At 33.2% G+C, this 288,358-nt stretch overlaps 9 protein-coding genes and 1 long non-coding RNA gene across 12 annotated transcripts; 6 read left to right on the plus strand and 4 right to left on the minus strand.

The window, feature by feature from the left end:
- Positions 1–200: 200 nt before the first annotated feature.
- Gbs-76A (Glycogen binding subunit 76A) lies at positions 201–100,778 on the minus strand. 2 transcript variants are annotated; one of them, XM_088267863.1, is made up of 3 exons: positions 100,549–100,778; positions 76,401–76,497; positions 201–2,410 (listed from the first exon to the last, which is right to left on the minus strand). In XM_088267863.1, the coding sequence occupies exon 3, from the start codon at positions 2,402–2,404 to the stop codon at positions 587–589; it is 1,818 nt and encodes a 605-aa protein (XP_088123989.1). In that variant the 5' UTR covers positions 2,405–2,410; positions 76,401–76,497; positions 100,549–100,778; the 3' UTR covers positions 201–586. The 2 variants fall into 2 exon arrangements, with proteins under 2 accessions (XP_088123989.1, XP_088123988.1); XM_088267862.1 differs by lacking the exons at positions 76,401–76,497; positions 100,549–100,778 and adding an exon at positions 30,402–30,892.
- On the plus strand, positions 41,482–46,899 carry LOC148304715 (uncharacterized). The gene is made up of 2 exons (XM_088267839.1): positions 41,482–41,682; positions 42,790–46,899. Exons 1-2 carry the CDS (start codon positions 41,482–41,484, stop codon positions 46,897–46,899), a joined length of 4,311 nt encoding a protein of 1,436 aa, XP_088123965.1.
- An 8,199-nt stretch (positions 100,779–108,977) lies between the features above and the next one.
- Positions 108,978–114,969, plus strand: aln (divergent protein kinase domain 1C). The gene is made up of 3 exons (XM_088267843.1): positions 108,978–109,320; positions 110,491–110,641; positions 111,697–114,969. Exons 2-3 carry the CDS (start codon positions 110,504–110,506, stop codon positions 112,645–112,647), a joined length of 1,089 nt encoding a protein of 362 aa, XP_088123969.1. The 5' UTR covers positions 108,978–109,320; positions 110,491–110,503; the 3' UTR covers positions 112,648–114,969.
- Positions 114,970–117,703: 2,734 nt separating this feature from the next.
- LOC148304717 (kinesin-like protein subito) lies at positions 117,704–133,234 on the minus strand. 2 transcript variants are annotated; one of them, XM_088267900.1, is made up of 10 exons: positions 133,065–133,234; positions 130,690–131,003; positions 129,068–129,327; positions 128,054–128,305; positions 126,875–127,028; positions 124,843–125,175; positions 123,143–123,336; positions 122,379–122,703; positions 120,550–121,612; positions 117,704–120,019 (listed from the first exon to the last, which is right to left on the minus strand). In XM_088267900.1, coding segments are annotated over exons 1-10 (3,072 nt in total). In that variant the 5' UTR covers positions 133,067–133,234; the 3' UTR covers positions 117,704–119,844. The 2 variants fall into 2 exon arrangements, with proteins under 2 accessions (XP_088124026.1, XP_088124027.1); XM_088267901.1 differs by having other exon boundaries at positions 133,061–133,234.
- A 3,089-nt stretch (positions 133,235–136,323) lies between these two features.
- On the minus strand, positions 136,324–139,971 carry LOC148304718 (uncharacterized). Its single transcript, XM_088267861.1, has 2 exons — positions 139,760–139,971; positions 136,324–137,998 (listed from the first exon to the last, which is right to left on the minus strand). The coding sequence occupies exons 1-2, from the start codon at positions 139,775–139,777 to the stop codon at positions 137,252–137,254; spliced, it is 765 nt and encodes a 254-aa protein (XP_088123987.1). The 5' UTR covers positions 139,778–139,971; the 3' UTR covers positions 136,324–137,251.
- Positions 139,972–169,302: 29,331 nt separating this feature from the next.
- meng (serine/threonine-protein kinase meng-po) lies at positions 169,303–185,366 on the plus strand. The gene is made up of 2 exons (XM_088267884.1): positions 169,303–169,485; positions 183,909–185,366. The coding sequence occupies exon 2, from the start codon at positions 183,921–183,923 to the stop codon at positions 185,118–185,120; it is 1,200 nt and encodes a 399-aa protein (XP_088124010.1). The 5' UTR covers positions 169,303–169,485; positions 183,909–183,920; the 3' UTR covers positions 185,121–185,366.
- A 7,548-nt stretch (positions 185,367–192,914) lies between these two features.
- LOC148304720 (uncharacterized) lies at positions 192,915–197,056 on the minus strand. Its single transcript, XR_015838308.1, has 2 exons — positions 196,739–197,056; positions 192,915–194,945 (listed from the first exon to the last, which is right to left on the minus strand). It is a non-coding gene; the product is annotated as an uncharacterized LOC148304720 (long non-coding RNA).
- A 1,204-nt stretch (positions 197,057–198,260) lies between these two features.
- On the plus strand, positions 198,261–207,289 carry Hpr1 (THO complex 1-like protein Hpr1). The gene is made up of 9 exons (XM_088267895.1): positions 198,261–198,560; positions 198,639–199,316; positions 200,104–200,354; positions 200,972–201,144; positions 202,103–202,244; positions 203,229–203,314; positions 204,540–204,838; positions 205,616–205,786; positions 207,078–207,289. The coding sequence occupies exons 1-9, from the start codon at positions 198,516–198,518 to the stop codon at positions 207,234–207,236; spliced, it is 2,004 nt and encodes a 667-aa protein (XP_088124021.1). The 5' UTR covers positions 198,261–198,515; the 3' UTR covers positions 207,237–207,289.
- A 9,157-nt stretch (positions 207,290–216,446) lies between these two features.
- Positions 216,447–237,062, plus strand: LOC148304722 (uncharacterized). Its single transcript, XM_088267842.1, has 2 exons — positions 216,447–216,714; positions 235,739–237,062. Exons 1-2 carry the CDS (start codon positions 216,614–216,616, stop codon positions 236,040–236,042), a joined length of 405 nt encoding a protein of 134 aa, XP_088123968.1. The 5' UTR covers positions 216,447–216,613; the 3' UTR covers positions 236,043–237,062.
- Positions 237,063–242,094: 5,032 nt separating this feature from the next.
- Ppt1 (Palmitoyl-protein thioesterase 1) lies at positions 242,095–254,071 on the plus strand. Its single transcript, XM_088267890.1, has 5 exons — positions 242,095–242,375; positions 245,398–245,635; positions 251,117–251,281; positions 251,847–252,123; positions 253,443–254,071. The coding sequence occupies exons 1-5, from the start codon at positions 242,264–242,266 to the stop codon at positions 253,566–253,568; spliced, it is 918 nt and encodes a 305-aa protein (XP_088124016.1). The 5' UTR covers positions 242,095–242,263; the 3' UTR covers positions 253,569–254,071.
- Positions 254,072–288,358: the final 34,287 nt, after the last annotated feature.

Below are 288,358 nucleotides of genomic sequence, written 5' to 3' on the forward strand. Positions count from 1 at the left end.
TGCAAACATTCAAAGTATTCCTTACATTTCATTAAAACTTTTGTTGATAACATCTCATCCCATCGTGTCGATCTAAGGATGCAAATCAGATTCTAACCTATCATTAAAATATTATTACCTCGAAGCTGGTTCATTCAACAAGCAAAAGCAATTTTTAATATAAAGTGTATAAAATGTTTTATCAGATCATCAATTGTATAAAAAAAAACATTTGTTCAACGAGTGCATTTTTTTAAAAGAATTTTATTGCCATTGAATAGCTGAATAAAAAATAGATAAAAATAGTTTATCGAGTAATGCAAATGATCGTTTAATGACATAAAACTAAAACAAAATCATTAAAACTAATGATATATTAACGGTGGCTCACATATCTAAGACGAAGCTATGGGTGTTAACTTCACTCAGAAAATTTCAGTCGAATATCTATTGGAGAGTCGAGACGAAGCCCTTTTAAACGCCAAGTAGAATTTGTATATTTACAATCTCTTCCAGCCGCTTCCATCATCATCTCAGTTCATTCTGTACCCCTCTTGAGAGGGCACACAAACCCTAAAGGAACTCCAAACCCTTTCTTATACCAATCTTAGTAGAAAGACGATTGCCAGCTATCAGATTGAGTCAGACTCAGCGGCTGATAGAAGTTATTTTGAGGGCCGCACGCGACGCATTGGAAGCAGTAATTGACGCCGGTGTTATTATCCCAGAATTGGCATCCTTTGCACATAAATCTGATGGCAAACTCCAATTTTTGCCCGATGGTCAGTGTGTGGGCGTAAAGTAGGAATTGGAACCGGTCGCAGAATCCGTCGCAAGAGTTCGGGACATATGTCGCCTGCAGGTCGGAGAATGTTTTCCAGCTGTCCAACGTATACCTTATCTGGACAGACTTGTGGAAGTCCAAATTCCTCACTCTGACGGTCCCGCATACCGCTATAGTGGCTCCATCCTGCACTATCGCATTTTCCAAACAGACACTTCTCGCATTTAGGATATCCAAAAAGTTAGGCATGTCTCCTGGGCTTTGGAACATACAAACGAGCCTCTTGTCCCTCAGAGGCATTGTGTTTGTCGGTTGGCTGAAGTTGTCGGCGGGCGACAAGCCCAAGTCTGCGTCGCGAAGGTCTTCAAAAGCTGATTTCGGAATATATGGTATGTCGTCCATAAATGTTTTCACATCCGCTAAATCCAATCCTAGAACATCCGCAAATCTGACAATCTTCTTCCTACCTGGTGTTCCTGGAGGGGTCTTTCCTGTCCTGAGAGATGAACACCTTCTGACCCTTTGAGGACGGTCATCGTTATCCGCGTCATGTTCGGAACTCTCCAATGCTTCGTTTGATTGATTAGCATCGTCGGTTTCAGGCAAGTCTATACCTTCAACACATACATTGACATCGTTAAGTTCTGTAGCTGCTTCTCCTTCCCGTAAATTTTCATCGTCCTTCTCGCATTCTTCGTCTTTTAGAATTTTTACATCGATCTTATTCACAACATATTCTGCTGTATTCGCTTCGAAATCATTACTTTTGGCTTCCAGTTTTGCATCAATTTCTTTTATGTGGGGAGGTAGTTCAGATCTTCCATTATGACGAATAATAAAATCAACTTCATCTCTTTCTGTATCTTCTGCAGAACTCCGTCCATCGAGTGAGGAATCTTCCGCAGTAGTAGATCCCAAGGAGTCTGCGTTTCCTGATTCGACGGTGGGAAGTTCTCGTTCGACGCTGCTTCTCTTTTGGCAGTCATCAAACCTGATAGGAGAATAGAGAGACGACTGACCCTGTTTACCTTCGGCTCTGTCTAGGCTTCCGTAATCGGTGTATCCGTTTTCTCTGGCGTGAGGTTGAGTTTTGATCGGGGACTGGCGCTCTGGGGTATTGGGTTTACAGTTTAAAAGCTGATCTCTGATGTCGCTGGCCGATATTTTTAGTTTGTTGAGGTTGACGACATTCGCCGCCGCTTGGTCTTCGTAGAGCCTTTGATACTTGGAATTCTTGGGAGCGGGTGCTGGATCCGCGTCAGCCTCGAGGTCGTAGTAGGTAGCGTCACTGTCGCTATTGCTGTGGGGAGAGTCTCTTTCCGCGGGGGAAGAAAACACGAAGCCGGACTCGGGGTTGGGGGGCGCGGGCTTGCCGTTGGGGAGGCCCGCCTCGGAGCCCTCCTCCACGGGGCTAGACGGGCTGCCGAGGTCCACGTCGAAGTCGAAGTAGACATCGGAGTCGGAGAGGTGCCTCCGCTGAGAAGGCTGGGCCGTGAGCCAGCTGTCCTCGCCGGGGCGGGGCTCGGAGCCGAGGCGCCGGAGTCGCGTGTGGAGCCTCCTGGCGAAGGCCTCCGCCCTCCCGCGACACGACATGGGCAGCAAGGAGCCCAGGCCGCACTGGCGCTCACCACCTGAGCTCATCTGCACCTGGAACAACCAATTACAATCTGCTTACATAGATCTATAAAATCAGTAAATATGGATCATGGGTCGTTAAAAGCTCTCCAAATCACATTCCCGGATCTGATACAGAAGCATCTGGGCTTTCTGATAGACCTCTTTTACAAACCAAATTTATTTTATTTTTCAAATTTGTTTTTAAGCGGAAATTATTTTAAAATGTTAAACAAAACTGTATTCCAATTTTACTGTAAATATACATTTAATAGCTTTCGATGTACCTGTCACTGCCAATCTGAATGAATACAAGTTCGTAAAACCACCACCAAGTATCTAGTGTCCCAGTGTAGGCAGTGAAAGGGGTTAGTAGTTAATTAGTTCAGTTAGTCAGCTACATCCGATTTCAACCCGACGTTGGCCAGTACACAGACACGGAACAGTGCCAAGGCATTTGCAGAAAGTGTTCAGTCATCGATCGTGGGTCAACACTTACATGACTTCACAGAAGAGAACTCTTGATTCTAAGATTGTGATGTGATGATTAACTGACAGGCGCCGTAGTGTAGATGGAAAGACATTCGACTGCAAACCTGGCGTCACGGGTTCGATTCCCGCGGACAAATGAGTTCAATAAATACTTAGTTTCATTTCATATAAGTGTTTGTAGTGTGTGTGATATACTTTTCACGTCTGTTTTCCTTACCCCGACTATCCTACCTGCAGACAAGGCTTTAAAATTAAAGACTTTGTAGTTACATTTTAAAGTTAAATAAAACTAATCATGTCAAAATAACCGCTCACATTTAAGTCATGGCTAAATAAATCAAAGTCATTTAGTCCGCCTCGGTAGTGTAATGGTCAGCGTGTTTAGCTACCGTGCTGGAGGTTCAAGGTTCGATTCCCAGGGGGGGTGAGAATAAATATTACACTCTAATATTTATTTAATATAACCTACTCTAGACTGGTCCCTGAAGCGCGGGAGTGATCACCTTGCCTTCATATAATTAACGATCAAGATAACATTGCGTCAATACGATGCAGTACCTTATGCACCATTGGGTGCGGATAAGGGTTAGAAAAAATAAAATATTTTATTTAACTTCTATGCGTGTCTACGCACGCATTTAATTATTGTTATGTTTAAAAAAACATTTATCGCGTAAAATCTTTTTAAATGCATATAAATGTGTTAACGAGGTGGATTATTTGGCATAAATGGATGATAATAAAGCAATCAATCAATAGGGATTAACCATATAAAGTGCATTATTATCTTGCACCTGATAAACAAACAACATTTTACGAAAACAGGCAGAAAATCTAATCAAATTTTCAATTAAAAATCCAGTGAAGAAATACTTACTTTTAATTTCATTTTTACTTGGTAAACTAACTTTTTCTTCAAATCTATTGTGACACGTTCATCGAAACACGTATCACAATAGATTTAAAGAAAAAGTGGTATTTACCAAGTAAAACTTGAATTGAAAATGGATAGATGCCACAAAGTGACTGCCGAATCAATCAATGAAAAAATACTAATATTATCATTCCAAGTGATTCGAGAAAGGGCAATTAACTAATTAAATAAATGTATTTTTTAATGTTTATTTCACTCGGTAAAATTAAACTGCGACTGTGGAAATAAAAACAATGGTATGATTTCTAGAAAATTCAGAAAAATAATTATTTGGAAGAAATAATTATTTTTCAATGTTATTATTTATTGATTCGGTATTAACTTTGTGGAATGACATGATTATTTTATTAAAATTAAACACTTGGATAATCCACTTCATCGAGTTTTATTTTTATTTACGACTAGTTTCGTTTTTTAGTTTGGTTTTAATTTGTACCAGAAGATGAAAACAATTGTCGTTTTCGAAACTAGTCGTAAATAAAAATAAAACTCGATAAAGTGGATTATTCAAGTGTTTAATTTTTAAAAAAAATTCAATGTTCGCTAACTATTTGTTAATTTATTTATATTTCATCATACTTATAATTACAAATTAAAATAATGTACCCACATTGAGTTTTCCCATGCCGACGACACATTTTAAAATACTTATTTTTTTTTTAAAACTATATGAATGAAAAACATTATAAAATAAAACAACCACCAACCACTTTTTAACCACTTTTTATTGGTACACTTTTTCCACCCGGTTTCAATAAGAACCTTGTCATCATCAGGGTGTATGTACTAATTCTAAAACATTGAAATACTCATAGTTAAGTTACAGATAATTACCCTTCCCTCACGATACCAAAAATTTCCACGCACTCCATACACCATATGAAAATGTGATTTAAAAAATTCATGCAACAAAATTGTTTATGACATACAATACAATATTACATGGAGTGGTGCGATCTATATCAGATGTATCCACCTCCATTATCCATTTATCAATAGTAACTTTTTAATTAGTTTCATTTTTAAATGATTTTATGTATAATGGAATCAGGTTGTACAACTTTATTGCATAGTAATCAAAGTTCTTTTGACCAAAATAATAATTTAAGAGATTAATACACATTTAACAACATTGACGTAGAAATCCTTAAATTATTAATACGAAGTCACAAACTGCCACATTTCGGCTGTCCAAACTCAAAACATTTTTTTGTAGTATGTTTTTTTGCATTTTTGGTCTAAGTAGATTGTACTTAGTCCATAAATGGAAAAAAAAACGTGCTACAAAAGAATGTTCCTTACTGTGTTTTAAGTTTGGACAGCCGATTGAATTGACATTAAAACGTGTTTTTTGACGCAAACTGACAATATAGGAAGCCCAATTATTTTAAATTTCACCCCTTTGCGCACATTGTTTTAAAGAAAAAAATATCTTCAAAAGTTTCCTTCGTCAATTTGTTTTTCAATAATTTTAAAGCATGACGTCAAATGAAGTGGAAAAATGAAAAAGAAAAAAAGGATAGGGATTCTTCGTTAAAAATTTAGCACTTGATTAAAAAAATTATTAAAACATTTTTAAACAATTTTATACATTTCTACTTAATACAATCTTACAATTTTAGTTGCGCTCAGCCTCTCTAAAAAAGGCATTGTGCTTGGAGAGGAATTTTTTTCTTCTTTTTTATTGTATATTATATTAAACATTTTTTTAAATTTTACTGGGGAACATATATTTTTATTGACGATGTGTTGTATAAAACTACTCTAGGTAACTAGAAACTGCTGAATGCGAATGCTTAGATTAGGCATGGGGAACCTGCGGCCTTTTGGCCATTATACTGCGGCCTTTTTTGACTGATGCCAATTTTTATAAATATGCATTTTTTTAAATTGGATTCTTAACAATTCATATTGTGATATAATTAAAATATTTAGTTTATAGGGGGGTGTCAAAGTTTTCTTATTTGCGGCCTCATGTTGAATCAGATAAGTGAATGTGGCCTTTTGAAATAGAAAGGTTCCCCATGCCTGGCTTAGATGGTTAAATAAAATGTCCCTTAGAGACAACATAAAGAGTCAATAAGTTTTTAATTAATGTTTTACTTAGTAAATACTACTATTTCTTAAAATCTACTGTGACACGTGTTTAGATGCATTCCGCGTCATTTTCAAACACCAAATGATGCAGAATGCATCGAAACACACGTGTTTTTATAAACACAGTAGATTTTCTGAAATAGTGGTATTTGCTAAGTAAAACATTAATTAAAAATGGATAGATTTACCACAAAGTTACTGCCGAATCAATTTATGAAAGTTAATAAGTTCGTGGAAGCCTGCGTGCAAGAGGCATCACAAGTAAGAAAGAGGAAAGGCAATCGAGTTGGCCACATAGGGCGTAGATAACCTGATCATATTGTACAGGCAATCGCCGTAGATCTTCCTCGAAAGACATCTAGAAGAAGACCAAAGAATTCATGGATGCTGCAGAAAGATAACATGATTCGAAGGCATGGCCTAGGTGACGTTGTATTTGATAGAAGGACCTACAACCTGAGGACGAGGAGAGCTGACCTCAAAACACTACAAAGACGATTTAGAGAAACTTTATAGTATAAGTAATAAAAATACATATCCTTTAAATTAAATATTATTATATAATAATAATAAAACCTTTATTCGCACCCCAATGGTGCATAGGGCACTGCTTTATATAAACGCAATGTTATCTTGATCGTTTACACATGAAGGAAAGGTGATCAGCCCTCCGCTTCAGGTACCAGTCCAGGGTAATATTGAATAAATATTACAGTGAAAAAAATAACTTTTATTTATTTGACACCCTGAGAATCGAACCCGGGACCTCCAGAACGGTAGCCGAGCGTGCTGACCATTACACTACGGAGGCGGACATTATATAAAAAATATAAATATTAAAAACAACAAAGGTATAATAAAAAATTGATAGACCCCTGACCAAAAAGCAAGGAAGAAGATAATAGAAATACAGATGAAAATATTAAAAAAACAACATAGGTGTAAAAAAAATTGATAAGACCCCTTACCAAAAAATTATCCATCACATCAAACAACTGAGCAATCTGTCTCTTAAGATGTGTTTCAAACACTTTCCCAGCTTGACAACCCATAAAAACATATATCCAAAAACATTTGAAGTGCAAAATCACATAAAACCCTTCACATAATAACAAAAATCTCAAAAACACTACCAACAACATAAATGCATCCGACAAAAAGACTAACGTTTGAACTGTGATTTCAATATTTTTACACCGATTGGAAGGATGCAGTTTAAGTATAGACCTTGGAACAGATCCAACCGATGAAGCGAGAAGCCAACACTGACAAATATACGATCGAGCTCATGATTTACGTTCGACAATTCCACGTGATCGGAAAGAAAGGAATACGAGGGCCGACCCAAAAGTAACAATAAAAAGTAAATTTTACACACTTAATTAAATGTTTTTTTTTGAAAATTTACACTCTTATGTACCATGTTATGAGCCGAAAAATAAAAATAAAATGGTTTAAAACGGTAATATTTGGAAGTTTTTTTGACGTTTTTAGTCTCCCGATTTTTACGTTTCAGCGATTTTTTAAAAAAAACTTTTTTTTAAACAAAAAAAAATATTAAAAACCTTTACTGACCCTCAAAAAACTGTCCATTACACGCAATGCACTTGTTCCAGCGTTTTTCCCACTGCCCAAAACAAGTAAAAAAACTCTGAAATACTGATTGATTTCAAATTTTTGAGTGACTCTTCTTGAATTTCTTGAATTGTTTGAAATCTCCTTCCTTTCAATTGCCTTTTCATCCTAGGAAAAAGAAAAAAATCACAAGGAGCAAGATCTGGAGAGTAAGGAGGATGCTCTAAAAGCTTGAATTTGCAGTTTGCATTTGAAGCAGTTTCAGTGTTTCTTGAGGTGATTTGCCTAGCAGGAAGCAGAATTTAATGTTTGCGCGCTGTTCCATTTGTTAACGTCAAAATTTCGCCGAAACGTAAAAATCGGGAGACTAAAAACGTCAAAAAAACTTCCAAACATTACCGTTTTTAATAAATTTTTATTTATTTTTCGGCTCATAACATGGTGCATAAGTGTGTAAATTTTCATAAAAAAATCATTTAATTAAGTGTGTAAAATTTACTTTTTATTGTTACTTTTGGGTCGGCCCTCGTAATACATACATCCGACGTAAAACATTGCATGTATATGGTTATTTTATCAAAATTAAATACTTGAATAATCCACTTCATCAAACCCAAGTTTGGCAAACTGCGAGAAGTCTTGGAATTAGAATTAGAGAACATCGTCGTGGACTAACAAGTAATTATTTTTCGGAATTTGCAAATCATATCATGGAAACTAACCACTCATTTGACTCTCATACACTTAAATCATTACACTCTGTTACAAATAAAGGTCAAGTCATGAATAATTTAGAAAATTTAGAAATACATAAAAATTTAAATTCAGATAAAACAATAATTAATAATATACTGTTTCGAAATACGTCACCATTATTATCAATGTTTCCTTTTACAAAAAAATGTTGTTCCTTAACCCCCCTCCCTATATTTATTAACCTATATATACACCTAAATATATTTTTATTCGTTAGTTTTAATTTGTACCAGAAGATGAAAACAATTGTCGTTTTCGAAACTAGTCGTAAATAAAAATAAAACTCGATAAAGTGGATTATTCAAGTGTTTAATTTTAATAAAATAATCATGTAATTCCACAAAGTTAATGCCGAATCAATAAATAATGCATGTAGGTATATGGTATGTAAAAAAATACCAGATTTCGATTCAAACCCTTATCCGCACCCCAATGGTAATGGGCACTGCATTATATAAACACAATGTTGTCTAGATCGTTAACACGAAGGAAAGGTGATCAGCCCTCCGCTTCGGGTACCAGTCCAGGGTAATATTGAATAAACATTAGAGTGAAAAATTCACTTAAATTAATTTGACCCTCCAATAGGAATCGAACCCGTGACCTCCAGAACAGTAGCCGAGCGTGCTGACCATTACACAACAGATGCGGACATACTCGTACCTCTTCAAGTTACGTGCATTCTTAAATACCCCATCAAGTTTTTAAACCAAATACTTGGAGAACAGACTCAAGGGTGATCCAATATCCATCAGGAATGAAATGTTTGTTCGCATATTGTGTATTGTAAACACCCTATGGGAGGTGACTGAACCAATATTGACGCAATAACTTGGCTCAAGTGACGCTATTGGACAACGTAGTCAAGAAAAGCTCACTCTGGTGTTATTAAAAGTGCATGCAAATGTTTACATAACTAATGTTTAAAATAACATCTCCACGTGTGAAAGTGTATATATATATATATATATATATATATATATATATATATATATATATATATATATATATATATATATATATATATATATATATATATATATATTTATATATTTATTCTATATATCGTAGTCGTACAGGAGAAAGTGACCAACTAACAAAACGTAAAATGTTCAGGAAGCCCATTTAAGTCACTTTTGCTTGGCAAGAAAATAAACATCAATGCAGTTAGTCATTTGTAACAAGTCAATATATTATGCTTTCAGTTTTTTCAGGGCAATATTAAGCTAGTAAGATATCAAATAGTCAATGATCACGTTTTTGTAAAAAATGCACTTGGTCACTTTCTCCTGTATTCCACATTCTTGATATATAATAAGATAAAGAGAAAAAAGAACTACATGTTGTGTAATGTAGTTCCTAGGACAAACTACATAAACCGTTTATTTTTTAATATAAGCCTTTAATGTTTAATCTGTCATAGGTATAGTTACGAGTGTGTACGATGAGTGTTTATTGAATTTTAAAAAAAATAGTATAAATGTGTACAGTAAATATAAGGATGTTTTTTCACTAGCAGTACGTTATTGAACTTGAATTAACGGCAGTGTTTTATGAATGTATTATCTGTAAGTTATGATATATATGTATTTATGTATATATATATATATATATATATCATAACTTACAGATAATACATTCATAAAACACTGCCGTTAATTCAAGTTCAATAACGTACTGCTAGTGAAAAAACATCCTTATATTTACTTTTTATTTATATATATATATATATATATATATATATATATATATATATATATATATATATATATATATATATATATATATATATATATGTATATATATTTGTATGTATGTATTATATATAAACATGTAGAAGGCAGCAGGAGTACTATAATTGATACTTTTTCAGGGCAGTGGGTTTTTTTTTACATTAAATTTGTATTTTTTTTAATCTTTGTTGTATGAAGATAGAAATTTCGTAATAATAATTTAGATAAGAAATAAAGCTCACCATCTCTGGATTTTATTTAATGACAAAGTTAAATACAAATATCCACAGATGTCATTACTATACAAATTACATCATATCAACTGACAGATAGACTTCGACGTTCATTAACGTCGATGATTCTTTGAGGAAAATTCGCACTGACGTTCATTTACGTCAAGGTATCGTTTTTTGCAGATGCGCTGCAGGAAGCTTCATGATCTATTTTTCAAAGAATATAATTAAAATTTTATAGTAACAAATAATAAATGTGGATGTTTAAGGTATCGTAAGGGAAGGGTCTATAACCTAAATATAAGTATTTCAATGTTTTAGAATAAGTACAAAAACCCTGATGATGACAAAATTCTTGTTGAAACCGGTTGGAAAAAGTGTACCAATAAAAAGAAGTTAACACAAAGTTGTTTTATTTTTTAAAGTTTATAAAATGTGCCACAAAGTATCTGTGAAAAACATTCAAGAAATAACGAATGGAATTGAACTACGGAACAATAAACTGATATGACGTGTCTTTGCAAACTACCGATTCCTAAAAGTTCAAGGTTTGGAATCTACCGATTGATAAAGTAATGCGAAGGTGGATATGTTCTATATTCCGAGCCAACATTGTTTACTGCGAGTATATCGCGATCAAGCATTTGATCATGAATGCAAACACGCCTGTTTTGGATACTAATTTTGTTTTTATATCGTACTTACTTATCAAGCGATATACCGCTCACTCCTTTCAACAACGTCATATATCATAAACTTGATTTTTTATGAGATCGTTTTGAAAGTTTAAGAATATAATAAAATGTATTAAAAATAAATATCAAGTCATAAATTAAACCCTGAAGAGGGCAACAGGTTGTTGCCGAAACTAGTTGGTTCTTAATAAAAATGTGAGTGGATCAAAAAACTAGGTCTTTTTATTTCCTAAAATAATACATCAATATGATCCACAAATGCTTTCAATATTCAAAACAAAATATCAAGCCACTTATTGAACTTTTTACTGTGCAACAGATCTTTTTAGGTAAATCCTGAAGGTTTTTTCTCCATTTGAAAAATATTTTGTATGTTAAAAAAAATAATTAAACAATACCTTTTCTTCAAAATGCAAAAACAACAATTTCTGCCCTGTAGCGGGTAAATATTAAGTTAAAAATATGCCTCTTTTGCTGGGATATAGTACATTTTCTGGGCATTCCGAAAATATGCACAACTGAAAATTGACGATTTTTTTTATATATGGCGTTCTTGAAAGGAGTGAGCGATATATAATATACATATATATGTGTGTAAAATAAAAGTAGAATTCAATCCAATAACCGTATATACATACCTAGTTGTTTAAAAAAAATATTTACAGCAGTAAATCAGGAATAAGTTTCTACTATTCAAACGATGTTTAGTATCTGTTTCTGAATGCAATTCACATATTATGATATGTATTCGATGTCAAGAGATTAATAAGGGTGTCATGGCTGTTATCAGCGCCATATTATTCACCTCGTATTTCTATCAAGTAGCATCGCAACAAAGTATAATATTTTACAACCTTTTAACCATAAACTTATCATTTTCCAAGGATTCATAATAATTGTTATATTCATTTTTATGTTGTAGCTAAAACTGAAAACAAGAGAACCGCTATTCAATGTCCATTATCATAATATTTTTCAACATCAATCAGTTTTATTTATAAAGCTTATTAATATATTAATGGTACAATGGTATATTCTTATTCTTTCTAGGTTGAACCATTCCCACGAAAGGAGCAAATTATTTACGCATTTGTATTTACATACATATAGATATATAAATACATTATGTAACCTTAGACTTAAAAAAAGCAATTATTGTTAGCATATAAGGAAATTTTGCAAATATTTTTAGTGTTTGATAATGTCTTAATAAGAGGAAACGCGTCACATATTATCATATACATATATGTAAATAAAAGTAGAATTCAATCCAATAACCGAGTTTAATTTTGGATATATTACCCAACAATTCGATATGGAATTCTACCAACTGTCGGCAGCTACAATAAATAACTAGGTATATAGTTTGTTTTTTTTTTCAAGTTTTATTTTATTTGACCACTAATCAATTTCAAATTTGATTTATAAAGCTTTTATTAAACATAGACCCATTTATGTGTATGTAAGATCCGAACCCGGATTATTTTACATACTGGTAGACGTCTGAATGTCCGCCTCCATGGTATAATAGTTATTCACAACATTTCGGAAAATAAATTAAAATCATGTTTTCGGGCGTTTCCCAGTATGTAAAATAATCTCAATCACGGAAAGTCGTGAGATGGATCATATAAGTATGACTTCGAATTTGAGTAGTGCGATTGTCAATCATGAGTAGATTATTTCATTTTTTCAAAACATATGTTTTAAATTCAGACCCGAAGATGGAAGCACAGCTTCCGAAATTAGTAGTTAAATATGATAACAATACTCTAGTGGTAAAAAACAAGTGTTTTCTTTTGAATTTCATGAGTAGAATGGTGAATGCAACATGTGTATAAAGTGATCACGCAACCAGCCTATGAAAGGTCAGACTTTTATGTTCTTCTTCAGCTATATTTTATATTATAAGATATCAATAACATATCTTGTCATTAATTTAATCATTATAAATTTCTTTTTAAACGCTATTTCGATCGATGTAAATTAATTGAAGAATGAAAATAAGTACCATTTCGCATAAATGTGTCGCCTACTTTCATAATCGGCAAGATCCATGTAAGTCGATTTACAAAAAATGCAAAATTCTTCGAGTAAAACTTATGTTAAAAAGATTTGTCTATCTTTAGATAAAATATTATGATATAGAGAATTTTCCTATTTTTTTAGAAAATTATTCAGTATTTAAAAAAAAACACAAGACACAAATCGATAATGACGTATCTTAATTTTTTACCTATCTTCGCTCTCTGATTTGCCGATACGGGTCAGAAGGCAAGTTCTATGAATATAGCGGAATTTGAAATACAACGCTGTTTTTAAGTATTTGTAAGCAGGGTTTTCAAGTACATAATTATTTTAAACAATAAAACCCACAATTGGCATTCCGATAGAGTGTATACTTTAAAATCTTATAAAATGGGATCTGGCGGATTTTGAAAGTATATTCAAATGACAAAATGTATTTCGTTTCTATTTTTAAAAGCATCCGTTTCAGAACACCCTGTGCGGTTAATGGCAAATGAAATACGTCATCGAGCTTTCAGTCGTATCCTGAATCCGGGAAAAGCTACTAAAGAAAATGTAAATAAACCGCAAATGAGATAAAACTCATTTAACTTTATCATTTTCAGAAAAACAGATTTAAATTCAGTATAGGAAATACATATAATATCACCCTGGACTGGTACTTGAAATTTAAGATGAATAGCCTTCCCTTTTGTTCATCTTAACTGCTAATGAAGTCTTCCATATTCTTCTTCATCTTTGATGAAATGTCAAAAAATATTATGAAAATAACTCTTGTAATTGGAGATAATCCAGATGTTGTGAACAAGTATTTGGACACACTCAAAATGTTGTAAATACATATTAATATGTCGGCTTCCGTCATTAAAGACTAAGGCAGGAGGAAACATTTTCCTTTTACACGTATACATAATTAAGTGTATTTTTAGAATTAAGACATCTAGATAATTACGACGTAATTGCTTGGAAACAATCCAAGAATGATCTGTTTCACAAATAATACCTGTGTAAGTACATATGTAAGTGTGTGCATTGGTACATATGATACATAACCCACATATGTAGATACATTGTATATTTTGTGCGCTCAAATCTAAATTATGAAACAACTCAACCAATAAAGATGAGAAGTTCGGAATATTACACAATCTAGTCCTAGTACCAGCCATGATGTTTAGAAGTGAAGCATGGAGTTGGCAAAAGAAGGATGAAAGTAGACTGAATGCAGACGAAATGTGATCTTTCAAACGAATCCGCGGCAAAACGATGTAAGATAGATGTTCAACTGGTGAAATTGGGAATGAACGCAACGCTGAGATAAGCATTATCGATAAAATCAAAGGTGTGTTGAGATGATTTAAGCATGTGAATCGAATGAGTGAAGAAAGAATAGTAAAACAAAATTTTGAGGCAAATATGGTTGGTAAAAGAAGCAGAGGAAGACCGATAAAACTTCATGATCAAGTATTTAATACTTGAAAATGGTTAGGTCAGGAGTCATAATAATCGGCGCGTATGTATGAGGAGATGCATATTTGCGAGAGAAGAGATTTGGAAGAGGCGAATAACATTTGCAAAGACAGAGTGGTGTGGCGTTTATGATATACGAGTGATTAAAAATGTCTTTTTTTTGTGGATTAAGAAAGTTATCTTCATATTGTGAAATCCTAGACGTAAATTATGTCACACACAATGTCAAACTGATAACGAAAAACGATGATTTATATAATTATGTTAAAAAACGCAAGTCAAGATACGACCAATCGTAGTACAAACTCATTGATAGTGTCGATAACAATTATTATAGAAGGATTACAGTTGTTACCCAAGGATTAAATATATATTTGCGAGTGTAAACTTAGCCTTAGACCCCTCGACAACTTACGTTTATGCTCGCTTGTCTCAAAGAAATTATAAACGTGGGCCACGAGTGAATACTACACACAAAGGGAATGGTGTTTTTAAAATTAGTTCTCAAAAGCATTTTTAACATGCCATCTATTAAATTTTCATTTATCATAGATACAAACACACGGTTATGCGAATGCAGCATTATGTTAAAATTTCTAAAAGTTGTGAATAATAACTTCAGGAGATTTAAGTTTTTGAACAAACGAACACTTAAATTTTTATATGATGAGTATGAAGCGCAATTTTTACGATTCTAATTATTTTTGTATAGAGAATTAGGAGTAAAAAAAAGACTGCTATATCATAGATTTTTTAAGAGCGCGAAAATGATATTTTGTGGTTAATCTTAATTTGACGCGTTTTAGAAAAAAAATAATATCATACAAAAATAATACAAAATTTCTATGGTTATTTTATCTTATACCTTTTTTGTTCAAATTTATGTAAAAACTTCCATATTTCTCCAAGTTTCTGATATTTATTTCATTTCATATAAAAAAGAATACAATATTAAAATTTTAAAATGAAAAAAGGGCATATCCTGGTCGTCGGAAAAGTGGAACAGTGGAAAATTATCTCAAGACATTTTTAATCTCTAATAATACATTATCTTAATATGAATTTATATCACATACTTCGTGATACAGAAAATGAGAGTAATATAGCGATAATTTGTAAGCATAACATATCTGACATACTTAATAGATACAGACTCAGAATCAGAATCACGTCATAGTTATAGAAAAATGTAGCATAGCTCGTACAATAAGGTTTGTATAAAATTGTTATTTGTTATTTCGGTTCAGAATAAATTTTACTATATACTTAATAGATACAAACTCTATCAGAATCACGTCATAGTTATACAAAAATGTAGCATAGCTCGTACAATAAGGTTTGTATAAAATTGTTATTTGTTATTTCGGTTCAGAATAAATTTTACTATATACTTACTTAATAGATACAAACTCTATCAGAATCACGTCATAGTTATAGAAAAATGTAGCATAGCTCGTACAATAAGGTTTGTATAAAATTGTTATTTGTTATTTCGGTTCAGAATAAATTTTACTATATTTCGAATATTGAAAGCTTTATGGACTATTGTAAAATATTTTGGAGAAATAAAATACTTTTTTTTTGATCGACTAACATTTTTATTAAAACCGTCATAAAATAAATCCTGAAGAGGGCAACAGATTGTTGCCGAAACTTGTTGGTTTTAAAAATGTGAGTGGATCAAAAAACAAAGTATTTTATTTCTCCAAATTTAATTACCATTATTTTATTTAATTACCATTATTTATTCAAATTTGTTGTAATACTTGTTTCGATGTGTTCGCGTCATTATCAAACACCGTATATATTTTTTACTTGAAAGCGTAATAAAGTAGAAGTTATGGAATATTACAACGCTATTTTTTTAATTTATCTTTTTAACTCTTTATTTATGTATAAATTTGATATTTACAAAGACAGTTTATAAAATGACCCAAAAGTTAGTTTATCGTGATATTTTCAAATATTTTTTCAACTAGACAAAAATATCGAAATCTTTTAGTATGCAACCATGATACACGATTTACACACAACGAAGGTTTGATGGTCCCAAGAATTAAAAATAAATATGGGAGTCGAACACTGCAATATATCGTTTCGAGCATTTTTAATTTGTTGCCGACGGATGTTAGAGGTTAAAATAAAATATGGAACAAAGGCAAAATAAAGGAATGGATGAATGATCAAGAGTTAATTTTATGAAAATTTTAAAATGTTTATATTCTTAATTTTTCTCTCTTTTTGTGTGTGTATTACGTTAAAGTCGTTAAAAAACAATAAAAACGTATTAAAAAAGAACTCCGACAAGACACACAGGGTGGCTTAGTGGGTCTCTGCAAAAAATGTTTTAAATTGTGATTTAAATAAATGTATACAATTTAAAAAAAAATAAAAAACACTTGAATTTTCCTTGAAAATAACATCTGTATCTCAAACCCTTTTATGACACGTATTTCGATGCATTCAGCATCATTATATAAAATAATCATCATATAAAATGATACTGAATGCATCGAGAAACGTATTATAATTAATTTGAAGAAAAAGGGGTGTTTACTAAGTAAAATAAAAATTGTAAACGGATAGATAATTCTACAAAGTGATAAATTAATTGATCAAATTAGTTATCTCTGATCTAATTTAGGGACCATCGTTTCTTGAAAAGTTCTTCGGCCTGTATACTCTAAAAGCTGCAACCACAATGAAAAGAAAACCTTATCGGTATGCAGAAGAATCTAAGGCCATTGCATATATACTCGTATACAAGTTTAAAGAATTAATGCAATGTTCAATAATGGGCAGAATTGTGAACGTTACACACGTATAAAATGATCGCTTCAGCCATTGTTCAGAAAAGTGTGTGCCGAGGCACACTGGTGTACCGTGGTGATTAGTTGGTGTGCCGCGGAAAAAAGTCTAGTTTTGTGAAAATAACACAATTGCCCCAAATTTTTATTGCCTGTGCTCAGTTAAGTTCGTTGCTCATATTTCGCATTAAACATAATATGTTAAATATGTTACCATAATGTGGTAAATATGCACGTCCGAAATTTCTCAATTTGGTATGTGTACCTTGAATAGAAAAAAGTTTGCGGGATGCTCAGACTATATCAGCCATATCAAGTTGAGACACCTTTCAATAAGACAACGTGTTATCTACTGGGTAACGATATTTTTATTATTACTTGTGAACTTTTATTTACAAAAAATGACTTTGGCATTACTGATCCTCAGTACAATCAGAAATTCAAAACCGTTTCGATAAGGTGCCCGGTACATCATTGAATGGTGACAAGTGCCCAAGAAGAAAAGAAAGAAAGAAACGCACATCATAAACCTTTGAAAGTAAACAATTATGTTTTATGCATTTCACATACCAAACGAAGGGTAAATCCTGTGTTGCAAACTATAATAAAGTCCACCGTACAAACGCACAAGCTTTCGCGCTTTACGATCTTGCGAAAGCTCGGATCGTATTTCTAGTTGTAAATCATCGTACAACAATGAGTGTTTGACTTTTCGAATTGCAGGAACTTTGGCCGAGAGGTAATTTTGCGTTGCGAACAGCTTGTTGTAATTAACTTGACCGAGAGCTTTCGAGGGGTTTGATACATTGTAGCATGTGTGGGTACGCAATATTACCTGTTTTCGCCATACTTGGAAATTACTTTAAGTTACAAAGCTCTCGGTGTTCTCTTTATAAAATTAATCCCAATGTAACATTCATATGTATTTTTTATTTACATGTACATTTTTTAAAAATGAAATGTGAAATATTTGTATTTTTTTTTATTACAGAAATACATAAATTTCATACTATTTCTGTAACCCTAAACGGCTCATTATTAGAATTAGTTATCAAATTGAAGTAGAGTGGGTTCGATCCGAGAAACTCTAACTCAAGAGTCCGCGACACTAACCACGGAACCGCAACCGACACATGGATAATGTTGATCTCAGCCTTGTATTCTTTCCTTACATCACCATTCGAACATCTATCATACATCGTTTTGCTTGATGTTGACTGCATTCAGGTTACTTTCGTCCTTCTTTTGCTAACTTTTATATATTTGTTATAGTTAGTTTCACTCATGTATGTATGTATATATATATACGTGTGTGTGTGTATGTGCGCGCGTGTGTGTGTACATATTAAATATAAAATATTATTTTATTGAATTGAAATGAAGGTTTTTACATTGATAGCAATATTATTGTATAAATCTTAATTATCGATTCGTATACAAATCGATCGAATCGCATGTTTTTACACAAGATAAGATGTTTGATACGTCGCTTCATGTGCGATACACTACTGATACAACTAAATATTTACAATCTAGCAATTTTTAATTAGAACGATATAAACTGCTCTATCTAATAACTTAGGCAGCTTGTGCACGACACGGAATTTACCGTCCGGAAGTCCGGTTTTGAAAAATAAAAGCGACTACGACGGTTTGGCATGATCGAATTTACGCGCACCGTGATTACGCACCGATCGAGCACACCGATCCGAAGAAAGAAAGAGAAAAGCATAAGCCAATCCAACCCAATTATCCGTTTTATATGCTAACTGAAGTGCCGGACGGAAGAATTCCGTGTAGTGCACAAACGCCCTTATTATAATATTCTGCTATTTTATTTAGTCCGCCTCCCTAGTGTAATGGTCAACACGCTCGGCTACCGTTCTGGAGGTCCCGGGTTCGATTCCCAAGGGGGGTAAAATAAATTTAAGTGATTTTTTCACTGTCATATGTATTCAATATTACCCTGGACTGGTACCTGAAGCGGAGGGCTGATCACTTTTCCTTCATGTGTAAACGATCAAGATAACACTGCGTTTATATGACGCAGTGCCCTATGCACCATTGGGGTGCGGATAAGGGTTTTATTATTATTATTATTTAGTTTAATACGTCAATATATGGTATTGATTTCACACATCTCAACAAAGATGAAGAAGAATATGGAAGGCTGGGCATTTACAGGGTTTACGAACGTCATAGGCTTGGTTAAGTGATCACAATGCACGCGTGTAACATTCGCCAGTTCTACCCATCAAGTATTTCAAATACGTGAAAGAGGTCATCATGTCTGAGGAGATTCTTAAATGCGAAGATTGTTTTCAAAGACAGATTGGTTTGGCGTTCTATTTTCTCTTCTAACCCTTGCAGAGAATCGGCATAATGGTTAATTAGAGTTTTTAAGTTAAACTCATATTCTAAGTTTTAAATAATTTAATTATTTCATATTATTTTTTGACATCTCATCAAAGATGAAGAAGAATATGGAAGTCTGGGCATTTACGGGGCTGTCGACAGTCATAGGCTGGTTTAAGTGATCACTTTACACACGTGTAACATTCAGCCATATTTCTCCTCATTTATGTTGCGATTTCAAAAATAATGTGATTAAAAATTAATAATGCGTTTAATTTACACACGTGTAAAGGTGTTCTTCTTCATCTCTGATGAGATGTCAAAATATTGTTTGAAAAATAACTCCTATAATTGGAGATAATCCTGATTTGTGGACAAGTATTTGAACACACTCAAAATGTTTTAAATTAATTATTTGTTGAAAACTGGTAGTTGTTAGTTTTCAACTTTAGTGCGTATAATTAACAAGCCGCTTTCTAATTAAATTTGCCATTTTAATGAATCAAGATCCAAACCGAATGAAATCTCTAAATATACACACTCTCAAATATTTGAACGACCTAAATATCGTAGCAAAAACTTGTTGTATTATCTAATTTCACGAACTTTTGCCATGTATGAAAGTATTGCTTCGGCATTTACCAAACTACATATTAGGCTTCTGAAACATACCGTTATTCGTTATTTCTAATAATTTAGTTATCTCATACTTACATGGAATGTTAAAATCAAACACTGATTTTAAATGTACTAACCCTTTGAACACGTTAAGCAAAAAATAAAAGTGGATCTGAAAAATGCAAATATTCCATAAAAAAAAGTATGCTATCCGATTTTTTTTTTAAATCAATATCATGCTTATTTTTTTTTACAAACAGTGCATGTTTCACCTCTTTTGGCTTTTAACGCATGTTTGTGCTGCAACCATTTGTGCATGTTGGTCTTCGGGTCGACCAAAAATCGCATGTGTTAAACATTTTGTGTAGTTTTAAGTGTGTAAATAGTGTTCGCCTCCGTAGTGTAATGGTCAGCACGCTCGACTACCGTTCTGGAGGTCCCGGGTTCGATTCCCAGTGGGGGTAAAATAAATATAAGTGATTTTTTTCACTGTACTATTTATTCGATATTACCCTGGACTGGTACCTGAAGCGGAGGGCTGATCACCTTTCCTTCATGGTTAACGATCAAGATAACACTGCGTTTGTATTACGCAGTGCCCTATGCACCATTGGGGGTGCGGATAAGGGTTTAAAAAAAAAATAGTGCTATGGTAGTGAAGGGTAGTATTGTTTGCATGCTGTAGTAGTGATTGTCCTAACGAAGAGGCGGGTACGTCTATACTAATATTCCTAACATTCTTTTATAATATTTCATTTATAAATTTTTAATACGTCTTTCTTTTTTTCCATTTGCTATAATAAGCGTTGGCAAAAATATGTCTTATGCCAATAAATAAATATGTTAAAATAAAGAAAAGATAAAATAATGATACGATAAAACAAATTTCTACCAGTCCATTTATTACTACAAAAGATTAGTATTTTTTTACAATAGTATTTTTTTTAAATCGAGTTGTAAAAATACTTAAAACCATATCATTATATTTTGTTCTATATATGATTGGGTTAAGGGTCACTAATTCCAAGATTATTAAGAAAAAATATGTATTTTAAAAATTGACTTTTTAACAAATAAAAATAGGTCAGTTACACCAGTTAACCAATGTAGTAATTAAATATATATTTTTTAAATCAAATAAATGAGAAAATGTGCTATAAAAATTTAACGACTTTAAAATGGTACCAATTTTTTTATTAACGTAGATAAAAGGTCGTGGTATATTTCATTGTACCTGGAATTAGATAATATAACATACTTAAAACGTTAATTATTCATAAAAACAATAAAAAAAATATGATAATATTCGTTTCGAAAATGTTTGTTGAAATGTTGTACAAGAAAATAACCTTTAGTCTTTAACTGTGCTATATATTTTAAAACAATAATAAGAGGTTAAAAATATTTTTGACATCTCAACATTTATAATTCTGGGCTTTTGCGGTGCTTACGACCGTCATAGGCCGATTTAAGTTATCACTTTACACACGTGTAACATTCACCAATCCTAACCATGATTGACAACCACACTATTCAAATTCTTGGAGCTTCTATATATATGACCAATTTCGAAACATTGAGCTTGAATCACTAGAGACATCTATTGTTGAGATGAAAGAAGCTTTTTATTGAGCAGCAACTCTTTCATTTGTATGAGAGGAACTTTTTCATTTGTATTTTATTATACTCAAAATGTTGTAAGTATTATGTTTGTCTGCGCATTTGGCATCTAAGCTTGGAGCAGATGGTAAATTACAACCATAAATTATTGAAAATAAATAATAAAAAAATCAAACATTGTATGTTAACCCTTTCAATACTGTTGAGGCATATTGTCCCAGAGAATTTCTAATAATTACTAAAATATTTTGCTGTCTGATTTTTTTCTTTTCAGTAAAATTTTGTCAGTCTAGATATTGCTAGCAAACAGTAGACACATGTCACGCTTATTACTAACTGTCTTTTTATATGTGCTGTGCTTGAAATTGCCAAGTAAACTATTTTTAATTTTATTTTACTTATTTAGTGCGCAGCAATAGTTTTTACGGGTTTTATGAGTGCAACATATATTTTATATGCTCCACTATTTTACTGTCATAAAATACTGTTGGGACACATATCGCTCACTCCTTTCAAGAACGTCATAAATCAAAAATCCTCAATTTTCAGTTGTGCATGTTTTCGGAATGCCCAGAAAATGTACTATATCCCAGAAAAAGAGGCATATTTTTAATTTAATATTTACCCGCTACAGTGCAGAAAGTGTTATTTTTTGCATTTCGAAGAAAAAGTATTGTCTAATTATTTTTTTAAATAAACTAAATATTTTTCAAATGGAGAAAAAACCTTCAGGTTTTACCTAAAAAGATCTGTTGCATAGTAAAAAGTTCAATAAGTGGCTTGATATTTATTTTTAATACATTGTGTTATATTTTTAAACTTTAAAAACGTTCTCCTTAAAAATCAGGTTTTTTTTATTTATGACGTTCTTGAAAGGAGTGAGCGATATGTACGACCTACAGTAAGCATAATTGGGAAAATATGTCCCAATTATTATTTTGAAATAATCAATAAATAATATGATAATTTATTTAAATATTTATTTTCCCGGCAAATTAAATAAGCAAATAATATTTTGTGCCATAAATATTACATGAATTATTAAAATTAAAATAAAATCGTATTGAAAGGGTTAAAAGTCAAAATATGATGACGAAAAAATTATGTAGAGTGATCTTTTTTATGACAGAAGGAATAATAATTGGGACAATACGAGTATGTCCCAATTATTATTTTGCAATAATCAAAAAATTTTATTTTATTTATTGTTTCGGCATTAACTTTGTGGTAAGACATGTAACAATGATTAGAGAAAAAACTTGTTTTTTACCACTTGAGTTTTATTATAGACTACATGTTTCAGAAGTTAAACTTCCATCATTCAGGTCTGTATAATAACTAAAATATAAAATATAAAATTGTTCTATAAATAAAGAGAGGGAAAAGTAAGGGGAAGGGGTTAGTCAAGGGACGGAGTTTAAAAACAAATGAAAAATGGAAAGCAATGGTGAAGAATTTTGAAACAATATATTATTTAATAAATTATTATTAGAATTCAGGTTTTTTTGGATTTCTAAATTTTCAAGATAATTCATAATTTGGCCTTTATATGGAACAAGGTGTAATAATTTTAATTTATGAGAGTGAAATGAGTGATTAGTATCTATTATATTCGGAATTTGCAAATCATATAATCATTGTAAAAAATATTATGATAATTTTATTAAACATTTGTTTTTCCCGGCTAACTAAATTAGTAATAAATATTTTATGCTATAAATATTACATGAATTATTATTAAAATAAAATAAAAACGTATCGAAAGGGTTGAAAATCAAAATATGATGACCAGGAAATAAGAGTGATCTTTTTTTATGACAGAAGGAATAATAATTGGGACAATACGAGTATGTTATTTTGCAATAATCAAAAAATAATATGACCATTTTAATAAATATTTGTTTCTCCTGGCTAACTAAATTAATAATAATAAAACCCTTATCCGCACCCCAATGGTGCATAGGGCACTGCTTCATATAAACGCAGTGTTATCTTGATCGTTTATACATGAAGGAAAGGTGATCAGCCCTCCGCTTCAGGTACCAGTCCAGGGTAATATTAAATAAATATTACAGTGAAAAAATCACTTGTTTTTATTTGACCCCCCCTGGGAATCGAACCCGGGACCTCCAGAACGGTAGCCGAGCGTGCTGACCATTACACTACGGAGGCAGACAATGACAGGAATTAGTAATAAATATTTTAAACTATAAATATTACATGAATTATTATTAAAATAAAATAAAATCGTGTTGAAAGGGTTAAAAGTCAAAATATGATGACGCGAGAATTAGAGTGATCTCTTTTATGACAGAAAGGGTTGAATAATATCAGTGATCTTTGAGCGGAAATAATCCATAATTAAATGCGCTAATTAAACTATTAATTAAGGTCACGTAAGGTAGAATGATTTTCTGTTGAGTAAATAACAGTTAATTCTGTTTTTTTACTTAACAGTTGTTTCTGTTCAGTAAATAAATATCCATGAACCCTAAAAGGTCATCTTAAGCTACTAATGTTGCAAAATTTTCTACAAATAATATAAACATGTATATATTTATTTTCTAATCGGTTTATTAATTAAGGACGAAAAATAATATTATCCTCCAACGAGATATAATAAAATATAAATAAATTGATGCAAAATATACGTAAAGGTTATCAGGAATGCAACTAATCAAGTCACAAGGGTCGTAATATAGCTAGATCATATTATGATATCCCTGTGGCATTGGCATGAAGTTTCCTTTTTTTATATTATGTGGTAAATATTAATCGGATCCATATGTTCATTTATGTTCTTAATAAAATTAAATGATAAAAAAAATTAAAAATTGAAAATGGTACAAAGTCTGCAAGAAAAAGAAACTAATCGTGTGTAATGAAATAAAACTCATAAGTGGTATTATGCACTTGTTCGTTATTTTTTTTAATTGTAAGATTTTTTTTCTTTTCTCGTGTGTAAATTGTGTTTAAATAGATAAACAAAATATATTAAGGAAGTACGTACATAATAAAAATTCCACCGACAAGACACATAAGATGCTTTGGTGGAATTCCGCAAAAAAGTACCATATATGTATTCTTCTTCTTCAAACCCTTATCCGCACCCCAGTGGTGCATAGGGCACTGCATATAAACGCAGTGTTATTTTGATCGTTAACACATGAAGGAAAAAGGTGATCAACCCTCCGCTGCAGGTACCAGTCCAGGGTGATATTGAATAAATATTAGAGTGAAAAAAAAATCACTTATATTTATTTGACCTTCCCTAAGAATTGAACCCGGGACCTCCAGAATGGTAGCCGAGCGTGCTGACCATTACACTATGGAGGCAGACATATATGTATACATATATTAATGTATGTATGTATTTACGTTTTAAAAACAAATTAATTTCTGAAGAAAATAACAGATAGATAAAGATATCACCTTTTTGGGAAGAAAACAAATGATTTGCTTATTTTACATTTATTTTTAGTTTTTAATTGTCGATAAGTCCAGAATGTCATTGGCTTGTTAAAATGACCTCAACTCGATCTGGGAAAACAAATATCTACTTTAATTTAAATTGAAATTATGTATCAATAACAAATAAATAATGAGTTTTATTGCAATGCCGCCGACGTTTTAATTTGCGCATATTTCTTTTAATCTCCACATTTCAACATGATACCAAAAAAGAATACAAAACGACTGGTAAATGAAAAAAAGACGGGGTTATATGCAACAGGGGTACGTTGCAACGACCGATTTAAATCTTTCGCCGAAAGTGTTTTTATCCTATTTTTCGATGTGTATGATAGAGAGTGTTACGATGCATATTTCGGTGTAATTCCGTTTTCTTCTGTCAAATATAACAGAAGAAATCAGACAAAGTGTGTTTTAGACGGTACGGAGTATTTATTTCGTATAAAGGTAAATATTTTCTGTTATTTTTTTATTTTATTATTTTAATAGTCTGTGGTATTGAATACTTTACTTGAACATTGTAAAATTTAATGATGAACTGTCAATTCAGTCAATCCGAGAGCCATACTGAAAAGCATATTTATACTATAGGTGACAACTTGAAATAAATATCTTACTTTTTTTGTTGTATGAAAGAAGATGGTTCATCGATTTTTTAAATGCTAATGTTCAATTGGAGTAAGCTACACATATAGTTAAAAAAATTCTAAACAGATGGCGCCACTTTCAGCATACCGAATCTATTTATTAACTACCCACATGTGAAAGGAATCCATGAATATTGTCATTTTATTTTTTGACATGTCATCAAAGGTGAAGAAGAATATGGAAGTCTGGGCATTTACGTATTTTCATATTCTTCTTCATCTTTGATGAGATTTCAAAAAATAATATGAAAATAACTCCTATAATTGGAGATAATCCAGATTTTGTGAACAAGTATTTGGACACACTCAAAATGTTGTAAATATTGTCATTATTAAACATGTTGTCTATCATCGAACATTGACATATTCTCAGTACAATGATTTAGAGATTAATAAATTTCAACTTCAGGTGAAATATCTATTTTTTTATACGAGTATGAGAGAAAATGGAAGTCTTAGCATCCCAGGACTAAATAACCTGGCATTTGGCAGGATTAAATGATAAATTTATACACTTGTGTAACGTTCACCATTCTGCCTCTTATTGAAAATCCATTTAGAGTTAATTTTTGACACTTGTATACAAACGATTGTCATGAATTCCTTTCGCATTTGGGTATTTAATAAATAGATTTGTAAGTATGCTGATAATTGCGTTATCAATCAAGAAATTTGTAAAATATATAGTTTACTTCAATTGAACATAGGTGAGATTCATTCCACCACCATTGTATGATATAAATATTGATATATCATTGTTTGCTATCATTGATGAATATTGAGCTTTTATTTTATTTTTTTAGCAATATTTATTTCGTCTGCTATGCTGTTTGTTACTTGTAATTTTTGTGATTAATTTATAAAATACTGTCTCAAAATAAATTATTTAAATAACAATAGGAATATTATTATATGTTTCGATATGTATATAATGTAATTTATCTTTTATTGTAATACACTAAATAAAAAAGAAATAAAATAAGAAAAAAAAATACATACGAAACACAACAGTTTGTTTTAGGATTCCAACATGTAACAAATATTAAGAACAGTTGTCTTCGATTTAAAAAAAAAAACATGTTTTCAAATATCGATATTTAACATTTAAAAAATATAGAATTTGATCGATGAATAATTTAAAAAAATAATGTAAGGTTTATAAAATTAAACGTAGATTAATTATCAATAAAATGTTAATAGTTAAGTCCATAAATAATAAATATCGGCATAGATAATGCAGAGGTTAAAAGAAACGTCTCTATTATCAAGAAAACAAAACCGAGAGAAAGATATCAGGAGTAGGTACCTACTATCTAAAGGTTAAATTTTTCTTGTTTTTGCTAAGTTATATATATATATATATATATATATATATATATATATATATATATATATATATATATATATATATATATATATATATATACATATATATATATATATATACATATATATATATATATACATATATATATATATATATATATATATATATATATATATATATATATATATATATATAAATATATATATATATATATATATATATATATATATATTATATATATATATATATATATATATATATATATATATATATATATATATATACATATATAAACATGACAAAAACAAGTATTAATTTGTATTAACAATAATCCGATAATTGCGTTTTATGTCACCTGATATTAATTGCAGGGAGATATTGCAAATTGATAGTAAAATGCACCTTTAAAGCCGATCGAATAACATCTAAAATTAAAACATTTTTATCTTTTTTAAGCCTCTGATAGGTAGCTCGTACAACGCAATTGTTGACATACTTAATGAGGTGCGTTAGATGATAATGTCTGGCTGATATCTTTACAAGTACATAAATTAGTTATTATTTCATTATCAGGTACAGAAACATATAGCAAAAACTTACACTTGTTTGTTTAAAATTTAATTTTGTTGGACTTCACTGTGGATTGTTTTTACGAACGCTTTAACCGCTCCATGAGTAGTTTATGGCACGGCTCTACTTGATAAGGGTGCACTCGCAAACATACAATTCAGTACGCTACCGGCTGTGTGAGGAGCCAAGCGTGTATCCACGCACAATTTTTAATTTAATTTATCAATTGAAAATTTTTTTTTACTCCTTACCTTTTGAATTATTTTTAAAACCATACATTTATTTAGAAGAAAATAATTTTTTCAATGCAAAAACGGTGTTTGAGGCAAATTTTCAATTACATCAAATGTAACCTGGGTGTAAAGAAAATTCGGTTGGAATTTATCGTATATTGGGACTTAAGGCGGGACAATCGATAGCCCGCAACTTAATTTTTTTAAACCCCCATGTAACAATTGACGCGATTGAATTTTTTGCTTAAAATACACTTTTTGGATCGAAAAAAGTTTTTCTGGGAAATGAATATGATTTTGAAAAGAGTTATTGAAAGAGAAGGAGTATATATTTTTTTACTAGTGCATATTCTTAAAAAAGTCTAAATCCGACATATATTCTTTAAAAAAACGCCATTCGCGTTCTGACTTTGAATGTTTGAGATTTCAGCCTTGATGTAGGACCAATTTTGAGACGAAATTGATTTGGTTCTATAGTCCGCCTTTCGCTGTTGCTACCGCAAGTCTCTAAGAAAATGAACCCTAATATTGTATGTTTACACAAATATTTACCTAACAAATAATAGTTCCTACTAGAAACAAACACAATTAATTCATTTGTTCAATATGTTATTATTGAGTAATTATTATATGCATATGTGGGAATACAAGTTTAAATACTATTATATGGAAAACATAGACATAGTTCACAGATCACATATCTGCAGCATGTTAACAGCGTGACTAACGAAAACCTGTTTACGTTTTCTGAAATCATAATACTTTATTCAATAACAATAAAAAGTGTTGCTGGCCAAAAACTCGTATATAAAAAGACAAGAAACTCACAGATAAAAATCACTTTGTTATTGTAATGAGTCGTAAAATAATCTTGTTGTTTAGGGGACACTACTTTACTATAAAGAAAATTTCTACAAATTATTATTACATCACACGATTAATCAAATATTTTTCAGAGATTGAACAGCAAAAAATGCTTAATTGTTAATATATTTTCAATTATTGATTCAGAAGTAACATTGTGATAATATTTATCCATTTTAAATTTAAGTTTTACTTGGTAAATACCACTATTTCTAAAAATAAAGCATTTGAAAATGATGCGGAATGCATCGAAACACGTGTCGCAATAGATTTTAAGAAATAGTAGTATTTGCTAGGTAAAAATTTAATTAAAAATGTAAATACATTTATTCATAATTTAATATATACTACATTTATACATACATATGTACAACGACGGAGAAAAAATCTGGAATTGGACGAAAAACAAGGTATTCTCCATCTTCATTGGCCTTTTAACAACTATATTCGTTTTACTGCTCTTTTTCACTGATTCGATTTACATTTATATATATATGCGTATATATATATATATATATATATATATATATATATATATATATATATATATATATATATATATATATATATATATATATATATATATATATATATATATATATATATATATATATATACATACACACATTGATATTGATAAGTGTTCTCGTTGACGAGAATTTTATCTTAGTCGTATAAAATAAGAATATATATCCATATATATTTAATGTTTTGTTATTGAAAATTATCTTTTAAAAATGAGAACATTTTTTATCCATGTTTTTTTTTCTATAATTAGTATTGTACGATTATTGAACACATAAATGAGATAATATTGACATTAATATTTCAATTGTATAATTTATTTATTAAACGAATTTAAATTGATACATGACTACCAAGTACAAAAGATACCTTTGATGGGTAAAAGAAAATACTAATTGTACAAGTACAATCTAAGTATTAAAAAATCTGTAATCAACACGTTGATTACTGATTTTTTAATACTTAGGTTGATATATTTTGAATACAATAACTGCACAAATAAATTTATTTGAAATTAAGATGATATATCTTTTATTTGAAAGAAGACTGAGCATCTCAGGGCTTACGACCTGGCATTTGGCTGGATCAAGCGATCAATTAATGCACACGTGTAACGTTCACCATTCTGCCCATTATTGAACATCCATCCAGAAGAATCCAGCGAATGCATTTTTTATAAATTTAAAATTAAGGTTTTTTTTTTTGTACAATAATTTTAAAGTAATTTTCAAAAATGAATTCATAAAAGTACGTTTATACTTAAGCGTATTTCAATTTATATATTGGTTGATATATTTTTATTTTTATATTCTCATACAAAAAATGTCAACTCTTTTTCATAAATATTTACGCTTGATTTTGATGAAAAAAAAAAACTTTGAAACTGTCTTGGTTTTCGTATGATGTATTTTTTATAACTTGTATTTATTATCTTATAATTTTTAAAAATGTAGAAATAAATATGTAAAAGTTACCTTTTTCAAGTACAACGGGTGCCGCTGCTCCAGGGATATGTCCATTTTCATTTGAGTTATTTTACGGAAAAATATAATATTTTTATGACCAAAATGTTATTTAAATTCCCACTGTCTTTTTTTACTCAAACGTCATTGAGTATTATCATATATTAAGTGTCCTACATTAATTCAACAGGCCTTGCTCATATCAAATTATTACAAAAAATATGGATTTTGGATTTTAATGTATTTCTTTGTAAAAAAAATATAAATATTACATCGAAAAATCGTTACAATTAATTAATTAAAATGTTTGTATTTTTCCCAACGTCACACAGTTAGTACGCGAATAGCGTAGGCAAGCAAATAAAATATTGAGCGGTTTATTGCTCTGAACACTTCACAAAAACAAATATCTATGGATGGAACGTTTTTCAAATTTGACAGCTGCGAAACGTCAGCATTTCCCGCGTGCGCGCGCGCCGGTGTTCTCTTTTCGAATAGCTGTCATCCGCCGGCGGAGTAATATGGCGCCTGCCTCCTTATCGGCTTATATTGAAATGAATTCACTCGCAGACTTCAGCGCGCGGTTCTATTTATGTCTAGAACTTCAATCATCGGCGTCTACGGCGATCTCGCAATGAATTTTTGCGGTAAACAACATACTCATTCATTGTGAAAAATAGATATGTCCTATTCTTTAAAAAGAAAGATTTAACCCTTAATAACTAAACATTCTTCTGACGGACTGCGCAATTAAAAACGTGAAACTTAATTAAAAGTATTTATAAAAAATAGAAACCGGTTACATGACTTATGAGTTTGGTTTATTAGGAATGAATGTAAGAGACATTTAACAATAAAGCACCATTCCGCACAGCTACTACATATCGCTCACTCCTTCACTCAAGAACGTCATAAATCAAAAATCGCCAATTTCCAGTTATGCATGTTTTCGGAATAATCACAAAATGTACTATATCCCTGCAAAAGCGGCATATTTTTAACTTAATATTTACCCGCTACAGAGCAGAAAGTGTGGTTTTTGCATTTTGAAGAAAATGTATTGTTTAATTATGTTTTTAAATAAACTGAATATATTTCAAATGGAGAAAAACGTTCATGTTTTATCTAAAAAGATCTGTTACATGATGAAATGTTCAATAAGTGGCTTGATATTTATTTTTATTACATTGTATTATATTTAAAACGTTCTCCTGAAAAATCTGTTTTTTTTTATTTATGACGTTCTTGAAAGGAGTACGCGATATGTCAATATTGTGCTATCCACGAATGGCATTGTATCTACAAATATAGTTAAGTTATCAAGGGTTAAATTGGAAACGGAATGTGCTCAAGAAGGTATGCAGTTGACAAAAATTAACGAGGTAATAAGACATAAAGATCTATTAGATTTAGCGGTGTCTTATTTAGAAAATATGACAAGTTGAATAAGACAATAAATAAACTATATGTGACAAATCTTGATTGATATAAGATATTGAATCCATTGTATCTATTGTATTGTTTTTAGGAATCAACCTTATTCATATATTATCTACTATACGCATTCACTTTTATTTTTATGATATATAAACTAAATGTGCTATAAATTCTTGTACACAACAGGCAAAAATAATTTTCTTAACTAATAAATATTGTCAAAAAAAATACTTCATAACAAGCTTCTAGTCTTATTCCATCAAATGGTTAAAAGGAAAACATATTTTATAAATGTTATGGCACGATTCAGTAAAGTAGTCGTATTATAAAATAGAAAGCAGATCGAATGAAAGATATGTATTTTAAAACATCTTTTTAATTATTCTATTGCAAAAAGCACAAAAAAAGGAAAAAAACATGGTTGATATATTATGTGTGATATTTTATAAGCAAATTTGGAAGTTAGAACAATGGTTCTTTGTCCTACGGAATGAATATCTTATTTAATTAACTCAACCTATAAAATATTGTATAAGACTCGTTTTGTGTTTATAACAGCCGATATAATTCATATTTTCATTCATCATTTTCTTTTAAAAAATAAGCATTCGAAAAAACCTTGTTTTCGTAAGTTGGCAATGAATGACGTCACAGAAACGATGGACTTATTTTAATGTTGGTGTCATTGCTAAATTATTGGCGGCTCTATTTGTTGATGTCTATAGTCCAAATTATTAGTTGGATTCATTTTTACATATTTGTTCCGAGTAAATTTGATATTAAAATTTTGAAGCAGACTTATTTTATACACTACAATTTATAGTGTGAAGTGCGCTCCCGAAAATTGCAGTCACTAGCCACCTCTGATTGATCCATTATTAAATGACAAGTCATAATTGTAAAACACTTTTCAAAGTAGATAAGTATACAGGAGATACGTTGAACAAATGTTTGAGGTCTAAATAAAAAATCAATCTTAATATCATGGTTTATTTCATGTTTATAGCGAGTAATTTTGCAATAAAGATTATTTTACACAGTTTATAAAACTCACAATAAAAATAAATTATTATATGGAGGGATTATAATAAATGCAGTGATTTTAGAGAAGTGACATAACAAACATACCTTGCAGAAGCCATAAAGCTGAATACTTGACCTATTTATTTATTTGCATAACGTATGTATACGTATAACATAAATAAAAATTGGTACGTACGATAAAAATCGATATGATAACACGTGGAAATATTGTCTTATTATTTATCAGATTTCGACAGACAATAAATCAAGAAATCGAAAAAAATATGCAAACTTTCGGCAATAATCTCAATACGATTGTACGTTTGATGTCAGATTTTAATGAATTAATTAATTTAGTCATTAAAATTGTCTCTATGGCAGGTAAGCAATTACAGTTCAATATTCTAAAATCCTTTTATGAGATTATCGATTTTATTAACGGAAACACAACACGTATCGAAAATATAGATGTTCTCATTAACAAACTTTTCTTTAAATATTAATGAAGTACTATATATCCTTATATATAGTACTTTTAGTATATATATATATATATATATATATATATATATATATATATATATATATATATATATATATATATATATATATATATATATATATATATATATATATATATATATATATATATACATATAATATAAACAAATATGCATGATATATGATATATATACAGATATGGTTGGCCTGTTAAGGCACCGAGTGGCAGGCTTCCGGGAGAGGCTGATGAAGAGCTCCAACCTCATCATAAAGCGGCTTGTGGAGCACAGAAATTTATTATAAATATACATTTTTTTCACATTCTTATTTGTTTATTATTTTTAAATTCATTGTATAAAAAAATGTTCTAAAACATATATGGCTGACTAAGTATTGCACCCACCCATATTATTATTATATATATATATATATATATATATATATATATATATATATATATATATATATATATATATATATATATATATATATATATATATATATATATATATATATATATATATATATATATATATATATATATATATATATATATATATATATATATATATATATATATATATATATATATATATATATATATATATATATATATATACATATATATGTATATATATATATATATATATATATATATATATATATATATATATATATATATATATATATATATATATATATGTATATACATATATATGTATATATATAAATATATATATATATATATATATATATATATATATATATATATATATTTATATATATATATATATATATAAATATATATATATATATATATATATATATATATATATATATATATATATATATATATATATATATATATATATATATATATATATATATATATATATATATATATATATATATATATATATATATATATATATATATATATATATATATATATATGTATATATATATATATATATATATATATATATATATATATTTATGTATATATATATATATATACATATATATATATATATATATATATATATATATATATATATATATATATATATATATATATGTATATATATATATATATATATATATATATATATATATATATATATATATATATATATATATATATATGTATATACATGTACATAAATTCACTGATTCCACCCTTTGCATCTGAATAAGAATCATTAGTGTAATAACTAATTTTAGCTCGATAATTCTCATGTCAACGCTTTTTAAATAACCATGTTTTGTCTAATAGATCTGTTATCGAGGGCATTAAGGAGATTAATTTATTTTATTACAAAATGATAAATTAGCTAATACAATAATTTATTATTTACGATCATTGCTCACTGGTGTGAACCTTCTCATTATAATACGAATACAGTTATCTGAACAACTGAGGTCGCGTGGTGACTCTATCGAGGCGCCATTCAATAATACAGTTATCTGAACAACTGAGGTCGCGTGGTGACTCTATCGAGGCGCCATTCAATAATACAGTTATCTGAACAACTGAGGTCGCGTGGTGACTCTATCGAGGCGCCATTCAATAATACAGTTATCTGAACAACTGAGGTCGCGTGGTGACTCTATCGAGGCGCCATTCAATAATACAGTTATCTGAACAACTGAGGTCGCGTGGTGACTCTATCGAGGCGCCATTCAATAATACAGTTATCTGAACAACTGAGGTCGCGTGGTGACTCTATCGAGGCGCCATTCAATAATACAGTTATCTGAACAACTGAGGTCGCGTGGTGACTCTATCGAGGCGCCATTCAATAATTGGTCACTCAATGAAGACGTGAACAGTGAAATAATTATTAATTATTTATTATTATCAAAATGAACCACCAAAATTAATAAATTATTAGAATTGAGGTCCCGGGTTCGATTCCCTTATAATAATAATAAATAATAAAACCCTTATCCGCACCCCAATGGTGCATAGGGCACTGCGTCATATAAACGCAGTGTTATCTTGATCGTTTACACATGAAGGAAAGGTGATCAGCCCTCCGCTTCAGGTACCAGTCCAGGGTAATATTGAATAAATATGACAGTGAAAAAATCACTTATATTTATTTTACCCCCCTTGGGAATCGAACCCGGGACCTCCAGAACGGTAGCCGAGCGTGCTGACCATTACACTACCGAGGCGGACGAAAGTTTCGATTCCCTTAGTCGGTCAAAATAAATATAAGTAATTTTCACTCTCATATTTATATTTGATATCACACTAGACTGGTACCTGAAGCAGAGGGCTGATCACCCTTCCTTCATGTATCAACGATCATGATAACACTGCGTTTATATGATGCAGTGCTTGATGCACCATAATTTGCGGATAAGGGTTCAAAACCTGAAGATGTTCTCTGAAAAGTATGCCGATCTATCACTCAAGTATGTTTATTTCATATTTTTACTAATTGCAACTGCTTTGATGCTGAGTTTATTTCTGTGTACACAATAAAGTCATTCCTTATATCTATTCTTTTTATATGTATATAATTGGAACCGGCAAATGAAGGATGAAAATTTGAAAGAAGACCGAGGAAAACTTGGCACGATCAAGTATTTCATATATGTACTTGAAAGTATTTCATATATGTACTTGGGTATGTATGAGGAGATTTTTAAAATTTATATATTTATTTTAATTAATATATAAATAACAAACTATAAAAAAATAAAATCGTAAACATTAAAAATTCATTAAAATAAAATATAGGCAAGAACTATTGCTAAAGGTGTAGAAGAATCCTGCTTCGGAAAACTCCTTCAGACACATAGAACAGATCAATATCCAATGAGATATTGTTCAACATAGCGGTAGCTCTTCCTACAGGCATAACCATTGGCAGGTTGGTCCTGTGTGTAGGAATGTGAAACAATCTATGTCAACGCTGTCTTGGGTATGCGTGAATGCAGAAGATGGGATGACTGTTTACAAAGACAGATTTGTTTGGGGTTTTTATTCGGGGACGTGGTGGCGTGATGGCTAATTAGTTAGTTTAGTTTTTATTTAGTGAATACAACTCGTATTTTAGCCAAGTTGACATTTTTAATTGCGGAAAATCTGTGTTGAAAAGTCGAATGGTGAGCATTTCGTGCTCTCAGGATCTTTAAAAACTATGTTTCTCAGCATCAAAGCAGTACCTACTTAATCAACATCACACACCCTCTTACACACTTCACACATACGAATTTTCTCTCATAAATACGTGTTCATTTGCTAGATCTACACTAAATATTTCGTACTAATCTTTATGTTTCTGTGGTTAGCTATAATTGGCTTGTTTTATTTATATCTTTCAATTGTTTTGTTTTACATATGTTGCTGTTGTTAACCCAAATAAAAAATAAATAAAAATATAAAAAAAGATTTAAAAAAACACATTTTCATCCAAGCTACCGGGTGCATTCCAGTGGAAAATTCCTTTAACCTAACGCCATCTAACTATAAAATAACAAATATTATATATATCATAATATCAACCATGTATTTTGTGATAATTATTGAAGATAATTAGTTGAATCCCTGTTCGAATGTAAACAATGTGCTCCAATCACTTGATCATCTCGTGATCCATACGGAAACGGTGAATTGGTCATTCTTGAGACACAATTTCGCTGTTATCTTTCATAGTTTATATTGATAACAATTACTACAGAGTTCAGTAGAGGTCCGACACGTCGAGAGCTCGTGATTTTTACAAATAATGCTTCGAGGTAAATAAAAACAGACTGAGATAGTATAAAAATGTTTACATTTTGAATCTCAAGAAAAAGAATACTGAATTTCACTGAGTCACTTTGTGACATCAATCCATTTTTAATTTATGTTTTATATGGTAAATCCTACTACTTCTTCAAGTCTATTGAGACACGTGTTTCAATCCACTCCGCATCATTATAAAAATACCATATACGGTGTTTGAAAATGATGCAAAATGCATAAAAACACGTGTCACAATAGATTTTAAGAAATATTGGTATCAACTAAGTAAAAAGAGTTGTGGAATTGTGTAATTGGCTTTATTTTTATTAATGTATTTTTTTTACTTTTTTTTAATGTAAAGCTGTACAATTCCCGAACAAATAAAAAAAAATTAAAAAATTCATATCATTTTTTGACATCTCATCAAAGATGAAGAAGAATATGAAAAAGAATACTCCTATAATTGGAGATAATCCAGATTTGTGAACAAGTATTTGAACACACTCAAAACGTTGTAAGTAAAACTTCAATTAAAAAAAAAATACTACTATATCCTTCATCTTTGTTGAGAACTCCTGTGTAAATAAAACCCAAATTTGTGAACAATAATTCGGCCACACTGAAAATTTTGTTTTTATATTCTTCTCTTATCAGGGCTTATGATAAGTTATCATAGACCGGTTAAGTGATCACTTTACACACGTCCAATATTTACCATTCTACCCATTATTGACAACCACACTACTTAAATTTTTGGAACTCCTAGATATATTGACTAATCTCGTACCACAGTACATGTGAGTTCACAACAGACATCAACATATATCAGATTGAGGAAAGCTTTCATAAAGCAGAGACTATTTTATTTGTTTGCAAGATCTGAACTATGGATTATTTATTTGAATATTATATATTTTTATAAATAAAAATGTGAGTGTTATTATAATATTTGTTATTATAGTTTTTATATTTTATACGCCTGCGTAGTATTATGGTTAGCACATTTAGCTACCGCGCTGAAAACCCGCGTCAAAAGTTTATTTAGTTTGACCCTTGACTTGTATATGAAGCGCAAAGATTGACCACCTTGCTTTCACGTAAGAAACGAGAAAACAAGAAAACACTGCGTCAAAACGATGCAGGGCCCTATGCACCATTGGGCGCGAATAAAAGTGAGAAGAAGATGTACACATAGTATTTTTGTATTACGGTTAATCGATGCATCAGTACATATGCTAAGACATTATATGTCTACATATTATGTACTATTTTCAATTAAAGTTTACTTCTTAAATAGGTACCACTATTAATTTCAAGTTATTATGACACGTGTTTTGATGCGTTCTTCATTAGTTTCAAACATCATAAAACAGTGTTTAAAAGCCCACATTGTTTGAAAATAGTGCGAAATACATCGAAACACGTGTTACAATAGACTTCAAGAAATAGTAATATTTACCAAGTAAAACTAAAAAATAAAAATGGATATATAATAAATACTATATGTTATTTATTTGACAGAGGAATGGTTATTCCGAAACCGGTCGTCTTAGGTCTTAAGTGGAATTACACAAAGAGAACTATAAATGATAAGGGGTGTGTTCAAAACTACATTTAATTTAATTAATGATGACCTAAATTCATGCTGATTTTATCGCTTGAAATCGTTATTTTACGCATTTTATCGCGATAATTTGTTTGACAACTTATTGGCAAAAGTTTTAAACGCAAACTCTACGTTATATATTTATCTTCATAGTTCAATGACCGATTCTACTGTAAATCATTCAAGTGAAGAGAAGAGGCACTCCATAATAAACACTTACTGTATTTTATCTCAGTTCTTTCCCACTAAAGGTATATAACATGTTTATAAAATGTCACATTCTTATTATTTTTATTTCTCTTTTATGTGAAGGAAATACGAGAAAAGAAAATTTCATATAGCTTCAAAATTTTTTTTTTCATTAACTCGGAATCCACTTTGTGGTAATATCTAACCCATATTTAATTTTACGCTTATTGAACTCTTTATTCAACGCTTTTATTTCCATTTTTCTAGACTAAGCCACACGTTGCTGTGGTTCAGTCAGTAAAATTCAAAAAAAGGAAATAAGTAGCATTCATTCGTAATATGTTGGATTTTACAATGTTCATGAACAACAACATTGTTTAGCAACAATGTTGCTGTTAGCAACAATCTTCTAACCCTGGTCCGCACCCCAAAGGTGCATAGGGCACTGCATCGTATAGAAGCAGTGTTATCTTGATCGTTTAATACACAAAGGAAAGGTGATCAGCCTTCCTCTTCAGATACCAGTCCAGGATCATATTAAATAAATATTATTCTGAAAAATCACTAATATTTATTTTGACCCTCTTGGGAATCGAACCCGAGACCTCCAGCAAGGTGGCCTAGCGCGCTAACCACTACACTATGGAGGCGGACCAAATATATATATAAATATATATATATATATATATATATATATATATATATATATATATATATATATATATATATATATATATATATATATATATATATATATATATATATATATATATATATATATATATATATATATATATATATATATATATATATATATATATATATATATATATATATATATATTTATATATATATATGTATATATTTGTATTACACAGGGCATATTATTGTGCATGAGAGTGGAAAATCCTATAAAAAAGAAGTATTTCAGCTTAAATTATACTCGTAAGATATTCAATTCCAAGCGCCTATTTTTCATCGGAGCAAATTATTGTGTTACGTCACAAATTCCCGAAGTATGTATTTTATAACACGGGAGACAGTTTGAGTCATGATTCATGATCTATATGCTGGTCGCCTACACAAAGTCGTGTCCATGGCCTAATAATACTGGACACACGTAACACGTGAATACTGTAAGCGTACACGCAACACATCTCGTAATAGCACGGGTCCAGACCGTGATGCGTTTTCCACACATTTTCTTTAATTGTGACATTAGTTTGCGTCACGATAACTCGTCCGTGAATCGCGACCCTAACTTTAGAAATACCGTATTTTACGAACGCAATTTTAAGGCCCAGTATTCAATAGCCAACATTTGACGAAATTATTTTTTCTTCTTAAAACGTTTTTTCTTATTAAAACATAAGTTTTTCTTCGAAATTAATATATGGTTTTTTAAAAAAAAAGAGTTATTGAAAGGTGAGGACTAAAAAAAGTTGTAAAAATATTTTATCAATATATCGCTCACTCCTTTCAAGAACGACATAAATCAAAAACCGTCAATTTTCAGTTGTGCGATTTCGGAATGCCCAGAAAATGTACTATATCCCAGCAAAAGGGGCAAATTTTTAACGTTATATTTACCCGCTACAGGGCAGAAAGTGTTGTTTTTGCATTTTGATGAAAAGGTATCGTTTTATTATTTTTATGAATATACTAAATATTTTTCAAATGGAGAAAAAACCTTTAGGTTTTACCTAAAAAGATCTGTTGCACAGTAAAAAGTTCAATTAGTGGCTTGATGTTTATTTTTATTACAATGTATCTGTTACGGACGGATCGCACACCCCGTACGGCGGCCCTGAAAAAGAATTCCAGGCGCCTGGCGGCGAGCGAAACGGTCGCCCGTCGGAATGCGACCCGAAGAAGGGCCTCTATGGATTCTACCGATTTCTCATGTATTTACAGAATGTGTTAGATGTAAGAAAGAATAAGACAATGTTAATATTAAATGCGCCTAGATGTTAAGTTGTATAAATAGATTACTGATAAAATAAACTTGTAAATTGTAATGTAATAACGAACTGTTGGAACGGCACCGGTACGGTATGAAAGTGTAGCCCGTCCGGTGCCCATTAGAGAGAGACAGAGATATGGCTGTCTCTCTCCCCCGGCCGCTGATTGGCTGTACTTTCCCACTGTCGGGCGGTACGCGATCACGGCCGGGTATATAGAGGGCGCATTTTTTGAGAATAAACTAGTTCTGGTGTGACTGTTGAAACCTGTGTTTCATTTCTCCGCTCCCGCTCCTTGGACTACTCGCCGCGCCGCCAGCCTGGACCGCTTCGCCTCATTATACCGATTCACGGACCAGTTTCGGAAAGCCCTTATCAGGGCTATTGAGGTTGACTTGTCGGTCCAGTGCCCGCTCTTCCGCTCATACATCCATTCACCTCCGTCCGTATCCAGCTTACTCGGTAACTCGGTACGGCGGGGCCGTCTGGAACGTCACCCCTTACAACGGTGGCATAGTTGGGAGATTCCGAAGAAGGCCAGGCGTGTACATTTTTGAGAGTCATCGCACGTAACCCACGCCGGTTACATTTTGGTCCTTCGAGCCGGATCCTTCAACGCAGTCTCCAGCTACGATGCCTGCATCCCTGAGGTCGGGACGCAACGTCGCCATGGAGCCCGAAGAGCAGCGCCGTGAGGAGGATCGGGACTCTGTCAGTTCAGTCCGGACTGATACGAGTAGCGACTTGCGCCGCCAGATGGCGGAGCTAGCCGCCAGCAACGAGAGGCAGTTCCAGCAACTCCGTGAGCTGTTGTCGAAGTGCACAGCAGCTAACGTAAGCTCCCCAGGGGGGGAGGTTATCGCGGGTGTCGAACAATCCACCCACCTACGAACGCGGCAGGACGACGCCGCCAATCAGCCCAGAACGGGATTCAGGACATCGGCCGCAGCTCTACCGGTTCCGGTGTTGGATCCGGAACCTACGCGATTCGCTGGGGAATCGCGGGACGAACTGACCGGCCACAGAGGAGAAGCGCCCGGGGGACATGGCCCGGCGCCTACTGGCAACGCGGAGCCGAGGCGTATGGAAACCTCTGGCTTGCGTTGGCGCGCACCGGACGAACGCGATCGCTACCCGGTACGCGAATGGGTCGACGGAGCTCGACCGGACGAACGGCACCGCAGAGATGATGGAAGAGCAATCTACGCGGAGCCCTCACCCCGAGGCGGGGACTACTTTCGATGGTCGGGGCAGCCGCCGGAGTTGCCCAAGTTCAGCGGAGACCCGAGGGAATGGCGCCGCTTCAACGCGGCATATCTCCAATCTACTGAGAGATGGGGGATAGGGGACGCTGACAACATCGGAAGATTGGCGCGCGCACTGGAAGGGCGTGCGCGTCACATGGTAGCAGGCCTGCTACTGTATCCGCGCAACGTGTCGGAAATATTGCGGACGCTGGAGGACGCCTTCGGCAGCCCGACACTCATCATCGCGCAGATACTGGAAGACGCCCGGAGGATGCCGAGTCTCGCCGACCACCCCGCGGATGAAGCAGTCGTGGATTTTGCGGTTTCGATACGCAACGTCATCACCACCGTGGACGGGATGGACGCTTGCTATCTCGACAACCCGCAGCTGCTAGCGGAGATGGTTGCCAAGATGCCGACGCAACTCCGGTGGGATTGGTTCCGCGATCGCCGCCGCGAGACGAGGAGCAGTATCTACGATCTCGCCGCTTGGCTTGACGAGATCACCGCCGGCATCACGCGCCACGGAGGTCTGTTCAGAATGGTGGCGAGGAACAGAGACAAGGAGCGCGCGGGTCAGCGCGACAAGTGCGCCGAGCCCGCCCGCCGCGAGAACGCTCGACGCGTCGAGCCAAGGAGTCACGTGTTTGCGACGCGCGACACGACGAGTGACAAGGAATGCGTATTTTGTAAGGCCAGCGGGCATAACTTACGCCGATGCAAACGGTTCGAGAAGAAGACCGTGGACGACCGCTGGGAATTTGTGCGGCTGTCCAAACTGTGTTTCCAGTGTTTGGAATCAGGGCACAGGGTGCCCGAGTGTGAAGCAAGAAAGTGTGAAATCTGCCGGAGACACCACAATAGAATCCTGCACTACCGCACGGATGGTGCCGCGGAAGCCGTGAAAAGTGAGGAAGTTGTGGACAATGCGCAGGTGCTGTGGACAAATGACTGTGAGGTCCCGGTCACATTCAAAGTGCTGCCGGTTACTTTGAAGGGACCGCGGGGGACCGCAAAAGTGTTCGCCTTGTTGGACGAGGCTGCGTCTGTGACCCTCCTCGAGGAGGGTGTCGCCCGCGCGATAGGTGCTACGGGGATAGCAAGGAATCTGACGATAAAAGGTGCGACTGGACAAAGCAACACACACAGGTCGCAGCGTGTAACGGTGACCTTGATAAGTGATCACAACGGGGAATTCGAGATCGGGGCGAGGACCATCAAGGACTTGGACCTTGTACACAAAAGTGGCGCGCCCGCGCGGACTGGAGCTCGCGTCATCAGACCGCAGATGCTGATCGGCCTCGATAACGCGTCTCTCATGTTCCCGATCGACACTCCAGTGCTTCGGGAGGATGGTCAGCTGACCATAGTGACCACACTGGGGCCAGTAACGTACGGGGGTACCGTACACCCCAACTTCAATCTGCCAAACAACCGGGTCGAGCAAGGGTTGGACGAGCTATTGAAGAGAAACTTCGCCGTGGAGTCATTGGGCGTCTCCACCGCCGAAAGGAATCGCGCAACCGATAAGCGCGCATTGGAACTCTTGAAGAATACTACAAGACAGCTCCCGTCAGGCCAATGGGAGACCGGGCTATTATGGGCTCGGGACGGAGACGTACTGCCGTGCAATCGCCAGGCAGCCTTGAACAGGCTTCACTCTCTAGAAAGGAAGCTAGGACGTGACGCGGCATTGGCAGCGGCTTACAAGGCCAAGATAAGTGAATATATTGGAAAAGGATATGCTGTGAAGCTCGACCCCGCAGAAGAGAATGTGCACCACCCGAGGGAGTGGTATTTACCTCACTTCGCTGTGAGTAACCCGAACAAGCCGGGTAAGATAAGAGTGGTATTTGACGCTGCCGCCCAGCACCGGGGGACGTCATTGAATGACCACTTACTGACAGGACCAGACCTCCTGTCCTCGCTGTTGGGGAACCTCCTTCGATTCAGGGAAGGGGCCGTGGCGGTAGCCGCAGACATCAAGGAGATGTTTCTGCGAATTAGGATCAATGAAGCTGACCAGCCATCGCAAAGGTTCCTGTGGCGAACGAATAGCCGGGATGAACCCGAAACGTACATGTTGACATCGATGATGTTCGGCGCGAAATGCTCGCCCAGTAGTGCCCAGTTTGTCCGCGACAAGGTCGCCCAAACGTACGCACACGAATTTCCGGCCGCCGCGGCGGCCATACAAGGACGAATGTATATGGATGACTATTTGGATGCGACCGACAGCGAAGAAGCGGCCGCATCCCTCATACATGGCCTGAGGCAGGTGCTCCTAAGGGGAGGCTTTGAGCTCACGAGGTGGGCGTCTAATAAGCCAGGAGTCCTGAAAGGCATTGCGGAAAAGGAAAAGGCGGAAAATGCCATCAGAATAGGAGAAGCAAATACAACGGAAAGAGTCCTGGGTTTAATGTGGAACCCCAGGAGCGACACGTTTCTCTTCGAATATGGGACCGAGATGGCCTCGATCCCCGAGAACCCCACCAAGCGCCAAATGCTGAGCGCGACGATGAGTATTTTTGACCCGGTCGGCTTTATTACGTGCCTCACCGTGCGGTCAAAAATTATCCTACAGGCCGTCTGGCGATCAAAGACGGGCTGGGATGAGACGCTGTTGCCGGAGCACTCTGAGAGATGGTCAGAGTGGCGCCGGCTGATGGAGAACAACGAATGCAGAATACCAAGATGTGTGCTACAGTCTAAAGGGCGACTCGTGACGCTGCACATCTTCTGCGACGCATCTGAACAGGCTTGTTGTGCGATAGCCTACTTTGTGAACGCCGGCGACGCGGCGTTCGTGATGGCCAAATCGAAAGTGGCCCCCCTGAAGCCGCTCTCCATACCGCGCCTAGAGCTACAGGCGGCACTGATGGCGGCACGGATGGCTGCCACCATCAAAAGGGAGAGTCAGGCGAGGATAGTAAGAACGATCTACTGGACGGACTCCAGCACGGTGCTGTGTTGGATACGCAATGATCCTTTGAAATATGCAACGTTCGTGGCCAATCGATTGGGAGAGATCGATGAGTTGACCACGCGTGAAGAATGGAAATGGGTCCCCACAAAGGAAAACCCGGCGGACATTGGAACCCGCGACAAGGGGACCCCTGACCTCTCAAGAGACGGACTGTGGTTTGGGGGCCCGCGTTTCTTGAGGGAGGAAGAGACAGAATGGCCCACAGAGAAAGTTGGGCGAACGAGACCAAGCGCAGAAGCGCTCGAAGAAAAACCGGTTCGACAGTTTGTCGGACACACAAGGAACGAGGAGGCCCTCCCGCAGGTGGAGCGGTTCTCCTCCTGGACCCGGCTGGTGCGCACGACCGCCTGGGTACTACGATTCATCTCCAGATGCCGGCGGCACTCGGTCACAGGACAACCCGGAGGGGGGTTTGAGTTGCGCGCCGCGGAGATGCAGGACGCTGAAAACATGTGGATTAGGAGGTCACAAGAAAGCTCATTTCAAGACGAGCTGCAAATGCTGCGGGAGGGAAAGGGAAGCCCGCCCGGAAGCCGTCTGTACGCCGCGACGCCGTACTTGGACAGCAATGGAATAATACGAATGGGTACACGCCTTAAGGCCGCGTCCGAATTCGCGGCAGGCCTCACTGCCCCACCCGTCCTCGACGGAGCATGCCGATATGTGCGGCTATTGATTGAACATGTCCACAAGAAAGGTGGACATCCAGGAACAGAAAGAACTGTAGCAGACCTACGAACGAAGTATCATATCCTGCGGCTGAGGGACGCCGCTAAGAAAATATCACGGGAATGTCAGACATGTGAGACAGCTCGGAGCAGACCAAGGATCCCACGGATGGGACAGTTGCCCGCATCCCGGCTTGCGTACGGCGCACCGCCCTTTGCGCACTGCGGAGTAGATTTCTTCGGGCCGATAGCCGTGACTGTCGGCCGAAGACGGGAAAAACGTTATGGCGTTCTTTTTACGTGTATGGTTACACGCGCCATCCACCTAGAACTCGCGTCCTCACTGCAAGCGGACTCCACGATAATGGCAGTGAGGCGGATGATTTCCCGGAGAGGGTGCCCCATCGCCCTGTACTCCGACAACGGGACCAATTTCCACGGCGCCGACAAAGAGATGCGCGACGCCGTGACGGAACTACGGAAGGATGGAAAATTGTTGGCGGAGCTGACAATTCGGAACATAAGATGGGAATACATACCGCCATCTTCCCCACACATGGGTGGGGCATGGGAGAGGCTCGTTAGGTCGGTAAAACGAGCTCTCAAGGCGACTTTAAACGAACAGGCTCCGAAGGAGGAGACCCTGAAAACGATACTGGCCGAGGCAGAGTATTCAGTTAACAACCGTCCACTTACACAGGTGACTCTGCAGCCCGAGGAAGCTATACCCCTCACCCCGAACCACCTGCTCATCGGAACCGCTAATGCGCACCCCACGCTGGCGCATTACGACGAAGACGACGAAGGAGCCTGCCTTCGCAAACAGTGGCGGATCGCCCAGAGATCCGCGGATATGTTCTGGCGGCGCTGGCTGCGGGAATATCTCCCAACGTTGGCCCAACGGAAGAAATGGCGCGATCCCGCGCCTCCGATCCAGAAGGACGACATGGTCGTAATTGTCGACCCGAACCTGCCGAGGAACTGTTGGCCGCGGGGAATAGTGACCCGAGCCGACCAAGCAGCAGACGGCCAAGTACGAGTCGTGGAGGTAAAGACCCCTAGGGGGGTCTACACCAGGCCGGCCGCAAAGATCGCGGTAATAAGAAGAGAAGGCGCGCGACCCGTCCCCGAGAATTCAGGTGCAGACTAGCTGCACGGGGGGAGTGTTACGGACGGATCGCACACCCCGTACGGCGGCCCTGAAAAAGAATTCCAGGCGCCTGGCGGCGAGCGAAACGGTCGCCCGTCGGAATGCGACCCGAAGAAGGGCCTCTATGGATTCTACCGATTTCTCATGTATTTACAGAATGTGTTAGATGTAAGAAAGAATAAGACAATGTTAATATTAAATGCGCCTAGATGTTAAGTTGTATAAATAGATTACTGATAAAATAAACTTGTAAATTGTAATGTAATAACGAACTGTTGGAACGGCACCGGTACGGTATGAAAGTGTAGCCCGTCCGGTGCCCATTAGAGAGAGACAGAGATATGGCTGTCTCTCTCCCCCGGCCGCTGATTGGCTGTACTTTCCCACTGTCGGGCGGTACGCGATCACGGCCGGGTATATAGAGGGCGCATTTTTTGAGAATAAACTAGTTCTGGTGTGACTGTTGAAACCTGTGTTTCATTTCTCCGCTCCCGCTCCTTGGACTACTCGCCGCGCCGCCAGCCTGGACCGCTTCGCCTCATTATACCGATTCACGGACCAGTTTCGGAAAGCCCTTATCAGGGCTATTGAGGTTGACTTGTCGGTCCAGTGCCCGCTCTTCCGCTCATACATCCATTCACCTCCGTCCGTATCCAGCTTACTCGGTAACTCGGTACGGCGGGGCCGTCTGGAACGTCACCCCTTACAACGGTGGCATAGTTGGGAGATTCCGAAGAAGGCCAGGCGTGTACATTTTTGAGAGTCATCGCACGTAACCCACGCCGGTTACAGTATCATATTTTTAAACTTTAAAAACGTTCTTCTGAAAAATCAAGTTTTTTGATTTATGACGTTCTTGAAAGGAGTGAGCGATATGTTTTATATTTTATAATTTTTGTTAATATGTATTCTAAAAAAAAGGACATAGAGACACATCCGATTTCTCGGGCAGCCGATCGCTTACTGAATTGGATGTTTGCGAGTTCCCCCTTTTAATTCTGGTTTAATTTTGGCAATGGGCTTAATTGTTTTTTCTCAATATACATACATTTGTTACAGAAAAATATTGTTAAAAATATGTCATAATTATGACTGGTTTTTCTTTACTTCCACTGTTTCCACAGCTGTTTTCAGATACCTTCGTTGAATTGAAATACTACTTATTTATACTTTAATAACAATCTCTAAAAAGGTACTTTTGTCGTCGACATTATTGGCGCCTCCACAGGTTAAAAACGTATTGCAAATTCTTTCTCATGTATAATTTCAAGCAAGCAAAATTGACAGGGTTTTTTCCACGACTTTCTTCATTTTCCACCTATATTACTTATATTCGATTAAAACATGGAAGAATATTGTAGTAAGGGGTTTTATTGCGTTTTAACAACAAAATGATGATTGTTCTTTCTGATTACCTCTGCTTTCAAATTATTTATAATACTTTAAAAAAAATCAATAATCATGAAATACGTTGTTATAAAATTAACAATAAATATGGGAGTGGAACACTGCAATATATCGTTCCGAACATTTTTAATTTGTTGTCGACGGATGTTAGAGGTCAAAATAAAATATGGAACAAAGGCAAAATAAAGGAATGGGTAAATGATCAAGAGTTAATTTTATAAAAATTGTAAAGTGTTTATATTCTTAATTTTTTTCTCTTTTTTGTGTTTATATTAGGTTAAAATCGTTAATAACAATAAAAAATGAATGTAAAAAAAACTCCACAGACAAGACACACAAGGTGGCTTGGTGGGTCTCTGCAAAAAAAAGAAGTTATAAATATATTTAAATTGTGATTTAAATAATTCCCCCAATCACCCCAATGATGCATAGGGCACTGCATCATATAAACGCAGTGTTATCTTGATCGTTAACACATGAAGGAAAGGTGATCAGCCCTCCGCTTCCGGTACCAGTCCGAGGTATTATTGAATAAATATAAGAGTGAAAAGATCACTTATATTTGTTTGACCCCCCCTGGGAATCGAACCCGGGACCTCCAGTACGGTAGCCGAGCGTGCTGACCATTACACTACGGAGGCGGACAAAAGATTGAAATAAATGTATACAAATAAAAAAATATAAATATAAATGTCTGTATGCGGCCCTTGGGATAATTTTAGGTCATCAATGCGGCCCAGGGTGCAATTCGGGTTGGCTAGGCCTGATTTATATGATTAGTTTGAATGTTGGTGCATGTCCTTACTGTATTTCAACTCGACAGAAAGGGCCGTTGACCCTAGCCAACAAAATACTGAGCTATCGGTCTTCCGATGCCTGGGAAGTTTATTCATGAAGAAAACAGTTTAATTATAAAATGGTCAGTGCGATAAGGTTTTTAGATTGAATTATAGCATTTTAATTGAGTCGATACAAGCTTTATTTTCTCCTTTGACTAATAAAAGGCATCTTATCAACAGATGTCAACATTTCATTCCTCATATTTGTGTTTTTTTTTTAATAATATTTAAATCATATTGTAAACAAGGCAATCGCACGTGGATCATTTTGATTAATTTCTATAGGAAGATCAAAGAACTCTCAGATGCTGCAGGAAAAAAAATATGATTCGAAGGCGTAGCCTAGGTGACGTTGCCTGTGATAGAACCTACAACCTGAGGACGAGGAGACCTGACCTCAACAGTCTACAAAGACGATAAGATGTAGCCAAGAAGAATGGGGCATAATATTTCAATCTTAATCTTTTATTTTATTTATTGTTTCGGTATTAACTTTGTGGTAAGACATGTTACAATGATTAAAGAAAACATTTGTTTTTTACCACTTGAGTTTTATTATAGACTACATGTTTCAGAAGTTAAACTTCCATGAACTCAAGTGGTAAAAAACAAGTGTTTTCTTCAATCTTAATCGTTAATGAAATGTAAAAATATATTAATTTTCGGGTACTAATGGTAAAATCTATTGAGAGAACTCAAAACGTAGATGCTTTAAAACGTAAAGGAAAAGAAAAATTAGTTACACACTATAAATAAGAAGAAAAAATAACATCTTAACATTGATGCAGAAGAATATGGAATTCTGGGTATTCACAGGGCTTATAACATGTAATAAGCTGGATAGATGATCACTATACACACGTGAAATATTCACATGATACCCATGGTATAAAACACCTAATCAAAATATTAAATTGATTAAAATTATTATCAAGTCTATATTAAATTATTGTTTGAACCCATATTACGTTTGATAGATGACTCAAAGCATCCATGGGCTAATAGAGTCCATTTACCTTTATCGAATCGAATAAATTTTCATCATCACCAATTTAATCATTTATTTTCGTACCATCGTAAATAACTCTCATTGTACAGGATATTAAACGTCAAGACAATAAGATAAACACATTTCAATCCTTCGAGTTGCTGCCAAGACGCAGGCGTGGGGAATAATATTGTCTAGATAGGTAACGGATATTGTCAAAGGATTTATCTTTTTATTTGTAATATTAATAATTAAGGCCCAGAATTCATTAAGTCGCAACATAATTTTCTCGCATTTCGACTGCAGTCGAAATACGATCTCTCAGAAGAATGTGCGACAAAACGATGTATGATAGATGTGCGAATAGTGAAATAAGGAAGGAATGCAAAGCTGAGATAAGCATTATCGATAAAATTAAGAAAGGTGTGTTGAGATGGTTCGGACATGTAGAACGAATGAGCGAGGAAAGAACGGTAAAACAAATTTATGAGGCGAATGTTAGTGGAAAAAGAAGAAGAGGAAGACCGAGAAAAACATGGCGCGATCAGGTATGCCAAATACTTGAAAGTGGTCAGGTTAGGAGTCGTAACAATCGGCGGGTATGTATGAGGAGATGCATGAACGTGGAAGAGGCGAAGAATGTTTGCAAGGACAGAGTGGTGTGGCGCTCTATTCTCTCTGCCTACCCCTGTTACTTAGTTTTAATTTTCTCTAAATCCAGGTCACTTATTGAGTTTTATTTCATTACACACGACTAGTTTCGAAAAGTACAGTTGTTTCTACCGACAATAATGATTAATAAAAACAACAGTAAAAATTTTGTTTCAGTAATCACCTATCGATGAAAACTACTGAAGTTTTCGAAACTGGTCGTGTGTAATGCAATAAAACTCATTCTGTGCGATGATTTTTTATTTTATTGTTTTACAATTAAGTTTATATGATTTCTTAGACATTCGGCACTCGGGTGGGAAAACGAATATTCTCGAATACAAACATTTCAGCGCGTATGTAATTTTTAAAATAACGAGTGTAAATAAACACATTTGAGCTTACAGCATTCAGCGCGTATACAGTCGTAAAAATATATGCATGACTTGAATATTTACAAAATACACCGGTAAATACTGATTTTAGCAGTTCGAAAGAAAGACTGGTTTATTGATGATTCACAAATAATTTCAGTAAAGATGATATACCTTCTCTTCTATAAATACATTATTAAATATTATTCAATTAAACAAAACTCTAAATGTGAATGTGATGAGACGTTATCACAAGTTGTCCCTCATTTAGTGTGGGTATGTCCATTATTTTTTTTAAATAAATATTTAAATTGGAAACAGAATGTGCATAAGGAGGTATGCAGTTGACAAAAATGTATGAGGTAATAAATAGGATATAAAGATCTATCTAAGGAAGGAATGCAAAGCTGAGATAAGCATTATCGATAAAATTAAGAAAGGTGTGTTGAGATGGTTTGGACATGTGGAACGAATGAGTGACGAAAGAACGGTAAAACGAATTTATGAGGCGAATGTTAGTGGGAAAAGAAGCAGAGGAAGACCGAGAAAAACATGGCACGATCAGGTATGCCAAATACTTGAATGTGGTCAGGTTAGGAGTCGTAACAATCGGCGGGTATGTATGAGGAGATGCATGAACGTGGAAGAGGCGAAGAATGTTTGCAAGGACAGAGTGGTGTGGCGCTCTATTCTCTCTGCCTACCCCTGCGGGGAAGCGGCGTGATGGTTAGTTAGTTAGTTAGTTTAAAGATCTATCAGATTTAGTGGTGTGTTATTTAGAAGATATGACAAGACGAATAATACAAATAAATGAGCGATGCGACATATCTTGATTGATATAAGATATTGTATTGTTGTGTATATTTTATTGTTTTTAGGGATCACCCTTATTAATTTATTATTAACTATTCATATCAGCCTCCGTAGTGTAATGGTTAGCATGCTTGGCCACCGTTCTGGAGGTCCCGGGTTCGATTCCCAGGGGGCGTCAAATAAATATAAGTGATTTTTCTATCTAATATTTATTCAACATTACATTGGACCGATACCTGAAGCGGAAGGCTGATCACCTTTCCTTCATGTGTTAATAACGATCAAGATAACACTGCGTTTATATTATGCAGTGCCCTATGCACCATTGGGGTGCGAATAAGGGTTTGAAGAAGAAGAAGAATTCGCATCCACTATCGTTTCAAAAAACGTTATATCTAGTTTGTATATATAAACCGTAGGTAGGTACAAACAATTGATATAGTTCATATATATTTATTAATTTATTTTTATAATACCTAATTTATATTCCAAAGCACATGCTAGACAGTCACAAGGAGGGCAGCACGTGACAGGAGACTGTGAAGACGTCATGTGGCCAAATAATTTGGCAACAACACTATGCGCAACAATTCATGAGCCTTGCTTCTGAATATTGTACTAATTCACCTCCTACGCTTTATGCGATCCTGGTGGAGAAAGCTCTGAGGTTATTGCTTTACTTAAAGTTTTACATGTTTTAAAATAACATGTATTAATTATTTTAGAATACGAGTCAAAATAACATACAATCTTTCCTTTTCGTGGTCAAAATACACTTAAAACACTAAAAATATTGTGAATGAAATAAGTCAAATATAAGCTGTATTAAATTGAAAATACGTTTCCCAGTGAACTTTTTACTGTGCAACAGATCTTTTTGGGTTAAACCTGAAGGTTTTTTCTCCATTTGAAAAATATTTAGTATATTTAAAAAAATAATTAAAAAATACCCTTTCTTCAAAATGCAAATCAACACTCTCTGCTCTGTAGCGGGTAAATACTAAGTTAAAAATATGTCGCTTTTGCTGGGATATAGTACATTTTCTGGGCATTCTGAAAACATGCACAACTGAAAATTGACGATTTTTTATTTATGATGTTCTTGAAAGGAGTGAGCGATATGTGGACACACTGAAAAAGTTGTGAATTTGATAATCGCTAAAAAAATCATGAAGAATTAATGACTATCATATCCTGTTCACAGATCATATTTGAAATATCGAAAATAGACTTAATTTATGCATAAAAAAGTAAACAAATGCATCAAAGTAAGCCATTTACATAATAATGCTTTGAATAAACATTATGTGTACTTAAAAAATATCGTGCAGTAAAGTAAATCGAATGATCCAAATCCTATTTGAAGAGCAGCGATGGATATTGATAAAAAATGATCAAAACATAATTTAAATGCTTGCTCAAGAAATACCGCGCATGAAATATTCGTTACGGAATACATGCACAGGGTCATCGAAAAATAATGCCAACATTTAAAATAACTATGTGAAGAAAACTATTAAAGGTAATTCAAAGATTTTGGTCTTAAAATATGCGGAAAATAATAGATTTTTTTGTATGTTTGTTTCGATGTTTGCACCAATTTTACGGCCAAGTTATAGGTCTATTTTTCCTGGACCCGCTTGAACTGTTAGGTAGTGGTGGTGCCTATCTTGCACAAAAATAATTCGCTGGCCAGTCTGTTGTTCGATTTGTTAAATTTTATGCAACACAATAAGTTCAAGCATATTCCGGTAAACTAGGCCTGCAACGATCTTTTCCATATACATAGTGTTTTTTTAGAGGTTTGGTTTTTAAACTGGCAATACTGTTTCTACATACTGTCAATTTGACAGTTGACAGTTGATTTCTAGTCAGAACGTTTTGGCATTTCACCGTGAATAGATTGAATGACCATTTTGCGTGTCGAGGTTTGGTGAATGGTCCGAAAACAATATTCAGCTTGATCCTCTTTTTTAACGCAAAATTATTTTCACTGGTGAAGCACATTTTTGGTTAATTGGCTATGTCAATAAGCAAAATTTCCGAATTTGGAATGGAGAAAAACCAAAAACTTTTGTCGAGATGCCCTTACATCGGTTAAAAGTCACTATTTGGTGTGCTTTATGGTCAGGGCATTTTTTAAAAGAAGATGCTGGTCAGAATGTTACGGTCATGGAGAACGCTACAGAACCATGATTACTGACCTCTTCGTACCTCAGTTGACTGGCATTGATGTCACAGAGCTGCGGTTTCAACAATATGGCGTAACATGCCAAACGTTGGGTGCCGCCAATAAATTTACTGCTGGAAATTTGAATTTTTATACCTCTAAAAAAAACAACCTTAACGAAAAAGAAAGGTCCAATAACTAGGTCATGAAATTGGTGCACACATTTAAACAAACTATGACACGGTTTTCTTAAATATATTTTTAATATATTAAGACCAAAACCATTGAATTACCTCAAATTGTTTTATTTTCATATTACACTTACATATTTTAAATGTTGGTATTATTTTTCGATGACCCTGTATTTTGTGTGTATAGAAGCGACAGAGCAAATAATTCAGGCTATAAGTTGGTAAACACATTTATTGCAGAAGGCGTCCGGTCATTGCAGAAGGTGACCTATGCTACTATAGCTAGGTGCAAGATAAAAAAATGTAAATAAAACAATTAAATTTGAAAACAAAATTCGCAATCGCCAATTCTACTCATATCACGCCACTTCTCAGATAGATGCCTTGGCCTAAGGATGCTGAATAACAGAGACATTCCGCCCATCTTCTTCATCGTCAGCTATCTCTCGACTGCTGGATAGAGTAGCCTGTAAACCTTATACAGTCAACAGTCCGCCTTCTTCTGAGGAGTTTTACGTGGTTTCCTCCCAGCAATGAGCAAATGCTGAGAAGTTCCTGTTTGGCCCACACTAGATTATTGCTCCTGTTCCCAACACAGATTCAAATTAAAACATATTTAATTAGCTAGATGAAACGAAAATCCACTAAATGATCTATAAACCTTGTACATAATAAGCAAGGTAAATAATAAATGCAATTCCCATCTAAAAAATAAAAAGCTTGTAGACCTCTTCTATATTATCCATGTTTCTCTTACTTTGGCCGCTCTTGTCCAATTTTTGCCATGAACAATGTCATCAGCCCTCTTTTGTTCGACATGCTCCTCTTTCTTCATTACTGGATGTCCATTTTAGGACTTTGTATGTCCATCTATCGGTTCCCTGCCTAGCCACTTGACCTGCTCATAACTATTTCGAATTAGCAACACAATCTAATATATTGACAATTTTTGTTCGACGTCTGATTTACATATTTGAACTTAATATTTTTGGAGTTTTGTACATGTCAATAGATCGTGATAACATTTTGAGTGTGCCAAAATCCTTGTTCACAAATCTGGGTTTCTCCACCAAAGAGTTTTGTTTATATTGATGTCTCAACATAGATGAAGAAAAATATGGTAGTCTGGGTTACAGGCTTACGACCTGTTATAAACTGGTTTAAATCATCACTTTATACATAAAATAAGAGTGTATGCTCAATAAAGAAGGTAAATCTGTTTCATCTCTGCACTCAGTCAATCTCTCTCGGATTATAAAACATGATGTATTTTTGTTTTTTTTTGACATTTAATTATTTTTCTATCCTTTTTAAAAACGTATTTCGTTTGTATATTGTAATTGGATTTCTTTTCATGTACATGTAAATTTAAATAAATAAATAAAAATAACTCACTCCATTCAACAACAGATATTTTAAACGACGAAACCGGGTTACTGGTCAAATAAAATAAAAGTGGAAAAACCATTTATTGTTTTTGTCGGTTTATTATATAAAATGCAGTACCACCCAGAATGTCAGCACAAAACTTAAATCAACCATAGATGCTCTTAGCATTGAAAACTAACATATCGCTCACTCCTTTCAAGAACGTCATAAATCAAAAAACTTGATTTTTCAGGAGAAAAAATAAATATCAAGCCCATTATCGAACTTTTTACTGTACAACACATCTTTTTAGGTAAAACCTGAGGTTTTTTCTCCATTTGAAAAATATTTAGTAAATTTAAAAAAATAATTAAACAATACCTTTTCTTCAAAATGCAAAAACAACATTTTCTGCCCTGTAGCGGGTAAATATTGAGTTAAAAATTTGCCTCTTATGCTGGGATGTAGTACATTTTCTGGGCATTCCGAAAACATGCACAACTGAAAATTGTCGATTTTTGATTTATGACGTTCTTGAAAGGAGTGAGCGATATTAAAAAAACGTATCAATTATACGATATATTATGTATGAGTTCCAAAATTTGAGTACGATACATGATATACATATGTAATAAAATACCTAGGTACCTACCTATACATTTTATTAAGTACTTACAAATAGTACCTACATAAAACAGTTCTACCACCAGATGTCGCATGCGTCGCACAGAATAAAACAAAAGACTTCCGATTGAAAAAATATAATATTCTGAACTGTCAGAATCAGATAGATAGATAGAAAAATATTATAAAGATAAATTAAGAATAAACTTTAATTATAAACTTTAATTACAAAGCAACACATTGTTTATTTTATTATTATACACCCACTTTACATATTATTTACACCCAATTTACAAAGAAAAATATTACCACGTTACACATATATATGGTATATGAGTTCCAAAATTTGAGTTATGTGGTTGAAAATCATGAGTAGTCGTGAGTGATCTCAAACAGGAGAGTTTTACTTTGGTATCATTAAATCATCATATTATCCCACAAAGTTAATTTGGAATCAATAATTAATACAGCTTTGTTAACTCGGTAAATTTCGAGCCCAAATTGAGCGTAATTCCATTAGATCGTAATTATGTGCGTCTGTTTTTCAATTTATTATAATCCCAGCCTCTACCGACCAAACAAAAGTCAATGTGCTTTACGATATAAATATCTTGTGTACCCGAATTATTTTATAAACTCAAATACGCATGGGTGACATTGAAAATAACTCTGATAAAATAAGTGCCTATTTAATTTCAACGTATTATCCATTTAGTATATACGTTTATTGATGTAGATGAAGAAAATACGAAAGTCTGAGTATCAATAGGGCTTCCAACCTGCCATAAGATGGTTAAAGTGATCGCTTAAACCAGCTCCTGTAACATTCACCATGTAACAAAATAATATATGACAACTTTGCAATAAAATATATATAGGTATACAACATTAGAAATTTGAAGTGTGGTTGTCAACCATGGGAATTTGATGAAAGAATCAATCGGAATTTGATGATATTGATCGATGTTACACGTGTGTAAAGTGAACACTTGAACCAGCCTATGACAGGTATTGAGATCTGTGAATACCCAAAATTATACGTTTGTTTTTTCTCCTTTTTTTATTTGTACGTGTTATTTTATAGTTAAATAAAATACATTTTTTCTGATTCTGAATGCGTTTTGGTCTGTTTTTTTCTTTTATTTATTTTTATTCATTTAATCCACTTTTTGTGTTACAAGTCTATTTATAATAAAAAAAAACATGGCTCTGATAGACCTGTAAAATCTCCACATGATATTATTTTACTTTACTTTATCTAAACCCTACATACATTGATTGAAACAAAACTTTTTGTTGTATTTTCGTAAAAAGTTTTGTAAAAGCTTTTGTTTATTAGTTATATCACAAATTAATATTTAATATGATCTCATTTGTGCTAAATCAAAGATTTTACTCTTCGTGGCATCTATTATGTAAGGTTTTGGCACGTGGATGCCACGTTTTCGTCTCGAAACCATACCCGAATTATCAGCTTTTCCACCGTAGTGCAATCAATTTTGGAGAGCCGATTCTTACAGATTGCAGATAGATTATCAATTAGGTTTGTGTCTGGCAAAATTCTTGACGAGTTCAACACAGTTCATTGTTTTTGTGTGAAGAATTTCTTTTTTTTTGGATTTGTGGCAGAGGGTTAAATCCTGCTGAAATATTCCATTACCATTCAACCTTCGTTTTTATATCTATCGTAGTATCATTTCCGGTAGAATTGGGTGATACATCTCGCTATTTATCATCTCAGTAACTGAAAGAAGCAGGCGTGGTCCGTAATACGAGAAACACCCCCAAAACATTTTTTTAGAAGGTGTTGAAAGTACGAAAAAAAGTTTTGTTTCAATTAATCTGTTCGATACTGTATGTAATAACTTACATGATATCAATACCTGGTAAATGTATGTAATATAAATAGATTTCAATAAAATCCTTACGTTTTCCCTAGAACTACAATGGAAATCTAATATTATTGGTTTACTAACCCAATAAGAAATAATATACTTGTAATTGGTCAGATCCTCACCGCAAATCAGCGAGCTTCTCGTGTTAATATTGATATCAGGGCATTTATTACAAACGGAAGTTGACGTCTTAACTACGTGGTGTCGACAATATTCATAATTCTCATAAATTATAACAATTTATAACAAAAAAGGTCGGATTACCAGAAAATATACCAGTGTAGTGGTAAACAAACAATCCACACTACTACTATTACAGCTCTATAAACCGTAGACAATAAACCATATGACGTCATAAAACGTTCGTTGACGGAAATTTCATGACGTATACGAACGCGCGTTTTTCGTTTTATTCAAATATCTAAAGTTTAAACCTTTATATCTCCCTTAGTTCTCTACAGATTTCAATAAGAATGTTATCGATAGTCTTGTGATTTTTTTATATTAATTTATTAGCTAATAATTCAACATCGTGACAAAAATCTATTATGTCATTTAGTGACCGTCAAATTTGTGCGTTATTCAGCATACTTAAAGGTACTCGTATAATGATATAGGTAGGTAGTCTACAGATATAAAGAGGTGATATAATGACAAGGCAGAGACAATAGGCAAGAAATTTGATATGGGCGAGTCCATGAGTTGGATATGTGGGGATGTTCGACACTTTACTGTGAAACTTGTGCGTTAAAACACAATTAAATACTTTGAAGTTCAAATATTCATTCAGACTTCACATTATAATTGATAAATGCCCATAAAAACAGCCTATAAGTATTTTATTTATTGTTTCGGCATTTTCTTTGTTGTAAGACGTGTTGAAATCAATGAAAACACTTGTTTTTTTACCACTTGAGTTTATCTGACGACTAGTTCGGAAGCTTAGCTTCCGACTTCAGGTAATTTACATTTAGACCTTAGCTTCCGAAACTAGTCAAATAAACTCAAGTGGTAAAAAACAAAAGTTTTCGTTAATAAGTCCATATTTATTTATTGATTTGGCGTTTAATTTGTAGAACTCCATTTTAATTTATGTATTAATTTTAAATCAAACACAGATTTTTTAAGTCTACTAAGTTGTATTTTATTAAGAAAAACACATAAAAATTATATTGTGACAATTGTTTCTCCTTGTTAGGGCATTCGTTTGATAATGCCCTAACAATTGTCACAATATAATTTTTATGTGTTTTTCTTAATAAAATACAACTTAGTAGACTCAAAAAATCTGTGTTTGATTTAAAATTAATACATAAAGCCCATATTTAGATAGGATTCCCATTTTACGATAATATCCCGATTTAAAATGAATTTCCTTTAAGTTTTTTGTAAGATCCATTTATTTGTGAAATTTTGTAATTGGAATATTACAATAACCTGTTTTATTTGTTATTCATTATTGTAAATGTATTTATGTGAATGTTCTGTTAAATTTCTAAATAAATACAATAAAAACCCAGTATTGCTAAGCAAAGATTTGCATACACACAAAATATTGTAACTAACTAACTAACTAACCATCACGCCGCTTCCCCGCAGGGGTAGGCAGAGAGAATAGAACGCCACACCACTCTGTCCTTGCAAACATTCTTCGCCTCTTCCACGTTCATGCATCTCCTCATACATACCCGCCGATTGTTACGACTATCGGCGGGACCTAACCTAACCTAACCTAACCTAACCTGACCACTCAATTTGTCAAATCTTTTATTTAAAAATTTTCAAATCAAGTATTTGGCATACCTGATCGTGCCATGTTTTTCTCGGTCTTCCTCTGCTTCTTTTCCCAATTACATTCGCCTGATAAATTTGTTTTACCGTTCTTTCCTCACTCATTCGTTCTACGTGTCCAAACCATCTCAACACACCTTTCTTAATTTTATCGATAATGCTTATCTCAGCTTTGCATTCCTTCCTTATTTCACTATTCGCACATCTATCATGCATCGTTTTGTCGCACATTCTTCTGAGAGATCGCATTTTGACTGCATTCAGTCAACAAAATATTGTGATAGGGAAATATCGATACTTGTGTCAAAGTGTATCATTTGTTATTGCACCATATCATCAAGGTGAGACTAAGGACACAAAAATGGATAAATCTTGTTTTTATTTTTATTAATAATAATTGATAGAATATTTCGCGAAGTAAACACAATTTTAAAAAATGTGTATTCATTGTCATTGCGATTAAGCGGTGGCAAAAAGGCATCATTAAAAAAAAGAGATAAAATGCGTTTAATTTTGTAAGTCTGGACTCATTAAACAAAAAAAATGTCACATTACACACAAATTATAACATTGACTTAATTTTATTTTTTGACATCTCATCAAAGATGAAGAAGAATATGGAAGTCTGGGCATTTACGGGGCTTACGACCGTCATAGGCTGGTTTAAGTGATCACTTTACACACGTGTAACATTCACCAATTCTACCCATTATTGACAACCACACTACTCAAATTCTTGGAAGTTCTATATATATATGAACCAATTTAGAAACCTTGTTTTACAAGGTTTCTAAATTGTTGTACAAGGTTTCTAAATTGTTGTACAAGGTTTCTAAATTGGTTCATATATATAGAACTTCCAAGAATTTGAGTAGTGTGGTTGTCAATAATGGGTAGAATTGGTGAATGTTACACGTGTGTAAAGTGATCACTTAAACCAGCCTATGACGGTCGTAAGCCCCGTAAATGCCCAGACTTCCATATTCTTCTTCATCTTTGATGAGATGTCAAAAAATAATATGAAAATAACTCCTGTAATTGGAGATAATCCAGATTTTGTGAACAAGTATTTGGACACACTCAAAATGTTGTAAAAAAAATTGACTCAATTGATCTCGGAGATCATATGTTATAAGTTCTCGAGAACAATAATAATTATATTATGCTTTTTATCGTAATTATCAATAAAATAAAATAATTTTATAACTAAGTCTGTGCAGTAGACCAGGGTTTTCCAAAGTTTATCTGCAATGGAACACTTATCAAATTCTGAAATTTTCACAGTAATTCATTTGGATATTTCCTACTTTGTATTATATTGTATCATTACTTAAAATTCTTCAGTATGGATAGAATCATTCCATTTTTTGCAACACCTTTACGGGACCAGCAAAAAACGAATGCTTTTTAAAATATTTTAAGAGCACCGGCATCAATATGCTGATCTTTATACATATTTTTTTTAACGATAATTAATGAAACGTTTTAAGGATAAAACAGTTTCAAACAAAAAATTTCATGAACATCGTAAAATTGTTTAATGTATAAGGGTTTGAAAATGTATGATGAGATGCCTGAATGTATGAGGAATGAAAAGAGTCTGAAAGAATTTAAAAATAAAAGTTTTGTTTACTGTAAGGAGATGTAAATATATATATATATATATATATATATATATATATATATATATATATATATATATATATATATATATATATATATATATATATATATATATATATATATATATATATATATATATATATATATATATATATATATATATATATATATATATATATATATATATATATATATATATATATAGATGATGTAAATTAAGTGTAAATAATAGTTTATATTAGTTGTAATATAAGCTACATTAACAAGTATCACTTATATGTCGATGGTTACTTAACATTGGAAGGGACAAGGTGGAAAGTGAATTAATTAAAGTCCAGGTGTAATTATCACATTGAAAAACCTTAAAACATAAATTATTTTTGTATCTCAAGTATGTTATGTTTATAATCTAATCATTAAAAAAAAATATATATATATATATATATATTAAAAATAAAAATAAAAATATATAACTTTGTATTACCATGTTAGTATTCGGCTCAACACAGGCCATGCCTAAAGAGCCGTAATACGTATAATAAATGTGTATATGAAATGAATATGTATATTGAATGTATCTATGTATTATGAAAATAAATAAATAAATAAATAAAAAATAAATAAATAAGTTAAGTATCTACTATGTATGACAATTTATGTGTTTGAAAAGTAATGTGTGACGTTATACGGCAAGATTTTAATAAATCTGTTTTTGGCTCAAGTTCAAATAGGTATACAAAGAAAGTTTTTAAAATGTATGATTATTGGTGTATTTATTTCAGTTTGTTAAGAAAGATTGGATAAATATTTTAACCAACTTGATTTCTCATCTTATACTAATATAATATTAATAAATTGATTCCGGCTTGAATGCTTTACTTAGTTAAACACATTTTATTTACAACTACATAGTATTATAAAGTAAAATAAAAATTATGAAAAACAAAGAATTAGAAATTTTGTTAACATGTGGGTGAAGCTTTTCATGAGATCGATGCAGCACTACCCTATTTGTAAAATACGCAAATAAATATTTACGACCTTAACCTTTTTGAATAATAAAACAACAATACTAATTTTATTACCATTTTTGTAAAAAAAAATAAAAATGACTAACCACAATGTAAATGCTTTAAATATGAATAATATTAAGAATAAAACAACAACCAGTTTGATGATGTTCAGAACAACGAAAAACTAGTCACTAGTCAAATAAAATATAAGTAAAAAAGGCCAATTTACAAAATGTAGTTCTCTCAAGAAATTATACTACAAACCTTAAATCTACTCAAACTTTTTCCTATAAAAATTATAGTTCATATTAAGATTTAATCTTAATGCCGATCTACGTATGAATTGAACATGAGCCCATTAATGTACTTGTATATAAATAAACGTCACTACTACTATTTCTACTACTACCATCACGCTATTTCCCCGCAGGGGTGGGCAAAAAGGATGTAACGCCACACTTTTCTGTCCTGACATACACCCTCGCCTCCTTTACATCCATACATCGAGTCATACATGCCCTCCGATTAGGTAAACTTTTGACACCACCAGATTTTAGGTTCTGATTGATCTGATCGTGCCAAGTCTTTCAAATATATAACACTAATAAACGCAGTATGGATAGATAAATATAAAAAAATCCTACTTTTTTATAAGTCTCCACACGTTTGTGAGTGATTTTGGCACTAACAAACAAAATACATTGTAATAATAATAAAAATTTTAATATAAGAGGAGATAGTGAGACGAGGAAAAAAGTTATAATATTAATTAAATTGAATTCAGGAAAATATTAAATGAATCATTCATAATTATTCGATAATCAAGTCGTTAAAATGTGGACATTAAAAATTATGTTTATTATTTAAAAAATTAAACACTTCTATAATACCACTTTTTGAGTTTTATTTCATTACATACCACTAGTTTCGAAAACTACAGTTATTTTATCGACAGGTGATTACTTAAACTATTTAAAATACTTAACATGTCATTCCACAATGTTTATCTCAAATCGATAAAAAGTAAAATTATGTGTACCTTAAATGAAACATGTAAAAATTTTAAATATGAAATCCTACCTTAGTAAAAAAAACGTTAATCTTCACAAAAACTTTAAACCAACACTTAGTATTATGTCAGTAAGTACTGTATGATATTATTTTAAGGTTGTCATGCGTCACAAGACAATTTAAAAATCTCTAAATGTGATAAAAATAACGGACATGTTAAAACAATCACACGGAATAAATCAAATGGACCGTTATTAGTTATATTTGACGCCAAACTAAAATTCGATTCATCCCGAAGTAGCATTGGTACAGCAAAACAAAGAATGCAGCAAAGATGTCGCCAAATTTTGTGACAAGCGATTGATTGATATGAATCATATCGAGTGACATCTGGTGACTTGGCAATCGGAGGATTCCCAATTCCGGGGTGGTCAAACGGGCAAGAAAACTCTAAATTAAAAGTTGAAAAAAGATTAACGTCTACAAATTTTTTATTGAGATTTGTCATCAGATTTAGATACAAAAAAAGTTGTAAATAAAATAACTGGTCAAATTAGCTTCATAAAACTTGAATATCTAGTTTTCAGGCGTCTCCCACTGAGCGTGCCTTCAGTATAGGCAGAAAAACAGTGCCCATCCTAACTTGCCAGAGTGACATATAACAACGCAACCAGTACCTACCTTACCATACTAAGTAGTACCCAGCTTACCTTACTACCTGCCTCTACTGCCTACACTAATTAATTCTCTGTGTACGCCACTGACTCCCAGTATGAAAAATGATTTGGGAAGGATCTTGCATACATTTAAGGATCTCTTCTAAACAAAAGCTTTTTCAAACCAACATACATTTGACCTGATGCATGTAGTCTACATTTGACCTGATGATGGAATGATTATTCCAAAACCGACAGTCATGAAGTAGTGTTTTTAAGTGGTATTCCACAAAGTGAACGATGAATGAAAAGGAGAGCGTTATTATTATTTTCAATTTGTAATATCAGTAAGGAAAAAAATAATGTTATTAAGTATGCAAAATTCAACATTAAATACTGACAAATATAAAAGTTTGTGAATTGGAGAAAGTCGACATTGTTTTTAAGTATTATCAAACATAAATAAACACGTGGAAAGTATTAAAAAATCACCTTCATATGACATTTGCTACTGGTATAAAAAGATCAGTGCGCATGCGTAGACATAGGGAGTGAATAAACAGAATCGTCATTGAAAAGTTATTTTTCGAAGTGCCGAAAAGCAAAACCATTTCGCCAATTTATCTTTGACTAAAGTTGAATTTTCTTGATAGAATTACTCGTTAGATTGAGAATTAAAACTAAACTAACTAACTAACTAACTAACCATCACGCCGCTTCCCCGCAGGGGTAGGCAGAGAGAATAGAGCGCCACACCACTCTGTCCTTGCAAACATTCTTCGCCTCTTCCACGTTCATGCATCTCCTCATACATACCCGCCGATTGTTACTAAAATTAAAACTATGTAAACGATTTTATTACTGACGCATCTAATACGGAACTCGTACACAAAAACAATGTTAACTTACATAGTGCATATTTGAGTGATATTCATACAAGTGCAAATAAATTCTAATACGGGTATGCAACCCCGAGAGTTCTACCGATTATATATATTATTCTTACCCTACCCACTAATTCTCCTACATTTTGATTCCCATATGACAGTAGTTTCCTTCTTTCAGAGCTACTTCACTGACGTCATATATAATATATCCAATCACATGACCGAAAGACTGATATCCTTACCTTAGTGAGATTGATAATCAAACTAAAACTGCGTTGATCCAATGCGGTGCCCATTGTATGCAAAAAGGGACTTAATTATGCAAAATAAAATGAAGATCGTTAATTTGGAAATATTACATATTTAATTTATAAAAATATTATTTTCACCCCAAACTAATACCCGAAGCCTAAAACAGATCAATCTTTGATGTCTTTGATCAACTTTAAAGATAACCAGTATTTATTTTTTACAGCGTATATTGGTTAACTTCATATTTTTTGACAAGTTAATATTACTTTTGATATTTCTGCATTATTTAATAATAATAAAAATATGGCAGTGTCGATCAATTTTGATAAATATCGATAAGCGTCTGTCCATGTCTATGGTGCACAATATTGGGCGCCAAATTTCCACCAATGAGCGTCGGAAAAATGGAACGCGTCACGGAAACTGCCGAATGTCTCCGATCACACCCGAAGCCGCCATTGCCCGAGTGCACGATGCCACGTACGTCAAAACAATAACTTCTCGAATATTTTCGACAGGAGGATAAAATGTACTTAGCAAGTAGGTACTTAATTCCACAGAGGCGATAAAAAAGTATTCGCAGATATTTTTTAAGCAGTGAAATCATCTGGTAAGTTTAAATAAAAGCATAAACAGCTGATAATTGCAACCACGTGACAAGTCGAGATCAACACTGTCAAAGCAAATTATTATTAGACAAGCTCGCGTACTGAGTCATTTATGTTTTTTTACAGATCGCGATCAGCGTGTTACGCAAAGAAAAGAATTAACATATGTACATGATAACAGGTAGATATTATGCAAATAGTTTACACATGCGGCTTAAGACAAAGTTCAGTGAAAACAATACATTAAATTAAAATATGCATATTAAGGTGATTCGAGTAAAGAATTATTGATCGGATTATTCATTGCATATCTGTGACGCTCTCATACGTCATTATCTTTAAGGCCTATCATCAAAAGCCAGCAACTTATTTTTTTTTTAAACTGGGGTAACATTTAACGTAATTGATTTTTTTTTCTTAAAACACCGTTATTATGTATTGAAAAAAATATATTTTCTTCGAAATAAATACAGTTAAACCTCTCATAACGAATAATTCGCATAACGAGTGAAAAAAATGAAAAGTTGCCCCCTTAACGAGAGATATTTCGCATAACGAGTTGGAGAGAAAGGGCAAGTCAAGTCCTTTTTTCAGGACATTCATTTGTGAGCTCAGATTTCCGCGCCAGTCAAAACAAAAAAAAAACGTTTCGCTTAAGGAGTAAGATTCTGGAACAAATTATGCTTTTTATTAGAGGTTCCACTGTATATCGTTTTGAAAAGAAAAGCGTTATTGAACGGTAAAGAATCAAAAATAATTGTAAAAAAAAAATTTTGATTATGTTTTCTAAAAAAATCTAATTTCAATGTAGATTCTAAAAAAATGTGCGCAGACCGCACGTGTTACTTCTCGCGCAGTCGGTCGCTTACTGAATCGCATGTACTCGCAAATAATTGAAAACTCACACATAATTGTAAAATTAATAACTATATTTGTTTTGTATTATTATTTTGTATTATTTATGTATTATTTTTGGTTATTAAAAAAACATTTTTATTTGTTACTTTATTATTTGTGTTCCAGTCTTGTTAACCTTAATCCCATGTCCCAAAATAAGAAATAGAAATTACTCATCGGGAATATTATATGTATATATGACTTATGTATGTAATATGTTTTGAAAAAAATAAATAATTAATAAATATTTTGAATCAACGAATTTTTTATAAAAAGACTCTTGGAATTGTCAACCACAACAGAAAAAAAAATATCCATAAGAATAACTGTTTATAAAACTGGTATTACACAAAGTGAACAATGAATGATAATGAGAGTGTTTTATTACAATACCACAAAGTTAATAATGCTTTTAAAATACAAAATATATCCAGAAGAACACTACTTATTGCGTTTAATGTTCTTACATCTCCTTTGAAAGTTTGATCAAGTCAGGTTTATGTCGTTTATTTTAAGCACGTTTCCAGGTTCTCGTCAGTATGACGATTTCTCAGTTTGCTTTTAATAAGGTTCATGCTTAAAAAATATATTGTTGGCATGAATATGTAGAGTCGAAGAGCCTTCCCGCGGATATTTGTGCCGGAGCTGCACTTAAAAGGTCAAAGGTCGACCCATTCCATAGTTAAATGGAGCGATTTTTTGATTACCAATATATACTGGGCGCCTATTGCTATGCAATATGCACAGCAAAAATTAAATTAGATGTTATCAAAATTTAATTATATATTATTAATGTCATTAAATAAATAACTGCTACATACAAGGAGAGAGTGCTTTAATAAACATATATATTTTTTATTTATTGTTTCGGCATTAACTTTGTGATAAGACAAAGTTATTATACAGTTATTATACAGACCTGAATGATGGAAGTTTAACTTCTGAAACACGTAGTCTATAATAAAACTCAAGTGGTAATAAACGAAGTGTTTTCTTTAATCATATATATTTTTGAAGATTTAATTCATTCATGTCCGCCTCCGTAGTGTAATGATCACCACGCTCGGCTACTGTTCTGGAGGTCCCGGGTTCGATTCCCAGGGGGGGTTAAATAAATATAAGTGATTTTTTCACCCTAATATTTATTCAATATTACCCTGGACTGTACCTGAAGCGGAGGGCTGATCACCTTTCCTTCGTGTGTTAACGATCAAGATAACACTGCGTTTATATGATGCAGTGCCCTATGCACCATCGGGTGCGGATAAGGGTTTTTTTCAATTCATTCAATTAATAAATGGGTTTATTTTTGTTTTTTATTTAACAAAACATTTTTTTTCATACATGTCAGTAAAAACAAAGTTTTTACTGACATTGGTGGAATGCATTTTATCTTTATCAGTGTTATCTTTGTTTTTATCTGAATACAGACAAAAAATTGCTTGCCAAACTTTGAAAATTAAAAAATAAGACAAAGTTGAGAATGGAGAAAACTGTTTTACAAATTTGAACCTGAAGATGGAAGCTAAGCTTCCGAAACAAGTCGTCACAAAAATAAACTCAAATGGTAAAAAATAAGTGTTTTCTTTAATAATATCTTCATGTCTTACCACAAAGAAAATGTCGAAACAATAAATAATAATAAAAAATGTTGAAAATTGTTTGACAAACATTGAAATCGAAAAAAATGTATGACAAACGTTGAAAATTAAGAATATTGTTTGACAAACGTTGAAAATTAAGAATATTGTTTGACAAACGTTGAAAATTAAGAATATTGTTTGACAAACGTTGAAAATTAAGAATATTGTTTGACAAACGTTGAAAATTAAGAATATTGTTTGACAAACGTTGAAAATTAAGAATATTGTTTGACAAACGTTGAAAATTAAGAATATTGTTTGACAAACGTTGAAAATTAAGAATATTGTTTGACAAACGTTGAAAATTAAGAATATTGTTTGACAAACGTTGAAAATTAAGAATATTGTTTGACAAACGTTGAAAATTAAGAATATTGTTTGACAAACGTTGAAAATTAAGAATATTGTTTGACAAACGTTGAAAATTAAGAATATTGTTTGACAAACATTGAAAATTTAAAAAATATATATGACAAACGTTGAAAATGAAGGAAATTGTTTGACAAACATTGAAAATGAAGAAAATTCATTAATAAAAAGTGATCGACAGGCCTGCTTTTAAATCTCTTTCTCTCTAACCCTTATCCGCACCCAATGGTGCATAGGGCACTGCATCGTATTGACACAATGTTATCTTAATCGTTAATTATATGAAGGCAAGGTGATCACTCCTGGTCTTCAGGGACCAGTCCAGAGTAATATTAAATAAATATTAGAGAGTAAATTCGCTAATATGTATTCTCACCCCCCTTGGGAATCGAACCTGGGACCTCCAGCACGGTAGATAAACACGCTGACCATGACATCACGGAGACGGATTAAAAATCTCTTTAATTTTAGCAAAATCAACACTCAATAATTTACGCGAAATCAGCACGAAATCATAACTAGTCAATTTCGCAAAGTGTAAAGTTAAGGCGCTCAAATGTGCACACTTTGCAAAGTGTGACGGCATTCAAATTTGCGCAATTTCCGCCCTCATAACATCGTGACGCTCGTCCCGCCCACCGTGAGAAAGCTCGAAAGCCCTTTGGGCGACCTTGAACTTGCCACGTGGGAAGTGGAACAGTCGCACGTAGGCAGTGGGGATGGCTCGATAGCGGCAGGTCGGGGAGCGGAAGTGGAGGGGAAGGAAGCCAAATAGGTACTTGCGGAAGGGCAAGGGTCGGAACAATGCTGCAAGTCGATAAATCGTGGGGTTGTCTCGACTTATCTCGAAAATGTAGTGGTAAGTATTTTTTTCTCAAAGGCTCCACTCGTTTAAGAATGATTTTGAGTCTAACAAAATACATTGCACAAGCGCCCTTGAGTATTTTACGAAAAAGGAGCTATATAAATTATCAATACTTATTATTTTTATTATTTTAATAATAAAAAAGAATATACCGTAGAACGGGGCTACTTGAACTTTGATGTATTACTTGAACCCAGTAGGTAGAAAAAATATTTAGATCGTGGTATCGATCGAAGTATCGTCACAATAAGTGTCGCCTGTCAAGGAAACAATGAATCATGTCGATACGTTCATTATTGTAGACCAAATGCAGATTTAATTATTTTTATACTGGGCTCAAGTAACACATCAAAGTTTAAGTAGCCCCGTTCTACGGTAAGCTTTTGATTTAAAATGATATAAGGGATTGTCTCGACTAAAGCGAATTATCTTAAAAATGTAGGGGTTAGGATTTTTTACTAAGGGAATATTCGCTAACACTTCATTCCACCGAAGGCTACCACCGGAGAGGTCACATGTCTGTTCACGTCCGATTTTTTTACAGAATGCATTTAGGATATTTTTTTTTTGTTTTTCAGAATATATATGAAAAAAATATATATTTTATGTATTATTTAACTTCTTACCTTTTAATAACATTTTTCTTTTTAAAACCATAATTATTTCGAATAAAAACGTATTTTTTCAGTGCAAAAAGGGTATTTTAAAAAAAAATCGTAGAGTTATTCAAAAGTAAGGAGGTAAATAAAAAAATGTAAAATTCCAATAAACCTTGAGTCTCAATTAGTATTTTATAAGTAAGTTAAAGATGCCGAAATGAAAATATGTATTTAAAATTATTTTTTTTTACCGAATAAACGTTAAAATTATCTACACTACCTAGTTAAAACGTGCTCTTCCTCCTCATGTGTGACGCATAGTAACAAAATGATAAGTATGAAGAAAAAAAGTACTACATATAATACCAATAAAAAATTACCTTTCAATTTCTTCAATTTCAAACTCATAATAATAATTTAAGCTTTTATTTCTTCATACCCCCGAATTAGTTTTAAGATATTTTTAAACACATGTCATGTTTATGCTTTGCGATATATATTAATACAAAATATCCAAAGAGAGAAAGAAAAAAACTGTTTACACTAATAAAATCGACAACAACAGAATGATTATTTTCTTAATTTTATCAACTAACACTTATCACATGTTTATTTATTGTGTATTTAAAAAAATATTATATGTGGAATAACATATTAAAATCACACGTACACCATTCAAATACTGCTTCAAACTGCCATCATTTTTGTTACAACGTACTATATTCACAGCCACATATAAACGGAGCGTACATTTGAAATAATCACTAGTTAGGTACTTTTTTTGACAGCATAACTAATAGGCACCTACTCATTCGAGTCAAACTACTAGGGTTTACTGAATTCGTTGAATAGGTCATACTCAATGTCGAGTCGGTAACTCCCAGTCGTACACTGAATACTGACAGCGTGTTGTAATACTAAAGTGGTATTTGTTCCTAAATAGGTCAATATTTGGGTCAGGTCAGTGCCATACCAGGGCTATAGGAGATGTGCGCAGGCTTGTGGGAGAGAATTCGAAAGTAAGATATGTTGTCTTTCTTGATATTTTTAAGAAACTTGATTTTGAAAAAACATAGTTTGTTAAGAATTCATTATTATTTATTTATTAAGACATTGGAATATTCACCCTACGAATGATGTTTCATCTGTATGGTAAATAATCCAGTGTCTGATAATAGTAAATAATAATAAATATAATAAGTATCTTATAGAAAAAAATGTATGTAAGACGCTCTCTTCTAAAAATATGTGTATATAACTAATTCGGAATGAATCTCACCTATGTTCAAATGCAGAAAGCCATATGCTATGTGTGTATATATATTTATGTATATATGTAAATATATATATATATATATATATATATATATATATATATATATATATATATATATATATATATATATATATATTTATATTTATATATATATATATATATATATATATATATATATATATATATATATATATATATATATATATATATATATATATATATATATATATATATATATATAAATATATATATATATATATATATATATATATATATATATATATATATATATATATATATATATATATATATATATATATATATTTATATTTATATATATATATATAAATATATATATATATATATATATATATATATATACACATATATAATATTTAAGGAGTATATAAAGATAGGGGGGAAAGCGTAACGAAGTAATGGAACGATGTGACTAAATTTAGAAATTCCAAAAATACACTGATAATCTTTTAACACAGCGTCAACCACGATCGTTTTAAAGAGATTATATATCGTTATAAGAATCCTTATAACGAGAGACTGCTGTATGTAAAAAATTGAATTTTTGTGGAATTTTTCAACCACATTTCTCTTCAAAGTTCAAATGAACTAGACAACACCACTGATGAGAAACCTTAGAACGCCTTACTCCCTAAAAACCAATCATCAACATATATTCCCTCACAAGAAAAATAAGCGAAATCCGCAAAAGGTCTACAATAATTTACTATTTTCTTCCTTTGGTTTGTTGGGGAATCGATACATTGTTAGTCGGGTACCTGTGAAGATAAAGAAATACTTTCTTATCTGTGCGTGACGTAAAAAACCGGTATACCTCGGGCGACACGAAGGGAAGATTAATATAATATTTTGATGAATGATAGCTCGACTAGAGCCCTATTAAAGAGATTTTTAAAATACCGACATATTGTACGCCTTCAACAAAAAACAAAAAGTTTACGATAAAATCGATGTTGGTACATATTTTTATAAAATATAGTTTTTTTTTAAACTGTGTCGATTTAAATAAAAACAAAAATTGCCTTATTTATAAACGCTTGAAAACATCTCCAACTATAGGAGTTATTAACTATTATAAATAAAGGCCCGTAAATGCCCAGACTTCCATATTCTTCATCATCCATGTTGAGATGTCAAAAATAATATGAAAATATGTTAAAAGAATTCATGATATCTATTCAAGAATATTATTTTTATTTGTGGATTTGGAGTTGAATTGGTAGGACTCCATTTTAATTTATCTATTAAAATGTTAAAATCAAAAACTGATTATTAAGAGTCTACTAAATAGTAATTAATAGCTTAAAACACATAAAAATAAGATTTGTGACAATAGTTTCGCCTTGTTATGGCATTTTCAAACGGACATTAGTTTGAAAATACCTTTACAAGGGGAGAAACAATTGTCACAAATTTTATTTTTATGTGTTTTTAACAATAAAATACAATTTATTATACTCTTTCATATCAGTGTTTGATTTTAACATTTAATACATTGATTATTTTTAACTATTTTTTTTTAGTAGTATAGTTCATTTAGCAGAGACCCTGTTGTTTTTATAATTAACTAACTAACTAACCATCACGCCGCTTCCTCGCAGGGGTAGGCAGAGAGAATAGAACGCCACACCACTCTGTCTTTGCAAACATTCTTCACCTCTTCCACGTTCATGCATCTCCTCATACATACCCGCCGATTGTTACGATTTTTGTTATTTTTATTTTTATTTTTATCCATTTACCTTTTATTTTTATGCAAGATCCGAATCCGGATAATTTTTACTTACTGGGAAACGCCTGAGAACCTGATTTTAATTTTAATGCAGCTTCTACATTAACCAGTTATTCTTAATCACAACATTTTGAGAGTGTCCAAATACTTGTTCACAAATCTGGGTTTCATATTCGGTCATGTTTATCTCCATGTATGTTAAGATGTTAAAAACTGTCGACCATACATCGATTCGTCCTACGCGTCGACGAGACGATGTCAAGTTTACAAACGGTAATGTCCGAGGAACTTGTTTTAAAGACACATTTCCACATTTCTTGTTGAATACCATAGTAAAGATAAAGTAAACAGAAGCTATTGAACCTTTTCTATGGCAGGTATTTCATAGAGTTTAAAAACCCCGACGAATAAATTAACATACCTGTTACCTTATTAGGTTTTCATTAGTATTATCATCATCCAGTTAGCTTAGCTATCTTCGATGCTGGGCAATGGACAACCATTAATGATATTCGGATAGATAAAAATGATCAGTGACCTTTTAGCACTTTTAGGTATTAATAAAATATGAATCAGTCATATGAATAGTCATATATATGAGAGTACAGGCAAAAGAAATGTGCAAGAAAGTATTGTATTACATGCTCCGTGATACAATATAAATATGGTCATAAATATGAGAGTTTAGGCAAAAGAAATGTGCATGAAAGTATTGCATTGTATGCCCCGCAATACAATATAAATATAGTCATCAATATGTTTGAGAGTTTAGGCAAAAGAAATGTGCAAGAAAATATTGCGTTTTATGCCCCGCAATACAATATAAATATATGTAGTCATAAATATGAGAGTTTAGGCAAAAGAAATGTGCATGAAAGTATTGCATTGTATGCCCCGCAATACAATATAAATATAGTCATCAATATGTTTGAGAGTTTAGGCAAAAGAAATGTGCAAGAAAATATTGCGTTTTATGCCCCGCAATACAATATAAATATATGTAGTCATAAATATGAGAGTTTAGGCAAAAGAAATATGCAAGAAAATATTGCGTTTTATGCCCCGTTATACAATATAAATATAGTCATAAATATGAGAGTTTAGGCAAAAGAAATATGTAAGAAAATATTGCATGGAATCCCCCGTTATACAATACATATAATAAAGTCATAATTATGAGAGTTTAGGCAAAAAAATATGCAAGAAAGTATTGTGTTGATGCCCCGCAATACAATACAAATATAGTCATAAATATGAGAGTTTAGGCAAAAGAAATGTGCAAGAAGGTGTTGCGTTTTATGCCCCGTTATACAATACAAATATAGTCAATACAATATAAAACCAGAAATGCAAATATTTGTAAGTTACCGAAACTAGTCGTATGTAAAAATAAAACACATTAAGTGGCATATTCAAGTGTTTAATTTAAATTTAAAATATATATGTGAGAATTTAGGCAAAAAGAAATGTGCAAGAAAGTATTGCGTTGTATGCCCCGCATTACACTTTAAATATATGCGAATTTAGGCAAAAGAAATGTGCAAGAAGGTATTGCGTTGTATGCCCCGCATTACACTATAAATATATGCGAATTTAGGCAAAAGAAATGTGCAAGAAAGTATTGCGTTTTATACAATACAACCCTGTTATACAATACAATGTAACGTGTGGTAGTAATGTGTTAGTCGGCGCCCAATTCAAATATTTGGCCAACACTCATCCGAATGCGCCGCTTATCGCGAAAGATTAGCGCCAATTATTTTGTTTACGTCGATCTATTTTTAAATTAAACAAAGTAGTGTCGCCGGTAATCTGCACACAAAGGTCAAAAAAGAGATTGTATTTAATCTAAAACATGACTAAACAATTATTGAAAAATTCAGTATCTGAATATAAAATATAAATAAAATGATAATATTCGTTGCTTCAACATATTAATTTATTATTTCATTAAATTATTTGATTTTTTGACAAACTTTATAAACAAATACAAGCGCGTTTTTATGTACCGTAGAACGAGGCTACTTGAACGTTGATGTGGTACTTGAGCCCAGTACAAAAAAATATTAAACTGTATTTGGTCTACAATAATAAACGTATCGACACGATTCATTGTTTCCTTGACAGGTGACACTTATTGTCACGATACTTCGATCGATACCACGATCTAATTTTTTTTGTACTGGGCTCAAGTAACACATCAAAGATCAAATTTTTGAAATACTTGATCATACTAAGATTTCTTCGGTCTTCTTCTGCTCCCATTTCCAACTACATTTGGGTTATAAATTGTTTGACTGAATCACTCATTCGCTCCATATGTCCAAACCAACTCGACAAAATTATGTATGTATAATGCTTATCTTAGCTTCGTATTCTTTCCTTATTTCACCATTGGAAGATCTATTATACACCGTTTTGCCGCGCATTCGTCCGAGATAGATTTTTAACTTCCTGCGACAGGTACATTCCTCACATTCCTTGCATTCCTTGCATTCCTTGCAGTCCTTGCATTTCTTACATTCCTTGCAGAAAAAAAATGTTTAAAAAATGTATGTTAAATACGTTTTTTAGTAATTTTACACGTATTTTTTTATTTAAATTTATCTTATCTCTCAAACTGTTTTTCTTATAATCAACCCCAATTTTCATACAATATTTCAGTAATAGGTTAGGTTAATTGAAAACTTAGTACCTAATTAGAATGATATTTTAGAAACGCTTCGTTAAGTTAACTTGCATTTACATTATTTATGAACAATACACCATAACAAGATAAAAAAAATACATAACAAATAAAGAAACAGGAGAGCTTTAAGTTAAGAGGTGAGCTTTTTTGCGGTATCCTCTCTTAAAATCTCCTGAAGAACTTAAGAATAAGCTCGTTTTAGTAATTAATCATCCATACAGTTGAACTTACCTTCAAAGGTTTGTGACGCAAGTGGTGCGTTCTGTGGAGGGCATTATCTCTCTGAATTACATATTTATTCTGGTCTTCAACGAGGGCCACGGGAACTCTGAAAATTGAAGAAAGAAAAAAAACTTAGTTCATTTATTCATTAACTTCTTGTACAGAATATATGTACATTGGTATTTTAAATTAATTAATTGGTAAGTTTAAAATAGCTTTGGGATTTTTTCAGGGCAAATATATCAAATATTCAATAATCACGTTTTTGTAAAAATGCAATTAGTCACTTTCTCCTGTATGACTACGATATATATGTATATTTATATATACATACTACGTTTTGATATGATACTTAATTTTTTATTCTCTAATTAATATATCGTTTTAAAAATAAAAAAAAACTATCAAGATAACACTGCGTTTATATGACGCAGTGCCCTATGCACCATTGGGGTGCGGATAAGGGTTTTATTATTATTATTTATTATTAATTAATATATTTATTACAATGACTGCAAAACTGGTAACATTTTAATCCTAGTATCTTATCTATTGTGATACCATGGTATTTGTGTATATAGTAATTTATTATGTGCATTTATTAAATAAATTATTATATCAATCAAAACGCACTTATCTACTCTTAATGTTGAATGGCTTCATGAATGGCTACATATACCCCATATACATCTTTGTTATAATAATAAAAAATGTGTGAAAAAACACTATTGGTATGAATAAAACTAATCGCAACACCATTTTTGGACTACAACATCAACAGCAATACACTAAAAAGTGTAATAAAAAATCTAAATCGGAAAAATCTGAAAAATAAAAACCGTGAAATTGAGTAACAATAAAAAATAAGAGAGTTTTAAAAATCATTAAAAATCGATCAAAATACCTGATTGATAACGATGAAATAATTGTACTAACGCCATCTGTTAACGAATATATAAACTTTTTATTATTTTGATGATAAAAAAATTATCGTTATATGATAACATTACTAATATTTTAAAGAACGAATGATTTATCAACATGCACTCAAATGATTTTATAAGATGTTAATTTAAGCATATATATTATTAGATTAAAACCAATATTTTAAGCTTTTCTACTTTATTAATTAAAGTGGAAAAGCTAAAAATATTGGTTTTAATCTAATAATATATTAAAATGCAATTCCATCACGAAGCGTCAGTGGATAATATCAATCTATTTAGCATATATCGCTAACTCCTTTCAACAACGTAATATATCAAAAATCGAAAATATTCATTTGTGTTATGTTTTAGGAATGCCTAGAAAATGTACTATATCCCAGCAAAAGCGACATATTTTTAACTTAATATTTACCCGCTACAGGGCAGAAAATGTTGTTTTTGCATTTTGAAGAAAAGGTATTGTTTAATTTTTTTTTTAAATATACTAAATATTTTTCAAATGGAGAAAAAACATTTAGGTTTTACCTAAAAAGATCTGTTGCACAGTAAAAAGTTCAAAAAGTGGCTTGATAATTATTTTTAATACATTTCATTATATTCTTAAACTTTAAAAATTATCTCATAACATATTTAGTTTTTTGGTACTATACACGCAAACAACACTAGTAGTTCACTTAAGCCAGCCAAATGCCAGGTCATAAGACCTAAGATACTTATTCTTCTTCTATCTTCTTTCGTATAAAAAATGACGTATCTCAAGTTGAGACACCTAGAATATAAAAAATAGATAATTAATATTTTATTCATATGAATATTATAGAATAGATACTTTGGTGAGGTTGATAAATCGCTCACTCCTTTCAAGAACGTCAAAAATAAAAAATCGTCAAATTTCAGTTGTGCATGTTTTCGGAATGCCCAGAAAATGTACTATATCCCAGCAAAAGAGGCATATTTTTAACTTAATATTTACCCACTACAGGGCAGAAAATGTTGTTTTTGCATTTTGAAGAAAAGGTATTGTTTGATTATTTTTTTAAATATACTAAATATTTTTCAAATTGAGAAAAAACGTTCAGTTTTTATCTAAAAAGATCTATTGCACAGTAAAAAGTTCAATAAGTGGCTTGATATTTATTTTTAATACATTGTGTTATATTTTTAATCTTTAAAAACGTTCTCCTGAGAGATCAAGTTTTTTGATTTATGACGTTCTTGAAAGGAGTGAGCGAAATCAACACAACGCTCAAGTAATCTCAGACCAAAAATATTTGAAAACCAGTACGAAAAACTATTAAAACAATCGATTAATTGTTTTATGCCATAAATTTTTCTTATCGTTTAACTAATGTAAAAATAAACGAGAATTAATATCATTGAAAATATAGATGTGTTGGCATTTAACCAAGAAATCCTAGTGATAATGAGTTAGAAGTATGAAAGCGGATCGAGACAGCGGATCCGTTTCATTCACGGATTGTATATGACGGACATACACGTCCGCAAATGCGCTACAGCTACATGCTGAAGTGTTGTAGAGTAGATATTATTATATGAATAGACTAGCTTTAACTTGGCATTTGAGTCAAGTTTTCGATCATGACGCAACCTCGACACTGGCATTCATTAACTGAGATGCTACGAGAACTGCGACTTCCCCGGGTGATGACAATGCAAGGCGATACTGCAAACTGCTGTCAAAAATTCCGCGTATTTCATAAAGGGATGTCCTGAATCAGAACTTTGTAAATCAGTACTTTTTTTATTTATTGTTTAGAAGGGAAAGAAGGCATTGGAGTTATGGAATTTTGAGGGATGGTTTTATATACATACATTTAATCATATGTGTCCTATCTGGGGCATGTGCTAAGAGGAGACAAGTACGAGCTGTTGTACTCAGAGACGTACATCCTATTTTTTCTTAATTTTTTTTTTCATTTGCATTTTACAACATAATATAAATACAAATACAAAATATATGTAATATATATATATATATATATATATATATATATATATATATATATATATATATATATATATATATATATATATATATATATATATATATATATATATATATATATATATATATATATATATATATATATATATATATATATATATATATATATATATATATATATATATATATATATATATATATATATATATATATATATATATATATATATATAATTTAAATACAAAAAAAGATCCCACAAAGGCATGGCAAAGGCTGTGTGTGGGTATACAATATATTTTGGTTTATACAATAGTTAAGGGCACTGGCAAGAATACAATAGATATTATAAGAAGTAAAATTTGAAGTGTGAAAATTTGAAAAGTGTTTATATAAACTACAAATGCTTGACTAACAGAAAACAAAAAAAAAATTAAAAGATTAAAAAGAACAAAAAGTAAGCAAAACATGTACTACATGAATGATACGTCTAAAAGAAAAAGGAACCGAAATCTGTTTTTTCAATAAATAATTTAAGGCAGATTTACGTACATAGGCAGAAAAGCAGTGCCTACCCTAGATTACTCGCGTTCCATGTAGAAACACGACCAATGCCTACTATACCTTATCCTTACCCCAACCTACTGCCTACTCTGATTAAAAACTCTATGCACGCCACTGGTTGTACCTAATCATAAAAGGCAAAATACAGGGTCGACGAGGTGTGGGCACAAGACAGATCTCCTGGCTCCGGAATATACAAGATTGGACAGGGATCAAGACCGCCGTGGCGCGGATTGGTGTAGCGTTCTATTCTCTCTGCCTACCCCTGGGGGGAAGCGGCGAGATGGTAAGTCAGTTTTTAGTTTTATACGACTTAGGATAGTTGTGCATTCAAGCGACGATTTGTTGTATATGTACCCAACATGATTGTGCTGTCCCACGCACGACAACATATTAATTTGTAACAGAGCATATATTACAAGTGCAGCACAGCAGTAGTCCCCAAACTGGGGGCCACGGAACGTTCCGCTGATCGAATTCCGTTGTACAACATATTTTTACTATCCATAAAGTCATTCAATAACGAAGCTTAGTATAAAAGAGGTATTCATAAATTCATAATGGCAGTGGGTAGATCTGAAATACATCGCATCATTCGGCCATGTCGTATTTGATTGCATGTCCACCAACACCGAGCAATTTCAGCAAAACTTCAAATATTTGGCAATCAAACATTTCAATAAACTCCCTAAAGAAATAAAAAAAATTGATGATATAAAAATCCTGAAGAAAAAAATTAAAGCTCTATACATTTAAATCTTAAAAAAATATATAAAAAACTATTATATCTTTTATTATATAACATTAAACCACGAGTGTAAGTCCCTTTCCAAGCACAAGAGCACAGACTCTTTTATGGAGAGGCACAGCGAATCGAAATATAAAAGTTCTCCATATGTATAAATGATTCAAATGTATTTTGTTATAAATAAAAATGTAAATATATTAAATGAATAAAAATAAAAAAAAATGTCACGAACAATTTTATTTTTTATAGTATTTATTTATTTATTTAAATTAACATGTACATGACAGCAAAGCCGATTACAATGTACATACAATCATATATAATTACCAAAATGCATAAAAGAAAAAAACACAAAGTTTTAAATAAATCATACAACAAAGATAATAAAACGTACAAAAAAAGAAAAATCACCAACAAAATCACCAATATACATCACAAATTATAATTAAGTATTGTAAAATGTGCCCTCGGGAAAGAAAAACTCAGTAAAGGCATATTTTTATAAATGGAAATTTGTAAATATTTGTATTATTTTTTGACATCTCATCAAAGATGAAGAAGAATATGGAAGTCTGGGCATTTACGGGGCTTACGACCGTCATAGGCTGGTTTAAGTGATCACTTTACACACGTGTAACATTCACCAATTCTACCCATTATTGACAACCACACTACTCAAATTCTTGGAAGTTCTATGTATATGAACCAATTTAGAAACCTTGTTCATGAATCACTAGAACTTCACTAGAGACATCTATTGGTGAGATGTAAAGAAGCTTTTTACTAAGCAGAAACTCTTATATTAGTATGTGAGATCCGAATCCTGGATTATAATCAACTATAAAAAATAACTCCTGTAATTGGAGATAATCCAGATTTTGTGAACAAGTATTTGGACACACTCAAAATGTTGTAAATATTTGTATGATGAAATATCATAAAAAAATAAAAATAATCTAAAATGCATGTTTTATGGTATTTATTGTTTAAGCATTAAGATATGACAAAATTGTAAAAGAAAAACACTTGTTTTTTACCACTTGAGTTTTATTTATTTTATTTTAACGACTGGTTTCAGGTCTAAATATAAACTATGAGCCCGCTTTCGAAGCTAGTCGTAAAAATAAAATAAATATAACTCAAGTGGTAGAAAACAAATGTTTTTTTTTACAATCTAAAATACAAACAATCATCGTCCTCCGCTCAGGGGGTTTAGGTAAAATTAGCAAACTTTGACCGGTCGGCGGTTAAAAAGGTTGGGGATCACTGTAGTACAAAGAACGCACCCTTAATATTCAGCATAAAATACATCATTAATCTCAATAATGCGTACGCCATCCGACCTAATAATAATGTCACCATTCATCCCACACTACGGGATTCGAACGCTTGACTCCCACATATTATTATACTTTGAAAGCGTTTGTAAATAGTGATTTTTTGATATCCCTTTGAATACCCTTGAACCAAATTATCGGTTTTTACAAAGTAATCAAAAACATTTTATTTTTATTTTATTATTACGTTATTTATCATATATGAGATAATTTACCCTTCTTCAGACCCTTGTTCGCATCCCAATGGTGCATAGGGCACTGCATCATATAAAGGCACTGTTATCTTGATCGTTAACACATGAATGAAAGGTGATCAGCTCTCTGCTTCAGGTACTAGTCCAGGGTAATTTTGAATAAATATTGGAGTAAAAAACACTTTAATTTATTTGATATCTCCCCCCCCCCTGGGAATCGAACTCGGGACCTCCAGAACGGTGCCCGATAGTGCTGACCATCACACTATGGAAGCGGACTTACAATTCACCCTACGGATAATATATCAATATTATAGGTGTCTCATCTTAAGACACCTATAAAATTGAAATATAACCTTTCACTGCCTACTCCCGCTGAGAACCAGCGTGACAGTTACTTAGTTAGTTAAGCCCTTTCTACGAGGGGTACGGTAAAATTGCTTTAAGCTAAACGTACACTCGTATAAATATGTCGAATGTAGGGTAAAAGGAAGCCGAAACGCGCGCGCTAAATGAATTTGTTCAATTGTGTTTGCAACGTAAATTAATACCTTGGCCAAACACGGGATCAATTTACCATCCAGTGAACAAATAAATGAGGTGGGTAATTGCCAATTACTATCGTGACCAACTGTACTGAGAAGTTGTATCTACCGAACGACTAAACGACTAACTATGGCATATTACTGAATCGAAACGAGGGTCACTTGACAATCAGTTGTCGTCACATCACTAGGGTTTGTATTAGCGTTATTCACGATCCTTCTAGAACTGAATCCTTTAACAGTTTTAGTTCAGAGATTTTTAAAAGTGAATCTTCTTAAGTAACGATTCGATAATAGATAAGAAGAAATAGGAAGAAGAAGAAAGGGGAAGAGTAAGACCGAGAAAAACATGGCACGATCAGGTATGCCAAATACTTGAAAGTGGTCAGGTAAGGAGTCGTAACAATCGGCGGGTATGTATGTCGAGATGCATGAACGTGGAAGAGGCAAAGACAGAGTGGTGTGGCGTTCTATTCTCTCTGACTACCCCTTCAGGGAAGTGGCGTGATGGTTAGTTAGTTAGTTAGGACCAGGATTGAAAGCGAAGTGTCAAGGATGCGTCACGTTCATTGGGCACATTTCGTTACAATAGAGGAAAGGAGAAAGAGAGCCATAGAGAGAAAAAGACCGAAGAATACACAGCAATGCAAAGGGAAAGAGTGATGTAAATGTACCCGTTAGACGCTATATATGAAGTGTTGAATATTTGCAAATAATATAGTGGCATGACGTTCTGTCCTCTCACCCTACTCCGAAGAGGAAGCGATGTAATGAAGCGATGTTAGTTTCAATATGTGGACATGCGTAGCTGGTTTTCAGTTTACTAAGACTAAGTTTGACTTACGCATTATCTGTATCTGCGCATGAGTTGCCGGTTTTTAGTTTACTCGGGCTAAATTCGACTTACAAATTTCCTGTTTGTGAGCATGCGTTACTGGTTTTTAGTTCATCCAGGCTAAATTTGACTTTTAAATTTCCTGTATGAGGGCATAGGTTGCCGTTTTTAAGTTTACTAAGGCTTAATTCGACTTAAGAAGTATCTATATATGGGCATGCGTTGCTGGTTTTTACTTAATCTAAATTCGACTAGCGAATCACGTTATATAGACATACGTTGCTGGTTTTTAGTTAACTAATGTTGAATTCAACATACCCATTAACTATGTGTATATAATCAAATTTGTTACTGCCGTATCGTAAGTTTAATCCGTAAAACTTACAACCTACTTTACATATATAAAATCTGTTGGTTTTCCAATAAAAAAAATTAATAGAATATTTTAAATTGTAAAAATATTATTATTCAACATTACAGCTTGTACGAAGAGTAGGTCATTGAAATTTTTCCGACGAGTAGTCCTGTATTTTAATGAATTTCTTCATTAAATATTTCGAATTATGGTATGAATAGGTACCTGAATAGTATGGTATGAACCTACCCATCTCAAAAGCGATTAGTTGAACACACCCCAGCGAGATATACAGTTCAAAGCCTCTCAGGAATATTTGTAGTCGACGTTTAATTTAAAATACTGGTTTATCTGCATGTTATATTGAATTCATGTTACCCTTAGCTCAGGCGATAAATTGTAGGCGTAAGTTAGCTAGCTTCCCGCATATTATCTGGATTCGATTGCAATTAAAAGCACTTTAAGGCGACATAAATAGGTAGGTACTGAAATACATTAAAAAAACTATAATATAGTATAATTGAAATGTAACTTTGTTTTAAAATCACTATAAATATTTGATTATAACTTAGTTATAATGTCTACCGGTTTCTTAATTATAATGTCGGATAAAGAAGCGATCAGCTTCGAAACCAGTAGACATTATAACTAAGTTATAATAAAATATTTACAGGGATTTTAAAACAAAGTTACATTTTAATTATAAATGGAAAATCACAAAGTTAGTGCTTCAAATATAAAGTATTACTAATACAGTCTCCAAAACCAATTTGAAGTTGTTGCCATTTATCTTGCATTTATTTTTCACTAACCAATGATATTCGCCTCTTCCACATTCATTCCACCTGATCGCTCCCATTTGTATATATTTTTTACTCATATCAGTTATGGTAAATAAAAGCCTAAGAGCGAAAGTTTAATTGCCAGTACAAAAACATTCAGGTTTTACCTAAAAACATATGTTGCACAATAAACAGATCAATAAGTGGCTTGATATTTATTTTAAATTCATTCAAACCCTTCCGCACCCTATGGTGCATAGGGCACTGCATCATATAAACGCAGTGTTATCTTGATCATTAACACATGAAGGAAAGGTGATCAGCCCTCCGCTTCAGGTACCAGTCCAGGGTTATATTGAATAAATATTACAGTGAAAAAATCACTAATATTTATTTGACCCCCCCTGGGAATCGAACCTGGTACCTCCAGTATGGTAGCCGAGCGTGCTGACCATTACACTACATAGGCGGACACTTTATTATATTTTTAAACTTTAAAAACAAGTTTATTTTTTTATATAAAACGTTGTTGAAAGGAGTGAGATACATATGTACTTCACAGAAGATTCTTTTTTTAAATGCATTTTTAACCTTTCCGGGAGTATGGACGTAAATGAACGTCGGTGCGAATCTCCCTCAAAGGAGTATCGACGTTAATAAACGTCAGTTGGTATGATGTAACTTGTATAGCAATGGCATCTTTGGATATTTCTATGTAACTTTGTCATAAAATAAAACCTAGAGACGGTGAGTTTAAATTTTATCTTCAAAGTACATATATCGTAGTCGTACAGGAGAAAGTGACCAACTAACAAAACGTAAAATGTTCAGGAGGGCCATATAAGTCACTTTTGCTTGTCAAGAAAATAAACATCAATGCAGTTAGTCGTTTTTAACAAGTCAATATATTATATTTCATAGATAAAGAAAGATTGATAAAGACATAGAAAGGAGAGTGAATGCTGGGAACAGAGTAAATGGTGCATTAAAATCAGTTTTGGCAAATAAAAATCTATCAGCGGAAGCTAAACTGGCAGTACACAATGGAGTTCTGGTTCCAACCCTTATGTATGGAAGCGAAGCATGGAGTTGGCTAAAGAATAATGAAAGCAGACTGAGTGCAGTCGAAATGCGATCCCGCAAACGAATGTGTGGCAAAACGATGTTTGATAGATGTTCGAATGATGAAATAAGGAAAGAATGTAAGGCTGAGATAAGCATTATCGATAAAATTAAGAAAGGTGTGTTGAGATGGTTTGGACATGTGGAGCGTATGAGTGAAGAAAGAACGGTTAAACAAATTTATGAGGCGAATGTAGTTGGAAAAAGAAGCAGAGGACGACCGAGGAAAACTTGGCACAATCAGGTATGTCAAACACTTGAAAGCGGCCGGGTCAGGAGTCGTAATAATCGTCGGGTATCTATGAGGAGATGCATGAATGTAGAAGAGGCAAAGAATGTTTTCAAAGACAGAGTGGTGTGGCGCTCGATTCTCTCTGCCTACCCCTGTGGGGAAGCGGCGTGATGGTTAGTTAGTTAGTTAGTTTATATTATATTTCCAAGTTTAAATTCCTTTGGGATTTTTTCAGGGCAACATTAAGCTAAGATATCAAATAGTCAATGATCACGTTTTTGTAAAAAAAATGCACTTGGTTATTTTATCCTGTATGACTTAGATATCGCTCACTCCTTTCAAGAACGTCATAAATCAAAAATCGTCAATTTTCAGTTGTGCGTGTTTTCGGAATGCCCAGAAAATGTTCTATATCCCAGCAAAAGAGGCATATTTTTAGCTTAATATTTACCCGCTACAGGGCAAAAAGTGTTGTTTTTGCATTTTGAAGAAAAGGTATTGTTTAATTATTTTTTTAAACATACTAAATATTTTTCAAATGGAAAAAAAACCTTCAGGTTCTACCTTAAAAGATCTGGTGCACAGTAAAAAGTTTAAAAAGTGGCTTGATATTTATTTTTAATACATTGTATTATATTTTTAAACATTAAAAACGTTCTCCTGAAAAATGAAGTTTTTTGATTTATGACGTTCTTGAAAGGAGTGAGCGATATGTCGTTACAAAAAAGGTTGAACGCATAAATAAAAACAAATAAAAATTGGAAGGCCGTGACTTAAAGGCGTTGTTGGCTTGATTTGCGTCAACTTTTGTACCCAGTAAGATTAAAATTTAGCTGAAAGGTGAGACTATGAACGCACTCCTGCGCGCCGGGCGCGACGCGCCAGCTGCAGTCGGCGTGCGGCGCGCTAGGAAGGTCACCAACCGCGGGCTATTTGCGTCACGTCATCTGCATACGACTGCATGCCGGCCTGGGCTATGCGCTGACATTGGTGAGACATAATACATTACTATGCGCCTACTCACTTTACGCAAGGTGAAACAACTAGACGATGGGGTATTTTCACTTTTTTGTCATTCTTAAAATACGATGATAATAATAAATTTTGATAATTTATGTAGCGCAATTTTAGTAAAATCAACAATCATTATTCCACATATAGATTACCGCTCAACAATATTATTTTTAGCAAATGAAAGAAATTTAAATCACTCACTCCATAAAAATCCTAACATGTGTGTGGTAGTTTTTGGTGAGAGTATTTTAATGTTTTTAATGTTTTTGATTTAAAATAAACCCTGATGATGACAATGTATTGTTGAAACCAGTAGGTTGAATTGTATTAGTAAAAAAAGTGGTGAAAACAACGTTAATTAATTTTATAAAGATATTATAAAATGCGCCACAAAGTATCTGCGGAAAACATTAAAAAATGAAATTTCAATAAATTATACAAAATAAAGCGATGAGAATAGTTCTTAAGAAAAAAATATAAAATAATATCGAAAAAATGAGAGAAAGGATAAACTGGTTATCTATAAAAAAGAGACCTTAATTTAATATGCTGATGTTTATACATAATTTTTTTAACGATAAATTACCAAAATATTTTAAGGATAAAATTGTTTTCAACAAATATTGTCATGAACATATTACTAGAAATAAGGATAAAATAAGACTGCCATTGTTGAAAAAAACCGACTCGTAAAATTGCATATATATATATATATATATATATATATATATATATATTATCCGCACCCCAATGGTGCATAGGGCACTGCATTATATAAACACAGTGTTATCTAAATCGTTAACACGAAGGAAAGGTGATCAGCCCTCCGCTTCAGGTACCAGTCCAGGGTAATATTGAATAAATATTCGAGTGAAAAAATCACTTATATTTATACCCGGCTTATATTACTACTAATAAAAACTATTATTTACACTTAATTTACATCATCTATATTATATATATATATATATATATATATATATATATATATATATATATATATATATATATATATATATATATATATATATAGATGATGTAAATTAAGTGTAAACAATGGTTTATATTAGTTGTAATATAAATTAATAATCTGATCAGTTATTGCAAATTACAATATTTTGGATGTGTCAAAATCCTTTATTTTGAACAAGGATTCGGACACACTTAAAATGTAAAATGTGAATCGTACGTTTGGTCGCCAAGCGAGCTGCATACTGTATATCTCCTTACTGCCGGCGCATACATTACTTTGTAAGTGAGTGCGTTACACTGGTTTTATAACTTATTATGCACTAACTCAGTGTCAAGAATTTTTATATGTACAAACTCGTATGTGGTACATATGAAAGCGAGACTCGCGCACCGCTTGCGTCGGCCCTTTTGTACGATACATAACATAACAACATGCCATGGAAGTGATATTAAGTTATTTATTTAAAACTTCTACAAAATAAATCGCTCACTCCTTTCAAGAACGTCATAAATCAAAAATCATCAATTTTCAGTTGTGCATGTTCTCAGAATACCCAGAAAATATACTGTATCCCAGCAAAGGCATATTTTTAACTTAATATTTACCCGCTACAGTGCAGAAATTAGTGTTTTTTCATTTTAAAGAAAAAGTATCGTTTAATTATTTTTTAAATATACTAAATATTTTTCAAATGTAGAAATAACCTTCAGGTACTACCTTAAAAGATCTGTTGCACAGTAAAAAGTGAAATAAGTGGCTTGATATTTAATATTAATACATTGTATTATATTTACAAACGATCTCCTGAAAAATCAAGTTTTTTTTATTTATGACGTTCTTGAAAGGAGTGAGCGAAATGTTCAGTAATACCCCGCTTTACGCCACCCCTATTTATGCTGTTTTGCCATTACGCTATTTTAAAGCCCAGTATTCTTTAAGTCTCAACATTATTTTCTCTAAATCCAGGTAACGTAATGGATTCTTAAAACACCGTTTTTGCATGGAAGAAATAAGTTTTTCTTCGAAAAAATTAAATGTTTAAGAAAAGATAAAAGTTTGAAAATATTTTTTCTATGTTTATTCAAAAGACAAAAAAATATCCCATATACATTCATTAAAAAAATCGGACGTGGAAAGTCGTGTTACCTCTACGGCGGTCGGTCGGTGAATGAATTCTGCGTCGTAATCCCTTAATAGTACCGAAAAATATCTTTTACTCGAGTATTTCCTAATATTAAAACGATTCCAAATATTAGTTTTTCTTTATAAAAACACGATAATTGAACACGGCGTACAAAAATGGCAGACATTTTGCTGTACCATTGTTATTTATGTATGTGGAAAATAGACCCGCTTAGCGCTGATTCGTTTAGCGCCTTATTATGCGGGCACGGATTACCCGTGCTAAGCGAGGTATTACTGTACTTTGGCAAGTCAATTGCCATAAAGCAATATAACAAACTAACTAACTAACTACTCGAGAAACGCTTGAAAACATTTTTTAGATGAGTTTTTTTTTAAAAAAAGATAAATATTTTTTACTATTTACACAAATATTTCAATTTCATTCTATTGTATTTCTGTGAGCCTAAGCGACTCATTATTAGAAACAGGTATCAAATTGTGGTAGAGCGGGTTCGAACCGAAAAACTCTGACCTAAGAGTCCGCGACACTAACCACGGGACCACAACCTGACATAGCTTATAATTTGACCAGATAAATTATTTACAACATTTTGAGTGTGTCCAAATACTTGTCCAAAAAGTCAATCACGGGTAGAATTGACGAATGTTACACGTGTGTAAAGCAATCATTTAAACCAGCCTATGACGGTCGTAAACCCTGTAAATGCCCAGACTTTTCATAATTTTCTTCATTTAATTCGTTTATATTTTTAAAAGATTGCCAGTTGTCAAGAATGGAGCAGGTACCTACCCGCTTACTGCACTGGGTAGGTACCTACCGACTAACCAATGCTAATCTAAACCAATTGACGCACAATGTAATAACGTTCGTAAATTTGACACCATTGAAATATTATTAGCAATCAGTGCTTGTTTCAATTCACACATATACATATATGTATATTTTCTTCGATATTAATCAATACGTCGGGATGAACATAAATACAGGGTGGCGCAAAATTAAACACCCTATCGGAAGATGTCATAATTTTTGCAAATGGCATATTTGACATTTGCGAACTAGACAGCTGCAGTATACAAACAGATTGATAAAACGGGCACAGATGTGTATCGACACTGGCGGCATCCACTTGACGGATATCAACTTTTTGACTTGGCAAAAAATATATATATAATGGTCCAAATAAAGAATTACACTTCTCAAAATCTTTTTATTTTTCAAAAAAGTTATTCAAAAACGAAAATGGATGATTAATTTTGCGCCACCCTAAATTTGTTTATATACTGCAACTGTCTAGTTCACAAATTTAAAATATGATTGATGTAGAAAAGTTTTCACATCTTCCGATAGGGTGATCAATTTTGTGACACCCTGTATAAACCTTTCTTCAATATATCGGGATGAATAAATATATAGTTGATTGAATTTATATTGGACCCTACCAGGGTGAGGATTTCAAAGACGAGACACATAAATCAGAATCAATGAACATTTTAATATAACAATGGATATGCGCAGTGGCGTTCACAGGGAATTAATTAAAAGGGAAGGCAGTAGAAGTAAGTAGTAAGGTAAGCTGGTATTACTTTCTAGGGTAGGCAGTAGAGGTAGGTAGTAAGGTAAGGCAGGTACTACTTGGTAAGATAGGGTAGGTAATGGTTGCGTTTTTATGTCACGCGGCTAAATTAGCAACGAAGAAACACGGTCACTTATCAAATCAAATACATGTGGAAAAAACTTGGATGCTATTTTATTATATTATATATAAGATAAATATAGGTATCCTGAAAAAAAAAGTTAATTTATATTTTGTTCATTTTACTATTTTTTTCAACGTCGGAATCGAAAAGCAAAGTCCAAATGTACAAAATTAATTATTTAAATTAAATTATTGATTATGTGAGTTGCGAAGACAATTATTCAGCCCGTTGCTAATTGCGATGCATCGCTTATTACGGGCGGATAAAACCATTATCTTAAAAATAAGAGCAAAATACGAAGAGAAAAATACATTTATTTAATTATCTAAATGTAGCTATCAAACAAAATTAAATTAATACTAAATCGAATAAAAAATATATTTACAATTTATTGTATTTGTGTTTAAACATATTTCCGAGAATTTCAACAGATACTTTAAACAAAATTAAAATAAAATATAATGTAAAAAAATAAAGTGTCAGGTTGCGGTCCCGTGGTTAGTGTCGCGGACTCTTGAGTCAGAGTTTCTCGATTCGAACCCACTCTACCACAAATCCATACCTATTTCTAATAACGAGCCGCTTAGGCTCACGGAAATAGTATGAAGTTTTTTTTTAAATAGTGTTTTTTTGTAAAAAATAAAAACACAAATTATATATATATAAATATATAAATATATATATATATATATATATATATATATATATATATATACATATATATATATATATATATAAATACATATATATATATATATATATATATATATATATATATATATATATATATATATATATATATATATATATATATATATATATATATATATATATATATATATATATATATATATATATATATATATATATATATATATATATATATATATATATATATATATATATATATATATATATATATATATATATATATTTATGTATACTTATAAAAATATAATTTTTTTAAACTTCTTACCTAGAAAAAAAATCCTTTAACCACCCTCATTAATTCCTCTCCTTTCCTTCTCCTTCATGCTAAATCTATTATTTTATACCATACCTTTTTTTAATCTCTGAATGTTTTTTTATAGTTTTATAACATAAATGTGGAATTGTTTAATTGGCTTTGTTTTAACGTAACTATAATTGTTAATGTAACTATTGTTTATTATATAATTTTTTTATATGTAAGCTGTACAATCCCCGAAAATATAATATAAAATAACATAAAAATAATAAAACAAATATTGAGATGTTCTTACAGTAACATTTGGCTATGTAACAAATTTCATACACGATGCAGCGAAGGGTTAAGGGAACCAATTCAGAAAGAATGTCGGGGACCGCTTATATTTACGGTAGACGAAGGTATAAAGCCCCACTGCCCACGTGTTGGTCGCCTGACAGGAAGCTTTGAAGAAAAGTACCAGTACAATGATCAGCTGCCAGAAATAATTTTCTTTGTTTTTATAGCTGTATACGAGTGTATCTGATCAAATGCTCCGTACCTACATTTAAAATATTTAAAAAACTCAATGCTAATCTTTATTGTGATTGAAGTTATGTTAACGCATTATAATATAGATAGATTTGTGAATACGAAGATATGTCGCTCACTCCTTTCAAGAACGTCATAAATCAAAAATCGTCAATTTTCAGTTGTGCATGTTTTCGGAATGCCCAGAAAATGTACTATATCTCAGTAAAAGCGGCATATTTTTAACCTAATATTTACCCGCTATAGGGCAGAAAGTGTCATTTTTGCATTTTGAAGAAAAGGTATTGTTTTATTATTTTTTTTAAATATACTAAATATTTTTCAAATGGAGAAAACACCTTCAGGTTTTACCTAAAAAGATCTGTTGCACTGTAAAATGTTCAATAAGCGGCTTGATATTTATTTTTAATACATTATATTATATTTTTAAACAGTTTTTTGATTTATGACGTTCTTGAAAGGAGTGAGCGTTGTGCGATGATTAGTTAGTTTACTTTTTACCAAAAGAGGTATGTGTTAGGTTTTGTTTGATATGTTTCTGTGTTTTGGATCGTGTTGTTCCAGGTACACACGTTACAATAAAGTGTTATTAGCGGGGGCATTCTTTGAGGGGGAGATGCTTTCTTATGTTTTATTACAGAGAAATTCTTCTATTTTTAACGACTTTATGGATAGTGGAAGCAGGTGTCACAACTTTATAGCATTATAGCTTTATAGCATGAATGGCTTGACTCTGGCCAGTGTCTGTCCACGACGGACTCTTCAGTTATTTGGACACGTTGCGCGTGACAATAAGGATAGCCTGAAACGAATGGTTATAATCGGTAGCCTGGATGAGATGAGAGGGAGATGAAGATCCCCACACGATGGACCGAGTTAAGGCAGCAGCAGGCACCTCGGTGGTTGGAGAGCTACGTGCAGCGCAGTCAAGGGATTACTGGAAAAGAGTCATTGCTTCTACAAGGGTCACAACCCTCAAGTAACGTGAAGCAAAACGAAGTAGAATTATTTTGGCAAAAAGAGGTATGTGTTATGTAAATGGTCAATTTAACCGGATGTGGGTAAAATCCAGGGGGCATTGAACAGTTTAAACTCATTTTACATGGATTTACCGTAACAAGGTTAAATATTAACGTGACTTCTGAATACGGGTAATGAATTACTTAATACTATTGTCGCATATTTTCTAGTATCGTTGATCCACTAATTGGTCGGATTTAAGTTCAATGCCATGGCCTTCATTCTTCCCCTATGACGTCACGCAGAGATGCTCTATTTAAACTTTTAATTTTAAATTTGGCAACAGACGTTACATGACAACTGAGCACAACTAGCTATTCAATGATCTCTATAGATCTTGCGCAATGCGAATAATAAATACACGAATATTGGATTAAGATTTTTTACTCAAAAAATTATCATTAAAATGTAACTTTGTTTTGAAATCACTACAAATATTTTATTATAACTTAATATCTACCGGTTTTGAAGTTAACCGCTTTTTTATCAAGACTGGTTAATACTTATTATAAAAGTATTAATAAAAGCCATTGAAATAATTCCACATATACATATGTCGACGGCCCCTACGTAAAATACTCTATTTGCAAATCTGTTACTTCACAGGAGAGAGCTTAGAAGATTTTTTCAACGTATTTTTTAAAAATTAATTAAAGGTTTTATCTGAAATTCTAAACTAGTTTTATACATTCGAAAACAAGATGAAATAATGTATTAAAGCGTTTCAAAACTTTATGCTTTGTCAAAATTAAGTAGCTAGCGTTTTAGGAGTTCAGTTCATTTCGAAAATTCGATGTAGATAGTGTCTTGTACGCCTGAAAACTAGGCGTAATTTATTTTATACTTTTAAATATTTTTTTAAAATTTTTATTTGTAGATAACGGTCTGTTGATAACGTACACCAAATAGCTCAAAATTGACAAAAATGTAGTTAGAGCACTTTACGTAGGGCACGTCGATGTTTTGAATACTGTTGTACAATATATTAAAGAGAGAAAAGAGAAGATATGGTAGGTGTGTGTGAATGTATGTAAAGGCGAAGATGTCTTAGCATTGGTCAGAAAAACTATATTACTAAAAATTTTAATATTCGTTTGTTCAAAATCTCAAATCTCCTTTAAGGCCCAATATACAGTAGGTAAATAGCAACTTAATTTTCTTTAAACCCAGGCAAAATTTTATGTGATTGATTTTTTTTTTATAAAAACACCGTTTTTGTATTGAAAAACTAAGTTTTTCTTAGAAATGAATATATGGTTTTGAAAAAAAACAGGATTTACATATTTATTTTTTTAATTTTTAAGTGTGCGCAGAAACACAATCATGTATAAAATATATGTATAAAAGTTTACATGTGCGTTTTTTCTAAATCTAAAATCTCCCAAAGTTATTCATCGATTATTTTGAAATTTTGACACAGCATTAGCTTTATAAATCGTTTTTAAATGTATCATATATGGCATGTACGATTTCTAAAAAAAAATTGAGAAAGTATTTGGACACACTCAAAATATTGTGAATAAATAAATCAATTTCATTAATATTATTTTTTGACATCTCATCAAAGATGAAGAAGAATATGGAAGTCTGGGCATTTACGGGGCTTACGACCGTCATAGGCTGGTTTAAGTGATCACTTTACACACGTGTAACATTCACCAATTCTACCCATTATTGACAACCACACTACTCAAATTCTTGGAAGTTCTATATATATGAACCAATTTAGAAACCTTGTTCATGAATCACTAGAACTTCACTAGAGACATCTATTTGTGAGATGTAAAGAAGCTTTTTATTAAGCAGAAACTCTATAATATAATAAAAATAATATACATACTAATATAAGAGTTTCTATATATATGAACCAATTTAGAAACCTTGTACAACAATTTAGAAACCTTGTAAAACAAGGTTTCTAAATTGGTTCATATATATATAGAACTTCCAAGAATTTGAGTAGTGTGGTTGTCAATAATGGGTAGAATTGGTGAATGTTACACGTGTGTAAAGTGATCACTTAAACCAGCCTATGACGGTCGTAAGCCCCGTAAATGCCCAGACTTCCATATTCTTCTTCATCTTTGATGAGATGTCAAAAAATAATATGAAAATAACTCCTGTAATTGGAGATAATCCAGATTTTGTGAACAAGTATTTGGACACACTCAAAATGTTGCAATTTCATTAAAATATAAATAAAGGCTACCGATCACATTTACAATTCTACACGATATAGTGTACCTACCTTAGGCCTGGCAGGGAAGTTTCCTCCTCACTCGATGCGTCCACAAGACCACAGGTTGTCAAAATGTGTGCAAAATTACACCACATTATCGAGACTTCAAACTTTCATCGTTCACTCGACTCGAGAACATCACGCTGGATTGTCTGTTGTCGGGTTCTCAATTTAAGATAAAAGCAAACAAAAAAATCAAATAAAATTTAAAAACATTGATGGTCTGAGATGCAATGGCAGGTTGCACGATGCATGTCGTAAAAATGCACTCAAGATACGAAATTAAAGACATAAAGATACCATAAGCAAAATTAATAATAAAAGACAGTCAAAATAATATATCTACCATATGTAATTTTATGAAAATAAAGTATACCTTTGCCTTTTTAACATGTTAATTAAAAAAAATTAAATAGTAATATTAATACAAAGAAAAAATATTCATTCATTCATGTGTATAAATAATAACAAAGAATGTAAGTCCCTCTCCAAGCACAAAAACTTGGTATTTTTTTTAGAAAGGAACAGAGTAGGTAACTAGTTTACGATTATAATCAATGTTTCACTTAGTAAATACTACTATTTCTTAAAATCTACTGTGACACGTGTTTCGATGCATTCCGTATCATTTTCAAACACCGAAAATGCATTGCATCGAAACACGTGTCACAGTAGATTTTAAGAAATAGTGGTATTAAAATAAGTAAAATATTAATTAAAAATGTATAGATTTTACCACAAAGTGACTGCCGAATCAATTAATGAAACTAGTATACGTATTAAGATATGTTAAAATTAGAAATGTCTAACAAACGAATTAAATTTTAATATTTTTTAAATATCAAATAAATTAATATATATATATATATATATATATATATATATATATATATATATATATATATATATATATATATATATATATATATATATATATATATATATATATATATATATATATATATATATATATATATATATATATATATATATATATATATATATATATATATATATATATACATATATATACATATATTTATATTAAATAATTAAAATAACAAACGTTAAAAAGAGCTGAGTTAAAAAATAGCGAAACAAAAAAGGTTTTACAAAATTAGTCAAATTTAAAAACAATTTTTATCTAATGATGTAAGTAAACTACACACAAATTTAAAGATACTATACTACGATTATTTCATAATTTATCGTATTTTATCTTATCAAATTTTAATTCATTAAAATCCGTCTCATTTAAAAGATAACGATTCCTTGCGTTGCCACACTTTTACAGGAACAAACTACTATGCACTTTGTCCCAACCAAATTAGGTAAATTAATGTCCTTGCGTGGTGACTAGGGCAGGTCCCTTATCGGACAGCGGACTTGCCAAGCTGTCAAGTTGACAACCACTGTAACAGTGTCTTCTCAACTTATCACCGATTGCTTTGAAATTTCGACACGACTCATTTTTAATTCGTATTCAAATACGCGCGTTTTTATTAATCCGTGATAGGTTTGTTTTACCTGCGATAGATACAATTATGTTTATTTCAAATCCTTTTTATATCAATGGCAGCGCCATTTATTAAATGTAAAAACAACATGCCTTATGATAAACGTTACTCATGGCGGACGACGTGCTTCTTGACAGTTACTGTCATTAAGCGTTTTAAATACTATCGATTGCATTCTTGTTTCGTGGATTTAAAATATTTTAATTGCTTCACAGCACTGTGGAATCAAACATATTAGAAATATGTGTTTGGTATTTTATTTCTTTTCGATTTAACCGCACTGAACCCTTCAGTAAATTGATGTCCTTGATGTGTTGACTGGGGTAAGTCCCTAAACGGACAGCTAACCTGTCAAATTGACAACTACTTTTTTCACTAGTTAGCAAGAATTATCTTCTTCTTCTTCAAACCCTTATCCGTACCCCAATGGTGCATAGGGCACTGCATCATATAAACGCAGTGTTATCTTGATCGTCAACACATGAAGGAAAGGTGATCAGCCCTCAGCTTCAGGTATCAGTCCAGGGTAATATTGAATAAATATTAGAGTGAAAAAATCACTTATATTTATTTGACCTCCCCCCTGGGAATCGAACCCGGGACCTCCAAAACGGTAGCAAAGCGTGCTGACCATTACACTGCGGAGGCGGAGAAAATCATCATAGACATATTACTTCTACTACTACCATCACGTCGTTTCTCAGCAGGGGTAAGCAGAGAGGATGGAACGCCACACTCTTCTGTCCTGGCATACACTCTTCGCTTCCTTCACATCCATACATCTAGTCATACATCATAGACATCATATAATAACCTCACTTTAACTGGTGACCCGCGAAACCTCACCTCATTACCATTCCTGGATATTTGTCCCAATAATTGACTGTCCCAATTATCCGGCGTCCCTGATAAAGACTCTAAACGTACATAATAGTAATAAAGTACCTACGTATACAGAATGCTGTAGTGTGCCCGCATAGTTTAATCGTATGAAGATGTGTCTAAAAGCGGGTATGCTGGAAATACTGGTTTTGATGCAGTTCAGATATTGAATTACACGAGATAGTGAAACTTCCAAAAAGCGAAGAATAAGAGCATTCATTTCATTGCACCGTTTTTCATATTGGATTAAAGTAACAGTTTTTATTTAACCTTAATATGTAATTTATTATCATTCAAATCATACTGTTAAAATCCCACATTATGTTAGCTCAAATACATAAGCCACATAAAGGCCCTTATGAAATTCCTAAAAAATAAATACCTAATATATATAAACTCGTATTTATATATACACACACACACATATATATATATATATATATATATATATATATATATATATATATATATATATATATATATATATATATATATATATATATATATATATATATATATATATATATATATATATATATATATATATATATATACATATATAAATATATTTATATGTGTATATATATATAAATAAAACCCTTACCGCACCCCAATGGTGCATAGGGCACTGCTTCATATAAACGCAGTGTTATCTCAATCGTTTTACACATGAAGGAAAGGTGATCAGCCCTCCACTTCAGGTACCAGTCCAGTATAATATTGAATAAATATTAGAGTGAAAAAATCACTTATATTTATTAAACCCCCCTGGGAATCGAACCCGGGACCTCCAGAACGGTAGCCGAGCGTGCTGACCATTACACTACGGATATATATATATATATATATATATATATATATATATATATATATATATATATATATATATATATATATATATATATATACATATATATATATATATATACATATATATATATATATAAATATTTATATATATATATATATATATATATATATATATATATATATATATATATATATATATATATATATATATATTTATATATATATATATATATATATATATATATATATATATATATATATATATATATATATATATATATATATATATATATATATATATATATATATACATATATATATATATATATATATACATATATATATATATATATAAATATATATATATATATATATATATATATATATATATATATATATATATATATATATATATATATATATATATATATATATATATATATATATATATATATATATATATATATATATATATATATATATATATATATATATATATATATATATATATATATATATATATATATATATAGTGAAGTTCTAGTGTTTCAAGAACAATGTTTCGATATTGGTTAATATATATAGAGCTTCAAATGTGGTTGTCAATAATGGGTAGAATTGGTGAATGTTACAAGTGTGTAAAGTGATCACTTAAACCAGCCTGTGACGGTCGTCAGCCCCGTAAATGCCCAAACTTCCATATTCTTCTATGTTGAGATGTTAAAAAAGATGTATATTAAAAAAAAATGAAATAATGTTCAATAAAAATAGTTTACATTTTATCTGTATCTATGATACATAGTCGTCTCGTACGTATGTCTCTGGGTAAAATTCTGATGGTACGAAATGAAGTCAAAATTCATGCCAAGTTTTTAAATTTAAATATGTATTTTAGTTTCCACTTGTGTCTAGAATTCGCGAACCAGAGCAATAAGTATTTTCAGCGTCTGAAACTCCATATACATAGTCGGATGAATCGTATTTACGACTTATTTAAAAATAAAGGATTTTTTAAAAGCAACTACGTTTGTAAACAAATGAATGAAAAGATTATTAAAATTCGTCAGAAAAAACTGAAAGATGTACGTGATCATTGTTTGATACGGTTTGACCTCAAAGGGTGACATTGAGGGGTGACTTTTGTCTTAAAACTTTATGGGGTTGAAGACACACTATTAAGTTTTCAGCATCACTTTCGTTTGTGATAAAAACACTGAATTTATTAGTTATCAAAATGTGCATATTTCTGAAGTGCAATTTAAAATATGAAAAATAAATTCAAATAAATAATAAATTTAGAATAATCTACACAATATCATATTTTTCGTAGGATTACATTTTACGTTTTTTTCGCAGTCTTTATTTACGAGTATGTATATCCTAAATGTAACATTGAAAATGTGATATTATTGTTACAATACATTGTTTTTTTTAAATATATATTTCAGAAAAAAAAGTGATCTCCATATAAATGATGTGCGTTATCAAATGGGTACTTATTTAAAGAAAAATAAAAGCATGATAATATTATTTAATGAAATATTTTTGTGTTTATTAAATGAACGTGCAGATTTCATGCAGTTATAATTTTGTGTAAAAAAGCATAAAATAAGTTTTTTTTAATATACACCCGACACTTTTTGTTTTTTTTTTAGTTTACAAGGTTATATTTACACCTGTAAACAGTAGCGTAGTTTCATCCCGTAAAAAGTGAAATTGAAAACAAAACTAACCTCACTTTCTTCGCCGGCACAGCTTTATCCCACCTAATAAAAATATATACCTCCGACGTTGTATTATCACTTCCCGCGCACTAAGAACCACCACCGGCTTATATTAAATTTGCAAAGGGATCTTGCGGCTTTTTTACGCTGAAAAAATATTCAAAATATTGACAATTTCGTCGTGGACGCGGGAAACGTGAAGATACGTCCGTCTTGCGCCGCGGATCGCAGACTACTCCATGGGAAGGACGAAGGAAGGTCGCCGGTAGATGAAGAAGCTACTAGACCCGAAAATACAGCGTGGGAAAATGCCGACACGCCGTCAAAAGAACCAAAACATCCAACAAATCAAGTCATACTTCAAAGCCAATGTAATACCCTTTTGATTATCGCTCAAATTTTCTCTCTTTCATAGGCTTGAACGGTGGGGACAGTATAAAACTCTCACTACATTTTCTTCTCTGACAGAAATAGAAGGTGGTCGAATGCGATGATTAGGGCGTACCGTTGCCGGCGTACAGAATTAAATGATAGTACCTAACTACAATAATATTGTGTATTGAGTATTTGTCCATTGACTTTTGGAATTACTTACTTGTTATCAGTCAGCGCCGTTAGTAAAAATTGGAAAATGGCGCGTGCAGTTGCTGAAAAAATATTCTGAATTCTCGAATGTTCAGCCGCTATATCAATGTTGTACGCACCTACACACCCTCGTGCATTTATTATTTATACTAGTAAGTATTTATACTGGTCAGAGCGAGTGTTTTTGCCTAGAATTTTCACTCATGAATTACATGAAATTACATTATTTATTGATTCGGCATGAACTTTGTGGAATGACATGATGATTATTTTTAAAAAATTAAACACTTGAACATACCACTTATATATATACGAGAGAGTTTATATATACACTTATATATACTTATAGAGAGTTTTATTTATATATACGACTAGTTTCGAAAACATACAGACGTTTTCATCTTCTGGTAAAAATAAAACGCGTTTTAATTTTTACCAATTTTATTTTTAAATATTGATATCTCAACTTAAATGAAAAAGAAAAAGAGAGTTTAAGTAATTTTAAACGGCTTACGACCTGTCATAAACTAGTTTAATTGATCACTTTATCCACGTGTAGGTACCATTCACCATTCTAATATTGATATCTCAACATGGATGAAAAAGAAAACAAAAGTCTAGGTTACGAACAAGGCTTGCAACCTGTCATAAGTTGGTTTAAGTGATCACTTTATACAAGTGTAATATTTAATCAACATTCTACCGATGATTGACAACCACACTACTCAAATTTTTGGAAGTCATACATACATGATCAATCCCATAACGTTTTGACGTATATTGGGTAATATTTTGAGTTTGTCTAAATCGCTGTTCTCAAATCTCGGTTTGTCCACTTAGGAGTTAATTACATTGACATCTCAACATAGATGAAGAAGAATATGGAAGTCGAGTCTATTTTTGTATAAAAAATAGTCGGTTATGACTAGGTCATAACCCCTGTAAATACCCAGACTTACATGGCTTCAATGCACGTGTGTAAAGTGATCACTTGACCAGCCTATGACAGGTCATAAGCCTTGTAAATACTTAAACATCCAGGTTGGTTAAGTAATCCCTTGTAGAATGGTGAATGTTGCACGTGTGTAAAGTGATCACTTAACCAGCCGATGACAGGTCTTAAGTCCTGTAAAAACCCAGATTTCTATATTCTTCTTCATCTATGTTTGGACCTCAAAATGTTTATCCAAATTAAACTAGTTACCCGTAAACGGAGTAAGGTGTGTTTTGCGAATTCGCGTACATTGACGATAAATAAAACAATGATGATTAATGTAATAAATACAACTTTATCAACTGTCGAAAACATTTATACCTTTTATCTGAACCAGATAACGACACTGCTATTATGGAATATATATATATATATATATATATATATATATATATATATATATATTTACATTTACAAATATTGCATTATAATTATACCATATGTCATTATGATTATATTATGTCTCCGTAGTGGTCAGCACGCTCGGCTATCGTACTAGAGGTCCCGGTTTCGATTCCCAGGGGGTAGTCAAATAAATATAAAAGATTTTTCACTCTAATATTATTCAATATTACCCTGGGCTGGTACCTGTAGCGGAGATCTAATCACCTTTCCTTCATTTGTTAACGATAAAGATAGCACTGCGTTTACATTATGCAGTGCCCTATGCACCATTGGATGCGAATAAGGGTTTAAAAATAGTTGTATGTGTGTGAATAGTGATATGATGGAGACGTGTAGTTTTGTTTGCATGCTGTTGTAGTGATTGTCATGACGAAGAGACGGTTAGATAAACAATATCATTTGGTAGTTTTATACCAATATTAAGATGTGTAAGACGGAGGATATCGTGAGGTGGGGACGACAACGAAGGCGACACTGGAATGAGCATATAAACAGAATATCAGAAGACAGACTTCCACGTATCGCCCTTCAATGAAACCCTGAAGGACGCAGACCCCCAGGCAGACTTCCAAAAAGGTGGAAAGATAGCTGGGAGTCAACATCCCAAGAGCGACAGGCGGAGGCACAAACAGATCCTTAGGACTTACAAAAAGAAGAAGAAGATACTAATATTACTAACATTTTGTTAAAATAAATAAAATAGTAAAGTTTTAATATTATATTTATGGCCTTTACTTTGTGGTTGGTTATTTTGACTTTTATTTTTAATACAATAAATATTAATAATGTTATTTTTTGACATCTCATCAAAGATGTAGAAGAATATGGAAGTCTGGGCATTTACGGGGCTGACGACCGTCATAGGCTGGTTTAAGTGATCACTTTACACACGTGTAACATTCACCAATTCTACCCATTATTGACAACCACACTACTCAAATTCTTGGAAGTATTCTCACCAATAGATGTTTCTAGTGATTCAAGAACAATGTTTCTAAATTGGTTCATATATGCAGAACTTCCAAGAATTTGAGTAGTGTGGTTGTCAATTATGGGTAGAATTTGTGAATGTTACACGTGTGTAAAGTGATCACTTAAACCAGCCTATGACGGTCGTCAGCCCCGTAAATCCCCAGACTTCCATATTCTTCTTCATCTTTGATGAGATATGAGATATAAAAATAATATAAAAATAACTCCTGTAATTGGAGATAATCCTGATTTTGTGAACAAGTATTTGGACACACTCAAAATGTAAATTAGTAATGACTAACATTATATAGTTTAAAATATCGATCGGTTAGGTCTAGTCACTAGACATAACCGATCGATATTTTAAACTATATACTTACATTACTAATAGACTCTAGTGCATTTTAATACGGGATCTTGAAATGAGCTGTTATTGTAGTGTTGAATTAATGTTTGTACTCGGATCAAAGACGGTCAATGCGACAACCCGACGCACGTGAACTTGAACTAAATTAATTAGCCTTCATGGAGCACATTCATTGAACACGGTATATTGGACTTTAATATGAAATGAAATAAAATATCTTGGTGTGATAATAGATGAAAATATGAAGTAGAAACCACAAATAAATCTACTAATAAAGCAGTTAGAAAACTTATATATGTATTTGTCAGACTCAGAAATATACTATCTCTAAAAACTATTAAAACTATTTACTTTGCCTTGATACAATCAATTTTACATTATGGAATTATTGGACGGGGAGGACCCTATAAAACTACTATAAATCCTCTATTAATAACACAAAAATGTATTGTAAAAATTATCTTAAAAAAGCCTAGGATCTATCCATCAAACTTGATTTTCCAAGAATTTAGCGCACCTACTGCAGAATCGATTTTTAAAAGAGCATCAATTTTACAAATATGTATTTAAAGAAAGGGAAACATTATTGACACATAATTTTAGAAATACAAGATCACAAAATAACTTAGACTCCAAAATATAATATTAGGCAGCTAAAAACCACTATTCTTTTATAGGAATAAAACATTTTAATAAACTACCTGAATAAAAATATAATCAATTTAAAATCTTTCAAAAATGATTTACAAAAACATATAAGGCAAACTCCCGTTTGATTACCATTTATTATTTTCTTATTTATATGTACAAACCCTGTAAGCGAACTCCCTCTCTAAACACGAGCAATCTGCTTTTAGTGAGGTAGCACGTAAAAAATAAAATTAAATTAAATAAAATAAAAATTTCACGTAAAAAATAATATGAGTATTTATGAATAACGTGTAAGTTCAACGAGAAACCTATTAATATAATGTTTGAACCAACCATCAACAACCAAGGCAGGGGTTGAATACCACGATTTTATATGGGACGTAGACCATGCCGTGCCGTAAATGGGTAGACGCTCGACTGCAAAACTTGCGTCGCGGGTTCGATTACCGCTAAGTGCAAAATAAATTCAACAAAGATTTATTTTTAATTAGTCTGGTATCCTTACTATCCTACCTGCAAACAAGATTTTAATACAGGCTTTGCGGGTTATTCCTTTAAAATTAAAATAATAATAAAATAATAAAAAAATCTGACAAAATTAAATTAAATAGACGTTTTCGACCCCTGCCTTGTTGTGCATAAAACCATAGACAAGTTATTTTATTTTATTATAAGCGAGTTTGTTTGCCTATAATTTTCACTCATGAATTACATGATATTATAGTAACTTTAAACATAAAGAGTAAATCCACTCACAAGTAGGCATAGGCTATGAAACTTATAAAGTTGAAGCCTGAGTAGGGACATGATAAACGGTGTTGCATAAGCCGTAGCTAGATTTCAGAGTCACTTGGACGTTAGGTAATTCAATATATATATATATATATATATATATATATATATATATATATATATATATATATATATATATATATATATATATATATATATATATATATACTGATTTTTTTGTTTTTTTAGAATATATATTGAAAAAAATATATCATTTTTTAATCTCTTTTCTTTTTAAAACCATTAATTTATTTCGAGATTTTTTTTCAATACAAAAACGGTGTTTCAAGAAAAAAAAAATCTATAACGTGAAATGTTACCTAGGTTAAAAAAAACTGCGATTTATCGTATATTGGGCATTAAATAGTTAAGTCGCACATATGCTCAATTTACGATATTTTCAAGTTTATGATTTTCTGTTCTGTTTCATCTCATGTACCTATAAATAGCATTGAACTTATAAAATGATTCAGATGAAAATTTATGGTAAGTGAGTACTTGGGCTATGGCAGGCTTGAAAGTTTTCAACTTGAAGAGTCGGAAGCCCTTTATTGGACCACATGTTCAACCAGTTACCACTAGCCGATAGCTCTAAACCCTTTGCTACATTGACCCCTCATATGTCATAAAAATAGCTTAGTTAAAAGTATCGCCAAATTCAATTTAAAAAAAAAACAATTTACTTTCAAATTTGTTTACAGTAAATTACTTTTAACAATGTAACATATTACATATTACAAGAGCGAAATATTATATTTTTTTTAAGACAATAAAATATCCCACCGAGCCTGGGTTTGGGTATATATTTTATTTAAAGTTTTGATAAATATTAAAATATAAATAGATCAAGATTTGTTTTTAACAAACAAAAAAAAACAAGAAATGAAAAAATAAAATGAACAATAATTGTATAAAATTAAATTAATTACTTATATTAATAAATATAATCTAGACATTTATTTAAAATCTCAAAATATATGAAGGAGAATATGATAGTCTGGACATTCACAGGGCTTTTGACCTGTAATAGGCTGGTATAGTGATCATTGTACACAAGTGTAACATCTATCAATCTACCCATGATTAACAACCACACTACTCAATTTTTTGGAACTCCTAGATATATAATTCATCTCATGACAGTACATATAAGTTCACAGCAACCATCTATGTTGGATTGAAAAAGCTATTATTTAGCAAAGACGCTTAAATTTGGATGGATGCAAAATCCGAACCCCGGATTGTTTTTACATACTGGGAAACGCCTGTAAACACAATTTTTATTTTTCATGCAGCTTATAATTTGACAAGCAATTTTTATAATAATTACAGTGTTTTGATGGTATTCATTCGCTATATAAAATCTATTTATTTCTAATATGATTACAATTTTTCAGTAAATTGTAACATTATGCATTTTCATTGCTCTGTTTTGTCATATTGGAGTAAACAAATACTCTTTATTTTACCTGTACATGTAATTTATTATAATTTATTACCGTCATCATAAAAATTTTACTTTTCCATATCATGCCCACTCAAATCAAATAAGCCTCATATCGCTCATTCCTTTCAAGAATGTCATATATCGAAAATCGTCAATTTTCAGTTATACATATTTTCGGAATGCCCAGAAAATGTATTATATCCCAGCAAAAGAGGCATATTTTTAAATTAATACTTACCCGCTACAGGGCAGAAAGTGTTGTTTTTGAATTTTGAAGAAAAGGGTTTGTTTAATTTTTTTTTTTTAAATATAATAAATATTTTTCAAATGGGGAAAAAACCTTTAGGTTTTACCTTAAAAGATCTGTTGCACAATAAAAAGTTCAATAAGTAGCTTGATATTTATTTTTAGTACATTGTATTATTTTTTTAAACTTTAAAAACGTTCTTCTGAAAAATCAAGTTTTTTGATTTATGACGTTCTTGAAAGGAGTGAGCGATATGAGACCCATCTTAAATTTCCAAAAAAACAAATACCAATATTTTTTTCATGTAATTTGCTTGAATATTTTTTCCGTATAAATTCCACACTAGATATTTTTTTAACTTTTTTTTGTATGTACGAAAGGGTTAAAGACTTGGAACACGTTTTACGAGTACCCACTGCCTACGCCTATGTCTGTATAAACCAAATATTATAATCGATTAAATGGATAAACTACTTACTCTATATCAGTGACGGGCGATCGATTACAATAACCGGATTAAGTAACGACTGATTCATAAGAAGTCGTCACGTCATTCGATTTTTTAATTCGAACGCTCACCTCTAATCAGTGCACAAATTTCATTGCGTATAGCGTAGAGATGTGCCTAATGGGCAACTGTTTCTTTTTCGATTATGCAAATGGGATGGTTACTTGTACATTGTTTTTTCCACACATTCATCTAAGAGATCGTATTTCGACTGCATTCAGTCTACTTTCATCCTTCTTTTGCCAACATCATCCTTCACTTACATAAGAGTTGGAGTCAAAACTCTGTTGTGCACTACCAGTTTATATTTTGCTGATAAGTTTTTTTGTCGTGCGAGTAGAAAAGATTCATACCTTAATGGTATTCTTAGTACATACTTTAATTGACGTAAACGTTTAAAAATATAAATTATAAATAATACATTTTAAAATATATTTTAACAATACCTACAATATGTAGATAGGTACCTAAAAAGTTTAGTATTTATTTTTCGCTTTTCCTTAGATAGCTTTCCAGTTTTGTAGCAAATATTTTTCATACATATTTCAGTTATTTATATAACTAATTTATTATAAAAATATTTGTGTCGCCTGGTTTCAAAATCCGCCAGATCCAATTTTATAAGATTTAAAAATAAATACTGTATCGGAATGCCAATTGAGGATTTTATTGTTTTAAATGTTTATATACTTGAAAACCCTGCTATAAATACTTTAAAACAGCGTTGTATTTCAAATTCCGCTATATTCATGAAACTTGCCTTCTGACCCATATCAGCCAATCAAAGAGTGGGGATAGGTCAAAAATTAAGATGACGTCATTATCGGTTTGTGTCTCGTGTTTTTTTTTAAATACTGAAAAAATTCCAAAGAAATGGTTAATTCTCTACAACATTTTGAGTGTGTCCAAATACTTGTTCACAAAATCTGGATTATCTCCAATTACAGGAGTTATTTTCACCAATAGATGTCTCTAGTGAAGTTCTAGTGATTCAAGAACAAGGTTTCTAAATTGGTTCATATATACAGAACTTCCAAGAATTTGAGTAGTGTGGTTGTCAATAATGGATAGAAATTGGTGAATGTTACACGTGTGTAAAGTGATCACTTAAACCAGCCTATGACGGTCGTCAGCCCCGTAAATGCCCAGACTTCCATATTCTTCTTCATCTTTGATGAGATGTTAAAAATAATATGGTTAATTCTCTATTTCATAATATTTTATCTAAAAATAGACAAATCTTTGAAACATAAATGTTACCCGGATAATTTTGCATTTTTTTGTAAAATCGACTTACATGGATCTGGCGGATTTTAAAAGTAGGCAACACATTTCAAAAACCAATGCACTACCTAAAAAATAACGCACGAAAAAAGTCACATTTTTCTTCGACTGTAATGCGCATGATCAAGTAGGAGTATTTTTGCGCCGGCGCGAAATGCAATAATCAGCTGTTCCAATCTAAGTACCAACTTGAATCGGCTGTCACTTCAGCGCTGTGCCGGCAAAATGTATTTTTGTGGAACCTGATAACATTAGTTTATAACCATTTAGCATATAAATCAACAAGAAAACTAGTCTTCCTTCTAAAATGTCCGTCGTTAGTAATATTATCGTGAATTTTATGTAAAGAATAATAATAATAGTCTCGAAATTCGATATCGCCGCATTGCAGTAGTCCTAACGGTCATGAATTTTTAAAAATCGAAACAGTTACATAAGTTTTTTTTTCTTAAATTATTATTGCTAGGCTAATATGTATGTGTTAATACAAGGCAGTAAAATCAACGAATATAAAAATGCAAATTTTTGGGTAAGTAAAAATACTTATTTATATGTAAAAAAATCTATAACTCGTTTTATTGATTAAACAAAAATTCGACCTCAAGGGACTCGTACATATTAGCAGTGTACTATAAAGCTTACACAATTGAGTACGGGCATGCAACCCCGAGTGCCCTAGCCATTGCTGTTATTCTCTCGCTCTCCTGTAGTGTCTACTATTTCTCCTCCATATCCTTTCCATAGCCGCTATATCCCGCTTCTTGATCTTCTTTACTTTCGTCATCTACATATTCCACTCCCTATGTCCATGAATCTGGAAAACACAGCTGAAGACCATTCCTTCATATAATCCCGATCGAGTAGACATACCGTGTCGATTGGATGCAGTGCTCTATGCACCACATGAAAAAAAACAAACACATATCATGTTGTTTTGGCCATTGATAACGTTAATTCCATATAAGTTTTGAAAAAATAACAGTTTTTATTTTATTTTACCAAACATTGGATTCAACCTGGAGAGCGATATATCATTACATATCAGCTATCTCAACAGAGACGAGGCGTCTTTTTAAACGAAAGGAATATGAAAGTCCGGATATACACAAGCTTGGAAATTGACATTGGTTGTCTTATGTGATTACTAGGGTTTGGATTTTAACGAAAAAGTTTATATTATTTTTGTATATCTTAAAATTATTTTATATTCTCTAACCTTATGTTTTCTTTCAACTAGAAAAAAAAAACAAAATCTTGTTTGGAACAACTCTTTATTGTATTGTATTTTTTTTTTCATTATTTTCGTTTTTTTATTTCCATTTCATATCTCTCGTATCTGCTTCTAATGGTGCATAGAATACTGGATCAAATGATGCAGTTTTGTTTTGATCAAAGTATTGTAAAAAGCAATATAAGGCGATCGGGTTACATATTATACATCAGTGTAAAACACTTTTTAATCTAATCTTTAGTTTTTTTTTTTTAATTAAATTTCTATGTACTTTTGAAATAGGATTTCATCGATGCCGGGAATCATTATTAATCAGAAGAACTGAATGGCCGCCATTTTGATTCGCGAATTCATTCGTTCGTCTTTACAGGCTGTCGAGGTCACAAACTTAATGATAATACTGCCGCCTCTTTATATATTTTTGTTGGCAAAGCACCCGTTGATTTCATTGCATTTTTTGTCCGCCAGGTTCTGACGCTGGATGAGAGCGGGGCGCGTGGGGCGGCGGCTCGCGGTGGCCGCCGGCGCCGTGCTCGGAGCCCTCGGGGCCGCCACGCTCTTCTTCCACTGGGGGGCGCTCTGCACCAACACCATCGTGTGGGAGCACGTGGACAAGGTGGTAAGTTAGACACCTCAAATATTAACATATATAAAAACTTAAAAAATAAAAAAAAACTGGCAACACTCGTCTCCCAAGTTGAGTTACCAGTAGGTAGGTACCCATGTACCCTAATTTTTCAGTGCTGCCAACCCGACCCTTCTTTACCGAAAATTTTACATTCATATAGCAATCTATACATGTAAAATTATGTCGAAATGTAGCATTTCATTTAGGATTTGGATACTAAAATAAAAAGATAATTTACACTATTTTTTACTCATGTCCTGAAATATGTATGTCAAAGGAAATAGCATTATTTTTAATCCTTAAAACACGATACAAAAAAATTATACTTTTTTGGTACCTATTCCATAATATGAAACTTAACAAAAGTGAAGTTTTTTAAAAACAAAATTGATTTCTGCTCCATATTCTTCAACTTTAACCTTTTCCTGTCCCCTAAAAAATATTTAAAAATTCCAGCTAGACAGTTACACATTCCTATGGGTATGGTAAAAATCCATTTGTCCTCTTCTCCACATACTGTTGTAATGACTAAGAGTGGAAAAAAATCAGCTTGCTTATACTAATTTTAACTTGAGAAAACTAATGATGAAGAAAATGTCGAATGATATTCTAATTTTTACATGGGGCCGACGAGGAAAAAATCTATGTCTATAATCTAATCTCATGTCTAATGAGATTTGATATTGGACCAGTTAGGGTTAAACGATTTGCAATCCTTCAAAATACATTTCACTTAATTATCATGTATGTATTGCATATTCTTTTCGCAAAGTGAGGAAAATGATAAGTTTTATTATCTTTTTATTATCACCCCTCTAGTTTTTACCCCACCCACCTCTCTACCAATACCTGAATGATTTTTTGCTCGTAAGTTTTAGTGATCACCTGTGAAAACATCTGTAGTTTTCGAAACAAGTCATGTGAAATAAAACTCATTGAGTGGTCTTAATACAAATATTTAATTTTGAATAATCAACATGTCATTCCACAGCCAAACCAATAAATAATATAGTAAGTCTTGTTAATTTATTTAACCCTTTTTTCAGTGTTTAGAACACATGTCAGGAGAAGCCCTCGGGAACTTGTGTGAGCCGCTCTGTGTTCTGGAAGCTGTAGAAGGCGTGTCTTGCCACCATACAAGCAACGATCAACACTCTGTGTTTTCAGCGACTCTCAACAACAAGAAGCTCATATTCAGATCCCCCCAGAAGACCACCGTGTTCGATCCTGACCCACTCTACTGGACTGACGAGAAGAACGACCGACACTACCCTTCATACGAAGAATTCAGGAACATGATAAAGGAACTGGTCTTGCTTAAATTGAACATATCCATATCAGATAAGAAAGCGGATGAACTCGGCAAACTGCCGAGAGACGATGAATCAAACTCCATAAACCAAAACGATATTTCCAGGCGAGCGATCGAAATGGACAACGCCTGGATACTCTTGCAAGACTACGAATACCTTTTAACTACTATGTTTTCGGGGAAAGGATTGTTCCCTAAAAAGGTTGGGTCATGCGGGACTTTCTACGCCGTCGAACACGCAGAGCCGTTAAAAGCATCGTCGGCACTTTTTTCGTTGGAAGAAACCAAAGAAGAATGGGAGCGCCGATGTCGCCTGGCTGTGCTCATTCTAGAGCTCACGGAAAAGTTTGATAAGGCGCAATTGAAATTGTGCGATGTTAACCTGTCGTACTTCGGAGCGTCCGGTGGAAAGTTGAGATATCTGGATTTGAAAGGAGTCAAATCTCAAGGTGCTGCCTGTACAACTGGAGAAGCAGCCAATACGGATAATTTGCAGTTGGTATGCGAAAAGGTGTATCTCGGATGGGTAGTTCGCGCTCGAGTGGTGCTTCCCGGTCTTCTTGTATCCAGAAGGGCTTCATCAGTTTTGTCATCTCTTCTAAGAAGATGTGCCGACCCTAGCGCTGGTCCACCGTCAAAAGAGCTCAGGAGATCATTGTACAATATTTTAGTGAAAAGGAATTAAGTAGGTACTGTAACCATATGGCCCCTATAAAGGCTAAAGACTTAATGAAACCACGGATAAAACGCAGATAGTTCATTAAACTATAGATATAATATTACTTAAATCTTTCTATTAGATCTTTTTCCAGATAGAACGTAGGGACAGTTGTACATGCTTAAAATCATATTGGAGTACCTATTGTAGTGCCTACTTATTTCACATCAGGCAATATCAGAAAAATGTGCCTATAGAGGGTTTCCTCAGAAGACTAGTATATATATCTAACAGTACCTACTTCTGTTTCTTGACTACATACAAATTTTGACATATTAAGTTATTCTTGTCTTTAAATTGTAACTTATTAATTTTGGATTTGTAAAAACCAAGATGGCAGATCCTTTCATTGGGTACTTTCAAATGTAATGTTGAAGAAATGAGATTGCAAAATGATTCATCAGTAGTAGACATTTTTTTATCAATGAAATGAATTGAAGATTAAAACATCAAAATATCTGCGCTTTATCTAACCGGCCGACTAGTATGTAGTCATATGACTACTTGCGAGCACCTGAATGTTACTGGTGCCATTTGAAATTCGAAGTTGTTAAAATTTCAATATAACGTTCTTCCTATTTTCGTAAAGATTTAAATCATTATACTATTGAATAATATTAATCAAATTTTCTCAAAGTTATAGCGATTAGTTTCATCAAAATAATGAATAATTCACACGGTAGTCCACTATTTGGAAATTATCGAGTTATTAGGTAGATAAGGATTTTGCCTTCTATATTTAAAGTAGACATTTTAGGGTACATTGGATCCACTTCGATCAATTACAAATAGAAAATGTGATAACTAACGAAAGGATGTGATAGTAATGCCTCCTGCGAAATGCAGATAGATAGAGTTGTTTTCCAATTGGAAGTGTTTCCGTCTTCTATAGTATATTCTTTAGTTCGCCTCCGTGGCATAATAGTCAGCACTATGGGCTACCGTACTGGAGGTCCCGGGTTCGATTCCCAGGGGGGTCAAATAAATATGAGTGATTTTTTCACTTAAACATTACCCTGGACTGGTACCTAAAGCGGAGAGCTGATCACCTTTCCTTCATGTTTTAATGGTCAAGATAAAGGTGGAGACTGACCTCCACATTACGTCTTAACGTAACACGTTACAATGCGAGCATTCAGGCAGTCAGTACACCGAGCCGAGCGCTCCATCTAGTTTCGGATGCTCGGTGATGCTCGCCGCGAGCGATGTTACAACGAAATGCTCCGGTCAGTCTCCACCTTAACACTGCGTTTATATGATGCAACGCAGTAATTTTTTTATTGTGATTACATAAAAGAAAGGTGAACAATTCTGAACTTCAGCTGATAGGGTGATATTAAATAAATAATTTAGTGAAAATCACTGACATTTATTATGATTCCCTTTGGTAACCGAACCTGGAACCACCAGCACGGTAGCCAAACAAGAGAACTACTACACTACGGAAGGCGGATTCAGCATTATTAGCATTTATTAAACTAGAAACAGCATAGATAAATAAGAAAGAATAGCCTTAGTTAAGTATATTAATATGGACCCCAAATAATGTAATCAATTGGCACCCTTTCAAATTGTATACCTTATGTCGATAAAATATTCAAGTAAGTTTAAACCCTATTCCAGTATTTAATTATGAATTTCTTCAAATTAGGGTAACTAGAAAATTTATGAATTGAAATTTTAGTTATTACATGAAGGTTGACACAAAAACCCTTCATTTATAGACTGAGCTAAACGTGCTACTGTTTCTATGGCACCTTGCGGTCAAAAAATATTATTCTTTGACATAAATCTGTGATTATTATAATTGTAGAAATGTGTTATGTAACTTCCTTGTCTGTATTTTACACCGTATGTACATCATACTATTAAAATATCAATAAGTACTTTGAAGAATATCGACCTGTTCCCTACACGCGGCGGCCATCTTGTTTGATTATAATTATTTAATGCTAATAGACTCTTGGAGTTATAAAGTGACATTCCAAATAAGAATACTGTTAAAAATAACCATGAACATTATTGCTGTATCCATTTTTAGATTCGTGGAAATTTATTTGGCGACAAACATGATAAAATAATGGGAAGATATTTTTCAAAATACTGTAATTTGATTGTAATATTTTTTTCTAAATGAATAATCATATCAGATTAGCTGACTGATATTCTAAGAAAATCTGAGGTGCCCTTAAAAATTTTTTTTATTAAAATACAAATTTAGAAATACATATTAACTTAGTTCCTATCTTAGACATTTTATTCAAATACTACATCCTCTTAGAAAAAAAATCTCACACCTAACATACACACAACACGCACACAAATACATACACACCCACACACATAACATTTAAGTTTTTAAAAATATTATTTTTACATACATATTCTTCTTCATTCTTGCCTAAATACATACATGAATCAATTTATGAGATTTAGCGTGTAGTATCCTATGCACCATTGGATGCAGGTAAGGACTAAAAAATTATGTTTAGTCAATTTGAAATGAAATATTTGCTGCGATTAAGGTCCTTAAAAAGGAATCCGGAAAATTTTTCAGTTTTTACAAAACTTGACACAAAATAATATAAAATAGAATAAATTAGGCATGTAATTTGTGTAATCGATGGACCAATTAAGGTTGCTCATAATTATATGTATTTAGAAAAAAAATATTTATATATTTAAACTAATTTAATAATGTTCTAAAAAGTCCGCAAAATATTATTAAAAAAATATAAGTAAACTGCAAAGTACAGTTTTGTTATCATTTACTTATATTTTATTTATTTGTATATTTAAAATTATTTATTTATATAAAATTGTTTTTTGTGTTTATAAATTATTTATAATTATGTCGCATTTAAACAAACATAGCTAGGCAATTTATGAAAAGCCAAGGATGAGAAATATAGCACTGAATTACAGTAAAACCTCGATATAACACACTGAATGCGGGGAGGAGGCGTCCGTTAAAGATGAAAATTTGTTATATAAAAATAGGTTCAAAATAAATCAAAAAACTTTTTTTTAAATATTAACACTGTATTTAGATGTACATAACAATGTAAAACACAAACAAAATTCTATTAATTGTCTTTGGACACTTTTGGTAATCCTGCTTTGAAAAGGAATCAAGTTTTGTTTGCACTTATACACATAGTTGAACATTGTTATTTGACGAACAGTCAACAAATGTTTTTAGATCTTCAAGATGTAATCTTATCACTGATACTTAATTTTTGGCAGTGTTTTTATTGCTCCTGCTAGGTGCTGCCTATGAGCAGAATGGCATTATGTTTCAAATTTTAGTGCTTTGCGATGTGATTATCATGGCCACAAAAAATCGTTTATATGCACCGACACTTGAATTTAAGCATGTAAAATGTTAATAGGAGGTAATTATAATTTTTTATATTCCACCAGATTTTTTGTCTGTTATATTCAAATGCCATTATGTAGAGGTCCGTTATATTGAGGTTTTACTGCATTTATATATTTGTTTTACTATCATATCAAATTGAAAAACTGAGAAAGCAATCATAATGTTATACACACATTCACACTCACACTAATTTTGTCAAAGCGTATATATCAATCAATTATATTTTGTCTCTAAAAAAATTACTAATTAATCTTAAAAAAAACATTTTAAAATGTTTTTTCCTGTTAATAAAATACATTCTACCATTTATGTCTCCTTATTATATAAATAACACTAATGTATTTATTTACCTACCCGTGTGTAATATATGAAAAGAAAAGAAAGAACAGCTTTATCACTGAAACAAAATACCAAGCCTTTCCTGACAAAACAGAATTGTAATTGCCAGTTTTTTAAGATCTTTTCTTTTTAATATACTGAAAATAATCAGGATAATCAAGAATACTCCAAAGGTTTTTTTACACATATTTTTGCTTGTGTATTTATTTATTTACATATCGCTCACTCCTTTCAAGAACGTCATATATCAAAAAACTTGATTTTTCAGGAGATTGCTTATACAGTTTAAAAATATAATAAAACGTATTAAAAATAAATATCAAGCCACTTATTGAACTTTTTACTGTGCGACAGACCTTTTTAGGTAAAACCTGAATGTTTTTTCTCCATTTGAAAAATATTTAGTATATTTAAAAAAATAATTAAACAATACATTTTCTTCAAAATGCAAAAACAACACTTTCTGCCCTGTAGCGGGTAAATATTAAGTTTAAAATATGCCGCTTTTGCTGGGATATAGTACATTTTCTAGGCATTCCGAAAACATGCACAACTGAAAATTGACAATTTTTGATATATGACGTTGTTGAAAGGAGTGAGCGATATGTTTATGAATGTATACATGATGTCAGTATATGTGTTATGTATGTAATTAAAAAAAAAATTTACTATATTTTTTACAAAACGATTTTTACCCAACTGGCGGTTGTTTTCTTGGGAAAGAGTAGACATGCAACAAAGTGTTAAAGAAAGATGAGGTTAAAGCTATTTAAAAACATGTATTTCGGCAGCTTTGCTAGAGATGTAAAAATATATAAAGTATAAAATATAAAAATTGTGATAGATTTCTATAGAATATTCATTCATTTATGTTTAATGGCCAACGAGTTGTATTCGTTCATTGACTTCTATCAATTAAATAGCTAAAAACTAAATCGAATAGCTTTAGATTCCATATAGTCATAGATTACTACCGAATATGTACTTACCAATAAAATAACCATAGACAATTTATATGAAGTACATTTCCCTGCCTTCTAGAAAAATTCATGGGCGACGTGGGGTCATTTGCTTACTTCAATAACCAAAAAATACTTTTCTGAACTAGGGGAAATATTTACACAAGGGTAACGGGAAAGGTGTTGCAAACTTATGACAACTACAGTGCAACAATATAATGGAGGGCTTGCTGTTAATGGCAAAGTCTGCGATCATTGCGTCCAATGGCGACATGTTTGTGTCATATTCATAAGAACTTACTAATCACTAATTAAAACAATTATAAATAATTCAATTTATTTATTTACTATATTTACAGGACACGATTCAAATTATAGATCTATATATTTATTAATTACATAACATATTTTAAAACAAATAACATTTTTTATTAGATACAATTAGCGATAAGTTTCTCTACCTATAAAAACATAGACAATATCGCCACTATACCTCCTGAACATCGAAGAAAAAAGTATTTTTCTATTGACATTTGACGCATCTTTTTAAAATAAAGTATTACATCAATCATTTTATATTGTACATCAATAAGTAACACAGCATTCCAAACTTTACATTTTTTAGTACTGGCATGGATAGCTAATACCCAAAACCTAAAAAATCAATGAAATTTAAATAGACTTTGGTAAAATCCATAGATATCTACAGAACATAAAATGGTCCGCTTGAAAACTGAGAATTTTTACAAAACTGTCTTCTATATTATGATGATTTCTATGGATATTAATCAATAGACAAACCGCAACATTGTCTAAGTTTAACTACTACATATCCATACTAGTACTATAAAAGTGAAATATGTATCATGAATCAAGTGGAAAAGGGTTCCATCAATATACCCGTAGAGGGTAAACATTCTTTGAACTCACAGGTCGAACAGATATTGTGATGTTAGTCTCTTTAATACAAATGATCATAATTTGAGCACACTCCGGGAATAAATGCTGGGAACAGAGTGAATGGTGCACTAAAATCAGTTTTAGCAAATAAAAATCTATCAGCGGAAGCTAAACTGGCAGTACACAATGGAGTTCTGGTTCCAACCCTTATGTATGGAAGCGAAGCATGGAGTTGGCAAAAGAAGGATGAAAGCAGACTGAATGCAGTCGAAATGCGATCCCTCAGACGAATGTGTGGCAAAACGATGTTTGATAGATGTTCGAATGATGAAATAAGGAAAGAATGTAAGGCTGAGATAAGCATTATCGATAAAATTAAGAAAGGTGTGTTGAGATGGTTTGGACATGTGGAGCGTATGAGTGAAGAAAGAACGGTTAAACAAATTTATGGAGCGAATGTAGTTGGAAAAAGAAGCAGAGGACGACCGAGGAAAACTTGGCACAATCAGGTGTGTCAAATACTTGAAAGCGGCCGGGTCAGGAGTCGTAATAATCGTCGGGTATGTATGAGGAGATGCATGAATGTAGAAGAGGCAAAGAATGTTTGCAAAGACAGAGTGGTGTGGCGTTCGATTCTCTCTGCCTACCCCTGCGGGGAAGCAGCGTGATGGTTAATTAGTTAGTTATATCAAGTCCAGCATGGTAGAACATAGTAAGGAAAAATTACAAGAAAACCTTTTTCTAATATTCTAAGACGCAAGCATTCTATAAGCGTTAATTTTCAATTGATTTTTTTAACTTTGGGAACAATGGAATGTCATTTTTCACTAACACATTGTTTGCAGGAAACACTTAAAAGGGGTCATTAATATACTGTTGGAAGAGATGGGAAGACGCTTATAAGCATTCTATTTGCTTACTTTTGGCAGAGCGCAAAAGACGCTAAAAAACATCGCACAGATCGGAATTGGGTTCGCGGTTACTTGCGATTAGTATACTGAGGGTCGGGCAGAATACTGGCAGAGTATAATTAGGGTCGGGGTTGAAAAAACCACCCGATGACAATATGTTAAAATAAATGAAATAAAATATAAATATAAAATTTAGGTATGACAGAATAAATACACCAATAAAACTTGTATGAGAAAATAGACAAAAAATGCTATTTTAACACATTGCTATCGGTATACGTTAACCCTTACGGGTCCAATGTGGAATCTCATTCGACATGGATTTTTTGCTCTTAGGTCCCATGTCGGATGTTATTCGACATCTTTTTCGTCATTGGTATTACTTATTTAAATTCCAAGCTTACATTTTTGTCACTCGTATCTATTGCAACAGTATGTGGAGCAGAGAACAAAATATTGTTTTCCAATTGGAATGTAACTGTCTACCTAGATTTTTTATTTTTATTTTAGGGGACCGGAAAGGGTTAAAGCATTTCCCGCAAACAATGCGTTAAATCGAATACCTCCAAAATGTCACCCCTCGTGAAATATCATCAGAGACCACACACATAAGATCATGTACACATGGTAGAGAGATAAGCGCGTTATAGGGTTGACCCACAGGCGGGTGTGTTCAGAGCTTCTTGGGTCGGGCGCGAGCGCGGCCGTGTGTGTACGGGCGCGGCAGTGGGGGCAGGCAGTCGGGGGAGTTGGAGTCCAGTGGGGCAGCATACGGTAGCGCGCACAGCGGCTCCGCGGCCAGCATATCCAGCCGCTGACGCGAGAACAGCTTGCGACGGGCACTACCGCTGCAAGGCAACGCTACATTAGTACACGTTCAAACAAACGGTATAGTACAAGTTGATTCGAAATTCAAAGAACCAAATATCGTTCTTTTTCATCTTTCTATAGAACCAGAGCATCTGTCCCCGTTTATCTCTCCACCTTTTCGGGGATCTGCGTGAGGGTCTACATCCTTCAGGGTTTCCTCGAAGGGCAATACATAGAAGTCTACCTTTTGACATTCTTATTTGTTCCGACATTTCTTGGTGGACTGTCATCAGATTGGTGTGAGGTTAGACAAAATTCTATGTTATATAAACAACAAGGCAGGGGTTGAATCAGTGTGATCAGCCCTCCGCTTCAGGGACCAGTCTGGGGTAATATTGAATAAATATTAGAGAGAAAAAAATCGCTTATATTTATATCAAGCCCGGGACCTTCTGTACGGCAGCCGAGCGTGCTGACCATTACACTACAGAGGCGGGAGAGTGGAGGCTTGGTAAAAAAATGAAATAAAATCAAATAATCTAAAAAATCCTAGAACAATGTTACTCACCAGTTTTCCTTGTCGGCGATCTCCGGCATCTGCTTCTTCTCAGTGAAGAAGCACTCTATTATTGGCAGGCCCATGGTGTGCTGGTACCTCTGGATGGTGTCCACGCTCGGCGGCTCCGGCAGAGTGAACTCGGACTTCTCCCGAGCCTGCGGTTTCGTGACCTGCTTCCCCGTGTCCTGTTCCTCGAGTTGCTCCCGATCCTCCTGCTCTTTTACCTGCATCCGTGTTTTCCGTTCCCTGAGTTGCCTTGGAGTCTGCTGTTCTTTGACCTGCTTCCGTCTTCTGAGTTGCCTTTGATTCTCCTGTTCTGTGATGTGATTTTGAGTCTCCTGATCTGTGAGTTGATTTTGAGTCTCCTGTTCTGTGAGTTGATTCCGAGTTCCTTGTTCTGTTGACTTCTCCCGTTTCTCTTGCTCCTCGTGATGCTCTTGAGTGTCTTGTTCTGTGATCCGCAAATCCTGTCCCTCAATTTCCTTCCGAGTCTCCTGCTCTGTGAGTTGCTTTTGAGTCCCTTGTTCTGTTAGTTTCTCCCAAGCCTCCTTCTCCTCGAAATGCTCTTGAGTGTCTTGTTCTGTGACCCGCACCTCCTGTTCCTCAATTTCCTTATGAGTCTCCTGTTCTGTGAGTTGCTCCTGAGTTCCTTGTTCTGTTGGCTTCTCCCGTTCCTCATGCTCCTCAAGATAATCTTGAGTGTCTTGTTCTGTGACCCGCGAATCCTGTTCCTCAATTTCCTTCTGAGTCTCCTGTTCTGTGACTTCTTTCTGTGTCTCCCGATCTTCGAGTTGTTCCGGGATTTCCTGCTCTTTAGGAGAAATTTCGACTACCTCTTCATCTTCAAGATCAGTCGGGACTATCTCGAGTTGCTTTACAGAGGAGATGAGCTTTTCGCAGCAGTCAGCTGTTTTACTCAGCCCTGTAGTATTATCCTCCAGAACACTGGTGTCGAGGGTGCCGAAGTCCTTCAAGAATTCCTCTTCACTCTTATCCAAAGATTGTTTTTCAATATCGCTGTCTTCCATCGTACACGTGTCTTCTTTTGTTTTGGAGCATATAGGGGAAATTCCTGTTAAATAAAATATTTCAATTAATATGTCACTGTTAATATGTCTATCTATATAATATTGATTTGTGCATTTTCGACCCCAGGTACATTCTATAAGGGATCTTACACCCTTACGTCAATGAGACCATATTAGGTCTATTGCAACCTCCCTTTGGGTCATAGCTCACTCTCAAAACCTACGCGAGTTATGTAACCCACGACCCGTCTTGGTGATAGGAGCTTCACCTTCTCGGAGTCTAGTAGTGGTCCTCCAAGGTGTGACTTATAGAGAATGTGGATGGGTGTTTCGCTATCCTCCGTACAAAATCTGCAAACGGGGGAATCATGCAGTCCAATTTTTGACATGTGCTTCCTCAGTCTGCAGTGTCCTGGTTAGGATCATTGTTTGTACCTCAAGTACATACCTGTCAAGTACAGTATGCTCTCTCTCTCTCTAACACTTATCCGCACCCTAATGGTGCATAGGGCACTGCATCATGTAAATGCAGTGTTATCTTGATCGTAAACACATGAAGGAAAGGTGATCAGCCCTCCGCTTCAGGTCCAGAGTAAAATTGAATGAATATTATAGTGAAAAAATCATAAGAGTACCGTATGACTACATGTCTAACCCGAAGGTTCTGGGGAGAGCGGGTTATGTTTCGAGCAACTTTTTCAGTTTTTTTTTTTTTTGCTTGTTATAAGAATTACTCGTTTTAAGAGATTCTTGTTATGAGAGGTTCCACTGTATACTCGAGCACGAGTTGGAAGCCATTATTATTATTACCTGTCAGGTTTGTGAGGGTGTCGGCGTGCGCGGCGCCGGCGAGCTGCGCGCGCAGGCTGCGGTTCTCCGTGCGCAGGCTGCGGTTCTCCGCGTGCAGGCTGCGGTTCTCCGCGCGCAGGCTGCGGTTCTCCTCGCGCAGGCGCTCGCCCTCGTGCTCTTCCTGCGCCAGCTGCTGCTGCAGGCGCCGCGCCGCCGCCTCGCAGCGCCGCAGCTCCAGCTCGTGCTCCTCGCGCAGCAGCTCCGCCTTGCGCGCCAGCCGCCGCTCCCAGTCCGCGTTGGCGCGCTCCATGATGGCCGCGTACTTGCCCGCAGTCTCGCGGCGCACCTGCCCGTCGTACGTTAGGTTAGGTGAGTGTCGCAGGTGTAGATTAATACCCACATGCGTGTAGCATGTCGTAACGTGTTTACTACGCCAGTAGTGCGCAAATCGTCTTGCGCGGCGGTTGTGTCGCTACAACAGCTATTGCGGTTATTTGCGATAATACAAGAGCTAATATTACAAAATTTCAAAGTCAACTATGGTCTATAAAAACAACAATTACGAATATTTATATTTTTCCCGTTTTTAAACCACATTTTTATATGATGTACAAAATATTTAGCACTGTAAGGTAAGGGTTCAAAAAGTGGCGGGCCTGCACTGGAAGAGAATCGCGTCCAACAGACAACTGTGGAAGTCCAAGAGGGAGGCCTTTGTTCAATACTGGACACAAGAAGTGTCCAGTATTGAACAAAGGCCTCCCTCTTGGACTAAAACTACGTACCTCTGTCTCGCGTAGTGCCGCGCACTCGCGCTCGTGCTCCAGCTCATAGTACAGTTGGTCCACCTGCGCGCGCAGGTGCTCTTCCTCCTCGCGATTCCTCTCCTTCTCCCTCTCCCGCTCTCTCTCCTTCTCCCTCTCCCGCTCCGTGGTCCCGCCGGACTTCAGGAAGTGGCGCATCTCCGACTCTTCCACCACTGGAATTGTGCACAGATCCCGTGAGATCATGGAATGTTTCAAAATATTGTTTTTTGATAAAAACCACAAGTCGCTTCCGCAAGTTTAAAGTACTTATATACCTGTGGTGACGTGGAAAAGGGAAACCAATCGAGTTGTTTAGCGTTTTGAGTTATTAATATAATCTAATACTCCATTAACAGATAGACAAATTACAAAAAAAAATATATAAAAATATATAATTAGTTACACTTTGCGTCGTAGATACGTTCCAAAAGATTCCCTGAAATTTAAACAAAATTGAAATTTACTAAACAGGAAATTACCTTTTAGAAACTTTAAAAATGATTCTCTGAATAGTTATTTTAAAAAAAAAAACGTAATTCGAAAAAACAATGACGCACAGAGAAAATGAGCCTTATTTCAGAAACGACGCAAAGCGAGGTGCCGATTTTACATTTAGGCCTTCAACATTAACTCGATATTTGTAAAAAGGTAACAAAGAAAATGGACCTGACTCGAGTCGTGACTTCTAGCAACGGAATAGAAAAAAAAACACTCCAATTTAAGTTCAGAAGACGTCATAAAAATTACGACGTACCGCCCGCACCATAACGCACCATACCGCCTGCACCAAGAGTCTTTCCGGCATTGCTTCCGGCAGTAGCAGAACCGCTGGGAGAAGTGTAAACTTTGAAGGGGATCAGTGTCATTTAATTGTATCTCAATAAATCTTGTTTTTATGAATAAAAGTCGGGTACTTTTGGAACTAATTTGTCCGCCTCCGTAGTGTAATGGTTAGCACGCTCGACTACCGTTCTGGAGGTCCCGGGTTCGATTCCCAAGGGGGGTAAAATAAATACAACTGATTTTTTTTCACTGTAATATTTATTCAATATTACCCTGGACTGGTACCTGAGGCGGAGGGCTGATCACCTTTCCTTCATGTGCAAACGATCAAGATAACACTGCGTTTATATGATGCAGTGCCCTATGCACCATTGGGTGCGGATAAGGGTTTTATTATTATATTATACTTTTGGAACAGACCTCGTATACCTCTAATGGTGGGGACTGACCAGAGTCATTTTGTCATAACGTAACGTTACGATGCAAGCATTCGTATAGTCAGTACAGCGAGTCAGGCGCTACATCCATAGTAGGAGAGCTCGCGAGCGACATTATTACAAAATGCTCCTGTCAGTCCCCACCTTACGAAAAACACCCTATATAAATGTGAATTTGTACTTTTTTTTCTTTTTTTAAAATACTTTTGCATTATACAAACATGACAATTCAAATACAAAAAATATGAATAAAATATAAATACAAAAAAAGATATATAAATACACAAAGGCATGGCCTGTGTATGGGTATACAATATAATGTAGGTCATAGTAAAGGGCACTGGCAAGAATACAATAGGTATTAAAAGTAGAATTAGAATTATAGTGTTAATTCCAAAGAAGAGTATAAATATTTGAAGGCTCCGTAACAAGAGTGCGATACGCTAGAATAAAACTCACATATCTCGCTGGCGAGCGCGGAGAACTTGAGCACGTGCTGCGTCTCCTCCTGGTTCCTGGCGCCCGGGTTGACGGTGACCAGCATGGCGACGGCCTCGCGCCCGGCCAGCGCGTGCTGCAGCAGCGCCGTGAGCTTGGAGTCGCGGTAGGGCGCGGCGGGCGCGCGCAGCCCAGCCTGCCGCTGGCGCAGCGCGGCCAGGCAGCGCTCCAGCACATGCAGGGAGGTGTTGATCTTGCGCGACTCGTTGAGCCGCTCGCCGCTGTTCTCCGTCATCTTGGCGCGCTCCGAGCCGGCCAGGTCGCACAGCCGGAACGTGCTGATCTTGGCTCCGTCTGCCAAAAAACTCAAATTCTTACATTTTCCTTTTATTGCCAAAACCAAAAAAGTCCAAAAGAAGTTTCTGAGGTATCTCTACATGAGAGAGTACGGCTATTATCCTTGGTCGGTAGAGACCCGACCGAGTTTCTCCAGGGTATGCTTGGCTTGTCCGCCTCCATAGTGTAATGGTCAGCACGCTCGGCTACCATACTGAATTTTCCGGGTTCGATTCCCAGGGGGGGTCAAATAAATATTAGTGATTTTTTCACTGTAATATTTATTCAATAATATTACCCTGGACTGGTACCTGAAGCGGAGGGCTGATCACCTTTCCTTCATGTTTTAATGATCAAGATAACACTGCGTTTATATGATGCAGTGCACTATGCACCATAGGGTGCGGATAAGGGTTTGAATGAATCCTTGGCTACAACAGTTTACAGTATTATTAAATTAAAACATATCTGCTCCCTAAGTGGAGCATATTGAGTCCACAAACTGTCTCCAGGCTTTTCTGTCGGCTGCCAGCTCCCTTGCATCCTCCCAAGTCAGATCCGCGTCCCGAGGTTCTGACGAGAACTGCCGACGAATTGTCAGCAGTGGTCATCCTGGGCGGCGCGAACCTGATGCCTTGTAAAAAAGGCAAGCTTGATTAAGCTCTCAGGAGGTATGCGGAGATTAGAAGGAATGTGTATTTGATTACGCATTTTTATCGATTGTTGCGCGGTATGATCGATAATCCTGAAATTATCCGGAGCATTGGTCTGTATGTTCCCGATAGTTACCTAAGACAGCGTCGGCATAGATTGTTTCACTTTCCTATATACAGGACCAACTTGCCAATGATTATGCCCGTAGGAAGAGCTGCCGCTATTTAATAGATTTATATTATCCACTGACACTTCGTGATGGAATTGCATTTTTAATATATTATTAGATTAAAACCATACCGCTATGCTGATCGATATCACCCTGGATATTGATCTGTTCCATGTGTCTGAAGAAGTGTTCCCAAGTAGGATTCTTGTACATCTTTAACAAGAGTTTTCTTGCTTATTTTCGATTTTTTGTTAAAGTCTATGCTTCAATTTTAGTTTATAATGTGTACGTTAATTATAAATAAATAAATTGAATTGAAAAAATTGAATTGAATTGGATTGAAAAAAACTGCAGCCAAAATTATACAGCTTAAGGTTTAATTTTGGCTTAAGTATGACTTCCTTAGGGCGCTTGTCCACTACCCGGAATTTTACCGTCCAAAAAAAGATGGACAAAAGCACAAGCCGATCGTCGTTTTAAAATGCTAACTGATGTGCCGGACGGTAAAATTCCGTGTAATTCTGTGTAGTGTACAAACGCCCTTAGGGATCGAAAAACGAATGTTTGGATAAGGGAAAAGACCAAAGTAACAAATTGTGGAACAAAAGTGAAAGTAGGCAGGTCATGTGACACGCATGTCTGAGGTAAGGTACTTGACTGGAGGCCTAGTATAAGACGCAGAAACGTGGGTAGACCCCAGACAAGATGATCCGATGACATAAGTAAAGTAGCAGGCCTGCACTGGAAGAAAGAACCGAGAAAAGTCCAAGATGGAGGCCTCTACTGGACTGGCCAATACTAGACACAAGAAGCTGAAGAAAGTAAGTAAGTAACAACGAATTTAGACATTGTCTAAAACAAAAATAGAGGAATGCGAATTGAAGAGATACTTGCCCTCAGTGTGCTGGACCAGCTTGATGGTGAAGATGCAGTGGGAGCGGGAGCTGGTGGCGTTGACGTTGGTGTGCGCATACCTCAGGTTGGCCCGCCCGCGCACCAGGAGCGCATACGCCTCCACAGCGCTGCGCACGCACACCCAGCGTAGGTCCTAATCAACACATAGAAAAATATATAAATTTTCTAGTACACAACCATGATACATGATTCACCCGCAATGAAGGTTTGATGGTCCCAAGAATTAACAATAAATATTGGAATAGAACATGGCAATATATCGTTTCAAACATTATTTTTTTTATTAACATAAATTGTTTAAATTTATTTAAATGACAATTTTAAACATATTTTTTTTTTAAATTAAAAATTGCAGAGACCCACCAAGCCACCTTGTATGTCTTGTTAAATTAAACAATACCTTTTCTTCAAAATGCAAAAACAACACTTTCTCCCCTGTTGTAGCGGGTAAATATTAAGTTAAAAATATGCCTATATGGAATATAGTACATTTTCCGGGCAATCCGAAAACTTGCACAATTGAAAATTGACGATTCTTGATTTATGACATTCCTGAAAGGAGTGAGCGATATATACAGTACCTAATATAAAAATACACTAATGAATACACTAGTAGAGAAACGAAAAGTCTTAAACATAAAATAAAATAGCAAATAGTAAGTACTGGTGAATACACGTGTCCTTTACGTACTATTAGCGAGCAGCGAGAGAGAGTGAGACAAAATGTTTAAATTTATCCATTATCACATGCAGAAGAAATACTAAGAAAGTATAGACTTCAAGGTGGATAAAATATATTAAATAAATCTATACTTTCAAAAGCATTGGCTAACATATGAAGCCGCGGAATCGGAGGAAACATGGCATAGTTTGCATTATGTACAAATACTGCGAATATAGATTTTTGCCTAGTACCTCTTCGACGCAAGCTACGCTTTATTTGTTTTAGGACCTGGGCTGTCCAAAAAATTGTTAAGAATTTTATATAACAGGACCAAATCAGTAATTTTCCTTCTATCACTAAGATTACTTATTATCAGACATACAGGCCTAGCGTGTATTCCACACTGGTGAAATGTTACATGTATGCGCCCGCCGCGTTCACTGCACCCCAGCCTATGACAGGTGGTAAGCCCTGCAAATACCCAGACTTATTACCTTGAGGTAGGGGCGGTGGTCCTTGGGCTGCAGCAGGCGCAGGCGCACGGGTGGCGCGGTTTCGCGCAGCAGGTCAAAGGCCGCCTCGTTGTACACCTCCGCGAAGGAGACCCACACGTGGCTGGCGGTGGCGGCGCGCACGCGTGCGTGCCAGGCGCGCGAGGCCCGCGTGAGTGCCACCGTCATACGCCGGTAGGCCGCCAGGCTCGCCGCTATCTCCTCCCCGCAGTGGTGGCTGATGGACTCTATCGCCTGTAGAAATGCGCATTAATGTGATATAGGCCAACAACGCCAAGACAGAGTGATGTGGTGTTCTAACCTCTCCGCCTACCCCTCCGGAAAAGCGGTGTGATGTTTAGTTAGTTAATCTTTGAGCGTTCTAAAAGACTTTTACAGGGCATAAGAAGACAGATAGAAGTGCCAAGAAGTAAGATATATATTTTTATTCCTTCTTTTTTTCTATGATGGGACTACATTCTGGCGATTTTATTTTCCCCTTTAAGAGAAATTTTGATAGGGGGGTGCCAGACTAAAAAAGTTTAGGAATCTGTGGTATAAAGTGATCGCTCAAGCCAGCCAAATGCCAGGTCGTAAGCCCTGGGATGCTCGGACTTTCATCTTCTTTCATATCAAGCTGAGACACTTTTAAATTTACATACTAGCTCTTTACAACTTTTATCAGCAAGTGTTAGCGAGTGTTTTTGCATAGAACTTTCACTCATGAATTACATGAAATTATAGTAACTTTAAACATAAAGAGTAAATCCACTCACGAGTAAGCATAGGCTATGAAAGTTATAAAGTTGAAGCCTGAGTAGGGACATGATAAACGGTGTTGCGTAAGCCGTAGCTAGATTTCAGAGTCACTTGGACGTTAGGTAATTTAAAAAAAAAAAAAATTCGGCAAGTGTTAAAAAAAAGGTATTTAAAACATTATTTTAAAAAGCAGTATTTCCGCCGATCAGACTCATCCATTCGTCTATAATTTCTGACAATCTGGCAAGGCAAACTCACGGCAACTTCTTTTTTCTGCTGCACGGCGGTCAGCTCCTGGAGGGTGTCATCGTCCATCGGTTTGTATCTGGGCACAGCCTCCGGGCTGACCTGCGCAAACAGGAACTCCAGGCAGCGCGGGATGACCCCCGGCTGCGAGTCCGTGCCCATGAGCGAATACGTCTTCCCCGAGCCGGAGGCGCCGTACGTCATGAGCGTGAAGTCGCGCCCGTCGACAAACTGACGCATGCGATCCTTCGCCATCTTGTTGAATACGGCACCTTTTAATTAAACTTTCTTCAATAAGCGTACATTCACATCTTTACAATGTCGCAAATAATACTTCGCAACGTTTCGAGTGTGTTCAAATACTTGTTCACATAGCGCTCACTCCTTTCAACAACGTCATATATCAAAAATCGTAAATTTTCAGTTTTGCATGTTTTCAGAATGCCCAGTAAATGTACTATATCCCAGCAAAAGCGGCATATTTTTTACTTAATATTTACCCGCTATAGGGCGGAAAGTGTTGTTTTTGCATTTTAAAGAAAAGGTATTGTTTAATTATTTTTTTAAATATACTAGATATTTTTAAAATGGAGAAAAAAGATTCAGGTTTTACCTAAAAAGATATGTTGCACAGTAAAAAATTCAATAAGTGGCTTGATTTTTATTATTAAAACATTTTATTGTATTTTTAAACTTTAAAAACGATCTCCTGAAAAATCAAGTTTTTTAATATACGACGTTGTTGAAAGGAGTGAGCTAAATCTGTATCCCTCCAATTAAGAAGTATTTTACATTTTGTGCACTGCAAAAATACCAGAGTTGGCAAAAGAAGGATGAAAGTAGACTGAATGAAGTCAAAATGCGATCCCTCAGTCGAATGTGCGTCAAAACAATGTATGATAGATGTTCGAATGGTGAAGTAAGGAAAGAATGCAAGGCTGAGATAAGCATTATCAATAAAATTAAGAAATGTGTGTTGAGATGGTTTCGGCATGTGAATCAAATGAGTGAGGAAAGAACAGTATAACAAATTAATGAGAATGTTATGGTGGAGACTGACCGGAGCATTTCGTCGTAATGTAATGTCGTAACATCGCTCGCAGCGAGCATCCGAAACTATGGATGGAGCGCTCGGCTCGCTGTACTGAGTATACCAATGCTCGCATTATAACGTGTTACGTTACGACGAAATGGCTCCGGCCAGTCTCCACCCTAATAGTTTTATTCTTCCTTTTTCTGTGCCACTTCTCACAAAGATCGGCGATCGTCATAGCTATCTTCAATTTTGATGCTGCAGCTCGGAACAGAGATTTGGTGCTTCTGCCAAACCATTGTCGTAGGTTTTTCAGCCACGATGTCCTTCGGCGTCCTTGAGTTCTTCGCCCCTCAATCTTTCCTTGTAGGTGGAGAAGACGATATTTTTCATTTCTCATGACGTGTCCGAAGTACATCAGCGCACTCTACTTGATGGTTGATAGTTACATTACCAACTATAATAGCCTCATAAATCTGTTTTACCATTCTTTCCTCACTCATTCAATTAAATAGACTTAAACAAATAAAAATGACTGTAAATAAAAACGGCACCAGACTTGACATCCTCTCACTCCTGAATAAATTTAAAATAAAACAACCTTGACTGGAGTCCTGGAAGATGTGCGTGAACTTGTAGACGGCCCCGCGCGCGGCGAGCGCCGTGTCCGAGTGCGGCGCGCAGGCAGCGTTGGGAGTGCCGGGCTTGAGGCGCAGGTAGACACGCAGCTGCGCCCGGCCCGCCTCCGCGCCCGCCTCCTCGAACAGGTGCGCTAGCTCCGTGCCGTGAGCGGGCCGCGGGCGCTGGCACGGGCCCGTGATGCTCGGGTCGCGCGCCATCAGGAAGGAGCCCACGTCGCGTGCAGTCGTGCTGCTCTCGTCCTCAATGCCGGAGGAAGAGGAATACGACATTTTCCTGCGATTGTATTTTTTTTTAATCTGTTAACCGGGCGGGACACAAATACGTCCGATGCAAACAAAATCCGGTACGGGAAGGACATATGAATACGTCCTTGAAATATTTGTTTATTATATTATACATATGGACGTATATTTTTAAACAACAAAGGTATTAGTCATCCATACATGTCTCGACATGGATTTAAGACACGGAGTGAATCAGTATTCGCGCCCGTTACAAGTTGCGTAATTGGACAGCGGACCGCCCGGTTAACAGGTTAAACAAGGGTCCTCCCTGCAAAACTGAGATAAGCATTATCAATACTATTTTTTTTTCTTTTTTTTTTTTATTTATCTGTTCTGGAGTTGTACAGCTTTACATTTTAAAAAGTATATAATAAACAATAGTTACATTAACAATAATAAACATTACATTACATTAATAAAAATAAAGTCTATTAAACAATTCCACATTTATGACACATTTATGAATTAACCTGTTGACCATGGAGTTCACTTTTTTTTACAACACTTTGAGTGTGTCCAAATACTTGTTTAATACATACTAATATAAGAGTTTCTACTTAAAAAAGCTTCTTTACATCTCACCAATAGATGTCTCTAGTGAGGTTCTAGTATGCAAGAACAAGGTTTCTAAATTGGTTCATATATATAGAACTTCCAATAATTTCACTAGTGTGGTTGTCAATAATGGGAAGAATTGGTGAATGTTACACGTGTGTAAAGTGATCACTTAAACCAGCCTATGACGGTCGTCAGCCCCGTAAATGCCCAGACTTCCATATTCTTCTTCATCTTTGATGAGATGTCAAAAAATAATAGTTCACTTTTTAACTACGCAACATACAACGGGCGCGAGCTCTTTCACTAGGACATGTCGGTATGTGATATATTTCAAATATTTTATTTATGCTTAAAATAAATGAAAAGCTTTTGAAGTATATATTTTTTCGTTTATTTATATATACATCACAAAGGCAAATACAAAATAACAACAAATAGAAAAGAATTCATGTGGAGACATGTATGGATGACTAATACCTTTGTTATTTTTTGACATCTCATCAAAGAAGATGAAGAATATGGATGTCTGAGCGTTTACGGGGCTGACGACCGTCATAGGCTGCTTTAAGTGATCACTTTACACAAGTGTAACATTCGCCAATTCTAGATTTGTGAACAAGTATTTGGACACACTCAAAATGTAATACCTTTGTTATTGGATAGGTCTCGCCCATTCCAGGGCGCAACATATATTTACAGGACGTGTTCATGTCCTACCCGTACCGGATATCGATAATGTTTGACGTATTTATAAGTCCCGCCCAGTCAACGGGTTAAAAACATTAATGTAAGTATTTTATTTATTTTAATTAAATTATAACTTTGTTTTGAAAATCAATATTCAATTCAAACCCTCATCCGCACCCGATGGTGCATAGGGCACTGCATCATATAAACGCAGTGTTACCTTGATCGTTAACACATGAAGGTAAGGTGATAAGCCCTCCGCTTCAGGTACCAGTCCAGGGTAATATTGAATAAATATTAGAGTGAAAAAAATCACTTATATTTATTTGACCCCACCCTGGGAATCGAACCCGGGACCTCCAGTGCGGTAGCCGAGCGTGCTAACCATTACACTACGGAGGCGGACGAAAATCAGTTTTGAAATTTTTTGAAATACTGTTTTGAATATCAATATAAATATTTTATTATAACTTAATTATAATGTCTACAAGTTTCGAAGCTAACTGATTCTTTTTCAAGACTGATTAATACTAGTATGCATACGAGTCTGGGAAACCTAGCTATAGCTAATGTCGGGATAAATATATCACAGGTTTTGCCATATTTAGCGCCAATACCTCGGTGCTGAATATACTTCTGTTGATATGTCTGGTGAATATGTTCCTGTACTTCATTGTGCAACGTTAAAATACCTTTCTTTAGATTACTCCGGGTTATATTATTATAAACTGCATTATAGTATGCTGTGGTTAGCTTACTGGTATTATTTATGCAACCGCGCAAGTATAAAAATATAAATACCTACATAAACACACGGTGAAAACAGAAGATACAGGAACTGCACAACTTATGGCATAACTATTTTGTTATGAATTAGACAATACACTTTTAGAAAAGAAAACAATTGTTCTTGACAACTCAAAAGTCTATATTGTTTTGTATTTTGTTTTCCGCAACCGCAACGGATTCTATTCGTGTCAAATTTGAATTTGTAAAACGGTTACGCATAGACAAACCCACTTCCCATGAACCATAGATTTTAAAAAGTGCGTTCTAAAATTGAGTTAGTATTTGGGCGAACAAGGTATCTACTAAGCAATATTCAAAATCATTCTTCTTTCTGATCGATATATTTATGAAAAATATCAAACATATACCATACATATTCGTTTCTGGAGAAATCATGGGGGAAGAGCGAGTTCGGATCGAGTGGTGAGGATAGCAGCAGACAGCAGCATAAGCGGGGTCAAGACCACCTAAACAATGAAGGGATAGCTGGTCTTTCACCTCCCAGGAGTGAATCAGAGAATGACAGGACTTAGTCTTAAAAAAAAAGAAGAAAAAGAAGAAGACCATACATGTGAAACTTATACTACTGAGGAATTTGATTATGATTCATCTACCAAGCAATATTTAAAATCATTATTTTTTTCTTTATATTTATGAAAATTACAAGTGAAATTTATACTCTTCCTGAGGAATTTAAATATTTTTTGTGATGTATTGAAAGATTATTACGATATAACTACGCTTAAAAAATTAATAAAAACCTTACTTTTGCTTTTTTTTAATAAAACAAAACAAAAAACATATCGTTCACTCCTTTCAAGAACGTCATAAATCAAAAATTGGCAATTTTCAGTTGTGCATGTTTTCAGAATGCCCAGAAAATGTACTATATCCAAGCAAAAGAGGCATATTTTCAACTTAATATTTACCCACTACAGGGTAGAAAGTGTTGTCTTTGTATTTGAAAGAAATGGTTTTGATTTAATTTTTTCTAACATACTAAATATTTTTCAAATGGAGAAAAAACATTCACGTTTTACCTAAAAACATCTGTTGCACAGTTAAAAATTCAATAAGTGGCTAGTTATTTATTTTTAATACATTGTATAATATTTTTCTGAAAAATCAAGTATTTTTTATTTATAACGTTCTCGAAAGGAGTGAGCGATATGTGAAAAGTGAAAACGTGAAAACCTACGATTGCCGTGATCGTTTCACAAGCGATCTGTGTGAATGAACTTGGTGTCCAGAACAAATTGTCTTTGGTCTATTTTAAAACGTCAAAACATTAGCGCCGTTTGATGTGATTATAAATACACATTTGTATATTTATATTTTTAGATTTTTTTATTATTCAATTGTGTGAATGCTCTTAGTTTTAAAATATTCACCCGATTTTTTTTAATATGCCGCAAGAATTTCATGTATTAAGGTGCTTCAAATGTGAAACTTTTCAGGTATTAAAAACAAACTTTAAATTTTTGGAAAAAGATCTTTAGGACGTTTTTCGAAACGTATTATAATAGTATTTTCGGTTTGCCAAAATACTTTAAGAATAAAATATTTTATATCTCTTTCATAATTTATTTTTGTTTTTTGCGCATAATCATTACGGTATTTGGGCGCTTGTCCACTACCCGGAATTCCATGTAATTTTGTCGGATTGGCTTGTGCTTTTGTCTATCTTTCACATCAACACATTGCGCGTAAATTCGATCACGCTAAACTGTCCTAGTCGTTTTCATTTTTCAAAACCGGACTGAGGGACGGTGAAATCCCGTGTAGTGGACAAACACCCTTTCAGTGATAAAACGGCATCGTACCTATCACGAAATATGTTTAATATATTATTCTTATTTATTTTCAGTCTCATATAGTAAAAAAGTCAAATAAATGGGATTGTAAGATGTGCGGTGAGCATCAGTCCTTAAAAAAAAATTACGGCGAAGGAACCGGCAAAGAATGTAGACTTCATGTGCAAAAACTTAACACTCTCCGAATGCAGAAAGAAAGCGAGGCCTTACATAATGACACACAACCGCTCGAATCTTCAATTATAAATATACCTGTTGTACAAAGTACTTCTAGTAAATGGAACAAATATTTGCAAAAAACGTCAGTTGATAAAGCTGACACTGATGAGAAAATGTTACCTAGTGATGATATTGAGTATGTTTCAGAGTTACCGAAGAAAAGGGCTGTGAAATCCAGCAAATTTAAAAGTAATTTTCAGAAAGATGTAAAGAGCTACTCAAAGTATTCTTCCGTAAAAAGAAAATCAGATCCTGAACATAGAGAAAACGATTTTTCCGTAGCAAAAAGGATTCATAATGAATATGACTCATCACGTGAAGAAAGTCTAGGTTATTTTCATAAACCAGATGTCTTTGAATCACCTTTATTAGAGAAGAACCCCACTATGCAAAGTAATTACTTAAAACATTCCGCCGGGAAACAAATGGAAGCAAATTTAAATAGTCCTCTCAATAATCATTCAAACTCCGCTAAACATCCTACGTTTTCTAGTAATTCTTCAAAGATTAAACTCGTTAACCCAACTTCTTCAAAGTGGACTAAATATTTAGACCCGGACCAAATAACGTCAAGTCCAAATATGGTATTGACTCATAAAGTCCTAAATGTGTTTGACTCTTTCTCCAATATTCCTGATGATTCGTTGGACAATGTATTTAATTTTGATTAATGTGTAATGTTAAATGAACCCACATGTTTGTATTATTTTTAATATATTTTTTTGTACATATACATGCATTTAATATTCCACATGATTTTTATACAAAATGCAATTCGCGACAGCTATATTTTTCACATTTAAACACATGTACAGGCCCTCATAAATATACACAAATAATAAAATAAAAACATGCGTGCAGATATATTCATAATATATAACTGCAATAAAAGTAAGAGGTATAAATATCATAAGCACAGATAAATGAAAAGATAGTGAAACAGGCAAACCCTACTTATATACATAATTCCTTAAAAAATATTATTTTAATTCGATGTATGATATTTTTGCGTCATTCAAATGTAGAATCTATCATATCTTTTCCAGTAAAATTGGGTGATACTTCTCGCTATTCATCATCTCGGTCACTGAAAGAAGCAGCCCTGGTCCATAATACGAGGAATACCCCCAAAACATATTTTTAGAAAGTGATGAAAATATCAAATATTTCAATTAATCTGTTCGATATTGTATTTGCCTATTTAAAAAAAAAATTAATACCCATTCAACACATTAATTTCTCAATTATTTATTTATACAATAAAACAAGTACTTGGTGATAGACAACAGAATTTATTTAAATGTAAATTATGTACAAGCACATGAGTACAATTAATAACGTGGAAGTGTTCTATCAAGTTTTTCTCTAATTTAATCTTACCATTACATTAAATAAAATTTGTTAAACTCAATAAGAATTTTTATAACTTTTTATACAGTCTTCTAGTTTCATGATATGTGCCACATTGATGGAATATAACAATAACAACTTATACTGTGCTATGTAAAATAGTGCAGACTCTAATATAACAACAAGGGTTTTATTAAAGTGACGAACCAGATTGACACCCTACAAGTGAAATGGGGTCTACAAAATGAGTTTTTTTATTTCAGAATTATTATTTCATTTAGTATCTATTGATGCTTGATATACCAAATACTTTATATGAATATCAGGACAGACTTTCTGTTAAAACTGATGATTTAAAATCTTAAATGACCACACTTAAATTAAAGATCAACAAGGTATGTTATTATACAACATTTTATAAAATACTCTAAATAATTTGCTTGTAGGTTGCAGATTATTAAATGTAGGATGTTACAAAATAACACCATAAAAGCCCAATATACGAGAAATTGCAACTTAATTTTCTTTAAACCTAAGTAACATTTGGCATAATTGAATTTTTTGCTTGAAATACCACTTTAGTAGTGAAAAAATAGGATTTTCTTCGAAATAAATATGTCGTTTTGAAAACAAAAGTGTTATTGAAAGGTTAGGAGTTAAAAAAATATTAAAAATAGTTTTTCAACATATATAGTTTTTTTTTAAGTCTAAGTCCAATATATATTCTAAAAAAAAATATTGTGCGTTTAAACACTGTGGTTAAGTACTGAACGCGAGCACCCCCTTAAATTGAAGTTTATACATTATTTTAAAACATTTACTAAACACTGGATTTAATAATTCTAAATCCGTTGTGATCGGCTTCCCATTCGACTGAGACCTTCACTCCTTCGGGAGACGTATAAGAATAGGATCCTGTTTTAGCTATCACATATTCCCATCCATCATTCGTTGTGATCAGACGACCCCTCTCCCTGATATCTTGCCCCCCTGGACCCTCTGAATGCACCCCCAAGCTGTACTGTCCTGAAATATCACGTATGACTTGCACCTCAGCAATAGGGAATTGTAAACTAGCTACAGGACTCTTTTGCTCTGGGATCTTAGGACTCTCTTGCTCTGGGAAGTCTGGCCTCTCCTGCTCCGGGAAATTGGGTCTCTCCTCTTCTGGAATGTTGGGTCTCTCCTCTTCTAAGTTAGGTCTCACCTCTTCTGGGAAGCTAGGCCTCTCCTCTGGGAAGCTAGGCCTCTCTTCATTGGGTCTTTCCTGCTCCAGGACTTTTTGCCTCTCCTGGTCTGGGAAGACGGGTACTTCTCGCCCAGGGGAACCAAACTTCTCCTGTTCTGGAACACTGGGTGTCTCTTGCTGCGGGAAGATGGGACTCTCCTGCTCGGGAAAGTCGGGTCTCTCCTGCTCTGGGAAGACATCTACCGGAACCTCGGGTACTCCAGATTGAAGAATCTCGCGTTGCAGTTGACCTTGGAAGTTGGGTGGGCCATACTCCAAGAAGGGAGTTCCTGGCGCCGGCGCTGCTGTCGCCGATGACAAGCAAGTATATACTAGCACCTGAAAATATCAGTTATTGAAGAAAAAAAAAATGAAATATCGAAAATTAACATAACTAACTAACTAACCATCACGCCGCTTCCCCGCAGGGGTAGGCAGAGAGAATAGAGCGCCACACCACTCTGTCCTTGCAAACATTCTTCGCCACTTCCACGTTCATGCATCTCCTCATACATACCCGCCGATCGTTACGACTCCTAACCTGACCACTTTCAAGTATTAACAAAAATACCGTAATAAGTAGTACCGAAAATTAACATAGTAATTTTTATTGGTAATTAGCCCTTAATTGTGACAGTATTGATTTACAAAATGCACCGCGTTGCTTTTTTAAATTTTAGGTTTTTACTTATGACTGAACAAAAGTGGCTTTTTTATGATAATGTACACTCCACCCATGCAATAAAAGCACACTTAAGTATATATTTATTGTTATCATAAATGTCACACATTTACAACGTTAAATTTTCAACAATATGTCCACACTGGAATTTCCCGCGCCGAGGGCACGTTTTACAATACAGTAAAACCCCCTATGACTTTGAGATAGGTACTACATTATCACGAGGGAATATTATAAGTGGTTATTTTTTAAAATTGTATTTTTACGTTTTAACCAGCGGAAAAGACTGAAATGAGTAATTTAAAATTAAAATACAATTAAAAAACAACTCCCTACAACGTTTCCATTAATAAACGCGGTACCTATCTCAACGTTATAAGGGGGTTTACTGTACTTGTTTTATAAGTGATATTTTTTAGTTACTTATCTTACACGAGTTAAGCAGTCATGGACGTCATGGCCGAATGGCACGATTTATTTTATTTCTACTCACCCCCGTCATTCGATTAACTATAGTTTTTTTTTCGATTAACTATAGTTATGAATCCGTTGTTTAATGACATTATGTTTAATGGGGCAAGCTTTATCGCATAATACTAAAAGTGACCAAACGTCGTATAAGTTTTAAATCATTTTTAATTGAAAATAGTGACTAATAACACAAAAAATCCACTTACTGTTAAAATATATATGTATATATAAATTTTATCTACGAATCTTATTATTTCAATTATTGTAGTTTTATTTCTATCCGAATGAAAAAAGCGTATACGACCATAATATATTCATTCTGCACGAAATACGTTTAAAAAAAAGACACTTAGAAAAATGCGTAGGTATATGACTATAACGTCATACATTCGTAGCGCGCGAAAATGATTTTAAAAAATACTAGCATCGTAACAAAAATAATGTTATCATTGCACTACATATACATTACATATATCATTGCACTTTTTTTAATATATTAATACGTGAAGTGAACTCAAAGTGTGAAAAAACTGCATATTACATAACTTTTTTTGAAATAACGTCATATATCGAAGCGCGGGAAAATGATTTAAAAAAATACTAACATCGTAACAAAAATAAAGTTATCATTGCACTACATATACATTACATATATCATTGCACTTTTTGTAATATATTAATACGTGAAGTGAACTCAAAAGGTCAAAAAAACTGCATATTACACAACTTTTTTTAAATAACGTCATATATCGAAGCGCGGGAAAATGATTTAAAAAATACTAACATCGTAACAAAAATAAAGTTATCATTGCACTACATATACATAGCATTATATCATTGCACTTTTTTAATATATTAATACGTGAAATGAACTCAAAGAGTGAAGAAAAAACTACATATAACATAACTTTTTTTGAAATAGAGAATCTTTACACGAGTACACTTACCGCTAGTGGTGCAATCATGATGGCTGATGGCTACAGTTAGATTCTGGGCACTGCTGAGCAAGTATTCTTCGGTCGCCTTTATACGGCCGATGGAGATGCGCTGGCAGCCGCGAGCCCTAACCACATCGTTAGTGTCATTAAATATGCATTCGACTAATACAGAATATTGGAATCGAACTGTCATTTCGGTTCGCTAATGTGTCGCAACAAATTGATCGACCTTCCATCCCCGCCCCCCTCTGCCCGGCGATAAACGCGTTAGTAAATGTATCTTCGTAATAATTGAAATATTTTAGGTAAGTACCTACGCTAATATTGTCGAGTTCATGGCAAAGGTTAAATCAAGAACCTAGGGAAGGTTTTCAAATAAGTAGGTACTTCATCAGCTGTTTTTCAGGGGCTAAGTAGGTACGTGATTCGACTGGAATGAACCTAGGTTAGGTCTCAAAGTATTGTAAGTAGGTACTTCATCAGTTGTTTTTCAGGGTATTCAATGAAAGAAGCCGTGGCATCGGCAGAAAACAAATATCATGGCTTGGAAAGTACGCGATTAGACTGGAATGAACCTAGGTAAGGTCTTAAAGTATTGTAAGTAGGTACTTTATCAGCTGTTTCTCTGGGGTTTCAAAAAAAGAAGCCGTGGCATTGCCAGAAGACAGATTTCATGGGTTGGAAAATACTCAAACGGAAGACCCCTAACCCAGAAGGACGGGGAGGATGAAGCAGTAGTGTGATCAAATGACCGTTCAGGTAGACACTTGAAGAAGAAGAAGAAGGTACATCCTGTAACATTTCTGGTCGCGGTGACGGCTGGTATAGTCACAAAGCGCACTATTTCTACCACCACCGCTACTAGAAATGTAACATCACTCTTTAGTCATTTATTTTACTCATAAATAGGTACTCCTATAAATGTAACGTGATTATTTAGTCATTCAGAAATGTAATATGGTTATTCAGTTATTATTTTATTCAATAATGCTACTAGAAATGTAACGCCACTATTCAGTCATTTGTTTTATCCATGAATACTACTAGAAATGTAACATGATTATTTAGTCGTTTATTAACTTAAGAATGCTACAAGAAATGTAACACCACTATTCAGCCATTTATTTTACTCATGACAGGTACTAGAAATATATCACCACTATTCATTCATTTATTATACTCAAGAATGCTACTTAAAATATTACATGATTATTAAGTAATTTATTTTACTCATAAATGCTACTAGAATTGTTACATGATTAGTCAGACTTTTTGTTTTACTTAAGAATGCTACTAGGAATATAACCCCACTATTCAGTAATTTATTTTACTCATAAATTAACAGACAAACATACGTATTTCGAATAAAACAGAACAAAAATATACACTGAAAAATATTAAATTCCTACAAATTATAACGAATCAGAAATACATGAATCTAAGTAAATTCAAATTACAAACAATTATATTAAGACTAAGTAGGAAGAAAAAAAAATCTGTATACATAGATATACATTAAAATATTTAGCATTGTATACGTATTCTCAGATAAATTAAAAAGAATAAAGAATATATATATATATATATATATATATATATATATATATATATATATATATATATATATATATATATATATATATAATATATATATAAGTATATATATATATATATATATATATATATATATATATATATATATATATATATATATATATATATATATATATATATATATATATATATTTATATATATATTTGTATCTTTTTTATAGTTAACCAGTTGAGTTCTTCTCTCATTTTTGCTACATTCTTATATCTATTTTTCAAAAAATAAGCCACTTGAGATCTACCCAAGCTTTTTGCCTAACCGTCAAAATATTTTGAATATTGTTTAGTAGATAGTGTTTGAGTATTGATCAGTCTTGATAAAAAAGCGGTAAGCTTCGAAACCGGTAGACATTATAGTTAAGTTATAATAAAATATTTGTAGTGATTTTAAAACACAGTTACATTTTAATTACAATTTAGTATTCTTCGTGAAATTGTACTTGTTTTTGATTTGAAGGTCATAACAATAATAGTTCATTCCGGTTTGTCTATGCAGTGGGTGCAATACTTAATCAGGCACACACTTTGTTTTAAAAAACATAGTATTATAAGCCGGTACGATAATATTTACAATAAAAAGAACATTGAGGAAGTGTACATAAACGAAAATCTACATTTATTAGGGTTTTGTCTATTTAAAAAAATATTATGGAATCTGAGCCCACCATCCACCCGCAGCAGTTATAGAGTCCTGAGGGACTCTCTGTCAGCTGCACATAGAGGAAAATCTTCAAAATATTTCTGAAGAAATAAATATTGCTCTATTCAATTAATGAGGGGGGAGGAGGATGTACGGACAGAGGCCGACACTTCATCCCCACCCCTCGGGATCCCCTCATTACCTAAAAAAAAAAAATATATTAGTCAAAAACAATTTTTTTAGGTAGTAATGAGAATCGAAAGTTACCAAAAATTAAAATAATAATCTAGTAATGTTGGTAGTCCGCCTCTGCAGTGTAATTAATGGTCAGCACGCTCGGCTACTGTACCGGAGGTATCGGATTCGATTCTGAGGTGGGAGGAGTCAAACAAATATAAGTGATTTTTTCACTCTAAAATTTATTCAATATTAAACCTGGACTGGTACCTGAAGCGAAGGGCTGATCACCTTCCCTTCATATGTTAACGATAATGATAACACTGCGTTTATATGATGCAGTGCCCTATGCACCATCGGGTGCGGATAAGGGTTTGAATGAAATGAATATTGATAATTAATACATTGTCTGCAAATTTAAAAAAAAGCGTGAAAACATTAACAAAAAAACTAACAAACTAACCATCACGCCGCTTCCCGCAGGGCTAAGCAGAGAAAATAGAACCAAAAATTCGTAAAAAAAAGTGATTTTATCTCTCAATTTATTTTCTTCCCAATTATCCCGTTATTAGGAAAGTCTGTTTATAAAACTGCCTCAGGTATACGGCTGTCCTAACTCAAAACACAGTAAGAGACATTTTTTTGTAGTAGGTACGTTTTTTTGCATTTTTGGACTGAGTAGATGCTACTTAGTCCAAAAATGCAAAAAAATGTCCTTTAATGTGTTTTAAGTTTGGACAGCCGTATAGAGTGTACGTTAAATTGAAAACAGTAAATTACTTATTCAAACCTTTTTCCACACCCCAATGGTGCATAGGGCTATGCATCATTAAAACGCAGTCTTATCTTGATAGTCAACACAAGAAGGAAAGGTGATAAGCCGTCCACTTGAATAACATATGAAGATATTTTTTTAAATGTACACAATTATTTATCCACAGCTGAGAGTTGAAAATTGTCAAGTATTTCCACAAGGGCGCATATTATTCCACGTACTTAATAAACAATCAGTAATCATATACTTAGATATTAATAATAACCATTTTATAAATATTTTAGCACAATAATTTTACGAGGTCAATGCTACTCTCGAGTACTAATATCTGTCAAAACAGTTTGGCTACAAAATTCTAATTTGAATCTTAGAAAAAATGTGCAGAGAAGTGATTAGGGATGGGCAATTTTTTGGCTAGCAGGCCACATTGTAGGTAAAACATTGACCGCGGGCCACACTTAAAATATTTTTATTTGAAAGTTAATTTTTAAGCTTAGGGATTTTTTAAATAAATTTTATAAACTGTAATGCGAAATTATTTTACAATTTAAATTAAAAATACAAAAAAATATTATTATCAATTTAAACTGAGTTCGGGTATAGATGTTACCTTATATGTTATACTTAAAATTGAGTGATAGATTTATGGCATGTATCACTCAATTTTAAGTGCTTTGCCATTAAAAAAAAATAAAAATAAAAAAAGATAAAAACGGAAATTCGCAGTGGCGGCCCTGGGTGGAAGGTAGGAGTAATTTATGACTCAAAGTACACGTGCACTCAGGAGGATGGATACAATTGTATGAAACTACAATATCATTTACTTTGTAGGAGGTGAAAATACGCTAGTGGATCTGTTAGAGAGATGTATGTCATGTTTATTTCTTGGCCGAGTGTATTTTTAGCCAAAGTGGTGTATTTATACAGCGGTGACGGCTATTCCTGTACTCGGCCATCACTGCAAACTTCACTGGTCTTGTGCAATACGCCCAAACTGATATTGATAGTAGACCAGACGGCTGGAGCTACCAGGGGAACATGGGAAATAATATGCAGAAAAGTAGGGAAAACGTGCAAGAATGCTACTAGAAATGTATTAATTACACTGGCCAACAATGACACCGGGGTATCTCTAGAAAATTTGGTGACGGATTTACAAACTTGTTTTTATTTAGATTGGCAGTGACAGGTATATTCAAAGCTTTTAAATGTAAATTCGCAGTAAAATTGGGATACAATTTTATGTTGTTTCACATTTTCAATAAATTTCGAAATAAGAATTTGAGTAGTGTGGTTGTCAATAATGGGTAGAATTGTTGAATGTTACACGTGTGTAAAGTGATCACTTAAACCAGCCTATGACGGTCGTCAGCCCCGTAAATGCCCAGACTTCCATATTCTTCTTCATCTTTGATGAGATGTCAAAAAATAATAGTTCACTTTTTAACTACTCAACATACAACGGACGCTAACTCTTTCACTAGGACATGTCGGTACGTGACATATTTCATGTATTGGTTGTTACACACGTGTAACAACCAGCCTATGACGGTCGTCAGCCCCGTAAATGCCCAGACTTCCATATTCTTATTCATCTTTGATGAAATGTCAAAAAATAATATGAAAATAACTCCTGTAATTGGAGGTAATCCAGATTTTGTGAACAATTATTTTGACACACTCAAAATGTTATTGTACTATTGTTTGAGAAGATGCATGGATGTGGAAGAGGTGAATATTGTTTGCGAAAACAGATTGGTGAGGCGTTCTATTCTCTCTGCCTACGACGTGATGATTAGTAGATTGTTAGTTAGTCAGAAAACGGTACATCATAATATCGGATTCAGATTCTTGAATGATAACGACAGCAGAATCATTTGAATCACATGGCGAAAATTAGTGACAGATACTGGCAGTGCCAATGGCTAGGTACTTTATGGCCTACCGTTTACCCTACTTTTCCGATGACGTCAAGTGATTCCACTAAGAATTATGTGCGCGAGGTCAATAGTTTAAAAATACGGTAGCATTTCACTAATTCAGCGTTATACAAAACCCAACAAAAGCTGTACAAGAATGTATGAAAAACTGGAAAATGTAAACAAATTATATTTATTATTATTAATTACTAAATAAAAGCTGTCTCAAACCAATCATAGATGGCTCATCATGAGATTTATGATACCGTAGTCATACAGAAGAAAGTGACCAAGTGAATTTTTTCACAAAACCGTAATCATTGACTATTTGATATCTTGCTAGCTTGATATTGCCCTGAAAACGTCCCAAAGGATTTTAAACTTGGAAGTATAATATATTGACTTGGTAAAAATGACTAACTGCATTGATGTTTATTTTGTTGCCAAGCAAAAGTTACTTAAATGGCCCTCCTGAACATTTAACGTTTTGGTAGTTGGTCACTTTCTCCTGTACGACTACGATATATTATGTGTTCTCCAACCGTTATCCGCACACAATGGTGCATGGGGAACTGCATCGTATTGAGGCAGTGTTGTCTTAATCGTTACTTACATCGGGGGCTTGCATTTCATATAGGCAAAAAGACAGTCCCTATCCTAACTTACCCGCGTAATATATAAAAATGCAACCCTACCTTACTAAGTAGTATCTAGCTTACCTTACTCCCTACCTGTACTGCCTACCGTGATTAATTATCCGTGCACACCACTGCTTACATGAAGGTAACATCACTCCTGCGCTTCAGGGACCAGTCCAGGGTTATATTAAATAAATATTATTGTGTAAAATCAGTAATATGTATTTTCACCCTCCCCCTTTGGGAATTGAACCCGAGAACTCCAGCACGGTAGCTAAACATGCTAACCATTACACCACGGAGGCGATGTTGCACATGTGTATAGTGATCAGTTAACCAGCCTATGATAGGTCACAAGGCCTATAAATACTAAGACTTCCATATTCTTCTTCATCTATATTGAGATGTCAAAGTAAACATTTTTATAAATAAATAAAAAAAAACTATTATATCATTCATAAATATAAACTATAAACAATGAGTGTAAGTTCCTCTCCAAGCACAAGAGCTTAGTTTCTTTTTTGGAGTTAAACAGCCTAACTAATATAAGATATGTCAAAAGTACAAATGTCTAGCAAATGAATTAAATTACATATAATATTTTTTATAACTATAATATATTTTCGGGTTCGATTCCCGGGGGGAGGGATCAAATAAATATATGTGATTTTTTTGCTCTAATATTTTATTCAATATAATTCTGGACTGGTACCTGGACTGGTACTGGCCCTATGCACCATTAGGGTGCTAATAAGGGTTTGAATGAAAATAATAAATTTTGAAATATATATGTATGTATTTAAAAAAAAGGAGACATTTGCTCTTTACCGAGTACAGAAAAGTACCTACTGGATAATTTAACGTGGCATTATCGCGTCATACAATGGTTTAACATAAAGTCCGGTATTCTTCGTAAGCAATAATTCCGATTTATTATCTGTTATAATGCTTTAATCATTATATTTATCTAACACAAGTTACAGGAACATCGAGGGAGGTGTGATGATGAGAAGAGAAGACGTCTCGATGAACTGTGACTTCTTGGAAGAAAATGCTGGGAAATCATGCGTTGTCGTGCAGCGGCCGGTCGCAGTCGCAGTTCGCGGAATCGGACAGACAGCTGGCACGGGCTCGTGCGAGTAGTGTCTAACGCAGGGCTGCCACATTGGTAACATAAATCAAGCTAGGACATATAATGCTGAACCCGCTTTTAGTGGAACGGAAGGTCTGCTGATGGCAGTCAACAGTCCGCCTTCTCCTGAGGAGTTTTACATGGTTTCCTCCCAGCAATGAGCAAATGCTGAAAAGTTCCTGATTGGCCCACACTAGATATCCCTCCTGTTCCAAATAATAACATATTAAATTTACAACATTTTGAGTATGTCCAAATACTTGTTCACAAAATCTGGATTATCTCCAATTACAGGAGTTATTTTCATATTATTTATGAAAATGGTATTTTCTGGCGTTTCTTATGTGTGTGATTATAATCCAGGATTCGGACCTCACATACTAATGTTAGAGTTTCTGCTTAGTAAAAAGCGTCTTTACATCTTACCAATAAATGTCTCTAGTGAAGTTCTAGTGATTCAAGAACAAGGTTTCTAAATTGGTTCATAGAACTTCCAAGAATTTGAATAGTGTGGTTGTCAATAATGGGTAGAATTGGTGAATGTTACACGCGTGTAAAGTGGTCACTTAAACCAGCCTATGACGGTCGTCAGCCCCGTCAATACCCAGACTTCCATATTCTTCTTCATCTTTGATAAGATGACAAAAAATAGCATTTTGAATTAGTTGGAAGAAACAAAAATCCACTAAAAGATCTATAAATCTTGCACACAATAAGTAAGGTAAATAATAAATGCATTTGCCATCATAAAAAAAGCACCACAATTGAAAATGGCGCCACATTTGGCGCTGGTAACCCTGGACGAGCGCCACACCCGCGGATTCTAATCTCAGAGAGACTTCTGGTGAAAAGTAATTAGTTTGGTTTCGAGTCTCTCTGTCTGCACTAAATTACCGAAATGTTTCCCGCGAAGTGCACGATGATATCGCCACTTCGCGGATCACCGCCGCCGTCGGAACGACTACATTGGCCAGGCGTCGGCGTCGCTTCGCGAGTAACCAAATCCTTCCATTGTTTTACCAGTAATTGACTTCATTCTGGTTAATACAATAAATATGATGGTTTTATTACACTTTTTGCAAGCTCCATCGATACAAGCATTGGAAAATAACATTTTTAGTGTGTCCATTCTTGTTCACAAAATCTGGATTATCTCCAATTATAGGAGAATTTTAATTTTTTAAATAACTTCTATAACTGGAGATAATCCAGATTTTGCGAACAAGTATTTGGACACACTCAAAATGTTGTAAATAAATTAACGGGTCAAATTATATGCTGAAATAATAAAAATGAAAATGATATTTTCTGTCGTTTCTCATGTATGTGATTATAATCCAGGATTCGGATCCCACATACTAATAAAAGAGTTTCTGCTCAATAAAAAATATTATTTTCATCTCAACAATAGATGTCTCTAGTGAAGTTCTAATGATTCAGGAACAAAGTTTCGAAATTGGTTCATATATATAGAACTTCCAAGAATTTCGATAGTGTGGTTGTCAATAATGGGTAGAATTGGTGAACGTTACACGTGTGTAAAGTGATCACTAAAACTAGCCTATGACGGTCGTCAGTCCCGTAAATGCCCAGACTTCCATATTCTTCTTCATCTTTGATGAGATGTCAACAATAATTGGAAAATAAAATGAACGCTGTATTTGTAGAACGTTACTTAATACAAATGAAATTTTGTATTTTGAATATTCAAAGCATTAACTTTGTGGATCATTGTGATATATTATTTTGAGAAATAAAAAGACTTGGTTTTTTGATCCACTCGCATTTTTATAAAAAAACCAACTAGTTTTGGCAATAACCTGTTGCCCTCTTCAGGTTTTATTTTATAATTGTATTTTGAATATTGAAAGCATTATATTGTGGATCATTGTAATATATTATTTTGAAAAATAAAAAGACTTTGTGATCCAATCACATTTTTATTAAAAACCAACTAGTTTCGGCAATAACCTGTTGCCCTCTTCAGGTTTTATTTTATAATTGTATTTTGAATATTGAAAGCATTATATTGTGGATCATTGTAATATATTATTTTGAAAAATAAAAAGACTTTGTGATCCAATCACATTTTTATTAAAAACCAACTAGTTTCGGCAATAACCTGTTGCCCTCTTCAGGGTTTTTTTAATGACTAATACATTCATGATAAACGAGTATAAAAAAACAGGTAACAAATTATTTGGTATTTATTACATACTTTGCACCAGAAGTGGGGATTAGGGTAATTAAAAGTAATAGACTGTTGAAAATATTATTTTATTTTATTTATTATGTATTATATTATACTTGAAGAAATTTGTTACATCCTGTATTTCAATATTATGTCAAATGGCCACTATTATATGCGCGAGGTCATTACTTTAAAAATATATGAAAGCATCACAAACTTACATAAAAAATAATCTTGAATATCAATTTTCTTTGCTGTCAAACACGCATACACATAAATAAATCTGCATGTAACTTTTTGAACATATTACAATTTCTAGTAATAAAGGTATGTTTTCGTATGAAGAATATTAAAATTTTTATGTAATATCATCAAAGATGAAGGTGGAAAATTCATTTTAAAAAACACCTTTCAAGGACAATATAATTTTATATTTTTGGCATCTCAACATAGATGAAGAAGAATATGGAAGTTGGGTATTTACGGAGCTTATGATCTGTCATAGGTTGGCAAAATAAACCAGCCTATGGCAGATCATATAAGATCACATGATAATACTTATAAGTACGGGTATACAAATATTTTTTTGAGAAAAAAATCAAACAAAAAAGTTCACAGCTCAACATTTTTCATTTTTATCTTTTTCATTTTTTTGTTTTTGGTTAAAATCAAATATTTGTAGTTTATATTGACACTTTAAATCTTATTTTATTTCTGATAACATCTATTGTATTCTTGCCAGTGCCCTTTACTATAGCCTAAAATATAATGTATACTCACACACAGGCCATGCCTTTGTGGGATCTTTTTTGTATTATAATATATTTTTTATAATTATTATACTTGTATTTATATTATATTTTGAAATGCAAAATAATTTGGAATAAAGAAAAAAAGACATACAAATCAAAGAAGAAATAACACATTAAAAAATTAAATCGAACATATAGCTCACTCCTTTCAAGAACGTCATAAATCAAAAATCGTCAATTTTCAGTTTTGCATGTTTTCGGAATGCCCAGAAAATGTACTATATCCCAGCAAAAGAGGCATTTTTTAAACTTGATATTTACCCGCTACAGGGCAGAAAGTGTTGTTTTTCAATTTAAAGAAAAGGTATTGTTTAATTATTTCTTCAAATATACTAAATATTTTTCAAATGGAAAAAAAACCTTCAGGTCTTACCTAAAAGATGTGTTGCATAGTAAAAAGTTCAGTAAGTGGCTTGATATTTATTTTTAAAATATTGTATTATATTTTTAAACTTTCATAAACGCCATAAATCAAAAAACTTGAATTTTCAGGAGAACGTTTTTAAAGTTTTAAAATATAATACAATGTATTAAAAATAAATATCAAGCCACTAATTGAACTTTTTACTGTTCAACAAATATTTTTAGGTAAAACCTGAAGGTTTTTTCTCCATTTGAAAAATATTTATTATATTAAAAATAATAATTAAACAATACCTTTTTCAAAATGCAAAAACAACCCTTCCTGCCCTGTAGCGGGTAAATATTAAGTTAAAAATATGACGCTTTTGCTGGGATATAGTACATTTTCTGGGCATTCCGATATCATGCACAACTGAAAATTGACGATTTTTGATTTATGACGTTCTTGAAAGGAGTGAGCGACATGTCAACATTTTGTTAAAGGATCGAACATTCAACAGAAACGTGAAAACAACTGTTTATATTCGGCACGAATTCTATAAATATCTATCAATTCTTGTTTGGAAACATCCCGCTGTGAGTTGCGAATTGGACATGTTATGCAGAAAACATCCATCCTACAATTGGAGAAATGTGACTTTTTTTGACTAAATTTTTAATTTGACAAAATTTTTGTCCGCCTCCGTAGTGTAATGGTCAGCACGCTCGGCTACCGTTCTGGAGGTCCCGGGTTCGATTCCCAGGGGGGGTAAAATAAACATAAGTGATTTTTTCGCTGTAATATATATTTCATATTACCCTGGACTGGTACCTGAAGCGGAGGGCTGATCACCTTTCCTTCATGTGTAAACGATCAAGATAACACTGCGTTTATATGAAGCAGTGCCCTATGCACCATTTGGTGCGTATAAGGGTTTTTTTTATTAATTTTTTAATTTGATAAGATAAGATTTTTAATTTTAATAAGAAACCCAAACCAGAAGTTCAACACAATATTTTTGGAGAACTTTGTTCTAACCCGCAAACAATAAATCAATGAACAAAACGTGTTAGAAACATCCATGTGGGTTGACAGCTTTCAGTATTTTTCACGTTAAAATTGCAGAAAAAACCACGTGGTTTGAATGCATTCGACTTAAAAACTAAAAGAAAGAAAAAAATCGTTGAAAGCAACTGAGATGGTTGGATTTGTTCATTCAATATTTTTCATTAATTTTGCTGAATTCATCCAACCAATGGAATACCGAACTGTGACCATGTATATTTTTTTAATATAACACACAGTAATCAATACTTCTTTATACATCTTTTCATACATTTTCACTCATCATTCATTCCATAAAGACTAATCGGTATAAGATTTTGCTGAAATTATTTATTTAAGTAACACATCGAAGAAGCTTATTCTTTTAATTTAAAACTCATATAGTATATACGTATTGTTAGGTTTTTTCATTTTCATTTTTGGTTTTTTGTTTTCTGTTAAAATAAAATATTTGTAATTTATATTTGCACTTTTAATTTATTAATATTTTTTTATCATTATTGTATTCTTTCCAGTACCCTTTATTATACCTAAAATAAAATGTATTCCCACTCACAGGCCATGCCTTTGTGGGGTCTTTTTTCAGTATTAACATAATACAATATTTTTGTGCTTGTAATTGTATTATATTGCTGGCAAAAAAAGAAAACAAAAAATAATAATCTCAGCTTGCCAATTTTTGGGTTGAACGGTTTCTGCGTAACACGGCCCAATTGTATTTGACAGTTCTCGGGGTTACGAACTTGTGGGAAAGTCGGGCGAGGGGGAGAATCGACCCCCCGTGGCGAACGTGACGTCATTCTGACGTCAGCGGCCGCCTACTGAGGGGTTTTCTAACCCCCCTGCCGAAGAATCCAGAAATAGACTTGTTATTTAAACTACATTATTCTCAGTCGAATTGTTCGAAACTTAATTAAACAATTTATAGAAACAATATTTATTTAAGTTTTCGACATCGAGCGAGGGAGGCAGGAAAACAATCAAATCTCAAAAAACTAAATACGTATTTATTTATAGCTTTTGATTTAAAAAAATCGTTCGAACCTGGTATAGGCGGGATAATCGATAGCCCGCAACACAATTTTCATTACACCCAGGTGACATTTAACGTTTTTGCTTAAACCACCGTTATTATATTGAACAAATGAGTTTTTATTCGAAATAATTATATGGTTTTGAGAGAGTTATTAAAGGTTAGTTAAAATAGATAAGTTTAAGTACGTATGGTAACTTAAAGAAGGTAAGTTATAAAAAAGAAAAAAGTATTTTTCCATATAAATAGCAAATTACATATTCTAAAAAAAATGTGCATTTATATTTTATTTTTCATAAAAAGTTTTGTAAGATCTTTTGTTTACTAGTTATATCACAAATTAATATTTAATATGTTTTCATTTGGGCTCAATCAAAGATTTTAATCTTCTTGGCATCTATTTTATAAGGTTTTGACACGTGGATGCAATTTTTTCGTGTTGAAACCATACCTCGATTATGGATAAAATGAGTTTTTCCACCGTTGTGTAATCAATTTTGGAGAGCCGATTCTTACAGATTGCCGATAGATTTTCTTTAGGTTTATATCTGGCGAAATTCTTGACCAATCCAACACAGTTCATTGTTTTTATATATTTTTTGGATTTGTGGTAGGGGGTTAAATCCTGGTGAAATATTCCATTATCAATTCGACCTTCGTTTTTATACCTCTGGTAGTATCTTTTCCAGTAGAATTGGGTGATACTTCTCGCTATTTATCATCTCAGTCACTGAAAGAAGCAGCACACCCCCATAACATTTTTTTAGAAGGTGTTGAAAATACGAGAAAAAAGTTTTGTTTCAATTAATCTGTTCGATGCTGTATTTATATATAATATAAATATGTGTGTATATATATATATATATATATATATATATATATATATATATATATATATATATATATATATATATATATATATATATATTTATACACACATATATATATATATATATATATATATATATATATATATATATATATATATATATATATATACTAGAGATTTCTCATACTTATTTTTCTATAAAAATTTATACGAGACGGTTAATAGATTCGACGCAAGGTGTAATAAAAGTTCGCAAAAAAATATTAGTAATGCTTATTCGTCGGATTGACCGCCTTGCGACAGTGTCAGACTGCCTCGCAGACTGACACGTAACGTGGACGAATACCGAGTAACACCCCCTATTTATAGACTTCGTTGAACTGTCCAGCTTTATACTGTGCGAGAATGATTAACTCGCATATGTAATTTTATATAATTTACGAATTGTGTTCTGCGAAAAGCATATTAATATCGTGTAGCACTGGACAGAAGCGAGTGAAGGAAAACGCTGATAATATCAGTCAATTCAATTCCGTATATCTCGAATACAAGTTTCAGTTTATTTTTTTAAATGTTTTGATGACCTTAACCCAAATAACTAACTAGCCATCACATAGGGCTTACTCCGAATTGCATTCTTTCCTTATTTTCGCCATTGGAACATCTATCGTATCGTGGTCATACAGAAGAAAGTGACCAAGTGCATTTTTTACAAAAACGTGATCATTGACTATTTGTTATATTACTAGCTTAATATTGCCCTGAAAAACATCCCAAAGGATTTAAACTTGGAAGTTTAATATATTGACTTGTTAAAAATGACTAACTGCTTTGATGTTTATTTTCTTGCCTAGCAAAAGTGACTTGAATGGCCCTCCTGAACATTTTACCTTTTGTTAGTTGGTCACTTTTTCCTGTACGACTACGATATGTACATCATTTTGCCGCACTGAAAGATTGCACTTTTACTACATTCAGTCAGTGTACTTTCATCCTTTTTTTGCCGCCAACTCCATGCTTAACTTCCATGCTTGGAACCGGATCTTTTATCTAACTATCTTGAGGTTTTCTCGTTGAATTATAACACGTATATTCATAATATCCTTTAAAATTTAAAGTACAAAAATTTCGACCGTACAAATCAAAAGTTATAATGTATTTTTTACATGAAGGTCTCAAATAAATAAATTACTCAACTCAGCCATAGATTATTTTATTAAAATTAAACACTTGAATAATCCACTTAATTGAGTTTTATTTTTATTTACGACTAGTTTCGAAAACGACAATTGTTTTCATCTTCTGGTACAAATTAAAACTAACGAATAAAAATATATTTAGGTGTATACTTATATAGGTTAATAAATATAGGTAGGGATGTTATGGAACAACATTTTTTGTAAAAGAAAACGTTAATAATAATGGTGACGTATTTTGAAACAGTATATTATTAATTATTGTTTTAACTGAATTTTAATTTTTATGTATTTCTAAATTTTCTAAATTATTCACGACTTGACCTTTATTTGTAACAGAGTGTAATAATTTCAGTGTATGAGAGTCAAATGAGTGGTTAGTTTCAATGATATGATTTGCAAATTAAAACTAGTCGTAAATAAAAATAAAACTCAATTAAGTGGATTATTCGAGTGTTTAATTTTAATAAAATAATCATGTCATTCCACAAAGTTAATGCCGAATCAATAAATAATATCAACCATAGATGGTACCGAGAACTTTCATGTGAAAAAAAATGTCTATTATAGAAAAATACAAATTCTGAAATTTGAGTAGTCAATCATGGATTGAATTGTGAATTTTACACGCGTGTAAAAGGATCACTTACTAACAAGCCGTAAGCCCTATTTATACCCAGACTTCCATATTCTTCTTCATACTACCATATTCTGCTTCATCTATGTTGAGATGTCAGGTATATTTATAGTTATAGGGACGTCGGTCGTTATTCAATTTACCGATCCGAGTATAAATCGGTAACCGAGTACAGAAATAATGTATCGTAATATTGAGCAACACTTGGTCGTAATATTTCTGCTGCTTTTACATGCAGAATTTATTAATAGCGTCTATTTTTGGAAAGTCGGTTGGTATTAGTGCAAAACAAGTTATGTGGTTACTAAAGAATTTCATACCTGCGAGTACCTAATATCGCTCACTCCTTTCAAGAACGTCATAAATCAAAAAACTTGATTTTTCAGGAGAACGTTTTTAAAGTATAAAAATATAACACACACAGACACACACACACACACACACACACACACACACACACACACACACACACACACACACACACACACACTCACCCCAACCAACATAACTTTCATAAGAATAACATTATCGGAGGATTTTTTTTAATTGGCCATAGTTTTGTTAATTAATGTTGTATAATATATTGTTTTGGCTGTAAAAATCCCAAATAAAATAAAATAATAAAATAAAATAAAATAAATTAAAAATAAATATCAACCCACTTAATGAACTTTTTTCTGTGCAACAGATCTTTTTAAGTAAAACCTGAAGGTTTTTTCTCCATTTGAAAAATATTAAGTATATTTAAAAAAATAATTAAAAAATACCTTTTCTTCAAAATGCAAAACAATATTTTCTGCCCTGTAGCGGGTAAATATTAAGTTAAAAATATGCCTCTTTTGCTGGGATATAGAGCATTTTCTGAGCATTCTGAAAAAATTTACTACTGAAAATTGAAGATTTTTGATTTATGACGTTCTTGAAAGGAGTGAGCGGTATGTGGAGGTCCTCACCAAAACGTTACATTTCCATTATAAATAATTTTAAGTAATTAGGAATTCTTGTAAAATTATTACGTTTTGGTGCGATTTAATGATTTCATATTGGTTTAACACAGGATTGGTCACGTTTTGTCGCAACTTTAATTAAGATTTCGATAGAATACAGTAAACAGAACAGATTTGCATTTAAAAGATTTTTGTGCAATATTGAAAATCTATCTTTTTGGCGTGGACCTCCATATATGAATGTATATCGCTCACTCCTTTCAAGAACGTCATAAATAAAAAAAACATGATTTTTCAGGAGAACGTTTTTAAAGTTTAAAAATATATTAAATTTATTAAAAATAAACATCAAGCCACTTATTGAACTTTTTACTGTGCAACAGATATTTTTGGGTAAAACCTGAAGATTTTTTCTCCATTTGAAAAATATTTAATATATTTAAAAAAATAATTAAACAATACCTTTTCTTCAAAATTCAAAAACAACACTTTCTGCCCTGTAGCGGGTAAATATTAAGTTAAAAATATGCCTCTGTTTCTGGGATACGGTACATTTTTTGGGCATTCCGAAAACACGCATAACTAAAAATTGACGATTTTTGATATATGACGTTCTTGAAAGGAGTGAGCGTATACTATAAGACACATCTTTATTTGCAACCATTTTTTTTTCTTCAAAATTATAATTTTTTGACAACATTTTTAAATATGTCCAAATACTTGTTCACAAATCTAATGGGTGTTTTTAAAAAAATTAACTGTTCAGATTACAAGCTAAAATAAAAAATGAAAGTGTTATCTTGATCGTTAACACACGAAGGAAAGGTGATCAGCCCTCCGCCCAGGTAATAATGAATAAATATTAGAGTAAAAAAATCACTTATATTTATTAGACCGCCCCCCCCCCCTTAGGAATCGAACCCGGGACCTCCAGAACGGAAGCCGAGCGAGCTGACCTCGAAAGGCGGAGGCGGACAATGAATAGGATAGGAACATGAAACACACATGCAATATTTTAAACTTGAGAAAAATAAAAGTAAATTTAAGAAAATTAGTAGGCTTAATTTTTTTTTCATGGTATCAGGATTTCATGAAAAAAAGAGTATCAGTTTCAGAGAAATTGGAATCTGTGTCCGCTGTGTAATTTACTCGGTACACTGAAACAGACTGATTCACCAAGATCACGGTATTAATATAACGCACATTGACTAGAAGAGGACCACATATTAATAAACAAACATTTGGAGTCAGCATAGAGAATAGAACGCCACACCAATATGTCATTGCAAACATTATTCGGCTCTTCCACTTTAATGTACAATATCATCATACAAACCAGCCGATTATTCCGACTGTGACCACGAGAGTTTTTTTTAAATATTTTATCATTCCAAGTTATCCCCAAATCATCTTACAAATTTGTTTAAAGTTCCTAAGGAGGAATACCAGACGACCTCAGCTACGGAAGCGGAATTTGAAATGGACCGTTATTTATTTGAGTACATTTGTATATATCAAAATTATCATATTTCAAAAAACTTGATTTTTCAGGAGTTCGTTTTTATAATAAAATGTATTAAAAATAAATATCAAGCGAATTATTGAACTTTTTACTGTGCAACAGATTTTTTAGGTAAAATCTGAAAGTTTTTTCTCCATTTGAAAAATATTTAGTATAAAAAAATAATAAAACAATACATTTTCTTCAAAATGTAAAAACAAACTTTCTGCCCTGTAGCGGGTAAATATTAAGTTAAAAATATGCCGCTTTTGCTGGGATATACTACATTTTCTGAGCATTCCGAAAACATGCACAACTGAAAATTGACGATTTTTTTATAAATGAAGTTGTTGAAAGGAGTGAGCGATATCAAGTTGAGACACCTTTTAAATTGACATCTCATCCGTAGGGTGAATAATCCAGTGTCCGATATAATAAATAATATTGACCATCTTTTGTCTGGAGTGCGATATCCACACCTGCTGTCTACGCTCTCCGACAGATGAGCTTCTTTGTGAAGCACATCTTTGTCCTTTCCCTTGTCCGGTGCGACAGTAATGCAAGGATGTTGTCAGCCTTTGTTTCACACGAGATAATAAGCAAGTGTTCAATTTAATCACGAGAGACATCTTCCGCGAGGCAATGAAATGCATCCGCTGAATAAAGACATACCATCGCGTAGCAGATTATGTAGGAGTGTCTAATTAATTAAATTTATAGTAATAATAAACTTGGCGAATATGACTAAAAGGACGGTTTCCTGGACTGGAGACTAATTGTAATAAAATATGTATACTAGTAAGAGTATACTATATGTGGAGGTCCTCACCAAAACGTTACATTTCCATTTTAAATTAATTTAAGTAATTAGGAATTCTAACTTGTAAAATTGTTACGTTTTGATGCGATTAAATGACCTCATATTGGTTTAACACAGGATTGGTCACGTTTTGTCGCAACTTTAATTAAGATTTCTATAGACTACAGTAAACAAAACAGATTTGCTATTAAAGGATTTTTATACAATATTGGAAATGTTTGAAAAAAACTTTTGTGAGGACCTCCACATATATGTTTACTATATAAAATGTCTCAGTCTGTGATTTCAAGTGGTCAAAGATGCTACATCATATGGGTGCTATCTTTATGTTAGGTGCTGTATTCGGCTGTCCAAACTCAAAACACAGTAAGGGACATTTTTTTGTAGTAGGTTTTTTTTTACATTTTTGGACTAAGTAGATTCTACTTAATCCAAAAATGCAAAAAAAACATACTACAAAAAAATGTCCCTTACTGTGTTTTAAGTTTGGACAGCCGTATTGTGTTGATGTCTTTCTGTATCGTGGTAAGATTAGATAAGTTTTTTAAAGATGGGAGTTGCATTTATTATTTACCTAGCTTATTATGTACAAGGTTTGGTGTCATGGTTATGGTAGTTTGTTAGGTTTAATTTTGGCCATCTAAAACCCATGAGTCTGATTTATTATTTACCTTGCTTGGTCAATCAGGAACTTGTCAGCATTTGCTCATTGCTGGGAGAAAACCATGCAAAACTCTCAGGAGAAGCCGGACAGTTAACTGTTGCCAACAGGCCTTCCATTCTACTAGAAGACGATTCAGCATTTTGTGTAGCTTGGTTTATGGTAGTAATGTCCTTCACTATTTTTATCACATTTTCAGCTCTCGTGAGAGTTCCTTATGAACTCTAAACGGATCCGATGTCAGATAGGTCCTCACCTAGGCTCCTGCAATGCGCGGTTTGATTAGAGTGTTTTCTTTATCTTAATTGCTTCATTGTGTTTTTTTCTTTTAATGTCGTGGTTAGGTTAGGTTAAGGTGTTTTCATAATGTTAGTTGCTGCATTGTGTTGTCATTCGATATCGTTGTTACGACCATCTATACGGTTGTGAGTTAGGATTATTTTTCCATCGTTTATCTTAAAAAGCTTCCTCAACTCAATTATAGATGATGCCAAGAGATCTTTTGAGGAAGAAGGTATCAATCAAACAATATATGCATATTCCGAAAATTGAATCGTTTGGTTGTCAATAATCGATGAAATGGTGAATTTTACACGTAGGTATATAAATTTATTGTTTCGGCATTAACTTTGTGGTAAGACATGTTACAATGATTAAAGAAAACACTTGTTTTTTACCACTTGAGTTTTATTATAGACTACATGTTTCAGAAGTTAAACTTCCATCATTCAGGTCTGTATAATAACTAAAATATAAAATATAAAATTGTTCTATAAATAAGGAGAGGGGAAAGTTAGGGGGAGGCGAAAAATTTTATATACGGGTTCAATAACTAAAAATACTTCTAAAATCTTACCCTCACATATCCAACCTGCATATTATACAAATAATAATTTACATAAAATCCTCGATAACTCAAAATCTAAAATAGATTTTTTTTTAAAAGTGGTGTTTATGAAATTTCGTGTAGAGATTGTGATAAAAAATATATTGGCCAAACTGCGAGAAACTTAAAGATTAGAATTAAAGAACATCATAGCGGTCTTGTTAGTAATTAGTTTTCGGAATTTGCAAACCACATAATAGATACTAATCACTCATTTCACTCTCATAAATTAAAATTATTACACCTTGTTCCATATAAAGGCCAAATTATGAATTATCTTGAAAATTTAGAAATCCAAAAAAAAGTCAATTCTAATAATAATTTATTAAATAATATATTGTTTCAAAATTCTTCACGTTTGCTTTCCATTTTTCCTATGTTTTCAAACTCCGCCCCTTGACTAACCCCTTCCCCTTACTTTCCCCTCTCCTTATTTATAGAACAATTTTTATATTTTATATTTTAGTTATCATACAGACCTGAATGATGGAAGTTTAACTTCTGAAACATGTAGTCTATAATAAAACTCAAGTGGTAAAAAACAAGTGTTTTCTTTAATCATTGTAGGTATATAAAAATATCACTTACAATCAGCCTATGACAATATCCCGGTTTTAAGCCCTGTAAATACCCAGACCTCTATATTTATGATTTAATTCGTGACATTTTTTGGTTTGCTGTATATATTAACTTTGTTTTGTCGATTTTTTTTAATACTTTTTTCTAAGGAATGTACGTACACTGTAATTGGCTCTGTATGTACATTTTCAATAAATAAATAAATAAGTAAAATTCATCAACGATTGAGGTCATCTCGTCTTGGAGTTACTTTTAACATCATATTTTATTTATTTACCAGTCCACGTTGGTAATTTAAATCAACTTAGGACAAATCGCTCACTCCTTTCATCTTCTCCGTCTTAATCCTCATTGCTGAGGGTTGTGACCCTTGCAGAAGCAATGACTCTTCTCCAGTTATCCCTTGACTGCGCTGCACGTAGCGCTCTCCTTTCAAGAACGTCATAAATCGAAAAACTTGATTTTTCAGAAGATCGTTTTTAAAGTTTAAAAATATAATGCAATGTATTAAAAATAAATATCAAGCCACTTATTGAACTTTTTACTGTGCAACAGATCTTTTTAGGTAAAACCTGAAGGTTTTTTCTCCATTTGAAAAATATTTAGTATATTTAAAAAAATAATTATACAATACTTTTCTTCAAAATGCAAAAACAACACTTTCTGCCCTGTAGCGGGTAAATATTAAGTTAAAAATATGCCGCTTTTGCTGGGATTTAGTACATTTTCTGGGCATTCCGAAAGCATGCACAACTGAAAATTGACGATTTTTGATTTATGACGTTCTTGAAAGGAGTGAGCGAAATGTTTGTTCCAAATTATTTATTAAAACAGTTATAGATTGGCTTTTTGATAGGGACACCAGAAATATTCCAAGTCGGTCATCCCACCAAAATAAAGACAGCAAAACGATTGTTATTTTTGCAATCTTTCTTTACTTGATGTAATCTCTGTACTTAGAATTTTCCTACTGAGTTTTTTCGTGGAGTTCATCTTGATTAAATGACTTAATTTCACGTCTTTATTTGTAATTCCGAGATATGTATATACTTCTTAAAATCCAAAGGAACGTTTCGTCGTAGATTCTACTTGGTGATCTTTATTTATAACTTTTAACAATATTGAGAAGTCAATAAGATGAACAAAAATATGGAAGTCTGGATATTCACAGGGCTTACGGCCTGTCATAGCCTGGTTTAGTGATGATCTTTTACACGTGTAATATTCCACCTATGATTGACAACCAAACTACTCAAATTTTTGGAATTCATACATTTATTCATACATTCATATGCATTCACACACTTCAAGTCAGAGTTTCTTCTCAGAGTGGGTTTGAACCCACTCTACCACAATTTGATGCCTATTTCTAATAATGAGCCGCTAAGGCTCACAGAAATGGTATGAAATTGAAGTATTTGTGTAAATAACAAAAACACAAATATTTCCCTTTTTTTAATATATATTAATTATTTCTTGTTCTGAATTATAACTTAACTATGAGTATTTTTATGTTTTGGAATTAGTACATAAACCCTGAGGATGACAAGGTTCTTGTCGAAACCGGTTTGAAAATGTGTACCAATAAAAAGTGGTTAAAACAAAGTTGTTTTATTATATAAAGTTCATATTAATAATATTTTATTTTTAATCGTTTTTAAAAAGTCCACGAATGAGGATACGTTTATAAATATTTTAATAAAAAATATAAATTAAAATCACCCAATTTTCGGTAGGAAATTAATAAATAATGCAAATTTTTCACATCACACGCTACTTCTCGCTAGTACTCCTTTTGCCAAATATATCAAGCATGTGAAATCAGAAGTTAATGAATCAAAATTAATCTTTGTTTCTTACTGAGGTTCTAAATTGGGCAGCCGATGTTTAAAATTAAACTTCTCCATTTAATTTAAGACCGTTTAAGAGACTGTGTTACTTATATATAAACTGACAGTGAAAGATTACAATCCAAGGTTAATTAAAGCTGACCGTTCAAGATCGACAGTTCAAGCAGTTCCCTCAACCGAGAGTTACTGCCTATTTCCGTTTACATTAAAACGTGCACTAAAATAGCTCCATAAATATACAAAATATAATAAAACGAAGTTATTTACAGATATAGCTATACATGACTGGCGTTTTCGATTTTGGCTGTTTTATTATTATTATGGTTATCCTGGTTCCAACTCTGATGTATGGAAGTGAAACATGGAGTTGGCAAAAGAAGGATGAAAGTAGACTGAATGCAGTCGAAATGCGATCCCTCAGAAGAATGTGCGACAAAACGATGTATGATAGATGTACGAATAGTGAAATAAGGAAGGAATGCAAAGCTGAGATAAGCATTATCGATAAAATTAAGAAAGGTGTGTTGAGATGGTTTGGACATGTAGAACGAATGAGTGAGGAAAGAACGGTAAAACAAATTTATGAGGCGAATGTTAGCGGGAAAAAAAAGCAGAGGAAGACCGAGAAAAACATGGCACGATCAGGTATGCCAAATACTTGAAAGTGGTCAGGTTAGGAGTCGTAACAATCGGCGGGTATGTATGAGGAGATGCATGAACGTGGACGAGGCGAAGAGTGTGTGCAAGGACAGAGTGGTGTGGCGCTCTATTCTCTCTGCGTACCCCTGCGAGGAAGCGGCGTGATGCTTAGTTAGTTAGTTAGTTTATTATTATTATTTAAATCCAGGAATTTCCACCCAAATTGATCTACCTGAAAAGTTTGTCCACAATTTCAGGTCGACTTTTTGCTGCCCGAAACAACGCAATCTTAGGGCGATTGTCCACTACCCGGAATTACACGGAATGTTACCGTCCGGCACGTTAGTTAGCGTTTTAAAACGATGATTGGCTTGGATTGGCTTGTGCTTTTGTCCATCTTTCTTCGGATGGGTGTTCTTGATCGGTGCGTGAACACGATGCGCGTAAATTCGATCACGCTAAACTGTCGTAGTCGCTTTTATTTTAAAAAACCGGACTGCCTGACGGTGAAATTCAGGGTAGTGCACAAGCCCCTTTATGATAAATGAACCAGATTTTGATTTTTTATGATTTTCCTTTTTATCATTTTCCTGCAGAAATAAACAATACTAGCTCATGAAATATAGACATTAAGTAAAAGCAGCAATACTACCATTTATAATATAATATTTATAATAATAAATAATAATAAAACCCTTATCCGCACCCAAATGGTGCATAGGGCACTGCGTCATATAAACGCAGTGTTATCTTGATCGTTTACACATGAAGGAAAGGTGATCAACCCTTCGCTTCTGTTACCAGTCCAGGGAATATTGAATAAATATTACAGTGAAAAAATCACTTATATTTAGTTTACCCTCCTTGGGAATCGAACCCGTGACCTCCAGAACGGTAGCCGAGCGTGCTGACCATTACACTACGGAGGCGGACGCATATTTATAATACACTTGTATATATGTAGTGTAATGGTCAGCACGCTCGGCTACCGTTCTGGAGGTCCCGGGTTCGATTCCCAAGGGGGGTAAAATAAATATAAGTGATTTTTTCACTGTCATATTTATTCAATATTACCCTGGACTGGTACCTGAAGCGGAGGGCTGATCGCCTTTCCTTCACGTGTAAATGATCAAGATAACACTGCGTTTATAAGACGTAGTGCCGTACGCACCATTGGGGTGCGGATAAGGGTTTTATTTTTTTTTTATATATATGTATGTGAAATTGTATAATGTGAAATTGAGCTATGGACCACGACGCCGCCGACAAATCTCTATCTCTAACTAACTGTCACGCCACTTCCCCGCAGGGGTAGGCAGAGAGAATAGAACGCCACACCACTCTGTCTTTGAAAACATTCTTTGCCCCTTCCACATTCATGTATCTTCTCATACACACCCGCCGATTGTTCCGACTCCTTACCCAGCCACTAAGTATTTGACATACCTGCTCGTGCCAAGTTTCCTCGGTCTTCCTCTGCTTCTTTTATCTCCATCTCACCTTCGTCTCATTTTTTTTTCATTCAGCCACACCGAGTCCGTCTAGTTAAATTCTGTCTTTGTTCCAAATACCACTCAATAACACTGTTATATTAATATATTATTAGATTAAAACCAATATTTTTAGCTTTTCCACTTTATTTTTATTTGACCAGCGACCGGGTTTCGTCGTTACCGACATCATCAGACTGGTCACCAGTCTGATGATGTCGGTAACGACGAAACCCGGTCGCTGGTCAAATAAAAATAAAGTGGAAAAGCTAAAAATATTGGTTTTAATCTAATAATATATTAAAAATGCAATTCCATCACGAAGTGTCAGTGGATAATATAAATCTATTAAAAACTGTTATATTACACCGAGATATATGAATTGTCGGGTTGTGGTCCCGTGGTTGTCGCGAACTCTTAAGTCAGAGTTTCTCGGTTCGAACCCGCTCTACCACAATTTGATACCTATTTCTAATAATGACCCGCTTAGGCTCACAGAAATAGTATGAAATTGAAATATTTGTATAAATAATAAAAGCACGAATATTTCTCTTTTTTTTAAATACACGCATATTCCAACGCAAAGTTGTGTTAAAATTCCAAAGCATTCGGTGAAAACTTTATGAGATTTAAAATCTTAAACAAACGAATATTTCCATTTTTATTTATATAAATATTTAACGTAGCGCTTTGGAGAGAAATCGGGATTTTGGTCTGCGTGCGTGTCTATGAACATACTGTACAAATCTTCGGAGAAATCGGTCCATACTGCCAGACGGCACGTACATTTTGATGTCAATAATCTGGTACAAGAGATAAGAAGCTTTTTGGGGAGAAAGAAACCAAGAAATAACATTTTAATAAAACAAAGAATACAACTTATGTTTTTTTCTCGTTTATTATATTATTTTCATTTGTATTCTCAGTTACATTTTCTCATTTGTTTCTTTTAAACATGCTTCTTACCTTATGTTTTTTTTTATAAACCTATTTATTATAACTGTTTATTGCTTTATATTTTGCCTCGTACTAGTTTTCTTTAATTATTTATCTTTTTTGTAACTTTCTTACTTATGTTTCTGTCTTGTTAACCTTAATCCCATGTTTAAAAATGAGAAATGGAAATTACTCGTAGGAAATATTTTATTTACGACTTATGTTTGTAATATTTTTTGAAATAAATAAATTAATATAAACTTCAAGATATAAAACACAGAAACACATCAAACATATCGATCACTCCTTTCAAGAACGTCATAAATCAAAAATCGTCAATTTTCAGTTGTGCACGTTTTCGAAATGCCCAGAAAATGTACTATAACCCAGCAAAAGAGTCATATTTTTAACTTAATATTTACCCGCTACAGGGCAGAATGTATTGTTTTTGCATTTTGAAGAAAAGGTATTGTTTAATTATTTTTTTTAAATATACTAAATATTTTTCAAATGGAGAAAAAACCTTCAGGTTTTACCTAAAAAGATTTGTTTCAAAGTAAAAAGTTCAGTAAGTGGCTTGATATTTATTTTTAATACATTGTATTATATTTTAAAAGTTTAAAAACGTTCTCCTGAAAAGTCAAGTATTTTGATTTATGACGTTCTTGAAAGGAGTGAGCGATCTACACTAACACAAACGTCTTTTGGTCGAAAGAAGTATGATTATTATGCACTTTTTTTGGTCCAACTGTATTTTATTTTGAAAGCATTTTTAAATACAATTAAATAAAAATATCAAATACTTATCCTAACATATGCATTTAAGAATTACTCTCACATAAGATAAGAATGTACCTCAAGCAAAGCACACAAATCACAATCAATCAACTTTATGGATCTATACGTAACACATACTTCTTTTGGTCGAAAAAACTATGATTTTTACGCAGTTAAATTGTACAACCTGCTTCCATTCTCCATCCATAAAGTCATTCACAGTCAAACAACTATATGCTAGAGCAATCCTTACATATGCATTTAAGCATTACTCTCACACAACACAAGAAAGCACCTCACAACAAAACACATAATTAACAATTAACATACTTTATGGAAACGTACATACATATCGCTCACTCCTTTCAAGAACGTCATAAATCAAAAAACTTGATTTTTCAGGAGAACGGTTTTAAAGTTTAAAAATATAATACAATGTTTTAAAAATAAATATCAAGCCACTTATTGAACTTTTTACTGTGCAACAGATCTTTTTAAGTAAAACTTAAAGGTTTTTCTCCATTTGAAAAATATTTACTTTATTAAAAAAAATAATTAAACAATACATATTCTTCAAAATGCAAAAACAACACTTTCTGCCCTGTAGCGGGTAAATATTAAGTTAAAAATATGCCGCTTTTGCTGGAATATAGTACATTTTCAGGGCATTCCGAGAACATGCACAACTGAAAATTGACGATTTTTGATTTATGACGTTCTTGAAATGAGTGAGCGATATGTAAAACTACAAAATTCAAAACACAAATGAACATCAAACACTACTACTACTACTACCATCACGCCGTTTCCCCGCAGGGGTAGGCAGAGAGGATGGAACGCTACACTCTTCTGTCCTGACATACACTCGCCTCCTTCACATCCATACATCTAGTCATACATGCCCTCCGATTACGCAGACTTTTGACACCGCCAGATTTTAGGTTCTGATTGTTCTGATTAATCAAATACATTAACACATACCTCTATTGGCCTAAAGAACTTTATTATAAAGTTTTACAACCTGCTTCTATTATCCTTAAAATCGTTAAAAATAGAAACTATGTCTAAAACAGCTATTAAATGAATAATGGAAATGTAAATCAGAAACAGATTGCACCATTCGGGCATGCCGTATTTTAATGCATTTCACAAATAATTTTCTTTCATATGTAATAAAATACCTAGGTACCTACCTATACATTTTATTAAGTACTTACAAATAGTACCTACATAAAACAGTTCTACCACCAGATGTCGCATGCGTCGCACAAAATAAAACAAAAGACTTCCGATAGAAAAAATATAATATTCTGAACTGTCAGTATCAGATAGATAGATAGATAAAAATATTATAAAGATAAATTAAGAATAAACTTTAAGTATAAACTTTAATTACAAAGCAACACGTTGTTTATTTTATTATTATACACCCACTTTACATATTATTTACACCCAATTTACAAAGAAAAATATTACCACGTTATACATATAAGTACTTACATTGTAAAACTTAGTGAGGATACATTATTGTGATTTGCAACTTGTAATTGTGTGGTTGATGAAATATAAATAAATAATAAATACACATTTAAAAGATTTATATGTCTTTTTTTTAAATGCGACAAGCATAAAATCAATCGATAATTTCAAACAATATTTACTGTGGCATCTCTACGTATTATTGTACATATTTTCGTAGATATATTTTTATACTCTTTTTACGAATGATGTATGTACATATTTATAAAATTAGACAAACATAAATATAAAAAAAATAAATACTTACTAACTAACTAACTAACCATCACGCCGCTTCCCCGCAGGGGTAGGCAGAGAGAATAGAGCGCCACACCACTCTGTCCTTGCAAACATTCTTCGCCTCTTCCACGTTCATGCATCTCCTCATACATACCCGCCGATTGTTACGACTCCTAACCTGACCACTTTCAAGTATTTGGCACACCTAATCGTGCCATGTTTTTCTCGGTCTTCCTCTGCTTTTTTTCCCACTAACATTCGCCTCATAAATTTGTTTTACCGTTCTTTCCTCACTCATTCATTCCACATGTCCAAACCATCTCAACACACCTTTCTTAATTTTATCGATAATGCTTATCTCAGCTTTGCATTCCTTCCTTATTTCACTATTCGCACATCTATCATATATCATTTTGTCGCACATTCTTCTGAGAGATCGCATTTCGACTGCATTCAGTCTACTTTCATCCTTCTTTTGCCAACTCCATGTTTCAGTTCCATACATTCGAGTTGGAACCAGGACTCCGTTGTGCACTGCCAGTTTAGCTTCCGCTGATTGGTTTTTATTTGCTAAAACTGATTTCAGTGCACCATTCACTTTGTTCCCAAATTACCTATATCCGTCGTTAAAAATTAAATACAAATTACTTATATCCGTCCACCTCCATAGTGCACATCCTATCAAGTTATCACTTAAATCAGCCAATGACATTTAAGCCCCGTAAATTATTAAACTTCAATATTCTCATGTCAGTAGACTTCCTCATTTATGTGATGATATATCATTAAAATCTTGGAATAAACATTTTCTTGAAATGCTGTTAATTCCTGTATTTAGGATATTAGATCACGTTTTTTATTACGAGTTCTATGTGAATTCGTAAAACGCGTGTGGTTAAATCAGCTCGCTAAATAAAAACACACATTTGTTTCGTGTTTTTTTTTTAAATACTCTTTAAAATTTAAAAAAAAAATTATCTTTATATATTGACATGGTTTTCACTTTGTGGTAAGATATGATTAAATAACTAATAAAACATATTTTTTATACCACTTGAATATTATATTTTTACGACTTGTTTCAAAAGCTACATATATTTATATTAAACCCGTAGATAAAAGCATTTGTAGCTTCCGAAATTAGTCGTAAATAAAGTATACCCATGTGGTAAAAAACATGTTTTTTTATATAATTTATTATTCAAATCTTGGTTTCTTTCAGAACATAAAAATATAAATATAAGTCGAAATAACAACAACATTTTCGATGTGTCCAAATACTTGTTCACAGATCTGGAGTATCTTATCTTATTAGTATATTATCTCTAATTAGGAGTTATTTTTTATGTTATTTTTTGACATCTCAACATGGATGAAGAAGACTTTCATATTCTTCTTCATCTATATTGAGATGTCAATAAATTATATCTAAATATCCACCTTATCCGTCACTTGGTTATTTCTTGCTTAATTTACAACGTCTATTAATATATAAAATGATAAAATTATACCAAAATAAACAGGCATTATGTAAAACGCACATTTTTAGCAAGGGGATGTTTTTGAAGGATGATATTTCCGAAAGATAACTGTCCAGAGCAGGAGAGTGTGTAGGGCGGCTCGGCAGTGACGTCAGTGGGCGGGGGAGTATATATAGGGCGGTGGGCGGCTGCGAGATTCAGTAAGTGCAGAGCAGAGCTGCTGCAGAGTCGCGAGGCTGGCACAGCTGTCTTAAACATACGCACGTTTTATATTGACCAGTTAATTTTATACTCTTATATATCGCGCATTGTGAAGTTATCGGTGATTATCAAATCAAATTGGTATTTGATTTCAGTCTTGTTCAGTGTTGGATTTACAGTGGTTTCGTTTCTCTCTTCCAATATTGATACTGTAAGTTTTTTATTTATTTATTTCATAGATACATATTTATTTCATGTATATACATTTACTATAGGTACTTTTGTATTACGGCTCTTTAGGCATGGTCTGTGTTGAGCCAAAATACTAACATGTTAATACAATTTTTTTATTTTTTAATATTATTTGTTTGTTTTTTTATTATTATTAGATTACATACATTACATACAAGAGATACAATAATAATATTCTAAAATTCTAAATTTTAGTAACAGATTACAAATTAGTTATTAAATTTATGTTTTTATTGAAATTTTTTGGTGGAATTGCATGTTATATTTGTAATAAAACTTAATTTGTTTAACCAGTAAAAAAATATTTTATTTAACATGTACCTACAGTACAAATATTTATTGAACTGGCGTTTAATTTGTAGGACTCCATTTTAATTTTTTAATTAATTTTTAAATCAAACACAGATATTTTAAGTCTACTAAGTTGTATTTTATTAAAAAACACATAAAAAAAATATTGTGACAATTCTTTCGCCTAGTTTTGGCATTTTCAAACGAATGTGAAGATTGAATGTATTGTTATAACCGTTTCTTCTCGTAGTTATTTTTATTAATATTATTTTTAACTGAAAAATAAACAATCGTTTCAGTACAATTTTTTTAAATCAATTTGTTATTTTAAAAATTTCAACCACCAGAATTATGATCAATTTAGTTTTAATCATTATTTTAATTATGAATTATTTTCAACTATATCGAAAAAAATCAAAACTTGTATTTATAATATCAATATTTTTATACCTAACTACGAGTATTTTTTATCCGGCTTCATAGTCTATTAGTTAGCGCATTTGGCTACCGAGCTGGAGGTTCCGGAATAGATTCTCTGGGTGAAAAAAATAAATATTATAATTTCAAGGTTCATTTAAGCATTATCGATTGCATCTATGGTTGCTTTAAAGTAATGAGTAAGTTTCTTATTTCAACCAACCTATGGCGGTTTGTAAACCCAGGCTTTTATATTCTTCTTCGTGTATGTTGAGATGTTAAAACGAGACATGTATTTTTTTGTTTTTTAAAGTTAAATACGTGTTCCCTTCACTATTACAATTTTATATTTTTCAACAAAATTATGGTAGGCACTGCTTTTTCCCCAGTCTGAAAAGCACGCCACTGCTCTTGACTAAAGTCTAGATGTTTATATTTTATTATGAATTTGTTTGTCTTAAAACCTAAATTCAGTCGTTTTTCAGTAGAAAACAGACATAATGTTCCCAACATTATTATTATTAATTCAATTAAATTTGTTTTGAAAATAATACTCGCTACTAATAAGATAATAAACAAAAATTGCTCGCTTTTTTACATTTCTCTGAAGAAGTAAAAATTCTAATATTAGTCTTATGAATTGATTAAAATTAATCATTTAAATTTTCAGGGTAATTAATATTCATTTTTAATTCAAAGTGCACTTTATAAATACAACTATTTCTTTATGTCTTATATGTTTCGATGTTTTTCGCTCAAACACCGCACCATTTTCAGCATCGAAATACATGTCACAATTTCAAGAAATAATGGTATTTACCAAATGAACTTTAAATTCGAAATGGATATATATTACCCCAAAGCGACTGCCGAATCCATTAATGAAAATAATATTTTCGTCGACATATTCGATATTCGTCAAATAACGTTTCTATACCTCCTGCCGAAATGAAATAAATTAGCGAAACGTACAGAACAATGACAAAATTTAATATAGTGCCTATTGAGAATACTACTTCTTTATATTTATCGAATTCCATATCCGCCAGGTTCTCGGGAACAGATTTAGGACGAATATAGGGATTTTACGGTATGCAAGAGTGGCAAAGAGTTAATGGCAAAAATGTGTAATATTTTCGATATTCGTCAAATAAAGTTAATATGCCTCCCACCGAAATGATGGTCATTCATTACCATTTGATTGAGCGAAGTATATTTTATTTATTTATATCAAAACATATTACATACATAAGTCATATATACTTACATATAATATTCCCGATGAGTAATTTCTATTTCTCATTTTGGGACATGGGATTAAGGTAAAGAGGACTGGAACACAAATTCCCAGTGAATTTCGAAAAGGCAAAAGAATGATATCTATTTGAATTAATATATATCATATCATAATTTGAATATATCGTTATTTGATCTAAATTGTTATAATTTAGTATCCAAATCAAATATATTACTAATGACACTAAAACGTAAGGGAATATTATTGCTAATATTGTCATTTATTTATTTTTTTCTAAACATATTACATACATAAGTCATATATATAATATTCCCGATGAGTAATTTCTATTTTTCATTTTGGGACATGGGATTAAGGTTAACAAGACTGGAACAAAAACAATAAAGTTACAAAAAAATATTTTTTTAAACTAATACTAATACATGGCAAAATATAAACAATAAACAGGTTTAATAAATAGGCACAATAAGCATATTTAAAAGAAATAAATGAGAAAACGTAAGGTAAGAAGCATATTTAAAATAAACAAATGAGAAAATATAAAAAATGAGAAAATATAAAAAAACATAAGATAAAAACAAAATAAGAAAATATGACTATTCACTACATATATATCTTTCCATAAAGTACCTTCTCAGATCATTTATTTTGGATCCCCGAATGGGTTTTATTTTATATATCGCTCACTCCTTTGAAGAACGTCATAAATCAAAAAACTTGATTTTTTAGGAGAAAGTTTTTAAAGTTTAAAAATATAACACAATGTATTAAAATGAATATCAAGCCACTTATTGAACTCTTTACTGTGCAACAGATCTTTTTAAGTAAAACCTGAAGGTTTTTTCTCCATTTGAAAAATATTTATAATATTTAAAAAAATAATTAAACAATACATTTTCTTCAAAATGCAAAAACAACACTTTCTGCCCTGTAGCGGGTAAATATTAAGTCAAAAATATGTCTCTTTTGCTGGATTATAGTACATTTTTGGGCATTGCGAAAACATGCACAACTGAAAATTGTCGATTTTTGATTTATGACGTTCTTGAAAGGAGTGAGCGGTATGTCAGGCAGCTGGTTAATTTGGGTATTGGCAATATAATTTAATGACCTTATAGCATCTTCTTCTTCTCATGCCACTCCTATCTGAGGTTGGCGACTATCTCCTCAAACTCCACATGATTGCTACCTCCGGTATTCCTAACCTCTGTCAAAGATTTTAAGGCCATGATGTTCTTTAACGCCCCAAGCCCCGTCTGCCCTCTACCTATACTAAAAGCTGTATAAAGGCATATTTGTCTCCACGGAATATGTGGCCAAAGTATGAGGCTTTTCGTCTATTGACATTAATGCCATACAATGGAGTGGAGAATACCACTTCTTTATATTTATCGAATTCCATATTCATCAGGTTCCCGGGAACGGATTAAGGACGAATATAGGGATTTCACTGTAAGCAAGAGAGTTCTTGGCAAAAATGTGAAATGGACAAAATTGTAACTCGAAACTTCTTTGTACAAGAGAGATTTGTTTTTGAAATTTGAAGCCTTATTATTGTGAGCTTTTCTCTAAACGCCGAAAGTTGTTATTAGCTCATTTTTCCTTTTCTTTTCTTCTTTTTTCCATGGAATATAATATAATTATAAAGTTTAATTAAAATACAGCTCACATTTTATCTAAAACCCAGTGGGTATATGCTTAATAAATGTACCACATACCAATACCTTAATAACCACATACCAACTTAATGCATGAAAGTGAAGTACAGAGTTGACAAAAGAAGGATGAAAGTACGTGAAGACTGAATGCCGTCGAAATGCGATCTCTCAGACGAAAGGGCGGCAAAACGGTGTATGGTAGATATTGGAATGGTAAAATAAGGAAAGAATGCAAGGCTGTGATAAGCATTATCGCTAAAATGAAGAAAGGTGTGTTGAGATGGTTTGGACATGTGGAACGAATGAGTGAGGAAAGAACGGTAAATGAGGCGAATGTAGTTGGAAATTGGAGCAGAGAAAGACTGTGGAAAACTTGGTATGTTCAAGCATGCCAAATACTTGATTGTCAGGTTGGTCAATTGGTCAGGAGTATAATCAGCGGCTGTGTATGACGAGATGCGTGAATGTGGAAGAGGCGAAAGAAGTTTGCAAAAAAAAAAAAAAAAAACAGCTCAATCCCCTCTGCGGGGAGGTGGTGTGATAATTAGTTAGTTTAAAATATTATAATAATAATAATAAATCCCTTACCGCACCCCAATGGTGCATAGGGCACTGCTTCATATAAACGCAGTGTTATCTCGATCGATTACAAATGAAGGAAAGGTGATCAGCCCTCCACTTCAGGTACCAGTCCAGTGTAATATTGAATAAATATTAGAGTGAAAAAATCACTTATATTTATTAAACCCCCCTGGGAATCGAACCCGGGACCTCCAGAACGGTAGGCGAGCATGCTGACCATTACACTACGGAGGCGGACAAATATTTATTTATATATATTTTATTTATATATACAACCAACATCCTGCGATCAGTTTCATTACGGCTAGTTAAGCAAATAAGTAAACCAAGCCCTATAAGATGAAGCTGTTTTCACTAATTGATTCTGGAAATTGAGAAATAACTCAAGGGACAGCACAACGTTCTATTTTTATTTTTTTAACCGCAAAGTTCTTACTTACAAAACGATTAAAATTAGATTTTTGAACGTACCCTAAATTAGAACACCGCCATTCGAATTTCATTATCGTTCTATTCTTAAAAACCCATCATTTTTGTCATATTTCTTCATTTAAACTTTTTCTATGACTTTAATTATACTTGAATATTTCTGTGTACTTTCTTTCGCATCTAATTATTAATGTTCAGAAATAATAACAAAAATATAAAATTTGATGCGTCGCGTCTGTTGAAACACCTAAAAATATATGTTTTTAAATTAAATATTCATTTTTTTAATGGTGGGTTGAAAATAAAATAATCACAAAATATTAAAATAAACATGATTCTAAAACCAACAGAAATTTACTTTATTTATAGTAATTTATTTCAATTACTGCTAAAAATGGAATAAACTAATAATATTTTCATATATTTATACAACCCGCACGATTTAAAAAAATATATAATGAGATTTTATTTCTGGGATTACATTTTAATGTCTCCGTTTTTGTGTTTTGAGATCTATGGAACTCCTCTTGCTACAGTAATTAGAGAACATAAAACATATTTAAAGGTTTAGAGAACATTTAAGAATTATTAAGAACAATTAAGTGACTTTTTTTACTTTGTCCATAAAATTATATTTTTAGTCTAAAATTTACAAAATATTTTTTTTTATAAAGTTAAGAAAGGTGTGGTGAGATGATTTGGGCATATGATAGAGAATGTGTGGAGGAAGAACAGTAAAACAAATTTATGTGGCGAATGTAGTTGGAAAGAAGCAGAGGAAAACCAAGGATAACTTGGCACAATCACGTATTTTAAATACTTGAAAGCTTTCAAATCAGGAGTTTAAACATATATTGTATGCATATAAATATATACATACATAACAAAATAGTTGATAAATAATTCTGTCAAAGAAAGATAAATATCAATTGTAATGAACTTCCGTAATTCGCAAACTCACACATGAAACGACATGTGAATCATATCATATCATATACAAACTAACTAACATTCTTCGCCTCTTCCACATTCATGCATCTCCTCATACATACCCGCCGATTATCACGACTCCTAACCTAACCACTTTCAAGTATTTGGCATACCTGATCGTGCCATGTTTTTCTCGGTCTTCCTCTGCTCATTTTTCCAATTACATTTGCCTCATTAATTTGTTTTACCGTTCTTTCCTCACTCATTCGTTCTACATGTCCAAACCATTTCAACACACCTTTCTTAATTTTATCGATAATGCTTATCTCAGCTTTGCAAAAAAATTGAAAAGTGTGGTAGTCAATCATGGGTAGAATGGTGAATGTAATATCCACATAAAGTGATTACTTAAACCAGTTTTTTTACAAGCCATAAGCTCTGTAAATTCCCAGACTCTGAAATTCTGATATTATTCTATCCCATATTCTGAAAATTACAAATTCCTTCATTGTATCGTTTCGTTAATACAATAACGTCTACCATATATCAGAATTCAGTACTTTATCTCGTAGCATCCAATTTGAGTTGTCATAGTTTAAAAGCAGACAAGCAACTGTGAGCCTTAATGAGGAAGGACGCGAGAATAAATCAAGGAACGAATCTAGCAATGAGCGCCGCTCTAAAAATAGCCTGATCAATACTCTGTACTTGGGACGACCGAAATAGGACTGGAGGGTCCGCGCCGGTGAAATAAAAAAATTACATACCTTCAAAACTACAAGTAAATAATATTACCATATTAAGATTATATTACTGCTCAACAGTATTATTTTTGGCGAATGAAGTAAATTTAAATAAATTAGAAATTATAATTAAAATAAGACTTTTTTTTAAAATCACTATAAATATTTTATTATAACTTAATTAATATGTCTACCGGTTTCGAAGCTAACCACTTCTTTATCAAGACTGATCAATACTAAAACACTATCTACTAAACAATATTCAAAATATTTTGACGGCTAGGCAAAGGAGCTTGGGTAGATCTCAAGTGGCTTTATTTTTTGAAAAATAGATATAAGAATGTAGCAAAAATGAGATAAGAACTCAACTGGTTACCTATAAAAAAGATAGTATATATATATAGGAAATGGACGTGGAGAAGCCCGGATGGAATTACGAAGAACGAGATTGACTTCATTCTAACAGACTGCAAATATATAGTTCAGGACGTTACTGTACTAAATCACTTTAACACCGGAAGTGATCATCGCCTCGTAAGAGCAAAAATAAAAATAAATATCAAAAGCGAAAGGCGAAAATTGACAATGAAGAAACCGAGTAGCAAAAATGACATTATTAATTCAATAAAGAGTAGACAAGAGGAATACATCAACAATGTGGACCAAAAACTGATATCCGGAAACTATGAAGATATGAACATAGAGACCTTAAACGATGAAATCAAGACTGCACTAACAGAAGGACTAAAAGAAATCCTAACAAATTCCCATACCACAGAGAAAAAACTCAGTCAAAACACTGTCAACATGATGGCCAAACGCCGAAACCTCGCGGGAAATTCAACAGTAAACCAACTTAGAGAAATAAACAAAGAAATTCGCAAAATGACACGTAAAGACTTAAGGCATTACAATCTACAAGTTATTGAAAAAACTATTCTAGAAAACAGTAGTAGAAAAGTACTTATGTCTAAACTGTCGAGCGGGAAAAATGAAATTTTCAAGTTGTTGGATGAGAATGGAGAGGTTGTAACAAACAGAGAAGAACTATTAAATATTGCTTTTAAATTTTACAAGGTTCTTTACCAATCAAAAATCCCGAGACCAGCTGAGTCTACCATCTACAGTTATAGGAGAAGAGGTCCAATCTGCAATGTCGGATCGGAGGATCTGCCTAACATAATTGTGGATGAAATAGATAAAGCACTTAAGCAAATGAAAAACAGGAAGAGTCCAGGAGAAGATAACATAATTCCCGAAATGCTCAAATCAACCAGCCCACATTTTAGGGAAATCTTGGCTCTCCTATTCAACAAATGCCTAGAGGAGGGATCTATACCATTAGATTGGTGTAATGCAATAATCATTCTTCTTCATAAGAAAGGCGATGCCAGAAAGTTAGAGAACTATAGGCCTATCAGTCTCCTCTCACATCTTTACAAGCTTTTTACAAAAATCATAGTCAACAGAATCACAGCAAAGCTGGACCTCTACCAACCACGAGAACAAGCTGGGTTTCGCTCGGGATATAGCACAAGTGACCATCTGCAGACCCTTAAACTGGTGATAGAAAGGTATAACGAATACAAAAGACCACTTGTGGTGACTTTTGTTGACTATGAGAAGGCTTTCGATTCTGTAGAGATGTGGGCCATTTTGGACGCTTTGAAAGACAGTAGAATAGATGAGAGATATGCGACCCTCCTGAAAAACATATATGGCAACGCTACGTCAGTAATCCAATTACACGACAATACGGACAAGTTCGCTATTCAGAGAGGCGTAAGACAAGGGGACACAATATCTCCAAAACTCTTTACACTCACTCTAGAAAATGTTTTTAAGCGTCTAGATTGGAACCAAAAAGGCCTGAATATCGATGGGGAGCGGCTTCACCACCTAAGATTCGCAGATGATATTGTCCTTATATCCGAGAGCCTTGATGAGATGACTGGGATGATTGAAGACCTAAAGGTAGAATCTGCCAAAATTGGACTCAAGATGAATATAGCAAAGACTAAATTGATGACAAACGTCAACATCAATGGGAATCTACCTATAGAAAAAGTCGAAAGCTATGTTTATCTTGGTCACAAAATCACCATCGGTAGAGACAACCAGACCAGCGAGGTGGATAGAAGAATAAATCTCTCTTGGGTAGCTTTTGGAAAGCTTGATTCCACATTCCGAAGCCCCATTCCCAACTCACTCAAGACAAGAGTGTTTAACCAATGCGTTCTACCCGTCCTAACCTATGGCGCGGAAACAATGACTCTGACCAAGCAATCCTCCCATAAGTTGCAAGTTGCACAGAGGAGCATGGAGCGAATTATGCTTGGAATAACATTAAGAGACAAAAAAAGGAACGATTGGATCCGACGCCAGACACAGGTCTGTGACGTGGTAGAGCGAATTGCTTGGCTGAAGTGGAAATGGGCCGGTCACATAGCCAGAATGACCGACGACAGATGGACGAAACGTGTTCTGGTGTGGAGACCGAGGAACCAGAGGCCTCAAGGACGTCCACCGACGAGATGGGTGGACGACATCAGGAAGTTTGCTGGAAGACAGTGGATGGGGACGGCGCAGGATCGGGAGGAGTGGAGGCGGAAGGGGGAGGCCTTTGTCCAGCAGTGGACCTCAACGGGCTGATATGATATATATATATATATATATATATATATATATATATATATATATATATATATATATATATATATATATATATATATATATATATATATAAATATATATATAAATATATATATATATATATATATATATATATATATATATATATATATATATATATATATATATAAATATATATAATATATTTATATATATAAATATATATAATATGCTTATCTTTATATTTTTTTTTTAACGATAAATAACTGAAATATTTTAATGATAAAATAGTTTTTAAACAAAAATTTTCATGAAGATAGTACTAGAAATAAGGATAAAATAAAACTGCCATTTTTGAAAAAAAACAGAGTCGCAAAATTGTGTTAAGGGTTTGAAAATGTAAGATGAGATGAATGTATGAAGAATGAAAACGGTCTGAAAGAATTTTAAAATATTTTTTCGTTTACTGTAAAAAGAAGTAAATATATACATATAACTCACTCCTTTCAAGACCGTCATAAATAAAAAAAACTCGATTTTTCAAGAGAACGTTTTTAAATTTTAAAAATATAATACAATGTATTAAAAATAAATATCAAGCCATTTGTTGAACTTTTTACCGTGCAACAGATCTTTTTAGGTAAAACCTGAAGATTTTTTTTCCATTTGATAAATATTTAGTATATTTAAAAAATAATTAAACAATACTTTTTCTTCAAAATGCAAAAACAACACTTTCTGCACTATAGCGGGTAAATATTAAGTTTAAAATATGCCGCTTTTGCAATATAGAACATTTTCTGGGCATTCCGAAAACACACACAACTTAAAATTGACGATTTTTGATTTATGACGTTCTTGAAAGGAGTGAGCGATGTATGATGTAAATTAAGTTTGAAATAGTTTCTATTAAATCTAAAGCTAACTAAAGAAATAATAAAAAAATAAAAATATGCGTGAGATCAATTCCAGTAGTTAGAAATAGTGAATGTAAGATGATCTTTAGAAAAAACAATTAAAAACGCTAATTTGTATGCTAAATCATTTCCACTTGGAGACGCCTAAAAATATGCTTCTAAGTTTTAATGAAGCTTATAATTTCACCAGTTATTTTATTCATAGCGTTTTGAGTGTGTTCAAATCGTTTCAAGTGTGTCTATTGATTATGTTTGAGTATGTACATGTATATCGTAGTCGTACAGGAGAAAGCGACCAACTAACAAAACGTAAAATGTTCAGGACGGCCATTTAAGTCACTTTTGCTTAGCAAGAAAACATACATCAATGCAGTTAGTCATTTTTAACAAGACATTATATTATACTTCTAAGTTTAAAATCCTTTGCTAAGCTAGTAAGATATCAAATAGTAAATGATCACGTTTTTGTAAAAAACTAATGCACTTGGTCACATTCTCCTGTATGACTACGATTTGTATGTTAATGCAGAGTATGATTTAACATGTTTTGTTGTTGTTTGAGTTGTCTAAGAGTATACTCAACGAACGATTACTGTAAGAACCCGATGACAAACTGTTTACAAGTTTGATCAAATAAATTGGGATGAGCGGTGGTCTAAAACTAGATTTGTCATTTGTCCCAAAAATTGGAGTTTAATAAACTCCACCCACGAGCGATGATATTATTTATTATGTGTTTTTACTAGAAAAAATAAACGAATGTTTATTTTTAAACCTACTTTGTATTACAGTCGCATATAATTATATATCCAATTTATTTAATCGTAAAAATTTTAGGTCAATAAAAATGACCCGTTCATTTTATTTCGTTGTTCTTTTTAAATTTAATTAGGTTAGATTATTTTTAAAATTCAAAAAAGGCGGAATACAAATAATTTCATTTCAATGTATCATCTATCATATAAGATGTGATATTATGGATGAAAGAAGCATGGAGTTGGCAAAAGAAGGATGAAAGTTAACCAAATGCATTCGAAATGCGATCTCAGGCGAATGTGAGAAAACTATGTACGATAAAAGTTTGAATGGTGATGTGTGTAAAGAAAGAATGCAAGGCAGAAAAAAGCATTATCAGTAAAATTAAGAAGGGTGTGTTGAGATGGTTTGGGCATGTGAATCGAATGAGTGAAAAAATAAAAGTAAAACAAATATATGATGTGAATGCAGTTGGAAATATAAGCAGAGGAAGACCGAAGAAAACTTAGCATAATGAAATATTTTAAATACTTGAAAGCGATTAAGTCTGAAGTCGGAATAATCGGCTTGTATGTACAGATATGACGAGATGCATCAATGTAGAATGGAATGTAGCGAAGATCGTTTGCAGAGATAGATTAATGTGGCGTTCTATTCTCTCTGCGGGATGATCGTTAGTTAGTTAGTTCATTCATTTTCTGGTGTAATAAATTGGTGAGCGGAAACGTATTCTGCAAATAACAAAAAATAACCCAAATTCGAACTGAACTAAATTTAAATGAAAAGGATGTTTTATCAGTCTTAATTAAACAATTTATCAAGCCACCCATTTAGAACAGGATATCCTTCCCAAAGACGTAATCGCAATAAGAGATATATTTCTGTAGGAAACCGACCTTTCTTTGTTCATAAATAGTTTTCTGAAACTGTTTATGAAAAACCGCCAGGTTAAACTCACATAACACTTTTATTCGCATATTGTAGCCACGCAAACAGTTTCTCTGCGCAGATATAGCGTATAAACAGTGTTTTTTTCGTATTGTGCTCTGGATATACTCCACCTTTCGGCAAGATGTCTAGACCAGTGGTCCCCAACCTTTTGGCGCCATTCATAAATACCTCTCACGAGAAGAGGAGAGAGCCTTCAAAGACAACAGCTGGAGGCGCCTTGGAGGAGCCTGGGTGAAGACCTATCCGACTCTCATAACCAACTCTCACGAGAGGTGGTATATCATACATGACAAAAATACTGAAGGACATTGGTGCTGTAAACCAAGCTGGGACACAAATTGCCCAGCCCTCTTCTCGTAGAATTGAAGGTCTAGTGACGATAGTCTTCTCGAGTTTTACGTGGTTTCTCCCAGCAATGAGCAAGTGCTGAGAACTTCCTGATTGGTGTGGACAGCCGTTCCTGTTCCCGACACAAACTAAAATAACACAACTAAAAGAAATAAAAATCCTTTGCCCCTTTCATTAGTAACTCTCACGAGAGGTGGTATCATATTATATAGAATAACATAGTGAAGGACATTGGTACCATAAACCAAGTTAGGACAAAAAATGCCAAACCCTCTTCTAGTGGAACGGAAGACATTATAATTAAGTTATAATAAAATATTTATAAAATAAAGTTACATTTTAATTATAAAATGGAAAATCACAAAGTTAGTGCTTCAAATATAAATTATATGATATTTTTTTTTTGTTTTTGTGTTTGATCGATTTTTCACGTAATTTTCATTTTTAGGCAGGGCCTAAGGCGGTCCGTATCATTTGATCCACGGACTGGTACCGGTATGAGTCCAGGAGGTTGGGGACCACTGGTCTAGACATTTCAGACTTCGTGCTGATTCAAGAAAAACCTCCACCTACCTTGTAACGTTCATATTTTGCGATGGTCAGATACATTACACGCGTGTGCTTGCACGTATTCATAATTACAGGCTCATTGGAAGGAATTGCCTCATTCCGGGCCCCAGATGTTCATTTATGCTAATTTATTATGGTAATTTTACGGAAATGGAAAATCAGAGAAATATTAATCTAATGTGGAAGTACTCATTTTTTAAATATTCGTTTTGATTTGATAAACAGTACTCGGGGGTGATTAACCATTATAGTGCTGAGAATCGATATATCGCTCTGGCATCCTTTAAAAAAGCGAGACCCGTCGATATATCGACGATCACGCTAGTGTATTTTGCTCAAGAGATGCACAGGGCATCCCATCGAATCGACATGACGTCAAATATGGCGTTAAATAAGCATTGAAATCATCAAGAAACTTCATGGTATTTGTTTTTTTTTATAAAAATACAAAAGCTTATTTACCAAACCGCTCACGATCCTATATTTCAATTCCCAAACAACGATTATTAAGAGTTACCTTCTTGCAGTAAACACCTCGCAATATATAATTATGCATCTACCGTACTATGTGCAATTACTCTAGTTCAGCGGTTCTCAAATATGCTCCGCATAGCCCTTGGTCTCTGCGAATGGTCAGTTAAAAAGTTGCCCAAAAAAAAATTTTTAAAAATCACAACATTATATACCTCCCATTAAATGGAAACATTATTGAGTGTATTGTATTTTTTATTATACTGTTATAGAAGTCTGTAGTGTTGTAGTCAGCACGTTGCCTCCAGTGCTGGAGGTCCCGGGTTCGATTCCCAAGAGGGTCAAGATAATAAAGTGATATTTCAATTTTCAATTACCCTGGACTTGGTACTTGAAGCACAAGGCTGATCACCTTTCCTTCATGTACTTGACGATCAAGATTACACTGCGTCTGTACGATGCGGTGCCATATGCACTGTTGGTTACGGATAAGGGTTAGAAGAAGAATATGATTTTTGTATGATTTTCATTAAATGATTACAATTACATAATTAATATAAAACCAGGTTTTGCTGATTTGAATAATACATGTTAACTGTTTCAAAAAGGTTCCCTCGCCAAAAAAATTGAGAGCCGCTGCTCTAGCTAATCAAATGACCCTTATCGAGGAACCCCGCGCAGGTTTGCTCGATAAGGCCCGGCGCTTCCCAAACTCGGATCGGCTGAGGCACCTCCCGCAGTCGTACCCTCCTCTAACAATATCCCGCCAACATCGGGATCATTTCTTTTTACCGTTGTGGGAATGACGTCAAATGAAATTTCGATTCGAACCTAAATTTAAACATGAAAGCTAAATAATCTAAACAGATCCAAATGTTTACCGGCGGCCGCAGCGTGTGTTTCAATTTATTCGGTTTATATTGCTTTCGCGTATTTATTCTGCTTGATAATATTAGGTACATTTGCGTACTGATGTTGCGGACATAAAAGCAGCTAGGCGTTAGGCTAGGTGCACACGATCCATCTATTTTTAATCGCATTTTTTCAATTATATTTATTTATTTGTTGATGTAGCCACCATACTTTGTTCGAATGGTGATCGCATGGTGGTTCGAAGTGAACCATTGCGATCTCTCAGTGCGGCAAAATGATGTACTTAAGTATGATAGATGTTTGAACGATGGTATAAGGAAACAATGCAAGGCTGAGATAAGCATCATTGGTAAAAATTAAAAAAGGACATTAAAAATTATTTACGAGGCAATGTAGTTCGAAATAGGATAAAAGGGAAATCGATAAAAACTTTGCGTAATCAATTGTGTCAAATACACACTTGAAAGTGGTCATGTCAGGAGAATAAAAAGATTTTAATACGATTATTACTAGGTAATATTATTCGTGAATATTAAGATATTTTTGTTTTGTTACAGAGCGGCTCATCCATGAGAAACCTGCTGCTGGGAGACCTCATGAGCTCGGACAGGGAGGAGCGGAGCGGGGAGGCGGGCCCCCCGCGCAAGCCCGTGGAGCGGAAGGCCAGCCTGCTGCTGCGCGTGCAGGAGCCGGCCCTGGACACGCTGCGCCTGGAGGACGAGTACGACGTGCGCAAGGTGCTGGCCGAGGGCTGCTACTCGCGCATCCTGCTCTGCGCGCACCGCCGCACCAGCACCACCGTCGTGCTCAAGGCCGTGTACGAGGAGCTCACCCCGCCCCGGGACTTCTGCCGCGAGTTCCACTACTCCTACTACCTCAGTCCGCACCCGCACATCCTGGACAGCTACGCGGTCACCTTCCGCGCCGCCGGTTGCCTCGTGTTCGCGCAGGAGCACGCCCCGCTGGGCGACCTGGCGGGCCACGTGCGCCTGGGCGGCCTGCCCGCGCCCGCCGTGTGCGCCGTCGGCCGCCAGCTCGCCTCCGCGCTCGCCTTCATGCACTCCAAGGACCTGGTCCACCGCGACCTCAAGCTCGAGAACGTGCTCGTGTTCGCACCGGACTTCTCCAAGGTCAAGCTGAGCGACTTCGGCGCCACGCGGCGGCGCGGCACGCTCGTAGAGAAGCCGGCGTGCAACTGGCTGCCCTTCTCGCCGCCGGAGATCTACGAGGCGCTGAAGAACGAGCGCTACTCGTGCGAGCCTTCCGGCGACAGCTGGCAGCTGGGCGTGGTGCTGTTCGTGTGCCTGACGGGCCGCCCGCCGTGGCAGATGGCGGACAGCATCCGGGACGCGCAGTACGCGGCCTTCTGCCGCTACCAGCGCCGCCGCACGGCCAAGGTGCCGCGCGCCTTCCAGCGCCTCACGCCGCGCGCGCTGCGCATGTTCCGGCGCCTGTTCGAGCACAAGGCGGATAAGCGCGCGCCCGTCTCGGAGGTGCTCAAGTACGACAAGGAGCCGTGGGTGGAGGGCTCCGGCCGGCTGGCCGCGTCCGCCTCATGCTCCGCGCTGCCCGAGCGCAAGGACTCCGCGCGCCTCTACCTCGGCCAGGGCGACGGCAGCCGCCACTCCCAGGAGAACAACAAGAACAAGCTCAACAAGCTCATCAGCTCCTACGGCCTGGAGACCTCCCTCGACAAGAACGCGACTTCCCAGAGAGTGTGGGAGTGGATCCTGTCGTGCGACGTGAACGCGGACCCCGCGGAAGTTTAAATCCTTTCCATCCACCCGACTGAGGGAATTGGCTATCTGAGCTGTGCGCAGCGGACCGGGTCTCGGGGAAGCGCTCCACGCCGGGGGGAGGTGATCGCTGATGAGAAAAAGAGGAGGAAACCTCGGACGATGGACTGCATTAAGCGGGTGATCTAATGTATGATGGATAATAGATCAAATATCTGTAATCATCATATCATATACAAACAGTATCGAGTAACTGTTGATAGAAAACAATAAAAAAAATTATCCTTGTGATATAGAATCAATTACTAATGAAATATGTTTGTAATCAATTAGCAGATAGTTTTGTATTTATTGAATTGTAAAAACAAATGAGACTAGGTGTAATTACCTAACAATACTAAAAGTGCGAGTGTAATCCACACTCGCTAGCTAGCTTATCCCCAAACAAGCAACTCCAAAATAGTGCCTCGACAACCAGTCCATGACCTCAGAAATTAGTAATATTTTATGTATTAATCGTTAAATCAAACACAGATTTTTTGAGTCTACTAAGTTAAACGCCAAATCAATAAATATACAGTAATATTTTGGTAACAAAAGTATTATAGAGTACCCTATCCATATTGGTATTAGGTTTAAACTTGATCGGTAATATATCAAATTAGCTGATAAACATTTAAAGAAGCATTGAATCTTGCAATGAGTCTCTAAAAATCAAAAAGTCTTCGACCAACTCCCTAAACTGTAAAACAAAATAGTATAATACAAAATTTCACATATTTACCATGATTTCACCCTTCACAAAGCTCAAACCATGTAAAATTCAGTATCAAAACCTGTATTTCTCATTATGTACTGCAAAACTAAAAACCAGTATTCATCCAGATGTAAATATTTGTACAGCGCCGCAAACTTTATTCGTTTTCGATGTAACCCTGCCAAATTGTTAATTCTTTTTAATTAGTTTTATTATGTATGTAACCATAAAATGTCTTCAAGTTTAATTAATTAAATTATTTATATTTATTCCAAACTATGAGATGAAATGTGCAAGTCCCTAAGGTTTATATGGCATGTACATTATATAACAAACAATGAATAAAATCAAAATATGAATATAACATATCGCTCTATACTTTCAACATCATTTGGTATCAAAAAAACTTGATTTTTCAGGAAATCATTTTTAAAGTTTAAAAATATAATGAAATGTATTAAAAATAAATATCAAGCCACTTATTAAACTTTTTACTGTGCAACAGATCTTTTTAGGTAAAACCTGAAGGTTTTTTCTCCATTTGAAAAATATTTAGTATCTTTAAAAAAATAGTTAAACAATACCTTTTCTTCAAAATGTAAAAACAACACTTTCTGCCCTGTAGCGTGTAAATATTAAGTTAAAAATATGCCGCTTTTGCTGAAATATAGTACATTTTCTGGGCATTCCGAAAACATGCACTGAAAATTGACGATTTTTGATACATGACGTTGTTGAAAGGAGTGAGCGATATATGTAAATGGTTAAAAGAAATAACTAAAATTTAAATAAAGTGATATTAATTAATAAAAAATAAATAGATCCTGAAGTGAATATTTTTGAGGGGTAGGATTTAAAAGTCAATTATAATAAAGAGTGCCCAGTGATTACTTAAAAGTTAATGTTAAATCTTTGTGTTTACACATACTTCAATCAATGATTAAAGTTACATTTTTTGTAACTAAATTTAATTTAGAAAATTATCATTATCAACAATACTCTACTTTTGAAAAACTAAAATACATGAGATATGTTCTAGTAAAAGACAGTTCTGGGTTTGCCAGAAAAAGTAATATTCAAGTTTAAAAATAATCTGAAAAACTTGTTCAACCATTATTTTTGTGTGTCGAGTTTTCACCACAAATATCCAAGATATCACCAAAAAAAAACTATTCATCTATAAACTAGAAACATTTTATAAGACAACAGGAGTCCAAACATTATTTCACATTTATATTACAGTGCAAAATTATTTAAAAAATAGCTTATCAAATTAAATATTAATAACTCAATTATAAAATAAATTTTATGAATATTAATTAATGGGAACAAGTTTCATATCTACTTTTTAACTTTTGTTTCCACCATGGACAATAAATTATATTTAAAAAAGAAACAAGAAATATTCCCATGTGGTTCTCCAATTTTTACAACCATATTAGATGTATTAAATAAAATGAAATAATAAACAATTAAATAAATATGTTTGTAACTAATTTAATAACTATGCTTCTTGTTGCTTAAATTATTGTGTAATATGTACAAAGTCAATATCATGAATAATTTAGAGATATTTTAATATATCGATGTATGACATTTAAATAACATGAATGTAAATAAAAATTTTAATATCAGATTATAATACAGGTTTATGTGGTATTATATTACCTTTATGTGATAATATTATTATAATAGGTTTATAAGATAAAATAGATGTAGTATTGTAAGTCTGATAGCTTTAATGTTTTATATGTTTTCAATAAAATGTGTTTAAAATTACCTTCTTTTTTTCTATTCATTAGACAAGGGTAGTTTGTGAACGACATGAACGAAATGATCCATTGTTATAAGACACTGGATCCCAATTTTTAATGAATCTTATGAACTTGGACTTTGGCTGTGGCCTAAAAAACTAATGCAAAAATAAGGTTTCACAACAGCATAATTCCTTTAAAACCCTTTCTTGGTTGTCGGCTGCTTCGATAAGATTTGTGATTTTTTTCTAAATCTATCACTTTGTTTGACAATGAATCCATCATTCCATTGAGCCGGTCTTAGTGAATGAATCACTTAAGTGATCCAAATCCACTGATGCAGATCTTTTGAATGAACGGATTGTACCCACCTCTACTAGTCATAGCATTAAATTTGATAAATGTAGTGCTGGATGGACGGATCAAGGATCCCATACATTGAAGCTAACGAGATACCACCTTTCCGGAAGATTACCTAAGAGATGGAAGGATAACTAGGGGATAAGGGTTAAACATCACAGGAGTCACTTTCATGAAAAACAGATCTTAAGATCTAATATAAGAAAAATAGAAGAAGAGCTGTAGTGCTGTGCATAGTAAGGATGTACCTGCATTTAAAACAAAGGGGACAAATGAGTCATTATGTTTTTCAGTTTCATATAAAAAGTTTTCTTAGTTTTCGGGAAATTCAGAGTTATTATATCATAATTAAACTCCGTTTTTTTTAATAGAGATCCAAGCAATTATGATATAATTACTCTGAATTTCCCGAAAACTAAAAAAACTTTTTAAAATTTTCATTGAAACTCATCCGTCAAAGGGTTAAATACATAATTTGACACTTCTAATGAAGAGAGCTTCAATATCATGAGCATATTATGGTATATGTACGTTATGTCACTCGAGCAATGATTACAATTCATTAATTATAAATTACTATGAATTCCCATTTTCAATTTAAGAAGACATTATTTTCCCATGTCCAGCATCTTTCAAGAATTGTAAGCAGGGAGACATCTATTCTATGGAAAACATTATTAATTTCTTGATACATATTTGAAAGGAATGTTTTTAAGTTCCCTCACTAGATGGCAGTACAATATTTTCAAGAATTGATAAATTCCAACTTACCAAAACTCAATTTAGATGTCAATTGAAATATTAAAAATAGGGTAAATTTTCCCTAAAATTTACAAATCTTCAAGTAGCTACCTGCTACCTAGTAAAAGCAAAGTAACTACCTACATTCAGGTCAGTTTGAAGAAATGAGTACCGTAAAGTGGGTATACATTGCACCAAAATACTGCATTTTTTCAAAAAATTGTCTATTCAGATCATGTTTTTTACTTTTTCTGAGGTTTCAACTATTGCAATGTAATAACACATATACCTGTAACATGTCTGACACATTTTTAAATTTTTATCTATTTTGCCTATATTTTTTTTTAATATTTATGTTTTGGTGCAAAGTATCCCGGGGTAAAGTACAACTTTGCACCATGATATTTTCTCTACACTTTTCGTACTAGAATCCAAATTTATGCAAAGTAAAGGCTATCCTACAAGTTTCATTGCACTTCGTGAAGGGTTTTGGCTCACAGTTCACTAAATGCAGATTATATTATTGTATAATTAAGGAAAAATAAGACACTTGATAGAATTTTTTTTTTTAAATTATTAAAAAATCTAACAAAAATGTTTTTTTTTCCAATACTGAAGGTTTAAAATTATATAAAATAAAGGTGGATATTAAAACATATCGTTCTACATAGATAATAGAAATTAAAATTAAATTAGGTCTAAATATGGTCAAGTTCCGGGACGGTAAAGAAACCTCTTTTGGATTGCATTTTCGGTTCTTTTATGGAACCCACTACATCCTTCCAAGAATATTGAAGAAAGTCATCCTTCATCGGCCACTTATACGATTTGAGACTCTCCTGCATGGATTTAAAAACCCTGTTTTTCTTTATTTCTAAAATCTGTCCCGGAAAATTTTATCCTTCATAATGAAATACGACTTATTCTCCCACCTTCTTTTTTACTGGTCCTAATGACACTGAGGAACAAATACGATAACTGGTTTCAGTCATCGTTTTTGTTCTTCTCCCTCTTCCTCAAAGCTTCCGTGTGAACTATTATCAGTTAATGCTAGATATGCTGGAAGTTTCAATGTGGAAGGTGGGATCATTGATGTAGTTGATTCAGGTGGCATTTTTCAGGGGCAGGGTTCAGGGGCAACGTTCATTTCGACATTTGGATCGTGAGCAATGCTCTTACCTGGTTCTATCGGTATCGTTTTCCTGCGTTTTAAGACTGAATTCTTTGGGTTGAATCTGTTTTCTTCCAAAAACTGTTGAAAACTCTGGCGCACGTCATCGTCATACGCTTTTAATGGCAACCGATTAAGCAACTGACTAGTTTTAGCAACAGTCAAGGTTTTATGTCTTTGCAAAAATGATGTTATCCATTCAGAGCCTGGTACGATGTTCTTTAATATTCGTACTCTTCTGCCTAATCTATCCAAATAGGCTATTAGAATGTAGCGAATGTTAAAAACACTCACTGGGAAATCGTACTCACTCATGTCTACTATGCAGTTTACGAAAGATTGCTCTTCGCCCTTGTCACATATCGGAGGTTTTCCCACAGGTTTTGTGTGCTGACCTTTGAGTTTATAGTTAATCGTCCTTCTGGGGATTTAGAAATTTTTTTCAGCCTTTCTTTGACTGATTGTACCATTTCGAATAGCCTCCAAACACTGCTCCACTCTCTTCGGTGTAAAATTGCAGTATCGTCTGGCATAAGGCCGCTGCTTCTGTGTTCTTGACATTTTTGAAAAAAATATACCATCAGGAATTAAGTAAGTACACTAAACCTATAGATATTTAGCAAAAATGTCAAGTTGTATTAGCCGTTTTAAGACTTTTGATCAAATTGATTAACTATGGCCCTTTGTGGATACTTTGCACCAGGTGCAATGTTACCCCAAATGTAGTCAATACAAGTAAGTTCTTAAAAAAATATAATTTTTACATAAACTTGACAACGTAACCAAAAAATACAACATTTGAGAAAAGCAGGGCCTACCTACCTACGATTTAGAGACCACTCACTTGTTGTAACTTGTTTCAGTATACTGATTACATTGGATTTTTTCGGACACAATTTTGAGACAGAAAACTTTCTTTACGTTCGGACAGGAAATACGCATTGAAGCAATAGCGACCGAATGTTACTTCTTTAAACTAAAAAGTAGATTGAAGTGCCATCTATCAGAAACAATAAAAAAAAGAATGAAAAATGACATGTATCAGAGATGACCAGCTCCACAATTTCTTTACAGAAGGTGGTGCAAAGTATCACCCATGGTGCAAAGTATACCCACTTTACGGTATATTTAACTTTTCTTCACCTTATTCAAACCCTTATCCGCACCCCCAATGGTGCACAGGGCACTGCATCATATAAACACAATGTTACCTTGATCCTTACTTAACACATGAAGGAAAGGTGGTCAGCTGTCCGCTACAGGCACCAGTCCAGGGTAATATTGAATAAATATTAGAGTGAAAAAATCACTTATATTTATTTGACCCCACCCCTAGGAATCGAACCCGTGACCTCCAGTACAGTAGCCGAGCGTGCTGATCTTACACTACGGAGGCGGACAACTTTTAATTTATGCAAAATTTTAACATCTTGTTGAAACTTTAAACCTTAAATATTGTCAAAAAATAATACTTAAATATTTTGTTCTGTTGTGTTAAGTTCTTGAATATTTTACAATTTTTTTTTGTTGAATTAGCACTCCATTTGAAAATGACACTCATTGTGTATAGTTACAGTCTATGGAACAGGCTTCTTTTATCTATGGACATAGCAGATAAACTTCAATAAACATCTCTTCAATTGGCGGGGACACCAGTGTTGCCATATTCTTTTCATATAAAATTATTTTGGCATTGAACTAACTAACTAACCATCACGCCGCTTCTCCGCAGGGGTAGGCAGAGAGAATAGAGCGCCACACCACTCTGTCCTTGCAAACATTCTTCGCCTGTTCCACGTTCATGCATCTCCTCATACATACCCGCCGATTGTTACGACTCCTAACCTGACCACTTTCAAGTATTTGGCATACCTGATCGTGCTATGTTTTTCTCGGTCTTCCTCTGCTTCTTTTCCCGCTAACATTCGCCTCATAAATTTGTTTTACCGTTCTTTCCTCACTCATTCGTTCTACGTGTCCAAACCATCTCAACACACCTTTCTTAATTTTATCGATAATGCTTATCTCAGCTTTGCATTCCTTCCTTATTTCACTATTCGCACATCTATCATACATCGTTTTGTCACACATTCTTCTGAGAGATCGCATCTCGACTGCATTCAGTCTACTTTCATCATCCTTGGCATTGAAAAGTTTACATAAATGTAAGAAAGATGTACTTATTCCATGTTTGACCATTCCACAGGTAAGTTCTTCAAGATGAATCATTGTTGTTTCTTATCAGATCTCTTGCAAAAAAATTGCTAAAAATGCGTACTGCACCATGCAAAACTGTCAAAACATGTAATTGTTCCACAGTTTAATTGTTAAAAATAAAAACATGCTTTACCCAAAGATTTGGTGACTCTTTATCAGGAGAACCACAATAAAAATACTAGAGTCGATATATTGATTCTCGGCACCCAACAGTTAATGTGGTGTGCAAACACCTCTGTGTTGCACACCAAATTAATGGGGGGTTTGTGCACTATACGGAATTTTACCGCCCGGCACTTCAGTTAGCATGATAAAACAGATGATTGGCTTGGATTGGCTTGTGCTTTTGTCTTTCTTTTGAAGATATTTACAAATTATAAAAAAAATTGTAATTATCTTAAAATTAATTGTAAAAATTTGTAAAGGTTATCATACACCTTACTCATTAAACAAACTAACATTACTAATAAAACTAACCCCACTAACAGGAATACTAACACTTGAAAGTCAAATGTAAAAAGTGTAAATAAAAAATAATTCAACACTGGCTAGAACACCCAAGATGGGTGAAAAGCCATTAAAAAAAAGAAGAAGAAGTCTTTCTTTCTTCGGATCGGTGCGCTCTATCAGTGCGTGATCATGGTGCGCGTAAATTCGATCATGCTTAACTGTCGTAGTTGCTTTATTTTTAAAAACCGGACTGCCGGACGGTAAAATTCCGTGTAGTGCACAAGCGCTCTAACTGTACGAGTGTTGAGAATCAACATATCAACTCTAGTACCTTGTTAGTGACTTTATATGGACGTGTACGGCAAAATGAAAATCAGTTACAAGTATTAAATATTTATTGGAATGAAAGATTGCAGTAAAATGTAAAAACAAATATAATTTACCGCAGCCGAGCCAACTCACTCAATGTCATGCATTTTGATAAAAAGATAGATCCATCCACAAACATAATACTGTCCTATTTGCAATGTCAGAGAATGTGTAAAAGTAATACTAAAACGTTAAAAGGAAATTAGTAAAATATCGGTATGAACAGACGGTTGGCCCAACTAAACAGGAATGTGACACTTTGTGGAAAACCTGTATTTACAAGATAAATAAGTTACGAAAAAAATAAAAAATAAAAAAAAACACAAAACAAATTGACGGATGTATCTCGAGTTTGGGGAAATGAAACACTTTTATAAAGTAAATTTACATTATATCTGTATGCGAGTAGAGTGGAATCATTATTAGATGTACGTTTTAAGAGTGTGTTAGTGCGTAAATATTATATAAAGTATATAATTGGACCAAAGAAAATCCATATTATTCTTAAACAAAACTAAAATGGAATATGACATAATGGATTCAAACATTCTGCATTTCAAATGGCGGAAATACAGACAAAATATGACATCATCAGATGAAGCATCATTGGGAAAAAAATCACTTGCCAACCTTGAAAACTGTATGTGATTGGCTTATACAATGCAGGAACCAAACGGAATCCAGTACATCACTGCAAAAACATCAAGCTGTCAATAATTTTGATGCAATATGCAGCTAACTTACTAAAATACAAGTTGCAAATGAATTAATAATTTTTCAGATTTTTATAGACACAAACAGAATTTAATAAAATCCTTTATATGTAAAGTAAATTAAGCACAATATTACTGTAATGTAACACAAATTCATATTTTATCTGTACTCCTATAAAATTGTTGCCAAAATAAAATAAATATTACTATTTAATTTTTTTAAATACATTTAAGTCAAATCGCACTGTAGTGTTTTCAAAGAATTTTTTTTCACATTAAACTCTACTTATAAATTATGTACTTAAAAAATGTAAGGATTAGATTACCGTAAATCAAATTTCATTAAAATACAACTATTAAAAACCGATGATTTTTCTTTTCAAAGTTATTGATATTTACAGCATTACTGCGAAAACAAAAATTATGAATTTTTAATACTAGTACGGTAATGAAGTTTTATATACTGTAATATTACATTTTTTAGATTAAATATTATAAATACATAGATTTTATAGTAAAAAAATATCAATGAAAATAGTTTGATGCGATTTCCATAAATGTCTTTAACGGGCTGAAAACCCATGAATCAAGAATGATTTATCTTTATATCAAGATAATTTAGTGAATAAATTACAATATAAGTTTTTGGGTAATATATCCAAAATTAAACAAGGTTATTGGATTGAATTCTACTTTTATTTACATACATATGTTAATATGTGACGCATATAGTCTTATTAAGACATTATCAAACACTCTTGTGTGTTTGATAATGTTTTAATAAGACGAAACGTGTCACATATTATCATGTATATGTAAATAAAAGCAGAATTCAATCCAATTTAATATTGGATATATTACCGAATTTTTTTAATGGGATTCTATTAACTGTCTGCAGTTACAGTAAATATACCATATAATGACGGCATTTTTGTTACATGGACTTGACACGCACACTCGTAAAACGGACATCGCATAAAAATTCCACCCTAGGTGGGTTTATTCATATTCGTAGAGTCTGTCTCACGCTATAATGACTGGTAAAAAAATGCAAAACGTCCCCCCGGCTAGGAGGGGCGAGCGGGGCGCTGCTGGGCGAGCCAGCGGGGCAGGTCGAGCGGCTGCAGCGGCGGCGGCGCGGGCGGCCGCGGCGGCTCCCACACGCTGGCCCCCGAGCGCCACACCTTGTCCCAGGCCTCGTAGATGTAGGTGACCAGGTCCTCCTGGGGGGAGGGCGCCTCGGGCGGAGGCGCGTGGCGCGGAAGGGGGCGCCCCTTCAGCCCGCCCTGGTTGCGGCCCACCGGGTTGCCCCACCAGCCGTTGTGCCTGCAACAGACACACAGCACCAATATAGACAAGATTGACAATGTATCTTCAACATAAAAATATTTTTTTAATTAAATCTTTTCTTGGTAAATACCACTATTTTTTCAAATCCAAATCCAGTGTTTTTACCAAGTAAAACACTAAATAAGGAAATCATCAAATAAAGCAGTTAATTAAACTAATTTTCATTCAAGATTTTTAGATATCAGATCTCAGTATGAAACAGTTAAAAAAATATTTAACCCTAGAATACTAAACTATCGTAAAAATTACAGACAGCAAAATGACAATTCCTGGAAAAAACAATATTTGCGTCATTCCTGCACCCTCTGCTTCACAGTACTTTCACATTATACCTTAAATTTTTTCATTATTACGTAATCTCTTGGAACCAAACAATGTTAATATTTCTTATAAAATAATAAAAGTTTTTCATTATTGGATTCAAGTTTAGTACTTTTTGGACACTTCTTGGTGGAACTGCATTTTATATAATAAAATAACAACTAAGTGCCGTAGAATCGGGGTACTTGAACTTTGATGTGTTACTTGAGCCCAAACAAAAAAAAATTGAGTGTGGTATCGATTGAAGTATCGTGACAATAAGTGTCACCTGTCAGGGAAACAATGAATCATGTCAATACGTTCATTATTGTAGACCAAATACAGATTTAAACCTTTTTTTTTGTACTGGGCTCAAGTAACACATCAAAGTTCAAGTAGCCCCCTTTTACGGTATACAGTTTTTTCCACATAAATTTATGTGAAATAAACAATATAGTTGTTACTTCATTGTAGTTTTTGATTACCATATTTATTCCCGTTTTATTCTTTTCACATGTTTAGTAACAACATCACTCGTTATAGTACTCTGATAGATTAATAATCTAGGGTTAAACTTTCATAAGTTGCCGTACCTATAGGTATAGTGGAACTACAGATTATGAAGTTAGAATTCTGAGGAGAAAAAATCTTAGTATTTTGGATCAACAGTCACCTACTTTGTGAACTGATATGCTCTATAATGAGTGACAAGGATGGAGAAGAAAGGACGTTTTTAGTTCTTTGATTGATTGAATGTGTGCAAAACAAGGTAAGTTGCAAAGTTTTGTGAAAAATATCACTTCTAAAAATGTTTTTTGTCGAGTTATAAATCAATGCAATGATAATATTGTGTCTTAATTCAGCAGCATTGTAAAACCCAAGAATGGAACAAACCTCATTGAATAGGTTTTTAGCAAAACAAAAACGAACATTTTTTAAGCATCTGACATCTTCAAGATGAAGGAGCCTCCTTCCAAACCATAACACTTTTTTTCCTCTTGTAAAATTAATCAAAATAAATTATATTTTGTTAATTCTTTTATTTCAGTATGCAAAAACATACCTTTTTAGTTATTCATATAAATTATGAGTTGATTACTAATTCAGTTAATTGAATAGATGTTTGTTGTCATGAGTCTATTGTGTTGATGTATGTCAGATGTAAAGATTAGAAATTATGTTTTGGAATTATTATTAATGTGAAATATGCTCATAAATGAAACATCCATATTCTATTATCAATTGGCAGGTGGCAAATGCTCTCTCTATGATACATGATTTAACACACCATTATTAGAAAAATAAACACTACGGCTGGACAATGAAAATGACTGATAAGGCGAATGTAATCGGACCATTTCGACGGATCATTTGGCAATATATTGACAATTTGCTTTAAAAAGACAAACAAAGCGATAAGAAAACTAACAAATAAACATGCAAAACACGACAGTCGCCTTTGTGCTCACCTGAGATTTCTATTATCCATTTTGCTAAGTTTATACGGCGGATTCGGAACAGTTGATTCTCAACTTCCCCCAAATCACCAAAAGGAGAGCAAATAATATAAAATGCTATACGCCATGCACGGGCTTCGAAATTGACATAACAAAGCGGAAACAGGGATCGGAGAACCTCTTTGTTTTGATCATAGAATTATTGTTTAGTTTTGGCGAGCGAATTAGTGTGATTAAGACGCCACACGATCACAAAACACAAGCGCTGTCACAGCAAAAGCGAAATCGAGCAATTTGCTACTCTTTCCATCTCACTTACTCACAGCTGTGAAAGTAAAGGGTGAGCTACACAGTACGTATGATCACAGGAGCATTGTTTATATAAGTAGAAGCATATAAAAGAATATAACATAATATTTTTTCTAACGACTCATTTATAAAAGTGATTCGTGTAACGAATTGTTCGTTAACCAGATATATGTCTCCACTCTGGTGAAATAAATGTATTGACTAAGCTTTATGTGGGTTTAAAGCGTTCTTCAAAATCGGTACAGAGATATTGATGGAACCACTGTCAATTCACAAGACGTAAGTTTGGATAAGATATTATAAAGCGGTTCAATAACAATTAAAATTGGTGATACATTTACTAACTAAAGTAACTAACCTCACCCCACTTCCCCGAAGGGATTGGCAGAGATAATAGAACGCCACACCACGTGATCTTTGCAAACATTCTTCACCTCTTCTACGTTTATGCATCTCCTTATATATACCCGCCGATTATTTCAACTCCTAACCTGACCGCTTTCAAGTATTTGACATACCTGATCATGCCAAGTTTTAGTCCGATACATTTAGTATCGTTAATCACTCGCTGAATCGTGATTTGTTGAGCAAATAAAATCCCTACAAACATAAAATACATTTTGAAGTCGAATCAATTTTACATAAGTAATTTGATCAGATGGATCGTTCTGACTGATGCAACGTACCCCAGTTTCTAATATAAGCTGCCAACATAATAAGAAAAAACAACAAAATAAACTGGCAAACTTTAACTTTCTCGCGAGTTCGTGTTAATCGAAATACGTCTATATTCAGATTATTCGATTATTAAAAAAAAATGGTTTTCGTTAAATTCGACGAAATTAATTTGATAAAAAGTTCTCTTTGTTTCTCCATTAATTTCCTAACGATTTTTTAAAAAAACATCTGAGAAAACTTCCAACCGTCTCATATTAACTTTTCAAATGAATCTCGGAGACTGATCGAAGCATTTCGTCGTAACGTAACACGTTACGATGCGAGCATTCAGGCAGTCAGTACACCGAGCCAAGCGCTACATCCATTGTTTCGGATGCTCGGTGATGCTCGCCGCGAGCGATGTTACGACGTTATATTACGACAAAATGCTCCGGTCAGTCTCTCTAACAATCAAAACATTTCGATTATTAAAATAATTTAAATGTCTCGATTATTTTAAGAATCGAGTTACGTAGAGTATTGACATTCGCCACCAGTAATTCGTTAGTCGATTTTTTTTTATCTATGCTTATTGCTAATATTTGCGTGGTTTTAAAATGTCAAACTCAAAAATGAACACTGTTTTGCATTGTTTAGTATTTAAATGCTAATTTGCGTCGGTTTTTAAAAAAACTACAATTCTTTATAAGTTACAATAATTAATACTAATCAAAACCGAAGTATAATTTTTTGGTCGTAAAGAAAAACATTGAAGAAAGGTTAAAATTTTAATGATAATATTGTAATTATATTATAATAAAAAATGTCTATATCTTACGGGTTCGAAGATCTGCGTGCAGAATTTAAGGTATGTCAATAATATTTTTCATGGTCTTATTTGTATTTCGTTTATGAATTTTTAATAATGAAGCTTTAAAATTTTTAGGTTAAATTGCATCAATGTTTCAAGAATGACGACACTGAGGAAATGCTCACCGCGTTTACCGAATCTAAAGGATTCGACAGCGATAAGAAAACGTCGATGGACCAAGTGTTTCGCGACACGTTACTGGATCTTTTAGACAGCGATCAAAGCTGCCTGGAAAAGTATATTTCATACTGCGTGGAGTGTTGCAGAAAGCAAATGGTGACTCCGACCATGCCTGTCGTGTTGCTAGGCGACATTTTTGATGCCTTTACCCTCGACAAGTGCGAGAAGATGTTCTCTTACGTAGAAAACGGTGTGAACATTTGGAAAGAAGACCTGTTTTTTGTGGCCTGTAAAAATAACCTTTTGAGAATGTGCAACGATCTCTTACGCCGACTGTCTCGTTCTCAGAACACCATTTTCTGTGGGAGGATTCTGCTTTTCCTTGCGAAATTCTTCCCATTTTCCGAGCGCTCCGGTTTGAACATTGTATCTGAGTTTAACGTCGATAATGTGACGGAATTGGGAGGCGACACCAGTACTAATCTGAACACGCCAGACGATGAAGCGGAGCAAAATAATAAAAATAAGTTATTAATAGATTTTAATCTATATTGCAAGTTTTGGTCGCTGCAGGAATTCTTTAGAAATCCTAATCTATGCTACAACAAAGTGCAATGGAAGACTTTTGTTTCGGTAAGATTAAAAAAAAAATCAATTAAAATAATTTAGGGGTATAATGTGTGCAAATAAAAGTGATTTACTAATGAATGTAGACATATCCAAAGCCACGATTTTAAGAAAAGAGGAATGTGGATGGTGTAAAATAGCAGTGAATGGGGGAATTTTAGAACAGGTAGTTAATTTTGTTTATTCAGGAAGTATGTCTTTTAGGGATGGAAAAAGTCTGAGGTGTCTTTTAGGGATGGATGATTGATAAAGGTATAGAAAAGAGAGTGAATGCTGGGAATGAGTTTCTGCGAACAAAACTGTATCTGGGATGTGAGGTTTTTTTTTTAAATTATACTTTTTGTAATTTTATATCGGCTTAAAAGCTATAAGCAATGTTTTGTCTTGAATAAAAATATATTAACACCAGTAAACATGATATATTATATAAAAATTATCGAAGTATATTTTTTTTTACATAGCACAAAGTTTATTTTGCTGCAAAATAATCCGAAGTGTGATTTAAGTGTTTAAATACAACTACAGATGGCAGTACAAGTGCCATTTGAAAATAAATATCACGGGGCTTTGGTTATAAGCACTGCCATTCATGTGTGCCCATATTTTTTTGAGGAAAGTTTAGTTTGGACGATCGTACTGTTTCGCTCGATCCAAGATTCGAACTGGAATTTTCCAGGACTGAGTTTTCTGATGAAACATGCCTTTTTCTCTGCACCACTATCTAAATTTTGGCATTGTGCTAGATTTGAGACGCAGGGTTTTTTTTTTATTCTCATGATCATTGTTTCCCCAGCATTCCTCCAGTGTGCTGTCAGCCTTCAGTTCCTACAAGCTGGACGCGCTCCCGTCTGCATCACGCAAGCGCTCTTCCTCGCAGGCCCTGGACGTTGACGAGAAAGAAGAGGAAACACATTACTTTGCCAAATTCCTCACCAACCAGAAACTTCTAGAATTGCAGCTCTCTGACTCCAATTTCCGCAGATGTATTCTGGTCCAATACCTCATCTTGTTCCAGTACCTCAATTTGTCAGTAAAATTCAAAATGTAAGTTATTTGATAATCCTCATATCGCTCACTCCTTTCAAGAACGTCAAAAATCAAAAAACTTGATTATTCAGGAGAACGTTTTTAATGTTTAAAAATATAAGACAATGTATTAAAAATAAATATCAAGCCACTTACTGAACTTTTTACTATGCAACAGATCTTTTTAAGTAAAACCTGAAGGTTTTTTCTCCATTTGAAAAATATTTAGTTTATTTAAAAAAATAATTAAACAATACCCTTTCTTCAAAAGGCAAAAACAACACTTTCTGCCCTGTAGCGGGCAAATATTAAGTTTAAAATATGCCTCTTTTGCTGGGATATAGTAAATTTTCTGGGCATTCCGATAACATGCACAACTGAAAATTGACAATTTTTTATTTATGACGTTTTTGAAAGTAGTGAGCGATATTTACTTTTTCTGTTATTTCACTAGTGAAACAACAAAAATTGATCACTTGAAGGGTAAAGCAGAGAGAATATAATGCCACACTAATCTGTCTTTACAAACAATCTTTACCTCTTCCACAATGGCATAGATTGTTTCACATTCTTATATACAGGACCAACCTGCCAATGTATATCTAGTTATTCAGCAATGTGGAGAAATGTTACAGTGAATCGTACGACCTGAAAGTGGACCAGACGGAGTGGGTGCAGGAGACATCGGAGCTGGTGTTCAAGCTGCTGTCGGAGACTCCGCCCGACGGGAAGAATTTCGCCTCCTGCGTGAAGCACATCCTAAAGCGCGAGGAGCACTGGAATAACTGGAAGAATGACGGGTGTCCCGGTAATATTACTAGCATTGTAAAACTATACAAATTGTTTGACGAACCGTTTTAGTGCGGAGTTTTTTTCTTATGTGTGTGCTAAAATTGCTGAAGACTTTTTTGTTTTTGCGAAATTGGTCCTTTTTATTAGTTATGTACGAAATCGAGAATATTTTTCACAAATATTGACCAATTTTAGTATTTCTTTCTTTATTATTGGTGGAGAACATAGTATACTACTGAAATAAATCATCAAATATAGGGATAATCGTATTATAATATAAAAATATATCTTATATGGCGCCATTTTTGTAAGATATTACTCAAGGGTGTTCTTTGAATTATGTGTAATCAAAAGGTAAACTATTCTTTACAGTGTACTCTAGCATTGTAATATTTACACAGCTCCTTCTCTCTGGGATTCCTAAGTCAACAAGGCTATTATAAAACTATTTCGGGAAACTTTTTCAAAATGTTAGATAATTTTTTTACGACTTGTAAGATATTGGTCACCCTCTGTTAATAAAATGTAGAAGCATATTTAAAATCCAGAGCAACTTTTCTACCCGTATATGTTTTTTTTCCGAAGATGTATTTGCTTTACACAATTTTTTTCATGAATTGTGTAGGAAAATTTTTTTTTTTTTTATTTCCTACAGAAATAAAAAAATAAAAATAAACAATGAAGCATCTATAGTGAAAAAGAGTAATAGCTCGGTTGAAAATATTTATATTATCTAATGTGACATTCATAAGGGAATAATTTAAACATGATGTTACATTCATAACGGAACAATTTAAACGATATGATATGACATTCATAAGGGGGCAATTCAAGCAATGTGATGAAACTTTTATATTGAAATCATTCAACATATGTGATGTGACATTCATATGGGAACCATTCAAATGATGTGATGCGACGTTCATATGGGAACAATTCTAACGATGTGATGTGATATTCAAATCATGTTTCAGAATTCCAAAAGCTGAAGTCATCGAGTCAAGGGGACCCGCCTGTGTCGGAGGAGATGAGGAAGCTGTTGAAGCCGAGAAGGAAACGGTTGTTGGGAGATATTGTGAAGGAGTATGAAGCCCAGGGGAAGTTTTACATGGGAAAGTACGTTCCACTACTACTCACATTGCTATATTGTAAATGATAAAATGACAAAACTAAGTTTTATGTCGGTCTCAATTCAAAATTGTGTGATTTCACCTTACATATCGCTCACTCCTTTCAACAACGTCATATATCAAAAAACTTGTTTTTTCAGGAGATCATTTTTAAACTTTAAAAATATAGTAAAATGTATTAAAAATAAATATCAAGCCACTTATTGAACTTTTTACTGTGCAACAGATCTTTTTAGGTTTTTTTTACCTGAGGTTTTTTTATCCATTTTAAAAATATTTAGTATATTTAAAAAAAAAAATTAAACAATACCTTTTCTTCAAAATGCAAAAACAACACTTTCTGCCATGTAGCGGGTAAATATTAAGTTTAAAATATGCTGCTTTTGCTGGGATATAGTGCATTTTCTGGGCATTCCGAAAACATGCACAATTGAAAATTTACGATTTTTGATGTATGACGTTGTTGAAAGGAGTGAGTGATATGTGATCTCAACGCATATTATTATGGTTATTAGAAGCAATGTGTACAATGTACACAACACCGGGAAGGGAGGGTTAAGTGGATTTTTATTTATTATATCTAAAACACTGTTTTATTTTAATATGTGTTGGGAACAGGAGGGATAATGTAGTGTGGGCCAATCAGGAACTTTTTAGCATGTACTCATTGCTGGAAACTGTGTAGAACTCCTCAGGTGAATCTGGACTGTTGACTGTCGTCACCGGGCCTTCTATTCCGCTAGAAGAACGTTTGACGTTTTGTGTCCTATCTTGATTCATGGTTGTACCAGTGTCCTTCACTATTTTTATCATATACGATACACAGACATGAATTACAAAGTATGATTAAATGCTAAATCTTGATATATTTCATGATTTTGAATACCAATTTAACCCTCACAAACATAATTGCATACAACAAAAAAATAAAAAAGATAATTATGCTATTTTTTTCTTTCTTTTTTTGCAGTGCTGAATTAACAAGGCTGTGGAATCTGTGTCCGGATAATTTGGAAGCTTGTCGAGGAAAGGAGAGGGACTTCCTGCCATCTCTAGGTATTGTTTCTTATTGATACACTAGCTTTCTGGTATCAGTCTGGATAAATGGAAAAGAAAGAACAAAGCACTTATTTCTAATATGTTTAATTTCACAGTGCTTGCGAAGCAATAAATATATTAAAAATCTGTGAAACAACAAATGTCAGGTAGCACACGGTCCAGCATTAGCAATGGTAAGTGCTGCATGTTTTGCTGTTAATTTTGTCTAAGGTTAGGAGAATCTGTACCATTTATATTAATGTACATATGTATATGGTTGTTTGAATGTAATTATGTCTTTGGAAAAACCCTTTATTTGGTTGAATTGTGTCCGAAAAAAGAACTTTTGTCTCAATCGTGTCCATGATATGACCCTTTATTTGGATAAATTGCGTCCACGGAATGATCCTTTATCTGGTTAAATTTATTTAATGATTAAAGAAAACACTTGTTTTTTACCACTTGAGTTTTATTATAGACTACATGTTTCAGAAGTTAAACTTCTATCATTCAGGTCTGTATAATAACTAAAATATAAAATTGTTCTATAAATATATGTATTTAAAGAAACAATTCTATATTTAACGCTTAGCTTTTTATATTTATTCGCCTTATTTGCTATACTGGCCACTGATATTTTATTTATTGTTAAATATAGAATTGTTTCTTTAAATATATATATATTTATAGAACAATTTTATATTTTATATTTTAGTTATTATACACACCTGAATGATGGAAGTTCAACTTCTGAAACATGTAGTTTATAATAAAACTCAAGTGGTAAAAAACAAGTGTTTTCTTTAATCATTGTAACATGTCTTACCACAAAGTTAATGCCGAAACAATAAATAAAATAAATTTATTCCATGAAAAAAATGTTAATATGTATAGTTTCATTGTATCCAAAGAAAGACCCTTTATCTGTTCAAATCGTATCCATGGCAAGACTCATTATCTAGTTGAATTGTGTCCATGGAAAGACCTTTTATCTGGTTAAATCGTGTCCATGGGAAGACCTTTTATCTGGTTAAATCATATCCATGGCAACATCCATTATCTGGTTGAATTGTGATCTTAGAAAGACCCATTATCTGGTCAAATTGTATCCATGGAATGACCCTTTATCCGGTTAAATTGTATCCATGGCAAGACCCTTTATTTGGTAAAATTGTATCCATGGAAAGACTCCATATTGTGTCTTGTGAAATATTATTTATCCGGTGGCATTGCGGTATTGCAGAGAGCTACCTGCTGGAGGCGATGGAGCAGTGCGAGCGCGGCGTGACGGGGCCCGAGCGCGTGGTGGCGGACGGCAGCTGGGGCTGGCGCGCGCTGCGGCTGCTGGCGCGCCGCTCGCCGCACTTCTTCACGCACAGCAACAACCCCATCAACCGGCTGCCCGACTACCTGGAGCAGATGGTGCGGCGCGTGGCCAAGGACCTGCCGCAGGACAAGCAGGAGTCGCCCGAGGAGGACGTCTCCGAGGAGCAGATGGAGGCCGACCTCATGAAAGGGGGGGACCCCAACGACGTGGAACAGGTACACTTCTTAGTCCTCATTTCATTCATTCAAACCCTTATCCGCACCCCAATGGTGCATAGGGCACTGCATTATATAAACGCAGTGTTATCTTGATCGTTAACACATGAAGGAAAGGTGATCAGCCCTCCGCTTCCGATACCAGTCCAAGGTAATATTGATTAAATATAAGAGTGTTAACCCTTTCAGGACAACTGGTTACTGCTGCTAACCACAAATTTAAAATAAATTGTCCAAGTGCCTACAGGCTTCTAGTTAAAACCATAGCGCAATATGTGTTGCCTATGTAACAGAAATAGTGCTTGTGTAGATTTCATGTTGGTATCATTGTCTTGGAGCTTATTTCAGACTATTTATTGTGGCGATGTGCACATGTCTGGGTATTTATAGGTTATATGTTTCTTAGTTTATCAATTTTGTAAGGTTCTTGAACGAAATAAACAAAACGACAAGTGAGTTATAGTCATAATAATATTAAAAATAAGTAGTGTTATAAATTACCTCATATTTTCAAGAATAAATGCTTTTATTTATACTTTATAAAACATGGTCTTTGTTGCTAACCGCCAGGCACACAATGTGTATTTTTAATTTTGTTGAGGGATAAATATTGTATCAATCTGTGTGCACAATTTTCAGTAAATTTTCAGACGCTGTATACACTTATCTGTAAAGAATTACTAGAAATAAAAATGTGTTAAGTAAAATATTTTTTATTTTGTCCTCAAAAAGTTAACATACATTAGTTTCTTTCATCAATTGAATGTATGATTGCAGGCTCAGGAGATGCTGGCCGGAGGAGAGGTGGGCGAGGGCACTGCGGCGACAGAGGGAGGCGGGGGGGCTGCCCTGCGCGCGGTGAGCCCCGCCCAGCTGGAGGCCGTGGCCAAAGCACTCGGACCCGAGTGGCGCCGTCTGGCGGCCAAACTCGGCTATGCGCCTGACGAGGTATACCCACATAACTTCTCACTCGGGCTTCCTAAATGACCTTTGCGATGCTTATGGCGGATTTTGGTTGCACCGTGTCGTCCTGTGAGTTGACCCTTTGGGGTTACCAGGACTTTTGGGGTTACTATGCCAGAAATACCATGATTTAATCATAAATAATTCTAAAGTGGGGTAACGGTTAGCGTTTCTATCTACCGTGCTGGAGGTCCCGTGTTCGATTCCCAGGGGGGTGAAAATAAATAATACTGATTTGACACTATAATATTATTTTATATCAGCATTGGCATACCCAGAATTGGTCCTTGAAGCGCAGGAGTGATCACCTTGCCTTCATATAATTATTGATCAAGATAACACTGCATCAATAAGATGCAGTGGCCTATGCACCATTGGGTGCGGATAAGGGTTAGAATATATTTTTTTAATGGTAATTTTTTTTGGGGGGGGTATGAGTTTACCTTCTCCACTTTTATTTTACTTGCAAATTAGTTGACTGGTCAAATAAAGTAAAAATAAAATAAAATGAAAAAGGATTTGGATACATTTAAAGTTGTTAAATATAATATTTTACAAATGCGCTAGTATGTTGTAAACACAAACGTTTGGGTACCTACATGAAATAAAATCTTAGATCCAAACTTTGGTTTGTGGTGGCCATCCAAACGGATCCAATTGAGAACAAAGGCTTCTTATTGCTACTCAAAGGCTTTCCCTCAATACTTCAGTCTCGGTAGAATTATATTTCCACAGCCTTTAGTAGGTATATGAATAAAGTGATTTGTTAAAATAAAGGTGGAGTTTGAGAATAACTGGAATTTAATTCCCCCTCGCTTACAGTACAGATAATTATTTATCCTTACTAATGCTTTAGTTTATGTTCAAACCCGTATCTGCTTCCATCTGGAAGCATCTGTAGCTTCCCAAACTAGTCGTTCTTCTTCTTCTTTCTGTACCGCTTCTAACGAAGATCGGCGATCATCATGGCTATCTTCAATTTTGATGCTGCAGCCCAGAACAGAGATTTGGTGGTTCTGCCAAACCATTGTCGTAGGTTTTTCTGCCATGATGTCCTTCGGCGTCCTTGAGTTCTTCGCCCCTCAATCTTTCCATGTATGATTAGGTGGAGAAGATGATATTTTTCATTTCTCATGACGTGTCCGAAGTACAAACTAGTCGTTTAAAATAAATATAATACTCAAGTGGTAAAAAACATTTACAATTTTATCGTGTCTTACCACAAAGTGAACGCCGAAATAATGAATAAAATAAGACTTTTGAAAATTTATTACAGGTGCTGTTCTTTGAATCGTCTCACGAGACGGAACCGCAGCGCGCGGTGGCCATGCTGACGGTCTGGTTCACGGATGATGAGGATGCCTCGGCAGACGGCCTCGCCTACATCCTGGAGGGACTCCAGCTGGCGGAGGTGGCCGCTATCCTGAAACCATAACTTCCATACTCCTGAAAATGCATCACACTAGAATTAAATATTATTTTACAATTTATAAGCGTTTTATTTCTTTAACATTCTTGACCTTCCTTCAGTCGCAGATATCATTTTGACAAAAGGCCGGATTTACATTGAGTTTGTTACAGACTTCAGTACTGGCGCAAAGAACTGACTTCTGAATTCAATTATATTTTTTTAGTAATTAACATATACATGACAAACTCATATTTTATGCGTATATGTTAATATAAATTACAAAGTGTGCTAAAAGAATCTTGCTAAAGTTGTAGAAGAATCCCGTTTTGGAATAGACACATGGAAGACAGGCGCCGTAGCGTAGATGGGTAGATGCTCAAATGGGAAACTGACGTTGCGGGTTCGATTCCCACCAAATGCAAAATAAATTAAAGGAATTTTTTTTTTCAATTAGTCTGGGTGTTTGTGATGTATTTTTCACATTCTTTTTCCCTATCCCACCTGCAGGCAAGCCTCTTAAATAGAGGATTTTGCGGGTTATTCCTTAGAATTAAAAAAAAAAATCAGATCAATATCTGGCTGGATATGGTTCAGTGTAGCAGTAGCTCTTCCCACAGGCATAACCATTGGCAGATTACTCCTGTATATAGGAATGTGAAACAATCTCTGCCAACGCTGTCTTAGGTAACTATCGGGATCATACAGACCAATGCGCCGGATTCATTCAATTCATTCAAACCTTTATCTGCACCCAATGGTGCATAGGGCACTGCATCATATAAAAGCAGTGTTATCTTAATTGTTAACACATGAAGGAAAGGTGATGAGCCCTCCACACCAGGTACCAGTCCAGGGTAATATGGAATAAATATTACAGTGAAAAATCAAATAACTTATATTTATTTGACCCCCCAGGGACTCGAACTCAGGACCTCCAGAACGGTAGCCGAGTGTGCTGACCATTACACTACGGAGGCGGATAATCTCAGGATTATCGATCATACCACGCAACAATCGATAAAAATGCGTAATCAAATACGCATTCCTTCTAGTCTCTAAACTATAGTAGAATTGTAGAACTAATAAAATAAAAGTGGAAAAAACTATTAAGTTGTTGTTTTATTACATATATTAATTGCAGTGCAACCAAGAATGTCAGTAATAAGATTTTTTTTTTAATCAAATAAATTACCGTAGAACAGGGCTACTTGAACATTGATGTGTTACTTGAGCCCAGTACCAAAAAAAGTATTTAAATATTTGCTGTATTTGGTCAGCAATAATGAATGTATCGACATGATTCGTTGTTTCCCTGACAGGTGACACTTATTGTCACGATACTTCGATCTATACCACGATCTAAGTATATTTTTTGTACTGGGCTCAAGTAATACATCAAAGTTCAAATAGCCCCGTTCTACGGTATCGGTTTTGTTCAGTATTCACTCACCCGGATTTAAACCTTACTGGCATAGTAGAATTTAATTAGGCGTCCGGCTGCTTTGAGAGCCGTACGTGACTTCATGTCCGATTTTTTATTTTAAAATATATATATATTGGATTTTTATTTAGTTTTTTTAAGAGTGTTACTGCCAACGGTACTGGAACACTTTTGATTAGGAAGACGGAAACGCGCAAATGAAGACAATCTTTTATTTATTAAAAATTACAAAGTTATAAGTGTGAAAATAACAAAATTACACCAATATATCGAAAATTTCAAAACACAAGGGAGAGAAGAACAAAGCGACACCATTATAAAAACAGAGCAAGCGCGGCGTATACACGTTTTGAATATTATTTAATCTGAGCCCACAAAAATTAGTCCGCCACCCCTTATATATGATTTTAAAGGAGCTACACGTGGTGGGGACAATATTATAAACAAAATATAAGTCGATGAACTGCGTCTCTTTGTTCTTCTCGCGTACATTTATTAATACTATTTTAATACATAAATTATTCTGAAAAATACACAGATTTTGCCCGAAACAAAGAGAAAGTTCTTACCTTTCAATAACTATTTTATTTTCATAACCATATATTTATTTTGAAGAAAAATATTTTTATCAATGCAAAAACGATGTTTAAAAAAAAAAACAATTACGTCAAATGTTACCCAGGTTTAAATTAAAACCCAGGTTCAAATTAAATTGTATGTTGGGCCTTAATTGTAAATATTTAATCTTGAAATTATTTTTGAAAATTTGATACGCTTTGGAATGAAATAAATAAATTATTGCATAGCTGGTACATAGCTATATATTTTTTTTACAACATTTTGAGTGTGTCTAAATACCTGTTCACTAATCTGGATTATCTCCAATTAGGAGTTATTTTCTACACTATAATGTACTCCTAATTCGACATAATCCAGATTTGTGAACAAGTATTTGGACACATTTAAAATGTTGTAAATAAATTAACTGGTCAAACAAATAGGGTATTTTCTAGCATTTCTCATATAGGTATGTATGTTAATATAATTCAGGATTCGGACCTCACATACAAATCACAGAGTTTCTGCCCAATAAAATGCTTGTCTCATCCTACCATAGACGTCTCTCGTGAAGTTCTAGTGAATGTTCCCGAAACACAATGTTTTGAGTTTAATCAATATGTCTAGAAGTTCCAAGAATTTGAGTAGTGGGGTTGTCAATCATGGGTAGAATTGGTGAATTTTACACGTGTGTAAAGTGATCATTCAAACCAGCTTATAACAGTCGTAAACCCCGTAAATGCCCAGACTACCATATTCTTCATCATGTATGTTTAGATGTAAAAAAAATAATGTATATAATATTAATTTAACGATATTGTTATTTAAAGATATTTGTAATTCTCAATGCGAAATCATTTCGCATCAATCAATTTCGTATGTTCAAATTGATTTAAATTCTAGAACAGCGTTGTGATTTCTGATCAAGTGCGGACAAAACCAAACAAGATTTTCCCAATGCTATATTTCAAGGGAACTGTAAAAAAAACTTGCAGTATGTTTCAGTCACCTCCATTCTCTACCTGCCATAAATGCACACACACAATATATATATATATATATATATATATATATATATATATATATATATATATATATATATATATCTATATATATATTTATGTACATATATTTACTGTATGAAATACCGATTTTGTATTACAAAGTTTTTGTTCGAAATAAATATGTATATGATTTTCAAAATTAAACAATTATTGAAAGGCAACGAGTTAAAAAAATATATCTAAAAATATTTTTTCAATAAATATTTTTAAAAAAAGAAAAATTCCGATATACATAAGTATATATGTTTTTATATTGCGTCCGGCGCCTAGCGCGTCCGTTCGCATTCAAAATTTTAACATTCGAGATATCAGCCTTAAATCATTCATTCAGTACCTAAATAAAAATGTAAAACAAAGAGCATTTTCAGTAATAGAAATTTCCCATTTTTCTTTAATTTTTCTCAAAGCACTCAGTAATCCGAACGATTCCCTAATCCGGACTACCCACTGCGCGATTTACGTTCGGATTAGCGAGCTGTCACTGTACATACAATATTGATCTATTTGGCGCCTTAATGTCTATGAAATCCATACATATTACATTACACATAACATTTAGCTGTATACTACTACATGTCGCTCACTCCTTTCAACAATGACATAATATATCAAAAACTTGATTTTTCAGGAGATCGTTTTTATAGTTAAAAATATAATAAACTGTATTAAAAATAAATATCAAGCCACTTATTGAACTTTTTACTGTGCAACAGATCTTTTAGGTAAAACCTGAATGTTTTTTTCTTCGTTTCAAAAATATTTAGTATTTTTAAAAAATAATTAAACAATACCTTTTCTTCAAAATGCAAAAACAACACTATCTGCCCTGTAGCGGGTAAATATTAAGTTAAAAATAGGCCGCTTTTGCTGGGATATAGTACATTTTCTGGGCATTCCGAAAACATGCACAACTGAAAATTTACGATTTTTTATATATTTCGTTGTTGAAAGGAGTGAGCGATGTGTGTACATATATGTAGATACCAATACGTTTGTATGTTTTATAATTGAGGTCAGTGGAGAAATTATAACGTCTGAATCAATTGATATTTTTTTATGACGAGAATAATTTACATACATAATGGTTTGTTGCTTTTCATAATTGTAGACGTTCTGAGCACAAATGTCTTTTAACGCAAATAGCATGGAATTAACACTCTCCTTATCATTCAGCGTTCACTTTGTGTGGTAGTCACCGGTAGTCACCGGTTTCGGAATAATCATTCCATTATCAGGTCAAATGTAGATTTAAATGAAATTGTTACCGTCCGACATTTATACAAAAATAAAATTTGAAAGAGAGAAAGAAAACAAATTTATCACAATGGGAATATTTTTAAAATTGGACTTACTGTTAAATGTGAATGGTTATTTATAATGGGTAGGTCTTTTTAAATTTCTTTGCATATTTCTAATTTTTCTAGATTATCTAAACACAACAGAGGTCTGGTTCCAACCCTTGTGTATGGAAGCGAAGCATGGAGTTGGTAAAAGAAGGATGAAAGCAGACTGAATGCAGTCGAAATGCGATCCCTCCGACGGATGTGTGGCAAAACGATGTTTGATAGGTGTTCGAATGATGAAATAAGGAAAGAATGCAAGGCTTAGATAAGCATTATCGATAAAATTAAGAAAGGTGTGTTTAGATGGTTTGGACATGTGGAACGTATGAGTGAGGAAAGAACGGTTAAACAAATTTATGAGGCGAATGAAGTTGGATTTAAAAAAAGCAGAGGAAGACCGAGGAAAACTTGGCACAATCAGGTATGTCAAATACTTGAAAGCGGCCGGGTCAGGAGTCGTAATAATCGTCGGGTATGTATGAGGAGATGCATGAATGTGGAAGAGGTGAAGAATGTTTGCAAAGATAGAGTAGTGTGGCGTTCGATTCTCTCTGCATACCCCTGCGTGGAAGCGGCGTGATGGTTAGTTAGTTAGTTAGACCAGTTTTATTTACATGTAAAATATCTATACCCGTTGATTTATTAAAATAAGCATGGAATTACGTTCATCAGTATAAACTTTCCTTACTCATATGACAGAAAAAATAGACTAAAATATGTATTAATTAATTTTTCATTATATTAATCTACCTCAGCGAACAAAATTCGTGAATTCACTGAAGCTGGAGTTCGAGCCACAGCAGAGTGGATACTGTCACCAATATATACCCAGTGGACGAATTAGTCGAGAATCTATAATATCTATTTAATAAAGATAACACTTCGTCGATACGGTGCAGTGCCCTATGCACCATTTAGAGTTAGAGGACGAAGAAGATCTGACTTTGTAAACATTCTTCTCCTATTCCACATTCATGAATCTCTTCATACATACCCTGCGATTGTTCCGACTCCTGACCTGACCCCTTCAAGTACATATTTGACTCACTTGGATCATGTCAAGTTTTCCTCAGTCTTCCATTGCTCCAATTTCCAACTACACATACCTCATAAATTTGTTCTGCTGTTCTTTCTTCACCCATTCGTTCCACATGTCCAAATCATCTCATCACACTCTTCTAAACTTAGATATACCTACAGTTATTAATTTAACTTTTTTTCCGATTTCTGACTACATTAATTAAATAGACCTACTAATAAGTATGACTCAATTTAACAGAATTTCTTCTGAGATCATTCAGAAAAAAATATTTCTGAAAACATCGATTAAGTAATTTGTTGAGTAATATATGGTACCTCGCAGTGAAAATATCGCTATATATGCTGAAAATATAATTGTTTTTATTCTTGTTAATATGATAAACGTCAGTGTACGTTTATAAACAATTGATACCTTATCGCAATTAATTACATATGACGATAATATGTATTTATATTACTCACTACCAATGATTTGGATATGCTTAAAAAAAATACTGCTAAATTACTCTCGAGTTTTACGTGTATATATTATATAACATAAAAATATCTTCGCTTCTTTGATTTGTATTTTGATTACAAACTAGCTAACTAATCTAACCATCACGCCGCTTGTCGCAGGTGTAGGCAGAGAGAATTGACCGCCACACCAATTTGTTTTATATACATTCCCGCCGATTATTTCGACTTCTTTCCTGACCAATTTAAAATATTTGAAATACTTGATCATCTCAAGATCTTGGTGTTTCTCTGATCATATGTATTTCGAATTTTCATATCAAACATCAAAACGTTGTCAAACTTTTACACATGACAAAAACACACAAAACTTAACCAAAACCAAACACCACAAACAAAAATAAAGAAACAAAGAAAAATAAAGACAAAAACTTAAACTGAATTAAAACCAAAACCAAAAACTAAACAAAAGGAAAAAAAAGACCCTCAATTAAAAAATTCAAGATATCAATGGACCAAATGCTATGTGAATTATTTACTCGTTTTCAATATTATTTTGCTGACTATGAAATTATATAATACATAACATATATCGCTCACTCCTTTCAACAACGTCATATATCAAAAATCGTCAATTTTCAGTTGGGCATGTTTTCGGAATGCCCGGAAAATGTACTATATCCCAGCAAAAACGGCATATTTTAACTAAACATTTACCCGCTACAGGGCAGAAAGTGTTGTTTTTGCATTTTGAAGAAAAGGGATTGTTTATTTATTTTTTTAAATATGCAAAATATTTTTCAAATGGAGAAAAAACATTCAGGTTTTACCCAAAAAGATCTATTGCACAGTAAAAAGTTCAATAAGTGACTCGATATTTATTCTTAATACATTTTATTATATTTTTAAACTTTAAAAACGATCTCCTGAAAACTCAAGTTTTTTTTTATATATGTATGTATGTATGACGTTGTTGAAAGGAGTTAGCGATATGTAGACGTTTATTTATTAATGTATTAAATAAAGTCCTAACATAAAGCCATAATCATACATAATTTTATATGCCTAAAATTTTCAATTTTATATATGATTTTCTGCTTCTGTCTAGACGGGCATACCTGTTCCAAAGCAGAATCATATTAATGAATAACGTCTGCAATATAATATAAGGTTACTCGGTAATAACAATTAAAATTCTTTATGTGGGCATATAACCCTATTAAAACATTGTCACTGATCGTCACATTACACGGTGTTAATAGTTCTTATTGCATATGTGCGACCAACCTTTGGGACACGAGAGGAAACCTTCAAGATAAAAAGAGTCTTCGTAGGTGCCTATTTAATGTTATGAATAAAAAATATGTATAGTGAGCAGGAGGCTAAGCTAATCCCTCTTAAAAACAGGCCACAAGGTCTACACCAAGAGCAGAAGAAGAAGAAGAAGAAGAATATGCCTCACATAACGGACGCTGCGCACAACGAAATTTCTGTTGGTCCATTACGCGACTCAAACAACAAACTCGCTTCACACAACGGACTGTATCGTATTTCATCTCGAACGCTCCAAGATCGCATGCAGCCAATGAACTTATACGAACCTGGAAGATGCTTTTTCATTACTGGACCAAGGAAGAAGTAGTTGAGGACTCAAAAAGGGTGGAAGACATCATCCCGGTGACCGAAAAGTTGGAATTGGAGGAAAGGAGTAGGATTTTATTGAAGAACACCAAAAAGAGCTGACAACTGAAGAGTTCCAAGGACTTTTGGTTCAGCAACATGATGAAGCTCAAAGGGAAACTTCATCTGGCAACGATTAAGAGCAATCAAATCAATCAATCAACTGCTGCCATTAACGACATCCTGGCAAATGAGGTTCATGAGTTTACCAACACTCACTGTCCAAGCTCAGCTGAGGCCAACAGGATCAACGATCTCTACAATGACACCCTCATTGTGAAGGTTTAAGGTATTTATTTAATAATGTATGTTATGTTATTATTAACTGGTATTATCTTAGCTCCATAGTTTATATTTTAAACAAACAAATGATTTAGGGCACTGGTTTTTAAGACCGTTATTATCAAAGTGTATTTACTTAGTCTGTATTTACATAAATATGGTATAATATATCACTCTGTATTTGCTTTTAAACCTGTTTGTCCATAAACGTCCAAAAGATAACGCAGTTTAGTTTACGATAACTTAGAATAGACAACAAATAATATTGCATGACGATTTCAGCATGACATAAGCATATCTCAACACAATCACAAAAACGATAAAAGAGTAGTTATTTTAGTTTGAAGTAATCTCTCTTTAAACAATTGTAAATAAACGAGATAGCAAAATATGTGACAGTAAAAGTATTTGAATCGTTGCAAACAAATGCGAAATTTCTATAGATTGTTTTGAAAATATTTGCAATATTTTGTCATATACCAATTTAAATAACGTTATTTTATCGTATAACGAAAAGGAATCGAAATATGTACATTTGAAACATCATTAAAATTTAAAAGAAACACTTGTTTTATAAACATGGTATACCACTTGAGCTATATTTATTTTATTTTAACGACTAGTTACAAGTATTTTCTTTTAAATTTCATCATGTCTACCGCAAAATGAATGCCGAAACAATAAATAAAACACCATTAACACGAAACTTTAAATAAAACGTTAAAATAAATATTCATATAAACAATCAGTAATATTTATTTTGACTCCTCTGGGGATGGAACCTGGACGTCCAGCCAGGTAGCCAAACGAGCTTACCAATACACTACGGAGGCGGATAAAAATACATCCAATTTGATTAACATGTACGTTTTGAATTGTTAGGTGTCTAATTTTATTTGTATAGTGTCCAATTTGGTTTGGTAAACGTCAAACTCGATTTGTAAGGTGTCCAATTTGATTTGTATAGTGTCTTATTTGGTTTTACAAACGTCACACTTTTTTTGTGAGGTTTTGTTTTAATTTGATACGTAAAACTTCCAAATTGATTTGTAAGGTGTCCAATTTGTTTGCAACATTTTATGTGTCCAAACACTTGTCAAAAAATCTGGATAATCTCCAATTATAGGAGTTATTTTTTTTATTATTTTCTGACATCTCAGCAAAGAATGTGTTATGATAAAGAAGTGTCCATTTTGGTTCGTAAAACCTTTAATTTGATTTTCATGTGTTCAATTTGGTTTGTAAATGTCCAGTTTGATTTGTAAAAATTCCAATTTGAAAAATCTGTACTAAAAAGGTTCACGACCCACGAACGTACACCATTCAATGAATCACATTTATCAAGCACACTTTCACTGATTCCCAATCCATTCTTTCCACAGACATCGAACGGTGCGGACGTAGCGACAAGTTGATCGTAAATTGATTGACAATCAATTGTTTTTCTGAGTTAAAGTTTGTTTGTTTGTGAATTGAGTGCTACGCACCAACCGATGGTATTGCCACAAGTAAAACAGTGTTTCGCAATCTTTCGAAATGGAGATGACGTTGTATAATACAGTTTGGGAGTCGTTGTTGTACGTTTTTGTGGTCATTTCGTGGAGATTTAGGCAATTTTGGGATTACATAGACAGAAGGTAAGCACTTTTTAAATTGTTTATTATTCATAACAATAATAATACATGATAAAAAAAACGAATAATAGTTTATTCCGGCTCAACTAATACAACCGGCGGGTTTATAAAACAATGATTTTTTTAATACAAACAAGAACCATCTACAACATTTTGAGTGAGTCCAAATACTTGTTCACAAAATCTGGATTATCTCTAATTATAAGAACCATCAATATTATTTTTTGATATCTCATCAAAGATGAAGAAGAATATGGAAGTCCAGCATTTACGGGGCTGACGACCGTCATAGGCTGGTTTAAATGATCACTTTACACACGTGTAACGTTCACCAATTCAACCCATTATTGACAACCACACTATTCAAATTCTCGGAAGTATTCTTCTTCATCGTTGATGAGATGTCAAAAAATTCATTCATTCAAACCCTTATCCGCACCCCAATGGTGCATAGGGCACTACATTATATAAACGCAGTGTTATCTTGATCGTTAACACAAGAAGGAAAGGTGATCAGCCCTCCGCTTCAGGTACCAGTCCAGGGTAATATTGAATAAATATTAGAGTGAAATAATCACTTATATTTATTTGACCCCCCTGGGAATCGAACCCGGGACCTCCAGAACGGTAGCCGAGCGTGCTGACCATTACACTACGGAGGCGGACAAAAAATAATATGAAAATAACTCCTGTCAAAAAATAATATGAAAATAACTCCTGTCAAAAAATAATATGAAAATAACTCCTGTAATTGGAGATAATCTAGATTTTGTGAACAAGTATTTGGACACGCTCAAAATGTTGTAAAGAACCATCTATACATGTTTATCTTCTTCCTGGCACCATTGCAACTCATCGTCTTTGTAGACTGTTAGGATTAGCACTCCTCGTCCTCAGGTTGTAGGTCCTTCTATCATGGACAACGTCACCTAGGTCATGCCTTCGAATCATGTTATCTTCCATACATTTTTTGGTCTTCCCCTAGATGTCTTTAAGATAAGATCCTTGGCGATCGCTTGGTTTACAACATGTCCAGGTTCTCTACGTCCTGTGTGTACATACCATCTCAATTGCCTTTCCTCTATCTTACTATTGATGTCAGCTTCACCCAGGCTTCCGCGAATGCGTGAACTCTTTATTTTATCTCTAAGGGACACTACAGAACACCATCGAAGCATTCGCATTTCAGCAGTTTCTAGTTGCCTAGAGTAGGTGTTATATCGCTCACTCCTTTCAAGAACGTCATAAATAAAAAAAACTTGATTTTTCAGGAGAACGTTTTTAAAGTTCAAACATAAACTACAATGTATTGAAAATAAATATCAAGCCACTTATTTAACTTTTTACTATGCAACAGATCTTTTTAGGTAAAACCTGAATATTTTTTCTCCATTCCAAAAATATTTAGTATATTTAAAAAAATAATTAAACAATACCTTTTCTTCAAAATGCAAAAATAACAAATAAATAAATATTTTAAACTTAATATTTGCCCTGTAGCGGGTAAATATTAAGTTTAAAATATGACGCTTTTGCTGGCATATAGTACATTTTCTGGGCATTACGAAAACATGCACAACTCAAAATTGACGATTTTTGATTTATGACGTTCTTGAAAGGAGTGAGCTATATATCTTCCAGCATTTGAAGACATGGAGAAGTGCGGGTTTGCTTATTGTTTTCGTTTGTATTGTGGTAGACTTTTCATACTTTTCATCACTTTTCAAACTTAATATCTGAGTTTTAGGTTTTGTACTGCCAATTCTTGGTGGAACTGTATTTTGTATAATAAAATAACCACGACATACTTATATAGTTTTTCCACATAAATTTTATTTGACCGGTGATAGGGTTTCGTCGTTACCGACATCATAAAACAGGGAGCCTAGACAAAATTATTTGATATAATTTTTCTGACAAAATGAATTTAAATTGAAGTGATGTATTATAATAATACTAATTACATGCAAGTTCTGGTAAGGGTTTTAAGTATATACACAGGTACCTGAAGCGCAGGACCTATAAACCTTACGTTTATGTAATAAACGATCAAGATGACACTGCTTCAATACGATGCTGTGCCCTAAGCACCATTGGGTGCGGATAAGTCTTAGAAGAAGATTTGAATAATATTTTATTTATACATTTCCTTAACGTAAGGTTGACATTTTAAAGGTTTGTAAACAAAATATTAAAACTTATTCTTATAACCCTTATCCGCACCTAATGGTGCATAGGGCACTGCATCAAATCAACGCAGTTTTATCTTGATCATTGCCAACATGAAGGCAAGGTGATCACTCTTGCGCTTCAGGAACCAGTCCAGGGTAATATTAAATAAATATTACAATGTTAAATCACTAATATTTATTTTCACCCCCCCTGGGAATCGAACCCGGGACCTCCAGCACGGTAGCTAAACACGCTGACCATTACACCACAGAGGCGGACAAAACTATATTATTAATATTAAAACACCCTCAGTTAAATTTTCACATAGGCGATCAAATAACATACTCGTAAAATGCGTTTTTATTTTTATTAATCGAATATTTGCCCTTGAAGTTACACAAAATTAAACATATAAATTTATAATTTGTTGGTCGATGTGTTCGGCGTAAATCGACTAATAATTGTTATATTATATTTTGGCCCAGAATATAAATACGCACTTAAGTTGAATAATAAAACAAAACATCCCTTCACGACTTCTAAAAATAGTTGAAAAGTGTAATGTGACGCGTGTGGAGTCTGTTCGGCAATAATTAATAAGAGTTACTCGTAATAAAGTTCGATCCAATAAAGCTCCGAGCTTTTTGTAGCCCTCTTGACCTTTATTATGGGAACGACTGTTAAGCGAGAGGAGAGTGTTGTGTAATTGTACCAACAACACAGTTTTGAAATAAAGTTTAAATAAATCAACAAAATTTCGGAATATTATTATGTCGGGTTGTGGTCCCATGGTTAGTGCGGCTGTCCAAACTCAAAACACAGTAAGGGACATTTTTTTGTAGTACGTTTTTTTTTGCATTTTTAGACTAAGTAGATTCTACTTAATCCAAAAATGAAAAAAAAGCGTACTACTAAAAAAAATGTCCCTTACTGTGTTTTAAGTTTGGACAGCCGAGTGTCGCGGACTCTTGAGTCAGAGTTTCTGCCACAATTTGATACCTATTTCTAATAATGAGCGGTATAGGCTCACAGAAATAGTATGAAATTGAAGTATTTTTAATATATAGTAATATTTCTCTTTTTTGTGTGGTTGTGGTCGCGTGGTTAGTGTCGCGGACTCCTGAGTTACAGTTTCTCGGTTCGAACCCTCTGTACCACAATTTGATACCTATTTCTAATATAGAGCCATTTACGCTCACAAAAATAGTATGAAATTTTATTATTTATTTAAATATAATAATTTTATTATTTTAATATATTATAAATAAATAAAATAAAATAAATCCCTTACCGGGTTATTCCTTAAAATTTAAAAAAAAAACAGATCAATATCTGGCTGGATATGGTTCAGTGTAGCAGTAGCTATTCCCACAGGCATAACCATTGGCAGATTACTCCTGTATATAGGAATGTGAAACAATCTCTGCCAACGCTGTCTTAGGTAACTATCGGGATCATACAGACCAATGCACCGGATTCATTCAATTCATTCAAACCTTTATCTGCACCCAATGGTGCATAGGGCACTGCTTCATATAAACGCAGTGTTACCTCGATCGTTTACACATGAAGGAAAGGTGATCAGCCCTCCACTTCAGGTACCAGTCCAGTGTAATATTGAATAAATATTAGAGTGAAAAAATCACTTTTATTTTGTAAACCCCCCTGGGAATCGAACCCGGGACCTCCAGAACGGTAGCCGAGCATGCTGACCATTACACAACGGAGGCGGATTATATATAATAGTATGAAACAATAAAAAACACACATATTTATCTTTATAAATAATTTTAATTGAGACTACACTTTTTCGAAGTTTTATTATCGAAATAATTATTACATAAATCAACAACACAGTTTCGAAATATTGTTATTAAAATAAAGTTTGAATAAATCAAGAGCACAGATATAAAATATCTTTATTAAAATAAAATTTGAACAAATCAGCAAAACAGTTTCGTAATATTATGTCAGTTTATATCTCATCATTTGAGATTCCGATACTTCTAATTAAGACAATTAACGTCATCACTAAACTAATAGATAATTGTCTTAATAATAGCCGAAATATCTTTGAAGAATGTTCAAGGTACAACATCTTCCCCTATTTATAGTCTATAGCAATGGTGTTCAAATATTTTTGGCGACGGAACCCTTCTAAACTCTAAATATTTTACAGACCCCTTAAATAAGGTAAATTAAATAAATAAATAAAATAAGTTAATAAGTAGAGGCCTTAAAAAAATGAGCTAAACCTTGTTACATGTTCATTATTTGATTTTAACATTTTAATGAAAAACATTTTAAAATAGGTTCATTGTATACTATGGCAGTATAAAAAACAACACACAATATTCTCTTACCCTCATCCGCACCCTATGGTGCATAGAGCACTGCACCAAGTTGATGCAATGTTATGTTGATCGTTAGTTATAAGAAGGAAAAGTGATCAGTCTTACGCTTCTGGTTACCAGTACAGGGTAATTTTAAATAAATATTAGAGTTTAAAACCTTTTATTCATTTTGAACCCCGGAGCTCCAGCGTGGTAGTCAAACGCGGTAACCACATGTACCATTCCACCGATGATTGGCAACCACAGGACTCAAATTTTTGAAACTCCAAGATTTATCATTAATCTCATGATACAATACATATGAGATCAAAAAAGTCATAAATGTTAGACTGAGAATGCTTTTATTTAGTAGGATCAACTGCGTTATATCATTCGTGATAGTTCATAAGGAACTGTCACAAGAGGTGGTATTATACATCATAAAACTAGTGAAGGACATTGGTAACATAATCCAAGCTAGGACACAAAATGCCGAACCCTCTTTTAGTGGAACGGAAGGCCTGTTGACGACTGTCAGCAGTTCTCTTGAGGAGTTTTACGTGGTTTCCTCCCAGCAATGAGCTATGCTGAGAAGTTCCTGATTGGCCCACATTAGATTATCCTCCTATTCCCAACACAGATTAAAATAAAACATATATTTTTTAATTGGAAGAAATAAAATCCACTTGATGGTCTATAAACCTTGTACATAATAAGCAAGGTAAATAAGAAATGCATCTATAAAAAAAACACACTACTTAAAAAAATTGGAACTTCTAGATATATATTTTATTTATTGTTTCGGCATTAACTTTGTGGTAAGACATGTTACAATGATTAAAGAAAACACTTGTTTTATGCCACTTGAGTAAAAACTATACTCAAGTGGTATAAAACAAGTGTTTTCTTTAATCATTCTAGATATATGATTAATCTCATTACACAGTACGTATTAGTTCACAACAGCCATCTATGTTGGACTGAGAAAGCTTTTATTTGGCAGGACCAACTGTTTAATGTCGAACCAAACGCAGTATACATAAGTTATTATGCTGGTTTTCACTGCGGAGCTCTCGCAAGGACTCGCAGAGCACACTTTGAGAGCCGCTGGTCTATAGTGCACACAGAGCGAGTGGGGACATAAAGAGGACATACAACATACATGCCTCTTGCCCCCTTCTTGAGGGACAATGAACAGCTTGATTCAATAAATAATAATTGACGTGAATGTTACTCCTTGTATGGAACTTCAATCCATACCGGCTTTAACTACTACAAAAAATTCCAAACCAAGAATACTTCTTCTTCGCCTCTTGTAAAAGACATTGAAATTAACCTACCATGAACAACTATTAAAATATGTACATAAATTATTTTATCTACATACGAGTTCTTAAAATAATTTAATTTATTTATGCACTTGTTTTTGTTAAAGTTTATTTTTTGTTGATCATAAAACTATTAAAAGAGCCATTAAAAATAATTGTGATTTATACAATAGTAATACCATGGTCAACTACATTGAGGACCAGTCTATTTAAAATATGGTTATATATATATATATATATATATATATATATATATATATATATATATATATATATATATATATATATATATATATAGTGCCGTAGTGTAATGGTCAGCACTCGGCTACCGTTCTGGAGGTCCCGGGTTCGATTCCCAGGGGGGTCAAATAAATATAAGTGATTTTTTTCACTGTAATATTTATTCAATATTACCCTGGACTGGTCTTGAAGCGGGGGGCTGATCACCTTTCCTTCATGTGTAAACGATCAAGATAACACTGCGTTTATATAAAGCAGTGCCCTATGCATAATTGGGGTGCGGATAAGGGTTTATATATATATATATATATATATATATATATATATATATATATATATATATATATATATATATATAATGCTACTTATCATATAGATAATATGTTGGAGATTGATTATTTGAATTTATTTCGATTTTAAATTTTGTTTAAATTATAAGCAGTAAAATAGGTAGATTTAAATCCCTTTTTTATAAGCAAATATCAAATACTTTTTTTATTCATTTGTATAATATTTTATATTAATATGAATACTTTATTATTATTATCATCATCATCCACATCCATATCAATTTATTACATAAAGAAACCTTTATTCCACAAGGATAATATGATAGAGATGGATTATTTGAAGTGTCGATATATATATTTTTTTGAATTATAGGTAAAAAAAGCAAATTTATATCGCGTCATTTTTTGGTGAACAGCGAATAATTTTTCTTATGTTTACCAACAAATATTTGTGATCTTAATATTAGAACCTTACTTTTTTTAATATTAAGGTAAATATTTCTATTCACCTGTTTAAATTGACATAAAATTTGAGTAGTGTGGTTGTCGATCTTGGGTAGGATGGCGAAAGTGATAACTTCAGTCATAGCCCTGTAAATACCCAGACGTCCATATTCTTCTTCATCTATAATCGAGGCGTCAATATTTGTTGACAATTTAAATTCTTACCTCTGACGATACAACCAGTTATTTAAAACGAATACGCAATAGCACGACGAATTAAAACGAAAACAACCTCCCTACCTGTTTAGCGAGCTCTCCATAAACTAAGCCTACGTTTGATGTTTGGAATTTTTCGCCAAATATGACTTGCACGAAAAAAAGCAATTACGAATAATTTTGTAGCAATATATTTCATTAACAACATTTTGAGTGTGTCCAAATACTTGTTCACAAAATCTGGATTATCTCCAATTACAGGAGTTATTTTCATATTATCTTTGACATCATCAAAGATGAATTGTTCTTGAATCAATAGAACTTCACTATTTCCATCTTTGATGAGATGTCAAAGATAATATATTTCATGGTAACTAGATACGGGTCGGGATTGTATTATTTAAATAAAATATAAAATAAAACAAATACTGTCTGAGGTTCCAAAAGTGTAAAGTTCCGAGTAAATTTTATTTTAATTTGTTCGTGATTAAATATTTACGAATGTAGTTGGTAAAAGAAGCTTAGGGGGGCCAAAGAAGACTTGTATTGTTAAATTATTTTTTTAAATTTACTAAATATTTTTCAAATGTAGAAAAAAACCTTAAGGTTTTACCTAAAAAGATCTGTTGCACAGTAAAAAAAAACTTAATATTAACCCGCTACAGGGTAGAAAGTGTTGGTTTTTGCATTTTGAAGAAAAGGTATTATTTAGTTATTTTTTTAAGCATTCTTAATATTTTTCAAATGGATTAAAAACATTCAGGTTTTACCTAAAAAGACCTGTTGCACAGTAAAAAGTTCAATAAGTGGCTTGATATTTATTTTTAATACATTTTATTATATTCTTAAACTTTCAAAACGATCTCCTCAAAATCAAGTTTTTTGATATATGACGTTGTTGAAAGGAGTGAGCTATATGTAGTCAAAATGCGAAAAATGAAAAAAAAATAAAACATAAGCCTCGTACATCATAAGCAAAGCAAATTCTATAGTAAAATAAATAAAATAAACAATTTTAATAAAGTAACGAAAGTGCATAACTGTTTGAAAGCCCGAACTGAGTGCAATGTAAGTACGATAATGAGAAATATTCAAGTAAATGCTACTTGAAGACCTTGGGCGGACATCGGCGCTCTTTGGAGCATTCAGTCGTGGTCTTCAATACTTCTTTATTTATTAATTAACATTGAACGGGTTCAAGTCTGCACTAACTAATCATTTTCGCATTCTTCCACATTGACGTCATCGTTTTCTATTGTCGTGACCTTGAAATAATGTATTTAAATTTAAATGAATACCTTATTACGTGTCGATAGGTGCCTACTTAAACAGTTGAAAATGACTCGAGTATTTTTCTATGGAAAACTATTAAAAAATCAATGCTCCGGTGAACGAAAATGCAAAAACAAATCAAATATCGCTCACTTCTTTCAACAACGTCATATGTCAGAAAACTTTTTCAGGAGATTGTTTTCAAAGTTTAAAAATATAATCAATGATATGTATTAAAAATAAATATCAAGCCACTTATTGAACTTTTTACTGTGCAACAGATATTTTTAGGTGAACCTGAATGTTTTTTCTCCATTTGAAAAATATTTGGTATATTTAAAAAAAAATAATTAAACAATGCCTTTTCTTCAAAATCCAAAAACAACACTTTCTGCCCTGTAGAGGGTAAATATTAAGTTAAAAATATGCGGCTTTTGCTGGGATATAGTACATTTTCTGGGCACAACTGAAAATTGACGATTGTTGATATATGACGTTGTTGAAAGGAGTGAGCGATATGTATAGGCCAGAAAATATGGAAATCTGGGTATCTACAGGGCTTACGCTCTGTAAAATAGACTGGTTTAAGTGATCACTTTATACACATTTAATATTCACCATTATCCCATGATTGATAACCACGCTACTCAAATTTCGGTTACTCAAGTTATACTTACCCTTCAAATGACACCTTCTTTCACATGCGTCATTTTGGCACCATCTATGATTGAGTTGAGTAAGTTTTTATTAAGCACAAACCATCATTAAATGTATGAAAAAAAATCCCGATTCATTATACTTACTGGGAGACGCTTTAATTTTTTTATTAAACACATTTTAGTTATTTTACACACAATATTTTGAGTGTCGCCAAATCTTTCATCACAAATCTGGATTTTATCCACAATGCATTTATATTTTGTAAATTGAAATCTCAACAAAGATGAAGACTAAGAAAAACTCGGCATGTTCAAGTATTTAAAATACTTTGGCTTCGTCTGGTAAGGAATCGAATAATCGACGGGTATGCATGAATGTTGAAGAGGCGAATATTGTTTGCTTAGACATATTGTTATAGCATTGTATTACCTCTGCCTACCGCTGCGGGGAAGCTGCGTGGTGGTTAGTTAGTTAATTTAGAAATTTATTTATTTTACCTCTTAAAAGGCGGGATGGTCGATAGCCCGTAACTTAATTTTCTTGAAATCCAGGAAACATTTAACGTAATTTAATGTTTTTCTTAAAATACCGTTTTGGAATTAAAAAAATAAGTTTTTCCAAAATAATTAATTATATTGTTTTGAAAAGAAAATAGATTTTGAAAGGTAAGGATAGATTTTTTTTTTATTATTTAAAAAATATCCATACATATTTTTAATTGTGAGTAACCCTACGTGTGGGTTCTCGCGCAACTATACATATATAATTATATATTTTATTTATTGTTTCGGCATTAACTTTGTGATAAGACATGTTACAATGATTAAAGAAAACACTTGAGTTTTTTATAGACTACACTTTTTTACCACTTGAGTTTTATTATAGACTACATGTTTCAGAAGTTAAACTTCCATCATTCAGGTCTGTATAGTAACTAAAATATAAAATATAAAATTGTTCTATAAATAAGGAGAGGGGAAAGTAAGGGGAAGGGGTTAGTCAAGGGGCGGAGTTTGAAAACAAAGGAAAAATGGAAAGCAAATTTCCCCTCTCCTTATTTATAGAACAATTTTGTATTTTATATTTTAGTTATTATACAGACCTGAATGATGGAAGTTTAACTTCTGAAACATGTAGTCTATAATAAAACTCAAGTGGTAAAAAACAAGTGTTTTCTTTAATCATTATAATTATATATTTGAGACTGCACCCTTAACTACCGGCTCTGTATTAATATGATCATCTTAACCCAACGTAATTTTTAAGCATGAAATGATTATATGTATTTCTACCTGCTTATATAGCAAAATATCATATATATTTATGAAATGTGTATGGATAGGATATTCTGGTGATAGTCATGCATCTGTTTGCACTGGTAACACTCTTCAGTAGCGTTGAGTGCATGAGCACTCATTTGTATAGAAACGGTCAAGGACAAATTTGTGTAATAGTACATATTGAAAAAATATATTACATATTTTTTTAATGCCATTCAAATCTAATCTGAATAATAATTTATCTGATTTATTTTTTTAATATCTTTACGATAATAAAATAATATCCATGGATAAATAATTGTAGTCTAACCAATAAACGGTAATAATCCATTATTTCACTGTCGTAACCAGTCCACCTCCGTGGTGTAATGGTCAGCGTGTTTAGCTACCGTGCTGGAGGTCCCGGGTTCGATTCCCAGGGGGGGGGTGTAAATAAATATTAGTGATTTTACACTGTAATATTTATTTAATATTACCCTGGACTGGTTCCTGAAGCGCAAGAGTGATCATCTTGCCTTTATGTAAGTAATGATCAAGATAACACTGCGTCAATTCTATGCAGTGCCCTATGCACCATTGGGTGCGGACAAGGGTTATAAGTAAGTAAGTAATACCAAAGATATCAGGGTGTATAACTTCCACCGAAATCTAAATGCCTTCAGAGGTAGGCAGAGAGAATAGAACGCCACACCAATCTGTATTTGCTAACAATATTCGCCACTTCCACATTCATGCATCTCCTCATACATATCCGCCGATTATTCCGACTCATGATCTGACCACATTCAAGTATTTATGCCAAGTTTTCCACGGTCTTCTTTTTCGTCTATTACCAACCACATTCGTCTCCATAATTTGTTTTACTTTTCTTTATTCACTCATTCAATTCACACGCCCAAACTAAGCACACCTTTCTTAATTTTATCGATAATGCTTATCTCTTACTGTACTTGCTTTTCTATTAGTCGATTCTAATTCACGTCATTAACAAATGTCAAGACATTAATTACTTATTGTCAATTTATAAGGTTAAATAGGCGCGCTAAATAGTTAAAATAATTAATTAAATTAAATATAAAAAATATTTTTCCATCGTTTTGATTTATTTATATCGGTACCTACCTGTCGAATATTTCATAAATTGTCTCTGGTATACTTGCTTTTCCATTGGTCGATTCAAATTAACGTCACTTATGCATAAAGTGACCATACGTCCCGTTTTAAACGGGACCGTCCCGTTTAGATAGCCTGTCCCTTTGTCCCCAAGTAATGTTTCGCGACGTCGAAATGTCCCGTTTTCAAAAAAAGAGCAACATACGGCAGCAATTAAAAAAAATGCAAAAAATCGACGATAGTTTATAGTATAGCCGTTTCATATAACTTTGCTGAACACATCCTAGCTTGATTTCGGTACTTATGGCTGCAGCACGGCTGTCCAAACTTAAAACACAGTAAGGGACATTTTTGTGGTAGGGTTTTTTTTGCATTTATAGACTAAGTAGAATCTACTTAGTCCAAAAATGCAAAAAAAACGTACTTTAAAAAAATGTCCCTTACTGTGTTTTGAGTTTGGACAGCCGAGCAGGTGGCTGGTCTTTTCACAGATTAATAAGTTGTGGACGATAGAAAAAACACAATTACAAGCCGGAGTACTTAAAGCGGTGTTGTTAATTAAGATAATTTTTTAAAAATCCTGAAAAGAAATATTTTAAAAAGCAAACACACTTATACTTATACTTCTACTTATTTATACTTATACAAAAAATTCTTTAAAAGAAAAATATAAAACAACATATTTTTTTCAAATTTATGTTATTTATTCGTCTTATTTTCTTTCTCAACATTCATTTTCTTTTCATTATCTTACATTAGAACCCTAACTGTCCATTTCCTCCTCCCCTGACCCCTCCTCTCTTCCTTAAACTTGCTACCTGATTCTACCTATTTATCATTAGAATCCTAGAATACTTTTTAGTTTTTTTTTTTTTTTCATTTTATCTTTTTGTTTTTTAGTTTTTTGATAAAATCTATTACATCAGACAATAATATGTATTAACTTTTAAAAACGTCTGAGACATTACCATCTATCATTAGAATCCTAACTGTCGATCAAACCTCCTCCCTCTACCTCCTTCCCTAAACTCCCTTCTTCCTTTGCCCTCCTTATTATCGTCTTTTGTTAATTGGTAATTGGTATATTAATATGTAATTTATGTTTTTTTTAAATGTCAATTTGTAATTTATGTTTTTTAAATGTTCAAGTACTATCTACCCTCTGATTGCAAACGGCCATATATGGTATCAAACGTTTTGATCAATATCACTAGTCCGTCTTTGGTCGGTTGGAAGATATTGCTTTTTAGCAATAAGCCCGCCAATGTACTTTTTATTTTCTGTACATGAAGTTTAAATAAATAAATAAATGCATAAAAACTATGAAAAAAATACGTGTTTTCATGAATGCTTTTACGTAAAAATTGGTAGATGTCCCGTTTTGAGGACAAAAATAAATGGTCAATTTATGCATGACAATTCATAATTTATTAGGTTTTATGTTTATGTACGGTTATGGCGTGCTAAACAGTTAAAAATATGTTTTTCTATTGTATTTATTTACCTTTTTTTTATTCCTGACTACACTCGACAACTATGTATCATTTTTTCTCTCAATACACCAACATTGAGTCGTCAGGCAAGATGTGAAAAATGACAGATAAGTGTTGGTATCAGCCGTTATCGACAGGACGTGAATTCGTTTGAAAGAATGCAACCATAAATTACAAAAAATGCATCATTCAATGAGTTTTTACGAATAGTTTGTCATTTTTTTCAACAAGTATTATATTTTCTGTTATTTATCTAAGGCATTGCAGCCTTGTACGAGGATAGAACTGCATGCATTTGGGTAAATGGTTCATTTTTATCTTGGTTTGGCATCTCTAAGGGTGTTAAACAGTTATGTGTAATGTCACTGTTACTGTTTAATCCATACATGTATAATTGCATGAACGAACTGGAAGTTTAAATATTGAAGATAAAATTATCAGTTTGATTTGATTAGATGCTGAAATGGTGATATAAGGAAGGAATGTACGGCAGAGATGAGCATTATCGATTAAATTAAGAAAGGTGTTTTGAGATAGTTGGGTATGTGAATCAAATGAGTGAAGAAAGAATAGTAAAAAAATTTAGGCGAATGTAGTTTCGAATAGAAGCAGAGGAAGACCGAGCAAACTTAGCATGATCAAGTATTTCAAATACTTGGGCGTGGTCAGATCATGAGTCGTAATAATCGATGGGTATAATGGCAGCGCCAGCTGTTGACCGTAACAGCAACACACGCAATAATAAACATTTCTCATGGCGGACATCGTGCTTCTTGACATCTGTTGTCACTTAGAATTTTAATATTTTTGATTGCATTGTTATTTCATTTCTAAAATTATTATTGAAATACAGTATAATATGGTAAGCATTGTGAAATTAAACATATTAGAAATTTGTGCTTTCTTTTTATTTTCTTTTCTATTTAACTAAACTGAGTCATTGCAATGCGAGGTTGGTAACAGCTAGTTACAAATAAATTAACATGTTTTGTTGTAGTATATTGATAATATAATAATATACAAGGACACAAAATGCCAAACCCTCTTCTAGTGGAACAGAAGGCCTGTTGACGACAGTCAACAGTCAACCTTCTCCTGAGGAGTGCAACGTGGTTTCTTCCCAGCAATGAGCAAATGCTGAGAAGTTCCTGGTTAGTCCACACTAGTTTATCCTTCTCGATTCCAACACAGATTAAAATAAAACATGTTCTTAGCTAGAGAAAAAAATCCATAAATTGTTTTATAAACCTTGTGCATAATAAGAAAGTAAATAATAAATGCAACTGCCATTTAAAAAGAAAACAAAATTTGCCCCTTTCATAAGTGACTCTTACGAGAGGTGGCATCATGTTATATAGGTATGGATTTATTTAGAAATTTAACAGTACATTACCAAAAATACATTTACAATAATGAATAACAAATAAAACAGGTAATTGTTACATTCCAATTACAAAATTTCACTAATCGCTTACTCCTTTCAAGAACGTCATAAATAAAAAAACTTGATTTTTCAGGAGAACGTTTTTAAAGTTTAAAAATATAATACAATGCATTAAAAATAAATATCAAGTCACTTATTGAACTTTTTACTGTGCAACAGATCTTTTTAGGTAAAACCTGAAGGTTTTATCTCCATTTGAAAAATATTTAGTATATTTAAAAAAATAATTAAACAATACATTTTCCTCAAAATGCAAAAACAACACTTTCTGCCCTGTAGCGGGTAAATATTAAGTTAAAAATATGCCTCTTTTGCTGGGATATAGTACATTTTCTGGGCATTTCGAAAACACGCACAACTGAAAATTGACGATTTTTGATTTATGACGTTCCTGAAAGGAGTGAGCGTAATGTTAAATGAGTTAAAAGTAAACAGCATGAATAAAATATAGCAATAGTTGAGATGAATAATAGGCAAACTTAATTTAGAGCTAAGGTAAAAATAAAAAAAATAATAACAATCATTTATAAGTTGAGTGAAGAAAAACAAGTGCTATAAGGCAACAGCAAAAAAAACAGTAAACACATAAAACAGAAAACAAACGCAACAGATATGTAGCTATTCATATATTGATACGTAGTATCAATATATTGATACGTAGCATACATAAATATCTCCTACGTGAACAAACCCAGCGCTGTAAACAAAAATTTGGACACACTAAAAGGTATTGTCGTATCTCATCTTATCAGGGATATGTATCTTTTTTTAATGTATGATAAAAATACTGAAGGACAGTGGTACCATAAACCAAGCTAGGACACAAAATGCCAAACCCTCTTCTAGTGGAACGGAAGGCCTGTTGACGACAACTAACAGTCCGGCTTCTCCTGAGGAGTTAAGAGGAGATGCATGAATGTGAAAAAGGCGAATAATGTCTGCAAAAACGAGTGGTGTGGCTTTCTATTATATTTTCTCTGCGGGGAAGCGCCGTGATGGTTAGTCAATAATAATGCTTAAAATATTTAGGTAGGTGAATCCGTTTATAGTAAGTTGAATGTAGAACAAACAATATGAAATATTGAGTAGTGACCCTGCTGAATGCTGAATATTTAGCATGTGAATCACGCCACAAGTTGTGAGAAATAATATGCAATCGCGAATGACGAGTGATTGGTGGCTAGTAGTGAGAAGTGACTCATTTCGTATCACGCTTAGAGTACTCCAAATCAGTGGTCCCAAACCTTTTTATCGCCCGGCACTCTGAGGGGGGACGTTGATTGTTTACATTTGTTTTTTTTTTGTTCAAATAACTTTCACAATATTAATATTATTTATTATATCAGACACTGTATTATTTACCCTACGGATGAGATGTCAATATTATAGTTACAAAATTTTGAGTGTGTCCAAATACTTGATATCGCTCACTCCTTTCAAGAACGTCATAAATCAAAAGTTGTCAATTTTCAGTTGTGCATGTTTTCGGAATGCCCAGAAAATGTACTATATTCCAGCAAAAGCAGCATATTTGTAACATAATATTTACCCGCTACAGGGCAGAAAATGTTGTTTTTGCATTTTGAAGAAAAGGTATTGTTTAATAATTTTTTAAATATACTCAATATTTTTCAAATGCAGGAAAAACCTTTAGGTTTTACCCAAAAAGATCTGTTGCACAGATAAAAGTTTAATCAGTGGCTTGATATTTATTTTTACTAAATTGTGTTATATTTTTAAACTTTAAAAACGTTCTCCTGTAAAATCAAGTTTTTTGATTTATGACGTTCCTATGCTACTATTTTTATTATTACTACTAGAGTTTACTATGCTATCGTACACTCACTACTACAGTATGGCATTATTGCATGGGGAGGCTCATACAACATACTGAACTCAGTGAAAATAGTACAGAAAACCATAATTAAAGTTATTTTGAAAAAAAAACATATTTTTAACAAATTTTTTATTTAAAAAATTTCAAGTCCCAAATATAGAATCCATTTATAAAAAAAACCACAATTTTTCAAATACTAAAGGGTGACTACTATTTAAATTTAACAAAAAAATTATCATCGAGATTCTCAAACAATTTTTCTACGCCAAAATGCAACACCAAGCAATTTCAGCAAAACTTCAAATATTTGGCAATCAAACATTTCAATAAACTCCCTAAAGAAATAAAAAAATATAGATGATATAAAAATACTAAAGAAAAAAATTAAAGCTCTATCTATACATTTAAATCTTGAAAAAATATACAAAAAAAACTATTATATCTTTTATTATATAACATTAAACCACGAGTGTAAGTCCCTCTCCAAGCACAAGAGCACAGTCTGTTTTATGGAGAGGCACAGCGAATCGAAATATAAAAGTTCTCCATATGTATAAATGATTCAAATGTTATAAATAAAAATGTAAATATATTCAATCGTGAATTTTTGGAAGGCCGGGTGAAAATCCTTGCCGCGAACCGTATGTTGGCAGCCACTTCTGTAAAGTATCACGTGATGTTTGTATATTGTTGTGATTAATAACAACTTATTATTGCATCCATTGAATCCACTATTTCAATATATCGACGTCAGCAAAAACAACGAACGACGTAAAATGCAGCGAGAGTTTTGCCTAGAAATATTAACCAAGAATTACATGAGATTCAAGTAGCTTTGATCATATTTTTTATTATTTCGTTTGTAAATAAAAACAAGACTTGCAGAAACATCTTCTCATTGGATGCCTGCCAAATTTTAAATAAAAAGTTTGATCATAAAGAGTAAACCCACTCACAAGTAGGAAAAGACTGTAAAACTTACAAAGTTGTAGCTAAAGTAGGAACATAATAAACGTTGAGGCCGTTGTTACATTTCAGAGTCGTTGTGAAAGTTCAGAGTCATTGTATGTATTACATTGGGGATGAAACTTTAGTAACTTTAATTACATTACATATCCAATGTAATAATAACTTTATACACCCAATGTCATTAAATTTAAGATTCTAAAGCATTTCTAAGAACACTCAAATTAAGGCGCTGTTGTTTCTATTTTTTTTTAAATCTTATCTACGATCTTTTGTTATGAATTTTTTGACATATTTAGGTCCATTGTTTTTTGCTCAAATTCTTTTGTGACACAACGCTATGTATCATATCGCTCGCTCCTTTCAAGAACGTCATTTAATAAATCAAAAAACTTGATTTTTCAGGAGAACGTTTTTAAAGTTTAAAAATATAATACAATGTATTAAAAATAAATATCAAACATATTATTGAACTTTTTACTGTGCAACAGATCTTTTTAGGTAAAACCTGAAGGTTTTTTCTCCATTTGAAAAATATTTTGTATATTTAAAAAAATAATTAATCGATACCTTTTCAAAATGCAAAAACAACACTTTCCCTGTAGCGGGTAAATATTAAGTTAAAAATATGACACTTTTACTGGGATATAGTACATTTTCTGGGAATTACGAAAACATGCAAAACTGAAAATTGACGATTTTTTATTTATGACATTCTTGAAAGGAGTGAGCAATATAATATATGCGTGCATTGTTGTTACTATGCGTTGCCGGTGATTTTACATTTTGTAAAGAATCTTCTTCTCCCTCTTACTCCTCATTACTGAGGGTTGTGACCCTTGTGGAAGCAATGACGCTTCTCCAGTTATCCCTTGACTGCGCTGCACGTGGCGCTCCTACCGCCGAGGCGCCTGCTGCTGTCCTTAACTCGATCGGTCCATTATGTGGGGATCTTCCTCTCCCTCTCTTCCCCTCCAGGCTACCAATCACAGTCATTCCAGGCTATCACCATTGCCACGCGCAACGTGTGCAAAGAACTGAAGGATCCGCCGTGTACAGACAATGGCCAGAGTCAAGCCACGTAAAGAATGGTATGACGGAAATACATTGACAAATGTACTTCCGATAATTGTCGTCATCACTGCGGTAAAACCTTACTAGCCGCATTTTAGGAATAATATCACTTGTGTTCTGATTTATCATTTTGATAGCAATGACTCGAGTGTTTGAGTAGTGACTCATTGATAGCAATTTGTCACCAAATTCAAATGGAAAAACATAATACATATATACGTATCTTAAAATGCTGAATGCAGCGAAAATAATTTCAGTATTCTTCTTTTTCGAAAGGTGATCAGCCCTCCTCTTCAGGAGGTTTTCAATATAGTCCAGACGAATTAGACATAAATCTCAAAAAACCTCAAAAAAAGATTTTTGGAACAAGGGTTCCTCGGGGTCCTTGAAGTATCTTCTCATTTATTTTTATCCCCTTGGGAATCGAACCCATGGACCTCCAGCATAGCAGCCGAACACAGTAACTACACTTAAGCTCCGTAAATATTGGTCATAGTTGTTTTACAATTCCTGGCTCCGACGTTTATCCTCCTTCATTGGAGTTTTTCATCTCCACAGCTATACTTTCCAGGTAGTCCATTTACAACTTGGTGACGACTCCGCTTCTTAGCATCTCCTGCGGGTTCAGGGAGTCGATGTTGTGAGCATCACACTCCAGTTGGAGAATCCACCTGTTTCGCTCAAACATTGGGCATTGGGTATTGGGAATCGTATTCTTTATTAGGTCTCTTAACGTGTTTCCGATTATGCACCTTAACCTCCTCATTTCTGAAGTTCTTAGAGACTTGGTTCTTGATGTGACTGCTCTGGTCTCTATCTCGTATGTGGCATGTATTTTAATATTGCAATTGTTTGTTTGTTTCAGCACATCAGACGGTTCCTGCTTACCACAAACTCCTCCGAACCCAAAGACCTTGACTCCTAAATCAAGACGACTTTCTTCGTCACGAAGGGCGTCTTCCACATCATCTTTCCGCAACAGTAGAAAGATGACTCCCATCGCCAGACATCTAAGCAAAAACATCTTCGGAGAAATAGAGACCCTACCCGGTGTACTACCTCCGAGGAAATCTCTCTTCCTAGAACATCCGACCCACGACGGGATAGTAGAGGAGGACTTATTTTTCCACCCCATCAGGCTGAGTGGAGATCCTTCGCGCGATTTATAAACTTAAAATAGAAAAAAAACCAAAGAATTGTACATAACGTTTATATTTCATACAAACTTTTTGAAAAGTGTTGCTCCTCGCAAAAAATGTAATCTCGCCGCAAACCATATTGCGGATTTACAGCAGCCAAAAAAGAATAGAACGTAATTAAGGGTCCTACTGTTAATCTTATGGCAACACTCACATGTTTGTTATAAATACGATAATGATAATTTATTTCCGGAATTAAAATAATCAAATTAACCCTGTAATGCGAACTAATGCACATATTAATACATAAACTTTTTCGTATTGGAAAGTATACACAACTATGTATTTTTGCTAATGCAAATCAGCATTTATTACATATTTTGAAACAAAGCGTTATAATCAAAAGCTGTTTTGCTGACCAATTGACAGTGACTTTGAAATCATTGTATGCAGGTACTCTGCGATAAATGTACATACTCCAGTATGGAGTATATAGATTTATCTAAAATTTCCAGTGCACAAATATTTTTTTTCTTTTAGATGAAAAATGAAATTCGCATTTATATTTTTTTAAAACAACTACTTACACAATTACAGTGCTAATGACAAAAAACAATACAATTTGATGCTGCCATTGTTAAAATTTGTTGTAATTCCAATCATTCCCGATTTCTATTCTTTTTTGACGATTGTAACTAATTATATTTTATTATGTAAATAAAAGTGTTAATTTTAAGTAGTTATAATATTATTAAAATGTTACATTTTTCTGTGTAAACCATCCTTATTTACGTATAAGAGTCAAAATGTTATTCTTGAGAATTTGAATATGTGCTTTGTGATGATATTATTTAAGGTTGGATTTTGGTTATATAGAGTTAGATATCGAGATATAAAAAATGTATGATTTAAAATGAGATTAAGAACGTGCAATAAACAATATATTATTAAAGATTTTAATCCATGTTATTGACGTGGAATAAATCAGTAATAATTATTGACTTTCGCAAGGACCATTCAAAAAATTTTTTAAAGCAATATGTCTAAAAATAATGTATGATTAAAAAATAAGATTTAATATTTTATCAAGTAATTTATTTATCATAAATTTGATCATTGATATTGTATTTATATCTTAACAACGACAAAAAACTAGCAGTGAATTATCTAGTCGTTACTTGATAATATCAAAGTTTATATAAAATCATTTTTCAAAATTCTCTAAGAGTCAATCTAAAAGAAAATTTTAAAATGTTAAACTGAAAATTTAAAAATTTCTCATCAAAGTGTGTGATGAGAACGTGTTATTATTTTACTTTATATAACTTTAAAGAATACTCTTTACTTTACTTTAAAGTAAATAAAAAATAATAATAACACTAAACTTAAAGTATTTATATTTATATTTAAAAATACTAATTCAAGAAACATGTTGTAGACCACTCACAATCTATCAAAAATTATTTAGATAAGAGTGTTTTACGAAACATTTCAAAGCATATCCTGAATTTAAACAGTTTTCTTCTACTCGCACATTTAATTTTAAATACGACAACTCATATATATGGCATTATGAAAAGATATTGATATTAAAATGTTATTCGTATATAAGGCGCTACATTGAATCGATGTAATGTTAGCTTGAGCTATTTATTAATTAAGGTAATAACCTTGATTAATTAAAAGCTAATAAGTTTTAACACTTTTTCAGTGTTGCCCTTCTGGTGAAAGTCCAGAGTAATATTAAATCAATGTTAGACTGAAAAAAAATTGGCATACTTCATCGAGATCCTAACACAAGATCTTCAACACTGAACCAAAATATTACTAACCTACGGAGGAGGAAACAAATTACCTAGTAAAAACATAAAAAAATACAATTTTTTCAGTAGATTTTGAGTCGTCGTTTAATATATTAATCTTCAAATGCTATTATTGAATTACTTTCTAATAGAAGCGTTCGTAATGATGAAAATCACGTATTTCTTTGTAAGGTTTATCAATATTTTATTTATAAGGATAAATAAATTATATTTATGATAATTACCTGAATAATAGACTGCCATATATTTTAGAAAATCTATTTTTAAGATTTTGCTCATGCCTTCGCATATCGCATTAAATGTACGTATGTAATTAGTTAATTTTTTTTTAAAAATCATGATTTTAATTTAGTTGTATCCTTGTTAGGCATTTACGTAAAACCATAAATTTTATATAATTTTTAAAAACATAATACTTTATAACGCAAAATAACATTTTAAGTATGTACTTAGAACATGGAATGCACAACAAATATTATATAAAAAATATAATAGTACGTAAATTAATTGTTTTCTTTTGACGAATTTATCGACACAAATAATGGTTATCAATGATATTTTTTAAAAATGTAAATAAAATAAATTTAAACAAGAAAATGAATATTTTTGTCCTATCACATGCCCGTATTTCCTAATCCAATAACTATTCTTAGATTTCTTCACTAAAAGGGGAATCATGGATAAACTAATTCTTTGTTTCCAAATATTAATCACATTGTAAACTTTACTTTGGTCATAAAAGCAAATTTATGAGCATTTATGAGCTTCAGAGTTAGATTCCTGATAGAAGTAACACGAACTTTTGTATTTTCAAATAATAGTTTGATTTAATTTACAGAAAACACCCTACATAAATGTAAAAAAAATCATCTATAAAATCAGTGGAGAATAAGGGTGAGGAATTGAAAAATAACAATCTAATATTGGTTTGTAGTTGGTTTGTTCAATTTATTATAAGTCGATTAAAACATTCTGCCTCCATAGAGGAGTGGTTAGAGTATTTAACTTTTTTGGGGGTCCTAGATTCCATTTCCAGAGTGGTGAAAATAATTGTAAGTGATTTTCTACAAGAATAAGCAGGATTGATCACATTGCCCACTCCCAATGGTGCCAAAGTTCCTTTGCTTTGGCACCATTGGGAGTAAATAAAAGTTACGAGAAGAAGAAAAACATTTTATAATTTATGTGGCTATAAATGAAAAGAAATTACATTTAGTAGGTCGTTCAAACGAGCAGCCAAATTATTATTATTGAAACAATAATTCTTTTAAAGGAATTTCTGCTAGCTTTAGGGCTTATTTTAAATTTACTCATTTATTACCATTGGGAGTAAATAAAAGTTACAAGAAGAAGAAAAACATTTTATAATTTATGTGGCTATAAATGAAAAGAATCTACATTTAGTAGGTCGTTCAAACGAGCAGCCAAATTATTATTATTAAAACAATAATTCTTATAAAGGAATTTCTGCTAGCTTTAGGGCTTATTTTAAATTTACTCATTTATTTTAATTCCTTTACCTAGAACTTACGTAGATAAAACTGCATTAATTCAACTTTGCACTCTGTATATATATATATATATATATATATATATATATATATATATATATATATATATATATATATATATATATATATATATATATATATATATATATATATATATATATATATATATATATATATATATATATATATATATATATATATATATATATATATATATTATATATATATATATATATATATATATTTATATATATATAAATATATATATATATATTTATATATATATATATATATATATATATATACATATATATATATATATATATATATATATATATATATATATATATATATATATATATATATATATATACATACATATATATATATATATATATATATATATATATATATATATATATATATATATATATAAACATACATATATATATATATATATATATATATATATATATATATATATATATATATATATATATATATATATATATATATATATATATATATATATATATATATATATATATATATATATATATATATATATATATATATATATATACAGTATCTACTCAATGAATTAGGGCCACGCAGAATTTCGCGCAATTTCTCAATTCAAACAGGAATAACTCAGAGAAAACCTTGAATAAAAAAACATTGAATTTTATTTACACATGAACACTTTATTACGCTTAAATTATGCATATATTTTCATATAAATATAGTTAGTATTTAGTATTTCCACCTTTGGCAGAAATAACTGCCTCAATTCTTTTTGGAATCCTTAAAATGCACTGTTTTATCATGTTTTTTATTTCTTCGTCTTCTGACCAAATTTTTTGAATATTTTTTTAGACAGTCTACTGTCGGATTTGGAAATGAGTATATCTTATTTTTTAACATGCTCCATACGTTTTCTATAGGATTAAGGTCCGGAGAATTTCTAGGCCAGGGGAGCAAAGGCAGATTTTTGTTAGACAAAAATTTTATTATTGATTTAGCCCGGTGGCAAGGTGCCCCATCCTGCATGAAGGTGTATGGACCTTCTGTTGGGTCGAGTGTATGGTAGAAGGGCAATAAAATTCGTTAGAGGACCTGCTTAAAGGAATTTTTGTTCATTGTTCCTTCCACGAAAAACAACGGCCCAGGTAAATTGTTAATAATACATGACCATATCATTGTTGCAGGGGGGTGTTTGATAACTTTTACCACACAGGCCTCATCGTAACGTTCCATTAGTGTTCTCCTGACGAATCGACGGCTCTCTGTCACGGCTTCTAACCGGCACTCATCACTAAAGATGACCTGAAAAATAACGAAAATCTAAGTTTAATTCAAATATATAAGTTTATTTACTAAAATGATATGTTGAAAATTCAATTTAAATAAATACCTTTTTCCAATCATCTACCGAGTAATTTCGATGTAGCTTGGCCCATTTTAATCCATCCGCTTTCATTCGTGGTGTCAATTTTGGTACTTTTACAGGGCGCCTGCATTTCAGATTTACTTCGTAAAGACGTCGCCTCAGTGTTGATACCGATATATTTATACCCTCTTCTTCCAATTTTATTTTTAATGTTTTTGCTGATGCACTACGGTTTTCTAAGGCACTTTGAACGATTTTTCGATCAGTCCTCGGTGTTGTTTTTCTAATCCTACGACAGTTCTTTCGCCGATTGCTGGTGGCGGGTGACTGATTTTTTATTGATTTTGAAATTCTGTCCACTGTTTGACGAGAAACGTTTTCTTTTTTTGAAATTTCTCTATTAGATAGTATTTCTAATTTCAGTAGCACTATAACACTAGACTTTTTTTCCTCAGAAATGTCTTTACTTTTTCCCATTTTGTCCTTTTCAAAAAAAACACTTGTGTTTACAAAAAAAAATTATACTTTATGAACTAAAATTAAAAATTAAGTTTTTTTCACAAGACACGATAACTATATAACTTCTCTGAACAAAACAACAACCAGAACTCAAGAAACTTCACTAATAAATGAGATAGGACTATTTTTTGAACTTTCAACTATCTGTCTACCTGTGCTAATTAGGGACCTTTCTCAGAAAAAGGGTTTGAAATTTTGTAAAGGCTCAAATAATCCAGGTATATTTTACATATTATTGAAGGTAATATACATGATATTAGATGTCAATAGAAAACTTAAAGTATTTATGTAAAATAAATATAATAATCCAAAAGATTTCAGAGTATTCAAAAAAATAATGGGTGGCCCTAATTCATTGAGTAGATACTGTATATATATATATATATATATATATATATATATATATATATATATATATATATATATATATATAAATATATATATATATGTATTTATATATATATATATACATATATAATATTATTGTAACAAATTTATGAATGTTAGTGGGAAAAGAAGCAGAGGAAGACCGAGAAAAACATGGCACGATCAGGCATGCCAAATACTTGAAAGTGGTCAGGTTAGGAGTCGTAACAATCGGCGGGTATGTATGAGGAGATGCATGAACGTGGAAGAGGCGAAGAATGTCTGCAAGGACAGAGTGGTGTGGCGCTCTATTCTCTCTGCCTACCCCTGCGTGATGGTTAGTTAGTTAGTTAGTTAGTTAGTTAGTTAGTAGTTAGTTAGTTTAGTAGTAAAAAAATAATCGCAATTTCGTGAAATAAATCGATAGCGATAGCGAACTTTTATACTGTGGCAACATTTTCCAGCAAATTGACAGTGGTGAAATGTCAACTGTCAAAACAGACGGTAAAACACAATCCGAAGTCGAATAGCTATGTCGTAAGTTATTGTTTGCTGTGCAGTCTAATTCCATATAATTGGATTTGCAAGTTAATATTCGAATTCAGTCTGAGAGACGTTATATTTTATTTAAAAAAAGTCTGAATGCATTTAAATTTGACGACAAAAATAAGCATGCTAAAATTAATTATCATCGTTTTAACATGTCTTAATTTTTCTCATTGTTCTACACCTATTGTAATGTGGCACGGCATGGGTGAGTTGACCTTTTATTAAATATATTATCATTTAAATTAATTTGATTAATTACATTAAACCACATACCCGCCGATTGTTACGACTCCTAATCTGACCACTTTCAAGTATCTGGCATACCTGATCGTGCCATGTTTTTTTTTGATGTGCCATGGGTATGTATGAGGAGATGCATGAACGTGGAAGAGGCGAAGAATGTTTGCAAGGGGTGTGGCGCTCTATTCTCTCTGCCTACCCCTGCGGGGAAGCGGCGTGATGGTTAGTTAGTTAGTTACATTAAACCACTAGATGCTTGAGTTTTTTTCCAATAAAATTAGAACTAAAAATTTCAGGTTATTTTATTTTTTATTTAAAGAGTTTACATAATTTAAAAGTTGTCCAATTAAACAAAAATAGATGTCGTAAAAAGTGTATTTTTTTCATTCATTCATTCTTTCAAACCCTTATCCGCACCCCAATGGTGCATAGGGCACTGCATCATATAAACGCAGTGTTATCTTGATCATTAACACATGAAGGAAAGGTGATCAGCCCTCCGCTTCAGGTACCAGTCCAGGGTAATATTTATTCAATATTATTCCAATAATATTCAAAAATATTATATTTATTCAATATTGAATAAATATTACCCGGGACTATTTATTTGACCCTCCCTGGGAATTGAACCCGGGACCTCCAGTACGGTAGCCAAGCGTGCTGACCATTAAACTACGGAGGCGGCTATTTTTTTTTACCTAATAGAAAAAAAGTCTAACCATATTAACGCATTGCTGTCGGGCGGTTTTTTCATCAACCCCGAAACTAATTATTATACTAAATAGTATCGTATATTAATCACAACCTTATCACAAGTAACCGCAAACCCCATTAAAATCTATACAATGTTGTTTAGCGTCTCACGCTCTACCAAAAGTAAGGAAATAGAATGCTTATAAGCAGAGGCATGCATTCAATATAGGTAGAAAAACTCTAATATTTATTAACCTGTTAACCGGGCGGTCCGCTGTCCAATTACGCAACTTGTAACGGGCGGGAATACTGATTCACTCCGTGTCTTAAATTCATTTCGAGACATGTATGGATGACTAATACCTTTGTTGTTCGAAAAATATACATCCATATATATAATATAACAAACATATATTTCAAGGACGTATTCATATGTGACGTATTTATGCGTCCCGCCCGGTCAACAGGTTAATATAACCCTGGAGTTGTCCCTGAAGCGAAGAAGTGATCACCTTGCCTCCATGTAAGTAACAATCAAGATATCACTGGGTCGATATAATGCACCATTGGGTGCAGATAAGGGTTAGAAGAATTAATAAAAATAAAAGAGAATAATAGTAATAATAATAAAATTGGATAACTTATATAGCGCCATTTTCGTAAAAAAATACCTCAAGGGCGCTTCACGGTGAATGAATTGGGGAAAATATTATGGTGGAAATGATTTAGCAAACAAATGTGTTTTTAGTCTTTTTCTAAAGATCATCTCACTCTCACTATTTCTAACCATTGGTGGAAGAGCATTCCACGCCGTCGGTCCTGCAACAGCAAAGGCACGCTCGCCAAATTTAGTGCGTTGGTTGCGAGCTGGTAAGATAACTTTGCCCATTGCAGATGTTGTAGCCGATCGAAGCGTGAGACGTCTATCAACCAATTCATCTGGAATACACAGCTCCTTAAGATACTCTGGAGCCATATTGTGTATTGATTTATACATGAGTAGGCAGAGTTTATACTCAACCCTTTCGGGAAAGCGTAACCAGTGGAGTTTGTGAAGTAGTGGGGTGATGTATATGAGAAATATGTGAGATCCAAGATGTCGTTAGGTGGGGAAGACAACAAAGAAGGCAATGGTATACTCAATGGAACCATCCGTTACCTTATTTAAAAAAAAATATCTCACAGTACATATGTTGTTTTATATATATATATATATATATATATATATATATATATATATATATATATATATATATATATTGTAGTCGTACAGGAGAAAGTAACCAACTAACCAAACGTAAAATGTTCAGGAGGGCCATTCAAAGTCTCTTTTGCTTGCCGAAAAAAAACATCAATGCAGTTAGTCATTTTTAATTATGTTTTGAATATTGAAAGCATTAACTTTATGGATCATATTGATATATTATTTGGAGAAATAAAAATACTTTGTGTTCTGATCCACTCACATTTTTTTTAACCAACTAGTTTCGGCAACAACCTGTTGCCCTCTTCAGGGTTACATTTATTACTAATAGTAATACATTTTTAATTAAGTCAATATATTATACTTTCAAGTTAAAAATCCTTTGGGACTTTTTTCAGGGCAACATTAAGCTAATAAGATACCAAATAGTCAATGATCACGTTTTTGTAAAAAATGCACTTGGTCACTCTCTCCTGTATGACTACGATATGTATATCGCTCACTCCTTTCAAGAACGTCATAAATCAAAAAACTTGATTTTTCAGGAGAGCATTTTTAAAGTTTAAAAATATAACACAATGTATTAAAAATAAATATCAAGCCACTTATTGAACTTTTTACTGTGCAACAGATCTTTTTAGGTAAAGCTTGAAGGTTTTTTTGTCCATTTGAAAAATATTTAGTATATTTAAAAAAAATAATTAAACAATACCTTTTCTTCAAAATGCAAAAACAACACTTTCTGCTCTGTAGCGGGTAAATATTAAGTTAAAAATATGCCACTTTTACTGGGATATAGTACATTTTCTGGCCATTCCGAAAACATGCACAACTGAAAATTGGCGATTTTTGATTTATGACGTTCTTGAAAGGAGTGAGCGATATATGACCTTAGAAAAAATAATGGACCATCCAGGTCCCCCACATTGCACAGCACGGCCAACTCCAATGTAGATGACTCCCGGGCAGACCACCAAAGAGATTGACAGCTGGGAATCGACATCGCAGGAGGCTAACCCCTCTTTAAAACAGTCCATAAGACCTACACCAAGCAGAAGAAGAAGATAATTTAATAGTATTATTTTAACAGGTGATGCCTGCTGTCTTCCATACAGCTTGGGTCCCTTCAAGAGCTTCCTAGAGCGCCAAATTGACGGAGTTTACGTGAAGTCATTAGAGATAGGAGATTCCATCGCGCAAGACTTGGAAAATGGATATTTCATGGCGGCCAATAAACAGGTAGACATTGTGTGCCAACAGCTCTCTGAAGATCCCAACTTGAAAGATGGATTCCACGCAATCGGGTTCTCTCAAGGCAGTCAATTTTTGTAAGTACTTGTATTCATTTAATTAATATTAGGGGGATATTTGCAAACGCAGAATTAATTCCACCGGAGACCATCGGAGAGGTCACATGTCTGTTCACACCGGAATTTTTTAATTGTATATATGGAAAAAATATTTTTATAATTTTGTTTAGCTCCTTCAATTACAATTCAATTCAAACCCTTATCCGCACCCCAATGGTGCATAGGGCACTGCATTATATAAACACAGTGTTATCTTGATCGTTACCACACAAAAGAAAGGTGATCAGCCCTCCGCTTCAGGTACCAGTTCAGGGTAATATTGAATAAATATTATAGTGAAAAAATCACTTATATTTATTTGACCCCCCCTGGGAATCGAACTCGGGACCTCCAGAACGGTAGCCGAGCGAGCTGACCAATTACACTACGGAGGCGGACGGTTAGCTCCTCACCTTTCAATAACTCTTTTCCTGTCAAAAGCAAATAATTATTTCAAAGAAAATCTTATTTTTTTAATGCATAAACAATGTTTTAAGAAAAAAATAAAGTACGTAAAATGTTACCTGGATGTAGAGAAAATTATGTTGCGACTTAACAAATACTTGACCTTAACACATTGTTTGCTGGCAGTTTTTTCATCAAACCCAGCCCTCATTAGTGTACTAATTAGGTCGTATACCAATCACAGGAGCCAAGAGATCTGGTCCAACAGCTCAGGGATGAAACACGCAAAGGAACTGATCATGGGGTACTCGCGGAAATTCACCACAGAAGCTCTAAAGCTTAGCAAAAATCAAATAAGGATCCTAACCAGGACCTTGACAGGACACTGCAGACTGAGAAAACACATGAGAAAAATTGGACTTCATGACTCCCCAGTATGCAGATTTTGTATGGAGGATAATGAAACGCCAATCCACATTCTCCATAATTGTGACGCACTTGCTCACAAACGAAGTCACATCCTTGAAGGACCTCTACTGGACTCTGAGAAGGTGAAGCTCCTACCACCAAGACAGGTTGTGAGTTACATGACTCACGTAGGTCTTGGGAGTGAGCTGTAATACGGAGGGAGGTCACGACAGAGCTAATATGGTCGCGGTGACATAAGTGATGCGAGATCCCTTGACCTCAAAAAAAAATCACAGAGGGCGCCCACGTCGCTAATATCTTTCCGACTTATACGAGGATATGGGGTGTTCAACGTATGAGGAGCTGAAGAGGGTGGCGCATGATTGACTGGAATGGCGAAGGTGTTATTTGCTGCTGCAAACCAATCCGTATTATTGAGACCACAGAACAAGACTAATCACAAGTAACCGCAAACCCAACACCGATCTGTACGATGTTTTTAACGTCTCACGCTCTACCAAAAGTAACAAATAGAATGGTTACAAGTGTCTCCTGCTCTGTACCAACAGTATGTTAAAGACACTTTCAAGCGTTTCCCGCAAACAATGTGTTAAGCCCCAACTGTGAGGCCATACGCAAGAATGTCCAAGTGTGTCCAAATACTTGTTCACAAATCTGAATTACAGTAGAACCTCCCATAACGTGCACCTCTCATAATGAGTAATACTCATCATGAGTGATTCGCATAACTAGAAAAAAAAAGTGAATGAGTTGAACCCTTAGCGAGTGACATTTCGCATGATGAGTTACAGAGAAATGGCAAGTCACGATATTCACTTGTGAGCCGGGACTTCCACTCTAGTTAAAACACAAAATGTTTCATTTATTGTTTCGGCATTAACTTTGTGGTAAGACATGTTACAATGATTAAAGAAAACACTTGTTTTTTACCACTTGAGTTTTATTATAGACTACATACTTATTTGCCTTATTTGCCGTACTGGCCACTGATATTATAAATAAGGCAAATAAATATGTAGTCTATAATAAAACTCAAGTGGTAAAAAACAAGTGTTTTCTTTAATCATTGTAACATATCTTACCACAAAGTTAATGCCGAAACAATAAATAAAATATCAGTGGCCAGTACGGCAAATAAGGCAAATAAATATGTAGTCTATAATAAAACTCAAGTGGTAAAAAACAAGTGTTTTCTTTTATCATTACAAAATGTTTCGCTTAACAAGTAAGATTCTGGAACGAATTCTGCTTGTTGCGAGTGATTCATCTGTGCTTAGGAGTTATTTTATACATTTTTGACATCTCAACATAGATAAAGAAGAATGACAGTCATAAGCCTATGATGGTCGAAAAATCTGTAAATGCCCAGACTTCCATATTCTTCTTCACCTATGTTGATAAGTCAAAATGCAGTAAACATAATATCTTGAAATATTATTTTTTGACATCTCATCAAAGATGAAGAAGAATATGGAAGTCTGGGCATTTACGGGGCTGACGACCGTCATAGGCTGGTTTAAGTGATCACTTTACACACGTGTAACATTCACCGATTCTAACCATTATTGACAACCACACTACTCAAATTCTTGGAAGTTCTATATATATGAACCAATTTAGAAACCTTGTTCTTGAATCACTAGAACTTCACTAGAGACATCTATTGGTGAGATGTAAAGAAGCTTTTTACTAAGCAGAAACTCTTATATTAGTATGTGAGGTCCGAATCCTAAATGCCCAGACTTCAATATTCTTCTTGATCTTTGATGAGAAGTCAAAAAATAATATGAAAATAACTCCTGTAATTGGAGATAATCCAGATTTTGTGAACAAGTATTTGGACACACTCAAAATGTTGTATCTTAAAATATCATATCTCTGCACGATAAGGGAAATGTTTTGTTACACTATGTGTGTCTCTCATGTGAAGATGCATGCGTATACTTGTATATATGTAATAAAATACCTAGGTACCTACCTATACATTTTATTAAGTACTTACAAATAGTACCTACATAAAACAGTTCTACCACCAGATGTCGCATGCGTCGCACAGAATTAAACAAAAGAGATCCGATAGTAAAAATATAATATTATTAACTGTCAGAATCAGATAGATATAAAAATTATTGTAAAGATTAATTAAGAATAAACTTTTATTGTCGTTTCTTTAATTACAAAGCAACACATTGTTTATTTTATTATTGTACACCCACTTTACATATTATTTACACCCAATTTACAAAAGAAAAATATTACCACGTTATATATATATATATGTATATATATAGATGGGTAATGACATACAATTAAGTGTTATTTGGATTCGCTTGAATGAGTTCTCATCATAGAAAGTAACTCTAGCTACCTATTAACCTCCCATTAATGTGTGCTTCCTTGACATAATATTGTTACATAAATGATTTCTTATGACAATGAGTAGGTACTATGGCGTACAAATGATTGTATAACATTCATAATACTTTTATTATTACGATACTTCAGCATTACAATTTTTTTTACAACATTTTGAGTGTGTCCAAATACTTGTTCACAAAATCTGGATTATCTCCAATTACAGGAGTTATTTTCATATTATTTTTTGACATCTCATCAAAGATGAAGAAGAATAATTTATTCTTCTTCATCTTGGTTGCGATCATTTACAAAGTCATTAGTTTGCAGCTAAAATCATTTAAGTATTATTAAAAAAATCATTTGTCAGGTAAGTTGATGATAAATTATTCGAGATTGTCCTTCTTTTTAAAGATTTTGTATAGCAATACATTCATACATACTTTTGTTACTAAAATGTCATTAGTATAAAGTTCTTTTAAAAATCAATATAACACATCTTCAAATAATATGTAGACATCATGAAATAAAATGTATATTATTTAGAAGTTACATGTCTGGTTTCAAAGTATTCACCTCCCAGATGTACACACTCATCCCTATGGTGTTCCAACTTTTGTAGAATAAAATAACAACTTTATAGTTTTTCCTACATAAATTATTTTATGTAATAATAATAATAAAACCCTTATCCGCACCCAATAGTGCATAGGGCACTGTGTCATATAAACGCAGTGTTATCTTGATCGTTTACACATGAAAGAAAGGTGATCAGCTCTCCGCTTCAGGTACCAGTCCAGGGTAATATTAAATAAATATGACAGTGAAAAAATCACTTATATTTATTTTACCCCCCTTGGGAATCGAACCCGGGACCTCCAGAACGGTAGCCGAGCGTGCTGACCATTACACTATGGAGGCGGATTATTTTATGTAGTTAATATATTTTTGTAGAAAATAACTATAAAGTTGTTATTTTTTCTATAAAATGCAGTTCCACCAAGAAATGTCAGCACAAAACTTCAATTCAAACTTTTGGAAACAGTCCTGGAACTTTTCTTATGGTATGTCCTTCAGTTTGTAATCCCGGGAATCGTCTCAAATCTTCTTTCTTTCAAAGGTCTTTTGAATTTCGGGAAGGAGTTGTTCCCTATATAAATATTCATGAGTTTTGAAACCTGAATGGGCTGGAGCATTCTCATGAGCGTTGTTTTTCAATCAGTTGTTTCATAAGTTACTCTAGCTACCTATTAACCTCCAATTAATGACTGCTCCCTTGACATAATATTTTTTCACAAATGATTTCTTATGACAGCGATACTATAGTGTACAAATGATTGCGTAACATTCATAATCCTCTTATAATTACAATACTTAATTAACACACTGTATAATATTATTCTTTATCTTCTTTTTATAGATCCTCAGGATCTGTCTTGGGATGTTGACTGGCAGCTATCTCTCCATTTTTTTGGGGGTCTGCCTGGGGTCACGTCCTTCAGGGTTTCCTTGAAAGGCGATACGTGGAAGTCTGTCTTCTGACATGCTCATTTCAGTATCGCCTTCGCTGTCGTTCCCACCTCACGATATATTTGTCTTACACATGCTCCGGATATCAGTGTTTCTTACGCGGTCTCGCAACGTATAATATTCATAATACCTGCTCTTATTATTACAATACTTAATTATTAAAGAAAACACTTGTTTTTTACCACTTGAGTTTTATTATTGACTACATGTTTCAGAAGTTAAACTTCCATCATTCAGGTCTGTATAATAACTAAAATATAAAATATAAAATTGTTCTATAAATAAGGAGAGGGGAAAGTTAGGGGGAGGGGGTTAGTCATTTCACTCTCATAAATTAAAATTATTACACCTTGTTCCATATAAAGGCCAAATTATGAATTATCTTGAAAATTTAGAAAGAAAAAAAAACCTAAATTCTAATAATAATTTAATAAATAATATATTGTTTCAAAATTCTTCACCTTTGCTTTCCATTTTTCCTTTGTTTTCAAACTCCGCCCCTTGACTAACCCCCTCCCCCTAACTTTCCCCTCTCCTTATTTATAGAACAATTTTATATTTTACATTTTAGTTACTATACAGACCTGAATGATGGAAGTTTAACTTCTGAAACATGTAGTCAATAATAAAACTCAAGTGGTAAAAAACAAGTGTTTTCTTTAATCATTGTAACATGTCTTACCACAAAGTTAATGCCGAAACAATAAATAAAATAACAATACTTAATCATTACCATTTTAGGAGAGCGGTGGTGCAGAGATGTGGGCACAAGATTCCTCGCATCATTAATCTCATATCCTTGGGGGGGCAACACCAGGGGGTGTACGGACTGCCCAACTGCGGAGCCCTGGCTCACGAGGCTTGCGATTACATGAGGCGCCTTCTCAACCACGCTGCCTACTTCGGGTAAATATCCTAACATATTTACAAATCACAAGAAAACTACTCAAATTACTGATTCAGTGTGATGAAAAAAAAACTTTTGTTTTTCACAATATTTTCAGTGTTTGCAATCTTCATTTATAATGCCTAGACTTTCATACTCTTCTTCATCCATCACATATTGAAATATCAATAACTAGCTTGATATAAATATCTCCTAATTGGAGACAAACCCAGAAATCGTGAACAAAGATTTGGACACTGGATTTGAATTTAAATAAATTTAGTAAAATACATTTGACAAAAATTTATTGAATGGTTTTGTTAATTCTTACATAATTAAGTTTTTGGATGTGATCAGTTAGAGCTTATCACGTCAATCAGTGAAAAAATTTGATTACGCGTTGCATATTTCTAGTTCCTAATTTATTTAACTTCAAAAATTTAAAAGAGAGAAAGAAATATTAGCTGAGAAAATGTAACGAAAAACATCCCAATCAGATAACCCAAAAGATGACGGTTACCCATAAGTCACATCTCTAGTTTTAAATAACCTTGGTCTTCACTTTACCAAGATTTTATTTTACAGTTGGGTGCAAAAACTATTGGTTCAAGCCACGTATTGGCATGACCCTTTGAACGAAGCGGAGTACAGACAGTACAGTGAGTTCCTCGCAGACATTAACAATGAGAATGGCGTCAACAAGACGTACATTGACAATCTGGTGAAGCTGCAACACTTTGTACTGGTCCTTTTTGAAGACGACTCCATCGTACAACCTCGGGAGACCGAGTGGTTTGGATTCTACAAGCCGGGACAAGCCAAGGAATTGCAGACCTTGCAAGAATCAAACATTTATCAAAAGGTAAAAATAATTAGGTATTTCTGCAAATATGAGCTTTTTACTAACATTCTTTGGAGGAACTGTATTTTATATAAAAATAAAACAACAATGGAAGAATGTGTGAGGGATGGAAGAATATAGAAGATTTGTTCTGCGTACTGCCAGGGTTTTCGAAAATACCCGCGTGCTGAGAACTCTTTATAACTCCTTGGTGCGAAGTAGACTCGAGAGTGGCTCGATGATTTGGGGGCCACACGAGCTTAAGTACTCTCTTATAGTAGAGAAAGTCCAAAAGAAGTTTTTGAGGTATCTCTACATGAGAGAGTACGGCTATTATCCTTGGCTCTACCCGACCCAGTTTCTCCAGGGTATGCTTGGCTACAATAGTTTAGAGACTAGAAGGAATGTGTATTTGATTACGCATTTTTATCGATTGTTGTGCGGTATGATCGATAATCCTGAAATTATCCAGAGCATTGGTCTGTATGTTCCCGATAGTTACCTAAGACAGCGTCGGCATAGATTGTTTCACATTCCTATACACAGGACCAACCTGCCGATGGTTATGCCTGTAGGAAGAGCTACCGCTATGTTGAACAATATCACATTGGATATTGATCTGTTCCATGTGTCCGAAGGAGTTTTCCGAAGCGAGATTCTTCTACACATTTAACAAGAGTCTTCTTGCGTAATTTTTAATTTGTTTTTTTAATGTATACGCCTTAAATGTTTGTTTGTAATGTATATATTAATTATTGAATAAATTGAATTGAATTGAATTGAATAATGGAATTTTATATAAGACTAAAACAGCAATAATGGAATGAATGCTCTAGGAACAGAGTGAATGATTATAGCAAATAAAAACCCATCACCTAAAGCTAAACTGGTAGTTCACAATGGAGTCCTGGTTTCAAACCTAATGTATTGAAGTGAAGCATCAAATTGCATACCCTCAGACAGGTGTTGAAAATTGTTGTAAGGCTAAATTAAAAATAAAGATACTAGAAAGGAATGTCAGGCTGAACTAGGGATAATTAAAATGATTAAGAAAAGTTCTTTAATGTGGTTTGGACATGTGGAGCAAATGGATAACGTGAGAATGACTAAGAAAGTATTTTTATTTGGCTAAAGTGAACGGGAGAATCTAAAATCTGGTTGTGTCAAAAGTCTTTTCCTTATTATTGTTTAAAATATTTATTAAATTATTTTCAACAATCTATTCAAACATTATTTTTGGTCAAATGAACCATCTACATATTGTCTGTGGCCTTGTCCCTTGTTATGTGTCCAGTAAAACCTAATAAAATTAATTTGTTTTATTAAAATCTTAATTTTAGGATCTTCTGGGATTGAAGAGGATGGACAAAGCCGGCAAACTGGTGTTTCTCTCAACGCCGGGAAACCATCTTCAATTCTCCCGGGAATGGTTCATCAACAACATCATTAATACTTATCTCCAATGAAGAACTATTTTCTATTAAATTTATTCAGAGATCTTTTTGTGATAATATCCTATCCATTCATAATTTCAATTTCACATTTACATTATAGTAAGTTCATACATTGATATGACTTCAAAACATACAAAACTAATCATTGATTAGTACGTCGTATACCTGAGAAATTACCCGGTGCGGTGGCAAATGCGTCTGCGTCGTCATGATTGGTGTCCTTAACGATTGTGAGAACTCACTTTCTAAAGTTCAAATGCCTTCCCTGTTAAATTTCCTTATATGCAGTTATGATAGTTCTGCATTTATGTGACAATCTGTTGTATACGAAACACCTACCATTTTCAACCATAGCTTTATTTGCAAATGAATATGTAAAAATATATATATATATATATGTGTAGTATAGTACCCTTTTTTTAATCTAATAATCTCAAAGTATCAACGAAATCTGTGTTATATTTTTAAATTATTTTTAAGATTATTTTACAGTAAAGAAACAAATTTTCCAAAAATTGTTTTATTTCACCTTCCCAACGCTGACTTTTTCTTGCAAAACATCACAATGCAAGTTAGGTAAAGATCGTTTTAAAATAAAGCTCAACTAAACTATCCGCCTCCGTGGTGTAATGGTCAGCGTGTTTAGCTACCGTGCTGGAAGTACCGGGTTCGATTCCCAGGGGTGGATGAAAATAAATATTAGTGTTTTTACACTCCAGTATTTATTTTATACTACCCTGGACCGGTCCTTAAAGTGTGGGTGTGATCATCTTGCCTTTATGTAAGGAACGTTCAAGATAACACTGCTTCACTACGATGCAGTGCCCTATTCACCATTGGCTGCGGATGTGGGTTAGAAGGAGAAGAAATTAAACAAACCATCACAGTGCCTTTCCGCAGGAGTAGGCAGAGGAAATATAATGCCAAACCATTCTGTCTAAGCAATCAATCTTCGCCTCTTCCACATTCACGCATCTCCTATGCTATACTTTTATTTATTTATACATTGCATTCAAATTCGCTTTTCACTGGTGTATATTAAAATATTCACCAGTATTTTTACCTGTCACAGGTATTTTTTTTAAACGGCTTTTTAACGCAATGGCACTGTCATCTGTTGAATGTAACAGCAACACATGCAATATTAAAAATTGCACAGGACGGACAGCGAGCTTCTTGCCAGCTGCTGTCGCTTATTTAATGTTGAAGAAGATGATTAGAAGAGGTCACATTCGAAAGTTTAAGACCCAGTATTTGTTAAGTCGCAAATTAATTTTCTCTTAAGTTATTTTTAGGTTACATTTTACGTAATTGATTTTTTCTTAAAACACCGTTTTTGTATTGAAAAACCAAGTTTTTCTTCCAAATAATTTAATGGTTTTGAAAGAAAACAGTTTTTAAAAGTGAAGGAGTTAAAAAAATATATATAAATACTTTTTCTTTATATTTTCTGAAAAAAGAAACAAAAAAATATCCAATATACATTCTTGTCAAATGTTTACAAAATCAGGCGTGAAGAGACGTATGACCTGGCCGTTGGTTGAATTCTGTGTTTGCGAGTAAGGCCTTTATAGACTCCCTTTTAAATTTTAAAATATTCTCGTTTGCAGATAATATTAAAATATTATCTGCAAACGAGAATATTTAATACAAATATTCTCAACATTTTGAGTGTGTCCAAATACTTGTTCACAAAATCTGGAGTATCTCCAATTACAGGAGTTATTTTCATATTATTTTTTGACATCTCATCAAAGATGAAGAAGAATAATATAAGAGTTTCTGCTTAGTAAAAAGCTTCTTTACATCTCACCAATAGATGTCTCTAGTGAAGTTCTAGTGATTCAAGAACAAGGTTTCTAAATTGGTTCATATATAAAGAACTTCCAAGAATTTGAGTAGTGTGGTTGTCAATAATGGGTAGAATTGGTAAATGTTACACGCGTGTAAAGTGATCACTTAAACCAGCCGATGACGGTCGTCAGCCCCGTAAATGCCCAGACTTCCATATTCTTCTTCATCTTTGATGAGATGTCAAAAAATAATACAAATATTCTCGTTAGGGTAATTCTGCTTTTATGTGACGATATGTACGAGTCTCTCGATGAAAAAACGTATTTGTATAGTTATACAAAGAAATGTGTAAAGAAGTTTTTTTACATATTTCTTTACCGTGGGTTATAATAAAACAAAAAGGTACGCCAAGATAAACACCATTTTTCTGAGTATGTACTACAACAAAACGCCTCCACTCCGCAGAGTGCGATATCACTGGTCGGGCGGCGCGTGGCGATATGTCGGCTCTGGGTAGGTAGTGACGTCACCACCTGAGCCGCGCATCTCTCCACCTTAATGAAATGCTAACCAGAGCATTAATATAAAGACGTGGGATATGTCGGGCTGGGGTACGTTGGTCATATTATGCAGGTCCGCATCGAAAATCAAAGATATTTATTTAACGGGTAATGCCTTTGACATGTTTAACACAAATATACAGTATCTAATATTAAAAAAGAAACACTGACGAATACACTAATTAAGAAACAAAAAATCTTAAAAATAAAATAAAGTAACAAATAGTAAGCACTGGTAAATACACGTCTCCTTCACACACTATTAGCGAGCAGCGAGAGAGAGTGAAACACAACGTTTAAATATATCCATTATAACATGGATATATTTAAACGTTAACGATATGTCGTTTATTCATTTTTAATTTAAGTTTTACTTAGTAAATATGACTATTTCAGGTTAGATCTCAAGCTTGTCGCCACGCTCAGGGCTGGTCGTGTGCTCACGCTCATTAAAAAAAATGTATTGGATATATTTTTGTTTTTTAGAATATATGTGGATTTTTTTTTAAATACTCTTTACCTTTCAATAACTCTTTTCTTTTCAAAACCATGTAATTATTTCGAAGAAAACTTATTTTTTAATGCAATAACTGTGTTTTAATAAAAAAAAAAAATTCGTAAAATGTTACCTGGATAAAGTTGCGACTTAACGAATACTTGGCCGTAACACACTATGGACGGGAAATGTATTTCTACTCGTTCGGTCGATTGGTGCTTAAGGACGGGGAGGGTATTTTTATATACTTTCTGACCTGGCCTCATTTCAAAGTCAGAAAAGAGGAAATTATATATTTAGGTTAAAATATGAACATTTATATTATTTTTTTATAATACTTGATTTTTTTAAATTTTAAAACGACATACATCTTGTCCAAAAACCTCGACTTTGGATTTTTTAACATTCCCCAGTATTTTTTTCTATTTTATTTGATGTATGCTAATGTCCGGCTACATCCCTGGCGACCTCCATTGTTCCTCCCTCCCGGAGGCGTGCTTCTTCACTCCGCGTTATTGCAAAGCGAATGAGTGTATACCATTTGGCGTAGGAGCCTTAATCACTGCAGTATGCACTTTTCTTGTCGCGATAATGGATGCGCTCTTTTTATTGTCAAATCATCCCGCGGGCGCACTCCTGCACCGAATCTTTCACCTGGATTACAACGCGGAGACGCGCCACTATCGGGGTATGTACCCTGATAGTGATATGACAGCAGTACACGGCCGGGTAGGTACCTGGACTGGTACTTCGATAGTGATGTGACAGAAGTACCTGCCGGGTAGGTACTCCGATAGTGATGTGACGGTAGTACACCGTTGGGTAGGTACCCGTCTCGGTATCCAGTTGTGGAGTATAATGACAGTTTTGTGGCGGGAATGCGAGGATACCGAATGGTATGCGTGTAATTATTAATATTGGTACACCGTACTTAGCATACAAGGGGTAACTAAAATTTTAAGGTATTTTTACCGAGCATTACATATATAAATGTCAAACATCAACAGTATCGAGTATGGATAGGACGTAAAGAAACGTCCTCGATATATATGTTTTAAAATGGTATGTTGAAATTTGCCTTTTTTTTAGAAAATGCATAGAAAAAATATTTTTATATATTTTTTTAAACGCGTTTCCTTTTAATTACTCTTTTCTTTTCAAACCCATATATTTATTTCGAAGAAAAATTTTTTTTTTCAACACAAAAATAGCTTTTTAAGAAAAAAAAACAATTACGTCAAATGTTACCTAGATGTAAAGAAAATTAAGTTGCGGGCTATGGATTATCCCCCCTTAATGGATATGTACGAGTATCGCAAGACCTCAGAAAAAATCATTGTAATGACACGACTGAATAGTTGTTCGCTTTGCAAAGTTTTACAGCAATAGCGTGCAGAATAGAATAGAAAATCTACCTATATAAAATAAATATTTTCCATTTTATGCTACACACTGTATGCATTTATTAATTGATAGTTCACAAAGCAAAAACTCGAAACAAGACTGAGACAAACGGATAGATTCTCTGTTTTTACAAATGGCGAGCCAGCATCGTTGTAAAAACTTCATTATTATTTATAATTGATTAATATTAGCTATAAGTTTAACTGAAAAGGTGATTTTAAGTTAACCCTGTGGATACAATTATCCGGTAAATAAGATTTTAATACTCTATCGAGAAAAACCGGATGCGTCGAATCTGATGTCATGATGTATCTATTATATATCGCTCACTCCTTTCAAGAACGTCATAAATCAAAAATCATAATTTTTCAGTCGTGCATGGTTTTGGAATGCTCAGAAAATTTACTATATCCCAGCAAAAGCGACATATTTTTAACTTAATATTTACCCGATACAGGGCAGAAAGTGTTGTTTTTGCATTTTGAAGAAAATGTATTTTTAAATTATTTTTTGAAATATACTAAATATTTTTCAAATGGAGAAAAAACCTTCAGGTTTTACCTAAAAAGATCTGTTGCACAGTAAAAAGTTCAATAAGTAGCTTGATATTTATTTTTAATACATTGCATTCTAATTTTAAACTTTAAAAACGTTCTCCTGAAAAATCATGTTTTTTGATTTATGACGTTCTTGAAAGGAGTGAGCGATATATCAAGTATAAGATACATTTGGACAGTATTTTATTCCTTCAGGGTTATGCAAAAATTTTCGATTCATATTATTTTTCAATAAGCTATACTGTCAGAAACATCCTTTCACTGGGTGACTGCCAAACAAATAATTTTTAAAAAAAAGCCATACATCGTTTATATAATTATTGATCATTTACACCTTACAATGAGTTGTAATATTACAAAAATACTTAAACGGGAAAAACAAAGCACATATAATAATTTTTGTTCCTGCGAAAAATAAATAATTCAAAGCTGTGATCAATCAACAATATTAATCACAAGATTAATTAACAATATGCAATAAATTTATAGAAATATTGCACATGTAAAAAAATCAATTGTAAATTGCTCACACACCTGCTCTATTCCTTTCAATACCGGATGTCGGCAATTAAGTCGCCAATTCGTTTGATTAAAATGGCCAAGAATTAAAATGGAGGTGGACATTAAGAGACCAGCGTATTACTTAGTTAATTAATTGTTAGTCGATAACTCCTAAGTAGAGAATACCCAGATTTGCGAACAAGAATTTGGGGACACACTCAAAATGTTGTAACCACCCTGTATACTTAACTCATAAAACAAATTTAGCATTCGACAAATGCAAGCTCGTCCAACAATGGCTGATAGTTTTCCCTGCGAGAAAACGAGTTGTCTTTGTAAATGTCTCTCTAGGAGGGGAGCAGATGAAGACAATTTTCGAAATTAAAATTACTACAATGCGAAATATGAAATTTCTCTACGTTCTATTTTCTTTAGCGTTGCTTTTCACAAAGCGAACGGCTGCCATGACAAACTTACCAAATTGTTGTGCAGAAAACTTAATAGCAGACATCAAAGACGGATGCAGAGTAGACTTCTGTAGACGTACGGCTAGATGCAAATTAATAATATTAGAGGGAAGTACCACTGCGACATCTGGCGACACAAAATAACTTTAAAAAAAGTTAATTTAAAACAGTACTAGACTGGATATTTTCATATTGAAAATTGATTTAAAGGTAATTTTAGCGGTATTTTAATCTTAAAAAAATCTATTTGTTAATGTGAAACTTACGAAATCGTGCAGAAACTTAATGGCAGACATCAAAGAAGGATGTAAAGTAGACATACGGCTAGATGGAAATTAATAATATTAGACGGAAGTACCCATGCGACATCTGGCGCCCCAAAATAACTTTAAAAAAGAGCATACATATTTAAAACAGTACCGAACTCGATATTTTTTAAGGTGCAAATTTGATATAGGTACAGTAGTAAATGTTGCTGTATTTTTTTGTTGAAATATATTTGTTGAAGAGAAACTTACAAAATCGTGAAGCAGACATCAACGACGGATATAGAGTAGACATCTGTAGACGTCCTGTAGATGTTAATTAATAATATGAGAAGGAAGTACAACTGCGACACTTGGGGCTGCAAAATAACTTTTAAAAAGTAGATTAAAAACAGTACCTACCTAACTCGATATTTTAAAAGACACAAAATTTATTTACAACTAAATTTTATTGTATTTTTTTTTCTCTCAATATAACACGATATTATCTGCCATATCTTGATGTGGAAAATGACTGTAAACTGGCATCAGCTGGGTATACAAGGGCAGGACAGTATTGCGTTGTAAATATTATATATTGCTATTATTGACTTGTTAATCAAGTAATAAGTGTAGTTTTTGTTTAATTCTCGTAGCGTGTGAACACCGTGTATCTCAAACAATAACACAAAATACAGAAGAAAATTGTGTGAGTCTACATTTTAGGCTGAAAACAACAGACTCTTAGGAAATATTTCAATTTAAAAATGTACATATATCATACATTTTAATTTAAATTAAATAAGAGAATGATTTACAGGAATCCATCTTGATGGACCACAATTTTTTTTAGTTGGAGACCTTGGGAGAGTAAAAAAGGCATCACAACCCGACAGTTAAATAGAGATCCTGTTAAAATTGTATAAACGCAATCCGAAATTTCCAAGGATAGCAGGTAGACAATTCGCTCACTCCTTTCAAGAACGTCATAAATCAAAAAACTTGATTTTTCAGGAGAACGTTTTTAAAGTTTAAAAATATAATACAATGTATTAAAAATAAATTATTAGCCACTAATTAAACTTTGTACCTACTGTGCAACAAATCTTTTTAAAACCTGAAGGTTTTTTTTTATTTGAAAAATATTTAGTATATTTAAAAAAATAATTAAACAATACCTTTTCTTCAAAATGCTAAAACCAACACTTTCTACCCTGTAGCGGGTAAACATTATTTTAAAAATATACCGCTGTTGCTGGGATATATTAAATTTTCTGAACATTCCGAAAACACGCATAACTGAAAATTGACGATTTTATATTTATGACGTTCTTGAAAGGAATGAGCGATTTGCGTTAATTTTATATTTCTGGTACCTAATTTAGGCTTTCATTCGTTCAAAAAACGTAGTACATAGACAATAAGTCTTCGTTTTTAGTTCAAATAATAATTATTATAGGTGTCTCAAATCGAGATGAAGCTTCTATCGTTTTTGTACGAGTATGAAAATTGATGAAAGGTTCCAGTGTGGACATGTTAATCAAATAATAAATTTTATTTTATAAAGTTTTGCCACCGGAAACATTTAAGAAATTGGCATTTTTATTATTTGGATTTTACATACCTACTTAGGTTGGAACACCATCCGTAGGGGTGTGTGTGTGTCGAGTGAGAACAGGAGTTTGAGTTGATTACGTTTGTAGGCGAGATGAAAGTGGGAGTAGGGGATGGTCGGGTAGGGCTGGGGGGGGGGAGGGGGAGGGATGAATAATATGAAATCATCTCCAGCCTCATCATCCCCTCCCGTTGGCAGGAAGCAGTAAGCAGTAAGCAGTAAGCAGCCCTCCCAGCGACTCGCTCCTTTGCCTCCCACTTTTATATCTAACACGGTGAAAAAATTACGCCCCAGCGTCATACATCGATAACCGTCGAACGACGAATCAAAGTGATGTAATAATAATAATAATTTTGAATAATTTCTATGACACTGATAAGATGATAAATACGACAACACTTTTTAAGTGTGTCCAAATTTTTGTTTGTAAACCCAGCGCTGTAGCGCTGGGTTTGTTCACATAAAAGATATTCATATATTGATGCTACGTGTCAATATATTGATACTACGTATCAATATATGAATAGCTACGTACGTGTTGCGTATGTTTTCTGTTTTACGTATTTCCTGTTTTTGTTTCGCTGTTGCCTTATAGCACTTATTTTTACTTTAGCTCTAACTGAAGTCTGCCTATTGATCTTTTTAACTTTTGCTATATTTTATTCTTGCTGTTTACTTTTAACTCGTTTAACATTAATGAAATTTTGTAATTGGAATATTACAGTTACCTGTTTTATTTGTTATTCATTATTGTAAATGTATTTATGTTAATGTTCTGTTAAATTTATAAATAAATAAACACTCTCGTTATCATCTATTTTTTACTTTGTATAATGCCACTTTTATAAATAATTATTCGTGACTATCGGTTTCGGAAAATCAATCCATCATCCAGTCATTAAAATAAATTTATTATGATTTGACATTTGTTATAAAAAAAAGTTAAAAGAGAGAAAAATTACAAATAATTTACAATGGGAATATTTTTAAAAGTGTACTCGAAATTTAATTTCAATGAAGAGTGATTCAAGAATAACGTTTCGAAATCGGTTCATATATATAGAACTTCCAAGAATTTGAGTAGTGTGGTTGACAATAATGGGTGGAATTGGTGAATGTTACACATGTGTAAAGTGATCACTTAAACCAGCCTATGACAGTCGTCAGCCCCCTAAATGCCCAGACTTCCATATTCTTCTTCATCTTTGATGAGATGTCAAAAAATAGGATGAAATTAGACCGAATGTAGTCGAATTTCATGTACAATAATTCTTGAGAGATTTCGGGTGCTTTCAGATTTTTTTCATCCTACTTTTGCGAACTCCATGGTTCACTTCCATACATTAGAGATTCTTCTGAGAGATCGCGTTTATACTGCATTCAGTCTACTTTCATCCGTCTTTTACCAAATTCATGTTTTACTTTCTGACATTAGCGATTCTTCTGAGAGATCACATTTACTCTACGTTCAGGCTACTTCATCGTTCTTTTTCCAACTCCACATTTCACTTCCATACATTAGCAATTTCTCTTAAGATCACATTGAGAATAGTCAGTTCACTTTTCATCCTTATTTTGCTAACTTTATGCTTCGCTTCCATACATTAGCTTCGGCACCAGGACTCCGTTGTCTTTCCTCGGCCTTCGTTCCTATAACTTTATTTTTTTAAATTCATATTTTGACCGATGGTTCTCGCCCCCTGACTCATAACAGAGTCAAAAATTTCAAAGCGCAAGACGGAGATTCATCTACTAATATAATATTTAGTCCGCGAGGGGACGTGGAGGGTTGGTGGAGGAGCGGGCATGGCGGGGGCGGCATTGTCAGTAGCGCGCTCTGCCGGGCCTAATGAAAATTATGCATTAGTTCCAAAGGGAAAAATGAAAGGGTACTCTTTTATACTGCGGAGATAAACGTATGTATAATATTGTTTGTGCCCGGGTTGATTTATACTCAGCCTATTCAATTTCGTATGTGCTTTACGGGGCATTGTTAGGAGGACGTGTCTGCATGCTTTTAACACGTTTTTATTTGATGTACAATTACTTTAGTAGATGCTGGGGACAGAGTGAATGTTCTAACAGTGCTCTGAAATCAGTTTCAGCAAATAAAACCTATCAGCCAAAACTGTTCAAACTTTATAAAATTAAAGAACTTTGTTTTAACCAGTTTTTTTATTATTATTAGTACATTTCAACCTATCGGTTTCGACAAGAACCTTGTCATAATCAGGGTTTATCAAATTCTAAAACATTAAAAATATTAAAATACTCATAATTAATTACATTCCCCTACCAAAAACTTCCACACACTCCGTAAAAAATCCTAAATGTTATTTTTATTGTGCGTTGCTAAGCAACTCCAAATAACAACTACGAAAATAACCCAAAAATAGTATGAACCGAAATAAAAAAGTGGTTAAAACAAAGTTGTTTAATTTTATAAAGTTTATAAAATGTGCCACAAACATTCAAGAAAACTGCCAAAAACATTCAAGAAAACTGTTTAAAGCTTTATAGACCAGTTTTCATACTGCCAGTTTTGGCATTTCGAACACGGAGTCCTGGTTCTGACTTCAATGAATGGGAAGTGAAGAATGAAGTTGGCAAAAGAAGGATGAAAGTAAACTGAATGCAGTCGAAATCACTCAGTGGTATCATACATGATAAAAACAGTGAAGGACATTGGTGCCATAAACCAAACAAGGACACAAAATGCCACACCATCTTCTAGTGGAACGAAAGGTCTGCTGATGACAGTCAACAGTACATCTTCTCCTGAGGAGTTTTACGTGGTTTCCTCCCAGCAATGAGCAAATGCTGAGAAGTTCCTGATTGGCCCACACTAGATTATCCCTCCTGTTCCCAACACATTTTTAAATAAAATATCTTCATCTAATTAGATGAAACAAAAATCTGTTTAATGATCTATAAACCTTGTATATTATAAAAGCAAGGTAAATAATTAATGCAATACCCATCTAAAAAAAGGCGAAATTACTCAAGAATTACACGAACTCTGACTGCATTCAGTTTACTTTCATCGTACTTAAACTCATGCTTCGCTTATATACATTAGCATTTAAAAAATTGTTTAAAATTTTCCATAAATTTCGCAATTTAATTCATTAAAAAAATTGCTTTGCAAAAGAAGGTCTATCAAGAAGCCTAGATGCTTCTGTATCAGATCTGAGAATGCGGTGGGACAGCTTTCAATATCTATTAAGTATTGAAAAATATTGACTTAACGTATTTTAATATTGACGTTTTTTTTACACGTTTTCAGTACCGCTCGTAGATTATTAAACCCTTATCCTCACCGAAAGGTGCATAGGGGAATGCATCGTATTGACACAGTGTTATCTTGATCGTTAACAAATGAAGGCAAGGATCGTTAACAAATGATCATTCCTGCGCTTCAGGGACCAGTCCAAGGTAATATTAAATAAATATTTGAGTGTAAAATAATATTCTCAACAAAGAATATTAAGAATATTATTTTACACTCAAATATTTATTTAATATTACCTTGGACTGATCCCTGAAGCGCAGAAATGATCACCTTGCATTTATTTGTACACGATCAAGTTAACACTGTGTCAATACGATGCAATGCCCTATGCACCGTTAAAGAATAATAAAATATTATTCTCAATATTCTTTATTATTTTTTTGACATATATTTATTAAATATTACCTTGGACTGGTCCCTGAAGCGCAGGAATGATCACCTTGCATTTATTTGTAAACGATCAAGATAACACTGTGTCAATACAATGCAGTGCCCTATGCACCATTAAAGAATAATAAAATATTATTCTCAATATTCTTTAATAATAACTATTATTCTTTTTTTGACCTACCCTGGAAATCGAACCCAGCACCTCCAGCACGGTAGCTGAACACGCTAACCATTACACTACAGAGGCGTACAAAACTGAAATTACTGAAATCAATCCCCAAACCCCCCGAATTTCAGTTGCGCCGATTGTACCGTGAATTCGCGCTGAAATAACATAACATTTTTCAGTCGCGGCGATTCCGCGTTTTTATTTTGCTCGCGAAACAGGATTGGAGCGCTTTTCCTTTGTTCAATGTAGGAGATGAAAAATTGAGTAAATACAAACCTGCCCGTGCGTACCCTACCCGCTGCCGTCCACACTCGCCCCGGCTCCGCTAGCCTCCCCCAGCCTCCCTTAGGGGTGAGTGGAGACGGCCGGATTATATTGAAATCAATTGTTATTTTATCAACACAAAAATGAAATATTCCATTCTTTGGGTATTCAAATATTAATGTTTCCTTTTTCTTTTATGCTTACAACAAGGAAAGACAGACATTTACTTGTGATGTTACAAAGGCATAACGTAAAATCCCAAGTAAATTTTTCATTTTAATGGAATAATCTGCGGGTATGTATAAGAACCCGGGGGTAAAATAATTAAAAGTGATTTTTTCACTGTACTATTTATTCAATATTACCCTGGACTGGTACCTGAAGCGGAGGGCTGACCACCGTTCCTTCATGTGTAAACGATCAAGATAACACTGCGTTAATATGACACAGTGCCCTATGCACCATTGGGGTGCGGATAAGGGTTTTATTATTATTTATTATTATGTATGAGAAGATTAAATAATATAGAAGAGGCAAAAATTATTGTTTGTAAGCGAATGGTCACTCATTCGCAAAATGAACAATAAAATATATTGAATGTTCTTATAGAGTAAAATAACATCAGTTGATGTCGGTTACGACGAAACCCGGTTGCTGGCCAAATAAAATTAATGTGGAAAAAACATCTCACCAATAGATGTCTCTAGTGAAGTTCTTGTGATTCAATAATAATGTTTCGAAATTGGCTCATATATACATATATAGAACTTCCAAGAATTTGAGTAGTGTGGTTGTCAATAATGGGTAGGTGTAAAGTGATCACTTAAACCAGCCTATGACGGTCGTCAGCCCCGTAAATGCCCAGACTTCCATATTCTTCTACATCTTCGATGAGATGTCAAAAAATAATATGGAAAAAACTACATTGTTGTTGTTTTATTCTATAAAATGCAGTTCCACCGCGAAATGTCAGTACAACACTTTTAAAAAAATATGTATTTTCTTAATGATATAAAAAGTAAACTCCCAAGTAAAATTTAAATTAAATAATCTGCGGGTGTGTATGAGAAAATGCATGAATGTGGAAGAGGTGAACATTGTTTGTATGCGAATGAGTGTATAATGAACAGTAAAACTAATTGGATTGCCTTAATTATCAATAAAATCGAGAAAGCTGTCTTTAGATGGTTTGGGCATGAGAATCGAATAAGCGAAGAACGAATAGTACGAGACGTTTGAAGTTGGGAATAGAGGCAGAGCAAAACCGAGAAAAACTTGGCATGATCGAGTATTTCAAATACTTGAAAGTGATCAGGTCGGGATGGGTGGAGACGGCTGGATTATATAGAAATCAATTGTTATTTTATCAACACAAAAATGAAATAAATGAAACCATCACACCGCTACCCCTGCGGGTAGCGGTGTGATGGTTGGTTAGTTTAGTTACATATTTGCTTGATTTTTAAGGTAAGTCTTTCAAAAATTCGTTAGTAAATTAAGTGATAAGCTCTTGGATCATCAATCAATCAGTAAATTGGAATCATAAAGTTTGTACTGAAAGGGTCGCTTTAGGATAAAGTTATCTTTTATATGATTCAATAGCCATCCCTGAAAGGCCTCAAAGTCGGATCCAATTTGCTTCCGGCCCTTTACAGGATTAATCGGCCAAAGGCTTCGGGAGGGGCCTCTTCTTCTCCCGACATATGGGCGATTTGCCCGAGAATTGCCCGCGACAGGGATACCAAAACGGTGGTGCGCGGCCTTTCAATTTTCATGGGACGTTTCTTGCCCTCATCGTTCATGAACGTTTTGAAGACGAGGTGGCAATCTTACGCATAATATAAAATTAATATTATAGTAAAAAAAAAACACTATCTAATTATTTATATTTCTCAAATCCTTTTGTAATTCAACATTTTTTTCTTTAAGTACGAACATAGGTGTGTTACTAATCAAGATTTTAGTAATGATTCATCTAAGGTTTAAATCTACATAGTAATTAAACGCAAAGATATATATATATATATATATATATATATATATATATATATATATATATATATATATGTTTATATATATATATATATATATATATATATATATATATATGTATATATATATATATATATATATATATATATATATATATATATATATATATATATTTATTGATATACCTCTATGGTGTAGTGCTTACCGCGTTAAGCTACCATGCTGAAGGTCTTGGGTTCGATACCCAGGGAGGTCAAAATAAATATAAGTGTTTTTTCAACATAACATTGTATCAAATCAATGTAGTGTCCTGTGCGTCATTGATGTGGACTTATCCTTGCCCTTAGGCAATATTATAATTATTTTTTAAAAAATCGAAACAAAATTTCTCATACTGAATTTTATATTTATTTTGACATGTGGTTCGACATGAGAATTGTAAATATGATAGAAATTCACAAATAACAAATATAATATAAATATATTAAATTATAATATTTAAAATAATAAAACAACCACTCCTACATAGATTAGAAAAATATACGAATTACACCACCCTTGCAAATTTATTTGAACCAAATTTATTTGCCTGTTTTAACACCATTTTAAATGCTCATCAAACAGAATCACTATTTAGGGGTTTTCACCCTTTCAACTCTACATACTACTACTATCTAATTACCAAATGACATTAATTTGCTTATAAGGGGGAGAGATAGGGGATGCTGGAATTATATGGAACCTGTCACTTCATTTTAAAGTATTTTTTATATTAATTTAAAACCCATTGGATTCCTCTGACACTTATTATTATACCCTTAATATCGTTCAAAACTTATAATTTTATCAATATTTTAAATATATTTAAAGCATTTACACTATGTTCAGCCAGTTTTCCTTTTAGATTGTCATAGGCTTGGTTAAGTGATCACTTTACACACTTTAATTCTACCCATGGTTGACAACCACAAAACTCAATTTTCGGAACCCCTAGATATATTGTTCAAAGTCGTGACACAGTTCATGTGTTTTTACTACCGACATCTATGCTGGAATAGGGAAAGCTTTTATTAAGCAAAGACTCTTTCTATTTGTATGCAAGGTATCTTGGATTAAATTCACATACCTCCCATTGCCCCGCCCCGCCTGAAAGCATTATTTTTTTGTAAAAATAGTTTTTTTTTTAAATTTATTTAATAAAGTTACATTTTTAAGTACAACATAATACAATTTCTAAACATTTATAAATATGGCAAACTTATAGATATAGATTCGCTGTGCCTCTCCAAAAAAGAGACTGAGCTCTTGTGCTCTCTTGTGAAAATAGTTAAATTATACATATTATCATTTAACCATTGGCCGCCCACGACGACCACTGCTGACAATTCGTCGGCAGTTCTCGTCAGAACTTCGGGACGCGGATCTGACTTGGGAGGATGCAAGGGAGCTGGCAGCCGACAGAAAAGCCTGGAGACAGTTTGTGGACTCCATATGCTCCACCTAGGGAGCGGATATGGTTTAATTAATTAATTATATATATTATATTATACCATACATGTATATTACAATTCGTTTATAATATTTTGCAAATTGTTTTCTTACATTTGTAACCAATTTGTGAAATTGCTGTGTTTTAAAAATCATTGTTTAAAAAAATAAATGATTAGAGTAAGTGAACCCACGCGAGCTTTTGTTTGCCGATTGTCGGTGGGGGTTTGATAATTTAGTGGTACAATATTAAAATTTTTACAAATGAATTATCCCCATAGAGAAGGGTGGAGGGTTGAGATGTATTAATATTCTGATGTAATTGACCAACAATACGATTCCAGTGATGACTTTTGATTATAGGAACGAGGCAATGGGGTTTTGTTATGTTTTGTGTTTTCAATAGGATTAATCAGTTTTTTTTATTATTATACTTTTTAGCCCTCTGGGACGTTTTGTTAATAAGCGTAAATAATCTCTTGTGTAGAGTTTTTGTTGGTTATTATGGTAGACACAGAAGAAAAATATTTAAATTTTTTAAAGGTATTTATTTTTGGGAATTCCAGAAGGACCTTACAGTGCAGTGGGTCATTCGGATTAGGGAATTATTCGGATTACTGAGTGTTTTAAGAAAAATGAGAGAAAAAAGGAAATTTCGGATTTATGAATATGCTCTTAATTTTATATTTTTATTTAGATCCATATTTATTGCGGTGTTTTGTCATATTACAATAAAGAAATTTGTTATATTTTAATTATATGTAATTTATTATCCTTCATGATTAGCATTAAAATTAAAAAAAATGTTACAATTCTATTTCAATTTCAATTTCAATTTATTAAATAAAAAAATAATATATACTTACATAACAAACAATATTCAAGGCGTATATATTAAAAGTAAGCAAGAAGACTTAAAGGTGTAGAAGAATCCCGCTTCGGAAAACTCCTTCGGACACATGGAACAGATCAATATCCAATGTGATATTGTTCAACATAGCGGTAGCTCTTCCTACAGGCATAACCATCGGCAGGTTGGTCCTGTGTATAGGAATGTGAAACAATCTATGCCGACGCTGTCTTAGGTAACTATCGGGAACATACAGACCAATGCTCCGGATAATTTCAGGATTATCGATCTATAGTATGCTCTCTTCAATACAAATAAGCCTCATACGCGGCCTTTCAGAAATTCCTTAAAAATAAATACCGAAAAAAGTGCTTCCATGTCGAATTAGCTACGTGAATTACCACATAAGTGTTTTTTTTTAATATTAGTTGCTTAAGAAAATTCTCCTTGCCAATTAATTATGTACAAGAAGTTAAAGCTTATTCAGTTTAAATATCTTAAAAATTATAGTGGATGTGTATAGTAAATAATATCGCTCACTCCTTTCAAGAACGTCATAAATCAAAAAACTTGATTTCTAAGGAGAACGTTTTTAAAGTTTTAAAATATAATACACTATGTCAATAATAAATATCAAGCCATGTATCGAACTTTTTACTGTGCAACAGATCTTTTTAGGTAAAACCTGAAGGTTTTTTCTCCATTTGATAAATATTTAGTATATTTACAAAAATAATTAAACAATACCTTTTCTTCAAAATGCAAAAACAACACTTTCTGCCCTGTGGCGGGTAAATATTAAGTTAAAAATATGCCGCTTTTGCTGGGAAATAGTACATTTTCTGAGCATTTCGAAAACATGCACAACTGAAAATTGTCGATTTTTTATTTATGACGTTCTTGAAAGGAGTGAGCGATATATGAAAAAGATTGATCGCTAACAAAAATACAATACAATGGATTTAATATCTTATATCAATCGAGATTTGTCACGTAGTTCATTTATTTGTCTCATTCGTCTTGTCATAATTTCTATATTAAACACCACTAAATCTGATAGATCTTTATGCCCTATTGCCACATCATTTTTTGTCAACTGCATACCCTTTTTGTACGAGAGGGTTAAATTCATTTTATTACGTGGTTGAATTTCCTTACATCGACAGAGCTTTTAATTCCTGTATTAAAATTCAACAAAGATTTTGTTGATATCTCAATATAAACGAAGAAGTCCATAGAGATGGGAATACGTCCTCTCCTGTGACTACGCTAACTCCTATAATTCATTAGTCATTAGATGTTTGTATTTTTAGTTGGCTTTTCCGCAATCCAGTGGCGCGCTGAATGGACCAACCCCTTCCTCACCCCCATTCTACCTACCTACCACCCACCACCACCCGCCACTGTGGAACGTTCTCTACTTCATTAATTAAGCGTCACTTTTGTGGAAAGGCTCAGCGTTGATGGGTGATTAAAAATATGATAATAATAAAAAATATAAAACGAAAATAATATTTACTATGTGACCCGGTCGCTGGCCAAATATCAGTTTTTAAAAGACAATTTTTAAAAAAAATCTTGAAAAGCATTACTGCTAAACATAAAATCACGAAACCAGAATTTGGCAAAAATATATGATGACCGATTTTTTTTCTTTTTTCTTTGAATCTTATGCATTATTATAAAACATGTTAGTACATACCTGTGTGTAATGATCAGCAAACTCGGCTACCGTACTGGAGGTCACGGGTTCGATCACCAGGGGGGGTAAAATAAATATAAGTGATTTTTCACTCTAATATTTATTCAATATTATCCTGGACTGGTACCTAAAGCGGAGGGCCGATCACCTTTCCTTCGTGTGTTAACGATCAAGATAACACTGCGTTCATATTACGCAGTGCCTTATGCACCATCGGGTGCGAAACGGCTTTGAAGAAGAATTTTTTATTCAATTTTTTAATTTTAATTTTGCTTGGTTAATACGCCTATTTCTTTAATTTTTTTATGACACGTGTTTCGATGCATTCCGCATCACACACTTAAAATATTGTTGAAAAAAATGCAGTTAACCCATCAACGCAGCGCAACCCTACTCATCCAAGTCTGATATATTGAATCTGCTCTTGTGGCTCTACCAGACAAGCCGCTTTTGTTTACGGCGGATCCGTTTATTAGCACTTTTAATTAATTAACCGCTAGCCAACATAGCTCCCGCTCAGCTCGCTGTACGCCCCACAGTACAGCACAGCTCAGCACAGCACAGCGCGGCGCAGCTCGGGACAGCGCGGGAACCGGAGCAGCACAAAAGCGCATACAAACTCTTTCATGTCATTTCAATAAATCGTCGTGTTTTTATATCTATCATACAAATTTTTATGATATCGGGTTGGTAATCCCTCAGGATTGACGATGAATATATGATACTTTACATGTGATTCATATGCTAATATATTACGTTTAAATAGCTAAATTCTTATATGGGTACTTATTTTTTTTTTTACAAAAATGTGAATAATATTATAATAGTGTTTAACCACTCACCGAGATTTTTGTACCCATCTCTTCGTCAGGACAATCACTACCACAGCATGCAAACAATACCACCCTTCACCACCATAGCACCATTTACACACTCAAAACTACATAAAATGTCTAACACGAGCGATTTTTGGTCGACCCGAAGACCAACATGCACTAAAGGGTTCAGCACAGACATGCGTTACGAGCAGAGGTTAAACATGCACTTGGTTAAAATTCTTATACTTTTACATTATATTGAATACAAGAATAAAAATTAGCTAATATATTTTTACCTCCCTGTAACCATCGACGTATTACAATGGCATTTGATGTAATTCAATTGATTGCTTAAAACACCGTTTTTGTATTGAAATAATAAGTTTTTTTTTCAAAATAAATATATGGTTTTGAAAAAAAAAAGTAATTGAAATATGTTTAAAAAGATATACAAAAGTATTTTATTCAATATGTACATATTCTAAAAAAACAAATACAAAAACTTCCAATACACATTCAAAAAAATAATTGAGTGTGAACACACATCTAGGCCTGAGCGCGGCTGAGCGCATTATGATTTAAAGTTTGAGACAAGCTCGAGGCCTTAAAGTAATTTACTGTAAAGAAAAGTATTTTTTTTAAAACAATTTGACGTCACTTTAAATATGACTATTCTTATGTCCCAAAAGAGGGTTTGATGCATGAGAGGATTTAATATTTTTTTTTGGCATCTCAAAATAAATGAAGAAGAATTTGGAAGTCTGGGCACAGGGCTTTTTACCTGTCATAAGTTTACAAACGTGCAACATTCACCAATTCTACCCATGACCCCAAAACAATTTTTTTTGGTACTTCTAGATGCATAGATCAATCTCGCAACACAGTACATATGAGTTCACAATAGATACTCAGTACCTGTAAATACCCAGACTTCCATATTTTTCTTCGTCTATATTGAGATGTCAAAATGTACAATTTCTAGTCGAATTACTAGTTTGAGAACCCCTGGATTCGAGTTTTCCGTAACCAAAACGAGATTTTCATTAACTGTTGCTGTAAAACACAGATGGGACTACTCGTATAATATGGTTATATTAAATCAGAGATACTCAACAATTAAATAAATGCAAATTTTATTAATGTTGATTTTTTATTTTATTTTATACTCAGTGTAATGCCTTCGTAGTGTAGCGGTAAGGGCGTTAGACTACCATGTCGGAGGTCTCAGGTTCCATACCCAAGGGGGTTAAGCTAAACATAGGTGGTTTTACTATATATTTTATAATATATTTTCATATCCATAAACATCAAATTCGACGTTTTACAAACCAAATTGAACGCCTTGCAAATCATATTGCACGTTTTAAAAAACAAAATGGACGTTATATTGTATTTCATAAACAAGTTAGAATTTTTTTAAATATATTCAATGTAGTACTCATAATTCAAAGAAGTATTGAAAATCTTGCCTGAAAACTTCTGTAAGTACACATCGCGCGCATATACTATGACAGCGCGCCGCGCAGACTTCCCAATTTGATGATCAACCCACTTGCTAGACTTGCTAGAATAAAACATATGGGCAAGTATTTATACTGACGGTATATGTAGTAATAATATGAATATATGTATTTAAAAAATTCCAACTTAAAAAAAAATACAATATGACAACCTGTGTCATCCGAAGAGAGAATAAACCAGTGCCTGAAAATGAACACTAGTGCTAAATTTAATTAAAAAAGTATGATTAAGGCCTTACTCGCAATAATATAATTCAGTTAGCGCCGGCAACGCTGAGAGCTGGAAGTCACTTCACACCCACTTTAAAAAAAAAATAAACACAGGTTTTTTTTTTCAGATAAAAAAAAACATTTTTTTTAACTCTTTACCATTCAATGGTTCTTTTCTTTTCAAAGTCATACGTTTATTGGGAAGAAAAAACTTGATTTTTTAATTTAAAAAAAGACGGTATTTTAGGGGAAAAAAACAATCACGTCAAATTTTTCTTGGGTTTAAAGAAAATTATGTTGTGATTTATCTAAAACTGGGCTTTAAATTCTAAACCTATATATTATTTAATACATTTTATAATTTTTATTGCCAATTTAACTATCTCATAAAGAATAATAAAAAAATAAACATTTTTAATTGAAACAAATAAAAAATAACAATGAACTCATCCTCAAAAAATATATATAAAAGAAAAGAAAAAACGATGAGTGTTAGTCCCTCTCCAAGCACAAGAGCGTAGTCTCTTTTTTGGAGAGACACAGCGAAACATAAATTATAAGTTCGCCATATGTATAAATCTATAGAAATTATATTAAAAAATGTAATAATATTAATTAATTTAAAATAAAAATAAAGGAATAATAAAAATAAATTAATATTTTTTTAGTTCGATCCATTCGAATTTCACAGACGTTTGTCCCTCAAACTTTACAAACCGATCGACATTTTAAACCCCTAATGTCAATTTAACTTTTGGATTTAAAATCATCCCTTCCGATCGGCCTCGGCAAAGGGTGGGGGTTGGCGCAGGGTGCAGAGGGGTTAATAGACACTGGAGTGGGTAATGAATCCACTTTGCAACATGTTCAACCCGTTCGGCGAATTTTAAGTAATTAATTTGCTGCTTGAAATGGTTCCGCTGCTCAGAAAGGCCGTCTGAATGGTGATGGGCTATCTGATGCCTCTAACTGAGTGAATTAATGGATATACACATGTGTGTGCATGTAGATACTTGACCTATTTTAGTATGTGTCATTTGTATGTGATTTGAATTGGGTAAATGCTTACTGCATTTATGGAAATTTAACAGGATATTTGTGTATGTGTATGTATATATATATATATATATATATATATATATATATATATATATATACTTTTTTTTTTTACTTGTTCGGGAATTGTACAGCTTTAAATTTAAAAAAAATTATAATGAAAAATAGTTACATTAATAAAAATAAAGCCAATTAAAGAATTCCACATTTATGCATTTAAAAAAAAGAGTGGGAGCTTGTGTGTGTGAGGAAGGGAGTAAAAATGTAAGGGTATGATTTTAAAAATAGATTTTGCAGGAAGGGAAAAATACATACATATAAAAAAAATAAGAATAAAATTATATATATATATATATATATATATATATATATATATATATATATATATATATATATATATATATATATATATATATATATATATATATATATATATATATATATATATATATATATTTATATATATAAACATATATTTATAATTTTTTTTTATTGGACACTGTCTATATGTCTATATATATATATATATATATATATATATATATATATATATATATATATATATATATATATATATATATATATATATATATATATATATATATATATATATATATATATATATATATTCTTCAATGTATTTTTCTCGTTTATTCGTTTGCTATACAAACAAACTTTTGCCATTTTGGTAATTTTTAAATTTAAGTTTTGGTTCGGTTATAAAAAAGCCTCTTTCTGGGTATTTACAGGGATTATGACATGACATAGGTTTGTTAAGTGATCACTTTACATTCGTGCTACATTCCCCAATTTTACCCATGAGTGACAACCATACTACTCAAATTTTGAGAACTCCTAGATATAATATACTGATTAATCTCGTGACAGTTCATATCTGTTAACAACAGCCATGTTTGATGGATTGAGGAAAGCTTTTATTTAGCTGAGACTTTTACATGTATGCTCTTGCATAATATTCTCCGGGAAGTATGGATTATTTTTACATACTGCAAAAAATATCCATTCATAAATATAGATGCATATATATTTTTTTAATATTAAGGTTCTAGCGATAAGAGAAAAATGGCAGCATTTCCCGCCTCATTGTTAAAATTTAGAACAAAACCTTCCATACAATCTGCAGAATGGTTTTTAGCCAATGGATAAAACAGATCGCGTCTTTATCCACATTCAAATGACGAATAATAACGGAATCGACGGGCCCTAGCATGTATCACATCGTCGTTCGTTCGCTCGTCGTGCGAACATATATAAAGACGAACAGTAATGCAGAGATGTGACTTACGTTTACTATTCGATTACCCGATTGGGATTATTATTATTATTTTTGACATCTCATCAAAGATGAAGAAGAATATGAAAGTCTGGGCATTTACGGGGCTGACGACCGTCATAGGCTGGTTTAAGTGATCACTTTACACACGTGAAACATTCACCAATTCTACCCATTATTGACAACCACACTACTCAAATTCTTGGAAGTTCTACATATATATATATAGATATATATATATATATATATATATATATATATAAAATATATATATATATATATATATATATATATATATATATATATATATATATATATATATATATATATATATTATATATATATATATATATATATATATATATATATATATATATATATATATATATGTATATATATATATATATATAAATATATATATATATATATATATATATATATATATATATATATATATATATATATATATATTTATATATATGTATATATATATATATATATATATATATATATATATATATATATAAATATATATATATATATATATAAATATATATATATATATATATATATATATATATATATATATATATATATATATATATATATATATAATATAAATATATATATATATATATATATATATATATATATATATATATATATATATATATATTTATATATATATATATATATATATATATATATATATATATATATATACATATATATATATATATATAAACCAATTTTGAAACATTATTCTTGAATCACTAGAACTTCACTGGAGACATCTATTAGTGACGTGAAAAAAAAGCTTTTTACTGAGCAAAAACTCTTTTATTGTAATTGGAGGTAATTCAGATTTTGTGAACAAGTATTTGGACACACTCAAAATGTTGGGATTATATTAGTTTTTTCGGTAGGTATTTTTTCCAGCTTATTTTTATGTCAAATTGTGAAAAATATTACGAGCTTTTATCTTTTAATATCTGATGTATGGAAGTAAATCATGGAGTTGCCAAAAGAAGAAAGTTGTCGAAATGCCATCTCTCAGTGTGGCAAAAGGATTTATGATAGATGTTTAAATTGTCATGTAACGGAAGAATGCAAAGCTGAGATAAGCATTATCAATACGTTTCTTGAATGTTTTCCGCAGATACTTTGTGGCACATTTTATAAACTTTATAAAATAAATTAACTTTGTATTCACAAAAAAAATACAAAAAATTTAAGTGGTGAAAACAAAGTTTATTTTGTAAAGATTATCAATACGATTTATATGCAGATTTAAGTGCAGAAATTTGAAGAATCCTTAACGTTTGATTGGCGAACTAGCAAGGGAGCCACGCGCCGACGCTCTTCGTCCACACTCAAATAACGAATAATAACGGAATCCAGGGATAAAATGGCGGCCGGGACAACAATGGAAAAGCGCATTTTCCGTTGGAAACAATCGAATGGTGTATTGGACACCAGGGAAATAAAAGAGTTGCGTTCGCCATTGTGAGCCGGCCAGGATGGACGCGAGTTATTTTTCATTTTTGTCGAATGCAGATTTGCAATATTCGCGTTCCGGAAACAATGAAGCCGTTCGTCGTACTTACCTAACTAAAACCTGAATCGTTTGGATATTTCAAATTATGAAATGAACCTTGGTGGTTTGAAAGGAATGGTACGGATAGGTACTACTTTGCAGTACCTACCCATATATTTTTTTAAAAAATGTTTTTTTAATTTTATTTTTATTTAATATAATTGAAAAATGTATGTGCAATTTATTACAATTTTTTTACTGACATTTCTTGGTGGAACTGCATTTTATAGAATAAAATAACAACTATGTCATTTTTTCCACATTAATTTTATTTGATCAGCAACCAGGTTTCGTCGTAACCGACATCATCATCCCAGTCTGAGAGACAGTTTTCCTGTGCTGATGGCACATTATACAATATTTATTTTTAAAATTATAATATCGTAGTCATACAGGAGAAAGTGACCAAGTGCATTGTTTTACAAAAACGTAATCATTGACTATTTGATATCGTACTAGCTTTATATTGCCCTGAATAAAATCCCAAAGCATTTTAAACTTGGAAGTATTATTTATTGACTTGTTAAAAATGACTAACTGCATTGGTGTTTATTTTCTTGCCAAGCAAAAGTGACTTAAATGGCCCTCCTAAACATTTTACGTTTAAGTAGTTGGTCACTTTCTCCTGTACGACTACAATATGTGAGGTCCGAATCCTGGATTATAATAACATACATGAGAAACGCCAGAAAATATCATTTTTATTTTTATATTTCAAAAATAAATAAATAATTACATAAGTATATTTAAAATAACTCCTTTAATTGGAGATAATCTAGATTTGTAAACAAGTATTTGGACACACTCAAAATGTTGTAAATAAATTAACTGGTAAAATTATAAGGTTAAATAATAATTATATAATTTTTTGAAATGTATAAACATAATATATATATATATATATATATATATATATATATATATATATATATATATATATATATATATATATATATATATATATATATATATATATATGTATATATACACATAACTTTTATAACAGTTAGAAATCGTTCACTTAGTGTGATAATACCACTTATTAACTCTACTTCACGACTACCGGTTTTGGAATTACCAGGTCAACTACAGAATTGTCTTGATGATGTAATGGTTATTCTGAAATCTAAAACTGAGTTTATAAGGGGTATAAAGTGGACGATGAATGACGAAGAGAGTGTTATATGTAATACCGTTCCACGAAATTACATTGTTTTTAGAATACAAAAAAAATCATAATAATAAATTTATAAAACAATAATTATTCCACATGTAGATTACTGCTAAACAGTATTATTTTTGGCAAATGAAGGAATAAATTAGAGATTATACAAAATAAAGCTATGAGAATAGTACTTAAGAAAAATTGATATAATAATGTAGAAAAAATGAGAGAAGAACTCGACTGGTTACCTATAAAAAGGAGACCAATATATAATATGCTTATCTTTACATATAATTTTTTAACGATAAATTATCCAAATATTTAAAGGATAAATAGTTTTAAACAAAAAATTTCATGAACATACTAGGTACTGGAAATTAGGATGAAATAAGTTTACAATTTAGAATAAAATAGAGTCGCAAAATTGTATAATGTATAAGGGTTTGAAAATGTATGATGAGATGCCTGAATGTATGAATAATGAAAAGAGTCTGAAAGAATTAAAAAAATAATAAAAGAAAAATAATATAAGAGTTTCTGCTTAATAAAAGAGCTTCTTTACATCTCACCAATAGATGTCTCTAGTGAAGTTCTAGTGATTCAAGAACAAGGTTTCTAAATCGGTTCATATATATAGAACTTCCAAGAATTTGGGAAGTGTGGTTTTCAATAATGGGTAAAATTGGTGAATTTTACACGTGTGTAAAGTGATCACTTAAACCAGCCTATGACGGTCGTCAGCCCCGTAAATGCCCAGACTTCCATATTCTTCTTCATCTTTGATGAGATGTCAAAAAATAATATAAAAAATAATGTTTTGTTTACTGTGAGATGTTAATTAAGTGTAAAAATAGTTTGTATTATAAGCTAACTAAAGAAATAAATAAAAAATTAAGCATTATTATTAAGGTAAATGTGTAATGGCTTCATAATATCTGTGAATGTGAATGAAACAGATTATTCAAATTGAAAAATTGAAACGATAAAACCAGAACCTTTTAAATCCACTCCATTCAATATTCAATATTGAAATTTCCATACTAATTCAACGGTATTCGAATAGCTTTGTAATATACTTCAATTTGCAAAGTTAGTATGAAGGGATGGGCGATTTCATTATATTTGTGTATGTAAAATACATATGGGCTATTCCACAGTTTCTCAAACTGGTCTATATAGACCCCAGGGGTCGGTTTTGACTTGCAAGGGGTCAAGAAAAAGTAAAAAATTCAACAGTCTAAATGAGTGAATACTATTTAGGAACTTTAGTGAATTAAACTAAAACATTGCTTTTAACCACTTTAATTTTTGGTATTTTTTCTCCCACCGCTTGTTTGTCAAAACACAAGCATTAAAAACTAAAGCTTTTCATCTTCTGGGATAGATTTGTACTAAATTAAAAACTGTAAAATATTTATAGTTAGGTGAGTAGACGTGTTTTTTGTTTAATGGAAATGTCGCCTTTTATATTAAATAACATTTACTAAAACAAATAGTTTTTTTGAGGAGTTTTGGAAAAAATACTTGGCTGACTTGGCTAATTTGAGCGACCAAAAAAATCTTCTTTCTTCTTTCGCAAAAAAACTTAAGATATTTCATCTCGATTTGAGACACCTATAATTTTAAAATATCATATGTAGGGTAAGTAATCCAGTGTCTTAGAAAAAATAATAATAAATTGAACATATATACGTTGTTTTGGTTATTTTCAGTTTTGTTTTTACACTTAAAAGTAATTTCTGTTTAAGGTGGAATAGTCGATAACCCGAAACTTAATTTTCTTTAAACCCAGGTGACATTTGACGTAATTGTATTTTTTGCGAAATAAGTTTTTTACGAAATAAATATAAAGTTTTGAAAAGAAAAGATTCATTGAAAGGTAAGAGTTAAAAATAATATTGATTCGCAAAATTCTAATACATTTTCCAAAAAAAAAGGTGATCGGATAACACGTGTGGCTTCCTTAAATCATCCATTAAGGCATCCTTAAATTAATCGACAGTGGTTCGATAATACCCAATGCACCATTGAGTAAGGGTGACAAGAAGACAACAAAAACGAAATCCAAATACCCTTCATTCGACATTCGTTCGCTTTGAATAAAAATCCAATCTCTTAAGTAATTAATTAATGCTAAACAAAATACAGTCGGAGGCGGGAGAATGAAAAAAATTGGCGCGTTCTCTCCATCTGTAGATTTGACGTTTTGCTCGGCGATGCGACGGGGTGAATGGAAATGAATGGAATGAAAATAGAATATAATAATCATTTAGCGAGATTAGAGATTCCAGACAATGGCCAGCCGAACAATGTGAGCGGGCCCTGCTATTTTATAAGGATGCAGAGGCTGTGAACGAACGAACGCAATCATTATTCAGTGTTTCAATTTTAAGGGCATTTTTTTATTATGTTCAAATGGGAGTAATCATGGGAGTAAGAAAATTAAGGATTCTACAAATCAATTCGATAAAAATTATTATAAAATGAAAAAAAAAACATTATAGATACGTTTGGTACATAAATAAATATTAAAAGTAAAAGAACAAGAAATATCGATGTTCAAGCAAATAATATGTAACGATACTATGATATTTACGTTGAAATTCTTAATACAGAAAGAACTATATATATATATATATATATATATATATATATATATATATATATATATATATATATATATATATATATGTAATGTATTTATTTATTTTATCATTATCTTTTTGCTTATGAATGGCATATTTAATACTTTATTCTTTGTAAACTGTAAAAAAATAATATAATTTTAAATTAAGAAATAAGTTATCTTCAGTTTAAATTAGTTTTATCTCTTCCTTTTATATTTTTATTAAGTTTTTTTTTGTTTTTTATATGTAATTAATAAGTTACTCACACGTTAAGATTTTTTGAAAATACTACCTTACTCAATGACGAATTATTATATTTTGATGTTTAAAATAATATGTTGGATACCCCTGCCGAGAGAACATGAGCTTTTAATCTATGGGGGATACTCAAAAGTTCAGTGAGTGTTTCGCATATTATAGGGATGTTATTGTGAGCACATGGCGCCATCTATTGACACGCCTACACACAAAACACAAAACTGATTGCGGGTGTGCACAATACAATAAGAATAGCGAGGGAATTTTGGTTGACGAGCAAATTAATCAAATACGTTCAGGGGTAGACGCTAATCTGTAAAATCCAAAATAAATTTAATTCACCCAATTTTTGTCCGCCTCCGTAGTGTAATGGTCAGCACCACCGTTCTGGAGGTCCCTGTTTCGATTCCCAAGGGGGGTAAAATAAATATAAGTGATTTTTTCACTGTAATATTTATTTAATATTACCCTGGACTGGTACCTGAAGCGGAGGGCTGATCACCTTTCCTTCATGTGTAAACGATCAAGATAACTCTGCGTTTATATGACGCAGTGCCCTATGCACCATTGGGTGCGGATAAGGGTTTTATTATTATTATTAATTTTTATTACTCCGTCTCTGTGGCAAAGTAGTTAGAGTGTTTTGTTACCATGCACGGATACTGGTAGTTATTGAACTGATTTATAGAATTTCTAAATTCAGTCTCTTTACCCTACTACTTCTCGTACTGCACTGGTTACGATTCCCCGAAAGTGTAAAGTATGAACTCTGTATTTCTATTTAATTTCTTTTCATGTATAAATTATGCATAATTTATTATTAGAATGCATCTCTTTTTTAGATACTCTGGAGCCATAGCTCCCGACTATGTAAAAATGAGATGTATTCTAGACGAATTGGTTAATAGACGTCTCAAACTATCTAAAGATAATTTTATTTATTTTTTGTGAAAATCATGTGAATGATTTTTATTCTCATACAAAAACCTAAATAGAGAGAAAATGTAAATGTGTTGAAAAAAAAAATCGTTTAAAATCTTTTTATTTTTTGTATGTCTATCATGTGGATTATTTTATTTTGCATATAAAAACCTAAATGGAAGGAATGTATAAATTGGAAATTTAGATAAATTCTGAATTTCTTTTTCTTTACTTAGCGCTACAGATCGAGTCAAAAATCAAATGACTGGATATTTTCGACGTAATCTGGGGAAAAAACTTCAATACCTAACATAACTTTGTGTATATATATATAAATATATTGTTTTGGACCAATTTAAACGATGATTATCTGCATTTATTTCGAATACCTCCCTTGTCCCAGTCTGCCTCTCCCCCCTGCCAGGGAGGAGCCCCTCCCTCGCGACTCCCCGCACCCCCTAGGGTACAAAAAAGGCTATACGGTAGAAGAAATTAATTTTTCTACGTAATCAAAAAATTCCCGCCGCCACTGGTGAGAACGTCATAATTATTGTGCCCGCAATCACAATACGAGCTCAGAATGATCGAACAAAAATTACGAAATTACTTTATATTCTTCGAAAATTAATTATTATAACCTTTTGTGTAACCTTACAATTTGAGGTTTTAACGAAATTTTAGACATTTACTTAAAACATATTGTAACATGGCAATATTGATATCAAGGAGTGGGGAATGATGTCAGCCAATGGATGCCCGCCAGGTTGCCTGGAGCACGTGTACTAGATAACAACCGTTGGCAACCCGCACTACTTCCCTGGATTGAGACCAATGAAGATCATACATAAAGTTGTATTGCGCTGGTGTTGTAAAATAAACCTTGTGATACAAACCTTAAGTATTTTTACTAACAAACAGCGACGGCTGTTACAATATACAATGATCTTCCTCGAAACACATCTTAAGGAACAAAACCTAACACATATACCTTTTGGTTAAAACAACTTTGATTAGTATGCAATAAAGTTGTACAACCTTCTTGCATTATTCTTTTTTTTAATCTAAGTACAAAAGAGATATTTATAAATGAATAATGGAGGTGGCTAGACCTGAAAAAGATCGCATTTCGTGTTTGATTGCATAAGGTAAACAATTTTCTTTTATTATATTTAAGTTTCTTACTGACATTAATAATAAAATAACAACTGTATAGTTTTTTCCACATATATATGAAACCCGGTCACTAGTCAAATAAAATATATGAGGAAAAACTAAATTCATATATGTTATTTTATTAACAAATAAGAAGTGTAAAATGTGCCCTCGGCACGGGAAAATGAAATAATTTGAGATTTCGAACGTAATTTCTTATTCATATAGATTGTTCTGCCGTTTGCAACTCCTAGAGTGAAGTGAGCCCAATGACTGTGATTAAAAAACTTTGTTTTGTGCTGAGACATTGCAAAAACAATAACAGATTTGGAGGCAAAACCGAAACAAGGTTCTGTGCCAGGATGTCGTATTTTGCCTTTTAATTGAAGGTAGGTGCTCCATTGTCAAGATGTACAAATTAATTGCGATTTTAATCAGTCTGTTGATGAAAATTATTAAAAATACAATATCATCCCCGAGAACGGAAAAAACAACAAATTTCTCTTAATATAAGAGCATGTTTTATAGGGTTGTTTTTAGGCAGTGCTTTTTTTTTAACAAAAAAGGTCCCTGAACTCACGTCGTCTCAAGCTTTTTACTAAAAAAGTATATTTTAAACTTTCTTCTAAATTTAGATGTAATTGAGTAAGTATTTTATTTATTGTTTCGGCATTAACTTTGTGGTAAGATATGTTACAATGATTAAAGAAAACACTTGTTTTATACCACTTAAGTTTTACTAAAGACTACATGTTTCAGAAGTTAACTTCCATCATTCAGGTCTGTATAATAACTAAAATATAAAATATAAAACTGTTCTATAAATAAGGAGAGGGGAAAGTTAGGGGAAGGGGGTTAGTCAAGGGGCGGAGTTTGAAAACAAAGGAAAAATGGAAAGCAAAGGTGAAGAATTTTGAAACAATATATTATTTAATAATAATAATAATTTATTATTTTTAATATTTTAAAATAATTAGTACTATTATTTTTTACATCTCATCAAAGTTGGAGAAGAATATGGAAGGAATATTCTTCTTCATTTTTGATGAGATGTCGAAAAAAATTATCAAAAATAACTCCTGTAATTGGAGATGATCCAGATTCCTGAACATTTGTACACACTCAAAATGTTGTGAATCAAAACTACATTGGGTTGAATTTGTCCCTCCTTCATACGTTCCAGTATAGCTTCGCATATAAACGCTGGGGTGTGGATTTAATCATTTCCTACCCCGTCGCGGGGGTGACTCTCCCACCGCCGCCCGCCCCCCACCCGACCCACCCTCGGGCTCGGCAACGAGTTTTTAATTAATCCGCAAAGAGCATTGTTTGTTTCGCATTGTCAAAAAGAGATGTCGCGAAATTTGTAATCTCACCTTTGAAATTCGGCGAAATTAAAAAAAAAATGGGAGAAAACTCGGCAAAAAGGAGCTTTTAATTATCAGTATTGAGAATACTTATTCTAGTTATATATGTTTTATTATTATTTTGCTATCTTTGATAAATATCAAAACTTATTGTAAAAGCAGATGCTAGATCCTAACCGGATTGATTTACATACTGGGAGACGCCTGAAAATATGATTTAAAGCGTATATGTAATTTGACCAGTTATAAAAATAACTGAAAATTTTAAATTGTGTCCAAATACTTCTGGACGAAGTGAGTATTTAGTATAAAATTTAATTAAAGGCATTATTTATTTATGAGGAGATGCATGAACGTCGATGAGGCGAAGATTGTGTGCAAAAACAGATTGGTGCGGCATTCTATTCTCTCTGCCTAATCATTCCCTCATCAGGTCAACTGTAGACTTATCTCTTGACTTTTAGTCCGAAACCGGTAGTCGTGAAATTTAATTTTTAAGTGGTATGACACGAAGTGACCGATAAGTATGAGTTTATGTATATATTTGTGTATAATTGCAGCATAAATATATATGTTTCTACCGGGAAGCATTTGGAAGCTATTGAAGATTATAGGATACAAGGCTGTCCAAATTTAAAACACAGTTAGGGACATTTTTTTGTAGTAGATTTTTTTTGCATTTATGGACTAAGTAGACTCTACTTAGTCCAAAAATGCAAAAAAAAACCTACTACAAAAAAAATGTCCCTTACTGTGTTTTAAATTTGGACAGCCGTACATGTTTAGTGTTATAATCAACCCCGAAGGGATCTGTAGTAACATGTTTTTACATTTGTGATTATCGAAATTGTAAAGATAATATAGGAAAACTTGCTGTTATAGGCAATAGGTTATATATTTGTGTATAATTGCACCATTAATATGTTTATGCTGGTAAGAAATAAGAAGTAATTGGAGATTATTTGAGACATATTGCTCACTTCTTTCAAGAACGTCATAAATCAAAAATCGTCAATTTTCAGTTGTGCATGTTTTTGGAATGCCCAGAAAATTTTCTATATCCCAGCAAAAACGACATATTTTTAACTTAATATTTACCCGCTACAGGGCAGAAAGTGTTGTTTTTGCGTTTTGAAGAAAAGGTATTGTTTAATTATTTTTTTTAAAAAACTAAATATATTTCAAATGGAGAAAAAACCTTCAGGTTTTACATCAAAAGATCTGTTGCGCAGTAAAAAGTTCAATAAGTGGCTTGATATATTTTTTTAAAACATTGTATTATATTTTTAAACTTTAAAAACTTTCTCCTGAAAAATCAAGTTTTTTTTATTTATGACTTTGTTGAAAGGAGTGAGCGATATGTATTGTTTTTTTTATATATTTATTAGTTGCCTTAGAAAATTCTCCCTGCCACTTTTACACGCCCAGTTATGTTTCAGTGTCTTTTCAGTTATGTGTCTTAAAAATGATAATGAATGTGTATAGTTAATGATACATTAATAAGGTTGATCCCTAAAAACAATACAATATAATAGAGATTCAATATCCTATATCAATCAAGATTTGTCACGTAATACATTTATTTGTCTTATTTGTCTTGTCATATTTTCTAAATAAGACACCACTAAATCGGATAGATCATTATGTCCTATTGCCTCGTCAATTTTTGTCAACTCTATACCATCTTTTGCACATTCTGTTTCCAATTCGAATATCTCTTTTTAAAAAATTGGACATGCCCACACTAAATGAGAGACATCTTGTGATGACGTCTCATCACATTCACAAGTAGAGTTTTGTCTTACTTTAAAACGGAAGAGGTCATTTCGAAATGCTCCATGACCCGTAAAAATATGAGTCTACTAACTAAACTAACTAACCATCACGCCGCTTCTCCACAGGGGTAGGCAGAGAGAATAGAGCGCCACACCACTCTGTCCTTGCAAACATTTTTCGCCTCTTCCACGTTCATGCATCTCCTCATACATACCCGCCGATTGTTACGACTCCTAACCTGACCACTTTCAAGTATTTGGAATACCTGATCGTGCCTGCAGGTCTTCTCTGCTATCGGCAAGAAGAACAGCATCGTCAGCATACAAAAGGCAACAGACAGTCAAATTATTCATTCTGGCTCCAACATTTAAATCTTTCAGTTATTTCATGCAATTATCCATGTATAGGTTAAACAGCCACGGTGACATTACACATCCCACCTTTAGAGTGCTTAACACCTTTAGAGATGCTAAGCCAGGATGAAAATGAACCACTTACCCTTATGCATGCAGTGCTATCCTAGTACAAGGATGCTATGCCTTGGATAAGTTTACTGCTTACCCCATACTCAGATAACACCTTCCATAGCTTCGTTCTATCAACTCGGTCATACGCTTTCTGCAAATCCACAAAAGCACAGAAAAGCTTTTGGTTTTTGGCCAAAAAATTTTCAGTAATGTTGCGCAAGGCAAAAATTTGATCTGTACATCCTCTCCCATTCATAAATCCACTCTGGACATCCCACACTTTGTCCTTTGTTAAAAATATGAGTCAATTGATTTATTTATGAAAATTCAAACAAGTTTGTATAGTCGGGAAGAAAATTTTCGAAAACATGTTTAGTGTTACAATCGAATCCAATAGCGGGGTCTGAAACAGCATTTTTTTACATTTGTGATTATTGTGATTTTTGTGATTTTGTGTTTATTCTAGAAAGAATAAAGGAAAATTTATTACTAATTACAAAAAACTAAACTACTTATTACTGGTACTAGTAGATAGATATGCATTTTTGAATACAATTGCAATATTAATAAAAGTTTATGCAGGTAATAATTTGGAAGCCATTGATGATTATTTGGGACATATTTAGTGTTACAGATATATCGCCCACTCCTTTCAAGAACGTCATAAATCAAAATACTTGATTTTTCAGGAGAACGTTTTTAAAGTTTAAAAATATAAAACAATGTATTTAAAATAAATATCAAGCCACTTACTGAACTTTTTATTGTGAAACAGATCTTTTTAGGTA

Source organism: Brachycentrus maculatus, unplaced genomic scaffold, assembly GCF_059751285.1.
Source record: "Brachycentrus maculatus isolate JH-2025_06_01 unplaced genomic scaffold, ASM5975128v1 h1tg000306l, whole genome shotgun sequence".
In the NCBI taxonomy this organism is placed as follows: Eukaryota; Metazoa; Arthropoda; class Insecta; order Trichoptera; family Brachycentridae; genus Brachycentrus; species Brachycentrus maculatus.

Coding starts and splice junctions, on each gene's coding strand:
- Ppt1 (XM_088267890.1), top strand. CDS start 242,264: ATGCATTTAAATTTGACGACAAAAATAAGCATGCTAAAATTAATTATC. Junction 242,376..245,397: donor TGTAATGTGGCACGGCATGG/GTGAGTTGACCT, acceptor TTATTTTAACAG/GTGATGCCTGCTGTCTTCCA. Junction 251,282..251,846: donor AACCACGCTGCCTACTTCGG/GTAAATATCCTA, acceptor TTTATTTTACAG/TTGGGTGCAAAAACTATTGG.
- Gbs-76A (XM_088267862.1), bottom strand. CDS start 30,452: ATGAAAATGGACATATCCCTGGAGCAGCGGCACCCGTTGTACTTGAAA. Junction 2,411..30,401: donor ACCCGTTGTACTTGAAAAAG/GTAACTTTTACA, acceptor TGGTTGTTCCAG/GTGCAGATGAGCTCAGGTGG.
- LOC148304715 (XM_088267839.1), top strand. CDS start 41,482: ATGCCTGCATCCCTGAGGTCGGGACGCAACGTCGCCATGGAGCCCGAA. Junction 41,683..42,789: donor CGAAGTGCACAGCAGCTAAC/GTAAGCTCCCCA, acceptor GTATTTTGTAAG/GCCAGCGGGCATAACTTACG.
- aln (XM_088267843.1), top strand. CDS start 110,504: ATGAGAGCGGGGCGCGTGGGGCGGCGGCTCGCGGTGGCCGCCGGCGCC. Junction 110,642..111,696: donor GGGAGCACGTGGACAAGGTG/GTAAGTTAGACA, acceptor CCCTTTTTTCAG/TGTTTAGAACACATGTCAGG.
- meng (XM_088267884.1), top strand. CDS start 183,921: ATGAGAAACCTGCTGCTGGGAGACCTCATGAGCTCGGACAGGGAGGAG.
- Hpr1 (XM_088267895.1), top strand. CDS start 198,516: ATGTCTATATCTTACGGGTTCGAAGATCTGCGTGCAGAATTTAAG. Junction 198,561..198,638: donor ATCTGCGTGCAGAATTTAAG/GTATGTCAATAA, acceptor TAAAATTTTTAG/GTTAAATTGCATCAATGTTT. Junction 199,317..200,103: donor AATGGAAGACTTTTGTTTCG/GTAAGATTAAAA, acceptor TTGTTTCCCCAG/CATTCCTCCAGTGTGCTGTC.
- LOC148304717 (XM_088267900.1), bottom strand. Junction 128,306..129,067: donor AGCAGAAAAAAGAAGTTGCC/GTGAGTTTGCCT, acceptor GCATTTCTACAG/GCGATAGAGTCCATCAGCCA. Junction 120,020..120,549: donor ATCGCCGACAAGGAAAACTG/GTGAGTAACATT, acceptor GTTGCCTTGCAG/CGGTAGTGCCCGTCGCAAGC.
- LOC148304722 (XM_088267842.1), top strand. CDS start 216,614: ATGGAGATGACGTTGTATAATACAGTTTGGGAGTCGTTGTTGTACGTT. Junction 216,715..235,738: donor TGGGATTACATAGACAGAAG/GTAAGCACTTTT, acceptor TGTTTGTTTCAG/CACATCAGACGGTTCCTGCT.